Source organism: Macaca nemestrina, chromosome 5, assembly GCF_043159975.1.
Source record: "Macaca nemestrina isolate mMacNem1 chromosome 5, mMacNem.hap1, whole genome shotgun sequence".
NCBI classification, from domain to species: domain Eukaryota; kingdom Metazoa; phylum Chordata; class Mammalia; order Primates; family Cercopithecidae; genus Macaca; species Macaca nemestrina.
This window is the reverse complement of record NC_092129.1, coordinates 25,694,995-25,983,352: the sequence shown is the minus strand read 5'-3', so window position 1 is coordinate 25,983,352 and position 288,358 is coordinate 25,694,995. Positions and strand designations below refer to the sequence as shown.

The following is a 288,358-nucleotide window of genomic DNA, read 5'->3' as shown; positions in this document are numbered from 1 at the left end:
CTGCTGTTCCCAGAGGGTTCTGAGCTTGGCAGGTAAATTCTCCTTCATCTCTGAGGTGCACTTGCAGCTCTAGCACTCCAGTGTTGGACTGGGAGGGGCTCAGGGTCAGGCTCTCCTGGGCCCAGCTCAGCCTGGCTGGAGGTTTGCTGTTGAAAACACAGACCAGGTGCAGACACTGTCCTTCCAGGACCTGAAGTGAAGTGATAAACCATTTTTCAGGGTTATGGATTCTGGAGAGAAAGAGACAGAGGGTCTGAGTGACAGACATTGAGAAGGAAGGAGAACTCTGAAGAAGAGCAAATAGAGGGACAGATTCAGACACACAGACACACAGACATAGACTGAGAGAAACAGAGACTATGAAATGGATCTGAAGAGAGGAGTGAGCAGCAGCCCAGAGCCTGGCTCAGGCCCCAGTTTCTCTGTGAAGGGTGATATAGTTTGGTCTCTGCACTGATGGGCCCTGTTCAGCTTGCTTGAGGCCCCAGAAAGCACAGAGGTCTCAGGCTTCACAGGACACCCAGATAGGATGTCAGATTAGACCCATATCCCACACCCTCTTCAATGCTGTTACTGACACTTTAGCATCCAGGTTGACCCTGAATGTTCTTGTTCTCTATCCATATCCTCACCTGACACTAGTTTACTGACTTATCACCATGCATCTGACAGAGACTCACTCCAGGAAATTCAGAGTCTGATGAGGAGTGGGGACTTAGGAACAGGTGTTCACAAGGCCACATGACACATGATGGAGGTGACTCAGGATGCACAAGCCCTGAGGATGGTGATGTAAATCAGTAAACGTAAATGAGGCAGTACATGTTGTGGTCCAGGAGGGCTTCCTGGAGGCACAGCTACTTCACATCTGAAGTGAGATGTGAAGGATGATCCTGGGAGGCTAGATGACAAGGAGGGTTTTCCAGGAAGGAGTAAGGGAGAGTGCAAAGATGACCAAGGCCTGTGCACATCCAGGGAAAAGGGAGAATAGACCTGCAGGGCTGGAAGGAGAGGGGGTATTCAGCATGGAGGATAAGTCCAGAGAAGGGACCCAGAAGGAAAAGCAGGGGGATTTGTTTTAATAAACTCAGTGGGGCAAGTCAGAATCCATAAAAGAGATTGATAAATGCAACTGCGGAAATAAATACATCCCTGCACATTGTAAATCAAGGACATCTAAGAAAAAGTCACATGAAATGTTGGAAATGTGTTTGAAACTGATATCACTGATACACATTAATTTCTCAAACTGGAAAAAAAAACAAAGAATTTACAACAAAGGTACTGAATTTAAGGAACTGGAACGCAGGGAGGAGGCGAGAAGTTAAAGGGGGCAGTGAAGTAACTGAACACTTTGGTATCAGCAGAATGCTATCAGTAGCTTTTCTTCCTAGGTTTTAGAGAAAAAGGAGAAAAATGGTGTCTGAAGCCTTAGCATTGATATCCAGGGATAGATGGAATCAAAATGGTAACCTAGGCTGGGTCTGGTGGTTCATGCCTATAATCCCAGCACTCTGGATGAGAGAGGAGGATTGCTTGAGCCCAGAAGTTTGAGACTAGCCTGGGCAACATAGAGAAACCTCATTTCTACAAATAATTAAAAAGTTAGCCTGGTGTGGTGGTGCACACCTGTAGTCCCAGCTATTTGGGAGGCTGAGGTGGAAGGATTACCTGAGCCTGGGAGGTTGAAGCTGCAGTGAGCCATGATCAAGCCACTGCACTTCAGCCTGGGCAGCAGAGTGAGAGTTTGCCTCAAGAAAAACAAACAAACAAACAAAACAAAAAAACAAGAAACTTATAATACTAAGGGAGTTGCCCAAGAAAGAGATGTAGAAAATGACCCCTTCCTTTCCTCTTCTCCAAACTGTTACCAATGGTCTCAATCAGAAATGCACTAATGTAGAAGCCTAAGAAAGCCAGCCTGCAGGGACCATCCCTCCCTGAAACACAGAGCGGAGCAGAGGATTGGCAGGAAATGGATCTGAGAGCAAACAGGACCAGGAATGACACATCGTAAGATGTCTCTGGATTTCAGGTCCATCAGGTGCCCTACTAACTTCAACTTTTGGAAGCAATCTCTCTGAGATTTCTGACCTATTGTAATCTAGGTTGAATATCTGCTAGACTTGGCTTACAGTGTTTATCTGGGGATCACCCCTCACCCGAGGATTCCCTTTGTCTTTCTCGTGGATTATATTTCCATTTCCCATATACTATATCTTTGTTTTTCTAGGTTTATTTGCTCAATTGTTAAAACATACTTTCTAGTAGTTTTCTGAGAAATTGTACAAGGAAGTATATTTTGAGGCTATTTTGCCTAAAAATATCTAATTATCTTTATTCTATCTAATGCCTAATTGTATAACTATATATGGAATTCTAGATTGTAATAATTTGTCTTTAGAATTTTAAAGTCATTATTCCATGGCCTTCTATCTTCGACTGGCCACTGAGAAGTCTAAAGTTATTCTGCTGGGCGCAGTGGCTCATGCATGTAATCCTGGCACTTTGGGAGGCCGAGGCGGGCAGATCACCTGAGGTCAGGAGTTCGAGACCAGCGTGACCAACATGGCAAAACCCTGTCTCTACTAAAAATACAAAAAGTTAGCTGGATGTGGTAGCAGGTACCTGTAATCCCAGCTACTTGGGAGGCTGAGGCAGGAGAATCACTTGAACCCGGGAGGCGGAGATTACAGTGAGCCGAGACCTTGTCATTGCACTCCAGCCTGGGCAACAAGAGCGAAATTCTGCCTCAAAAATAAATAAATAAATTATTCTTTTTTTGTGGTGGGAGGAGAATGTTTTATTAATTATATATAGGTAATATACACACAGCACAAAATTTAGAAGCAAAAAAATGGTAACTGAGAAGAGAAAAGTCAGTCTTCCTCACATTCCTTCCCCCCGGTTAGCTCGTTTCCTATTCTCAGGATTGCAAGAACTATTACCAGCTTTTTGTAATATCTAACTTTTGAAGATATTCTATGTGTATCCATACCTGTGTATCAATTATCATATCAACCTAAATCCTGTCATTTGCACAAATTGTTGTGTGTGGGGGGTGTGTGTGTGTGTGTGTGTGTGTGTGTATTTTATTCATTATACTCTGCAGGAATCAGAAGACTTTGGCTAAGATACTGGTTAAAAGAGAGGCACTAGGCTAGATATAACAACTCATGTCAATGATGTGTTCATTGACACATCATTCAATCTCTGCTATGCATCATCAATATTGTGGATCTCTTCAACAAAAGCAATGGTTTTATTATTTTCAAAATATCTGTGCATTGTGGAAAGAAGAGTATCTATGTCCTTCATATATATAGACACACACACATATACATATGTATATATAGACACACACATATGTATGTGTTATATGTACATATATGTATGTGTACATACATATATGTGTGTGTATATGTATGTATATGTGTCTATATATATGAATGTGTGTGTGTGTGTATTATATATGTACGTGTGTGTGTGTTGTTTTTATACTTTTCTTTTTTTTTTTTTTTTGAGCCGGGGTCTCGCTCTGTCACCCAGGCTGCAGTGCAGTGGCCGGATCTCAGCTCACTGCAAGCTCCGCCTCCCGGGATCACGCCATTCTCCTGCCTCAGCCTCCCGAGTAACTGGGACTACAGGCGCCCGCCACCTCGCCCGGCTAGTTTTTTGTATTTTTTAGTAGAGACGGGGTTTCACCGGGTTCGCCAGGATGGTCTCGATTTCCTGACCTCGTGATCCGCCCGTCTCGGCCTCCCAAAGTGCTGGGATTACAGGCTTGAGCCACCGCGCCCGGCCGTTTTTATACTTTTCAATCTGCTGGGTACTCTCCTTGCCTAGTACATGTTCTCCCTTTAGCATCACCTAGATTCTTATCACCTCTCCTTTTTGTTCTGTGCCATGAATTCTCCCTCTTGGTTTAATTTCTTTCTTAGGTTGACCATTTTCTCTAGTAGCTCCCTAAAAAGATGAATGGGAGTAAAATTCTTACTTGACCAGGTGTGAAAGTCTATTTTCCTTTGTAAAAAGGTATAGAATTTGTATACAGGAAAGATTTTTCCTTCAAAATTTAAAGACATTGCTCTGGTATTGAAATGTAGAAGCCTAAACGCATTTTTACTTCTAATTCTTTGCATGTAACCAGTGTTTATTCTCCAGAAGCTGCTAGGATTGTCTTTCTCCTGTGTTGTCAAATTTCAAATGGTCTATCTTGATGTGGGTCTGTTTTCATCAATTTTTTTGACAGTATATGAGTCATCTTAATCTAGAAACTCTTCAGTTCTGAGGACTTGGATTGAGTTATTTCATTGTTGATATCTTCCTTTCTCTTTCCTCTTCTCTTTGTCAAACTGTGTTTTCAGATATTGAGTTCTCTGGACTAGTCTTCTATTTTGTAAAATATTTTTCGTCTTCTTCATCTCTTTATTTATTTGTTTTTCTATTTTCTGGAGATAGATTCAATATTATATTCCAGTTCTTCTGATGAGTATTTCATTTTTACTATTAGATTTTTAATTCCTAAGAGCTTTATCTCTTGGCTGAATATTTGTTTATAATAAAATCCAGTATTTTTGTGTGTGTCTGTGATATTATCTCTTTTCTCTCAAAGGAGATTTATGGTAGTAGCTTTGTCAAGGCAATTAAAAAGCATGGGGGCATTTTAAAAGGTGACTGAAAACTAAGCACCTGAATATGGCTTGTGGATACTATTAGTCAGTGTCCAATAGGGAAGCAACCTCTATAAATATTAAGGGATTTGTCATAGGAATTAGCCCTAAATATTTGTGGGGGGAACTAGGGAAGCGAAGGACTAGCAGATCAGATAAAACGTCACTAGCAAGTCCTCCTCAGGCACTGAAGTGGGTGGAAAAATCAGTCTATAGGGAAATCCAAGAAACCTAGCATGTCCAGTCACCACAGCGGGACTACGAACAAGAGGTCAAGGAGAAGACTGTGGGAAACTGTTACCTCTGTACTAGCACTGTAGGTTTGCCACCAGATATCTAGTGATGAACCTGGGAATGCTGTTTGTTACCAAGGCCTATAGATGGGAAGAAGAACATGACATGGAGTTGAGGATATGGAAAGATAAGCTGGAATCTGTGAGGCAACTCTGCACTTTTCCAGCATTACATTTAACTGTGGAATTTTTTTTTTTTTTTTTTTTTTTTTTTTGAGATGGAGTCTCGCTCTGCCGCCCAGGCTGGAGTGCAGTGGCCGGATCTCGGCTCACTGCAAGCTCCGCCTCCCGGGTTCCCGCCATTCTCCTGCCTCAGCCTCCCGAGTAGCTGGGACTACAGGCGCCCGCCACCACGCCCGGCTAATTTTTTTTTGTATTTTTTAGTACAGACGGGGTTTCACCGTGTCAGCCAGGATGGTCTCGATCTCCTGACCTCATGATCCGCCCGTCTCGGCCTCCCAAAGTGCTGGGATTACAGGCTTGAGCCACCGCGCCCGGCTTAACTGTGGAATTCTTAAGAGAGTAATGACCATTGCTTAATCTCCACTCCCAAATTTCATGTAATTTTTTTTTCTTTCTAATGACTAGTTCTCATTCAGAACCAAAAAGAGAAAGAAAAATGTTAACTCCCAACCTACCCAAGTCAGCAGTAGAACAATATAGCATATGGACTGTGAATGTAATTGTAGGGTGATCTGTTTGGGATGCTTAATTTTTCTTTTTGGACCAGTCAGGTTCTCAGAGAAGCCTCTATCTGTTTGCTGCACAGAGAGTAAAGACCTGGGGAACTGTGGTTGGCTACCAAGGAGAGAGGAAGATAGAGGGGTAGCCTCACCTGTCCTTACGTATATACTTGTGTAATATCTTTGTTTTGAGTGCACTTTTCCTGCCCCAACTCTAGTTCTCAAGTCTAAAGTTCTCTGTTTATTTCTTCAAAGACTATATCCTCAGCTTTTCTATTTTTCTCAAGATATAGCTGGGATTATCCCTATCTCTACTAGTATCTGGGATAGACAGTTTCTGAGCTTTTGGGCAATTCTGTGACTTAAACCACTTTAGCTACTGGCTTCTTCCTCTGCTATTTTAACAGTAGTTTTTCTCAGTTTTGCTGAGTCAATTTTTCTTATGTATTTGATTGCTAGATTACGAAATGTTATTACTAAAATCTCTGTATCTATTCCACTTCCTTTTGTGAATTTAAAACTTCTATTGTCACTTTAGAATGGTTTAAAGAGCAAGTAAGAATAGGTACCTGTGTTCAATATGCCATCTTTGGCTGGGAGTGCAAAGAACTTATTTTATCCCCTTGGAAATAAAAAAAGATTGGATTTTTAAAAAATGTTCACATAGCCCATGATGGGAACATTCAGACATAAAGTAGCTTGAGCACATATCGTGGCTTTTCTCTTATTCCTTACTCTGTTTACAAATGGAATAATAAAACAGCCAGATTTCCAAATCAAGACGATGAGTGTGAGTCCACAATTTGTACAAGAATCTCATTTATTTCTTCATTCAACAGTTACATTCTGAGCATCCATAACATTTCTGGCACTGTTTTAGGTGATGGAGATCAGTAGCAAACACAAAATCCCCTGTTCTTTATATTCTAATAAAAGGACACAGACAATGAGAAAAATAAGGGGTTGGCTACAAAGAAAAATAAAGCAGGTTAAGAGGACAGAAGGATGTGGTTGTGCTATTTTATATAGAATGAATAGGGAAGGTCTCTCTGAAGGTCACTTTTAATCAGAGACTGAAGAAAGTGAGAAAAGGAAGAGGCGGGGAAAGACGTCCAGGCAGATGAATCAGGGCTATAGGGCATGAGATTAGATTAGTCCAAATAATCTCTGAGGTAAATTACATTAGTGAGGCTGTGACTGTTGGTGGATTTGATACAGTTCTTAACAGAACCATTGGCTGCCCTGTTGTCCTTTCTCTAGTCACACCAATACTGTTGGAGGAGTAAATTTGTCCATTGCGTTAGAGCTCAGGTAAAAGAATTCATTCTCCCTAATGTCAGACAGTAGCTGAGGGAACAGCAGGAGACGAGGCAGCCTGTGTCTTCACAAGCTTTGGCACAAAGCCCAGTTTTCCATGAGGCAGCTCAACCGTATCTTTGAATTCCCATGAGGAGGGCTGTATTTTTCAATGACCTATGGACTTAGAAGGAGACACACCTAACCCAGCAATGTTGGAAATAAGCCACTGGGCTCATTTGTGTGTGGTCCCTATGGTTGGAAAATGGCTATTGTTTGCATCTGGTGTGACTAGAGAGAAAAGATGCCCTTTTCTTTTGCATCAGCAGATATGTAATACCAGAAAAGACTGGCACATTGTAAAAACGAACAAACAAATCAGCTTTTGTACTTTTTTTTTTTTTTTTTTTTTTGAGACAGAGTCTTGCACTGTTGCCCGGGCTGGAGAACAATGGTATGATCTCGGTTCACCACAACCTCCGCCTCCTGGATCCAAGCGATTCTCCTGCCTCAGCCTCCCTAGCAGCTGGGATTACAGGTGCCCGCCACCATGCCTGGCTAATTTTTTGTATTTTTAGTGGAGACAGGGTTTCACTATATTGGCCAGGCTGGTCTCCAACTCCTGACCTCATGATCCGCCTGCCTCGGCCTCCCAAAGTGCCGGGATTACAGGCGTGAGCCACTGCGCCCAGCCAACTTTTGTACTTTCTGTCACTTGCTAGCTTGTCTCTGAAGGAGCCTAACAGACTGACTAAATAGCTGAGGCAGATTAGATGTAAGTCAGCAAAGGAAAAGTGCTAAAGACTTAAACAGGTTTGGTAACCAGAAAGATGACGAACAACTAAAACCTGATGGATGTCATTGAACTAAAATTTTGGGGTGAGGCAGAATAAATATTTTTTTCTTATGAGGAATTTTCTTTGCAAATATGGATTACACCTCTAGAAAAAGATTCCCAGGATCTTCCGTCCTGTGTGGTTTCATCCTGATTTTTTGTGGTCCATGATGCCGGCTGAGGCTGTCAGTACAACAAACTTAAAGTAACAGGATGGAAGCAAATTATTCTGCCATTTTTCTAGATCTTTGAGTTGCCTATCAAATCTGGGACTGATCACTCCACACTGGTTTAGCCTTCCTGCGAGGTTCACAACAATTATCCTTGCTCTGTGATCATCAATGACTTTAAATATGTCAATGCAACCATGCTTCATCATCACAGTTAGGAACCAGACAATAACTTTGGAGCATGGCCTAATAAGACTAGCATTTGCCTCTCTTCAGCATTGTTGATGCTCTTGAGATCATCAGCCAGGACATGTATGCACACGGTTGTAGCAGTGCAGAAAGACGGCGGAAAGAGGACAGGAGGGGAGACTGCACAGTTATCCAGAACAAACCATTACAAAGAACCAATGAGGGCTTCCTGTGACAAACTTACAATATATACACATACATAAAAAGACTTCCTGGAATTATGAAACATGATTTTCAAAAATAAATATCATTAGACTAAATAAAAAAAGAGAATGGTCTTTGCTGAAAATTAAATCGATAGTTTGGGAGATTACATTAAAAAAAAACAAAAACCCAAACAGCAAAACAAAACAAAACACAAAAAGATAGAAATCATGAGGTAAAGAGAAGAAACTTGGGGAACACTTCAAGAGTCAGAACATAATAAAAATTAGAATTCCAGAAATAATTTTGTTACTCTTCCCAGTCAGAACAAAGGTGGAGGAATCATATTTTCTGATTTCAAAACATATTATGAAGTGATTAAAATCAGAGGAGGATAGTACTGACAACAAAGGAGACATATCAACCAATGAAACAGTGTAGAAAATCCAGAAATAAACCTATGCATTTATGGCCAATTGATTTTTGATGTACATGCCAAGAACACACAGTGGGGAAAGGTCAGTCTCTTCAATAAATGGTTTTGAGAAAACTGGATATCCACATGCAGAATAATGAAGTTAGACTCTTATCTTACACCATATAAGAAAATCAACTCAAAATGAATTAAAGACTTAAATACATATAAGACCTGAAACTGTAAAGCCACTAGAAGAAAACATAGTGAAAATTTCCCATGACATTTGTCTGAGCAATAGCGTGTGTGTGTGTGTGTGTGTGTGTGTGTGTGTGTGTGTGTGTGTGCCAACAAGGTTTTATTGATGGACACTGAAATTTGAATTTTCTGTAATTTTTATGTTTCACAAAATAATTTTATTCTTTTGCTTTTTATCTCCAATCATATAAAAAGGTAAAAACCATTCTTAGTGTGAGGGCCACAGAAAAACTGGAGGCAGGCATTAGCCGGGCATGGTGGCGGGCATCTGTGGTCTCAGCTGCTGGGGAGGCTGAGGCAGGAGAATGGCGTGAACCCGGGAGGCGGAGCTTGCAGTAAGCCGAGATTGCGCCACTGCACTCCAGCCTGGGCGACAGAGCCAGACACCATTAAATAAACCAAGACAGCAATAACAACAAAACACTGGGGACAGGCCGGATTTGGCTTGCAGGTCACAGTTTGGGCAATAATTTTTTTGATATGACCCTAAAAACGTAGGTAACAAAAGCAAAAATAGACAGGGCCAGGTGGGGTGGCTCACACCTGTAATCCCAGTTCTTTGGAGGCCAAAGCAGGCGGATCATTTGAGGCCAGGAGTTTGAGACCAGCCCAGGCAACATAGTGAGGCCCCATCCCTACAAAAAATAAAAAAACAAAAACAAATTAGCTAGGCATGGTGGCACACATTTGAAGTCCCAGCTTCTTGAAAGGCTGAAGTGGGAGGATCACTTGAGCTCAGGAGTTTGCGGCTACAGTGAGCTATGGTTATGCCACTGCACTTTAGCCTAGGTGACAGAATGAGACCCTGTCTCTAACATAAAATAAAATAAAATAAAATAAATAACAAATGGGATGGCATCAAACTAAAAACCTTCTGCCCAGCAAAGGAAGCAATTAAGGCAGTGAAGAGACAACCCACAGAATGGAAGAAAATATTTTCAACCATACTTCTGATAAGAAGTTAATATCCAAAATATATAAAGAAGTAAAAAAAACTCGAAAGACAGAAAACAAATAACCTAATTAAAAATAGACAAAGGACCTGAATACACATTTTTCAAAAGAAGATATACAAATGGCTAATAGGTACATGAAAAAAAAAAAAAACTCAGTAATCATTAGAGAAACATAAATTGTAATAAAACCACAATGAGATATCATATCACACTCATTAGAAGGGCTTTTATCAAAATAATGAAAGATAAGTGTTAGAGAAGACGTGGAGAACACAAAACTCATATATTGCTGGTGGGAATGTAAATTAGTACAGTCATTATGGAAAATGGTATAGCGATTCCTTAAAAAACTAAAAATTGAGCTACCATATGGTACAGTAATTATACTTTTAGGTATACAGTCAAAGAAATTGAAATGAATATGTTGAAGGAGGCTGATCTGAATGCAGTGGTGTTCACAACTAAGTGATCGAAATTAGTTACAGATTTCTTTGTTCCTTCTCCACTCCCACTGCTTCACAAAACTAGCCTTAAATAAAAAAGAATATGTCAAAGGAATACCTGCACTCCCATGTTCACTCCATAATTACTCACAAGAGCTAAGATGTGGAATCAACTGAAGTGTCCATCAATGGATGAATGCATAGAAAATGTAATATATATACACAATGAGACATTATTAAGTCTAAAGGGTGAAATTCTGTCATTTATCATATATTAATCTGAAGGATATTATGCTAAGTAAAATAATCCAAACACCGCAAGAAAATGCAGTAAACAAATACCACATGATCTCAATTACATGTAGAATCTGATAAAGTCGAACTCATGGAAGTAGAGAATAGAATGATGGCTACCAGAGACTGGGAAAGGAGGGGAAGTAGGAAAGGAAGGAATAGGGAGTTGTTGATCCAAGGGTACAAAATTTCAGATAAACAGGAGGAATAGGTTTGAGATCTATTATGTATAATGTACTTTATACCGAATAATGTATAGTATGTTTCAAAATAAAATAGTACATTTAAAAATTCTCATCTTTGAAAATGATAGGTTTAACCAGGCATGATGGCATGTGCCTGTAGTCCCAGCTACTCAGGAGGCTGAGGCAAGAGGATTGCTTGAGCCTGGGAAGTTGAGACTGCAGTGAGCCAAGAACACACCGTTGAGCTCAAGCCTGGGCAACGAGTGAGACCCTGTCTCAAAAAATTATATATATATATATATATAGAGAGAGAGAGAGAGAGAGAGAGTAGGTAAATGAGGTGATGGATGTGTTAATGAGCCTGATTTAATCATTTCACATTGTGCACATGTATCAAAACATCACATTGTACCCCATAAACATATGCAATTATGATTGGTCCATCAAAACTAATATTAATAATAACAAATATAACACTTTTTTAAAATAGAGATTTTTATAGACCACATTCTTTCATTATAATTCCAGAAAGCTTAGCTACTTTTAAATCAATAAAAACTCTCCAAAATATTCATCTGATGGAAAGAGGAACTAAAATTACCAATTACTAATTATGTAGAAATTATTGAAAGAGAGTACACCTCATAGCAGCTAAAGCTGCTCTCATAGGATAAATTAAAGCTATGAAATGTTTTTATTTTATTAAAAAAATAAAATATCTTAGTTTTAGGCCCTCCAAAATAAGGGCCTGAGACAAGTCTTGGCAGCAGAGAGTTTATCTGGCAGAAAGTAGGGGTGCAATAGTGTGGAAAGCAAGACAGGAAAAGAGGAAGAGATACGAACAAGGCTGATAAGGTGATTGCTGTTGCTGTTGTGACCGATGGGGCTGAGGTCCACCATGGCCTCCTAATTGGCATGCAGAAAGCATTCCTCCTTCTCCTGGAATTCTCCACATAAAAAGAATAGTTTTATTTAAAAGTCAAATGGAAGAATAAATAGCCAGTAGCACACAATATAAATTTAAAAATTCAATTGCTTTACTAGACATTAAAACTTGTGATAAAAGCCCTTGTAACCAAATTGGAAATGCACGCAAGGATATACAGAAAATTAACATAATTGTTTTATATTATGTAAAAGATTATTTAATAAATTATGTTAACATGAGGAGTTATTCATCTGGGAAAAAAATGCCCAGCCCAGAACAACAGGACCTCTATTTTACCCCACACCTAAAACTACATCCAAGATTGATCAAAGGTCTAAATATACTGGATGCAATGGCTCTAGTTTTAGTTTCTTGAGGACTTTTCAAACTGTTCTTCATCGTGGTTGTGCTAATTTACATTCCTGCCAGTATGAGGATATGACGGTTCCCTTTTCTCCACATTCTCTCCAACATATGTTATTGCCTGTCTTTTGTGAAAGGAAAATAAACCTCCAAATCACTGAGCCAATGGGAAAAGTCAAGCTGGGAACTGCATCAGGCAAATCTGCCTACCATTTTATTCCTAAATAAGATAGGTATAAAGATTTTTTTAAAAAGCTACATACCTCCCTTAAAATTTGCCCACAAGGAAATTCCTGTGGGCCTCAAGATCTTTATCCTAAAACAGTTCTGCTTAATTCCACCTTGGCAATATAAATTGATAGGCTATCTTCATAGGTTTGGGAAAAAGGACAGAACTCAAAGTCATCCCTTTGCTCACCTGCGACAAATGCATATTTTATTGCTTCTTCTGTCCTTTTGTTTATGTAAAAATGAAGATTCACTGACCCAGACTGAGACATGTGACTAATCCTTTATCCTTCTCTCACATGTAAGAAATGTGAGCCCCTAATCCCCTCAACACTCACTCCCTTCAAGTTGTCCCACCTTTCTGGACTGAACCAATATACCTCTTATACATATTTGTTGATGTCTCACATATCGCTGAAATGTATACAATCAAGCTGTACCCCGACCACCTTGGGCCCAAGTCATCAGGACCTCCTGAGGCTGTGTCACAGGTACATCCTTAACCTTGGCAAAATACATTTTTTAAATTGATTGAGACCTATCTCAGATACTTTTGGGTTCACATTTTGGATATAAAGCCATTTTAACTGGGCTGAGATGATATTTCACTGTAGCTTTGATTTGCATTTCTTTGATAATCAGTGATGTTGAGCACCTTTTCATATGCCTGTTTGCCATTTGTATGTCTTTTTTTCTTTCTTTTTTCTTTTTTTGAGATGTGGTCTCACTCTGTCACCCAGGCTGGAGTGCAGTGGCACAATCTTGGCTCATCGAAGCCTCCACCACCTGGGCTCAAGCAATTTCCCACCTCAGCCACTCTAGCAGCTGGGACTACAGGTACACACAATCATTCCCAGTTTTTTTTTTTTTTTTAATATTTTTGGTGAAGACAGGGTTTCACCATGTTGCCCAGGCTGGTCTGGAACTTCCGAGCTCAAGCAATCTACCTGCCTCGGCCTCCCAAAGTCCTGGGATTACAGGTGTGAGCCACTGTGACTGCCCTGTATGTCTTTTTCTGAGAAATGTCTATTCAGATCTTTTGGCCATTTTAAAATCAGATTATTAATTTTTTTCCTATATAGTTATTTAAATTCCTTACATATTTTGGTCATTAATTTCTTGTCAGATGGATAGTTTGCAAATATTTTCTCTGATTCTGTGGATTCACTCTTCACTGTGTTAACTGTTTCCTCTGCTGTGCAGAAGCTTTTTAACTTGACGTGGTTCCATTTGTCCATTTTTGCTTCAGTTGTCTGTGCTTGTGGGGTATTACTCAATAAATCTTTGCCCAATCCTATGTCGTGGAGAGTTTCCTCAATGTTTTCTTGTAGTAGTTTCATAGTTTGAGGTTTTAGAGTTAAGATTTCAATCCATTTTGATTTGATTTTTGTATGTTACAAGAGATAGGTGTCTAGTTTCATTCTTCTGCATATGGATATCCACTTTTCCCAGTACCATGTATTGAAGAGACTGTTTTTTCCCAAATGCATATTTTTCACACCTTCATTGAAAATGAGTTTACTGTAGATGTATAAATTTGTTTTTGCATTCTCTATTCTGTTTCATTAGTTATGTGTCTGTTGTTATGCCAATACCATGCTGTTTCAGTATTATAGCTCTGTAGTATAATTGAATTCAGGTAATGTGATTCCTCCAGTTTTTCTCTTTTTGCTAAGGATAGCTTTGGCTATTCTGGGTCCTTTGTGGATCCATATAATTTGTAGAATTTTAAAACATTTCTATGAAGAATGTCATTGGTATTTTGACAGGAATTGCATTGAATTTATAGATTGCTTTGGTTAGTATGGGCATTTTAACAATATAGTGTCTTCCAATTCATGAACATGTAATATCTTTCCATTTTTTGATGTCTTATTCAATTTCTTTTTTAAATTTGTTTTTGAAATGATATTATTAAAGTTCTTTTAAACATAAATATAAAGCTAACAATTTTGAAAATACATGAGATAAAGAGCTAATAATAAATAAAGCTAATAATGCCTTAAAATAAAGCTTATCCATTTTGAAGAGTGAAAAACCAAAACATATGTCCTGAGGTTGCTTTTGGAGAGCAAAAGGCATTGGGATTAAAGCATTTCAGCAAGTATTTAGGGCCGGAATGGTATTATTTTTTTCATCATTATTAATTATTCATTTTTTATTATACTTTAAGTTCTGGGATACATGTGCAGAATGTGCAGGTTTGTTACATAGGTATACACGTGCCCTGGTGGTTTGCTGCATCCATCAACCCATCATCTACATTAGATATTTTTCCTAATGTTATCCTTTCCCTAGCCCCCCCATCCCCTGACAGGCCACAGTGTGTGATGTTCCCCTCCCTGTGTCCATGTGTTCTCATTATTCAGCTCCTCCTTATGAGTGAGAACATGTGATGTTTGGTTTTCTTATCTTGTGTTAGTTTGATGAGAATGATGGTTTCCAGCTTCATCCATGTCCCTGCAAAGGACATGAACTCATCCTTTTTTATGGCTGCATAGTATTCCATGGTGTATATGTGCCATATTTTCTTTATCCAGTCTATCATTGATGGGCATTTGGGTTGGTTCCAAGTCTTTGCTATTGTGAAGAGTGCTGCAATAAACATATGTGTGCATGTGTCTTTACAGTGGAATGATTTATAATCCCTTGGGTATATACCAAATAATGGGATTGCTAAGTCAAATGGTATTTCTGGTTCTAGTGGTTCTAGATCCTTGAGAATTCGCCACACCATCTTCTACAATGGTTGAACTAATGTACACTCCCACCAACAGTGTAAAAGCATTCCTATTTCTTCCCATCTTCTCCAGCATCTGTTATTTCCTGACTTTCTTTCTTTTTATTTATTTATTTATTTTTTTTGAAACAAAGTCTTGCTCTGTCATCCAGGCTGGAGTGCAGTGGTGAAATCTCAGTTCACTGCAACGTCTGCCTCCCAGTTCAAGCAATTCTCTGCCTCAGCCTCCCGAGTAGCTGGAATTACAGGTGCCTGCCACCACACCCAGTTAATTTTTGTATTTTTGGAAGAGACAGGGTTTCACCATCTTGGCCAGGCTGGCCTTGAACTCTTGACCTCGTGATCCACCTGCCTTGGCCTCCCAAAGTGCTGAGATTACAGGTGTGAGCCACCAAGCCCAAACGTTTCCTGACATTTTAATGATTGCCATTCTAACTGGTGTGAGATGGTATCTCGTTGTGGTTTTCATTTGCATTTCTCTAATGATCAGTGATGACACAGCATCCTTGTCTTGTGCCAGTTTTCAAAGGAAATGCTTCCAGCTTTTGCCCATTCAGTATGCTATTTGCTGTGGGTTTGTCATAAATATCTCTTATTATTTTGACATATATTCCATCAATATCTAATTTTTTGAGAGGTTTTAGCATGAAGGGATGTTGAATTTTATCGAAGGCCTTTTCTGCATCTATTGAGATAATCATGTGGTTACTGTCACTGGGTCTGTTTATGTGATGGATTACGTTTATTGATTTGCGTGTGTTGAACCAGCCTTGCATTCCAGGGATGAAACCAACTTGATCATGGTGGATAAGCTTTTTGATGTGCTGCTGGAGTCAGTTTGCCAGTATTTTATTGAGAATTTTTGTGTCAATGTTCATCAGGGATATTGGCCTGAAATTTTCTTTTTTTGTTGTGTCTCTGCCAGGTTTTGCTATCAGGATGATGCTGGCCTCATAAAATGAGTTATGCAGGAGTCCCTCTTTTTCAATTGTTTGCAATAGTTTCAGAAGGAATGTTACCAGCTCCCCTTTCCACCTCTGGTAGTACTTGGCTGTGAATCTGTCTGGTCCTTAACTTTTTTTTTTTGGTTGGTAGGCAGTCCATTAATTACTCCCTCAATTTTAGAACTTGTTATGGGTCTATTTGGGGATTTGACTTCTTCCTTGTTTAGTCTTGGTAGGGTGTATGTGTCCCAGAATTTATCCATTTCTTCTAGATTTCCTAGTTTATTTGTGTAGAGGTGTTTATAGTATTCTCCGATGGTAGTTTGTATTTCTGTGGGATCAGTGGTGATCTCCCCTTTATTATTATTTTTTTTGTGTGTGTGTCTATTTGATTCTTCTCTCTTCTTTATTAGTCTGGCTAGTGGTCTCTCTATTTTGTTAATCTTTTCAAAAAACCCAGCTCCTTGATTCATTGATTTTTTGAAGGTTTTTTCACGTCTCTTTCTTTTTCAGTTCTGTTCTGATCTTAGTTATTTTTAGTCTTCTGCTAGCTTTTAAATTTGTTTGCTCTTACTTCTCTAGTTCTTTCAATTGTGATGTTAGGGTGTCGATTTTATATCTTTCCTGTTTCTCCTGTGGGCGTTTAGTGCTATAAATTTCCCTCTAAACACTGCTTTAAATGTGTCCCAGTGATTCTGGTACATTGTGTCGTTGTTCTCCTTGGTTTCAAAAAACTTCTTTAATCTACCTTAATTTCATTATTTACCCAGTAGTCATTCAGGAGCAGGCTGTTCAGTTTCCATATAGTTGTGTGGTTTTGAGTGAGCTTCTTAATCCTGAGTTCTAATTTGATTGCACTGTGGTCTGAAAGACTGTTGGTTATGATTTCTGTTCTTTTGCATTTGCTGAGGAGTGTTTCACCTCCAATTACGTGGTTAATTTTAGAATCAGTGCGATGTGGTGCTGAGAAGAATGTATATTCTGTTTGTTTGGGATGAAGAGTTCTGTAAATGTCTATTAGGTCGCCTTGGTCCAGAGCTGAGTTGAAGTCCTGAATATCCTTGTTAATTTCCTGTCTTGTTCATCTGTCTGATAATGACAGTGTGGTATTAAAGTCTCCCACTATTATTGTGTGGGAGTGTAAGTCTCTTCCTAGGTCTCTAAGAACTTGCTTTATGAATCTGGGTGCTCCTGTATTGGGTACATATATATTTAATATAGTTAGCTCTTCTTGTTGCATTGATTCCTTTACCATTATGTAATGGCCTTCTTTGTCTCTTGATCTTTGTTGGTTTAAAGTCTGTTTTATCAGAGACTAGGATTGCAAACCCTGTTTTCTTTCTTTCTTTTTTTTCTTTCTTTCTTTTTTTTTTCTTTCCATTTGCTTGGTAACTATTTCTCCATCCTTTTATTTTGAGCCTATGTGTGTGTCTTTGCACATGAGATGGGTCTCCTGAATACAGCACACCAATGGGTCTTGACTCTATCCAATTTGCCAGTCTGTGTCTTATAATTGGGATATTTAGCCCATTTATATTTAAGGCTAATATTGTTATGTGTGAATTTGATCCTGTCATTATGATGCTAGCTGGTTATTTTGCCTGTTAGTTGATGAAATTTCTTCATAGAGTGGTCATTACAATTTGGTATTTTTTTTGCAGTGGCTGGTACCAGTTGTCCCTTTTCATATTTAATGCTTCCTTTAGAAGCTCTTGTAAGGCAGGTCTGGTGATGACAAAGTCTCTCAGCATTTGCTTGTCTGTAAAGGATTTTATTTCTTCTTCACTTATGAAGCTTAGTTTGGCTGGATATGAAATTCTGGTTTGAAAATTCTTTTCTTCAAGAATGTTGAATATTGGCCTCCATTCTCTTCTGGCTTATAGGGTTTCTGAAGAGAGATCTGCTATTAGTTTGGTGGGCTTCCTTTTGTGTGTAACCTGACCTTTCTGTCTGGCTGCCCTTAACATTTTTTCCTTCATTTCAATCTTGGTGAATCTGACGATTATGTGTTTTGGGGTTGCTCTTCTCAAGGAGTATCTTTTGGTGTTCTCTGTATTTCCTGAATTTGAATGTTAGCTTGTCTTGCTAGGTTGGGGAAGTTCTCCTGGATAATATTTTGAAGAATGTTTTCCAACTTGGTTCCATTCTCCTCGTCACTTTCAGGCACACCAATCAAACGTAGGTTTGGTCTTTTCATATCATCCTATATTTCTTGGAGGCTTTGTTTGTTTCTTTTCATTATTTTTTCTCTAATCTTGTCTTCACACTTTATTTCATGAAGTTGATTTTCAATCTCTGATATCCTTCTTTTGCTTGATTGATTCGGCTATTGATACTTGTGTATGCTTCATGAAGTTCTCGTGCTATGATTTTCAGCTTTATTAGGTCATTTATATTCTTCTCTAAACTGGTTATTCTAGTTTGCAGCTCCAGTAACCTAGTATCATGATTCTAAGCACCTTTACATTGGGTTTGAACATGCTCCTTTACCTCAACGGAGTTTGTTATTACCTACCTTCTGAAGTCTACTTTTGTTAATTTTTCAAACTCATTCTCCATCCAGTTTTGTTCCCTTGCTGGAGAGCAGTTGTGATCTTTTGGAGGAGAAGAGGCATTCTGGTTTTTGGAATTTTCGGCTTTTTTGTGCTGGTTTTCCCTCATCTTCACGGATTTATCTACTTTTGGTCTTTGATGTTAGTGACCATAAGATGGGATTTATTTGTGGATGTCCTTTTTGTTGATGTTGATGCTATTCCTTTCTGTTTTTTAGTTTTCCTTCTAACAGTCAGACCCCTCTGCTGCGGGTCTGCTGGAGTTTGCTGGAGATCCACTCCAGACCCTGTTTGCCTGGGTATCACCAGCAGAGGCTGCAGAACAGCAAATAATGCTACCTGATCCTTCTTTTGGAAGCTTCATCCCAGTGGGGCACCCCTGCCAGATGTCAGCCAGAGCTCTCCCGTATGAGGTGTCTGTAGACCCCTGCTGAAAGGTGTCTCCCAGTCAGGAGGCACGGGGGTCAGGCACCCACTTGAGGAGGCAATCTATCCCTTAGCAGAACTTGAGCACTGTGCTGGGAGATGCACTGTTCTCTCCAGAGCCGGCAGGCAGGAACATTTAAATCTCATCTTGTTCAATTTCTTACATCAATGTTTTATAGTTTTCATTGTAGAGATCTTTCACTTCCCTGGTTAATTTCTAGATATTTAATTTTATTGTCAATTATTGTAAATGGGATACTTTTTAAATTTTTTTTCATATTATTAACTGTTGGCATATAGAAATGTTACTAATTTTTGTATGTTGATTTTGTATCCTGCAACTTTAACACATTTGTTCAACGGTTCTAACAGTTTTTTAATAAAATCTTTAGATTTTTCCAAATATACGATTGTATCATCTGCAAACAAGGATAACTTGACTTCTTTCTTTCTAATATTTATGCCCTGTATTTCTTTCTCTTGTCGTGTTGCTCTAGCTAGGACTTCCAATACTGTGCTGAATAACAGTGGGGAAAGTGAACATCTTTGTTGTGTTCCAGATAGAGGAAAGGCTTTCAGTTTTCTCCATTTGGTATGATACTAACTGTAGGTCTGTCATATATGGTTTTTATAGTGTTGAGATTTGTTCCTTTTACAGCCAGTATTTGGAAGGTTTTTATTATAAAAGGATGTTGAATTTTATCAAATGATTTTCAGCATCAATTGAAAGGATCACATGGTTTTTGTCCTTTATTCTATTGTATACAATCAATGAAATGTATCACATTTATTATGTATGTTGAACCATACTTGCATCTCAGGGATAAATCCCACTTTGTTGTGATGAATAATCTTTTTAATGTATTGTTGAATTAGGTTTGCTGGTATTTTATTGAGGACTTTTGGATGAATTTTCATCAGAGCTGTTGGCCTGTAGAGTGTGTGTGTGTGTGTGTGTGTGTGTGTGTGTGTCTTTGTCTGGTTTTGGTATTAGCATAAATACTGGCATCATAGAATGAGTCTGGAAAATATTCCTTCCTCTTCTATTTTTCTGAATAGTTTCAGTAGCATTGGTTTTACTTCTTTCGATGTTTGGTGAAATTCAGCAGTAAAGTCATCTGGTCCCAGGCTTTTCTTTACTGGGAGGCTTTTTATTACAACTTGAATCTTATTACTTGTTTTTGATCTGTTTAGGTTTTGGATTTTTTTCACGATTCAATCACAGATAGGTTGTATGTGTCTGGGAATTTACCCATTTTCCATTTATTGTAGGTTTCTAATGATCCTTCGAATTTCTGCAGTATCAGTTGTAATGTGTCCTTTTTCATCTCTAATTTTATTTGAGTCATCTCTCTGTTTTTCTTACTTAGTCTGGTAAAGGTTTGCCAGTTTTCTTATCTTTTTTTAAAAAAAACTATTCATTTTGTTTATTTCATATATTTTATTTCATTTTATTTTTTTCTGACACAGGGTCTCATTTTTGTCTCCCAGGCTGGAGTGCAGGGGTGATATCTTGACTCAATGCAACTTTGACCTCTTGGGCTTAAGCAATCCTTTCACCTCAGCCTCCTGAGTAGCTGTGACTACAGGCACATGTCACCACATCGGTCTAATTTTTTAAATTTTCATATTTTTTTATAGAGGCAGGCTTTTCCATGGTGCCCAGGCTCCTCTCAAACTCCTGGGCTGAAGGGATCTACCCTCCTTGTCCTCCAAATGTGATGGGACTACAGGTATGAGCCACTTTACCTGCCTAGTTGATTTTTTATATTGTTTTCTTCATTTTGATTTCATTTATTTCCTCTCTGATCTTTTTCTTTTTTTTTCCTTTAGAGACAGAGTCTCACTCTGTCACCCAGACTGGAGTGCAGCGACGTGATCATGGCTCACTGCAGCCTTGACCACCTGGGGTCAAGTGATCCTCCCACCTCAGCCTGCCAAGTAGCTGGGACCAGAAGAATATGCCACCATACCCAGCAAAAATTTTTTTGCAGAGACGACATTTTGCCATGTTGCTCAGACTGGTCTCCAACTCCTGAGTTCAAGCAATCTGTCCACCTCAGCCTCCCAAAGTCCTGGGATTACAGATGTGAGCCGCCATGCCCGGCCCTTCTCTGATCTTTATTATTTCTTTTTTTTTTTTTTTTTTTACTAATTTTGGGTTTGGTTTGCTCTTGCTTTTCTCATTCTTTAAGATGCATTGTGAGGTTGTTTATTTGATGTTTTTCTCTTTTAATGATGTATGCACTTATAGCTATAAATTTCCCTTTTAATACTGCTTTCACTGTGTTGCATAGGTTTTGGTATGTTATGTTTCCATTATCATTTGTTTCAAGAAATTTTTCAATTTCCTTCTTAATTTCTTCATTGACCCACTCAGCATTCTGGAGTGTATTGTTTAATTTCCATGTGTTTATACAGCTTCCAAAATTCCTCATTATTGATTTCTAGTTTTATTCTATTGCGGCCAGAGAAGATACTTGATATTATTTCAGTTTTTTTTTTTTAATGCTTTAAGACTTGTTTTGTGGCCTAACATATGGTTTATCCTCGAGAATGATCCATGTGCTGAGGAGAATATGTATTCTGCGGTTGTTGGATAAAATGTTCTGTAAATATTAGTTCGATTTGGTCTTAGTGCAGCTTAAGTCCAAGGTTCTTTTGTTGATTTTCTGTCTTGAATCATCTGTCCAATGCTTCAAGTGGGGTGTTGAATTTACTAGCTATTATGGTGGTCTATCTCCCTCTTTAGTTCTAATAATATTTGCTTTATATATCCATGTGCTCTTCCCTGTTGTTTTCTCAAGAAGAAGGGGTGTCTCCCCATAGCCACCGTAGCTGGAAATGTGCTGGGTCACACCTGAAGCCATCACATCTCTGAGTCTCATCCAAGGCCTACAGAAAGTACTACTGGCTGAGGCCGCTGATTGCTCAGGGCCTAAGGAGTATTTCATCGGCAGATGATGAATCCTGCCAGGACTGGTTCCTTGCCTTCAAGACAGGGCTTTTTTTTTGAACCAGAGTGTGTCTAGAAATATCATTCAGGGGCGAGGAACTGGAATGGGGTCCTCAGGCCTCTGCCTGGTCCCCTATCCTACAATAGATGAGCTGGCATCTAAGTTGCAAGACAAAGTCCGCTTTTCTCTTCTCTCTTCTCTCCTCAGGTGGAGGAAAGTCATCTCTCCTGGAGCTGTGAGCGGAGCTGCCTGGGTTTCGGAGAGGAGTGGCGCAGGCACTCCCATGGCCACCCTGGCTGGTGTCTCACTAGGTCGCATGCTCCCCAAGTCCACTGGCTCTGAGCCCAGCATAACATCAGTATTTGCCTGTGAATTTCAGTCCTTGTGGCTTAGTCGGCCTTGTGAGTTTATTTAGAACCCCAGAGCCCTTTAGCCTGGAATGACAGGACTTATTGGAACTCAAATTCTGACCGCTAAAATGAGCAATTCCTCTATGGCTAAAGCTGGTCTAAATGCACCCTCCATGGGCACAGACTGAGTTCTGCCCAGTATTGCTTTCTGCTGTGACACAGCAGCACTGAGTTCCGGTGCAGAGACCCACAATTGCTGTGCTGTCTCCACTGGCAAGCGCAGATTCTCCCTCCATGCCATGCAGTCACTGCTGGGGGATGGGGGAGGGATGGTGGCAGCAATCCAAGACTATCTTTCCTACCCACTTCAGTGCCTCTTTCAGTGACATGAAGTTAAAACCAGGTACTACAATCACTCACCTGATTTTTTGTTTTTATGAAAGGGTACGTGTGTGTGTGCGTGTGTGTGTATAGCTGTTAAATTTGGTGTTCCTACAAAAGAACAATCAGTGGAGGTTTCTATTGTTGTTCTGCCTCCTCCACATTACATTTAGTTGTCACATCTCCTTATGTTCTTCTTGGCTATAACAGTTTCTCAGACTTGCTTTTGATGACTGACAATTTTGAAGAATACTGGGTAGGTATTCTGTAGAACTGCTTCATCAATTATGATTTTTCTGATATTTTTCTCATGATTAGAATGGCATCTTGGGTTTGGGGAAAAAGATCACAGAGGTAAAAGTGATATTTTTATCATGTTGTATCAAGAGTACTATCAACATAATGTAAACAGTTCATGTTGACATTGATCACCTGGCTAGGTAGCCTTCATCAAGTTTTTTTTACTGTAAGGTTACTTTTTTCTTTCTCTTTTTTCATATTATAATTTTTTTGAATAAAGTCACTATGCAAAGCCCACATTTAAGGTATAGGAGTCATATTCTGCTTCCCTGGGAAGAGAGTATATACATACATTATTTGAAATTATTCTGAATGATAAATTTGTCTCTTCTCTCCTTTTTATTTATTTATTCAATCATTTATTTATTTTAATATGGACTCTTGGATATTTATTTTATACTGGGTAATAACCTAATACTACTTTATTTTGTTGCTAAAATTGTGAAAGTTTGAGCCAATGGGAGGGCTGTCACTTAGCTTCTGTGTCCCTTTGACATATCTCCATCATTGTGGGTTTTTGTTTTATTTTGAGCACTCACTTTTCTAACACTACAAGATGATCCAATTCATATTCTGTATTACCTTTACTAGTACTAGAATCAGTCATTTATCCAAGGACCCATTGTTCCTTTTATTAGAGAATGATCATATATAAATCAGATCTGAGTGCTGGGCATGTTCTTTGCTTTATTTTCTTCTTTTTTTTTTTGAGATGGAATCTCACTCTGTCACCAGGTTGGAGTGCAGTGGTGCGATCTTGGCTCATTGCAACCTCCACCTTCCAGGTTCAAGCGATTCTCCTGCCTCAGCCTCCCAAGTAGCTGGGACTACAGGCATGCGTCACCACGCCCAGCTAATTTTTGTATTTTTAGTAGATGGGTTTTTACAATGTTGGCCAGGATTGTCTCTATCGCTTGACTTCGTGATCCGCCCACCTCAGCCTCCCAAAGTGCTGGGATTACAGGCGTGAGCCACTGTGCCCGGCTGTTCTTTGCTTTCAGGGTGTCGTTGCTTCTAAGCCATCTCAACTGGTAGAACAAGGATATATTTGTGTATACTAACCCATGTATATATAAATATCTATAAATATTTATAATTAATCATCTGTATCCATATTAAACTAAACATGAGTTCGTACAGATGTCTCCAACTCTATTCCGTTACCACATGGATCATTCTGGTCTCTCCTACTGGCTTATTTGTAAACTCTCACTCTAATAGTGAGACATCTGGCTTCTACCATCTGCCATCCTTTTACTTAATTTTTCAATTCCAGCTTACGTGGATATGAATATTAGAACTCTTAATATCTAATATTAATATTAGAACTGTTACTGTGGGGAAATTTTTTTTTTTTTTTTTTTTTTTTTGGAGACAGAGTCTCACTCTGTCACCCAGGCTGGAGTGCAGTGGCCGGATCTGAACTCACTGCAAGCTCCGCCTCCCAGGTTTACGCCATTCTCCTGGCTCAGCCTCCCGAGTAGCTGGGACTACAGGCGCCGGCCACCTCGCCCGGCTAGTTTTTTGTATTTTTTAGTAGAGACAGGGTTTCACTGTGTTAGCCAGGATGGTCTCGATCTCCTGACCTCGTGATCCGCCCGTCTCGGGCTCCCAAAGTGCTGGGATTACAGGCTTGAGCCACCGCGCCCGGCCAAGAAAATGTTTTATCAACTAGAGTACTGTGCTTATTTATACTTTCTTTTGCTTTTAGTCCTATAGACACCACATACTTCCAAAGTTACTTAAGTCAGCATATTTTCCCCTACTCTAAACATTTGTTTTATAACTTAATTTTTTGGAAAAATCACGATGTTAATTGAGATGTGCATTTACCTGGGGTAAATATTTGGAGAATTTTAGTCAAATGTTGGGTGAGGTCTGTATTGTTGTAGGTCTTGTAAAAATTAGAGATATTTTCCCATTTTAAGTTAGCTTGCTCATTTAAACTGTCACATCACAAAGAGAAAAATAAATCCTCAAGATGTAGAAACCAGCCAAAATGTTTTATTGTCTCTTTATTCTACTTCAAACACAGTGACGAGCAATATCCAGATATTACCTGTACTTTCCTGCCCTCTGCTTGAAGGTGAGATTCTTTAATTTTCCAAATGGTCTGGCATTCCGGAGGTTCAGGTGAATGACAAAGGGTTTGCTCAACACTTACAGCACAGCCTGTACCAGCAGGACTGGGTTAATGTCAGAAGGGGTAAACATGTTCCAATTCTTTTTATTACTTTTTTCAGTCAAGAAATTGTGGGTTCTTGGTAAGACTCACTCATAATCCTATGATCTCATTTGGAGCACTGAGGGCAAGTTTCTTCTTATCCTTCATAGAAACAGAAAAAACAAGGCTGATGTCTAGAAAAACAACACAGGCACTTTGAGCTGAGGATTTACACACTGTTGACTTACACATGGTGGTGGCAGATATTTCAAGTTCCCCAAATGAGATTTTTCTCAAGATCTACTGTAAGACATTCATCTCTCTACACTGAAAAAACTGCACGAAAACCAAACACAAATATGTTTGGAATCAAATAAATGGTTTTGTGGATGAACGCATCCACATATTGAAAAGTTCTTGGATATTAAATTCCACATCCAGGGAGTCTCATTGAACTGCACAATGGAATGGTTTGAAAAACAGCCTCATTTAGGTGATTCTGAGAACACCCTTTTAGGATGTTACCAATGCTCTTATCATTCTTAAAACAATCCTTAAGGACTGTATTTTGAAGTAAGCTCTTAGGTTATTGTTCCATGACAAAGTTATTTTCTAGGCAATTCCCTATGGAAGTGGCAATTTAATTTCAACAACTACAGAGATGATCCTGGTAAAACCTCAGTACAGATCACCTGGAGCGTAATTCTCTTTTGAGGTAAAGGAAAGGTTACTCCATGGCTATTTCATCAGGATTGCTTGCCATGACGATCATTGGCTATATTTGTTTACAGACTGGTCCTTTTAGTGCTCTGCTGGGATCATTTCCATATTTCTGTTACCTGCATTACTCCCCATGAATTTTAACTGATACTGTTTCCCTAGAATTCATACTGATTGGCCCTATTATGCCCCAGGAGCAGTAGCAAAGAAATCCAATATAACTTTCTCACAAAACAACCCAGGCTCAATGGGATAATTTGTATCTATTAGTTTTTCCAAATATATGCAATATATATTAAATTATAATGTGTAATACATCATTTTTTTCCTCTCTCTCACTCTCTCTTTCTCTTTCTCCACTGCCTGCAGAGAGCTTATGTCCATCTGTACTAAACATGGCCAGAAGCCAGGTGTTTCTAAAAACTCTTGGTCAAATTTTACTTTATAAGTGTGAAACACCGTGACATACTACTTATTTTTTCTCAGACAAGTTGTTACACTATTGATAACAATGGCAATGGCAACTCTAGCCAGCAAGCAAGGTGAGCACATGAATTGGGGTAGCACATAAACAAAATCCCGTTCAGGCCACATTATGTGTATCACTGAGAATAGGATTGTTTTAAAATTTATATTGTGAACATTGACTTCTTTTGTTATTAATAATGAAATATCTTTAGATTGTAATTCTTTTTCTATATGATTTAAACATACTGTTTTAAAGAAACGGTATAACATAGAGGTTGAGAAGGTAGGCTCTGGAACCAGACTGCCTGGTTTTCAATCCAACTGCACTACTTACCAACTGGTATTATGTGACCTTAAGCATGTTATTTATCTTTTTGGTACTTCATTTCCACTTTTAAAAAATAGGGCAAAAACTAGTTCTATATTATACAATTATGGTGGGCATAGCAAAAGAATTAATATATGTCAGCTGTTTAGAAAAAAATCGTGATACAGAGTAAATATTTAATAAATATCAGTTATTCATTATTGTGCACCTATCATACTGCAGTCTATTTTAATTTGTGTGGTAATATGCTTTGGTTTTAAATAGTTATTCATAAACTATTTGGTGCTTGTAACCAAATAGAAGTTGCAGAATATGTCAAATTCCTAATAGTCTGGTTTATTATGTTATAGCCCACAGCAAAACTTGGAAGAAATTGAAAAATTGGACTGCTTTTCTTTGAAATTACGGTTTAAATATCTACTACCTATTGGAGTAATAATCCATAATCTATATTGTAATCTATATAAAGCTGGACCTCCTGCTCTCACTCTGAAGTCAACCTGAGCATAATAAATAACTAGAGAACAAACATACAAACAAAAACATAACATGCCTAAAAATTCAGAAAGCAATTTTGTTTACTAATATCTCTGAAAAAACATCAAAAAGGATTTTCGGTCATAATACACAACAAAATGTATTTAAATCCTTTTTCACCTATCTTCTTAAAGTCCTGTACCACATGGTAGAGCGGCTCACTCTGTATTCATCCTCAGAATTTTTTTTTTTTTTTTTTTGAGACGGAGTTTTGCTCTTGTTGCCCAGGCTGGAGTGCAATGGTGTGCTCTCAGCTCACTGCAACCTCCGCCTCCCAGGTTCAAGCAATTCTTCTGCCTCAGCCTCCTGAGTAGCTGGGATTACAGGCATGCGCCACCATGCCCGGTTAATTTTGTGTATTTAGTAGAGACGAGATTTCTCCATGTTGGTCAGGCTGGTCTCGAACCCCCAACCTCAGGTGATCCACCCACCTCAGCTTCCCAAAGTGCTGAGATTACAGATGTGAGCCACCACACCCGGCTCAGAATTTCTTAAAATGTGCCCTAAAGACAGCCTGGATTAGTCCTTACCTTTCTTACCCTCCTTTTCTTTAGGATCCATATTTTTCTTCTGCAAGCAACTCTTTGTCATTTTCAATATAAAGCAATCTAGCTCAAACTCCTTTCCATTATTTCTTTATTTGGTACTCTGATCTGCACAACAAAACCTAGGCATTTAAGACTCAAGAAAATTATTCATAGTGGTCAGGCAAAGAAAGAGGATATAAAGGTTTATACGTTGGCTTACACTTGTAAACCCAGCACTTTGGGATGCTGAGGCAGGAGGATCACTTGAGTCTAGGCGTCTGAGATCAGCCTAGACAACATAGTGAGACCGCATCTCTACAAAAAATAAAAAATATAGCTGGGCATGGTGTCACGTACCTGTAGTTGCAGCTACTTGGGAGGCTAAAGTGAGAGAAATGCTTGAGCCCAGGAGCTCGAGACTGTAGTGAACTGCGATTGTGCCACTGTACTCCAGCATGGACAGCAGAGCAAGACCCTGACTCAATAAATAAATAAATATTTTTTAATAAATAAAATTTAATATTTTTCTACAACAATTGACGTTAATAACCTAGAAAAAAGACTATATGATTAAAAAAGACACATACTTGTATACATACCTAGTATTTATTTTTCAGTCCACACTTATGCTTACTAGTTAACTGACAAAACAAATATCTAAAAACAGCTGTAATGACAAATTGTGGTATCTTTCATTAGACATATGAGAAGTCTAATTTTAGAAAGAACTTGATGATCAACTGATTCTGGTCAAAAAGTACTAATTTGTTACATCTTGAAGTGTTTACATAACAATAGTGGTACAATTAAGCATGTGTTTTGGATAGTGTCCTTGTTTCTAAACATTGCAAAATATAGTATTAAAATCCTGCTTTAACAGAATATTTAGTTGAACTGTCCTTTTAGAATCTGAATCCTTGTTTGGAATCACTGCTCATTTTATTACTTATTTTGTTTTTTTGAAAAATGAGAGAATGGGGAATTTACAGTCAAGTGATTTTCAAAATTTAGTAAGTAATTCCTGTGAAATTAAAACATTCTATTGGAACATAAAAGAGGAGAGTGAGACCAGCAATACTTCATAGTACCTAGTTTATTGTTAATGCATCCTTTCATAATGAGATAGTAGAATCAGATGTAGATAATTTGATATGACATTTAGCTGTTACCAAGTGATAAAATGTTGATTGCTTTATACTATTGCCTAGCCACACCCCCAAATGAGTTTTCAGGTTAGGAATAATTTTTGAAATAGGTTACAGATGGTATAATCATGTGATAAATGTTTGGAGTTAAAGTGAAGATAAATCAATAGCTGAAAATATTCTTGGTGTAAAAAATAAAAAGTATTGTAGGGATGAAACTGATACTTTTTTTGGCTCATGAGCATTTATTTGGATCCTTAGAAGAAAATTATGAGATATATTTTTATTCTTTACCACAGAGAAGCATTTTTTTTTCTGAAATACAGAGATCCTTTGAATAAAAATATGCACAATCAATAGCCACAGTTTTTGTACCTCAGGTTATTTATCTGACTTTGTGAAGCAGATATATTTTTCTGGTATGCAAAGCCTTAACAGCTAGGTATCAAAAGAATTATTTATCTTGATTTTTTTTGCCTTAGAAAATGTTTTGAAGTAGACCTAATGATTAAACCTTTTGGAAAAAATGAATCATTCATATCTTCCCTGTGTGACTTACTGCTTTCATCACAGCTGTATATTAACAATATTTCATAGTCACTATAGGCAGTACCTTATGTTTAACTATGAGAGAAGTTTGTCTAGAAAGGAAAGTACTGTTGTTTTATTGGTTCATCAGGAGGATAAGCTCTCTTTTAAGCACCGTTATATAATGTCAGCGATTTAGAGAAAGTCCTCTTACCCTTTTACCCATAGACTAGTTGTCAGGTAATGTTAAGACTTATTCCATAGAGTCATCCTTAATTCCTGTTAGTAACATTTAGTAAGTTCTGAAGATATATGCAAAATGTAAAATTGTGTCATAAATTATGGTCATTACAAGAGTACACAGAATACAAGTTAATGCAATCATGTTTAGCTTCTCTTCTATTGGATTCTTTTTTTACTCATATGAAATTATTGTCTTATGATATTTAAAGCAAAGGAAAGCAAAAAGTTCAATACAAAGTAGAGAGGGGACAATAGTAAGCTCTCAACTGCCAAGATTAATAATGTGCTTTGGGTATGCAGAAAATCAAACAGCAAGATACTGACTTAATAGGGGGCAGAATCCTGTTTGTCATTCACTGTTTACTCACAGGTCTCTGAAATTGTCTGCTCTGTTATGAAATGTGTAGTGAAGCAGCTGATAGCAGCATATTTTCTCCAATAGGATTCTGATCCTTACCTTAGGTCTATCTAGTGCTGTTGAAAAATAAATTACTACTCTTGAAAATTTGCCCTAGGAAAGCTCCGTCTTGATATAAAAAAGTAGGACTAGACGTCTGGTAGACATAAGCTACCTAGCAAGTGACAGAAGAATGTATGTAATATGCTTATTTCATTGGTTTACTCAGTTGGAAAGTAATATATTTCTATATCACCAGCTATTGGACAAGGCAGAGAGTTTTAAAGGCATTATCAAAGATATTATGAATTATTAATGTCCTTCCCCAACCTATCAAGCTAAAAAAATGAAGTATTGATAGAAGAAATTATTTGACATTAAGTAGAACAGTGTAAGATTAAATTTGAGGGAACAAATTTCCTTGTGTTTTGTGCTTTTTCTTGTCTCAAAATTTTGAATCCAGCAAGCCCAGGTATTTCTTTTTCTTTTTGAAATTTTAAAGTATTTTTAATTGACAAATTAAAATTGTATATACCCAAGATATACAATATGATGATTTGATGTACATATACATTGTATACTAATTATCATGTGAAATTATGAACTATTTTTTAAAAATTGCTTTTCTAGGAGTCTTCATTAGTGAGGAAGTGAGTGATCTTGTATTTTTGTGTCTTAAAAGCACTTTTTTCTATCTACATGTTGTGTATCTACTTTAATGCAAGTGCTTACACTGCCATACTATCATTCTTTGCTTATGTCTGCTGTAGGCAATCAAAGTTGTAATGAGCATCAATGATCATTATTGTTGTATTGCATGTCTTCACATTCGAAGTAAAACCTAGTCATGCTTCAGAGAAAACTACACAGGAAGCCAGTGTGACATCTATGACACATATCAGAAGATTTTGAATTCCATCACTATCTTTGTAATCTGTAAAATCCAAAATTGCTAAGTTTTTGATAATTAGTGAGTACTTTTATTCATACCACTCCCATGCCCTTCCCTTCTCACTATTACTTCTTGAACTTCTTTGACTTCTCCATTTGTGTCTCCTCACAAACTACTGGGAAAAAAAAAATTGATTGAGAAAGCAAAAGTTGGTGACAACATTTCATATTTTACTGTTAATTAAAATCTTCAATCTTTGTATAGCTTTATTTTTACAAGTATAGTACTGTAGACCTTTTACTAGTGATATTTTGTTTGAATATGCGAACCCATAATTATTAGATCAAGGAAGGTTAGCTAAAATTAAGAGACCTCATAGACTAAACACTACCTTGATGAATTTACCACAGTCTAACACTAGGGCAGACCATTTAGTGTTTCGGGCTTTAAATATTTTTTAAATTATATATAGTAAAGTAATACATGTTCATAGTTTAAAAGTCAGGGTTGATAATGAAAAGCAGCAGGTCATACACTGCTTCACCTATGGCTTACTCCCAGATAACTTCTCTACTGAACCAACCATTTTCAACTCTTAAGTTGTTTTATTTTTTTAAATTTATAATTTACCTGTTATTTGAAAATTTCTTAAATTTCTATTTCTTATTATATCCATTTGATCATTATAACTTATTTCCTACTGTGAAAGCCACTTTTTACCAATTGTCCTCCATCCATTCTTCCAGTAGAATTACATAATAAGTTTTGGTGAAGTCAACATTTAGTTTTGCATTATTATGATTACGGCTATGTGCTTTACTCTATATTGTTCATTGCTGTGACATAAATTGTACAATTGTTATATTTCCTTTTGGAATTAATGACTGCCTCATTTTGGGAAGGTTTAGGTTTTTTTTTACAACTGTGATTAATTTATCCACAAACACTACAACAAAAATCTTTTTAAAAAGCTGAAATAAACTCTTAATCATGTTTTAAAAATCAGGAAATTCAGTAGTTTCCTTTGGATCTTAGAGAAATCACACGAGGTGTCCTTCATCTTCTTGCTTCAGTCTGGAGTGGTTAATTTCAGTACCTGCCTCAGAGCTGTCATTCTGGGCCTTCCACTCACAATCATTTAAGAAATCCCTTAGCTGTTTGCTATGTTGAAGTTGATATTTTCTGGATTTCGTGTCTTTCACTTTGTGGTTGACTATCTCATTTTAGCAAAACTCATCTTCTAGATGTTTTCTAAGAAAAGTTTTATGGACTTGCATATATAAAAATGTCATTTTTTTCCTTTTTTTTTTTTTTTTTGGTGAGTCAGGATCTTGCTTCCAGCACACTTGGTATGATTTTTTTTTGTTTTCAGTCATTGTTCTGGGCATTTGGCGGCCTTTTTCATGTGGAAATGTATATTTTCTCGTCCTGATATTTTTATTTAAATTGTATCTTTAATAATTGTATCTCATGCATTTTCTTTTGTTTTGTTTCTGAAAATTCTGTTGGTCAAACAGAGATCTCTTGGTTTTGGTCATTTAACTTTATTTGTTTTCTTCAGTGGTGAAATTTTTCATAATTTTGTTATAATTAATAAGAAATAGTCTCAATATTAACATTTAGAAGTTCTACTTGGCATTTTTTTTTAATTTGACAACTGTGTTTCTAATTTCTAAGAATACTTTCTTGTTCTCTGAATGCTCCTTTATTTTTCAGCCCTAGTCAACACAGTGTTTGTAGCTTTGTGAGTGACCTTCAGGCAGAGATACCTAGCTTAGTCATGTCTGGATCTTGACCCACAAAAACTATGAGATGATAAATGTTGTTTTAAATGCTAGGTTTTGGAATAATGTTTTATGCAGCAATAGATAACAAGCAAATACAACAAGGCTTTTTGGTTTTCTTAAAAATATATACATATTTTCATGAGAAAAGACAAGCAAGACAGCTGAATATAGCAGTATTCTCTCAACACAGGGCAAAAAGAATATTTTATATCCATGTGTTATTAGTGCTTTTGGCATTTTACATAGATCAAAGTATAAAGAATAAATACAAATATATTTTTTCCTTTCTACCATTCATGAATTGCTATCTTATGGTGTTATTAATGGCTATTAATGAATGTCCTACATTCTCAATTTGTTAAATTTCAAATTACTTTCCATGTTATTAGTCTGTATATTTTTATATTGTTCTGAATTAGTAAAGATAAACCTTTAAATCACAAAATTTCAAATGAAATTTCAGTATATTAAACGCCCCCCACTGGCCAGGTGCGGTGGCTCATGCCTGTAATCCTAGCACTTAGGGAAGCCAGGCAGGAGGATCGCTTGAGCTCAGGAGTTCAAGGCCAGTCTGGGTAGCATAGTGAGATCCCATTTCTACAAAAAATAAAAAATTAGCTGGGTCGGTGGTGGATGCCCATGGTCTTAGCTATTTGGGAGCCTAAGGTGGGAGGATCACTTGAGCCTGGGAGTCAAGGCTGCAGTGAGCTGTGGTCATACCATTGCACTGTAACCTGGGCAACAGAGTGAGACCTTGTCTCAAAAAAAGTCCCCACACCCCAATACTATCATTATCAATGACCATTAAGGTGATAAAGAATGTAATTATGACCAGAATCAGTATGAATTCCATTTATCTTCAAATGCATGTTCACTGAAGATGCCATGAGCAGTGACAAAATTAGTGAATAAAATGGGAGTCCTGTACACCGTTCTCCTTTTTATTTATTTTTATTACTTTTTTATTTATTTAAAATGGAATACTTCACAAACTTGCATGACTTCCTTGTGCAAGAGCCATTCTACTCTTCTCTGTATCATTCCAATTTTAGTATATATGCTGCTGAAGTGAGCACTTTTAAAAAAATATTTTACCACTTGGCTAGAAACTAAAGAAGATTTGATGGACTACAAAAGGAGTGCTGTCATAAAGAAGAAAAGGCACCATAATGGAAATCAGATATAGGCAACATATTCAATGTCAGTAGTAAAAGAGGTCATTTTAAAATCATGTTTGAAAAAATGGATGGGGAGTGGAGCAAAATAGCTGTTACTGAATAACCATTCTTTGCCAGACACTATGCTAACTACTTATGTACCATCTCATTTAATACCCACAACAACCCTGTGAGTTAGGCATTTGACTCTCCTTTTGCAGATTAGGAATCTGATGCTCACTTGTTAGCGCCAGGGAGTTAATAAGCAATGGTGCTGAAATGTAACCCCAGATATGTGGGACCCCAAAGCCTCTCTTCTCTCTGTAATTCCCTTCCTGATACAAATGAAGAATTCTATTTCATATCTGATATGGTTTGACTGTGTCTCCACCCAAATCTCATCTTGAATTGTAATCCCCATAATCCCCACATGTCAAGGTAGGGACCCAGTGCTAGGTGATTCTATCGGGGAGTGGTTTCCCGCATGCTGTTCTTGTGATAGTGAGTGAATTCTCACAAGATCTGATGTTTTTATAGGCGTCTGGCATTTCCCCTGCTTGCTCTTCTCTCCCTGCCGTCATGTGAAAAGGTCCAAGCTTGCTTCCCCTTCACCTTCCATCATGATTGTAAGTTTCCTGAGGCCTCTCTAGCCATGTGGAACTGTGAGTCAATTCAACCTCTTTCCTTTTTAAATTACCCTTTATAAAGACAGTTCTTTAGCGTGTGAAAACCCACTAATGTAATATCCCTCAATACCATTACTTACTTCATGAGTATTTAGTTTCTCTCATATGCCACAGTTAGTTCTAGGTACTATGGATAAAAAGAGGAATCTTGCTTCTGAAAGCTGACAGATATTGTTGATTTTCAAACAATAAATTATTTTTTAGCAATTTATTTTACAATTAAAAATATCATTGATGCTACTTATTTTAGTGACTGATTTTCTCCTTTGAATATAAGTCAAGTCTGATAACTTTAGTTGCAATCCATGTAATACAATGGGACTCAAAATTCCTGTCATTTTGTTCAGCAAATGTTGAATTAAATAGCAACACAAATAAATAATGAAGGACCACACCTACAGAGTAAACAAATTAAATCAGACATAAAATTTTATGAACGCCATTTCTTTGTTCTTAAAAAAAGAGCAAAAATGTTTAAGATTAACTATATTTATTTGAGTAATCTTAACTCTGTTTATTTGGCACTAATTCTCAAGACACTGGTTTCTGATGTGGCCTGCTGGAGAAGTAACTCAAATGGACTATGAAAGAATAATGTGATCTTTGAGGAATGCTGAAACATTACTGTATTAATTTTAAGACGTGTCAACCAATTGTCAAGAACTTTGTGTAGGGTTTTTGTTCAAAACTTGATGTGCAACTCACTGGTTTAACATGTGTTGGCATGGAGATGTTTTTTCTGGAATAATGTGTTTTCACTAAAAAAAAAAAAAAAACAAAAAGATGTAATCAATGCACTGTTTCCTTTCCTCCCTTCTGTTGTCGAATACATAGTATATGGCTTTTGTTGGAAAAGGCAAACAACAAAACAAAACAACAACAACAACAACAACAAACCAACGAAAGAACCTTAGCATTGTCATTGAAAAAGGATTTCAAAATGGCTTAGAAAGCTGGCCTTACTTCAAAGAGCACATGTAAGCTAGTTATTGCACCTTGTCTGAAGAATCAGAAACTTAGTCTGTTTTTTGTTTTTCTTAGTTCTAAAATTCATTTGCCTGTTTCTGATCACACGGCAGGCTAGGTGCCTACATTAACTCTTTGATAAAAACAAGAGAACATTTCTGGTAAAATTATTTTCCTAAATTTATCAATGAACTGATAGTAAACTAATAAAATCTTAGGTCTGTTATCTAAGTGAAGTCAGGAACTCAGAAAGGTAAGTGGGGAAATGGAACTGGCTTCCTTCCTAACCACATTTCTCAATGGCCTCACAGGGCACTGAAATAAGAAACAAATTCAAGGCATATATCTAAGATAAGGAGTCTAATAGGAGGACATCCCTCCCCCATAAAAGTGGGATGTCGAATGGCTAAGTAAGGGTGAGCCAAAATCAAAATTTCCCTCCTCACTTTACTCCCCAAGGAAACAAGGATAATCAACATTCTTGGACATAATTGCTGTCCTGGGAAGGGTGAAAACACATAGCTAACATAGCTGAGAATATGAATTACAATCCAACCCTCAGGCTCAATGTGTACTAGAGGTCCAGCACAGTAAGACAGGAAAATAAAGGACTGGGGAAAAAAAATTGTCATTATTTGCAGAAGATATGAATAGACATATAATAGTAAAAAGTTTATAAATTAATAGAATTGAGAAAAAATAATGTACTGGATTTAAAATGAATATACAATAAGCAATTCCAATCCTATATGATCTAGTAGTTTTGTTTGTAATGGCAAAAATATGTAAACAACTCATGTCAACCAAAAGTGAATTGAACAAAAATTTTGATATAGGCAAATATTTGAATAGTGTACAGTGGCAAAACAGAAGCAATGGCAGTTACACGTTATCTTTGATGAATCTCACAAATGTATCAATATATATGAGCAAATGGAGCAAGTCATGGAAGACCTTCATTTGTATAAATAGGGATTCATTTACACAAAGTCAAAAACAGGCAACACTAAACAACTTACTGGTTAGGAATACAATTTTTGAAGGTACAAAGATGAAGAAAAGTAAAAGAAGGATTATTATAAAAGAAAAGACACTAATTACAGCTTTGACAAAAGAAATTCTGAACTCTACTTGGCATTGAATTTCATTGAAAGTGCTTAAAGGGTTTCCTTTTTGATAAACATGTTGTAGATTCTGGTCCTACAGAGGATCTGAATTTTACATGTTATTTTTTTTACATCATCACTTGTTGTCATTTCATAATACAAACAAGTGTATTTAAGTATAATTTTTTATTTTAAAAGTGATATATGCATATAGTTTTAAAGAGCAAATAGTACAAGGTTTCTAATCAACAAGCCCTAATCCTCGGCCTTACCTCTCCCCACCCACAGGATGTGATTTTAATTAGAGGTAAGCAATTACAATACTTAATTTTTTTCTTCTTTCATTTGCCTCTGTATTTTTATTTTATTTTTTATATATATGTATATGTATATATAACATGTAAAAATATATATTGGTAGAGACTTGGGTCTCAATATGTTGCCCAGGCTGACTCCTGGACTCAAGCTACCTTCCACCTCAGTCTCCCAAAGTGTTGGGATTACAGACATGAGCCACCACGCCTGGCCACCTCTGTATTTTTAAATACTACATATATATTTGTATTTCTTGAGTTTTTCAATTTCAAGCATATATTGACTTTCTAATATAGAAGATAAAGATGTAGTACTATAACACATATGTTCCCTCTTCATTCTGCTTATATAGTTATATCATGATTTTTAATAAGTCATATTCATTACTTCTATTTTTGTGATGTGGAAATACTGTTCAATGGTGAGCCACATAGTATGCTATAATTATAGTTACTTTTCTGTACAATGTTTTGTTTTTCTAGCAGCAACACTTGCCTTGTTGTATTGTTGTTGGCTTTGTTTTTCTATAATTCTATCACTACTTCTCTCCAAACTCTCCAAGATCATTGCAAGCAAATCATCACAATATGGTCAAATGTTTCAGTTGATCAATCATTTCCATTTTTATTTTGTAGAAAAAATTCCAGAACTATTTTGCCCTCTATTCCATTATGACTGCTTTCTAGGTCTGGTATTCACATCTTTCGTTTTACTGTCATCCAGATAATTCCTTCACCTCTGTTCTGTTTTCTTTCATTCAACAAATACCCTAGAAGGGTATATACCAGGCAGTATTATGGATGCTGGCAATAAACTGATGAAAACTGATTAGCTACTTCAATGGAGCTAATATCTAATGAGAAAAGCATAACGTTAAAAAATGTGATACGATGTTAAACTTTAAGTTTCCAGTAAGGCATGGAGGTACCAAAGTGAGGTTAAAAAGTCAGTATTAAAATTTTTCACAAGAGAGAGTTGAAAAGTTCTTGCTTGATTCTTTAAGTGCTCAGAGAATAATCAGATTACACAAAACTTTGTGATGAAGGATCAGGAAAAGATGTTTTGCTATTTTTTTTTTTTTAATATTGGGTGATCAGTAAAGATCTCTCTTTGTGTTACTGATATTTGGGCAGAAATCTAAAGGAAGTGAGTGAATAAGCCATATGAATGCCTAAAGGGAAGAGCATTCCAGTCAGAGGAAATCAAAACATCAAAGGCTTTGAGGTAAGAAAATGCTTAATGTGTTTAGGAATAGCAAGGAAGTCTCTATGGATCAGAAGGGCTTGGAGGAGGGGGGGAGGACGATTAGATGGAGATGAAATCAGAGAGTGAGACGGTGGCTTGACTGGAATGTGGGTCACTGGATGTGATAAGAAATGGACAGATTCTGGATATGCTTGACAGTGGAACTGGCAGGATTTCCTGATAGCTTGAGTATGATACATGACCGAAAGACAGGAGTCAAGAATGATTTCAGTGTGTTAGCCTGAGCAACTGGAAATGGAGGTAGGGCATTTACTGAGATGGGGAAGACTCCAGAAGTAAGAAGAGATAGCACATATTCCAAAGCCCAATTTGGAAATGTCAAATGACAAAAGTCCTATTATCTGTGCGGATGGAAATATCCAGTTGGCAGTTGCATATAGGAGTGGACAGTGCAGGTGCAACGTTAGGGGCTGGAGATAAAAGTATGGGAGTCATTGTGGTAGCCTGGTATTTAAAGTCACGAATTACTAAGTTCCTGTAGGGTATAAGCTGCCTACGTTTGGTGAACTATGTCTTCCAATTTATTTCTCTCTTCCCATACAAATAACATTTCTCTTTCAGGTTAGTTTGCCCTGACATTCCATTAAACCTATGCCTATATTCCTTACCAAATGTTTTCCATTGAGTATATCCACCTATGTCTGATAAGAACTGACTTTAGGATATATTTTTACCCATACTCAGAGGATGTATAATCTCCTTTGGTTGTTTCTTGTTGTAAAAAAGAAGTCTGCCTAAGCTCAGAATACACATAAGGCCTCCACCCAACTCTGTCTTCTTGTATGTTATGGCTTATGTTAAATCCTCATGTACATGAACTGTAAGTATTCTTTCTAAAATATGCTTTCTTGAATAGGATGAGGTGAGATGTCAAGCTAAATCCTTGTCACAACTTTCAAAAATTCTTCCCAGATTCATCAGTTTATGACTGAGTAGGTAAACCCTAACCTGCAGTCTCCACACTTGAACAAACCAAATTCTCTGATTTCTAACACTCTCTTTGTCCTTGTGAGTTTATGTCTTTTGTATTTATCATTTTAGTGGTGTTTTTGGATGGAACAGAAATAAATGCATTTGTTCAAGCTGTCACATTTAACAGGCCAAATCATTTTTATATCATAAGAATCCAGTAAAATGTTTCTTATAGGGTGTCTCTGGTTATAACAAATGTATATTATATGGGTGACCTTGCTTAATAGCAAATAACCTTCTTGAAATGATAAAAGAAGGTTTTAAAAATTACTCAGTGCTTATTGATGGTAGTCTAACAATACTTTTGACATTTTACTATAATTTTGTAATCTACCAGAATGTTGTGAGCATTATTGGGTTATAGTAATATTGTTTTTACACCTGTATTGGAAAAAAGATTACTTAGCTTTTACAGATAGAAAAACTCAAGTCGCCAAATTATATTACATAGATTACTTCTTCCAATTCAAATTTTTTTTAGTGCTCTGCTGTCTTTAAAATGGGTTATTCTAATATTCATGGTTAGTATCTACAGGCAAAGTACCTGGGAAATGAAAGAATATAATCAATTTTATTGTCTAGAAAAACATATGAATAAATTTGAAAACTGCCACTAAAATATTACAAAACACAAAGGCTATTTTAAATCCATGTATGGAAAAACTGGCCCGGAAAACATTTTGAAAGTAGTAAAGGGCTGAATATACCGCAGCTGAATAATTTAAATTAGACTATTACAACTTCACTCAGATGACGTTACGTATTATATACCAAGGTTAAGGGAAATCAACAGAACTCCTATCTTTATATGAAAAAATAATTGATGAACTGAAAGATCTCCCAAAATAAAGATTCTTAGAACTTAAAATTATATGCAGAATGTTGTTGAATTATTTGTATGCATGTCTCCTTTATATATTAACATATCTCCCTTACCAGACTGTGAGTTCGTACAGATAGCAGTCTTACCTATTTTATTGTTCATTGGGTTTACCATAGCACATAGCAAAGTACCTAATACACAGCAAATGTCTTTTACTGCATGTGTTTGAGTAACAGATGGTTAATGACTTTATAGAGACAATCAGTGACCCTGGAAGAAGAAACAGTATTTTTGCTTCAACTTTGTTTTCCTTTTGATTTTTAAATCTAGCCTATGTACAGAAAGCATGGATTCTGTTCTGCCCTCTGCCTGTCTCTGTAGAGGTGGCCTGCTATTTTACAGCTATACAAGTGACTAGGTGGGTAAAGGCTAAGTAGTGGTGAAATATTAGCAAGATTGTCATGCCACATACCTAAGTCAATTCCTTCAATTAAACTTTTATTAAAGTTGATACTTTATCTCCAGCTCTCTGATTCCTGTATCTGTCTCTCAGTTAGTTTTCGACCTTGAGTGGAAAAGAGGAATGTTTTTTATGGGCTTCTTTTACCAACTTCTAAAAGCATTCTCTTTATAAAATGAAAGTACAAATATACATTAATAAAATAAAATAGTGTGTTGGGCTTACAGCAAAAGCAAGTGCCTCTGCTTCATTGCCTCACTTGCTGTGGTTGCCTGGGAGTTTCAACTTCTCATAGGCAACCATAGTCAAACTTTTCATTTTAATTGTCTTGGTAGTTTTCTTATTAATTCATTATAATGCAACTATGCCATTATTTACCAGCCTGTCTACTTTAGATATAATCCGTTGGCTTTCTTCATAATGCATGAGGATTTAATGCACTTAAATGATCCCTGTACTAAGATTTTGTTGGATCCAGCATTATCTATACTACTATCACAATTGTGGGCAAACAAATTTCCACTCATAATTATGATATGCGCACACATCATGTATATATACACACATGTGTGTATTGTTTGGTATGCAATGCATTATACATAATTATATAATTTATAAAATTGCACAGTATGACATTCAATAAATATATATTGAATGAAGGTATATAATTTTAGGTTCAAGCTTTTTCACTTACAATGTTGTGAATATTTTCGCTGTTGTTAAACATTCATAGGAAACATTTATTTTAAGTGGCTGACATTAACAGCATATGGCTGAACCATAATTTATTTAACTTTCAACCCATTATGAAATATGTAGAAGGTTTCCAATTTTTTAGTGTTACAAATAACCTGTCTGTAAACATCTTTATAATTAACCATCAACTGCATATCTGATCCTTGAAGTAGATTCCTAGAAATAGAATTACTGAATCAAAAATTCTTGATATATATTGCCAGTTTCAATTCCAGGAAGATTTTGCTTATTTGTATTTCTAACAGCACTGTAAAAGAGTAATCATTTTATTCCATATTATTTAACCCAAAATTCATATATGCTCTAAAACTGCTAATTTTGTAGATCTAGCTTGAGATTTTTGATTACCAGTATCACTGAAGATTTTTTCATATGTCCATTATTAATTATTACATAACATTTAATTTTTTTTTCAGTTGAATATTTGGCTCCATAACTAATTTGAATTTTTAATATTTCAGAGAAGTTTTGTGAGTTAATTTATTTCTCTATTTTATCATTATTGGCAATTCTTTACAATTAAAAATATCCTAAAGAAAAGTAATTTTAAGGGTTAGGAATCTTATTAGAAATTCACAGTGAATTAAAAATTAGTTGCATGGCTACTTGTATTTATTTTGCCTTTTAATATATTATGTGGGCAATAAAATTTTAATAAAAACTTTTATATATCAATAAGAATTCTCCCCAGAAATAGTGCTATAAAACTAGTTTAGGAAAACAAAAAGTTGTGGGTACTGAAATTTGTATAGTCTTCTTTTTTTTTTTTCTGAGGCGGAGTCTTTCTCTGTCATCCCGGCTGGAGTGCAGTGGTGCAATCTCAGTTCACTGCAACCTCTACCTCCTGGGTTCAAGCAATTCACCTGCCTCAGTCTCCCGAGTAGCCGGTACTACAGGTGCGTGCCACCACACCGGGATAATTTTTGTATTTTTAGTAGAGACAAGGTTTCACCATTTTGGCTAGGCTGATCTTGAACTCCTGACCTCATGATCCACTGCTTCAGCCTCTCAAAATGCTGGGATTACAGGCGTGAGCCACCAAACCTGGCTGAAATTTGTATAATCTTAAGGAGAGATGGTTTTTATAAATTAGAAGGGTAGTGGCAATGTTTATCATATTTACGTGTTAAATGATTGATAATCATTGTGTTAATCTTATACTTGCTTTCCCATTGTCTATTCCATTTACTTTTTGCCATTTGACTGGGGTGATATGCGTGCTTCGTGTGGTAAAAAAAAAAAAATGCCTGTAGTAACATATGATCAGGGGCAGTAAGAAGGGAAGATAGCAAGCTTTTTCCATTACAGTAGCGAGATAATAAGCCCTTGGATTATGAACAAAGTTCCATGTGGTAGCAGCTGATTGACTCGGGCAATATTACTTGCCTGTATCTGCTGGCCTGGGATTGGCAGAAGGAGAATCTTCCTAATGTGGCTTCAGAAATGAAAGGCGTAATTGGATATTCTCCCAAAATTTGTGATGGGGTAGAATTCTGAACAGTAGAAAAGATTATCAACTACATTGTCTTTGCTAAAAAATTTTCAGTGGTGCTATAATCTGCAGGATAAAGTCTTATTCTTCTGATATAATGTATAATCTTGGTCTCTAGTAATCTAGATAGCCATTTGTTTCTGAGCATTAACTACACAAAGCTTCCTTAAACCCATTTCTCAACTCAACACTAATACTTGTGCTAGTCAGGGAAGGTATGAATCTTGAAATTTATTACTAGTGTCAAGTTGGGCATGAATTGATACTGCTTTATAACTATTCTGGTTTGAACTTTCAGTTATACTCTATAAACACACTGATTAAATGTTGTTTAAATTAATTCAGTAGTATTTAGTATACCAAAAATTGTCTCAGAAAAATATAGTAGTTTTAATAGCCAAATGTGTAAACAATGCAAATGTCCATTAAAAGTCAATGGATGAACAGTTTGCGGCATATCAATACAATGGAATACTACTAAACCATACATACGAAAGAACTATTAATATACACACAACATGAACAAATCTCAAAATAATTATGCTGAATGAAAGAAGAAAGACAAATATTACTTATTATATGTTCCACTTACATATAATACTAGAAAATGCAAACTAATCTATAGTGACATAAAGCAGATGAGTGGTTGACAAGGGACAGTGAAGGAAGAGTGGGGAGGAATGAGAAGTACAGATTACAATACCATTCCAGGAAACTTGGGGTGATGGGTATATTCATTATCTTCATTGGGCGTTAGTTTCACATGTGTATATGTATGTCAAAACTTATCAAATGTAACACTTTAAAGATGCAAAAAAAGCAAAGAAATATGTAATAGCTCTTTATCATTACTGGCAATATAAAGCTATAAATAGTGCTGTGTACTAATTTATGTATGCATTTTTTTGGTTTTGAATTTCATTATTTTTTCTCATAGGATCCTATGTTTATTGAAATAAATGTTTTTATTGAAGGAATCGTATCTTTACAGAAGAACTGGCTGGCCTTACTATTTATTTCATGAGTTTACCATTTCTTGGTTATAAACACGTCTATCAATATGACTTCACCACTATACAATTCATCTATGTAACCAAAAACCAGTTGTATCCCAAAAGCTATTAAAAAAATTAACATGGCCAGGCGCAGTGGCTCATGCCTGTAATCCCAGCACTTTAGGAAGCCGAGGTGGGTGGATCACAAGGTCAGGAGTTCAAGACCAGCCTGGCCAAGATGGTGAAATCTCGTCTCTACTAAAAATACAAAAAATTAACAGAGAGCAGTGGCAGGTGCCTGTAATCCCAGCTACTCAGGAGGCTGAGGCAGGAGAATCACTTGAACATGGAAGGTGGACATTGCAGTGAGCTGAGATCATGCCACTGCACTCCAGCCTGGGTGACAGAGTGAGACTCCGTCTCAAAAAAAAAAAAAATAAAAAAAATAAAAGTTATCATGCCTATCAATGTGAAATTATACACTGGCCACCAGAATGAAATAAAAACAAATAAATATCATAAAGAATCCACAAATGATATAATTTACTATTTGTTTAGTATATCCTAATATATATGTAACATAGTATGATATATATGTAAATATAAACAGCAGCAGTAGGATTAGAAGACATACAGATTGGAGACAGATTCGGGAAGCAGAATCAATAACACTTGGTGATAGATTGGATTTGGGAGTTGAAGTAGAAGAAACAATGAAGAATGACTTCAGAGCTGCTTTTACTTAGGGAACTGGTAGATAGAGTGTGGATAGTGGGAAGAGGCTTAGGAATAGTGGAGATAACACTGATTTTAGAAATGATCATCAGTAGCTGGCAGTGGTGAGTTTGGCATGTGGATATAAAATACATATATATATATATTTTTTTTTTCTTTTTTTTTTTGAGACGGAGTCTTGCTCTGTCGCCCAGGCTGGAGTGCAGTGGCCGGATCTCAGCTCACTGCAAGCTCTGCCTCCCGGGTTCGCGCCATTCTCCTGCCTCAGCCTCCCGAGTAGCTGGGACTACAGGCGCCCGCCACCTCGCCCGGCTAGTTTTTTGTATTTTTTAGTAGAGACGGGGTTTCACCGTGTTAGCCAGGATGGTCTCGATCTTCTGACCTCGTGATCCACCCGTCTCAGCCTCCCAAAGTGCTGGGATTACAGGCGTGAGCCACCGCGCCCGGCTAAAATATATTTTTTTAAAAAAATGGGTAGTTATAGGTATGTGAGATGATAAGAGATCAATGTCAAAGTTGAAAACTTAGGACTCATAAGCAGAATCTAGCTAGTTGAATGAGTAAAATAAAATTCAGCCAGTCATTCATCTGTGAGAGTTTTAATTGAGATCTGACTTAGTTGTGTCCATAGACGATCAATTATTTTCTAGAATATATGTTGCTATCTACCATGGGAATGGTAGATTGGCCATCTCATCTTCAAATCCACCCTCCATCTACTGTGCTTTCTTGTTCTGTAAAGGCTGTGGCACTATCAATGACATTTTCAGACATCTTTGCAGCTAGTGTTCCGTGTGTGAATTTGGTTCTGCAAATTAAGCACACTTACACAATTGAGAAGGCGTAAGTTTTATGCCTTTTCTTGGTTGTATATATGCTGGCAAACACGGTCATGGAAATGTGACATTTTCTGTAGCATCCTTCCATACACTTATCTCCAGCTTCCTATGCACTGGGAAGCAATTTCAGTGGAGATGGTGGCCGTATTTCAGTACCCAATAAGAAGCTCTATGGGATTTGATGGGGATTTGTGCTGATCACAGAAACTTCCAGACCCAAGTCTCCTATCCCTGAATTTGGCTATTGTTATTTATTTATAAATTTCATGGTTCTATAGTAGCACAGAAGTAGTGTTGCTACTAGAGGGTCAGTTCTGTAGTGCTCTGGGAATAATTTCTTGAGGCTCAGTTTAGAGCCTTCTTCTTTGGTCCTTCCAGCAATTTTATAAACTCCTAAATTCCTGTACTTTTTTTTTTTTCCTTTTTTTTTTTTTTTTTGAGACAGAGTCTCGCTCTGTTGCCCAGGCTGGAGTGCAGTGACGGGATCTCGGCTCACTGCAAGCTCCACCTCCCAGGTTCATGCCATTCTCCTGCTTCAGTCTCCCAGGTAGCAGGGACTACAGGCGCCCACCGCCACACTGGCTAACTTTTTGTATGTGTGTGTGTGTGTTTTTAGTAGAGACGGGGTTTCGCTGTGTTAGCCAGGATGGTCTCGATCTCCTGACCTCGTGATCCCCCCTCCTTGGACTCCCAAAGTGCTGACCTCGTGATCCACCCTCCTTGGACTCCCAAAGTGCTCACAGGTGTGAGCCACCGCGTCTGGCCCCTGTACTTCTTAAAATATCTAGACTGGTTTCTGTTTCCTGAACTGAATAATATCTGATCTAGCCAGTAAATAATAATGTGTACAATTTGGGGAAAGCCAGAATATCACCATAGGTATATATGGCAGAGACTGTCAGCTATCTACCAATATCCATTCTGCCTTACTCTTCTGAGTCACTGAAGATCCTAGTTTTATTATTTAAGCAAAGACCCCATTTTTTAGCCTCTGCAGCTGCCTGTGTTCATGTAAGTATGCCCTGGCCAATGAGATTAAACAGGAGTAGCGTATGTCACTTTTTGGTGGTGCCTTTGCCTGCTTATCTTTCCTACTGACTAAGAAGCAGATGTAGTGGTGAGAATTGGAAAAGCCATCCCGGATCCAAAGATGAAAAATCCTTGTTGATGATGGCAAAGCCACTCTACCAGATTGGGACCGACTAGATCTGGATCCATACATAAGGGGTAAACTGCTATCTTTCTGAGGCTACTATATTTTTGGGTCCCCCCACTCTCTGCCAGTTTTTTCTAGCAGCTTAGACTGTAACCTAAGCTAAGACATAAGTGAGCTATGAAATTTGAGCCCAAGTCTGAAAATGTATGTTACTCTATTAACAACAATTAATTAATGAGGTAGCATATATAATATGTTTATAGGAATAAGACTTGGAATAGCTGAAGCTATTATAAAACAAGAATCTTGCCTTCATTCTCCTTCTTTATCACCACCATCCATCACTAACCTAGTCCACATCTCATCCTCCCTCTCCAGGATGCCTGTGAGGCCCCTATCTCCATTCACTCACTTATTCCCAGGCACTTACAAGTCTTCTCCATGCACAGATTGTGCTGCACACAGGAAGCACAGTGGAGAACTGAGCAGGCTGACTGGTCTGTGTTCCTGGTCTGCTGGGACCCAGAGACAAAGAAACGGACAGTGACCACAAGCATGTGAGTGAGGAGGGGAGCCTGGGCTCTGTGCAGGTGCATGCAGGGATTTACCCCACACTCACAAATTCTGGAGCCAGGGCCGGCAACTTCATTTGTGAAGGGTCGTGGGGAGGTATTGAAAAATGAAAACATGGAGTCCCTTGTTCACAAAACAGGAAAAACCACTCTAAATGGTACTAAAATACAAAACATTTTCTTTCTCTTTGTTCTAATAATTTACCATTGTTATTTGCTATTTAAGGTCATTCTGAGTAAAGAAAATTTTAATTCTAAATTTTTAGCTGAATTTTACTGTTCCTCTTCATGTTGTGCAATGTTAATTTTAAATACAAATATAAGAGTATTATATTCCTATACAGAAACAATGAAATTACACAATTCACGTTTTGCAGCTCATACATGCATATACATTTTGTTCTTATCAGAAGAGTAGAAATGCTGCACAAAACTATATCAAAGATTTTTATTTCACTTCTTGATAGTGGCAACGATACTGCCTTCTTGACACTGCCTTCAGCTTACTGGTGAACAAGGAAGAACTGAAAGAAAGGAACTATGGCTTTTCCTGTCTTTCCCTATCTTTCCATGCCATTATTTTTGGCATAAGTGCCTGATTAATACAGGAAAATAAAAGGAGTAGGAAAAAGTATGACTGGGGTCGCTAGCCTGTGGTGTTATTCACAAGGTCATTGCCGCCTTTCTGTGTTTGAGACAAGACCTCACATGGGAAGTGTGGCCTCCCTGCAGACTCAGTTATAGACATACACGATGACCTGTTACTGATCTGGAGCTCCGCTAACCTGCGCATCGTAGGGGCACTGGAATACTGTGCTCACAGCGTCATCAACTCCTCTCCCTGCTTTGTGCTCCTGCTGTGCAGTCCTTGCAAAACACAAGTTCAAAGATAAATAGTACTAAGATTCAAGGCAGACCTGGCAAAGCATTAAGCCTAGCACAGAGCCCTTTTAAGTGCAGGGCCCCCCATGACTGCGCAGATTGTACCTCAGTGAAGTCAGCAGTCTTCTAGTCTTAACTGCAATCCACAGGAAATTCAAGGTTAGAGGAGCATGTTAAATGACACCACAAGGACACAGTCTGCAAATTCAGGGCATGGGGTGATGCAGAGTCAATGACCTGACTGCTTCAACGAGTCAGTGGGGGAACAAGAGGGAGAAAAGGCGGAAACAGACTCAATGAAATGAAATGCGAATTTGTTTGGCTGCTGATTGAAATAAACCAACTGTGAAAACACATTTCTGGACAGTTAGGGAAATCTGGATGTTAACTTGTATTTGATGCTATAAAGGAAGTCTTTTGAATGTAGTTAGTAGTGAAGGAAAATCATATATATATAAAGTGGTTATGTGGGGAATAGACCTGATCTATGAATGATGCAGGCCAAGGTGTTTAGAGATCAAATGACGAGATGTTTGAGGTTTAATGCATTTTAGAACAAATGGGGTGGGGGGTAATAGTTGACATAAGATTGGCAAGATATTGAAAATTTTTGAATCTGAGAGGTTCGCTTTATTCTCTATACTTTTGTAAAGTTTTTAAAATGTTTTGTAATGGAAAGAAGGAAAACGTGTGTGTGTGTGTATATATATATATATAATTGTTAATATGTATTCCTTAAACAGTTATTTTCTTTGTTTTTAGTAAATTCTGTTTTCAACACCGAATTATTACCGTTTTTTTTTGCAACAAATTACTGAACAGTTAATGAAAACATTTGAATTCCATGATTTATGCATAGGAATGTTGGCATGAAAGTAATTTTCTCCAACTTTGTGTTCTTTTCTTTTCTTAGAGCAATATGGAAAATTTCCCAGCACGTAAGACATTTTAATGTTCTTTCCTAAAGATGTAACTATATACGTGTAAGTGGCTAATTATTCAAGTTTTTATTTAGTAACGAATTCAAGAGAAATCCTATTTTTATTGAAAATTCTATTACTAAAATTGTTTGTGATAAATTAATTCATCCTATAACTCTTTTAAGGAACAAATATGTTTTTTATATTATATTTTTTCTTAAAGTGAAAGAAGAAATTCACATGTACACACAATGCACATGTAGTTTAGAGACTTGTTTAGATATGAGAGTAGATTGAATTAGACTGAATATGGTCTCAAATTAATAAAACCAAAGGAGGGGGGAAATTGTATTAAAATCAAGTCTTAAGAAGCAAGGTTCAGTTATACCTGATGTACAGAACTTTCTAGACCACATAACAAATATCTTCAAAGTTGGATTCAATGCTGGAAACATGAGAGTGAATATATTTTAGCCTTGCTTTCAGAGCAGTGAGATTCTTGTCTTGCTGGCATCATACTAAAAGCAGGATTAGGATAAGGCATTAGCTCAAGAGGCTTATTTGGAAAATTGCTTAGGCCAACAATTTAGGAGGGATCAGTAAGTGATCCCCGTAAATAATGAATGTCATGTTTCTTGTAAATAAGGAAACATAGTTATTTATACCAATTCAAATTCTTTTTCCAGACATGCAAGAAAACTTTCAAAGCCAAGAACTATATTTTGGGTAATGGCCAAACTCTATGTTAGACTTTTGAAGAAATTTTTCATGAGTAAGTGTTTGGTTTTCCAATCAAATATCTCCCTGGGAAAAAGCAAAAGCCATTTTAAAATGAGAGATCCCCCAAATTAAAAAAAGTCTTTAAGTAGAGATGTTAGAGATTTATAGCTCCCTAATTTCATTCTGATTTGTTACTAGAGAAGAAAAAGCCAATTTCAAAACCTGGAAGATTTGAAATAGTTTACTCTCTTATTAGTTTATAAAAGTTGCATCTGGCTAAGTTCTATGAAAATATCCAATTCAAAGTTGTAGAAATGGGCAACGATGATAGTAACATTCAATAGTTATTCAACACTTTTCCAAAATTCGAGGCCTTTGCTAGTACTTTACATGTGTTACCTCACTGCAAATCCATGAGTACAAAGTACTTACTATGCTCACAGCCTTTTAAAAAAAGTAAAGAAAACACATTAAAAAAAATTTAGATCATTGACATGGTTACTGTGGCCATATCTCTTTGGGACAAAAATTAGTTCTTTGACAAGAATCCCCTGTGTACAGAACAGACATAAGGAAGACCTGGCAGTCTATGACATGACCAGAAACTCATGTTAGTATTATAAGAATACCATGTGTTGGATAATGGGATAATATCTGATTCACTGAATCAGATTCCATAGCCATGTAGCATTTCCTCGGAAATAGACTAAAACTCAGAGATTCATATGCAGTAGGCTTACTGGGGTGTACTCTTGGGAACAAGGTCTGGGAAGAGTCTGGGAGGAAGAATTAGGTATAAGGAGAAGTTCAGCTGTAATGCTCTTGCAAAAAAGTCTCCAGCCAATCATGTGAGGAATTCTGAAGCTGAGATGGTGCTTCAGAGTTGTCCCACAGATATCTTAGGAATTCAACTTCCTAGGTTGAGTGCATCTTATTTAAGGATATATAAGAACATGTGCAGAAATATTCTCTGGAAAATATTGAAAACTTTTGGAGAGATTAAGAACTGGTTTACTTATTAAACATTCTCAAAATATTACAAGTTCAACATTTTTGTGTCTTCCTGTTGAATTAAACTAGTTTTAAAAATTATGATGTGACACGCTGTATCTCTGACATCTTTAAGTTTATTTTTGCTGATACGAGTATACCTTCAACAGCTTTATTTTGGATAATATTCACCTATTTTATCTTTTCCCATCTTTTAAATTCTTACTTTTCTAGGTTTCTTTTAAACCCTTACTTTTCTAGATTCTAATAAATAGCATAGAGTTGGTCATTTTAAAATACAATCTGGCAGTTCTGGCTTTTAAGTGGAGTGTTGAGTTCATTTAAATTTATCAGTGTTTAGGGCTTTTTCTATAATGTTTCTTTGTATATTTTTATTTTTCCTACTTTTCTAATGTTTTTTTTATTTTCCTTTTTAAAAAATGTATTCATTGTTTTCTCTCCTTATTTAATTTTTCTCCCCATTTTTTAAAATGAAAATTCTCTATTTCTTCTTTTCTTTTCTTTTTTTTTGAGATGGCGGCTCACTGCAAGCTCCGCCTCCCGGGTTCACGCCATTCTCCTGCCTCAGCCTCCTGAGTAGCTGGGACTACAGGCGCCCGCCACCATGCCCGGCTAATTTTTTGTATTTTTTAGTAGAGACGGGGTTTCACTGTGTTAGCCAGGATGGTCTCGATCTCCTAACCTCGTGATCCGCCCGCCTCGGCCTCCCAACGTGCTGGGATTACAGGCGTGAGCCACCGCGCCCGGCCTCTATTTCTAATTTTTAAGCGGTTACATTTGAAATTTTGCCATGCTCACTCAGTCAAGTTTAACATCTTAAACTCCCTTTAGAAAAATACAAGATGCTGGGTGCAGTGGTACATATCTGCAGTTCTAGCTACTTGGGAGTCTAAAGTTGGGGGATCATTTGAGCTCAGGAATTTGAATCCAGACTGGGCAACATAGACCCCATCTCTAAAAAAAAGAAAAAAAACACAAAAATACAAAGATTGCAGAACATTTCAACTTATTCTATTTCCTACTTTCTAATGATTGTTTCTAGTATTTTAGTACTGTATTTTTAATCTTCACAAATTACAATAATTTATAATCATTACTTTATGTAGACAATATTTATAGAATTTTACTTTAAAGCATCCCTCCTCTGTTTTTTGCCCTCTTTCCTTCTTGTATCTCAGGTATTCTAAGTTTGTTTTCCTTCTTCGTAAGGTATAATATTTAGCACAGTAGCTCTTAATCTGTCAAGTTCTATTCTCCCTTAGAAGGTTTTTTGAAATATGTGGGGACATTTTGTCATCACGGTGGTTTCAGGGCACTTACTGGCATCTGTAGCGTGAGACAGGGACACTTAAACACCTTGAAATACACCCAGGACAGTCACGTACACAAAGGATTGTTCTGGTTCTTACATGACTCTCAGTGGTTTCAATGGTTCTTCTGGGTATTTCATGCAGAAAAATGCTCTTGATAAGTATCTGAGTCTAGGATCTAATTCCATGTATATAAATAGATACAATATTTATAAATAGGATCTAATTCCATGTATATAAATAGATATAATACTTATAAACATGGACTTAGAAATATAAATATTATAAATATGAATATTATATAAACATAAATGGAATATTTGGCACAGTTTTAACACGCTGAATTTTTCAGGAATGCAAAAGCCATGTAAACCAAGGAATTTTGTTCTGAATTTTACCAATAATAGCAATATTTCAGAAAATCACAACGCTAATGGCTATCTCAGTCTTCTTGTCTGAGTTGTCAATACAACCACCTGTTAATTTGAATACGCAGTTGTCACATTGCTGGTAACTCTATGTATGTGCACACAGATACATGCACATATATATATTGGGTTTTAAACATCCCCCACAAATGAAGTTGCAAATACGCCTACTCTGCTAATATATTTTTTCCCCTAATGCAGTAGACAATCAAGACAATTAGCATACATTTCATGAAGTTACATGCCGCTAGAGCTGGCAAAGATGTATCATACTTTTGCTTCCGAAAGTAATAGCGTAAACATCAAAGAGTACATTAATCCTGGCTAATATGTGATGTGTACCTGATACTAGGGGAGTAAACTATAAGGCTGGATAAAGGAGAATTCATTGACATTGAACCACTCATCAGTGGGACAGCTCCTTATAGCCTGGACATAACCATGGTCTGGGAATTGATCTAGACTGGAAACTGGATGAGGTACCATGAATATCCACTGCAGCCTCCTGCAGAACGATCTTTATATATGATACCATCACATGGTGTCTCTCTGGAATCCCATTACATCCTACTACTTGCATGAAAATCTCGAATCCCTTAACGTGCCAACAGATTAGATCCTTCCAGATGTGACCAATTTACTTCTTTAGCTTCCTCACCTCCTCTTTCTAACCCTATTACCTCAAGTGCCAGTATATCCTACACTCTGAGGTCCCTATTCTTTGCATGTCCAGTTTGCTCTTTGCTTCTTTCCTCAACTCCTCTATCAGGTTGAAACTAATTCTGGGTCTCCACAGCACCGACTTGGCACATTTTTTTTTATTTTCTAGCATGACATTTAATTGCACTGTATTGTAATCGTTATTTTTCTCTGTTACTCAATGAGGGAATCTGCTTCATAGCTCCTAGCAAGGTGCTTGGTAAGGAAAGTGTTTGGTGAGGCGTAGGAGCTCAGTAGGTGTTAGCCGTTAGAGGAAAATACCACTGCAACTTTTCAATACCATTTACTCTTCAATTGAGCCTTGCCAGGCTACTTTCAGTTTCACTTCTACTATCTTTCTTTTATTGATCACTTTCTCTTCGTACTCTCTTCTCTCCCACCTACAACGCGGCGGCGAGGGAGAGCGGCTCACTCGAACATTTTCTGGGCGCCCCCAGGTCACCTGGTGCCACTCCCTCTCACCAAGGAAGCCACATCAGCGAGCTGACGTCACGCGCACCGCTGACGTTCCGTCGTCGGTTCCTCCCATCAGATCATTCCTGATGTCTCTTTTGTTAGCCGGGAAAGTCTGAGGTCTGCTGGTACTGAAGGCTAGCAACTACGAGTACCAGAGACGAGACCTCGCGGATCCCTGCTTCCCCAAAGGTGACTTGTTTTCCGAAATGACGCGCTGGCAGCTGAGGGCCCACCCCCAGGCGCTAGCCGCGGTCTCCCTGGGAACGACGCCGCACGTAGCCGGGGCTGGGTAGGGGTGCGCGTGCGCAGTGCGCGGCTTTTGCTCGGACCTGGAGTAATGAGAGTGGGCGTTTGATTCCAACAGGATGGCCAGTTTCTCCAGCGAGGACCAGGCAATGTTGCAGGCGATGCTGAGGCAGTTGTTCCAGAGCGTGAAGGAGAAAATCACGGGTGCCCCTTCCCTGGAGTGTGCCGAAGAGATTCTTTTACATCTGGAGGAAACTGATGAAAATTTTCACAAGTAAAATTGCTTTTGATATCTTAAGCCTACAAACCATTGATCCAGAGAAGGTCCAGAGAAAGGTCAACAATGTTAATTTTTATTTATTGTTTTTAAAATCGTGCCCAACTTGGAGGGTTACTTTTTCTCTTATTTGCCAAAACGTCGAATTTATTTAACATTTATTCTTATTTCCTAAAGCTTCTTCCTCCTCTCTCTGTCTATATTTTTTGAGGGGGAATCTCTCTCTGTCGCCCAGGCTGGAGTGCCTCCCGAGTAGCTGGGACTGCAGGTGCCCGCCACCGCGCCTGGCTAGTTTTCGTATTTTTGGTAGAGACGGGGTTTCACCACGTGGGCCAGGCTGGTCTCGAACTCCCGATCTCAAGTGATCCGCCCGTCTCGGCCTCCCAAAGTGCTGGGACTACAGGCCTGAGTCAGCGCGCACGGCCGCCGCCTCTGCCACAACCACTATATCCTAATAATCCATTACCCCGTGCCTCACCCGGGCAGCGCAGTAATATTAATATAAATTATTCATCCTCTTTGAAAGAATACTTCCACGATTTCAGGGGATTCCTGTCACTCTACAGTACTTAAAAGCAATGAGTTCCAACAATCTTTGTTCCTTTGCTGATATTTTCAGTGGCCACACGAATTATTCACTCTGAGCACTGCAAAGGGAATACCGAAGTGAGATCATTAGTTTCCTCTGGAATAGTTTAAGTTTCTCTAGAGGGGTAAGCCACATAACTAAATGTCTGTGATACATGTCAGAAATATAAGAGACAGAGAAGCGGGGACAGAGTGCTCTGCGTGTGGGAGCAGTAAGGAAAAGAGGTTTAATGAGAGAGGTGCCATTTGAGGTAGATCTTGAAGATCTTTAGAGACTTATGTTTTTCTTTTGGTTCATATAATTTCAGTTAAGCCTCTGAATTTACAAGTCTGCCTCCAGGTGCCTCCATTCATTATTATTACTAGTGTTTTTAACTCAGTGTTTGCATTTCATTTGGATCTGACAGAGATGACATTGGAAATTTTTCTAGTTATACTACCGTTACTGACTCTTGGTTACCCTTGGGTACCCTGAAGTTCTACTCATCTGGAACTCCTGTCAATATCATATATGTGCATCAGGGCATTTTTGAGTTCTTTAAAATTCTATGTACAAGTTTGTGTTTACTTGCAGTTTTATAGGGGGAGTATTTGCAGTTTTCACTACTTTCTCAATTTGAGTTTTAAAAAATGTGAAAGGAATCTTCATTAATATGGAGTTTCTAATTTCTTTAGTATTTCCGATTATACATACGGTTTCTTTTTCTTTTGTATTTCTATGATTTTCTTGTTTATTTTCTCTTTCAATTCACTACTAATACCTGTTATTAGATGATAACGTTATTTATTTTGGAGCTACCAGAGACTAGCTTTTTTTGGTTAGCTACAGATTTGTTAAACAGTGGAGTACAGAAAAATTAGAACTTTTTCAAATATAGGTTGGGTGATGAATGTTTTGTAAGCTTATATAATGATAATTTACCTCAACACATCCACATAAAGCATTATGTTTGGGATTTCATTTCTGGTTTTTATTTTACATGGAGTTGTTTAAATTATCTGTAAATTACTGAGTAGGTTTTTGCTAGGATCATATTCTGGGAATTTGGCCATTTCATCTAGATTTTCAAACTTATTTATAAAAAGGTTTTCATGAATATCCTGTTATCTTTTTAGTATTTCCAGTATCTGTAGTCATGTTCCCTTTTGTTTTTATTTGTGTCTTCCCACTTTTGCTCTTCATCTGTTATGCTAGAAGTTTATTTTCTTAGCCTTTTCAATGGACCACCTTTTGACTTTTTCTCCTCCTTTCTGTTATATAGACACATATTTTTTGTTTTATTAATTTCTGCTCTTTATTTTTTTCTATGTGGGAAACCTTTAACCTTCTGGTACTGAATACTAGCTCATTAATATGCAGCTCTTTTTTCTTTTTTAATAGAAGCATTTAAAGCTACACTTTTGCCCATAATTATTGCTTTATCTATCTGTATCAATTTAAAAATTTTTTCAAGTTAAAATTGGGTCATTGTAGTTCCTCTCAGAAGTCTAATGACTCTGGTAATACTGTATTACTCTTCAACAGCTCATTAGGTAGGTTAAATAAATGCTTTTTAAATGACATGCACAGTTAATAGTTACTATTTACTAAAGAGATTTACTTGTGGCCTCCTAAAAAACAGTCCAGAGGGGCTCGAATTATAGCTAGTTTATAGTCTTAAAGGTAAGACTTGACTTAGAATCCTAAAAGTCATTTTTAATCTTAATAATAGGGTAAAATGTATAATGTCTTAGTTGCACTAGCCTGAGATCTGTGTCTTAGGAGGAGGGAATTCTTTTATGTGAGAAAGGAAAAGAGGAGCTGCTTAACTTTGGTGTCTCCATAGAATTTTCCAATCTCAGAGTTGGAAGGGATCTTAAAGGTCAGTTATTTCAGGTGCTCATATTTCCATTTCTCTTTCTTTCAGTGACCTAACTCTCCTTCAGCACTAATGTTCTAGAGTCACTTAGTTGTGTCTTCCTTTCCAAAGTGTTTATTTCAGAATTTTTCATTTTTCCACATCCACTATTAGAACATTGATTCCCTAAATCCAAGTGATGTTGGCCTGTAATTAGCAAGAAAAATAATCTAATTAAAAGACTTATAGGGGAGGCTGGACATGGTGGCTCACGCCTGTAATCCCAGCACTTTGAGAGGCCAAGGCAGGTGAATCACTTGAGGTCAGGAGTTCAAGACCAGCCTGGCCAACATGGTGAAACCCTTTCTCTACTGAAAATACTAAAAAAAAAAAAAAAAAAAAAAAATTAGCCGGGCGTGGTGGTGGGCGCTGGTAATCCCAGCTTCTTGGGAGACTGAAGCAGGAGAATTGCTTGACCCCAGGAGGTGGAGGTTGCAGTGAGCCGAGATCGTGCCACTGCACTCCAACCTGGGCAACAGAGGGAGAGGGACTCCGTTTCAAAAAAAAAAAAAAAAAAAAAAGACTTATGGGAAATTGTTGCTGGGCTGTTAACATTTTTGTAAGAAGTTGGTTTTTAAGACAGTTGATGTAATTTCAGGTGGTATAATAAAGTGAGGGAAAATGTCATTTGGGGAGAAACTACAGCGTAGGCAGTACAGCCATATCTAGGCATGTGTTTTATGGGACAGCTAAAATACTCTCTCTGCTTTTCACAGGAACTTCTTTTTCTCTACAGTAAACTGTATACCCTCTAAAAGATCTAAGCTCTCCCACTTTTCTCTAAGAATGGCAGCAAGGATTTGAGGCCTGGTGGGAGGGGAGAGAGAGAAGAGTATGTTGTTTTCATTATGTGTGTATGTGTTGTGTAAATTTTTACATGCAGACTGGCTCCCTATAAAGCAGCATTGCTTTTTCAACCTTTGCTGCACTGGAACCATCTGGGGGCTATTTAGAAAAATACTGATGCTTAGTCCCTACCATAGATGAATCAAAATTTCCTGGGGGTTTTGGCAGAGGGAAGTGGTAGAGGCTGGGCCCTGGTGGTTTTAAAACAAAGCTTTCTATGTAAGTCTAATATGCAGTTAGAGTTGAGACCTCAGAATTAGAGTGTAGTTACTGGCATTTCAGTGATAAATAGAGTGGTTTTTTTTTTTTTTTTTTTTTTTTTTTTTTTTTTTACCAATTCTAATGATTTTAACAGTCTCTAATGCAGAGACTCACCTTTATAGCCTTCTCACTTGGTCTGTTTTTGATACAGAGGGACCACAGTAATATTTGTTGAATTGGGTATCATTCTTTGTTTTACAGAAGGATTCACCAGTGACTTTTTAATTAGGGAACTCTAGTATGTTTAAGTGGTAACTTCAAGAAAATATTTCCTCTGGGCTGTGCTCAGTGGCTTACGCCTGTAATCCCTGCACTTTGAGAAGTCGAGGTGGGCAGATCACTTAACACCAGGAGTTCAAGACCGGCTTGGGCAACATGGCAAAACCCTGTCTCTACAAAAAATACGAAAATTAGTTGGGTGCAGTGGCATGTGCCTGTAGTCCCAGCCACTCAGAAGGCTGAGGTGGGAGGATCCCTTGTGCCCAGAATGTCAAGGCTGCTGTGAGCCTAGGTAACAGAGCGAGACCCTGTCACAAAATAAAACAAAATAAATAAAATAAAGTAAGAAAGTATTCATTCTGTAAGGAGATTTACCTGTATGGAGAAAATTACCAAGAATTATGTGTGCTTCTATAATTAATGAATGCATTCCTTGTAACTGTTTATTATGAGCCAAAAGCTTATTTTTGACCTAAAAAGTTGTAGGAGATGTAAAATACTCGTTCTTTCTATTATATGGTCTTATATACACTAGTGTGATTAAGTATGATTATATATGCTAATGTGATATAAGATTGTCATATAATAAATTCTATGATTCTGAAATATAGCCTATTTTAAGAATTCCTCATGTCAACATTACAATTCATAACCACTAATAAAATACTTTTAAAAAATTAATGATAATTTTTTCCATATGTGATTGAATATTTCTTGCCTTTTTATTTATTTATTTTATTTATTTTTTTGAGACGAAGTCTCACTCTTGACCCCAGGCTGGAGTGCAATGGCAAGATCTCAGCTCACTGCAACCTCCGCCTCTTGGGTTCAAGTGATTCTCTTGCCTCAGCCTCCCGAGTAGCTGGGATTACAGGCGTTTGCCACCACGCCCGGCTACTTTTTATATTTTTAGTAGAGACGGGGTTTCACCATGTTGGCCAGGCTGGTCTTGAACTCCTGACCTCAGGTGATCCGCCCACCTCGGCCTCCCAAAGTGCTGGGATTACAGGCATGAACCACTGCTCCCGGCCTCTTGCCTTTTTAAATAGCTAAAAGGATGACTTTTTTGAAACAAACTTGTACCAATTAGATTTCTGAATGTCCTTATGTTGTAAGAGTAACCTCTGTACCTCTCCATATTTTTATATAAACATTATGAACATGTCAGAAGTTTATCACAGAAAAAAATTATTGCATTTTCTTGGGAAATATAGGTAAGAAATCTGGCAAAAAGAGAATGGAAAAAGTGAATGTTCTTTTACTCAACTTAAAGTTTTTCAATGTAAATGTGAAGAATTTCAAATCATTGGTTACTACTGATGAATGATCAGACACATTGCTGTGTATTTTAACTGAACTGCTTCTGAAATGTGGTGAGCTCCACTCCACATGTCTTTCCCTATTAACAAACAGTTGTCTTCTTAGGTTTTAATGTCCCTCTTTGAAAAATATTTTGTAAAAAGTATTTTGCATTCATTTGGTAATAGTGTCATTGGTACCAAGTTTTTATTTTTTTCTCATTAAATTACTTCAAAGTAACAAGGTTAGTCAAATGTATGCATAGTATATTTGGTGAGAAAAATGTCAAAGTATATGAAAACACTATTATATAAAAAACATTTTAATATTCAGATTATCATCACCATTAAGTAGTGGGCAATTGAAACTTAGGTCAAGTGTTTTGCGTAAGGTTGCAAAATTGGTCAGTGTAAACTTCAGAATTTAAACCTGAAGCAAACCTGCTTCATAGATTATTAAAAGATGTATAAGAATTAGAAACTTGTTTATTCATTGTACAGACTATATCTTTTAAAAAACTAGAAAAACCAGTTATTAGAAAAATTTTAAATGAATAATGAATACTAATAGACTTTAATTAAAATAGAAATAAGTGGAAGTTGTATTTATTGTAATCCATGTCAGTCAAAGCTATATTATTCCTATTATTATCTTGATATTTTAAGCACAATTGGAACATGTGAAATCTGAAGATGTTAACAGCTTGCTTAAAGATCTGAAAAGATAGGACCTAAATTGTAGCAGAATTGATTTAAATTAGACCTAGTAAGAATATTTTAAAATAAGTTGTTAAGCATGATACAGATTTTTCAGAGAGCTTTTGTATTTCTTGAATAGAAATTTTAAACATATAGGACATTCACTAGTGGTTAGAATTTTGTAATTCTTGGGGAGAGAGGGTATTGAAAGACCAGATTAGCATCCTGCAGGCCATATTTGGTCTGTGGACATGTTTGCTTTGACTACTTTAAAAAAAAAAAAAAGAAAAACACCATTTAAAAATTGAGAGATAATGCTGAAAAGTCAGTTTTCTGGCTTTTCTTAAAACGTTAAAAGGTTAACACCAGGCTCATATTTCTTAAAGACAAGTTGCTGGAACTATGTAGAAGCTTTGCCTTTAGTTGGGGCATGTCTTCATTTCACCACAACCTCTATCCATTCTCTCTCACACATGGCTTGCTTTCCTTTACCAGACTACCCTCTGTAGCATCTGAGTCTGCACTCCCTGGGATAAGTATAAGGGTCTTTTAAAAGTCTTTTTGAGGCATCCAGGGCTTTTATACAAAATAACTAGAATATATTATATCTCCAAATTATTTTTAAAAAATGATGCAATGGGAACATTTGATTAAAAAATCAGTAGTACTATCAATCTTTGAGATTAGATATAGATTTCATAAGAGCTGGTACATAGCACCAATACTATCAGCATTACAATGTGGGAAACACAGTACTTAATTTTGTAGACCCGTATTTTTCCCTGCTCCATTGCAATAATAATTTTCTTTTTTTAGATTCAGGGGATTCATGCCTAGGTTTGTTAACATGGGTATATTGCGTGATGCTGAGGTTTGGGCTTCTATTGATCGTGTTGCCTGAATAGTGAACGTAGTATTTTGATAGGTAGTTTTTTTTAACTCTTGCTCCCTCCCTGTCTCCCATCTTTTGGAGTCCTGGTGTCTGTTTTTCCCATCGTTGCAACAATGTTTTCTATCTTGGGGCACCATTATAGAACAGCAACTTCATTTAGTATTTTATGGGGTACTGCTATGAATTCCGATGGTAAAAGAAATAACATAAAATTAATTGTCGGATTAGAATTTAAAGTCTTGAAGTACTCTTACCTAAAGAGTAGAAGGCCCACTTGAAGAAATGACTCTGTTCATTAATTTGGGATTGGAGACTCTCAAAGTTTCTCAGTGGTCCCAGAGTCAGTAGAATACCCTTAGCTATGGGCAGCCTGGCAGTCCTTTTGTGATAAAGGGCATTGCCAACCCTGGAGATTTTTTTTTTTCTCCCTAGAAGTTTCTTTTGAAAAGAGCAGTAACCTCTTAAGACAAGATTTAACCTTGGGGTCCTTGGGTTCATTTAATTTAGAACTTGGATGAAAACCTGGAAGCATTTTGAATGAGTCTTCTGGAGATATTACTGTGGTCATAGGTAAAAATTATGTCACTAGAAAAAAGCATGAGGTTATTCAAATTTCGGCAGAGTAGATTTAAACATTTTCCAGGATATTTGCTATTTAAAGCTGTTGCTAAATGGTGGAGATTTTTAAAAAAGTGAATTTCATTTTTAAAATGACAAATAATAATTGAATGTATTTATGGAGTACACAGTGATGTTTCCATATAGATCAAGGTAATTAGCATATTCATCATCTCAGACATTTATCATTTCTTTCAATTCAGTATCTTCCTTCTAGGTATTTGAAACTGTATAATGTTTTATTGTTACTATGGTCATCCTACTGAAGAATAGAACACCAGAACTTTTTCCTCCTATCTAGTTGTATCCCTTCCTTCTCTACAGGGATTTTTTTCATGTGCCTTTTATTTTAGAATTGTGTTTTTTTAGCTTTATTGGCTACATTTTGTTAATGCGCTTGTGTTAACTTTCCTTACGGCCTCAATTACAGATATATCCTTTGTGTTGCTTACAGATTGGGCTTTATAACAAATCATACCCAAGAGTTATACTTCTCATTGTGATTTTGATTTACATTTCTCTAATGACCAGTGATGATGAGCTTTTTTTCATATGTTTCTTGGCTGCGTAAATGTCTTCTTTTGAGAAGTGTCTGTTCATATGCTTCATCCACTTTTTGATGGGGTTGTTTGTTTTTTTCTTGTAAATTTGTTTAAGTTCTTTGTAGATTCTGGATATTAGCCCTTAGTCAGATGAATAGATTGCAAAAATTTTCTTCCATTCTGTAGGTTGCCTGTTCACTCTGGTGATAGTTTCTTTTGCTGTGCAGAAGCTCTTTAGTTTAATTAGATCCTGTTTGTCAGTTTTGACTTTTGTTGCCATTGCTTTTGGTGTTTTAGTCATGGAGTCTTTGCCCATGCCTATGTCCTGAATGGTATTGCCTAGGTTTTCTTCTAGGGTTTTTATGGTTTTAGGTCTTATGTTTAAGTCTTTATTTCTTCTTGAGTTAATTTTTGTATAAGGCGTAAGGAAGGGATCCAGTTTCAGCTTTCTGCATGTGGCTAGCCAGTTTTCCTAACACCATTTACTAAATAGGGAATCCTTTCCCCATTGCTTGTTTTTGTCAGGTTTGTCAAAGATCAGATGGTTGTACATGTGTGGCATTATTTCTGAGGCCTCTGTTCTGTTCCATTGGTCTATATATCTGTTTTGGTACCAGCACTATGCTGTTTTGGTTAGCCTTGTGGTATAGTTTGAAGTCAGGTAGCATGATGCCTCCAGCTTTGTTCTTTTTGGAAAGCAGTGATACTTTTATGCAACTGAAATATCAGATGTTCTGATTCTTGATTCATTGGGTTCCTGGTTGTGGACGCATGGTTGTGGTGGAGAACAAAGAGCTTTTTTTTTTTGAGACAGAGTCTTGCTCTGTCACCCAGGCTGGAGTGCAATGGCATAATCTTGGCTCACTGCGACCTCCACCTCCTGGGCTCAAGCGATTCTCCTGCTTCAGCCTCCCAAGTAGCTGGGATTATAGGCACATGCCACCATGCCCAGCTAATTTTTTTGTATTTTTAGTAGAGACGGGGTTTCACCATGTTGCCCAGGCTGCTCTTGAACACCTGACCTCAGGTGATCCACCTGCCTTGGCCTCCCAAAGTACTGGGATTGCAGGTGTGAGCCACTGCACCTGACCCAAAGAGCTTTTTTTTTGACTTACCTCATCATGCACATCTGCATGGCTGTGTCTCAGAGCCAGCTGTGTGTAGAAGCAGTATGGGCATTGTCAGATATTACAAAATTGAGGACATGTTTAAAGGATTCTCTTGAAACCTTAATTTTTGAATTTTTTTTATTACCGGTGTGATTTCACTGTTTTGTATGGAATGTGCAAAGATTTGGTTTGTAATTAGACATACACAAATTAAATAATGAGTAAATATTTAGTATAGATAGGAAGTTTCCATGTATATGGGAAGATCTTCCGATAATGTAAGTCAATGATGAATTACCAAAAGAAGCGCAGACTATTTAGATGATGATTAGAGGCTGTTTTCTATGATATATGATTCAGTAAGCTTTGGGTTTTGTTTTTCTTGGATTGCATTTCTGAAAATTAATATTTGCTATTTCAATCTAATGTTATAAGACATTGGATTTACAAAATAGCTTCATCTTCCTCTTCTGCTATTCTTAATACTTATTCCCTTAACGCATAGGATTTACTATCCAAATATCGAATATAAATATTGAACATTTTAAAGGAAATTCAATCAATAATTAAAATATTTAAGTAAATTATACTTTTAAATTTAATATGCTAGTTATAATTTTGGGAGAATAAAATTTAATTTTTCTTGCAAAATGAAATTGAAATAATATACAAATTGGTAAAGATATTACATTTATTTATTTCCCTTTTCACTCAATTTGCAACTACAAAATATCTTATAACACTTCTGATATTTTTACATCGTTGGGACTCTGGGATTATGGGATTCACATGGGCTTTGGAGTAAAGTGAATTAATTAGTAGCTTATGAATTTAACAAGGTTTTTTCATGTTTTGAATATGTGTCTTCATCTGTTTACCTATCATATGATAAATAAAATAATATTAATGAAGTGCTTAGCACAGAGTTTAGCATGGTAGTCACTTACAAGTTAGTTTATCATCTTTTTTTTTTTGAGATGGAGTCTCACTCTGTCACCAAGCTGGCGTGCAGTGGTGCAATCTTGGCTCACTGCAACCTCTGCCCCCTGGGTTCGAGTGATTCTCCTGCCTCAGCCTCCTGAGTAACTGGAACTACAGGCACGTGCCACCACGCCCAGCTATTTTTGTATTTTTAGTAGAGATGGGATTTCACCATTTGGCCAGGATGATTTCGATCCCCTGACCTCATGATCTGTCCACCTTGGCCTCCCAAAATGCTAGGATCATAGGCATGAGTCACTGTGCCTGGCCAGTTTATCACTTTCTCATATGAAGATCAACATAGTTGGAGGTTTGTTGGGAATTTTGAATGTAGCCTCGTTTAAGTAGAGATACTCTTATAAAGAGATTTGATTGATTAGGTATTTAAAGTCCAGGCCAAGGAAGCAGTATTTGACCATGAAAGATAATAGGCAGCCAATTGTTTTAAATTCAGCAAATATTTATTGAGGCATTATGTGCGTCCGTGACATGGTATGAGGTATTGGTATGAGTAAAATGGCTCTAGCTCTGACTGAAATAGTAAAATAAGTTCTTTTGGAAGGCTAATATGACTACAGTGTTTGGGATGAATATGAGAGGGAAGAAAATATGAGAGAGGAGAGAGGGAAGTGAGAAGTTAAACAAGAAGGCTACTGCAGTAATCTCTGTTTGAAGTGATATGGCTTTGTACTGATTGATAGAGAAAAAAGGGAGGCAGTGATGAAAGCCAGGGATGTACAGGAACACTAACACATGTTGGTGACTGATTGAGTGGATGGGCAAGGGGTGCAGAAGATGCAGACATTAAAGAGTGTTCCATGTTGTCAAGTTTGGGAGTCTTGAAAAATAATGCTGTTAGTGCCAAAAATGTGGTGGGTAGTCGGAAAGAGGAGAGTGCTTTTTGCTGTACACTTCCTTTTTTTTCTTCTTTTCATTCATCTTTTCTTTTTCTTATAGGGGAATTACAGGAAGGATAAGAGGGCATATATGGGGGTAATTATTGTATAATGTCATCAGAAGTTTGTTAATAGACATTAAATGAACAAAGTATTAACAACTAAAACAAATATTTAGAAAAAATAAGCAAATTCAAATTCACAGCCGCTGATGTAGAAAATGAAGAGATAAACCTTTCCCCAATGCTATATTTCAATCTAACAAGTATTTATAAAGTGTCTACTGTGTACAAGATATTGCAGATGATAGACAAGTGGATTTGTTCTGTTGTCAAGTCTATAAACAATGTAGAAATCTGGGTGTAGAGGTGGTCAGGAATGAAGCAGGAGATAAAGCAGGTCATATAACTGCATCCAAGAAAATGTTTTGCATGCTAATAGAGAAGGACAGAGTACTTTTGGGTCTTAGGTGAGAAAGGATATCAGTTGTTGAGAAACGAGGAAAGCTTTTATCAGAAGGTAGCATTTTAGGCTGTAGAAGATAATCTATAGGAGTGGTGGTAAAACACTCTTAAGTGGGTGAAATAATGTTTTCAAAGGTATTGGGAATAAACATCACATGGAGAGTTGGGCATGTGTGAGGTAGTAATGGGACATAGATCTGGTAGGATAAATTGGAATCTATGAGGGCTTTAAATACCAATGGCAAAGTGTGTCTTGAATTTAATAATAGTGATAATCTTAGTAACATAAGAACTGTTTAGGTGGAAGTTACATCAGTTACTACTTTCAAAATGTACACAAAACTCTTCTGATGATGGAAGTTAACTTTTTCCAATTTCTTATTTCATGATTACTATATTCTAGATGATTTTCCTCATCAGCTTGAATAACTGAAAATCCTTAACAACTGCTTTTCATACTCTTCACTGTCACATGTTAAAGATAGGAACATAAAAAAGAAATGTGAAGAGACTTCTAACTGCTAAAGTTTGGGTTGCTTCTGAAATTTGCTTTTTCCTACTGTGGTAATCTTTAAATGATGATTTTTGCCAAGTGTCTCAGAAAAAAGTAGCCAAAAATTTGTAGATTAGCTTGATGATTTGTGATGAATGACCAATTTAATCCTAGTTTAAGGTACAAAATCTTAATATGTTACCTTTCTGTGTTGATTTTTTTTCTGAATATGCTTATGATATTTACCGTATTTAATTTCTAAATATTTGTTTCAGCTATGAATTTGTGAAATACCTCAGACAACATATAGGCAACACTTTGGGTTCTATGATTGAAGAAGAAATGGAAAAATGCACATCTGATCAGAATCAGGGTGAAGAATGCGGCTATGATACAGTTGTACAGCAGGTCACTAAAAGAACTCAAGAATCTAAAGAGTGAGTATGGCCATAATAATATTTTCAAATAACATTTTCTTCAATGAGACTTCTTGACAGCACCTTGATCTCTGTCACTCACAGTCTATTTCTCTCGTAGCAGCCAGAATGATTCTTTAAAACAGTGAGTCAGATCACGACACCCTTTCCCCCAGACTCTCCAAAGGCTTCCCATCTCGTTTTGAGTAAAACCCAGAATTCTTTTTGTAGCCAAGCCCAATGAGGCCTACCATGGGCCTTCTGCTCCCTCTCCTACTCCACTTCTTACCATTTCCCCCCTCATGCTGTGGTCTTGCCTGCTCTTTCACAAAAAACCAAGTAAGTCCTTTCCCGAGGTATTCGCACTCATGTTGCTCCTGTTACCTGGAATGCCCTTTTCCCAAATATTTGCATAACTTGCTCCTTCACTTTTTTTGGGGTCTAGGTTAATTGATGTAAACAACAGTTAAGTTCCTACAGCCTATTTCTGGTCAAAGAAACATCACCAAACTTCTAAATAAAGATGAAAACGCTTGTAATATTAAACACTGAAATAAGTGTGAGCTATACATGCATTTAAGAAAGATTAATAAGGGCAAGATAGTTATTTAACTGGAATAATTATTCCACTTCAGACTTGCTAGTAGCCTATCCTACCTGGCATCTCAGAGTACAAGGTGGGAACCAGCCCTAGGCAGGATGCCATCGTCAATTTTTTTTTGCTCATCAGTATTTTAATGAAAAGATGTTGAATTACATGATGTCATTTGAAAACCTGCTGTGGTTCATATTTCCAGTATCAGAGACATTTGAATATATACCTGAGCTTATATTACTGACTGTATTTTAAAGTATTAAATCTAATTTACTTTTAATTAGTTAAACTTTAAAAAAATTATTTTGCACAAGAGCTCTTCCTCTTTGGGACAACTGATTGTATTATTTAAATTAATATGTTAGTAATTGACAAAGTGACATCATACAGCTATTTTAGTAAATTTAGCAAGTTTGATGCACTAATCTATATCAAGCGTAAGTTATAGAGGCTAAGATTTCTTATTTCTTGATTTGGGGAAAACAAAAAATAGAATCACCTTTATCTTTGGATAATATTATAATTCCTAGTAAGTCTGTTTCTAGCGGTATCATTAAACAATTCTAGAAGGAATACTAAAATACTTTATTAGTCAGCTAATGAAAGTATTTTCATGGTAAGGGCAGAATTGTATATAGTACTGCTAGGAAATTACTTTTTATCTCTATTTAAGCTATTTGATTTTCCTGTGTTTTAGTTCATCCATGTGTTAAAATTAATACAGTAATAATTACCTCATAAAGATTTTAAATGACTCAGTAAATGTTTATTTTCCACTTTATGAACCATGGATGAAAGATTTTACATTGTGCAGCTTTTTTTTGTTTTTTCAGTTTTTTTTTTTTTTGGTGATTCTTCAGAAATCACTTAGGGCTAATGTGGCAACACTACATCTGTAGACAGCATTACAGTTGTTATAAAGTATTTTTGTAATTAAACATTTCGAGATTTATTTTTTAAACAGATGTTTGCACACAGAATAATTCATTTATAGGATCTATATAATATACAATATTCCTCATATAATGAGTGGAAGTACTGTAGAATTTCATTGTTAATTGATGTGGTTTTTATTCACGATTTCTTAGAGCTTTTTCTTTCTGTAGTCTTTAAAACTTGCAAAGCATGAAAGAATCTACTCAATGGTGTTTATATTCTATTTTATATCTGTTTTTTCTTAGTCTTTTCAAAACTGCAATGGCTGCTATTGAGTTTTAGTTCATTTAACTCTTGATATTGATGATATGACACTATTTTTTAATTTACTTTTTAGAATTATTAGCTACTGCCTGTGGCCATTTTTTTAGTATTTTTTTACAGCATAATTTATGCTGGTCTTTTCTAAAAGGTCTGTTGGAAACATTTATTTTCAGAGCAAAACTTATAGATTTTCTATGGATTTTAAGTACCATTATCCTTATCCTGTATATCATTAAGATTTACTTTTATACTTCTTTATTAAATCACCAGATTATAAGTTTTAAGGAGATAGGGACTTCATGTTGTTCACATGACCTTCCCTAGCTGCAAAGGAGGCTGGGGAGTGTAGTTTAGTCCTGTGCCCAGCTAGAATTCAATCACTGTGGAAGGAGAGAACAGCTTTTGATGGATGTGTATTGATTGCTGCCAGGGCACTGTTTTGTTTCCCTATTTGTTGCTGCCCAGAATCTGTAGAGGCAGAAGCTGGATCTCCGGGCTCAGTTATCCTTAAATATACTTTGCAAATTAGTGTGTGTGTCTCAGACTTCTTTTTGCTCTTTATGTCCCTTTATATCAAACTGGGATATTCCCTGGACTCTTTGTTACCTCCATTGAGTTGTCTTCTGTATGTTTCTCCCCCTAGCGGTTCCTAATTTATTTCCATCTGCTTTCAGTATTTTTGTGTTTTCTCATAATTTCTGATACTTAAAGAAATATGTTAAATACGCGTATTTCAAAACTTATAGTTCTATATGATATACATATTAAAAATTACATTTAAATATATTAACATAGTTTAAATTATGTAGAAATTATATCTATTTAACAAGAAAAATTTTAAATGTATTTTATACTTTTTATATAGAATCTCAGTCTATGATTTCTATTCAAATTCCCCAGCAGATTTGATTTCTTTTGTGAGAGATAAAGTACCTTTTCTTCTTTTGATTTATAGAGTTACAATGACCCATTATCCAGAATTATACAGAAAAGGACATTTCTATGCATAGTTTCCTAGTGTATTTTCATTATTTTAATGACAATAAATACATGTATATATGTATATATACACACACACTATACATGTATTATCATTTCAGACATATATGTGTATATATGTATATACATACACAGATATTTATTTCTTGCTATAGTCATATGAAATAGGTTAGCTAGATTGTATTTTTAGTCGCATTTTATAGTTGAGGAAATTGAAACTTATTCATGATGACAGAGCTGGCCGGTAAAATAGTCAGGATCCCCATCCAAGTTTTCTAATTTCAAATTTTATAATTTATTCACTATTTTTATTTACATCTTTATGCCTTTTTTGTTTTAAATACAGAAATTTCAGTGGTTCAGGTCACACAGGCTTCATTTGTAAAATAAAGAGCTCAACTATATTTATGGTTCTTTCTAGCTCTAAAATTCTATTAGTAGTGCTTTTGAGGATTTCAGTTTCGTATTCATAGGGATGCTTGAGAGTTTGAACTTACAAAGTGGAGAAAATTTGATACCAGTTCTTTTTAAGCTTTTTAGACCAACCAGAAGAGATTTTAAATATTATCCAATTCACACTCTTAATAATTTCAGGAATCTTTTTCCTAACATCCTGAGAGTGGGTTTCCCACCTCTGTTTGAAAGGACACATTGATAGCTTAACTCTTACATAGGTCTTGGGAATATACAAGAGCTCTCAGTTGTGTCTATGGGTGTCTATAAAGTATGGACAAGGGAGAAGAGAAGGAAAGAAAATAGAGGATGGGAGGGGTGGAGAAAGAGATAGGTATAAGACAAGAGGATGAAGGTTATGTGTAAGTTAGCCTGGGTTTTGGTGATATAATATTAATAGTTGACTTTTTTGCTAGCAATTGGAATCCATGCCATTGAAACCTCTTGCCTTAGGTTCTTTTAATTTTACTACCTTGGTCCACGTAACCGTGAAAAAACCCAGGAAATAACATACTTTTTGAATTCCCTATTAATTTTTATTGCTGTTTTGTGAATTCTGTTCTACCACCTCTTCTTTAGGAAAAATTGAGTTTGATTTTTCTGTTTAGCATTGTGTTCTTAAAGGGACTTCCCTTTTTATAGAAAAAAAGATAATTTAACTAGTTGACTGTTTTAATTTCTGATTGCATTTCTCTTATTAAGACTACCTTGAATTTAAAGGTACAAAGAAATGATGCATTACCTGAAGAACATCATGATAGCTGTGGTTGAGTCTATGATTAACAAGTTTGAAGAAGATGAGACACGAAATCAAGAGAGGCAGAAAAAAATCCAAAAGGAGAAAAGCCGTAGTTACTGCACAGACAATTGCTCTGATAGTGATTCGTCATTCAATCAGGTGTGTTGTTTTGTTTTGCATTTATGTCTTGAAATGGTGTTTAATAATAGCTTCAATAAATTATTTCTTAGCCATATTTTTCCTGCTTTCTTAAGATTCAGAAGAAAAATAAACAATAAAATTAAATAACCTAATATTAAATATTTAGTCCACGAAATAACATCTTATAGAATTATGTGCAGTGAGTAGCTACATTATATCTGAGACAATTCTTGGTGAGATGAGGAAATTAATGTATGTTGGAATTAAAAAAATAGCGTGTTGAACAAAATCTACTTAAGCTCTAGTTAAAACATCTTATTCCCAGTTAATCTGCATTAAAATTTAACTAAATTAGAGATTACGTGTCACAATAAAACATTTCCTTTATACATTCTCTGGAGGTGAAGGTTGTGAATTGTTAGTTTTAAAACATTAAGCTTTTCTTTAATGTCAAGAGGTTTGAGGTCTTACATTTTCTACTAGCAGGTTGTAGGAAGCCTTGTCATTTGGCTGCAGCAAAATTAAGAGAAAGATGGGGCCAGTGGCTGGATTGGCCATAATAGAAGACAAGGAAAACTAGCTGGACTAGAGCCTATGCATGTGCCATGGACTTGTACACAGAGACTACCAGGCCAAAAGAAGCCTGTCTGACCTTAGTGTCGATCTCACCTGGTATTTTTAGTCAAACATTTTTCACCTAATAAGCTATACCACAGGGACATAACTATAAAATAGATCCTAACCATATACCAAGAAGGGATTTGAGGAGTTTGGGTGAAAACATGAATAAATATGTATATTGGTCAAGTTGGGACTGCGTGATTGAAGGAAAAATGGTTTTGGAAATATTGGAAGCATAACTTAAAGGTTATGCTTTGTGCATTGCCACCTGTGCATTGCCACCATTGCATCCTTTAGCAGGAGAGATTATGCTGAGTAGTGAACTTTACAAGTCAAATTGATTTACCTGATGTGATGGAGGAGAAGCCAAAGATTGTGAATTTTCTTCATGTTGTAACCCTTAATCATTTCTTGTTGAGGAACTGTGTGGAAAAAGGTGGGGTATAGAGATTTTAGTTTAATACGGTCAGATGACTTGTTTAGTAAGTTTATGGAGCTGCTTCTTCAAATCAAGGACTTTCTGGACTTAAAAGGCACAAAAAACACAATTTTATGACTCTGGGGGCTCACAAGATTATATGCTCTTACTTACTTGCTGAACCACCTGAATACACTGAAATTGAAACATAAGAAAAAAAAATGGAGCATTTGTTCTAACAAGTACAGGTATTCAGATCTAAATAGGACCAATTTCGTAGCTGGCAGTTAAGACCTTGCCAAATCCCAATGCTGAATTATTTCCAGTCATTAAAATGGTAGATTTTTGAAACATGCAAAGCTTTGGTAGAAATGGGGTTATAATTTTTGAAGATGTTCTTTTTTTTTTTTTTTTTTTAATCTTGTTTTGTTTCAGTTCTTGAGGAGGAATCATGCTTTAAGTTTCCTGGATTTCTTTGGGATGTCCACAGGGTATAGATAAGTTTTCATGTGTCTACCCTATAAATACGACTTTGTGTTAGAAGGCACTAATTGGGTTGAAAGCGAACTCTGCCCATCAAGAAGGCATGGTATTCCTGGACTTTTGGGAAGAAGCCTAAGAGTGCCAGAACTGTCCTGAAAGCTCTTTCAGTATGTCCAGTTCTAGGAGATATTGGGTATAGTTTTGCTTATGGTGAAATGAGACTCTCTTTCATATAGCTGACCAAAGAGAGGCTGAATATATTCAGAATTGAAAATATCTCTAAAATTATATTAGTCATTCATTCCAATAAATATTGACAATCTTATTCATGCCTTCAAAATTGTTGTTTCTTGCTGTGGAGTGAAAAAAAAGATCTGAATTTTCCTATGAATAACATTGTAAACAATGCTGATGTTAACTGTTTTGATATTAGTGAAATACTTGTGTTTTGTGAATAGAATGGGCTTTAATTCATTGTTATTACTTAAAAAATTGCAGCCTGATTATATTTGGAGTTTTGACCCATTATTGAAAAACAGGAGACTGTTAGTGTAAGTGTGAGGATATTGAAGAACAAAGGGGAGACAGTAGTTGTTACCATAGTTGCAAGCATTACTATGAAAAGATTTGATATTGTGATTAAACCTGGAACAAGTCTCTGCAAGATAATGCCAGAAAGATAGAAATAATAATACCAGCTCTAATAATAATACCTGCCGTATACTGGTCCCTGTACTTAGCTTTATATTCACTATAGGTATTACTAGTCCATTCTACAGAAAAAAGCGAGGCTTATAATAATAGTTAAATAATTTACCCAAACTTGAATAGCTAGTGAAGGGGGACTTTGAGTTTAAAACTGGCCTCTCTCCCTGCAAAGTCGGTTCTCTTTATTCTTTTCCCAGCTACCTGGAGACTGCTTGGGTATAAGTTGTGGTTCCACCACTTACTAGCTGTGTGGCCTTGGACAAATTTCTTAACTTCTTTGTGCTGTAGTGTTTCCCATTTGTAAATGGGGATGAAAATACTACTTACCATATAGGGTTGTTGAGAAGATTAACTGAGTTAATGTATGTCTTGTGTTAGAGCAGTGCCTGGCACACAGACACTGCTTTATACAGGTTAGCTTTTATTGGTGACGTCTCTTAAAGGGAATGCTGAAATGGACACAATTCAGAGACACACTCAAATATAAAAATTTCTCAGCTGTGGTCCTATATGATTTCAAACTGATCATCTCTGTGCCATTTCTAACTGCTTGGGAAATTAGAGGATTACCTCTGATACACATTAAGCTTTCAGAATTCATATCCTTTCCTCTTGCAGTTTTTCTGTCTTTCTCTTCCTCCGTAGTAATTAGTATAGTATAGCACAGGCATTGTGCTGTTTTATAGCGTGCAGCTATTTTATAACCTTCCAAGGGAACTTCACCCCAGGGTGTGTACCTTTACGCAGAAGGTGAGTTTAGGATAATAGTCACCTATTACTCTTGCCTGACACAAACATGTTTAAAGTATTCACTCTTCCTTTGTTTTCCAAGCAACTTCTCTTTGAAACCCATCCTTTGGTACCTGTCGTACGTAGAATAATGGTCCTCTCAAAGATGTCCATGTCCTAATCCCTAGAACTTGTGAACATGTCACATGACATGACAAAAGGGACTTTGCTGATGTGATTAAGTTAAGGACCTTCAGATTGTAGGATGATCCTGAGTTATCCAGGTGGGATCCATCTCATCACAAGGGTCTGTGTAAGAGAAATCCAGGAGGATCAGAGTCAGAGTAGGCGCTGCTAAGACTGACAGAGGTTGTAGTGATGTGATTGCTGTTTTTGAAGATGGAAGTAGGCCATAAGGCAAGGAATGAGGATGGCCTCTAGAAGCTGGAAAAGGCAAAGAAATAGATTCTGTCTTTCCTGGGAACAACTTGAGCTCTATGTTGCTAAGCTTTGGATTCTTCCAGTAAGAATTTTCTTGAGTAGGTTTTTTTCCTTATTGGGTACATGGCCTTTCTCCTGTCATTCAGAGTATGTCCTTTCAATTATCCTAATTTATTTTATGCTATTCAAATCTTAATCAGAATATCTTGAGTTCAGCAACTGTTTTCTGGCCTCTATTAAAATCTTCAAAGCTCTATAATGCTCTTTTTGGTGAAGAATTCTGCCTTTGAGGATTTTATACAACTACTGAGAAATGGCAAGACACCGATCTCTTTTTTGGCAACATCACTCAGAGCAATAGGATTAGCTACATCCCAACCTGTACTTCAGAAGTTCCTCAATGTCTGGCTACCCTCACCTGATAAGATTTTAATTATTGCCAGGCGCGGTGGCTCACTCCTGTAATCCCAGCACTTTGGGAGGCCGAGGTGGGTAGATCACGAGGTCAACAGATCGAGACCATCCTGGCCAACATGGTGAAACCCCGTCTCTACTAAAAATACAAAAATCAGTTGGGCGTGGTGGCACACGCACCTGTAGTTCCAGCTACTTGGGAGGCTGAGGCAGGAGAATTGCTTGAACCCGGGAGGCGGAGGTTGCAGTGAGCTGAGATTGCGCGACTGCACTCCAACCTGGGCGACAGAGTGAGACGCCATCTCAAGAAAAAAAAAAAATAATAAAGGCCAGGCAGGCATTGTGGTTCATCCCTGTAATCCCAGCACCTTTGGAGAACAAGGCAGGAGGATTGCTTGAGACCAGTCTGGGCAACATAGAGACAAGGTCTCTACACACACACACACACACACACACACACACACACACACACCCCCACCTTAGCTTGGCATGGCATTGTGTGCCTGTATTCCCAGTGACGGGGGACTGAGGCAGGAGAATTGCTTTGTTATGGGAAAAGTGGTCTTGACCCAGAACCCAAGAGAGTTCTCAGATTTTGTGCAGGAAGGAATTCAAGGCAAGTTGCAGAGTGCAGTGAGAAGAGATAGTTTATTGAAAGTTTATTGCCAGCATCTGTTGTTTCCTTACTTTTTTTTTTTTTTTTTGAGACAGAGTCTCATTCAGTTGCCAGGCTGGAGTGCAGTGGCACAATTTTGGCTCACTACAGGCGTGTGCCACCATACCCAGGTAATTTTTGTATTTTTAGTAGAGACAGGGTTTTACCAGGTTGGCCAGGATGGTCTCAATCTCTTGACTTCACGATTCGCCCACCTTGGCTTCCCAAAGTGCTGGGATTACGGGTGTGAGCCACCGTGCCTGGCCTACTATTATACTTTTTATTTTTAGATGATGTTTTAGATATTATGTATGTTTAAATTGCCTTTGGTGGAAAAAATACCTTTTGTTTCTCCAAAATATCCTATAATCTACTACAAACTTTTTTATAGATGGAAGTTTTTACTTCAGGATTTTTTTCACCAAAGAAGTAAGGAGAAAGGCTAGGGAAAAGTATAGGAAAGAAAGAGAACAAAACAGTCCAAACAGCACTGTAGCTGTGCCTATGGTACTATTGGTAGCTTTTTTTTACTTGTTTGTTTTGTTTATCTGTTTCATTCATCTCACATTGCTGAGTATGCAACATTTTGGCTTTGTGTCTTTTGAGTCTTATAATGTTATATATGTTTTAATTGCTTGCAAATAATAGTTTTCATATACGTGAAGGTACACTATTCTACTGCGACATTCAGTTCCCATTTAAAAGTCTTGGGAAGAAAAATTCTAAGTTGCTGCCAAATCAAAATAGATCATCTCCTTCTCTTGTCTGAATTATGTTTTGTGCTTGGAATTATATTGAAAAAATAACTTATAGCAATATTTCTAAAAGCCTTTTAAATAAATGAATGTCCTGTCAATTGTGTTACAGAGTTACAAATTTTGTCAAGGAAAATTACAATTGATTTTAGACCAGTTGGATCCTGGGCAACCTAAAGAGGTAAGTTTCAAGGATAGCTGTTAAGTTTCATGCAGATAGCATATATTTACCATATATGAGATTACAATCAGTAGCAACCAGGTAGTTTCCCTTGAGGCTAAAACCTTTATGATTATGGGCAATCCTAGACCAATGTCCATGGTAAATTTTCAAGTCCAAATGAAAAGTCACAGAGTAAGGGAGGCTTTCCTTAGAGAATTGTCGTGGTTTGGAAGAGGAAATTTTTATCTTTAGCATCAATTTCAAAGGGATAAAGTTATAGGCAGTTGTCCCCCAAACTGTTCTTTCATTGTTGTTTTATATGTAACATTGTAGTTAGTCATTTCTTAAGAAAAAAGATTTTTAATTCTTTTTCTACTTTCAGAAAATGTGAACATCTTTTAAAAATAATTATTTTTAATGGTCAAATAAAAATTATGTATATTCATCTTGTATAACATGTTTTGAAATATGTATACACTGAGGAATGGCTAAGTTGAGCTGCCCCAACATGCATTGCCTCACATACTTATCATTTTTTGTGGTGAGAACATTTAAAATCTACTCTCTTAGCAGTTTTCAAGAATAAAACATTGTTGTTAACATAGTCATCATGTCATCATGTTACACGGTAGATCTCTTGAATTTACTTCTCCTAACTGAAATTTTGTATCCTTTGACCAGCATCTACCCATGCCTCCCCTAACTATCTGAGCAATTTTGACCCATTTGTTTATTTTTTAGAAAAATTATATATATATATATATATTTAAGATAGGATCTTACTCTGTCACCCAGGCTGAAGCACAGTGGTGCAATCATGAATCACTGCAGCCTGTACCTCCCCAGGCTCAGGTGATTTTCCCACTTCAGCCTTCTAAGTAGCTGTGACTACAGATGCACGCCACTGCACCTGGAGAAATTTTGTATTTTTGGTACAGATGGGATTTTGCCACATTACTTAGGAAGATCTGGAAATACTGTGCTCAAGTGATCCACCTCTTGGCCTCCCAAAATGCTGGGATTATAAATGTGAGCCACTGTGCCTGGCCAGAAAAAGGATTTTTGAGAGAAGCAATTATATTGAATTGTGTCTGTTTATATTTTAAGAGAGTGTACAAATCACTGTTTATGAAGACTTATTTCATTTGAAAGTCAGCATGAAATAGAAAATACGATAGGAATTTTTTTTTTTTTTTTTTTTTTTTTTTTTTTTTTTTTTAATCTAAGCCTTTTATGTATTGGTATGCCTATCTTGCCATTTGGTCTCAATTTTTAAAATTATTTTTCTCAACCTATTAAATATAAACTGAATGAATAGTTGTGATTTACTCCTACTGACATTTTCTGAAAAATCATAGAGAAGAATAATTTTTTTCTTCTCAGCATTTTGCATTATGATTTATTTTCTGGGTTCATACTAATAATAACATCTCAAAAAATATTGGAAATGAGTTTTGAATTTTTTATGATAAAAATCCTGTTGCCTTCAATTTAAATGGATGGTTTGGAAATCTACACTTGTTCAGAAACCTTCATTTTGCTTCTGCAAGTAGTAAATTCTAAATGGGATTTTTTCCTAAAAATTTCCTGAAATGGAAAAATGACTTAACATTGTAAATGAATTACTAATTTTAAAAACTCTCAATATTTTCCTTACTACCTATCACAAATAAAGTTATATTGAGGAGTTCTTTCGTATGAATATATAGACAGTTTCAAATATATGTATACTCTTTGTCTTTTTTGTCTAAAAGTTGCGCCCTGCTTCAGAGTGTCTGATTTGCTGAGGTTTTGGCTCCTGTCTTTTAGGCCTCACCTTTTTAATGACTAGGCTTTAGTTGTTTCAGTTGGGAAATGACCAGATTTTGAGGATGAGGCTGGAATTAGTGTGTTATTATTCACTACTTGGATATTGAGTGGGAGAAAACCTTTGTTCCATTCTTCATTGGAGTGGAACTGTTCTCTCCTACTTTCCCTTGGGTCATACTGTTTTGAGTGAATTCTGATTGCATTTTGAGAAGACTGATTAAGAAGTAAGCTTTCTATGAAAATACATAAATTAGATTTTGCATCCCACTACTGAGTGACTTCCTTTTTTTTTCTACCTAAGTAGTCAGAAGGCCAGAAAATACGGTATAGCACAAGTTCAAACTGATTGTTTTGTGAGAATCGTGCATATATCCTAGAATGGAAATGCTTTGCCAGGGGCATATCTGGGCAGCATTTTGAAATTAAAGCCCTCAAACTGTAGGAACGACCTAGAACAGGGAAAGCCTGTAGGACAAGGTCACTGGAAAACGTTGGTGATTCTGATTCAACTACTATTCTTCCTCCCGTTCCACTTAGACATGATACTTAAAATCTCCTACTACATTTAGTATTTTAATATTTGCTTTACACAAACAACAACTGTTTTTTTCTCTGCTTAGCACTTAGTTTAAAAAATGATTTCTCAAGAGCTTTTTAATATAAAGGCATCTAATAAGTCACTCTTTATAAATTATCTAGACTTTGCCTTTTAGTAGCTTGTTAAATATTGTTTTGGAAAAGTGGTGTTATTTTAGTGACTGAGTGTTAATAAAAGTCTCTTAAAAAATTGTAGGTGAGATACGAAGCCTTGCAAACATTATGTTCCGCTCCTCCATCTGATGTCCTGAACTGTGAAAATTGGACTACTCTCTGTGAAAAACTGACAGTGTCTCTTTCAGATCCTGATCCTGTGTTTAGTGTAAGAAAATGGTTATAGAAATATTAAAAATAATATGTTTTCCCACCATTCTAGAAATAAGTAGAATATGATAGTTATGATAATTTTCTTTTCTTTTTTTTTTTTTTTTGAGACCAAGTTTCATTCTTTTTGCCCAGGCTGGAGTGCAATGGCGCTGCCTCAGCTCACTTCAACCTCTGCCTCCCAGGTTCAAGTGATTCTCCTGCTTCAGCCTCCTGAGTAGCTGGGATTACAGGCATGCCACCACCACACCCGGCTAATTTTTGTATTTTTAGCAAAGATGCTGTTTGACCATGTTGGCCAGGCTGTTCTCGAACTCCTGACCTCAGGTGATCCACCCACCTTGGCCTCCCAAAGTGCTGGGATTACAGGCATGAGCCACCATGCCTGGCCAATAGTTTTCTTTAATAGTAACTCACACGTTTATGGAACTTCAGTTTCAGCTTTCTAATTGTCAAAATTTTTCTTAAGAAAATTTTATGATTAGATTCAAAATATGGTCATACTTCATTGCCAAATAATACACTGCTACCTTGTGCATTTTGTCTCGTAAAGGAATATCCTAGTATTTTATTTCATTTTTGTTTTGCTTTTTGAGACAGGGTCTTGCTCTGTCACTCAGGCTAGAGTGCAGTGGCATGATCACAGCTCACTTCAGCCTCAACCTCCCAAACTCAAGTGACTTCCCACCTCAGTCTCCCAGGTAGCTGGGGATTATAGGCATGCACTACCATGCCTGGCAAATTTTTGTATTTTTTGTAGAGATGGGGCCTCGCCACATTGCCCAGGCTGGTCTTGAATTCCTGGGCTCAAGTGATCCTCCAGCCTCGGCCTCCCAAAGTGCTGGGATTATGGGCTTGAGCCACCACGCCTGGCTGTGTCATTGCTTTTGAATAATGCTGTTTTATGATACTCTCAAATTAAAAAAAAAGAAAAAATATTTTAAAAGGATTCATGGTATATGAAAGTTTGAACTAAAAATGGTGAATTATGGTCAAAAGGACTTATAAACATTTTCCTCATGTATTTAAGTGTTTACTTAGAGATTGCTTAACTGCTTAAAGAGAGAAGCAAGAAAACTAATGCTGAGATTTTAGAAAATAATTTGAGGTGAATCATAACACAAATATAGAAAGTTTCTAAAATTGTAAAATTATGAAGTCAGATATGATTTTATTTAAAATTTGATTTGCATAAAGTTACTTTTTAGGAACAGTTATTGTATGATGAAAAGTAAGCTTTACATGAACAAGTGCAGTAATTCTGCAGATAGTGTCTATGATGAAAATGAAGGAAAAAAAACCCCTGATTATCCAAGAATTACATTTTAAACACAAATTGGATTTCCTTTTAGAGGATCTTTTCTTCCTAATTGATTTATCAGTGAAGATAGTTTTGGCTTTAAAATCGATATGATGTGTGGCATAGAATATAAGGCATGAGAAGAAGGGTTACATTTTGCTCTTTGTTCAGCAAATATGTATTGAGTATCTACAGTGTGTATCATTCTCCTTTAGACACTGGGAACACACCAGGGACAGGACACAAAATCTTTGCCCTCAGAGAACTTAGATTTCAGTAGATAACGCAGACAATAAATAAATATTTGTAAAAAAATATAAGGTATCCCAATATATTTGTCTATTTAAAATCAGTCTACCGTTAATGAAGATATGGTTATACTGGTAAACAGAAGTGGTGTGGGAATCTCTGTTTGTAATTGTTGGAAGGGGAAGAAGGTGTTTACCTAATACTTGGATGCAGTTCAACCTTGTTAACACCAGAGGGTATTGTAGACTTCTGGAACCACTCAATGATCCAAGAACTTCAAGGTGAAAAAAATGTATCTCAGGGTTATCTTTAACATTTCAAGCTCTCTAATGACAGATGCAATTGTAAATTTCCCTTTATTTTTTCTTTTACTTAATAAATATAGAATAGTAGCCTAGTAGGTTTCCTTTATTTTACAAATTATGAAATAACTTTATAAAATAGCAAATTGTAGCCATTTAAAATTGTTATGCAGCAAGGTTCAGTTTTATTACTTATGCTAATAAAATTGGAAGCAATTATTATAGAGGAGAGATGCCAATAAAATTAGTCATTTTGAAGTAGAAAACAAGGCATGGAGTTTTTTTCATTTTAAATTTGTGCTTGATCCAAATTCTTTTTGAGTTCAATTCTATTTCTTCATCTCCTCCTCTAAAGGACTCTTACATGCAACTGAGTGAAGCCTATAGGGTTGAAAAGTGTGACAGATACCTATCAGTTGCTGCAACTATAAAAATAGACTTCCCAAAGTGTTTAATATCCTTTGTTCAGTAGGAATTTCTTGGGGCTATAAGAAGATACCTTTAGTAACTTGGGGGAACGATTTCTTCTTGTAAGTGGATTATCTAAACTGATATCAACAGAGTTATTAATTTCTCCCCCCAGATTAGACTATTTAAGGCAATTTTATGTTTTTATTTAATTGAAAGTCAAATTTCACTGTTAGGATTAATCTCATCATGATATTAAAGTAGGTATAATTAAAAGGATAATAATAGCTATCATTTTAAAGTAAGTCTTAGTGCCAGGCATTGTGCTAACTACATCTGTTGCCACTTTTAACTTATTTACCTTCTACTGGTTTCTATTTTGAGTTTTAATAATGTAAAAATTTAAACATAGAGTAATTTTCTTGGGAATAGGCAAAATTATTAGGAATAATTCTAAATCTTTAATTACTGAAGCTACCCATGTAAGCAATTAAAAATGATGAATTTTGGATTTGGAAATAGAGGGTGTTAAAAAAAATTTGGTACTGCCTACTCTGTTCCTTTGTTTGACACCTTTATATAGTTCCTCTATGAAACCTCACCTTACCCCCTCCTCACCATGTCAATATCTACTATGACCAGATTGTGCAGTAATATCTTTCTGTTATTAGATTCACATATTAGTTTTGGTCAGTTTTAATTTTTGCTGACACAAGAGTGTGCCCTTTTTAAATCAGTACATTCTGACTCTGGTTTCTGAATGGCTTGTTTGTATTTATTTTATTTTCTGGGTTTTTACTGTGTGAAAAATGTTTCATTTCTATTCTCTTCTTGTAAGATCTTAGATGCAAATTTTCTGTCTCATTTCTGTAGGACCGGATTTTAAAATTCTGTGCACAGACATTTTCGCTTTCTCCATTACATATGACCAAGGAAGTTTATACAAGCTTAGGTATGTTTATGAAAACACTTAAAAATGTTTTTGTCATTTGCATGTACTTAAGAATGGATAGGAAATAACTTTTTTCAGAAAGCACTGTAAATGAATGATGTAATTTTTTTATGTTTTCCCTTTTTTTTCAGCTAAGTATTTGGAGTCATACTTTCTTTCTAGGGAAAATCATATTCCTACTCTTTCAGCTGGTGTAGATATAACTAATCCTAATATGACTCGTTTACTTAAAAAGGTATCCATTTACTAGAATAAGCTTTCACTTTTATTTATTTAGTTTTATATTTGAGGGTGCTAATTTTTTGAGAACTATTGTGCACTGCTTTGTAGGTTCGTCTTCTAAATGAATATCAGAAAGAAGCTCCATCTTTCTGGATTCGTCATCCAGAGAAGTAAGTCCCCTCCCAATGTATTCCAGCATAGAACTTAGCAGTGTTACCGCCCCATATACCTTTCAGACAGAAAGAGTAAAGACAGTCTTAATGGACTGACACGATTGGGAAGGGATTAATAAAATTTTTATTTTTATTTTTCTTAAGCTTGTCGTGTTTTATACTTAGCTATGTGAATCACAAGTACCACTTTACATCATTTATCACAAGGCAAAAAGAAAATGTAGCATTAGTTTTTTTTTTTAACGTATCAGTGATCTGAAGATCTGCGTTAGGTTCTTATTGGTCTTTACTATTACATTTTGGACAAGTTCCTTAAATATTCTTTAAACTTTTTCCTTTCAGCTCCAAAATTTATTCTAAGTTGTAAGAGAATCTGTGAGTCTAAAAAGGAAAGTTAAATTTGCAGATCCAGTGTTGAAGTAAAAAGAACCCGTTGTTAAAGCAGAAACATTGAGTATGAATCCTACCTATGTCATTTACTGAAATAGAGAAAATGTTTCTGAAGATTATATGCTACTTTATACAGTTTGGATGTTATCTAGCGATGGTGCTTCGTGCCTTTTACTAAGTTGCATGATAAATGCCCAATTAACCAGAACACAATTCTGTCACCGGTGGTGAGCCCACTATCTAGTATGTGATTAATGTTTACTCAATTCCATAAATATAAAGTCTACCACCAGTACTATATAAGTAATTGCATTTCTTTTTTCCCAAACCGTAAGGTATATGGAAGAAATTGTGGAGAGTACTTTGTCCTTGTTAACAGTTAAACATGATCAAAGCCATGTTGTCTCACAAAAGATTTTGGATCCGATCTACTTTTTTGCGTTAGTTGATACCAAGGCTGTGTGGTTCAAAAAGTGGATGGTAAGGAAAAATAGAATAGTTTTATACCTTTTAGTGCATTGCTATATCATTTTAATAAATAGCTAATGTTTGAATAGTTACTGTGTACTAAGAGTTCTAATCAGTTTTACATGTGTTAACTCATTTATTATAAAAATTTATGAGGTTGGTGGTATTAATACCCCCCATTTTTTCAGATGCAGTAACTGAGATATGGAGAAGTTAACTTGCCCAAGATTTTTTACCTGTTAAGTGGCAGAGCCAGAATAGGATTTTAAGTGGTATTTCATTTGAATCTATTTAAGCTGAATGACTTACTCAAAATCTATTTTTTCTTTAGTGTAAAAGCTTCAAAAATTTTAAGCAGATGTGGTATAACATAAGGATTCAGTACGTATTTTTTTCGGGCTTAGGAGATATTTCTGAAAGTATTTTTTCATTTGCCTCCCTCCTGAATCTGAAGTTTGGGGAATGTGTTTAGTGTCTGAACCTGGCAATTTCTTATGAAGCTGGCACTGACACTAATATTAAGAGTAGAGAGATCTTTATACTGTTACCTCCCTCAACCTCTGTCGAATAAGAGACGTCTGTGTTTGTCAGTAGTAGCAACAGGACTGACTTTTGTGCTCACATCGTTTTCTCTCATTCTGTACTGGGCACCTAGGTACTGTATTTCTTGCACTTGAGAAGAGAGGGGCTGGGGCATTCATTTACACTTCAGCACAATTTGGATGTTATCTAGTGATGGTGCTTTGTGCCTTTTACTAAGTTGTATGATAAATGCCCGATTAACCAGAACACAATTCTGTCTTCAGTGGTTAACCCTTACCTGGCCTATCTAGTATGTGATTAATGTTTACTCAATTAAATTAAATTAATTTAAAATGAACCCTTTGTTCCTCACATCTAACACTTAAAGTTTTTTTTCTTGATTATCAAATTATACCGTTATTTGAGAAAATATGCAAAATATGTAAAAACTTAAATAAAATTAAAATTTTCTAATTATACAATGCAGGGATAACAACTGTTAAGATTTTGTTTCATGTAGATATGTTGTATATACTTTTATATTTATCTGTTTAGGTCATCTTTTTTTTTTTTAACAAAATCAGTCATATTTTACTAACTTTGTAATTAACTTTTTTTTTCATTTGACTTTCTTATTGCTAGGAGTTGATTCTTTTTTTTTTTTTTTTTTTTTTTTTTTTTTTGAGACGGAGTCTCGCTCTGTCGCTCAGGCTGGAATGCTGTGGCCGGATCTCAGCTCACTGCAAGCTCCGCCTCCCGGGTTCCCGCCATTCTCCTGGCTCAGCCTCCCGAGTAGCTGGGACTACAGGCGCCCGCCACCACGCCCGGCTAATTTTTTTTGTATTTTTAGTAGAGACGGGGTTTCACCGTGTTAGCCAGGATGGTCTCGATCTCCAGACCTCGTGATCCGCCCGTCTCGGCCTCCCAAAGTGCTGGGATTACAGGCGTGAGCCACCGCGCCCGGCCGAGTAGCTCGTTTTACAGGTGCCTGCCATCCCGCTCGGCTAAGTTTTATATTTTTGGTAGAGGCAGGGTTTCACCATGCTGGCCAGGCTGGTCTCGAACTTCTGACCTCAGGTGATCCGCCTGCCTCGGCCTCCCGAAGTGCTGGGATTACAGGCGTGAGCCACCGCGCCCGGCCTAGGAGTTGATTCTTAAGAGAATGGGGTACAAATTTATTTAAAAATCACATTCTGAAATGTGTTCTAGTATACATGAAAATTCGTCACATCCTCCTATAATTTTTGCATCTAAGGCAGGAGTTGCCAAATTTTTTATGTAAAGAGCCAGACCATAAATATTTTTGACTTTGTGGGCTGTACAGTCCCTATTGCAGCTGTTCAACCCAATTGTTGTAGCTCCAGAGCATCTATACATAATAGGCAAATGAATGGACTTGACTGTTCAAGTGAATTTTTTTTGCAAAATTGGGTCTAGGCAGAATTTGATCTGAGGGCTGTAGTTTACTGACCCTGGTCTAAGAGATATACTATGAGGATTTATTTTCAGAACATGTTCAATATTAAAAATAGTTTAATACTATGTCAACTTATTTCTCTTATTAAATTTGAAAAAAGGATTAATCGTTTTTGAAAACATTTTAAGCTACAAGGTTTAAAACACAAGGTTTTGATTAACCTTCAGTTAACCAAAACACAATTTAATCAATGTTTAATTAAAAACTCTATTCCCAGCTGGGCGTGGTGGGTCACATCTGTAATCCCTCACTTTGGGAGGCCGAGGTGGGTAGATCACTTAAGGTTGGGAGTTTAAGACCAGCTTGGCCAACATAGCAAAACCCCATCTCTATTTAAAAAGCAAAAAAAAGAAAAAAAAAGAAAAACAATACAAAAATCCTCTATTCCCTAGAATTCTGAAAAAATTTTGACTTGTATTATTCTGTTTAATATTTTTATTCTTTAAAAAGTTTTTTTTTATTATACTTTGAGTTCTAGGGTACATGTGCAGAACATGCAGGTTTGTTGCATAGGTATACATGTGCCATGGTGGTTTGCTGCACCCATCAACCCGTTATCTATATTAGGTATTTCTCCTAATGCTATTCCTCCTGTAGCACCCCACCCCCCGACAGGCCCTGGTGTGTGATGTTCCCCTCCCTGTGTCCATGTGTTCTCATTGCTCAACTCCCAATTATGAGTGAGAACATGCTGTGTTTGGTTTTCTGTTCTTCTGATAGTTTGCTGAGAATAATGGTTTCCAGCATCATCCATTTCCCTGCAAACTCATCCTTTTTTATGGATGCATAGTATTCCATGGTGTATATGTGCCACATTTTCTTTATCCAGTCTATCACTGATGGGCATTTGGGTTGGTTCCAAGTCTATGCTATTGTGAACAGTGCTGAAATAAACGTATGTGTGCATGTGTCTTTATAGTAGAATGATTTATAATCCTTTGGGTATATACCCAGTAATGGGATTGCTGGGCCAAATGGTATTTCTAGTTCTAGATCCTTGAGGAATTGCCACACTGTCTTCCACAATGGTTGAACTAATTTGCACTGCCACCAACAGTGTAAAAATGTTCCCATTTCTCCACATCCTTTCCAGCATCTGTTGTTTCCTGACTTTTTAATGATCGCCATTCTAACTGATGTGAGATGGGATCTCATTGCAGTTTTGATTTGCATTTCTCCAATGACCAGTGATAATGAGCATTTTGTCATAAGTTTGTTGGCTACATAAGTGTGTTCTTTTGAGAAGTGTCTGTTCATATCCTTTGCCCACTTTTTGATGGGGTTATTTGTTTTCTTCTTCTTAATCTGTTTAAGTTCTTAGTAGATTCTGGATATTAGCCCTTTGTCAGATGAATAGATTACAAAAATTTTCTCCCATTCTGTAGGTTGCCTGTTCACTCTGATGATAGTTTGTTTTGCTATGCAGAAGCTCTTTAGTTTAATCAGGTCCCATTTATCAATTTTGGCTTTTGTTGCCATTGCTTTTGGTGTTTTAGTCATGAAGTCCTTGCCCATGCCTATGTCCTGAATGGTATTGCCTAGATTTTCTTCTAGGGTTTTCATGGTTTTAGATCTTATGTTTAAGTCTTTAATCCATCATGAGTTAAGTTTTCCCAACACCGTTTATTAAATAGGAAATCCTTTCCCCATTGCTTGTTTTTGTTAGGTTTGTCAAAAATTTATTCTTTTTTTTTGAGACGGAGTCTCTCTCTGTCACCCAGGCTGGAGTGCAGTGGCGCAATCTCGGTTCACTGCAACCTCTTCTTCCTGGGTTCAAGCGATTCTTCTGCCTCAGCCTCCTGAGTAGCTGGGACTACAGGTGCGTGCCACCATGCCTGGCTAATTTTTATATTTTTAGTAGAGACAGGGTTTCACCATATTGGCCAGTTTGAGATCATGCTTGAACTCCTGACCTCGTGATTCGCCCACCTCGTCCTCTCAAAGTGCTGGGATTACAGGTGTGAGCCACCGTGCCCGGCCAATATTTTTATTCCTAAGTGAAATGAAGAAACTATATTTTGAACACTAATGATATCTTATATAATCTAGCTAAAAAATATTTATAGTTTTCCCTGGCTTTGTACAATGCTATACATTTATATGTTTTAATTACATCTATATTTTGCTCCAAGGAGAGATTTAAAGCTCTTTTGACACTTTGAATCATTTTTAATTATGGTTGGCAGAAAATGATTAGGGTACTGTCACTTTAGAGCATTTCAGTGTTGGCAGATTTCTGCACATGTAGACCATACAGTGTCCTCTTCAGTATAAGAGTTGTGCTTTTTTTTTTTTTTTTTTCTTTTCCCCACTGTGTATCTTTTTTTGGATTCTGTCATATGTATACTTTTTTGGTGGTGATTTTAAAATAGTTTAGTGTGGAAATTGGACACAGTTGATGGATAGAATGTTCTTCTACTGGTCGGTCACTAAATGATCTGCAAGTTTTTTGATACGATTTGCATTCTTGTGATTGCTCTCCTCCTAATCCAATACACACATAAACACCTGTCATTGACTATAATGGTTTAAACCTAAGCTATTGTGTGATTTATGATGTTGTCATTGAAGATAATGCAGGAAAAATAGATTTTGAGTGGCACAGCTTGAGTATTAAATATCATTTCCTTTTAATTTTAGCATGCACATTATAGCAGAACTACAGTATTAAGGCTTCTTGAAAAGAAATATAAGTCTCTGGTAAGTCCGTAATTCCTTTTTTATGTTGAGGAATAATACTACCAAAATATATATGATGTAACAACTTGAATATGCAAAGTTGCATGGTGATAATTAATATTGGATAATGAAGCAATTCGCCTTTTATGTGATCTTAAACTACTATCCTGTGGAACATAAAGTGATAACAATAGAGACTTAAAATGAATGCAGTCAGGATAGCAATTAGAAAATATGTTTTATGTATATAGTAAATTGGCTTCTATAAATAACAAGCTGGTTTGAGAGAAGCCATATTTTTAAGCAGTAGCATGTAGTTTGATTCAGATCAAGTATTAATAAAGCCATTACTTCTATAATATAGACCCATGTTTTTCAGTGAAAATTACATGGCAAAACTCATAATGATAAATACTTTTGCATTTTCAATAATTGGTTTGAGTTATACCAAATGTAGACTTAATACTCTAAAATATATTACCAAAATCATCTACATTTGTTACTACTAGTAGAACAATATGTAAGGATACTGAAAGAATTAAAAAGAAATCAGCACGTCTAATAAATAATTGACAAAATGAAAAACACAAAATTTATTAAGATATTCGAATGTTATACTGATATAGCTTTGGGTCAATAAACATCGTTATGTAGTTAGGCAGAATCTTGATTTAGAAGTCACATGAAGAAAAGATTCTGGAATTGTGATTTTTGGTTGAGTGCAGTAGAGCATAAAATGAAGGAAGGAGAACAATAATTGTTTTGTGTTTGAGAATCAAGAGAATTGAGCAGCAGAAGAAGAGAGGGATATTGAATAATAGGGTAAGAATTTATTTGTAAAGGTAAAATATACTTAAAAATTTTTAGAGAAATTGAATTTAAATAATTCTTTCTCCATATTTCATTCTTCTCTTATTCCCATTTTAAATAAAACTTTGTTTTTGCTTTATGAGCATAGACTGATCTTGCTAGAATACAGAAAGGAAAAATAAAGAACAGGATGATTTTTTCCCCATGGTTTATCTACAGATAATAAATCACTGTTGCTATCACAGAGGCTCCAGTGAAAGTATTTCAAATAAGGTTTTTTACAGATTAATTATTAAAATTGGTTTCTTATTTGAAAAGTTAACTATACCTTAACTTTTAACCTGCAAATGGAATTATGCCATTATAAATCATCTTAGTATTTTATCAACCTAGTCAAATATTTTATTTTATGTATATAGTGTATCAAACTTGTTTGACATTTCAACTTCAACCTCCTTTGCTCTAAAAAGCTTTCCTAAATTTACAAAGTATCAAAATATTATTCATATTATATTTATTGTTTTAAAGTAAACTTGGCCCCACTTTTGAAAATAAACAATGGGGAAAATGATACAGGATCTGTTTATTCCCGTTGTATTTTCAGAATCAAGGGTCAAATTTTGTGCATCTGTGATGGAAATTGCAGACCACTCCATCAATTTGTGTTTCTGTTCTATAAGACATTCTTGTGTAAGAACTTTACTCATAGCAGCCTGTTTAGCATGATGATCTGCTGATACATTTCCTCTAGCTTCTCATCAGTGCTCTCTGATGTCGTTTTCTGCAATGATGACATATCTGCATTGTACAATATGGTAACCATGAGCCACATATGACTGCTGAAAACTTGAAATGAGACTAGAGTAAATGGGAAACTCTATTTTAAATTTTATTTAGTTTTTATTAATTTAAATTTAAATAGGCATGTGGTTGGTGGCTACTGTATTTGTGTGGTTCTATTCTATCTTATGTTTATGACATTTTCAGTAGGTGGCATTAAGCTATCAATTTTTGTATATGCTGTTGGTTTTTTATAGATATCCCTGAAAAAGTTAAGATAATCTTTGTTCCTATAGCATCTCAAAGACATGAACTGGTTAAAAGTTTTGGCTGTCAGCGTAAATATTTAACCTTTAATTTTTAACAATTTGAATCTTGATTCAGTCAACCCCTAAAGGAATGGTTTCTGAAACAGCTTTATTTAATGCCATTTTTACTGCTCTCTGAAAGTCATTTTAAAAAATGACTTGACGGCTTGGTCATTTAAATTCTCCCTTGGTTTTTCCTGTCTTATTGTACTTAACCTTTTAAAAAATCTCTGTCTTAGGGGTTAACAATTAAATGAACTGGCTGGTATATATATGATAGTATAGGGCAATAAGTATCAAATACAACCCTGAATTTTATAGCAAATCTGTGTCTATTTTCACAGGGGTTAGAAAAATCATTCATTATACTCTCACCTTGACTCTTTAGACTAGTATTTAAATTCACATACTATAGATCTGCTTTCTGCTCCTGTGGTTTAAAGGGATGTCATGTAATATGATTGTTTGTGTCCTGAGATTATTCCTTTTCTTTCCTGTGATTGCTGCCTTTTCTCAAAGAAAGATAGCATGTTTAAGAAAATATAAGGGAAAGAGTAGAAGGAAAAGAAGGGAATGTAAGTAAGTGGATAGTGAAGATAAAGCTGAGTAGGAATGGTTGCAAGGAGGGTAGATTTCTAAAGCCTTGAATGAACGAAAGAGTCTGAGAGAGATTATTTTGGAGACAGTGTTTTGAGTTTTCAGTTAAAGAAGCTGTCTATTGTTTGTTCTTTTGTCTTCTAATTCTTTAGAGCTTCTCTTAAGTGTATTATTTTATAAATTTTTCATGTCAAGAGTTTCCTAAAGTGTCAGTTGTTATTTTAATCCACTTCTGTTTCATTTTGTTTTCTGTTAGAAAATGGGTCGAAGGTTCTAGGTAGAGATAGGGGAGAAGTATTGAAGCAAAAAGATGTTTAATACATTGTATAATAATCCAAGCAAAAGATGATGGAACCATGGAAGAAGGATAAGACAGAATTGGGATAAATGGGTGGACTCAAAATACTTTATTTAGAATGTAGGATTTAGAGGACTTTTGAATGAGGGGGTTGTGATTGAGGCCTCAGACAATTGATGATTAATGTCATTCACTGAGATAAGTAACACAGTGTGAGGCACACATTTGCTGGAAAAGATAATGATTTTTAGATTTGTTAGATTTAGTCATATTTGAAATGCAGATTTCTAGGAGGCATGGGTCTGGATCCCTGACGTTTGATTTAGAAAAGACTCGTAGATATGGGAGGGGGAGGGGTCCCCAAGACAACCCTCAGGTTTAATGATTTGCTAGGAGGAGTCATAGGATTCAGCATATAGTTATGCTCTCAGCTATCATTTATAACAATGAAAGGATACCAAGAACAATCAGCAAAGAGGAAAAAGTTCATTGAGTGAAGTATGGAAGATATGAAATCGCTTCCAAGAGTCTTTTCCCCACTAGAATCACATAAGACGTGCTTAATTCTTTCAGCATTGAATTGTGGCAACTTATGTGAAATGTTATATACCAGGGAAGCTCATTAGAAACTCAGTGCCTGCATATACACCATGGAATACTATGCAGCCATAAAAAAGGATGAGTTCATATCCTTTGTAGGGACATGGATGCAGCTGGAAACCATCATTCTTAGCAAACTATCACAAGAACAGAAAACCAAACACCACATGTTCTCACTCATAGGTGGGAACTGAACAATGAGATCACTTGGACTGGGGAAGGGGAACATCACACACCGGGGCCTATCACGGGGAGCGGGGAGGGGGGAGGGATTGCATTGGGAGTTATACCTGATGTAAATGACGAGTTGATGGGTGCTGATGAGTTGATGGGTGCAGCACACCAACATGGCACAAGTATACATATATAACAAACCTGCACGTTATGCACATGTACCCTAGAACTTAAAGTATTAAAAAAAAAAAAAAAAGACACTCAGTGCCTGGTTTTTGTTTTTGAGGAAGGGCTGCTGATCACATAGAAACCCTCTGCCTCGTACATACCAGGGTCCAAGACTCCTAGAGGGAAAGCAGGTATTCCTCATAAACCACATTATCTGTGTAAACATTGTCAGCCATTCTCAGTTCTCAGAATGATGACAGCCCTCCTGAAATCCAAGTTCCTAGATGCTATCAAAATCCCACCTTGTAAGGAGGCCTTTTCTAAAGATAGAAGTCCTGCCATGTTACCTCTTTTCTGCATACAACTGAGGGCATAAAAATGAACGAGATGGGAAAATCCATTGATTCCTTGATGCTGCAATTATGAACTTGCTTCTTTTCAAACCTTCATTTTCTTTCCTATCTAAAGCTTAATTAATCCTTCCTTCCACTTGGAGTCCATGTGCTTCTTCCTCTTGTATATATTTGTTTTCTATCAACTCTCCCCTTTCTCTCCTATATAGTCAAACTCTTCCTCTCTGTTGGCTTCCCCCAGTAACATTTAAGCATAACCATATCCTTCTAACCTGAAAAAGAGTTTAATCTTGACTCTAAGATACAGTTGTTGGTCTGTTTTAAAAATTTTCCCTGCTGTCTTTCCTGAAAATAAAAATTATGCTAACTGCCTTTACTTTTTCGCTTCCTATTCCTTTATTTGGTATAGTCTGGCTTTATTCACCAAACTCCTCTGAAACTGATCTTGTCAAGGTCCCCAACAACTGCCTTGTTACCAGACTTAACAATTATCACACCGTATATCACTGGTGACTTTTATTTTTTTTGGGAATTAGGATAAGAGGCCATCGATGGGTAGGCAGGTGCTGAGGAAAGGGGAGAAGGTTTGAAGCCTCTGCTTGTGGAGAATGAGAGGAGGAGTTAGAATGGAGACTAATAGGAGAATCACTGGGTAGAGTAGGGGTTGGAGATCATTTTTTTATTGTGACTCTTTTCTTTGACTTATGAGATTTTTCTTTATCAACTTTTAGCAATTCTGGTATTTGAGATGGAAATAAAGACTTGATCCACTTGATATTTTGCTGGCTGGGTAGGAGGAAAAGATTCTAAGGCAAAGGAACTGGACAAGATAGTTTCTAAAGTTATGGTCATGGCCACAGAGTTTTTGCATCTTTCACTATAAAATATAAAGTATATATTTATTTCTGTCCAATGACACCAACATTGTCCAATGACACCAGCATTATAACATTATTGTATTTGTTGGTCCACAAATATTTTCACAGTGTTCACCAGAGTGATGCCATAGTTAAAATGTAATTGAGGAGGCTGAGCTTTAATAGCTAGAAAGGTATTGTACTAAATATTTTTCTCAAATATTTCTCCAAAGCATTTTTACAGCTTTGACTAATTTCTTTTAAGTCTTGGACTTGAGGGCTGCGAAGTTCTGGAATTAATAACTTATTATTTCATCAGATAACTACAGCCATTCAACAGTGTGTTCAGTGCTTTGAACTGTGTAAGACTAGGAAAGCTGAGGAAACTTTGGGACATTCAAAGCATTGCAGTAAGTATTATTTCCACTATTACATACTTTTAAAAATGGTAAATTTTATTAGTAAATAGAGTTTATTAGTAACTTTTATTTTTTAATGATAGTATGGTAAATGAGGTAACTTTTATTAATTACATTGGAAAATATGTTTTACACATTTATAAGATACACTATAATCATTATTTTCTATAACAGACCTACGTTTGAAATTAATATACAACCATACTGATTCTTATTAGATGCAGTTCTTCAATTCATACTAGGGTATATAACCTAATCTGTTATATTGCAATAATATACAGTCCATTCTTTCCCCTACAGTAATGTCAGTCATCTAATCAGGCACATATGCACTTTAATGGTAGAAAAAATTCCATAAAATGTTGTTTTTATTTTTGAACACTCCATGTCACCCCGTGACCCCTCTTTGCTTATTCTCTGTCTGAGCTAAAATGTCCCGAATGCTTCGTAATCTGGCCCCAATTTCTCTATACGATCTCTTCTCTAGTTATTGATTAAAATGAATCTTCTCTTAGTCTTTTTTGCATACCAATGCCTATACAACATTATTTTTACTCCTACTGCCCCATTCATAATTCCCTACACTAATAGATATTTTATTTATCATGAAAGAAGAAATTGTATTTTATTAATTAATTTTTTTAGCCAAGAGTCTCGCTGTGTCATCCAGGCTGGAGCGCAGTGGCATGATCTCGGCTCACTGCAACCTCTGCCTCCTGGGTTCAAGCGACTCTCCTGCCTCAGCCTCCCAAGTTGCTGGGAGTACTGGTGCCTGCAACCACACCCGACTAATTTTTTGTATTTTTAGTAGAGATGGGGTTTCACTGTGCCGGCCAGGCTGCTCTTGAACTCCTGACCTTGTGATCCACCCACCTCGGCCTCCCAAAGTGCTGGGATTAAAGGCCTGAGCCCCTGCTCCCGGCAGAAACTGTATTGTAAATTTCAAGGCCTCCTTGCCTATTCTGAATTTTTCTTGCTCTTGCTTATGTCACACAATTTGCCATGTGAACCTGATAGCTTTTATTGTTCTGTTGTTTTTATGTTGTTTCCTTAAGCATATAGTACGCTCTTTTGAGAGTATGATGATATCTTATACTTTTCTTCATTCTTGGGTAAATTTCTTTATCTAACTCAAAGCAAGGGGGATGTTGATAGACCAATAATTAATGGGTTTCACAAGCTAGTGTTTAGTAGGGGAGGAGAAAGTGTAGAAGTTATAATTTGTTCTTCAAGAGAAGGAAAAAGACATATAAGTTCATATGTTATCTCATTTACAAACTTAGATTTTTCTAATTTCTTGATATCAAAATGTAATATTTAGCTCCTTTCCCCCCATTACTCTCTCAGCCCTTCATGGTTTTGCTCTCTTCCCTATCTACTAAAGACCTCAGGGTGCCTCACTGCCTTTTTTTGTTGTTGTTGTTGCCATGTTTTTAAAAGAATTCTTGCGCATTTCTCTTTCAGAGTTTTCTGCCTGCAGTTGCCCAACTTTAGGTCCATTCAATTCTGTATCTTTTCTGGTACTCAGGAAATTAAACAGAGAGTATATGACATGGCTTGATAGTAAATATATATTTTCTGACTTCAGTTGCTCTCTCTCTGTTGCTTTGGAATCCTCCTAGATGTTCTTTCTTCAGGGTTCCATAAGAGCTATTACAAGCCCTTGTCAGTCTCATCGAACCCTCTGCTTTGCTTCTGCCCAATTCTCTCTCAGGAGGAGGAGCCCTTGCTTACTCTTGCATTAAGAAAAATGGAGCTTTCCAGATATGAATTCTCTAAGTGTCTTACTTCTTTGTATGCAAATATATATTTATGTGCCCTAATCAGTATTTCCTTTTCTTAGCCTGCAAAGAAGAGATGTTTTGTTTTAGATTGATGTCTTGATTCTTTTATCTTCTCTGTGTGTGTGTGTCTCTAAAAAGAACCAGAACATTGCTTGTGTGTGTGTTTGTGTGTGTGTTTGTGTGTGTTTTAAGAACCAGAAGATTGTTATTATTGTGTCTCACTTTTTACTGACACTTTTCCCTGCATCCTCTAACTTTCTCGTGTGTAATTGAGCAAGTTCTTTGCTTCATTATGTGTCTTACCTCTCTGCTTCCCATTAGAGAAGAGCTCTTCTATTCTAAGTAGTCTCTATACTCCCAGGTCCCGTTCTTTTCCTTATATTCACTTTTCAACCATGGAAATCAGGCTTTTATTTCTTCTGCCCCATGACCTTCCCATGTATCAACATCTCCTCTTTCTTGTCTTACTTCTACAGCATTTGCTTTCACTCTTCGTCATGGTAACATTCTTGCTTAGAGTTCCTCATTCTCTAGTAAGTTTTTCTTGGTCACTTGAAAATCTCTTTCTTTTTCTTTGTATGTTTGTACTCATAAAGATTTTGCCCTTGGCTCTTTTCTCACCTTAGTCTACCTGCTCTCTTGGGAGGAAACTATTTACTTTCACAGTTTCAAATATTATATATTTATATATAAATGATGACTGGAATATTTGAGACCACATCCCTTTCCTGAATTCCACGCACATGCACTCACCTTATTTAGTGTCTCTATCTGGATGTTACATGGGCACTTTGAATTAAAATATTAAAGATTGAAATCACAGTTTTTTTCCCTTTTTAGACTTTTTTTTTTTTAAGACAAAGTCTCACTCTGTCACCCAGGCTGGAGTGCAGTGGCACGATTTTGGCTCACTGCAACCTCCGCCTCCCGGGTTCAAGCAATTCTCATGCCTCAGCCACCAGAGTAGCTAGGATTGCAGGCGCTTGCCACCATGCCCGGCTAATTTTTGTAGTTTTAGTAGAAACGTGGTTTTGCCATGTTGGCCAGGCTGGCCTCAAACTCCTGACCTCAGGTGATCACCTGCCTTGGTCTCCCAAAGTGCAGGGATTACAGGCATGAGCTGCTGCTCCTGGCCTTCTTTTTAGAATTACTTAAATAGAAGAAAACTTTACTCTGAACAAAGATACTTGAATTAGGACCTTGAGTTTTCTTATCTTCTCTCATTCTTTCACTGTCCATGTGTAATTCTTCCTAAGGCATATTGATTTTATTTTCTTAAACTTTTATTTTTACTACTCTTCTGCATTCCTTTTACTAATGTTTTTGTTCATGATTTTCTTGATCTTTTTATTTCAGACTTTGACCTTTTATTCACTTTTTATACTGCCATCAGAGCCTGATTTCCACATTTCATATTTATTACTTTGCTGCTTAAAACCCTTTGATGTCTTCCCAATTGCCTCTGTAATAAAGTCCCGATTCCTTATGAGGCTAAGTCCCTCCATGATCTGCCCCTTCTAGTCCCTTCTCTTCCACTTGTTCTCCTCATGGTCTGGTCGGATCAGATTATTTGTCATACTCTGGATTGGAAGCCCAGTTTCAGGGTTCTTAATGGTTTTTGACACTAGTGTTCAGGATCTTGTATAAAATAGGTACTCAACAGACTTTGAATGTGCAGGTGAATGAGTGAATGACAAATACATATTGGGAGATGTCTATATCTTAGAGATTCTAATTTCACTTAGACGTGTGCTTGTTAATATGATCTTTTGTAATATTGGCTTTTAATTGGTGGAATTAAACAGTAACTAACATTTTCTATTAATTTTCTTCTGCCCTTAACTTACTTTTGAAGTTCCTCTTCAGTGACAGATAGCTGTGACAATCTTATGGTATTTATTTTTAGAATGGACACTATATGTATACTATTCCTTTCTGAGGCTGCTTTTTAAGATGATTGCTTTTCTTTGGGGATTTATTGTAAAGGATCTTAGGAAACAATAAGGAAAATAAATAATTAAAAAATTTTAGACCAACAGTGTCTCCATTCTAGCCTGTAGCCTTGTTTAATGTCTAGAAGGGAATGAAGACAGGTACTGTAAAATATAATGACGCTAAATAAATGTTCTTGTTTGCTTCTCTTTTAAGGAAAAAAGCAGAAAACTTTCTACTACTTAGGACAAGAATTACAATATATTTATTTCATTCACTCACTGTGCCTTTTAGGAAGGTTATTGATCTATAAACAAGGCAGAAAATTATTTCCTATTAAGCTGAAGAATAAAAAAGGTAAGTACAATGAGGAGAAATAAATTTTGTTAAGATACGCTAAGATTTATATGTGATGGAGTATTCAAACTTGGAAATTTGACATGTTCCTTTCTACGGTACTTAGCTACATACCTTTTAGTCTATTGGTAGCTTATACACTTCGAAGTATTTGTTTTCTTTTAGTTTTCAGTGTGTACTTCTTCCTACATGTATTTTTTGTTCATTTGTTTGTTTTTGTTTTTGTTATTATTCCTTCAGCCTTTAGGAATCCAGTATAGGTTTAGAGCTAGAAGACCTTAAGTTCTCATTCCATTATAAACTAGTTGTGATCTTTTGGGAAAATCACTTAACCTTTGTTGTTTCAGTTTCTTTATCTGTAAAAATTGAATTGTGAAATCAGTACTATTTGGCTTACAGAATTTTTGTGATCACAGAGAAATTGAGATTTGCAAATACTGTTTTATAAACTGCAAAGCCCTGTGTCATTGTATATATTACCATATTATTTTTACCCTAAGTCTCATTTACTTTTTTCGTGTCAAACTTCAGCACATGCTGTTAGTATATTCTTAAACTCTTAAGGAAATTAAAAATGATAACTAAGAATATAGTGTATAGCAGGGACCAGCAAACGGTTTTTTTTTTTTTTTTTTTTTTTTTTTGTAAAGCACCACATAGTAACATAGTAAATATTTTGGGCTGTTTTGGCCACATACTACTTTTGTATATTATCTCTATGTGTGTACGAAAAAAGAATTAATGCAGCAGGCCTGAAACAGCTATCCTTAGAAAGGCCTGTTTGCAAGGTTGGACCTTGGCTGGGACCTAGGAACTTGGATTTCCTATTGTTTCTAGAACTGATGAGTGCCTAAACTGTGCACTGATCACCGCCTAAACTGTACAATGTTAATTATGTGGAGTATCTGGTGTTCTTTTGGGAGTTTAAAATTTTGGCGTGTGCTAGGTAGAGTGTGCTTACATACTTAGATCCCCCAAAAACCTAAAGGACTGGTTTTCTAATGAGTTTTCTTGGTAGATGACATTTCACATGTGTTGTCATAACTTGCTGTTGAAATAATTAAGTGTATTTTCTGTGACTCAACCAGGAGAGGACGCCTAGTAGTTTATACTAGTTAGCTCTGGACTTCACCCCATGCACTTTTGCGCTTTGATTTTGCTTTGTATCCTTTTGTTACAGTAAATCATAGCTGTGAATACAATTATATGCTGAATCCTCTGAGTCTTCTTAGTGAATCATTGAATCTGGGCATGGTCTTGAGGACCTCTGACACATTTAAAAAATGTGGAATCCATTCCTATCTTGTGAGCCTTATAAAATCAGTCCACAATGGCTATAGTTTGCTGACCCCTGGTATAGAGTATATTTATTTTGAATACTCTTTTATACTGTTTTGTAGCTTTTTTAATTTCTCTAAATCTTTTCTTCTCAGTTGATTGTGAGCTCCTTGAGAAAAGACATTGCCTTATATACATCTCTTGTAGTTCCCATGGTAGTGCCACATAATTGTATGCATAATGAGCACTCAGTAGATAATTGACTTTTAATAAAAGAGCTATCATTTTATAGGATACTGTTGAACTTTACAGAAATATACTAATGTATACTTGTGATGGTGCAGTGTTCAGCTTACATTTATATGTCTGTCATCTATAATTTATTTATCATTTTGTATTGACTTTTAACATCTACATTTTGGCCTACCAGATATTATAGATCACCTGAAAATTGAGTTTCTAGAGGTTTATTCTACTATGTTAGACTATGTTAGACTAATGTTAGGTCAACAGTCACCTTTAAGTTTCACATGTGATTTCATCAGTCTCTTTTAATGTAAGCCTCTATAGCAAGAGTTGGTAAATTTTTTCTATGGGCCACATTTGGTCTACTATCTTGTTTGTACACTTGTGAGCTAAGAATGGTTTTTATGTTTTTAAATTGTTGAAAAAAATTAGGGTGTTTTGTGATATGTGAGAAATATACATTAAATTTTAGTGCACACAGAGTTTTATTGGAGAATGGCCATACTCATTTATTTGCATATCATCTACATATATTTAGTGCTACCATGGCAGACTTGAGTATTTGTGACAGAGACCATTTGGCCACAAAATCTAAAATATTTACTCTCTAGTTCTTCAAAGAGGAAAGTTTGCTAAGCCCTGTTCTACAGTTTTTTTTTTTGTTGTTGTTTGAGACGGAGTCTCGCTCTGTCGCCCAGGCTGGAGTGCAGTGGCCGGATCTCAGCTCACTGCAAGCTCCGCCTCCCGGGTTTGCGCCATTCTCCTGCCTCAGCCTCCCAAGTAGCTGGGGCTACAGGCGCCCGCCACCACGCCTGACTAGTTTTTTGTATTTTTTTAGTAGAGACGGGGTTTCACCATGTTAGCTAGGGTGGTCTTGATCTCCTGACCTCGTGACCTGCCCGTCTCGGCCTCCCAAAGTGCTGGGATTATAGGCTTGAACCACCGTGCCCGGCCTGTTCTACAGTTTTGTGTAGATAAGTCAGCTGGACCAACTTGGCAAGCTGAATTTTACTACTTCTAATTGAATAAACTCAAATAGCCTTGATCAGATTCATACATCTTTCTATCATAGGTTTATCTTAAGTGATTTGTTCAAAATAAATGGTAAAACTGTATCTTTACATAGCACCTAGAGCATTGCTTGCCTTACTGTGTTTTAATTTGTATGTAATTTGTTCTGGAGTCTTCTATCTGAGATTATAGCTCCCTTCTGCCTGATTGCCCAATAGTCTGTACAAAAACTCAATTATATAGATGGATGAAAGCTCAGTTAAATTTCTCTAAGTTGAAAGAATGTGTTAGAAATTAATTTTCTCTTTATTTTCTTTTTAAAGGTTTGGTATCCCTCGTAGATCTGATTGTTCTATTTACACAGCTTATCTATTACTCACCAAGTTGTCCAAAGATGACATCAGCTACACATGCAGGTAATTCTGTTCCTATTTTAAGTAGAAAAATAGAAAACATCTAAAAATATTGAAGTATTCTATTGTCTAGATGTTTTGAGTGCCTGACCTACTTTGGTAAGTAGGTTTCATTAAGATACAGTATTATGAGAAATTACATTGGTCCTGAAGTAAGCCATGAAATTTAATTTTGTTCATTGATGTTTTAAGATGTTTCTACTGTACTACTTTTTAAATTTAGAATTTAATCACTGAGAATTTTAATGATGTTCTTTATTAAGATCAAAATGTTCTCAAGACATGGTACTGAGGGATATTTGATTGATAGGTCATAATGTGATTTTTTTTCCTGTTATTTTCCATTCTGTATACTTTCTAAAATGTTTTGATCAACTCACTTGTTTTGTCTAACATCCAAAACTTCAGTCTTTTCAGGGTCTTCTTTTATTGAAGAATAAAGAAAAAACTCTTCATGTTTTTCAGAAAAATACCTTTTAGTTTTATGGCTGTTGACTAGTTTTTAAAAATGTTCTAAAATATTAACATTTAAAAGATAACTTATATTTTTCCTTTGAGTATCAAGAATAGTTTCCAAAGTAAAACACTTAATAATAAAACACACCAATAATGCATAGACATACAGTGTTCTAAAACTAGGAAATAACCCTAGAATTGCTGACACAAATTCTGAGGCAAACTCAAGTGAATCAAAGAAAAAAATGGTTTGGGCTACATATTAGTGCTATAACATAACTATCAACTGGTAGGTTATTATTCAGTACAGTGTTCACTGCAGGTGATGAGTGCACCAGAAGCCCAAATCTCACCATTATTCAGTATATCCATGTAACAAGTCGACACATATACGTTCTGAATCAATTTAAAAAAATATGAAACTAATAGGTTTTTTCCAAGCAATTATACTAGCCTATTGATCTTCGCAGTGTTTCTCAGATTTTTTTTCTGTCTTTACAGCATTTACATGTATAAAGAACTACCTTAGGTCTTCTGACTATATACTCCTACAACATAGGCATCCTTTATGATTAAAATCATCTTTCTTTGTTCTAATTAACTTGTTTATGTCTTGGTTTACCATGATGTGGACTGTTTTTGTCTTATTTACCTTTCTGTTCATAGTTAGTTCCTAGTACAGTGCCTGATATATATTAGGCACTTAATAAATAGAAGATGATTGGATGAGTGAAAGAATGACCATATGCTCATCAATAATATCTGTCGTTGTAAACAGGGTTTCTCACTTGGAGTTGGTTGAAAAATCACTGAACTTTCCTTTTCCATTTTCTTTTTGTCAGATATTGACCTGGAGTCAGCATGTTTTTTGAGTATGGAATATTGAAACATAAATTAAGAACTTTCATCTTAGAATAGTTTCAAAAGTAAAACACTTAATAATAAAAAACACCAATAATGCATAGACATACAGTGTCTAAATACTAAAGTATTGTTTCCTACTAGGACAATCTTACATTAAAAACTATTATTTTGAGGATATTAGATTATATATCTGAAAATATGTCAATTTATGAAACTGAAAATCATTTAATTCAGTGATGATTCCAACCATGTTACCCTTACATGTATTGTGTTTTCCTGTATATACTGTATTTTGAAAGAAAATCTAAAAAATGATCTTTGTTTCCACTGGCTTTATGGTAATACAAGAAGTATAGTAGTGTCTATAAAAGTTTATGAAAGTTTCCATTCTCTTCTGCCTCCTTTTTTCCATTTTCTTGTCTGAATTTAATTTTCTTGTAGGCTCAATACTTGAATATGTTATTTAAGAAAAAGAATAAATGTAAGTAAGATAAAGGTGTATTCTAGGGAGAAAAACATGTTTTCTAGGAGGAAAAAAAGCTGTACATTTGCTTCAGACCACATCTTCAATATTAAGCAGTAATTTAATGTCGAACAGTAAATGATTTTGTATTCTCGTCTTTTGGCATTCATGTTTGTTGTCATTTGCTTACTTTTTATGTTAAGCCAATTGAAATTCCCCTAAGTCAGGTTATAGTTTGGTAATACATCATCCTTTGAGTTGTATAACTTTTGAAGTATTGAATTAACTTTGATGTTGAACTTTTTGGAACAACAGCTAACACATAAAATAGTTGTTAAGTATTTAATGTTTTGGTTTTAAAAAATATTTATTGTTTATTAGAGAATTACTCTCCTGCAAGTATGGTGACTGAAGTTCTATGGATACTCTGTGATCAAAAAGAATGCGCGGTGGAATGCTTATATAACAACATTGTAATAGAGACACTTCTTCAGCCTATTCACAATTTAATGAAAGGAACTGAGGTTGGTATTATTTACTAAGGAGAAAAAGAGTCTCTTACCTGGGACTTTATTTCTAAATTTGAAATGTTTTATTATGCTGTCCTTCCATGTATGAATGTATTTTGTGTTGATATATATTTTTATTTAGTATTAAATTATAGCTCATGCCGTTGATTGATTTATTATGATATGCAGAGGGAAAGTACATAGAATATCCAAGTTTTTTTTTTAATCAGGACTAGATCTGCTGATGCAAATAACTTAGAAAAGTTATTCTGTTAAGAAGTTATTTGTTTTGCAAATCTAATAAATCTTGTAAATGTTTTGTTATTTGTTTTACGGCATTTTTATAGCTTTTGGAAGTGTGATTATTTTCCTTAGTAACCAACTCTGTTTTATATTAAGAAGAACTGGTATTACTTTAGAGAGAACACTTATATAGAATTCCAATTTGAACAGATGTATGTCTCTTTACAGTTTGCACAGTATATTCCCTTACATTATATAATTTAATAATCACAACTGAGGCTGAAATAAGTGACTTGCTCTAGGTCAGACATTTACCAAGTTGCAGAGTTGCTACTGTTACTAGTTTGGGTGTCTATTCAGTACCTCCCTCTACTTGTATGACTTAAACTTCTGGGCAGTGATTTTTAAGGCTTATCAATAGGTTAAAAGCTTTTGCCTTTTTGTATCTGTTTTGAGATGTTTTTACTGTTTTCATCTTTCTCTTATGTTCACCCATCAGTGGGCTGTCACATACTTTTCTGCTTGTTGCTTGCTAGGTAAACTTGGCAAATGCAAGTTTTCTGTCCCCTAACTACTTTCTTTCTTATATATTCCAGTTGTAATAGATAATTTGCACTTTCTAAATAAGGTTATTATATCTCCTTGGGTTTGAACGCTTTTTCTTCACCCTAGTCCACATGAAAAAAATTCCTCTTTAGACTAGAGTTTATCTTTGAAATTTCCTCCCAGTTCTCCTTTGCAAAGTTAGGTGGGTTTTTTCTCTGTGTTCCCATGTTATGTACTTCTGTAGTTGTACTTATGTTATGCTTGAATTATTTATTCTTAACAGTAGCCCTCTGGCACATGGTGGACACTCAGTATCTAATTTAAGACATTCAGCATCACCCATTGAGCTTCTGCTGTATCATTAGCTCTCTGCTGGGTACTGCAAATATATAAGTGAATAATACATGTTTATTGCCTTTAAGAAGCCTACTGTAATAGGCAAGGCAGACCTTTAAACCAAAAATATTTAAAATGAGGAATAGAAAGTTTTAAAATACTGTGTTTTTATGTATATAGACATGAGAGAATATATATAGTCTCATATGTGAGAGAAGGAATGTATTCTAAGGAGAGAAATTATTTTAAGAAAGATATTTAATATCAAAAATGGTATACTTTTTGTGCTAAGTAGTAAGAATAGTGCTATTCATATTAAACAATATGATTAGTAATAATTATCTTTAGGTGAATATACCTGACTAATCATTAGTTAGGCTAGCCTACTAAATCTATTAGAATGTATTGATTGCAACATTTACATTTTCAAATGTATTATAGATGATATGTGTGTTGGCATCCATGCAGGTTCAGGTGAATAAGCAGACCCCACAAAGAACAGGAATTATAATACTGTAGATGCACTCTAGCATTGACATGGCTCTCTGGTTTTCAGTGTGTGCTTTGTGCTGCTTTGGTATATATTGGCAAAGGCATTTTAGCACTGTCATTTGAAAGCAAAAATGAGCAAATATGGTTGGTTCAGTCTTTGTTTTCTTATTAGGTGACATCATTGACTATTGGCCAGCCCATGAATTGGCTCTCCTTAGTCGGATGTACATTCATGACGCGAATGTGTATAAGAGGATGACACCCTTAGAAGGGATGGCAGCGTGTTAGATATCATATATAATGTAATTATATTGGATACTCAGGAGCCCAGTGGGTGGGAAATAAAGAGCAAAGTGGAAATACAAGGTCTACTACATTTGCCAACCAGAAATATATATGAAACTGTAACAAGAGCATAAATTCTTAATAATTCTTAATTAATTTGGGTGAAAAAAAATCTGTATTTATTTGCTTCATCAGTTGGGCTGGTAAAATAATATAATAACACATTTTATTCAGATATATTATTTCACAGCCAAACAAATCATTAAGCTTGTTTTTTGTTGTGATAATATAGCTTTACAAGACTATATACAATCCTTGAATTTTAGTCTGTGATATGTTAGCATGTCATTAAATTATGTGATTTGTCTTGTTTTCTTTTTAATGTACAGGCATCTCCAAATTGCTCTGAGACAGCTTTAATTCATATAGCTGGTATTTTGGCAAGAATTGCATCTGTAGAAGAAGGACTTATTTTACTCCTTTATGGAGCAAATATGAACTCTTCTCAAGAAAGGTATGTGCTATTTTAAATCTGGATAATTATTCCAGGTATAGTTTGGTTTTCTCACAAGCCACTAATAATATATTAAATGATCTAAAAAAAGTTGGAATAACCAGGATTATGGACTATGCAGGCAGAGTAGACCTTGACGTCTGTAATTTCAAACTAAGGAGAGTTCGCTCTTGATGGGTCTCCTTACCCCCCTGATTGTCTGCTCCCTTGTATTTTCACTTACAGACTTTTGTCACACATGATTAAGTCAAACCAAAGACGTGCAAAGAAGCTAGGTACTTTTTTCTTCCTCCTCTAGTTCCTATTTTCTCACTTAACCAATGGTAATATTTTAGTGTTTACACTTCTAGACTTTCTCTGTGCTTATAATTATCCAGTGCATCAGAGAGACCTACATACAAGCAGTCATATTTTTATCTTCTCTTTACAAAAATGGTATTATATTTTAAACATTACCCTGCAGCTTGATTTATTTTATAACTATGGGAATTTTCTTAGGTGAATACAGAATGAAACATGATTTTTAATGGCTGCATTATACTTTTGTGTATAGCTTTACCACAATTTATTCAAACATTTTCCCTCTTAGTGAACATCAGATTGTGTCTAGGATTTTTCGCTCCATAAATAACACTGCAATAAGTGTTCTTTTTTTATTTAGCTTGGTATTACATTAATTGATGTTCAAATGTTGAGCCAGTTTTACATACCTGAAATAAATCCCACTTGTTCATGATGTATAAATCATTCTTACACTTTGTTGGCTTTCATTTGCTAATATTTATTGAGGATTTTTCCTCTATGTTCATGAGATATATCAGTCTGTAGAATTTGTAATGTCTTTGTTTGGTTTTGGTATTATTGGAATAGTGACCTCATAATAAACGAGAAGTTATTCTTTCTGTCTTCTGGAGGGTATGACACAGAATTGGTTTAATTTCTTCATAAAATATTTTATAAAATTCACCAATTTTAGCCTGGTGTTTTTTATTTTGGAAGGTTATTAGTTATTGATTCAATTTTTTTAATAAACAGAGGCCTATTCAGATTGTCTACTTGCTCTTTTGTGAATGTTGGCAAAATATGTCTTTCAAGGAAATGGTCAATTTATCTAAATTATCAAATTTGTGGTCACAGAATTGTTCATAATATTTCCTTATCCTTTTAATATCATTGAAATGAGTAGTGATGGCCCCTCTTTCACTTCTGATGTTAGTAATTTGTGTCTTCTCTTTTTTTTTCTTAGTTAACCTGACTAGAGACTTATACATTTCACTGTTCTTTTCAAAAAACTAACTTCTAACTTCTGGTTTCGTTGATTTTTCTCTATTGATTTAATGTTTTTAATTTTATTGATTTCTCTTCTAATTTCTATTTCTTTTCTTCTTACTTTGGATTTAATTTTCTCTTACTAGTTTTCTATGGTGGAAGCTTAGATGATTAGTTTTAGCTCTTTTCTTCTTTTACAATATTTGTACTTTTATACTTGTACTTAATGCTATAAATTTCCCTCTAAACCACATCTTTCTTACATCTCATAGTTTTGGTAAGTTGTATCTTCATTTTTCATTTAGTTCAAAATATTTCCATTTTCTCTTGAGATTTCTTTTACCCTTGTATTTTTTTTTTTTTTTTTTTGAGATGGAGTCTTGCTCTGTCACCCTGGCTGGAGTACGGTAGCGTGATTTTGGCTCACTGCAAACTCCGCCTTCTGGGTTGAAGCAATTCTGGTGCCTCAACTTCCCAAGTAGCTGGTACTACAGGTGCATGCCACCATGCCTGGCTAATTTTTATGTTTTTATTAGAGATGGGCTTTCACCATGCTGGCCAGGCTGGTCTGGAGCTCCTGACCTCAAGTGATTCACCTGCCTTGGCCACCAAAGTGTTGGGATTACAGACCTGAGCCACTGCTCCCAACCCTTGTGTTTTTACAGATCTGCCAGCACACTTTATATAATTTCTAGTTTTTAAAGTTTATTGTATGTTTTATGGCCCAGAAAGTGGCATCTTAGTGAATTATCTGTGTGAGCTTATGTAATATATATTCTACTGTTGTTGGATGTCAATTACATTCAGTTGATTGATGGTACTGTTTGGTTCAACTTTGACTTTACTGACATCCTGCTGAATCTGTCAATTACTGATAGAGATATGTTGAAATCTCCAGCTCTATTAGTGAATTCATCTTTTTCTCCCTGCAGTTCTATCAGTTTTTGATTTAAGTATTTTGATGCTTTGTTGTTATGTACATACACATTAAGGATTGTTATGTCTTCTTGGAAAATTGACCCTTCTGTTATGATTTAATGTTCTTTTTTACCCTTGATAATTTTCCTTGCTTTGAAGACTGCTTTGTCTGAAACTAATGCACCTACTCCAACTTTCTTTTGATTATTGTTAGCGTGGTATGTATTTCCTCCATTCTTCTTTTACTTTTAATTTATCTTCGTCTTTATGTTTAAAGTGTAAAGTGGGATTTTTATAGACAACATATAGTTGGGTCTTGACTTTTAATCTACCTTGATAATCTTTTATTGACATATTTATGACATTAACAATTAATTATTGATATAATTAAATTAATACTTACCATATTTTTTGCCCTTGGTGGTTTGGTTTTTTTTTTGTCTTTTACTCTTTTTGCCTTATCTGGCTTTGATTGAGCATTCTATGTGTTTTCATTTTATCTTCTTTGTTAGTATATCAATTATACTTTTTTGTCACTCTTTTTAATGGTTGCTATTAAGTTTGTAATATAGATTTACAACAGAATTAGTTGTAATTGCTAAATATATTGTTTTAGTTGTATTTAGTCCTCTTTCAAATAACACTATATCACTTAACATCTAGTCAATGACCTTATAAGTGGTCATTTCCTCCCTTGTGTCCCTTATATCATTTCTGTCATTTACTTTTTCATAAACTATAATCACCAAATACTTTTTTTGCAATAATTACTTTGAATAAACTTATCTGTTAGATTTGCTTTGTTGTTGTTGTTGTTGTTATTGTTGTTTGTTTCGTTTTTGAGACAAGGTCTCACTCTGTTGCTCAGACTGGAGTGCTGCGGTGTGATCTCGGCTCACTGCAATGTCTGCCTCCCAGGCTCAAGTGATTCTCATGCTTCAGTCTTCCAAGTAGCTGGGACTATAGGTGTGCACCACCATGCCCGGCTAATTTTTTGTATTTTTAGCAGAGACAGGGTTTCACCTTGTTTCCCAGACTGGTCTTGAACTCCTGAACTCAAGCGATCTGCCCGCCTTGACTTGCCCAAGTGCTGGGATTGTCGGTGTCAGCCACCTCACCCAGCCTCATTAGATTAATTAACAAGAAAAATAAAGATTTTATGGGTTATCAAATGCTTTATATTGCTAGCCTTTTTAATTTTAGTAAGATAGTCCTGAAAGTGATATTGCTGGGTCAGAGGGCCTGTACATTTTATGTCTTATAGATCCTGCAAGATTACTTTTCAAAATAGTTGAATTTTACCTTCTTGCCAGCAGTCTATGGGAAGTATGAGGTATCCCCTCCTTTTTATATTCTTGTCAGGACTGCATAATCAGTTTGTAAATGTTTTGGCAACCTAATGAGTGAAAGATCTTGTTTTGATTTATATTTACTTATTCAATTTATGTTTACTTACTTGATTCATATTTCATGTGTCATCTCACTGAGTTTGAGCATCTCATTGCTCCTGCGGCAATAGGGTTATTGGCTATTTCCATTTCCTTGATAGTAATGTTTCTTTCCATATCATTTGTCCATTTGAAATTTGATTTATTGTTCATTGAGTTATATATGCATACAGTAAACATAAAGGTTTATTATAAAAAGTAGCAGTTCCTTTCTTGCTGTCTAGAGACAACTACTTTCAGCTGTTTTTGATGTTTTCTTTAGTGTTTATGTTATCAAATAATGTGGATATAATTTCTTTTAGCTTAAGGCTAAATTGTCAATTGTTCATTGACTTACAACAGTTTATCTCTCTTCCCTGCTTTCCCCACCAAACACACAAATACCTATAGGTACCTAGTCCCTTCATTCTCCATCCGTGCAAATACTGTTGTGCAATCAACTTTTTAATGTTTTACTGTATTCACATTATTGTGAACACTTTTCACAGCTGAGCCATGTGATATTCTTTTGTTACTTTTCTATTCTTTCACAATTTTTGCTTTCTCTGGAGTTAATTTTTTTTGTTGTTGTTTGGTACAGTTTTCAGTGTACTTAGCTTTCACTGCAGTGCTAAGCCATCTACATGTTTTTTTCTAATTGACTAAATCCTCTCTCAGCATATTATAATACCAAAGTCCATGAGTTTAATTAAAGACATCTGTTTTTGAGCCTTCCCACCTACTTTATCAGAATGGGTTTCTGCCTCAGTTTTGTGCATAACTTTTACCTTGAAATACACTTTATCATCATTATGGAGTAGCCTTATTTTTCATTTTCCTTTCTCTGGAAGTTTTTTTTTTGGCTTTTTTTTGGTGTTTAGTGATCCAGAATGTTATGATGTTTCTTGATGAAGTTCTACCTTTATGTACTAGATGAATGTCTTTTTAAATTGACACATAATAATTGTACATATATTGATGGACATTGTAAATTTGAAGATTTATGCCTTTTAGGGAAAATATGTGGTTTTCTTCTTCTTTTTTTTTTTTTCTTTCTGAAATTCTATTGTTTGAACTTGGACATTCTCATCTGTTCTATTTTCTATTCCTTTTAAAATCTTTTTTTCTGGGAACTTTTTTCTGCTTTCATTTTCTAGCCTTTCTGTTGAAATTGAATTTTTCATTTAAGCTGTGTGGGTTTTTTTTTTTTGTTGTTGTTGTTTGTTTGTTTGTTTTTGAGACAGTCTTACTCTGTTGCCCAGTCGGGAGTGCAGTGGCACAATCTTGGCTCACTACAACCTCCACCTCCTGGGTTCAAGCGATGCTTTTGCCTCAGCCTCCAGAGTCATTGGGACTACAGGCGTGTGCCACCACACCTGGCTCATTTTTGTATTTTTAGTAGAGATGGGGTTTGAGCATATTGGCCAGGCAGGTCTCGACCTCCTGACCTCATGATCTGCCAACGTTGGCCTACTAAAGTGCTAGTATTATAGGCATGAGCCACTGCGCCCGGCTTTTTTTTTTTTTTTTTTTAATTTAACAGAGTTTCATTAAGCAAAGAACAATTTGCGAATCAAGCAGCCTCCTCAGCCAGGGTAGGCTCAGAGAAACTCCAGCACAGCCTCATGGTGGAAGATTTATGAACAGAAACAGAAAAATGATGCACAGAAAGTGTAAGTGAGGTATAGAAAAAGTCATTTTGGTGACAGCTTGCTGTTTGCATTATTTGAACACAGTTTGAACAGTTGGCCCACTTTAGTTGGCCAACGGTGATTGGTATAAGAGTAGGTTACAGTCTGTTTACACTTCCATCTAAGTTATAGTTCACTATGTACAGAGAAACGTTTAGGCTGAACTTAAAATATGCAAGGAGGCAGTTTTAGGCCAAACTTAATTCAACAGCTCTTTTTTTTTTTTTTTTATTATACTTCAAGTTCTAGGGTACATGTGCACAACGTGCAGGTTTGTTACATAGGTATACATGTGCCATGTTGGTGTGCTGCACCCATTAACTTGTCATTTGCATTAGGTATGTCTCCTAATGCTATCCCTCCCGCCTCCCCCTACCACACCCCGTGACAGGCCCCGGTGTGTGATGTTCCCTGCCCTGTGTCCAAGTGTTCTCATTGTTCAATTCCCACCTATGAGTGAGAACATGTGCTGTTTGGTTTTCTGTCCTTGTGATAATTTGCTGAGAATGGTGGTTTCCAGCTTCATCCATGTCCCTACAAAGGACATGAACTCATCCTTTTTTATGGCTGCATAGTATTCCATGGTGTATATGTGCCACATTTGCTTAATCCAGTCTGTCATTGATGGACATTTGTGTTGTTTCCAAGTCTTTGCTGTTGTGAATAGTGCCGCAATAAACATACATGTGCATGTGTCTTTATAGCAGCATGATTTATAATCCTTTGGGTATATACCCAGTAATGGGATGGCTGGGTCAAATGGTATTTCTAGTTCTAGATCCTTGAGGAATCGCCACACTGTCTTCCACAATGGTTGAAATAGTTTACAGTCCTACCAACAGTGTAAAAGTGTTCCTATTTCTCCACATCCTCTCCAGCACCTGTTGTTTCCAGACTTTTTAATGGTCGCCATTCTAACTGATGTGAGATGCTATCTCATTGTGATTTTGATTTGCATTTATCTGATGGCCAGTGATGATGAGCATTTTTTCATGTGTCTGTTGACTGCATAAATGTCTTCTTTTGACAGGTGTCTGTTCATATCTTTTGCCCATGTTTTGATGGGGTTGTTTGATTTTTTCTTGTAAATTTTTTTAAGTTCTTTGTAGATTCTGGATATTAGCCCTTTGTCAGATGAGTAGATTGTAAAAATGTTCTCCCATTCTGTAGGTTGCCTGTTCACTCTGATGGTAGTTTCTTTTGCTGTGCAGAAGCTCTTTAGTTTTATTAGATCCCATTTGTCAGTTTTGTCTTTTTTTTTTTTTTTTTTTTTTTTTTTTGAGATGGAGTCTCGCTCTGCCGTTCAGGCTGGAGTGCAGTGGCCGGATCTCAGCTCACTGCAAGCTCCGCCTCCCAGGTTGACGCCATTCTCCTGCCTCAGCCTTCCGAGTAGCTGGGACTACAGGCGCCCGCCACCACGCCCGGCTAGTTTTTTGTATTTTTTAGTAGAGATGGGGTTTCACCATGTTAGTCAGGATGGTCTCGATCTCCTGACCTCGTGATCCGCCCGTCTCGGCCTCCCAAAGTGCTGTGATTACAGGCTTGAGCCACCGCGCCCGGCCAGTTTTGTCTTTTGTTTCCATTGCTTTTGGTGTTTTAGTCATGAAGTCCTTGCCCATGTATTGCCTAGGTTTTCTTCTAGGGTTTTGATGGTTTTAGGTCTAACATTTAAGTCTTTAATCTATTTTTGTATAAGGTGTAAGGAAGGGATCTAGTTTCATCTTTCTATATATGGCTAGCCAGTTTTCCTAGCACCATTTATTAAATAGGGAATCCTTTCCCCATTTCTTGTTTTTGTCAGGTTTGTCAAAGATCAGATGGTGGTAGAGGTGTGATGTTATTTCCAAGGGCTCTGTTCTGTTCCATTGGTCTTTAACTCTGTTTTGGTAACAGTACCATGCTGTTTGGGTTACTGTAGCCTTGTAGTATAGTTTGAAGTAAGGTAGTGAGATGCATCCAGCTTTGTTCTTTTGGCTTAGTATTGTCTTGGCAATGCAGACTCTTTTGGTTCTGTATGAACTTTAAAGTAGTTTTTTTCCAATTCTGTGAAGAAAGTCATTGGTAGCTTGATGGAGATGGCACTGAATCTATAAATTACCTTAGACAGTATGGCCATTTTTACAATATTGATTCTTCCTATCCATGAGCATAGAACGTTCTTCCATTTGTTTGTGTCCTCTTAAAGGAGGACAAAATAACAAAATAAGTTGAGCAGTGGTTTGTAGTTCTCTTTGAAGAGGTCCTTCACATCCCTTGTAAGTTGGATTCCTAGGTATTTTATTCTCTTTGAAGCAATTGTGAATGGGAGTTCACTCATGATTTGGCTGTCTGTTATTGGTGTATAGGAATGCTTGTGATTTTTACACATTGATTTTTTATCCTGAGACTTTGCTGAAGTTGCTTATCAGCTTAAGGATATTTTGGGCTGAGACAATGGGGTTTTCTAAATATACAGTCATGTCATCTGCAAACAGGGACAATGTGACTTCTTCTTTTCCTAACTGAATACCCTTTATTTCTTTCTCTTGCCTGATTGCCCTAGCCAGAACTTCCAACACTGTGTTGAATAGGAGTGGTGAGAGAGGGCATCCTGTCTTGTGCCAGTTTTCAAAGGAAATGCTTCCAGTTTTTGCCCATTCAGTATGATATTGGCTGTGGGTTTGTCATAAATAACTCTTACTATTTTGAGATACATTCCATCAATACTGAATGTATTGAGCGTTTTTAGCATGAAGGGCTGTTGAATTTTGTCGAAGGCCTTTTCTGCATCTATTGAGATAATAATGTGGTTTTTGTCTTTGGTTCTGTTTATATGCTGGATTACGTTTATTGATTTGCATATGTTGAACCAGCCTTGCGTTCCAGGGATGAAGCCCACTTGATCATGGTGGATAAGCTTTTTGATGTGCTGCTGGATTCGGTTTGCCAGTATTTTATTGAGGATTTTTGCATCGATGTTCATCAGGGATATTGGTCTAAAATTCTCTTTTTTTGTTGTATCTCTGTAGGCTTTGGTATCAGGATGATGTTGGCCTCATAAAATGAGTTAGGGAGGATTCCCTCTTTTTCTATCAATTGGAATAGTTTCAGAAGGAATGGTACCAACTCCTTGTACCTCTGGTAGAATTCGGCTGTGAATCCGTCTGGTCCTGGACTTTTTTTTCATTGGAAGGCTATTATTGGAAGGCTATTAATTATTGCCTCAATTTCGGAGCCTGCTATTGGTCTATTCAAGGATTCAACTTCTTCATGGTTTAGTCTTGGGAAAGTGTAAGTGTCCAGAAAATTATCCATTTCTTCTAGGTTTTCTAGTTTATTTGCGTAGAGGTGTTTATAGTATTCTCTTATGGTAGTTTGTATTTCTGTGGGGTCAGTGGTGATATCCCCTTTATCATTTTTTATTGCATCTATTTGATCCTTCTCTCTTTTTTTCTTTATTAGTCTTGCTAGCGGTCTATCAATTTTGTTGATCTTTTCAAAAAACCAGCTCCTGGATTCATTGATTTTTTGGAGGGTTTTTTGTGTCTCTATCTCCTTCAGTTCTGCTCTGACCTTAGTTATTTCTTGCCTTCTGCTAGCTTTTGAATGAGTTTGCTCTTGCTTCTCTAGTTCTTTTATTTGTGATGTTAGGTTGTCAATTTTAGATCTTTCCAGCTTTCTCTTGTGGGCATATAGTGCTATAAATTTCCCTCTACACACTGCTTTAAATGTGTCCCAGAGATTCTGGTATGTTGTATCTTTGTTCTCATTGGTTTCAAATAACATCTTTATTTTTGCCTTCTTTCGTTATGTACCCAGTAGTCATTCAGGAGCAGGTTGTTCAGTTTCCATGTAGTTGAGCGGTTTTGATTGAGTTTCTTAGTCCTGAGTTCTAGTTTAATTGCACTGTGGTCTGAGAGGCAGTTTGTTATAATTTCTGTTCTTGTACATTTGCTGAGGAGTGCTTTACTTCCAACTATGTGGTCAATTTTGGAATAAGTGCAATGTGGTGCTGAGAAGAATGTATATTCTGTTGATTTGGGGTGGAGAGTTCTGTAGATGTCTATTAGGTCCACTTGGTGCAGAGTTGAGTTCAATTCCTGGATATCCTTGTTAACTTTCTGTCTCGTTGATCTGTCTAATGTTGACAGTGGGATGTTAAAGTCTCCTATTATTATTGTATGGGAGTCTAAGTCTCTTTGTAAGTCTTTAAGGACTTGCTTTATGAATCTGGGTGCTCCTGTATTGTGTGCATGTATATTTAGGATAGTTAGTGCTTCCTGATGAATTGATCCCTTTAGCATTACGTAATGGCCTTCTTTGTCTCTTTTGATCTTTGATGGTTTAGAGTCTGTTTTATCAGAGACTAGTATTACAACCCCTGCTTTTTTTTGTTCTCCATTTGCTTGGCAGACCTTCCTCCATCCCTTTATTTTGAGCCTATGTGTGTCTCTGCATGTGAGATGGGTCTCCTGAATACAGCAAACTGATGGGTCTTGACTTTTTATCCAGTTTGCCAGTCTGTGTCTTTTAATTGGAGCATTTAGTCCATTTACATTTAAGGTTAATATTGTTATGTGTGAACTTGATCCTGTCATTATGACACTAGCTGGTTATTTTGCTTGCTAGTTGATGCAGTTTCTTCCTAGTATTGATGGACTTTACATTTTGACGCGTTTTTGCAATGGCTGTTACCTATTGTTCCTTTCCATGTTTATTGCTTCCTTCAGGATCTCTTGTAGGGCAGGTCTGGTGGTGACAAAATCTCTAAGCATTTGCTTGTCTGTAAAGGATTTTATTTCTCATTCACTTATGAAACTTAGTTTGGCTGGATATGAAATTCTGGGTTGAAAATTCTTTTCTTTAAGAATGTTGAGTATTGGCCCCCACTCTCTCTGGCTTGGAGAGTTTCTGTCGAGAGATCTGCTGTTAGTCTGATGGGCTTCCCTTTTGTGTGTAACCCGACCTTTCTCTCTGGCTGCCCTTAAGATTTTTTCCTTCATTTCAACTTTGGTGAATCTGACAATTATGTGTCTTGGAGTTGCTCTTCTTGAGGAGTATCTTTGTGGCATTCTCTGTATTTCCTGGATTTGGATGTTGGCCTGCCTTACTAGGTTGGGGAAGTTCTCCTGGATGATATCCTGCAGAGTGTTTTCCAACTTGGTTCCATTTTCCCCCTCACTTTCAGGCACCGCAATCAGATGTAGATTTGGTCTTTTCACATAATCCCATACTTCTTGGAGGCTTTGTTCGTTTCTTTTTACTCTTTTTTCTCCACACTTCTCTTCTCGCTTCATTTCATTCACTTAATCTTCAATCGCTGATACTCTTTCTTCCGGTTGATCGAGTCGATTACTGAAGCTTGTACATTTGTCATGTATTTCTCGTGTTATAGTTTTCATCTCTATCGGTTCTTTTAAGGCCTTCTCTGCATTGATTATTCTAGTTATCCATTCATCCATTCTTTTTTCAAGGTTTTTAGTTTCTTTGCGCTGGTTATGTAGTTCCTCCTTTAACTCTGAGAAGTTTGATCGACTGAAGTCTTCTTCTCTTAACTCGTCAAAGTCATTCTCTGTCCAGCTTTGTTCCGTTGCTGGCGATGAGCTGCCTTCCTTTGGAGGGGGAGATACGCTCAGACTTATTGAATTTCCAGCTTTTCTGCCCTGCTTTTTCCCCATCTTTGTGGTTTTATCTGCCTTTGGTCTTTGATGATGGTGACGTACTGATGGGATTTTGGTGTGGGTGTCCTTTCTATTTGTTAGTTTTCCTTCTAACAGTCAGGACCCTCAGCTGTAGGTCTGTTGGAGTTTGCTTGAGGTCCCCTCCAGACCCTGTTTGCCTGGGTGTCAGCAGCAGAGGCTCCAGAAGATAGAATATTGCTGCACAGTGAGTGTTGCTTTCTGATTCTTGCTCTGGAAGCTTTGTCTCAGAGGTGTACCCAGCCATGTGAGGTGTGAGGTATTGGTCTGCACTTAGTTGGGTATGTCTCCCAATTAGGCTACTCGGGGGTCAGGAACCCACTTGAGCAGGCAGTCTGTCCATTCAACCTCCATGCTGGGAGATCCACTGCTCTCTTCAAAGCTATCAGACAGGAGCATTTACCTCTGTCGAGGTTTATGCTGCTTTTTGTTTAGCTATGCCCTTTCCCCAGAGGAGGAGTCTGCAGAGGCAGGCTGGCCTCCTTGAGCTGCAGTGGGCTCCACCCAATTCGAGCTTCCCAGTGACTTTGTTTACCCACTGAAGCCTCAGCAATGGCGGGCACCCCTCTTCCAGCCTCGCTGCCGCCTTGCAGTTAGATCTCAGACTGCTGTGCTAGCAATGAGGGAGGCTCCATGGGCATGGGACCCTCTGGACCAGGTGTGGGAGATAATCTCCTGGTGTGCTAAGACCCTTGGTAAAGCACAGTATTAGGGTGGGAGTTACCCGATTTTCCAGGTGTTGTGTGTCTCAGTTTCCTTTGGCTAGGAAAAGGGATTCCCTTCTCCCTTGTGCTTCCCAGGTGAGGCAATGCTTCACCCTGCTTCAGCTCTCACTGGTTGGGCTGCACCAGCTGACCAGCACCAATTGTCCGGCACTCCCCAATGAGATGAACCCGGTACCTCAGTTGAAAATGCAGAAATCACCCATCTTCTGTGTCTCTCACGCTGGGATCTGGAGGCTGGAGCTCTTCCTATTTGGCCATCTTAGGCATGCCCTCCCACCCACCGTGTGTTTTTGAGAGTTTCTGTAAGATGAATCAGGTTTATTCTGTTTTTCATATTGTGGCTGATAATTGAGGTTTTTCTATGTCCCGAATTACTGCTTGTTATTTTGATTTCCAGGTTCTAAAATTTTATTACCACATCATTTCCATTCTCCTTGTCTTTGGTGGTTTTATTGCCTACTGGAAAATTCTTTTACTTTTGAGTTTTAGTATTTATGGAGGGAGCAGTGAATGTATATGTTCAGTCTGCCATGTTTAACTAGAGGTCTTTATGAATAACAACTGTTTTTAAAATTTGGAAGACTAATTCTTTGTCATGAGTTCCAAGACTTCTTTTTATTGTCTACCACTTAACTCTATTTAAGTTTTTTTTTTTCTATATAGGTATTATTAATTTACATGTAGTCAGATTTTTCCCAATCATTATCTTTGTGAGATTTGGGTTCTTTTTTTTTTTTCTTTTTTGAGATGGAGTCTCACTCTGCTGCCCAAGTTGGAATGCAGTTGTGGGATTTCTGCTCACTTCAACCTCCACCTCCCAGGTTCAAGTGATTCTCCTGCCTCAGCCTACAGAGTAACTGAGAGTATAGGTGTGTGCCACCGTGCTGGGCTAATTTTTGTATTTTTAGTAGAGATGGAGTTTCGCCATGTTGTCCAGGCTGGTCTCGAATTCCTGACCTCAAGTGATCCACTCAACTTGGCCTCCCAAACTGCTGGGATTACAGTCATGAACCACTGCATCTGGCCCTCTTTCTTTCTTTCTTTCTTTCTTTCTTTCTTTCTTTCTTTCTTTCTTTCTTTCTTCCTTTCTTCCTTTCTTCCTTTCTTCCTTTCTTCCTTTCTTCCTTTCTTCCTTTCTTCCTTTCTTCCTTTCTTCCTTTCTTCCTTTCTTCCTTTCTTTCTCCTTCTTCTTTCTCTCTCTCTTTCTTTTTCTCTCTTTCTTTCTTTTAATATTAAAGAAAGTCTCCCTCACATTTGAAGTTAAACAGAGAAGGCATAAAATATTAGATTTTCTTCTGAATCTTCTTTGTCCAGTTAAAACTATAGATTCTGATTATTTATATTAATGGAAGACTGAAATAATCTCAAATGTTCAATAAGAGGCTAGTTGATTGAATTATGTTTACACAATGGAGCACTGAGCTGTCTGTGAAAGGGAATCTTTTTGTGTGTTTCTGTAGAGTTATTTTCAGGATATGTTGTTAAGTGAATAAAGGAAAACAGAAGAATGTTAATGGAATGCTACCTTTTGTATGGTACAAAGAAATATGAATGATCATATTTGTTTGTGTTTTTAAAAGAGACTGATGAATGGACAAAGTGAAAACTAATGAAAATGGTTAATATTAGGAGAGGGGAGAGAAAAATGTGGAGAAACAGATATGGAACCAAGATATCTAGGATTATACCTTAATTATACCTAGATTTGACTTTGGACTCATCTTGTTGTTTATGTACTAAATGTAAAAAAAAAAAAAAAAAAAAAAAAAAAAAATGAAGCCACAATATTTAAAAGCTGCAAACAAAGGTATTAGTAAATTTAGATATAAATCAAGTTAGTGACATATTCATGCAGAGAAAAGAATTACTTCAAATAATCTAATTTTGATTGATAATTTCCAGTGGGATATATTCTAAGGTGAAAAACATCCTCAAAGTAATCTTAAACTGCATTTAGTATATGTTTAGAAGTAATATTGCTGTTGCTGTTTTGAAATTGTTATACATAATTATAGAGCAAATAAGTAATTATAGTAGTGTTATAAGGAACTAAGATTTTCAATGTAAGAGAAAAAGATAAAAGTATAAAGTTAAATAAGAAACCTGAATCTTCATAATAAAAATAAAATTATGAACTTTTTTTTTTCTTAAGTTATATTTTTCCCAGCACTATCAGTGGAATAGTAGCAACTGCTTCACTGTGAGCTGTTATCTGTATTGTCTAAATATCTTTTTGTTCTAAGAAGAGACAGGAGTGGCTGATTCTGGGTCTGGGCCAGGAAGTGTGGAGGATGATCCTGGGATATCTTACCGTTTTAGAAGCAATCTAAGACCAATGGGATAGTGTCAAAAGGACCCCAGAGCCAACCAGAAGGGGCCTCCTACTGGCTTAAGATGGACAATTTGAGAATCAGAAAAATACTGACTACAATGATTGACATACATAAAGTATATAAAAAATGCATGCGTTTGAAAAGGCACTGAAATAGAAAACAAACAAAAAATAAACTTTATCAGTTACCTGCTGAAATTGCTAGGACACCAATTTATTAGTATGCAAGTTGATAAAAAGAAAATTTAAGCATTTTTTCTAGCCTTTTCTGTACAAACTGTATTTTAGTGCAACTAAAACATGAATGAGGAAAAGTTCTTCACAGAAGAATTCTAGCTAATAAATGCAAGATAAATGATATAATCAGAAAAATCATAATTTGATAATCCTTAATGAAATAGTAGATGTAGGAAATGATCATTAATGAATGCTAAATCATTAGGTGAAAGGTTGATGGGGAGGACTACATACTAGAGAGGTCAGGATGATACCATCTGACCAATGATCTTTAGCACCACTAAAATTGGGACATCCAGATAGTGCTTCATTCAGTAGGAGGTAGACAGCGGCAACCAACTATGAAGTTATTTTACCAAGGAAAAAAAAGGAAAGAAAACAAAAGAAATTAAACTTAAATCTAAATAATCTTCTAGATCTAATGATCACTTTATAGGGAGAACTAGAGAAAAAAGTTAAATGACACCATGGTAAAGCATGGTAAAGCAGTTATCCAAATAAACATGACTGTTTTCCAACAAATCAGTGGCATGGGGGAAAATATTAGGACCTGTAACTACAATAATCTAATGCACACCATTGAACTTGTGTAAATTCTGAGCATTTATTAAGTACTTATCTATTATTATTATCTATTATTATTTTTAAAAGTGTCTCAGCTGGCCGGACACCTGTATCTCAGCACTTTGGGAGGCCGAGGCAGGTGGATCACCTGAGGTCAGGAGTTTGAGACCAGCTTGGCCAATATGGTGAAACCTGGCCAATATAGTGAAATCCTGTCTCTACTAAAAAAGTACAAAAATTAGCCAGGCATGGTGGCATGTACCTGTAATCCCAGCTACTCAGGAGGCTGAGGCAGGAGAATTGCTTGAACCCGAAGGGCGGAGTGAGCCAAGACCGCGCCATTGCACTCCAGTCTGGGTGACAGAGTGAGACTCCATCTCAAAGAAAAAAAATTTCTCAGCCTTTGATATAGGGGAACTAAGTCCTGTTAACGGGATGGGGAATGTGTCAGTAAGTGCTAGGAATGGAGCATTTAGGATTATGTTTTCACTATAGAATTGACAGTATTTATCTACATGGCCGTGGTCTCAATGCGTCCATAATCTTTTAATTGTAAAGTTTTGCTGCTTTTTCACTGTCTCTATATTTTTTCCTTCCATCCCACCGAAATTGTTCTCATTGCTGGACATCTGCGCATGGGTGGGAACATGAATATTGACATATCTGAGAAAAGTTAGAGGAGGACTAAAAGGGATCCAAGCAAATGAAGAGTTTTTGTGACAAGACTAGCCTTTTTGGTATAGCTTTATGAAGTCAAGATTAATACAACCTTGGAATCACTTTCAGGTATCATCTTTTAGTTCTACAGGTGCTCATATAATTGCCCAGTTTTCGAAAAAACTTCTTGATGAAGATATTTCTATATTTTCTGGATCACAAATGTTGCCTGTGGTTAAAGGAGCTTTTATTTCTGTGTGTCGTCAGATATATAGTACATGCGAAGGCTTGCAGGTGTTAATCACTTACAATTTGCATGAATCTATAGCAAAGGCATGGAAAAAGGTAAGTATTTTCAAGCTTCGTTTTTCCTCCCTGCAAATCTTCATTTCAAATGTAAGCACCATTTTAGTGTTGTACTTTGGATGAGATAGTTAACTGGGCAAATATGACTTCTTTAGCATCACAGTACTCTAGGGAAGATAATGCATCTTAATTTGGCACAGGTTGACTGCAGTATCTCCTTTCCCAGTGGGACAAAGTTCTAAGACTTAAATGGGTACTGCAGATTCTTTTCTTCTCCTAGATGAGGCTTTAGGTTAATTTTCCTTACATAGACTAACACTGTTTGGGAGTTATTTTAAAGTAATTTTTAGAGACAGCTGGGTTTTCATTGTGGATACTAGAGATTGTAATGTAGCAATAGCCATATATGTATATATCAATGGACAACTAAGTCTTTTACCCCCATTTAATATGGTTTATTTGTAAAATATGTCACATAATATTTAATTAACAACTAGATAATTTAAAATTTGAAGATAACTTTGATTTTAATAACATTAAGGATTAAACAAAGATGCAGCATAGGAAATCTTATGGGTAGTGCTATCAGTAAGAAAAATAATATAAATTATTCTGCTATTTTTTTAGACAAGTTTGCTATCAGAAAGAATTCCTACTCCAGTAGAGGGTTCTGATTCTGTTTCTTCAGTAAGCCAGGAATCCCAAAACATGTAAGTACAATTGATGAAAGTCATCTATTTATTATATTTACTGAAATAAATTTAAAATTTATTAAAATATAATAGAATACTATGGCAAAAATGTTTTACTGGATGGTAAATGTATATATACAGGTTCAAGGAAAATTAGTTTGGAAGAACTTTAGAGATCATACAATACTCATAGCCTTTTAAAAATCTAACAATATTTATTATACTTGTTTCATTCTGGTTTTACATCTTAGATTAGGAAAAGTGACTTATTATCATGTTTCCAGAAAATTTAGAGAATTACTAAATACTAAAGTTGGAAAGTTAACTGGAGAGTTCAGTAGAAATAATATTTTCTCAAGTACCAATGAAGTGTATTTATATTTAAAATATGATTTTTCTAAATGTGTTGGGAGTGCATTTCAATTAGGTTTTGACTTTGGAAAATTATTTAAATCAGTATTTATATCAAATTTTAATGAAGATGTCTCCATGTTCCTTTACAGATATCAGTAGGATATAGAGTCAGATTAATGGGGAAAATAGATTTTTTGAACTAAACTCTGGCAACATATTTTTCTGGGTTCTGTCCTTATGTTTTAATCGAGTATTGGCATAGTCTAAAATGGTAATTAGGGAGAACTTGAAGGGCTATTCTTTGTTAAAGAGATGTTGAAGTGGAATTTGAATTTTTTTTAAGGTAGGTATAGTTTAGCTTACAAAACAATCAAACAAAAAGCCTTCTGCATTTCCTTAATGGTGTAATGGTTCAACAAATAGTTAATTCCCTAAACATTTGCTATAATTTATTTTCTAATATAGTTATCACACAATTAGCTGCTTTTTTTTTTTTTTTTTTTTTGCATTAAAGGGTGAGAAAAAACATTTCTATAGTTTATTTTTGAGGTAATTTTTAGATCTCATTTTTTAATCATTAATTTTCATTTTTAGTTTCAATAGTTATTATTTTGATTTTTATTTCAATGGTTTTCAGGGTTCAGGTGCTTTTGGTTACATGGATACATTCTTCAGTGGTGATTTCTGAGCTTTTTGTGCATCCATCACTCAAGCAGTATACACTGTACCCAATACGTCATTTTTTATCCCTTACCCCCCTTCCAGATTTTCCTCCTGTACCCCCAAAGTCCATTATATCATGCTTGTGCCTTTGCATCCTCAGAGCTTAGCTCCCACTTATAAGTGAAAACATGATATTTGTTTTTTTATTTCTGAGTCACTTAACTTAGAAAAATGGACTCCAGCTCCATCAAGCTTGGTGCAAAAGACATTATTTCCTTTTTTTAAAATGACCAAGTAGAATTCCATGGTGTATATGTACCACAATTTCTTTATTCACATATTGGTTGATGGGCACTTAGATTGGTTTCATATCTTTGCAATTGTGAATTGTGCTCCTATTAACATGCTTTTGCCTGTGGCTTTTTCATGTAATGACTTCTTTTCCTCTGGGTAGATACCCAGCAGTGGGATTGCTGAATCAAATGGTAGTTCTACTTTTAGTTCTTTAAGGAATCTCCATATTGTTTTCAATATTGGTTGTACTAGTTTACATTCCCACCAGCAGTGTAAAAGAGTCCCACCACATACATACCAACATCTATTGTTTTTTTGACTTTTTAATTATGGCCTTTTTTTCTTGCAGGAGTAAGTGGTTTTAATTTGCATTTCCCTGATGATTAGTGATGTTGAACATTTTTTTTTTCGACTGCTTGTCAGCTGTTTGTGTGTTTTGAGAATTGTTTCTTCATGTCCTTTGTCCACTTTTAAATGAGATTATTTGTTTTTTCTTCTTGCTGATTTCTTTGACTTCTTTGTAGATTCTAGAAATTAGTCCTTTGTTAGACATTGCATAGTTTGTGAATATTTTCTCCCACTCTGGGTTGTGGTGACTCTACTTATTTCTTTTGCCTTGCAGAAGCTTTTTAGTTTAGTTATGTCCCATTTATTTATTTTTGTTTTTGTTGAAATTGCTTTTGGGGTCTTAGTCATGAATTGCATAAGCTAATGCCCAGAAGAGTTTTTCCAATGTTATCTTCAAGAATTTTTATGGGGAGTTGAGGTTCGGAGAATTCACGCACAGCAGAATATTAATAGGAAAATAGAATGAAATTAGTTTGTTGATGAGAGAACCTAGGTATAATAAAAATGCTGACATATGCAGTTAACATTTTTTTTAATTCAGTGAAGAGAACTTATAGGTATAGAAAATGTAGGAATAAAAGAATTCACTACCAAAGAAACCATGTTTTTATTTAATTTTAAACCTTTATTGATTAGTTTGCAACCAATATGTACTGTGTAGCTTTAATTGTAAACAGGGTTAAGCTCAGCTAAGACATAGTCTTTGTTTTCAGTTTTTAGTATCTTAAAAAAAGCTCTAACTTTCTTTTACCTATTTCAGTATGGCTTGGGAAGATAATTTGCTAGATGATTTACTACATTTTGCTGCCACCCCCAAAGGATTACTACTTCTTCAAAGAACAGGTGCTATCAATGAATGTATGACATTTATGTTCAACCGATATGCAAAAAAATTACAGGTATGAATTACCATCTGCCACAGGCAAAGGGAGTTTTTGTAGTTGCAAAAGCCATTAAGAGCATCCTTCTGTTTTCTGTGTATGAAGAAGTTATTAAGCCTCAATTAAAAAACCATATAGCATTGTAATAGTCAACTTGATTTTTTTTTTTTTAGGAAAACATTAGAGAGTTGATATTAGTGTCTGTGGCTGTATTTACAGAATTGCAAATAACCAGATGGAATTGAGGAATGCAGTTAATTATCTTATGTTTTATAATTATGATATCAAACATCTGGATGTAGTGAAACTGGGTGGTTTTCCTAGAGAAGGAAACCTGTTGAGTCTAAATGTATATGTCAGTGAAGGTTTAGGCCTCACATTTTAAAGGAAACAAAAATATCTGTAGAGGCATTCTATTATTTTACTATTAAATAAATTTGCAATGTGTTTTAGTCTTTACTCAAACAGTAAAAGGCCAAAGGTCACTGGGTTGGAATCAGCTTTTTTTCTGTCATACTAAATATCCCTAGAGTTTTGGGCTTTTTAAGATCTTAGGTATGATTTTAAAATATTTTTCAGAGTTTGTTTTTGCAATTCTTACCATCTTGAAGGAATGTCTAGTTAGCATGCCATGTTTTCTTGCTTCTCATTGCTGTTCCATATTTATGTTGTTAGGTCAGCAGGCATAAAAAATTTGGCTATGGAGTTTTGGTTACACAAGTGGCATCAACAGCAGCAGGTGGCGTTGCACTAAAAAAGTCAGGTAAATGTTTCTTTTCATTAGAATTAGAATTATTTTAAACATAAAATGAGCAAGCCAACTGAAAATTTAACTGGCACAATCAAGTATCAGGATATTTACTCTAAAATTCTTTTTACTAAGTTAGACCTTATGTAAAAGAAAGTTACAGGATTTTCTTTTTGTCTTTCTTCTTCCATCAAATTCCAATAGTTTTGTGTTTCTGTGAAATGTATACAACCTTGTTCTCTTGCCTTGAACCAAAGGCAAATAATGAACTCAGGAGAAACGTACTTAATGCTTTAAGAATCTTCCTTCATCTTATAAATCAGAAGAATATCATCTTCTCTCAGTACAGTCCCATCTGATAGGATTATCTAATGCTCATTGTCAGTGGCTTATATATGCTTCAAAGTTTACACTCATTTACATAAAATTTCCTAATTCCCTTGCTCCCTCTTTTCTTCTTGAAATCATTTGTCCCACCCTGGCTTTCACATTATCTTTGAAGTTGGCAGTAAATATATATTCTTCCTTGTCCATTTGATTTGTAAGAAGTTAAAACATTGGAAATTTAATATGTCTTTTTTTTTTTTTAAATGAGACAGAGAGTTTCACTTTTGTTGCCCAGGCTGGAGTGCAATGGCACAGTCTCAGATCACTGCAACCTCCGCCTCCTGGGTTCAAGTGATTCTCCTGCCTCAGCCTCCTAAGTACCTGAGATTACAGGCACCCACCACCACGCCTGGTTAATTTTTGTATTTTTGGTAGAGATGGGGTTTCACCGTGTTGGCCAGGCTGGTCTTGAACTCTGACCTCAGGTGATTCGCCCACCTTGGCCTCCCAAAGTGCTGGGATTACAGGTGTGAACCACCACACCCAGCCAATATGTCTTATATTAAGGTTATCTGAGCTCTGAACAAGATATAATCCCTGATAGAGATGCTATGACAATATTTTTTTCAAGGCTTAGAGTTGAATTATAACATGAGTGATCACTACTGATTCTCTCTTTAAATACAAATACTTTTCCTATAGTATATTTTAAATTTGTTTTTTGGCTGAACTAATCTGGACTACTTGTATTATGAAACATGTTTCTTGGTTAAAAAAAAAAAATTATCCTAAACTGAACCACTAATTTTTATTCTTCTACTTAGAATAAAATTCATGTAGTGTAGTATTCAGAGCACATTAACTGAAGTGTTTGGAGACTAAATGTAACCTCAGATCTCACCCTTCGTAAAGTCATTAAGCTTCTGAGCATGATAGTCTCAAACTTTTCATGAGAGGAGTAAGTGTAGTTTTCAAAGTACAGGAGGAAGACGACAGTTTTTTGAGCTTCTCCAATGTCTTAGGTACTATATTAGGAACTTCACATATATTGTCCTGTTGATACTTCATGGCAATCGTGGAATATGGCATCATTATTTCAATTTTCAAATGGGAGAACTAAGGCTCCAGGAAGTCGCGGGATTTTTGCAAGGATGAACAGCTAATAAACTGGCATATTTGGAATTTAAACTCTAATATTCTCAGTTTTAGAGCCCATATTTTTTCTCTCATACCAGAAGACCCTTTCTGATCTAATATTGTTGTTATGAACTTCCTTATTTTATGATTAAATGTTGTGTTTTACACTTTTCCAGATGATTTTTCTACTTGATTTTTTAATAGACTAATTTGATAATTGGGTTTTATATTCATTTTCATTTAGTTGTATAGTATGACTCATAAGAATTTAAAGACTAGGTTGAAGCAAAAGTCGTATGAAATGCAGAATCATTCTTAGTGTGTAGAATTACAAAAAAAAAAATTAGTTACATTGGAATAAGGGCGCATACACTCTTTGGATGCCTACCTGGCCTCCTGTTACCTCTTTCTCTCCCCTCACCTCTGAAAAACACAACCTGATTTCAGACTGCCTTACTTTGCTGGCTGATTTGCAGAGCAAAGTATAAACCTGTTTATGTTTCAGAAAACATGCTCAGAGAAGTTACTGGCCAAAGTGAAGAAGCTGGGACTCAAAATTCCGCAGTCTTCCAGGGAAATAGTCTCTCAGAATTTAGTTATTACAGAGTTTTACGATAATGAAATATCATAAAAGTATATTAACAATAGCAGATATAATTTCTACCAAGAAGAGATTATTGCTTATATAAGATGCAAGTATGTGTCTTCTGTCAAAGTAGACCAGATTTGTCAGTGGGATCATCATATCTTTCCTTCATCATCCAAAGAAATATTACGCTATAAATGACTTGAAGTAATAATTCTTTTTAGGGTTTATTAATGAACTTATAACTGAATTATGGTCCAATCTGGAATATGGAAGAGATGATGTTAGGGTAACCCATCCCAGAACTACTCCCGTGGATCCTATTGACCGAAGCTGTCAAAAGGTAAGAAGTCATTTGGCTAATAATACACAGATTTGAGAAGCATTTCACAGAAATGAATTCATTCATACTTTATCCATATTCAGTTACAACCAGCAGACTTTTTAATGTATTTATTTCTCCTCTTTAATTTTCAAATTAGTATTTTTTATTTTCAAAATAAGTTTAGCAAATAATAGAAATCCCAGTATTTCATGGGAATAATATTTTGCAAGAATGATTTTCTTTTACTTTATGTTTATTAAAGTTTTTCTCCCTTCATGAAGAGTAATAATGTACCAGACATGTTACAAAAAATCAAATCACTGGAACAAACAAAAACCAACCAACCAACCAATCAATATAAAAATCCAAGAAATGTTTTGCCCTATAGCTTGAATCTAATAGAAAATTGTCAGGAATATTTGAAGGAAGGGCAGACAGAGAGAAGATGCTATCACTTAAAGTCACAAAATTTTAAAAAATCAGCCACCTAATGTTCTATCACAATTCAATGACTTTTTACATTTAACATATTTTCCAAAGAAAGTGACGGTTTCTAACTTTGATTGTATGGTAGCTTAGACAATTTTTGTTCAAAAGATGTCATAAAATTGCTTAAAAAGCAAAACACTCCAATGTTCAGAAGTTCCTCTTTCTGTACTAGTTTGCTCCCATAGAAAACACAAATTCTGGAAAAAAATGTAAACATCAAGTAGCTAAAAGCATTGGAATGATCAAAAATAGGCAGAAAATAGAAGGAAGTTAATGTATGGATGAATAGAGTGGTATTTCTTGAGATTCTGGATTTAACAGATTTTTGGTTAAGGTCAGAAATTTGTGCTCCACTGATAGAAATCGACAATCTAAAATGCTTGGAGAACCAAATAGAAAGCTTAGGAGTACACAGCAGGTGGAAAATTAAAGGGGATCCCTGGAAAATAGATCCACAGAGGGGACACTCCAAACTCTGTGTATATACTTTGCCCAGAAATGTGACTAATAATTCAACTATGCATGTGAACTCTACAGAAATATCAGATGCTACCTACCACAGGTGTTAGAGGTTCAGTTTGAATCTGGCCAATGTAACTGCTAATTTTTTTTTTTTTTTTTTTTTTAATGTACTCTTTGTCAGGGAGTATAATAGAATCCAGGAACTCTATGGCATATCTCACAATGTATAGGATACAATCCAAAATCACTAGACATACGAAGAAAAAGGAAATTTGATTCATACTTGAGAAGGAGGCAACTAATACAGATTGATTATGAAATGAAGAATTTAGGATTTTAAAGCAGTTGTTATAAATAGAATATAAAGGAAAATATCCTTATAATGAATAAACAAATTAGAAATCACAGTAGAGAAATAAAACTATGTAAAAGAACCAGATAGACCTTCTAGAATTAAAAAAAAACTTACATGAAATAAAAATTTCTACGTGGCCTTCACAGATTTACACAGGATAGAAAAAGTAGTGAACTTGAGTGAGAGCAATATAAATTATACAGTCTGAAGAACAGAGAATGAAATAAAAGAAAAACTTCAGTGATTTGTGAGAGCATGTCAAAATGTTTAACATGTACGTAATTGGAATATCAGAAATACATTTGACTAAATAATAGTGGAAAATCTTCAAATTTGTTGACAAGTAGAAATTTATAGATAAAAATCATACTAAATCTCAGAGAATTTATGTAGAGAATGAAAATAAAAAGGAAGCTACAGTAAGGCTCATCATAGACAAACTGCTAAAAGCCAAAGATAAAGAGAAAAGTTTGAAAGAAGTTTAGGAAAATCGCACATTCCATGTAAGAGATTAGCAGAAAAGTTTTTTCATATCTCATTACAACAGTGGAAGCCAGGAGGCAATACAGCATCTTAAATGTGCTGAATGGAAAAGTAAACAGAAGCAGTCAATTTAGAATTCTACATATAGTTAAATTTACTCCCGTAATGAAAGTGAAAGAAATTTTAAAATAAACAAAGGCTAAGAAAATATTTGTCAGCAGACCTGCCTTTCAAATAATGATAAAGAAAATTCTTCATGTTGAAAGACAGTGCTACCAGATGAATAGTTGGATGGAAACAGGGAATTGCACATAAGTAAGTGAGTATAGAAGCCTGTTATTTTTCCTTTTAACTTCTTCTAAATACATCTGATTGATTTTTTAAAACAAAATTATGACGCATACTGGGGTTTATTTTGTACTTAGAAATAAAATAGTGCATGGGATAGCTGTAGCATAAAGGACAGGGGAATTGTATAATGGTAAATCAATCTGTATGGTTCAAGTTCCTCTCATTTTATATAAAGTGGCACAATATTCCTAATGCCTTGGAAATATTTATAATTAAAATAGAAGATTACAGGGATTTTATTCAATTTGTTTGACTTTGCAATAGAAATGTCAGTATAAACTAAGGATTACTTTTAAAAAATATTTTGTATTCTGCTAATCTATACACAGAAAGACCTAGAAATGACAGCTCGTTGTAATAAACAGCCCTAGGGTCCAGCTTCTAGTCTCTAAGTCTTATTTCCTAAGGATTCTTTTTTCATTTGTAATCTCATTTGGTCTTTTAAGTTGTGGAAAGCAGTTATGTAGTTTCAATATATAACTAGGTACCTTCAGAAATTTACTTCCATTCCAGTCCCTGTCCTTCATCTTCCCTCCCTAGCTTCCTCTATGGCTGTACTGTTAAACATTCATAGACAATTGCCCTGCATAGCTATGTAAACTTGTATTAATTAAAATTAAAAATTCAGTTCCTTAATTATATTAGTCCTATCTTAAGTGGTCAATGGCCCGTGTAGCTAGTGGTTACCATATTGTGAAATTCAGATTATATAATATTTCTATCATTACAGAAAGTTCTATTGCACAGTACTTCCTTAGGAAAGCACTAAAAATTAGTGCAAAGAGGTATAGCTCATACATAAATTTTACAATTAAAAAGCCAGAATAAGGTGGAGAGGAAAGAATAAAAGAACAGGAAATGGATGGGGAAAAAAGAAAACAAATAGGAAAATAGTAGCTCTAAATGCATCCATATCAATAATTGCACTAAATGCAAATGAACTATTCTAATTAAAATACAGATTTTCAGAGTGAATAAAAAAGGAAGATACAACTATGTGCTGTCTTTAAGAAATTAACTTTAGAATTAAGATGGTGGATGGGAGGTAGGACTGGCTTGCAACTCCTGCTCAGACAGGCAAAACATTGTGTGGAGACTTACATCGTGAATGATTGCTTCAAGAACTACCACAGGAACATGCTAGGAAAGATGACAGAATCCACAGACCCTTTGAAGGAACGGGATCACTGCTGCAGGCTCACTGAGATATGGAAAAACTGTGAGTCTGCTTGCTTTCTCAACAGAGAGGCTTGTGGTCTGGGTCAAGTTCTCAGCCCTGATCACCGGCTGCCTGGAAATAGACTTGGTGCTGTTGAGGGGCAAGGTAGGAGTGAGAGCGGCCTTTAGGACTGCCAGCTGCATGAGAGCATGGTGAGGCTGGTGACTGCCAGCTTTCCCTACTTCCCTGGCGATTCGTATGACTCAGGAGAGGCAGCCATAATCCCCCTGGAAATATAACTCCACTGGACTGGGAACCACTCACCCATCTCCCACAGCAGCCACAGCAAACCTTGCCCAAGGAGAGGCGGAACTCAGACACGCCTCTCTCTGCCCCCTCCTGGTGGTCTTTTTTTACCCTCCCTGGTAGCGGAAGACAAAGGTCATAATCTCTTGGTAACTCTATGGCCCTGCCCACTGCCTGAGAATCCTGAATACTTAACCAGGTGTCCCTAGGGCAAGTTTGCATCCTCCCTATAGGATCACAGCTGATGCCCTCTTGAAATTGCCACCTCCTGGCTGGAGGCCAAGCAGCACAAAACCAGCGCACTGAACAAAAACACAACCAACGAGCCTCACAGAGTTCACTACCCTGCCACCTCCACCAGAGCAGGTACTGATATCCATAGTTGCAAGACCTGAAGATGGATCACATCAAAAGACCCTTTGCAGACACTCCCCACTAGCAGCCCAGAGCCTGGTAGCTCTGCCGGGTGGCTAGACCCAGAAGAGCAAAAACAGTTACCATAGTTCAGCTCTCAGGAAGCCCATTCCTAGGGGAAGGGGAAAACACTACATCAAGTAGTGTTGGGATAAAAGAATCTGAATAGCAGCCCTTGAATCCCACATCTTCCCTTTGACATAGTCTACTCAAACGAGAAGGAACCAGAAAACGATTCTGGTAATGTGACAAAACACGTTTCTTTAACACCCCAAAAGATCATAGCAGCTCATCAACAATGGATCCAAACCAAGACAAAATCTCTGAATTGCCAGAAAAAGAATCCAGAAGGTTGATTCCTAAGCTAATCAAGGAGCACCAGAGAAAAATGTAGTCCAACTTAAGGAAATAAAAAACATGATACAGGATATGAAATGAAAAATTTTCAGTGAAATAGAGAGCACAAATTAAGAACAATAACCTGCTCCTGAGTGATCATTGGACCAACAATGATATCAAGATGGAAATTAAAAAATTTTTGAACCAAATGATAATAGTGACACAACCTATCAAAACCTCTAGGATACAGCAAAAGCAGGGCTAAGAGGAAAGTTTATAGCATTAAATGCCTACATCAAAACACCTGAAAGAGCACAAATATACAATCTAGTGTCACACCTGATGGAACTAGAGAAACGAATAATCCAAAACCAAACCTGGCAGGAAAAAAGAAATAATGAACACTAAGCTGAGAATCAAATAAAAAACTCAACCTGTTTTACAATAGCTGCAAAAATAAATAAATAAATAGAATACTTAGGAATATACCTAACCAAAGACATGAAAGACCTCTACAGGGAAAACTACAAAACGCTGCTGAAAGAAATCAGATAACACAAACAAATGGAAAGACATTTCATGTTCATGGATGGGTAGAATTAATATTGTGAAAATGACTATACTGCCCAAAGCAATTTACAGATTCGATGCAATTCCCATCAAAATACCACCATAATTCTTCACAGAACTAGAACAAACAATCCTGAAATATATTTGTAGCCAACAAAGAGCCCACATAGCCAAAGCAAGACTAAGCAAAAAGAACAAATCTGGAGGCATCACATTACCCAACTTCAAATTATTCTACAAGGCTACGGCATGGTACTGGTATAAAAATAGGCACATAGACCAATGTAACAAAAATAGAGAACTCAGAAATAAAGCCAAATACAGCCAACTGATCTTCGACAACGCAAACAAAAACAAAGTGAGGAAAGTATACCCTGTCCAAAAAATAGTGCCGGGTTAATTAGCAAGCCATATGTAGAAGAATAAAACTGGATCCTCATTTCTCACCTTATAGAAAAATCAACTCAAGATCAATCAAAGACATAAATCTAAGATCTGAAACCATAAGGATTCTAGAAGATAACATCAGAAAAACCAGACCCCTCTAGACATTAGCTTAGGTAAAGACTTTATGACTAGGAATTCAAAAGCAAATGCAACAAAAACAAAGATAAATAGATGGGACTTAATTAAATTAAAAAGCTTCTGCCCAGCAAAAGAAATAATCGGCAGAGTAAACAGACAACCCACAGAGTGGGAGAAAATCTTCACAATCTATGCATCTGACAAAAGACTAATATCCAGAATCTGCAAAGCACTCAAACAAATCAGCAAGAAAAACACAAACAACCCTATCACTAACGACGTGAATAGACAATTCTCAAAAGAAGATATACAAGTGGGCAACAAGCATATGGAAAAATGTGCAATATCACTAGTTATTAGGGAAATGCAAATCAAAACCACAATGTGATACCACCTTATTCCTGCAAGAATGGCCATTAAAAAAAAAAAAAAAAAAGATATTGGCGTGGATGCAGTGAAAAGGGAACACTTTTACACTGTCAGTGAGGATGTAAACTAGTATAACCACTATGGAAAACAGCGTGGAGATTCCTTAAGGAACTAAAAGTAGATCTACCATTTGATCCTGTGATCCCAGTACTAGGTATCTACCCAGAGGAAAAGAAGTCATTATACAAAAAAAGATACTTGCAAATACATGTTCATAGCAGCACAATTTGCAATTGCAAAAATATGGAACTGCCCACATGCACATCAATCAATGAGTAGATAAAGAAAATATGGTATATATATGTACACACACACACACACACACCCCATGGGATACTACAAAGCCATAAAGAGATCAGCCAGTTGATCTTTGATAAAGCAAACAAAAGCATAAGGTGAGGAAAGCACACCCTATTCAAAAACTGGTGCTGGGATAATTAGCAAGCCACATGTAGAAGAATGAAACTGGATCCTCATCTTTCACCTTATGCAAAAATCAACTCCAGCAACATCCAGCAACCTGGATGGAATTGGAGACTATTATTCTAAGTGAAATATTTAGGAATGGAAAAGCAAACATTGTATGTTCTCACTCATATGTGTGAGCTAAGCTATGAGGACACAAAGGCATAAGAATGGTACATCAGTCTTTGGGGACTCAGGAGAAAGGGTTGGGGGTGGTGAGGGATAAGAGACTACACACTGGGTACAGTGTACACTACTCAGGTGATGGTGCACCAAAGTCTCAGCAATCACCACTAAGAGAACTTATTCATGTAACCAGACACTATCTGTTCCTCAAAAACCTATTGAAATAAAAATAAATTAAATAACTAAAAGCACCATACAATCTGTTTCCCCAAAACCTATTGAAATAAAAATAAATTAAAGAACTAAAAACAGCACACAAGTGGCAAATATATATGCGCACGTGTGTGTATGTATATATATGTGTGTGTGTGTGTGTATATATATATGTCAGATTTCAATAACATTTACCAGTAAAAAAGAAATTAACTTTATTTTTTCTGTGGACACTTAGATAATAAAATAAATATGTTCTGATTCATTTTATTTACAGGTAGCTTAACATCACCTAAGTTGCAGGTTGTTGATAACGATCTCTACTGAACTATAATTAGAAACAAAATGAAATTACATTTTAGGTGGTAGGAAAATGTAGTTAACCAGTGTTAAAGATGATAATATATTTATCATAATTTTTAGCATGTCGAACTGTGGTAATTTATAAAAGTATATGGCAGAATGTTTGGCATATAGTAGGCACTCAATAAATGGTAGAAAGTATTATCAGCGTTGGTATGTTTAATTAGTCATGATGCATAGTGTGGATATGAAAGCAAAACTATTAAATAATATTTTTTATAATTGGTTATGCTCAGAGGATGATCGAGAATCAATTCAGTATTTTGAAACTTGTTTACTAAAATAACAGCATTTATTATGCCGTTCCTGTATGAACTTGTTTTAGCCCATTTTCATACTACTATGAAGAACTACCTGAGACTGGGTAATTTATAAAGAAAAGAGGTTTAATTGACTCATAGTTCCACTTGTCTGGGGAGGCCTCAGGAAACTTACATTCTGGGAGGAAGGCGAAGGGGAAGCAAGGCACACATCTTACATGGCTGCTGGAGAGACAGTGAGTGAAGGGGAACTGCCAAACACATTTAAACCATGAGATCTCGGGAGAACTCACTATCATGGGAACAGCATGGGGGAACTGCACCCATGATCCAGTCAGCTCCCACCAGGTCCCTTCTTTGGCATGTAGGGATTACAATTTGAGGTGAGATTCGGGTGGGGACAAACAGCCAAACCATATCAGAACTCCACCACTGGGTAACCAAATAGTAGGTGAAGGTAGTGCCTCTTTTTCATGAATTATCCCAACTAATATATTTTTTTTTAAATGATGGAATTAGAATGTCACCATTTGCAGTCTGCAAGAATTAACTGAGCCACATTAACATCACTAAAATAGAAATGGTTAAACCTTATTAATGTGCCCTCTAATGAAAGAATAAACCACCATCTCTAGTCTTACCAAGGTATCTAACTTGATCAAGCCTTTGGATTCAGCTGCCAGTTTGCAGAATAGGGAAACTGCATATATCCAAAGGATGGAAGAACAGGCTGAACTGCTGCCTGACTGTGTACTTTCTAAAATCCAGACTGCTTAAAACTTTACAGGTCAAATGGCCTGAGCTTGTCAACAGACGAAATGAAAAGAAAGGAGAGGGAGAAGATGAATGCCTGTAGATTAAAAGAAGTTTTAAATGACACATCAAGTCTTGAAAATTGGAAAGACAAAATTATAGTGTCTGGATATGTACACCTGAGAAGTAAAACCACAAGAAAATCTTTGAAAGTGATTATTGTAAAGGTCAGGATACTGGGTGTTATGGAGGGATGGCAGGGGAGATAATTGTAGGCGCAGAGAAGGCTCTCTGGGGCAGGTGGCAGAGTTCTAGAAGAAATTCACTTTGAAGATAAAGATAAGTTGGATGGAAAAAAAAATATATAGAGAAGCAATATACATTAGAAAACTGACATGGCCACATTTAGTGTCAGAGATAAAGAAAAAGAAAAACTATCAGATTAAGAGACACATTTTATAATGATAATATGAATATGGTCAAAACACCAGAAAGATATAATCATAAATCAGTATGATCCTAATAAAATATTTAAAATATATGTAGTATTGAAATAGAATTTAAGGAAGAAATAGGCAAATCTGCTATCAGAGTTGAAGATTTTAACATTTCTCTTAGCAATTGATAGAACAGATCAAGAGCTCTCGAATTATGTGATATGAATACCACTATTAACCACTTGATATTTATACAATATTATACTTGGCGACTGCAGAATATGCATTCTTTTCAGGAACACATGGCATGTCCTCAAAGATAGACCATGTTGGGCTAAATACAAGTCTAAATAAATTTAAGATAATTGGAATAATATGAAGTATATTCTATAACCACAATGAAATTAATTAAAAATCAAGAATTAGAAACTAGAAAAAAAGATATTTGGAAATTAAGCCACGTACTTACAAATAACTTGTAGCTCAAAGAAGTCACAAGGGAAATTAGGAAGTATTTCAAATTGGATGCAAATAAAAATACATCAGAATTTGTGGTTATAGTTGAAGCAGTCCTAAGAGGGATATTTTTAACTGTAATATTTATATTAGAAAATAAGAAAGATCTAAAATTATTGACTCAAGTTTCCACTCAAAGGGAGTAGAAAAAGAAGAGCAAATTACACCCAAAACCAATGCAACAAGGGAAATAATAAACATTAGAGCAGAAATCAGTGAAACAGAACAAACTAAAGAGAAGTAACAAATCCAAATGTGATTTTTGGAAATGATTATTAAGAGTGATAAAAATTTTTTATCACTATTCAGTCTTCCCTCTCCCCTTCTTGTCCATACTACTTTAAAGAATAGAATACTTCATACACATAGTGTTCACTGACTTTTCCTTTACTCCTAAGGCATGTATTCCCTGAACACTAACCTTTTGAGTAACTATTTGATCATACTGTCTATTGGACATGTTTTCAATACATCTGTGTTCTAATAGGTGTAATGTATCTCTGACAGTCTTACAACTTCCAAATTCTAATTTGTTTCTTTATTCCCTTATATTGTCTACCCTCAAAACCATTTTTTCTTTAGAACCTTCTATTTAAAATGTAAAATTTAATCCCCACTACTTTTCTGAAAATACTTTGCCCCCTTTTTTTTTTCGCTATAGGATAGAGATAGAGCTCATTAACAGCACATCTCTGCCTGCCGGCCTGCCTGCCTGCTACTTATACAGACTTACCTCTCACCTCTCTCTACATTGCTGAAGAGTGTCATCCTTATATCACCCCATTGCTCTCCATATTGTACTAACATCAGAACATTTAGGCACTATTTTAAGTTATTTAATAGTGTATTTTGTCCTGCACTACACTATGAGTCCTTGAGGGCAGGGACCATGCCTTTATTCATATTTTTATTGTTAGCATTTGGCACAATTACTGATAAGCAGCTGACACTAAAATATTTTTAGTGAATAAATAAGTGAATAGAAGATCAATATCAACCTGAAAGATTTTAATTTAAAAGAAAACTTCTTGACTTGGAGAATTAATTTTATACTTTAGTCTTAAAAATATATCAAACTTTGACTTTTCATTAGTTTCCTTATCATTATTGCATAAAGTCTCATTCTTCTATTCAAAACATTGATGACACAGATTTATGTTTTGTGCTACTATAAATTTTAAGATAATTAATGTCTGATATTAGCGACATCTTACAATGTGTGTTTGTGGGAGCCAACAATTACATTCTATATATTTTTTATTCCAGAAATGCTTAATACATCACAATTTTGCAGTAAGCTAACATCTTTTAAAATGCCCAATGTGTGAGAAATGAATGTATTTCTTCTAGAAACAAGCTGCTGAAATCTTCTCAACCTTCTTTAAAATTCTGTTCAGGTTGTTTTAGTTTGAATACAGTTGTTGAATTATTTTTACCTAAAGTTTTACTTGATTTGCTTAGAGTAGCATGTCACACCTTACCTTTATTTGATTGTATGTGGTCCACATCATTTTATTTCTTACGTAAAGAGAAGTTCCATAATCGTGAACTGAATTCTTCATGCATAAATAATATAAAAATGCTCAATATACTATTGCTATATGTGATTTATAAAGATTATATTTCTTTCTCTACCTAAATAGACGTTTTAAAGGCTTTTTTGTAATCTTTTATGATTATGGTAGAAAAGATTCTGTAAACATAAAATAAAGGATTTATTCTTGATAGAATCCAAATATTGCTGGATTAATATTAAGGACATTAAAACATGTTTGCAGATTTAAATTACAAAGCATTATTACCTTGTATTTTTTGGTTCATCTATATTCCCAGGATAAACTAGATTGGATTAAAAATAAATCTGTAATGAAATCTGTTTTATTAATCATCTTTCTAGTTAATACATGGTGATTAGAGAAGTTCATACAATAGTTTCCTAGGTGAACCCTCCAATTTTTCTGCAGTTCATTTTATGTATAATTAATAGACATATTTCTCAAACATTCTTTCCTTGGCAATTTTTTTCTTCCTTTTCTATAGTGCATACTATAGTGAAAATGTAAAGCAGAAAACTTTACAGTTATAAGTGAGTACAATTAATATAATGCAAGCAAAAGATATAAGTATTGGCAGAATATAGGGCTTCTGGATGTGAATGGAGTTAATTGGAAAGTCTTCAGAAAAGACGTGACATATTTTGAAAGCATATCAAGTGGGCTAATGAGTAAGTGGAGGGCAGGAGAAGTGTGTTACTAGGACAAAAAAGTACGTATAGGTGGCAGTCAGTTGAAGGAGACCACAGGCATATTTGATTGACTGAAGTGGCGACTTCATGCTGAGGAATACTAGGAAATGAGGCTTTTGAGACTATGAAGAGTAGAAGCGTGTCAATTTGAGAAGTGCCTTGAAAGCCATGCTAAGGAGTTTAGATTTAATGCTTAGTGATGGGCAACCACAGCATGCTTTTGAACTAGGGAGCACAAGAATGAATGTGCCTGAGAAAAATATTCTAGTTGTGTTTAATAAGATGCAATGAGAGTGAAGAGCTTAAATATTTCATGGAGAGATTGGTAAAATTGCACCAGCAAGTGAGTTAGCTTTGATAGGAAAAGCCATGGCTTTTAAAAATTAGCTATCATATTTAGGTTAGTTGGATTTTCAGTGAATGTAGTTAAAAGATAGCCTCATGGTCTGAGGGCAAAAATATATAGAATTTATTATCTTGCCCCAGAGTCCGTAAGTATTATTCTCTTGCATTTTTTTACGTGTTGGATATGACAGTGCAAAGAATGAGAAAGATGGATTATTGAATTTTTGTCAGAACCAAACTTTTAAGAGATACATGATATTTTAAAGCATATTCCAAATTTCATATATGTATGTAATGGTTGTTACGTCATGCGTTGTCAGCTTATAGATTATTGCTGTGCATGTTAACTGTACTTATCATATATGTAACATATTTCCAACTTATGGGAATTAGGTATATTTAAAAATTAGCCCTCAAAGTCATACAGATACGAAACTTCATTAATAACTCTCCATGGATGTGGTTGACAAAAAAGAATCATTTAAATGCTTGTTTTCTTTCTCTCTAGTCTTTTTTAGCACTGGTGAACTTGTTATCCTATCCTGCTATTTATGAGCTGATAAAGAATCAAGATCCTCCTAATAAAACAGAATATTCTCTTCGTGAAGTCCCAACATGTGTTATTGTAAGTCATTTTCTTTAAATCTTTCTCTTTTATAAATGCTACTGTTTGAGATTGGTAGTAAAAATGCAATTTGACCAAAAAGAGAAAAAAGAAGCATTATGTAATGGCATTTAAGGGCTGATTTGATTAATCATGCATGAATTATATCAACTTTTGAATTTTCTGTGCATGGAATCTTTGATCCAGGTCACCTAACATTCCCAACACCTATCAGAATTCGAGGCTAACTCCAACCAGGAAGGAGACTTGGCATAGATAGAAGTATACTTTTGAGTGATTTTTAGATGGCTCATTACATTATTAGTCAAACCAGTGATGCTCCTTCATTGGCTAGGATTAGTAGGAATAAATTGTCTCCACGGTGTCCACTACATTTCCTGCTTATATTTTAATGAACTACATATTATTGCCCCATGAGGGCAGTATATACAAATTTATTTAATCTGAGACCTAGGTTGTACTAATATTCACAGTTAAGTAACTTGTTTTAATCATTAAGGGATATTTAGTTCCTTATCTTTGGGTACATTTATGAATTAACCCAGAAATATATGTGTATATGCATATAAGGGTTAGTAAAGACTTACTTGATATTGAAATTTATTATTGGTCACTCTTTTTCATTTTCTGGTCACTTCATCCTATGTGATATTGTTTTTATAAACATAGTTTTGCCCTTTCGAATACGTTTAAACCTGTTAACCCTAAATACTTAGAGTTTTAAAAATTTCATCTACTTTGGGAAACTTTTAATAGCTTATATGATGTGAAATACAAAGATGGGTACTTCTGTCATTTAACATTAACTTAGATTCTCTTATCTTCTTTTTCTTGAAGTTTTCCAATTGTATTTTGTGCTTACTTGTATGTTGGCACTTCGACATACAAGTCTACCTGTTGAGTACAGGTAGACCTCAGAATTATTGCAGGTTCATTTCCATACCACAGCAATAACATGAATATTGCAATAAAGGAAGTCACACAAATTTTTTGTTTTCCCATGTAAAAGTTATGTCTACACTATACTTTAGTCTAATGTGTGCAGTAGAAATATGTCTAAAAAATGTTTATTGCTTAATTAAAAGTACTTTATCGATAAAAATGCTAATGAACATCTGAGCCTTCAGTGAGTTGTAATCTGTTTTGCTGGTGGAGAATCTTACCTCACTGTCGATGGCAGCTGACTGATCAGTGTGTTGGTTGTTATGGGCTGGGGTGCCTCTGGCAATTTCTGAAAATAAGAGAACAGTGAAGTTCACTGCATCAATTGACTCCTTTCATGAAAGATTTCTCTGAAGTATTTGATGCTTTTTGATAGCATTTTACCCACCGTAGAACTTCTTTTAGAATTGAAGCCAATCCTCTCATCCCACTCACTGCTTTATCAACTAAGTTTATGCAATATTTTAAGTCCTTTGTTGTTATTTCAACAATGTTCACAGCATGTTCTACAGGAGTGGATTCCATCTTTGCTCATCCATAAGAAACAACTCAACTCATCTGTTTGATTTTGATCTTAAGATTGCAGTGATTCAGTCACATCTTCAGGCTCCACTTTTAATTCTAGTTTTCCTGCTATTTCCACCACGTCTGCAGTTACTTGTTCTACTGAAGTACTGAACTTCTTTAAGTCATCCATTAGGGTTAGAATCAGCGTCTTCCAAATTTCTTTTAATGTTGATATTTTGACCTCTTTTCATGAATCACAGATGTGGCATCTTAATGGTGAATCCTTTCCAGAAGGTTTTCAATTTACTTTGCCCAGATCTGTCAGAGGAATCACTATTTATGGCAACTATAGCTTTACAAAATATATTTCTTAAATATTTGAAAGTCAAAATTACTCCTTGATTTATGGGCTACAGAATGGATGTTATCTTAGCAGGCACAAAAACAATACTAATCTCCTTAAACATCTCCATCAGAGCTCTTGGATGACCTGTTGCATTGTCAATGAGCAGTAGTATTTTGAAAGGAATCTTTTTACTGAGCAGTAATTTTCAATGGTAGGCTTAAAATATGCGGTAAACCCATGCAGTCACATATGTACTGTCATTTACTTTATTTTTCCATTTATATAGCATAGGCAGAGTAGATTTTCCAGTGCTCCAGGATTTTTGGAATGGTAAATGGGCATTGACTTCTGCTTAAAGTCACCATCTGCATTAGCTCTTAAGAAGAGAGTTAGCCTGTCTTTTGATGCTTTGGATCCACGCATTGACTTCTCCTTTCGAGCTATGAAAGTCCTAGACGATATCTTCTTCCAATATAAGGCTGTTTTGTTTGCATTGAAAATCTCTTGGCCGGTTGTCTTGGTTCATGCCTGTAATCCCAGCACTTTGGGAGGCCGAGGTGGGGAGATCACCTGAGGTCAGGAGTTCGAGAGCAGCCTGGCCAACATGTTGAAACCCCGTGTCTACTAGAAATACAAAAATCAACTGGACATGGTGGCATGTGTCTGTAATCCCAGCTACATGGGAGGCTGAGGCAGGAGAATCACTTGAACCTGGGAGGTGGAGGTTGCAGTGAGCCTAGATTGAGCCATTGCACTCCAGCCTGGGCGACAGAGTGAGACTCAATCTCAAAAAAAAAAAAAAAAAAAAAAAAAGAAAAAGAGAAAAAGAAAAATCTCTTTAATGTAGCTAACTTCATCAATTATCTTAGCTAGATCTTCTGGATAACTTGCAACTTCTACATCAGCACTTGCTACTTCACCTTGTACTTCCATGTTATTCAGACAGCTTCTTTCCTTGAATCCCATGAACCAACCTGTTAACTTCAAACTTTCCTTCTGTAGCTCCCTCATTTCTCTCAGCCTTATTAAAGTTAAATAGAGTGAGAGCCTTCTGTGGGTTAGGGTTTGGCTTAAGGTAATGCTGTGATTGGTTTGATTTTCTGTTCAAATCACTCAAACTTTCTTCATATCAGCAATAAGATTGTTTCATTTTGTTATCATTCATGTGTTTCCTGGAGTAACACTTTTAATATCCTTAAGGAACTTTTTATTTGCATGCACAACTTGGCTAATTGGCAAAAGAGGCCCAGTTTTTGGCCTGTCTTAGCTTTTGACATGCTGTCCTCACCAAGCTTAGTCACTTTTAGCTTTTGATGTACAGTGAGATACACTCAACTTTTCCTTTTATTTGAACCCTTAGTGGTTTTGTAAGGTTACTAATTGCCATAATCTTGATATTGTTGTGTCTCAGGTAATAAGGAGGCCCCAGGAGAAAGAGAAAGATAGGTGAATGACCAGTTGGTGGAACAATAAGAACAACATTTATCCGTTAAGTTTGTTGTCTTATCTGGGTATGGTTCATGGTGCCCCAAAATAATTACAATAGTAACATCAAAGGTTACTAATCACAGGTCATCATAACAGAATAATTATGAAAAGTTTGTAATATTGTGAGAATTACCAAAATGTGATGCAGAGGCACAAAGTGAACACATGCTGTTAGAAAAATGACACCAGTAAACTTGTTTGACGTAACGTTGCCACACATCTTAAATATGCAAAAAAGCATATTATCTCCAAAGTACAATAAGTGACATGCAATAGAATAAGGTATGCCTGTAGTTTCATCGTTAGTCATTTATGTGCCTAGATTTCCCACTACAATGGGAGTACCTTAGAGAAAGTAGGCTGTCTTCAATGTATATAAATCTAGCACATTGTATGGATCCAGTGAAAATAATTATTCTAATATGATTGGTTTTATTAGATTGATTATGGGAAACAAGTACAAATTAGTTTTATGATATAGTCCAAAATGATGGCTTCAATGTTTGTTCTCTTAAGTTTTCATGTGTCTCTGTGGGGTATATTCAACTATATCTTTCCACTTATGGAAAAATTTGTTTTCTGTTTGGTCTTAAGACAGTTAACTGCAGTTATATTACTCTGTTTCTCCCAAAGACATTATGTTTTAACCCTGTAGAAAGATCACTGCTTTCTGTCATGATTTAAACATGTATATGAGTTCCTTTTAAAACAAACAACTCTTTTGGTCTATGCCTTCTTTTATTTACCACACGGTAGTTTTATTTCTTTCCCTCCACCCTAAGCTTCCTGAAAATTTTGCCTGTGCTTTAAGTCTCTACATTTTTTTCTCTTCTGTCAACCAGGGAAGCCACCATAACCTGGCATCTTTGCCCAACTACCTAACTTAAATTGTTCTGCCAAAACCCAATAAATATATAACTCCCTAATCTAATGGAACCTCCCTGTATTAGTTTGTCATGCGCTAATAAAGACATACTTGAGACTGGGTTATTTATAAAGGAAAGAGGTTTAGTTGACTCACAGTTCAGCATGGCTAGGGAGACCTCAGGAAACTTACAATCATGGTGGAAGGGGAAGCAAACACATCCTTCATCACATGGTAGCAGGCAAGAGAAGTGCTGAGCAAAGGGGGAAAAGTCCCTTATAAAACCATCATATCTCATGATAACTCACTATCATGAAAGCAGCATGGGGGTAACTGCCCCCATGATTCAGTTACCACCATGTCTCTTCCATGACATATGGTGTATTAGTCAGGGTTCTTTAGAGGAACAGAACTAGTAGGATATGTCTCTCTATATCTATCTATCTGTCTGTCTGTCTGTCTGTCTATCTATCTGTCTGTCTGTCTATCTATCTATCTATCTATCTATCTATCTATCTATCTATCTATCTATGTATCTATATCTGTATATCAAAGGGAGAAAAATGTAGGCTGAGAGGCTAGGCCAGTCTAGTCTTTTCACATTTTTCTGCCTGCTTTATATTCTAGGCACACAGGCAGCTGATTAGAGGGTGCTTACCCAGATTAAGGGTGGGTCTGCCTTTCCCAGCCCACTGACTCAAATGTTAATCTCCCTTGGCAACACCCTCACAGACAAACCCAGGATCAAAACTTTGCATCCTTCAATCCAATCAAGTTGACACTCAGTATTAACCATCACATGTGGGGATTATGGGAACTATAATTCAAAATGAGATTTGGGTGGGGACACAACTAAATCGTGTCACATCCCTATACCCTTTAACTTAATTTACCACTTTGGAATATTTGACATGGTTTGTCTACTCCTTAGTGTAATTTTCTGTTTCTGTGACTGCAGCATTACTTACTTCTTGTTCTCTTCCTTCTTTTCTGGTCTCTCCTGCATAGTTGTCCTTGTAGACTTCTTTTCCTTTGTTTGTCCTATGGCCTCCAGAGTGATCTCATCCAATTCCATGGCTTCAGTTACGCACTGACAACTCTTTGACCTATATGACTTGACTGCCAATTTTATAATTAGAACCCTACCAGACAATGGGCATCTGGAACAGTCACAGGCATCTTAGTCTTACTGTGTCTACAACTGAATGTAATGTTTTCTCTTTCCCAAATCAATTCTGTTTCCTGTTTTTCTCAGTGTATGGTACTATTAGTCACACAATTTAGTGAACCGGAAACCTGGAAATCATTATTGATTCTTCCCTCTCTATAGGCAATAAATTACCACCTGATAGAATTTGCCTCCCTAATAACTTGATCTTGTTTTCTTTCTGTATTCATTTTAAAAAAAATTCTTATTTTAGCTTCAGTGGTACATGTGTAGGATTCTTATATAGGTAAACTCATGTTACAGAGATTTGTTGTGCAGATTATTTCATCACCCAGGTACTAAGCCTAGTACCTAATAGTTATCTTTTCTGTTCCTCTCCCTCCTCCACCCCCTACCCTCTAATAGGCCCTAGTGTCTGTTGTTCCTCTCTTTGTGTCCATGAGTTCTCATCATTTAGCTCCCACTTACACCTGAAAACATGTGGTATTTGATTTTCTGTTTGTGCATTAGATTGTCACCAACTCCATTCATGTTCCCATGAAAGACATGATCTTGTTCTTTTTTAATGCTGCATAGTATTCTATGGTATATATGTCCACATTTTCTTTATTCAATTTGCCATTGATGGGCATTTAGGTTGATTCCATGTCTCACCTTATCCAAGTTCTCTCTGGGTAAGATTATGACACAAAGCTGGAGAGTTGATATATCTCTGAGGTAGGACAGTAAAGGTATATTGCTGGCCGTTCCAGCTGAAGGCAGATTGCTTCTGGTGGGCCTTATGGACAGGAACAGAGATAAAGGCATTTGCCAAGTCAATGGCTACATACCAGGTACCAGGAGATGTGTTAATTTACTCAAGCAATGAAACCGCATCTGGTACAGCAGCTAGCATTCTTCAAGATCCATGTCTTTGCTGTTGTGAATAGTGCTGCAGTGAACATTTGTATGCATGTCTTTTTGGTTGAATGATTTATATTCCTTTGGTTGTATACCTAGTGTATTAGTCAGGGTTCCCTAGAGGCATAGAACTAATAGGATACTATATATATAAAAAGAGGAGTTTATTAAGTATTAACTTACAAGATCACAAGGTCCCAAAATAGGCTATCTACAAGTTCGAGGAGTGAGGAGAGTCAGTCCAAGTCTCCAACTCAAGAACTTGAATTCCAACGTTTGAGTGCAGGAAAGCATCCAGCATGGAAGAAAGATGTAGGCTGGGAGGTTAAGCCAGTCTCACCTTTTCATGTTTTTCTCTCTGCTTTATATTCAAGGGCAGTTGATTAGATTGTGTCCACCAGATTAAAGGTCTGCCTTCCCCATCCCACTGATTCAAATGTTAATTTCCTTTGGCGACACCCACACAGACACACCTAGGATCAATACTTTGCATCCTTCAATCCAATCAAGTTGACGCTCACTATTAACCATCACAAGTTCACCTCTTGTCAACTTGAAGCCATAGCATACGTTCAGTTTCCACAAAAGCTCAGCAACAGGCCAAGTGCTGCCTCTCAGAAGGAGAGTAGTTATCTGAAGAAGGCAGGGCCTTGCTCCAAAATCTTAGTGGCCTCTGCTGTGATTCACCTATGGGGGTCTGCCAAAGGCTCCAAACAGCATCTCTATCTGCCACTGATGCCTCAAGCATCATTGGATCTGCTGAGTCATATGGCCCAAGTGGCAGAGCAGCTTGCACAGCAGCCTGGGTCTGTTGCAGAGCCTTCTTCTGTTCTGGACCCTACTGAAAACTGGCAGCCTTTCAGGTCATTCAATAAATGGGACAGAGTAACACACCCAAGTGAGGAATGTGTCGCCTCCAAAATCCAAATAGGCTCACTAGGCGTTGTGCCTCTTTCTTGTTTGTAGGAGGGGCCAAATGCAGCAACTTATTCTTCACGTTAGAAGGAATATCTCGACAGACCCCACACCACTGGACCCCTAGACATTTTACTGAGGTGGAAGGTCCCTGAATTTTAGTTGGATTTATTTTTCATCCTCTGGCACGCAAATGTCTCAGCAATAAGTCCAGTGTGTTTGCTACTTCCTGCTCACTTGATCCAATCAGCTTAGTTATCAATGTAATGGACCAGTGTGATATCTTGCAGAAGCAAAAAGCGATCAAGTTCTCTCTGGATAAGATTATGATACAAAGCTGGAGAGTTGATATACCTCTGCGGTAAAACAGGAAAGGTTTATTGCTGGCCTTGCCAGCTGAAGACAAATTGCTTCTGGTGGGCCTTATGGATAGGAATGGAGATAAAGGCATTTGCCCAGTCAGTGACTGCATACCAGGTACCAGGAGATGTGTTAATTTACTGAAGCAGTGAAACCACATCTGGTACAGCAGCTGCAGTTGGAGTCACCACTTTGTTAAGCTTAGGATAATCCAGTAGCATTCTTCAAGATCCATCTGTCTTCTGCACAGGCCAAATAGGAGAATTGAATCGGACTGTGTTAGGTATCCCCACCCCTGCGTCTTTCAAGTCCTTGATGGTGGCACTAATCTTTGCAGTTTCTCCAGGAGTGCGATATTTTTTTTGATTTAGTATTTTTCTAGGTAGAGGCAGGTATAATGGCTTCTATTTGGCCTTTCCCACCATAATAGCCCTCACCATACCAGTCAGAGAACGTAGGTGGGGGTTCTGCCAGCTGCTAAGTATGTCTGTGACAATTTTTTTTTTTTTTTTTTTTTTTTTTTTTTTTTTTGAGACGGAGTCTCGCTCTGCCGCCCAGGCTGGAGTGCAGTGGCCGGATCTCAGCTCACTGCAAGCTCCGCCTCCCGGGTTTACGCCATTCTCCGGCCTCAGCCTCCTGAGTAGCTGGGACTACAGGCACCCGCCACCACGCCCGGCTAGTTTTTTTTTGTATTTTTAGTAGAGACGGGGTTTCACTGTGTTAGCCAGGATGGTCTCGATCTCCTGACCTCGTGATCCGCCCGTCTCGGCCTCCCAAAGTGCTGGGATTACAGGCTTGAGCCACCGCGCCCGGCCGTCTGTGACGATTATGCATTCTGGCACTGGGGAAAAGACTACAGGGTGAGTCCAGAGATCCACTGTACACACTCTAAGTCGGACCTGAGGTAAAACTCCATTAATTACCTGATGGCCATAAGCCACTGTTTTAACTGGAGGACAACAGTGACATTTTGGATCCCCTAGAATCAACATCAGCTCAGAGCCAGTGTCCATCAGTCCCCAAAATGTCTGATCATTTCCCTTTCCTCAGTGCACGGTTGCCCTGGGTAAAAGGCCAGAGGTCTCCTTGGGGAAGGATGGGAGAAAAATTCACTGCATAAATTGTCAGTAATGTAGTAGGGTCCTTCCTTGAGGGGACTCAGCCTCCCTTCATTCAAGGGATTCTGAGTCTGTGAACTGGCTTGTCTGGAAATGGATTGAGGGGCCGCGATTCTCTGTTTTTATAATTCAAAGTAGTCTTTTGTCCGTTCGACCTAGAAGTTTTCTGCTTATAGTAATGAAGTAGGAATGTAGTAGGCTTCCTATCAGTTTCACTTCTAGGAACACCGTGATTAGCCAATGCCAGAGCTAAACAGGAGTCGGACTATTCTGATTGCTGTTTTGTCTCTGGTGTCCATTACAGTAGCTACACCCACCTGGCCTTTGATGGTTGAGTACCACTCTTTGGCCATCGCCACCTCGGGATCCAGTTATTCTTATTTTATTTAAATTTTGTAGTTGAGTGAATTCGGTTCCCACATTTAGATCTGGCATACAGAGAAGAGTGATTACGGGGCTCTTCACAGATGTAGGTGAGGCCCTCACAAATCTATTTTGCAAGGCATTGGTCAAGGGTATATCTTCTGGAACCTCCCAGCTGCGATGAGTAGATCTAAAGCAACTAATCAACTTCACCATCTTAATCTCCCTAAGACTTGAGATCCCTTCCTCTGCATTAAACCAAGGGACATCAGGAATTTCCAGCGTGCTCACATTGGGCCATCTTTTAATCCATATTTCAACTAACTGAGCAACTAAATGATTAGAACATTTTTCAACTTCTCGAGCTGCAACATTAAATGCAGAGGCCCTACTTAGTTGGGCCAAATCAATAAATTCAGCCTGATTCAGCTCGGTGTTCCTCCCATCATTATCCCATACCCTTAATATCCATTCCCATGCCTGTTCTCCAGATTTCTGTTTATATAAATTGGAGAACTCAAGCAGTTCTTTTTGAGTGTAGTGCATTTCCTCATAGATCATGCTCTCAACCTCACCTTTAGGGGCCTGCATGACTTTAGTGCAGTTATAGGTCTAGAAGGAAACAGGGTGTTGGGGCTAGCTCCTGAGGAGAATGAACATTCTTTTGCCTGACAACTGCCTCAGGGGAGGCCATCACTTTTGCCTCAGGCAGTGCAGGGTTTATCTCCTCCCACAAAAGTGGAAAGGCTGATGGCACCATGGGTTGGGGAGGGGATGTTGCCACTACTGGGGATGGGGAAGCTGTTTCTTCTGGCAAAAAAAAGGTTCATCAGAGTGTACAAACTTAGTGTCCCCAGTTCTACAGGGTCCTCGCACATGTCCCCATTCAAAGTTGTAGGGTCCCATTCTTTTCCAATCAATGCCCTCACTTTAACAGTAGACACCTGGCGAGGCTGTGCATGCAGCTTTTGTTGCAGGTCAGCCACTCACATGCCTGTTTTTCCACAATTTCTGCTCTTTTTCTGCAGGAGATAAAACTCTCAATCAGGGCAATTTTAGCAGATTTGAGGCTCAGTATCTTCTTCTGAAGCCAGGAGACAGAATCTCTGAGTTCATCATTTTCTTTCATCACTTTGTTCACTGAACTTAGGAGCAACCAACCAACTTCATTATGTTCCTTGGATTTCCACATACAGTCAAACCGTATTACATATAGAGTCACTGAATTCCTCGTCTCTCATGAGTGGTGAATTAGGAGTGTCAAATACATTTATTTTGCATAACTCTCTAAACAGTTCATGCCAGTGACTCTCAGTGTTCTCCATACTTTTAGAAGGAGAGTCCTCTAGAAACCCCAAAACTAATGAAAGAATTCCAACCTTAATATTCTCTTCCTCTAGAACTACTCCTGGTACCAAAATCTGTATTAGTCAGGGTTCCCTAGAGAGCAGAACTAATAGGATAGATATAAATATACATATAAAGGGGAGTGTATTAAGTATTAATTTACACAATCAGAAGGTCCCACAATAGGCTGCCTGCAAGCTTGAAGAGCAAGGAGAGCCAGTCTGAGTCTCAAAGCTAAAGAACTTGGAGTCTGATGTCTGAGGGAAGGAAGCATCCATCACAGGAGAAAGATGTAGGCTTGGAAGCTATGCCAGTCTTGTCTTTTCATGTTTTTCTGCCTGCTTTATGTTCACTGGCAGCTGATTAGATGGTGCCCATCAGATTAAGGGTAGGTCTGCCTTCCCTAGCCCACTGACTCAAATGTTAATTTCCTTTGGCAACACCCTCACAGACATACCCAGGGTCAATACTTTGCATCCTTCAATTCAACAAGTTGACACTCAGTATTAACCATTACACCCAGTAATGGGATTGCTGGGTTGAATGGTAGTTCTATTTGTCGCTCTTTGGGGACAGTTGCCACAATGCTTTCCACAATGGTTGAACTAATTTATACTCTCAGCAACAGTGTATAAGAGTTCTCTTTTCTCCACAATTTCACCATCATCTGTTACTCTTTTACTTTTTTGATAATAGCCATTCTGACTGGTGTGAGATGGCATCTATTTTGGTTTTGATTTGCATGTCTCTAATGATCAGTAATATTGTGCTTTTTTCATGTGCTTCTTGGCTGCATATATGTCTTCTTTTGAAAAGTGCCTGTTCATGTCCTTTGACCACCTTTTAATGGGATTTTCTTTTTGCAAATTTCTTTAATTTTCTTATAGATGCTGGATATTAGATACTTGTCAGATGCATAGTTCATAAATACTTTCTCTCATACTGTAGGTTGTCTGTTTAGTGTGTTGATACTTATGCTGTGAGGAAGCACTTAAAGTTAATTAGATCCCATTTGTGAATTTTTGCTCTTGTCACAATTGGTTTTGGTGTCTTTGTCATGAAATTGATGGCAGTAGTGGCCCATCTGGAGCAGTGACTGCCATGATGCCAGCTTCATTGTGAAAGGTAAGACTGGGGCTGCATGCCCCATGGAGCTGGTGGTAGTCCCACCCTCCCAGGCACAGCTGCAGCCACTCAGCTGCCTGTGGATAGACAGTGGTGGGTCCCTGGTGAAGCCCCACCTTTGATTCAGGGTTGGCCTGAAGTATGAGGACCAGGCTGCCAGTTCTGCAGACCGGAGTGAGGACTTACGGTGCTTTTTCTGAGCCTGACTGTGGTTGCCCATGGACCAATCAGCATGCACTTTGTTCCCTCTGAAGCCCATAAAAGCCCCAGACTCAGCCAGACTTGGGCAGATGTCAGGATGCCCTGCCTGTGGAGAGGAGCTACACACTGTGCATCTCCTCTCAGCTGAGAGCTGAGCAGACATCAGGACGACCTGCCTGTGGAGAGGAGATACACATTGTGGGTCTCCTCTCAGCTGAGTGCTGAGTAGACATCAAGACGACCAGCCTGCAGAAAGTCTTTACTTCTGGTCTCCTGAGAGCTGCATTGTTGCTCAATAAAGCACCTCTTTGCTTTGCTCACCCTCTGGTTGTCTACATATTTCATTATTCCTGGATGTGGGACAAGAACTTGGGACCCACCAAATGGGAGGACTGAAAGAGCAATAACACAAACAGGGCTGAAACACGCCTCCCACTCATGCTCACCCTGTTGAGGGCAATAAGAAAGAGAGTAGAGAGAAAGAAAGAAGAACTTTAGCCCTTCATGTAGCCCAGACCTAGGAGATCCTTGATCCATGACTGTGACACCCTCTTTGGGACTCTGTGGTTCCTGGCATCTCCAGGATTTTGGACACTGCTGTGTTTCCTGATGCCCATAGTAGAAGCTGCTTGCTTTATGCCTGGTCCAGCTGCAGCTTAACAGGGAGCTGGCACTCATGCCAGTGCCTGGACCTGCCCACCCTGCTGCAGCTGGCACACCTGGTTTTGAGCAGTGGCTGGACCCCATGCTCGTTCACTCACACACGTAACCCTCACCCCTTCATGTCTGGCTCATCCTGGGCAGGCATGAGATCTGCGTTGGTAGCATGAGCTGAGCACAGCTTGCCAGGCCGAGTGGCGAGTGGGTGGAATGAACCCAGTGGGCCTGAGCAAAATTCAGGCAAAGGTGCCACAGGCCACACAGGTTTCTAGCTGGTGAATCAACACTCCAAGCATCCAAAAGCAAAATGTTTGCCTGTTTGTATGTCGGAATGGTATTGCCTATATTGTCTTCCAGGGTTTTTATAGTTTCGGGTTTTAGTTTTAAGTCTTTAATCCATCTTGAGCTAATTTTTGTATATGATATAAAGAAAGGGGGTCCAGTTTCAACTTTCTGCTTATGGCTAGCCAGTTGTCTCAGCACATTTATCAAACAGGGAGTTCTTTCCTCATTGCTTGTTTTTGTCAGCTTTGTTGATGATCAGATAGTTGTAAGCATGCAGCCTTATTTCTGGGCTTTCTATTCTATTCCATTGATTGTCTATTTTTGTACCAATATTGTACTATTTTGATAACTATAGTCCTTCCAAGTCAGGTAACATGATACCGCCAGCTTTGTTCTTTTTGCTTAGGATTGCCTTGGCTATTCAGGCTCTTTTTTGGTTTCGTATGAATTTTCAAATATTTTTTTCTAGTTCTGTGAAGGATGTCATTGTTAGTTTGATAGGAATATCATTGAATCTATAAATTGCTTTGCGCAGTATGCCCATTATAATATTGATTCTATCCATAAACATCGAACGTTTTTCCATTTGTTTGTGTCATCTCTGAGTTCTTTAAGCCGTGTTTTGTTATTCTCATTGTAGAGTTCTTCTTCCTGGTTTTCTGTACTCCTAGGTATGGTATGGTATGGTATGGTATGGTACGGTACGGTACGGTACTGTACTGTACTGTACTGTACTGTACTGTATTGTATTGTATTGTATTGTATTGTATTGTATTGTATTTATTTCATTTCATTTCATTTTTGTGGCAGTTGTGAATAGGATTGAATTCCTGATTTGTCTCTTGACTTGGCTATTGTTGGAGTATAGGAATGCTAGTGATTTTTGTGTGTTGATTTTGTATCCTGAATCTTTTCTGAAGTTGTTTATCAGCTGAAGGAGCTTTTGGACCAAGACTCTCGGGTTCTCTAGACATAGAATCATGCCGTCTGCAAATAGGGAAAGTTTGGCTTCCTGTCTTCCTATTTGGATGGCCTTTCTTTCTTTCTCTTACCTGATTGCTCTGGCCAAGACTTGCAATACTATGTTGAACAGGGATGGTGAGAGAGGACATCCTTGTCTTGTGCCAGTTTTCAAGGAGAATGTTTCCTGCTTTTGCGTAAATGGTATGATGTTGGCTGTGAGTTTGTCATAGAAGGTTTTTATTATTTTGAGCTATGTTCCTTCAATATCTAGTCTATTGAGAGTTTTTAACACGAAGGATGTTGAAGTTTATTGAAAGGCTTTTCTGCATCTATTGAGATAATCATTTGGTTTTTGTCTTTAGTCCTGTTTATGTGATGGATTATGTTATTGATTTGCATATGTTGAACCAACTTTGCATCCAAGGGGTAAAGCCTACTTGATGGTGGTGGATTAGTTTTTTGATGTGCTGCTGTATTTCGTTTGCAAGTATTTTGTTGAGGATTTTTGCATCAAGTTCGTCAAAGATATTGGCCTGGGCTGGGCACGGTGGCTCACGCCTGTAATCCCAGTACTTTGGAGGCCCCAGGCAGGTGGATTACCTGAGGTCAGGAGTTCAAGACCAGCCTGACCAACGTGGTGAAACCCCATCTCTTCTAAAAATATAAATCTAGCCAGGCGTGGTGGCACATACCTGTAATCCCAGCTACCCAGGAGGCTGAGGCAGGAGAATTGCTTGAACCCAAAAGGCAGAGATTGCAGTGAGCCGAGATTGTGCCACTACATTCCAGCCTGGGCAAAAAGACTGAAACTCCATCTCAAAAAAAAAAAAATAATAAATAAATAAAAAAGATATTGACCTGAAGTTTTTTTTGTTGTTGTTGTGTCTCTGCTGGGTTTTGTTATCAGAATGATGCTGGCCTCATAGAATGAGTTAGGTAGGAGTCCTTCTCTACAATTTTTTGAAATAATTTTATTAGGAATGATACCAGCTCTTATCTGTACATCTGGTAAAATTCAGCTGTGAGTCCACCTGGTCCTGGGCTTTTTTTGGTTGGTAGACTATTTATTGCTGATTCAATTTTGGAGTTTGTTACTGGCCTTTTCTGGGAATCACTTTGTTCCTGCTTCAGTCTTGGGGGAGCATATGTGTCCAGGAATTTATCCATTTCTTCTAGGTTTTCTAGGTTGTTTGCATAGAGGTGTTCATAGTAGTCTTTGATTGTTATTTGTATTTCTTTCACATCAGTAATTACATCCCTTTTGTTGTGTGTGTGTGTGGAGGGGTGGGTTTGTTCATTCATTCATTTATTTATTCAGCAGATACACAGGGAGTGCCTGCCATTTGCTTGGCACTGTGGTCAAGGAACTGTGTGTGCAGTGTTGAGTGGAGCACATACTATCCCTGCTCTGTGACACTCACAGTTTGGCTCAGGTCCAGAGAGGAAGAATAGGGCTCCAGGGTGTGGTCAAGGTTCCACTGGGACAGTGATGTTCCCCATACCGGTGAGGGGTTTAGTCTCTCCAGTGGATCTTCCACAGCATTTTACTTGTATGGGGCTGGGTAATCACTGGGTGGATAAAGAAAATGTGGTAATATGTACCATGTAATACTACTCAGCCATAATAAAGGAATGAAATAATGGCATTTGTAGCAACCTGGATGGAATCGGAGACTATTATTCTTAGTTAAGTAACACTGGAATGGAAAACCAAACATTATATGTTCTCACCCAGATATGGGATCTTAGCTGTGAGGACACAAAGGCATAAGAATGATACAGTGGACTTTGGAGACTTGGGGGGAAAGGGTAGGAGAGGGGATCAAAGACTACACATTGTGTACAGTGTACACTGCTTGGGTGTTGGGTTCACTAGAATCTCAGAAATTGACACTAAATAATTTATTCATATATCCAAACACCATCTGTTCCCCCAAAGCCTATTGAAATAAAAAATGAATTAAAAAAAGATTATACAAACCAGTTTATCCATCACTAGTACCGTGAAATCAAAATATAACAGAATACTATAGTGATAATAAAAGTGTTCTTAGAATTAAATAACGATCATTTAAGAAAAATTCTTCTAACTCTATTAGTTAAGTTATCCCTGGTAACTGAAAGTGACATTTATTTTTGTTGGAATAAACACAACTGTTTAGAAATAAAAAAAAAAAATGCGTATTTTCTTTCTCTCTAGATGTAAGTGAAATATAGTCTGCTATACTCACCCGCCCTTTGCATTTTTCTATTGCTTATCTTGGAGATGACTCTGTAGCAGTATAGAGAGCTCTTTCTTATCCTTTTTTTCCCCCCCACAGTTGCATAATAGTCCATTATGTGGATGTGCTAGAGTTTATCCAGTCTTATTGGTGGACACTTGGGTGCTTTTAAGTCTTTTAGTGTTATAAATGATGCCAAAATTAATAGCCTTGGCTTATATTGTACTTGCCAGTGTGTCTATATATATATATATATATATATATATATATACACACACACACACACACACATACATATATATATATTTGTCATGTAACAAATTCTTACAAATCCAGTGGATTAAAACAACACCCCTTTATTAACTCACAGTTTTGTAGGTCAGAAGTCTAGTATGGTGTGCCTGAATTTTCTGTGGCTGTTAGCTAGGGACTTCTTTGTGGTTTCTGGAGGCTACTCTCGGGTGTTATGTGTCCTTTTGCATTTCATCAATGGAGAACTTCCATTATACCGTATTCCTCTCATTCTTTGAATCTCTCTGACCTTTTGTGACCAGTTAGAGAACATTCCACTTTTAAATCGCTTTTTGATTAGGTCAAGCCCACCCCCATAATCTCCTATTTTAAAGTCAACTGATTAAAGATTTTAGTTGCATCTGCAAAAATTCCTTCACAGCAGTGCTTGCATTTGTGTTTGAGGCCTGAGAATCTTGAGGGCCATTTTCGATTCTGCCTACCACAGTGTCTTCAGGCTAGATTTGTAGAAGCATGATTACTGGGTTGAAAGGTAAATTCACATGTAATATATTCCAATGTACAGTTCTTATTGCTAGATTTCCATTTGCAGAGAATAATCCTTTGCTTTCCTCCCAGTAAGATATTATAGTGCCTGTTTCCTGGTAGGCTGATTAAGAAGATTATGTGGTCAAAAGTTTAGACATTTGTCTGACAAGTGAAAAATGTTAATTTATATATTTTTTTCATTCTGAACAGAACATCCTTTTCTATGCTTAATGGCCATTGACATTTACTTATCCCTTAAATGTCTTTTCATTCATTTTTGCCTATTTTTCCATTTGTGTAGTTCTTTTTCTTGTAAATTTTAAGAGATTCTTTAGCTTTTAGGGATATTAGGTCTTAACTTTTCATGCCTTCATGTCAGGAATCTACCAAAATTCTAACACCTGTGAACAATTTCCAAGTTGTACTTTAGTAAATTAAAGGTGAATAATACAAAATACCCTTTTCCTTTAATATACACAATTTTTAAATTGCTTTCAGTTTCTATGCTTACGATCCAGCTCTATGATAATGGTGTGTAAACATGGTATTGTATTAGGTAGGCACATGCAAAATAGGACTTTTTTGATTTACATAACTAACTTTCAGGAAAAGCAGAGACTGCTGGAAACAGGACTGCAAGTGCTGTCGGGTCTCCGTCTGTCTCTCTGTGTCTGTCCTCCTACATCCTCCACCTTTGCTTATTACTGCATTTCATGTTGGCTTTGTTGAATGGCAAGCACAGTGTAATAATGGTCAAGAGTTCGAATTCTGAAGCCAGACTGCCTGCATTAGTGTCCTGGTTCTGCCTCTTACTAGCTGTGTGACCCTGAACAAGTTAGACCTCAGTTTTTTCTTGATAAAAGAGTGCCTTATGCTAAATGAAATAAGCCAGACACAAGAAGGACAAATACTACATAATACCACTTGTATGATGATTCGAAAATAGTTAAACTCGTGGAAGTAAAGAGTGGAATGGTGTTGGCTAGAGGTGAGAATGGGAGAAAACAGGTAAGTATTAGTCAAATATACGAAGTTTTGGTTATACAAGATGATTAAATCCTAAAGATCTACTGTACAGCATAGCGCCTATAGTTAGCAATACTATATTATATACTTAATAACTTGCTAAGGGGGCAGATCTCATGCTAAATGTTTTTATCTCTCACACACACTAATCAATGAGGCAGGAAGAAACTTTGGGTGGTGATGGATGGGCTTATGGCATAGATTGTGGTTGTGGTTTCACAGGTGTATACATATCTCCAAACTCATCACATTTATACATTATTAGTATAGCTTATTTATGTCAATTAAACCTCAATGAAGTGAATTTTTTTTTTTTTTTAAAGAAGAGCTGTAATATTTTCATCTCAGGGTTGTTGTGAAGACTAAATGCATTTGGATCACCACCTGGCATATAATAAGTGATATATAAATGTTTGCTATAATTATTTTCTTCTTCTCTAGATGGTATTCTCCATAGGAGAGGACTCCATAGTCCTCCATTCCCCATAGGAGGGGCTACCTGTTATTCTGTAGTAATATCTTTACCCTCTCCCCTTTTGTTAATTTCCTAGGGCTGTCATAGCACATTACCACAAACTGGGTAGCTTTAAATCACAAAAATTTATTCTTTCCCAATTCTGAAGGCCAGAAGTTTGAAAACAAAGTGCCAGCAGGGCCATGCTTCCTCCCAAGGCTCCAGGGAAGAATCCTTTCATTTAGTTTCTGTTTTTTTCCACTGTTTCATGTCTTGTTGCTACATAAATCCAATTTCTGCCTCTATCTTTACATGTCTGTTTCCTCGTCTCTGTCCTAAGTCTCCCTCCGTTTTTCTCTCAGGACACTTGTCTTAGATTAAATGTCTACTTTGATAATCCAGGAGGATATGGTTTGGCTGTGTCCCCACCCAGATCTCATCTTGAATTATAATTTCCATAATCCCCATGTGTCATGGGAGGGGCTTGACAGGAGGTAACTGAATTATGGGGGTAATTTCCCCCATGCTGTTCTCATAATAGCGACTGAGTTCTCATGAGATCTGATGATTTTATAAGGAGCTGTACCCCACTTTGCTCCCCACTTCTCCTTCCTGCTGCCATGTGAAGAAGGATGTGTTTGCTTTCCCCTCCACCATGATTGTAAGTTTCCTGAGGCCTCCCCAGCCATGTTGAACTGTGAGTTAATTAAACCTCTTTTTTTTAAAAAAAAATAAATTAGTCTCAGGTATGTCTTTATTAACAGCATGAGAATGGACTAACGCATACCTCAAGACTCTTAACCTCTGCAATGACTCTTTTTCTGAATAGGGTGACATTTACAGGTTCTGGGGATGAGGCCCTGGACATATCTTTCTTTTTTTTTTTTTTTTTTTTTTTTTTTGGTGTGCGTGTGAGGGTCACCATTTAATTCTCTATAACCCCAAGTAGGAGAGCAGCCTTCTCCTCTACTTTTCCACGTTGAAAAATCCCAAGGAAGGAGTTTGATTAGCTTAGCTTTATTCATAGGTTAACCAATCATAAGCCACTTCTAGAAGTGGAAGTGTAGAACTATTGGGGTGTTACATGTGACCTATCCTCACCCTTCACTTGCCTATTTCTTCAAAAAAACGAGTCAGTCACATAGCCCAAACCTGCCTATTGGGGCAGTTGTAAACAGTAGGCACTCAAACATATCTTTATATAGAATTGATATTCCTTTTTGTTTTTCCAGTGTGGCCTCAGTCTGACCTAGCAGGTTATTGAAAATATTCTCAAGCTGGACAGTATCTTTTAAAAAGATACGGAATTTCTGTCTACTTTTTGTAAGTCCCAGGTCTTCTTGCACTAGTTCGTTGCTGGGAAGCTGCTTCTTGATTTAGGAAGCTGATTCCCTTATTGACACATGTTACGGTGCTTAGAAACTGAAGCTCTCCGTAAGGCTTCCCAGGGGTTTTGTTTTTTTCCCTAAGTGGTGATACATCAGTGTAATCTTCTTCTTTGAAAATGCATTCTCATTGATAGATTACTGTAATCTACTCTTCCATTAGCTTGTTGGTAATACAGTCTATCATTTTTATTCTAACAGTACCTAATACTTAGATTCAGAACTAGAATCTCAGTTACACGATGTCACTGGCTATCAAATAGTTTGAGCTCTGCATTATATTCAGATAGCTGCGCAAATTTCAGTCACCTATACGAATTCCCTACTAATAAATGAATATTTATTATAATACATTTAGAAACTTCTATGCGTAGAACTAATTGGCAACCTCTCTCACCTCAGGTACAAGAAGGTTAATGATTCCTGATCAATTCTAGATTGTTTTATGAAGATTAACAGTGGTTAAAAATAGTGATAATAGGTCCTTTCTTTAAAATTATAATAATTATTAAGTAATAAAACATTTACCTATTTGTAGAATAGGTAGATAGTAAACAAGTTTCATCACTATGTCCAGGGCGAAGACTATTTATTTAATAGTATTCAGATGCTTGAGCAAGTCATGGCAATCTCTGTGGCCCTGTCGTGTAGCTAATTCAGGAAAAAGTAGAGAGGTTAAAGGAGATGGAAAGAGTCGTGATGCAATTAATGAGAGTGACTGTGCAGCTGGAAATATGAATATGACTTGTTTAGCTTATGTTCTATTGTAATGTTTGAAGCAAGTAGTGCACAGCAAAGTAGTAGATGACAGTAACAGATCATTTAAAAATAATAGTCTTTTTATTCATCATTGCTAGGTAGTTTATTAATATTTACCAATTTAAACTCTCATACTAGTATTATTTACACACTTCTACAACATAACCTATAGAATGGTAAATACATTCTTATATGTTGGGTACAAATTTCTACTAAATAGCTTTACCCACAATCCAGTTGTTGTATTAGTATTGATCAGTATTTGATTAGATTAGTATTTTTCAAATGTGATTTTGAAATGTCTATTATTTCCTTTTTACAAATTCATTCCCTTGCCTCTTTTTTTAATGAAATAGTCTTTGTATCATAAGCCACAAATTCCTTAATAAATATTATGTGACTTTACTCCCTAGCAAAACCTTTCGTCTTTTGCCCTATTGGTAACAGAAATATCCTGAATTTAAACTCATTGGAGAGTAGCAAGTTTCTTGGTCAGGAAAATGAGCAATGAGAGAGATAGATATTTGTCCATGAATAAATTTCTTAGGCCTGAACCCAAAGATATACGTAAAAGCAGGGAATTATAGAAAGAAAGACTTCTTCTTCTTTTTTTTTTTTTTTTTCTTTTCTGAGACAGAGTTTTGCTTTGTCACCCAAGCTAGAGTGCAGTGGCACGATCTTGGCTCACTGCAACCTCCACCTCTTGGGTTCAAATAGTTCTCCTGCCTCAGCCTCCCGAGTAGCTGGGATTACAGGCACCCATCACGACACCTGGCTAATTTTTTTTTTTTTTTTTTTTTTTTTTTTTTTTTTTTACTAGAGACAGTGTTTCACCATGTTGGCCAGGCTGGTCTTGAACTCCTGACCTCGTGGTCTGCCAGCCTTGGCCTCCCAGAGTGCTGGGATTTCAGGCATGAACCACTGCACCTGGCCAAGAAAGCCTTTTAAAACATGTTCAAAATTGTGTGATTGGCTAAAATTGTGAGTGCTAGGACAACTGCTGGCACTTAGATCATCAGGTTCTGTGTGTATTTGCTTTAGTGGTTTTGAAGCCTTGGCAACACACTGGAACATCACAGGGAGCTTTTAAAAGAGTATTAATGCCAGAATCCCACCCCTAGACATAGTGATTTAATCGGCCCGGGGTTGAACCTGGGCACCTGTGTATCTTCTTTAAGTTCTCTATGTGATTCTAATGTTCAACCGGGGTTGGAAACTGCTGATTTACATGAGCCAGGTAATTTCTATTAAGAAAATCTCAAATAGTTACTAGATACAATATTTGGATCCATTATTCATTCTTCTAATTTGTGGATTTTATATTTGTTTTTCAAAGTAGTTTACATTTTTGGCAATTTTATCAATATTTAACTGGTGGTATAAGGTGCTCACTAGTGCCAGAGTAGGGTCAAAATCAGTGTTTTCCACTTTGGCTGAACACTAGATTCACTTCGGAAACTTTTACAGTCCTAATATAAATCTAGGCCACACTCAGACCAGTTAATTCAGAAACTTTGAGGGTTAGGACCCAGACATTAAGTTATTATTATTATTATTATTTACAGCTCCTCAGGTGATTTCTTTATAAAGCCAAATTTGAGAACCACAAATCTAAATAAGTTGTTGTTGACTTAATTTTCTTTAAATGATTTCAGTTAAGTACAGCCTCACTTTGTCTCTTTTTTTTCAGGATATTATTGATAGACTTATAATTTTGAATTCTGAAGCTAAGATTCGTTCTTTATTCAACTATGAACAATCACATATCTTTGGTCTAAGGTAAAGTGCTACATTTTACTTTTGATATTATATTTTATGTTCCACAAAAAATAAGCATTTGTCCTATCTACTTTTAAAAAGTGTTTAAAATTAGCTAATATTTAAAAGCATGCTTAAAGGTAATTTGTCTTCCTGTAACGTTATAGACACAGTAAATTATGGCAATTAGATATTTGTACCATGGCCTTTGTCTGAATTTGGATTCTGTATTATTATAGTGTCTCCCATTCCTTAATTTAATAGAGGCATTTTGGGGACTATATTTCATTTAGTTTACTCAGGAGTCAACTTGACCTTCCCTGGGTTGGTATTTGGCTAGATTCTTGTCACAATACACCCTTAAAAGAGGCTTAGAAATGGATGATTTATCCTGAGGCCCAAGTTTTGCTCTTTGGTGTTAATCATTACTTTTCAACTTTGCCTGAAGTTTAAATCTTTCTAGTTGAGTTCATGTTCCTTGATATTTTATTTCCCATATTCAAATGGGAAATAAGGCATAGTTGGTAGGGCTATAGGGACTCGTGAAATTCGCAGTCTTTTGCTCATATGTAAACTTATAATTTGCTTCCCTACCTGTAAATTACTACATTTAAAAGCAGCTGAATTAAGGAAATTTTCCATTTCCATAGTTTCATTATTTTTCTTTCTTTTCTATTAGCAAAGTAACTTCACCACCTAAGAAAGGAAGCAATTATTTTTCTAAAGTTAGAATTCTCTGATGATAGTGTATTTTTAACTTTTTAAAAACTGTATATTAATAGATGAGCTTCGTGTTTGGACTTTATAGTTCATTGGAGGTATAACAAAGGTGCTGCTATTATAGTTCTTTGGGTGGTGTGCCCTTTATCTCAAAATGTGTTTTCACATTAAATTTTAAGTTTTAGTCTATAGTCTCAGATACATCAGATAGCAAGTTTTGATGAGGTAAACTAGGAAAAACTACATTCAGTAGAATTTCCTTTTGCATAGCAAGTATGTTTCTGAGTTTTGCAGTTATAGAACATCGATTTTGGCCTCTTGTTGTTGATATACTGAGTAAATTTCTTTTTTTTTTTTTCTGTATATTTTCTCACTTGTGTGGAATAATATTTTCTGTAGTGTTCTTTGGAAGAAGATTTTAACAATGGGACTTTATTAAGTTATGTGAAAAGCAATCCAAGAAGTGAAACGCTCCTGGGAATAATGTACATTAATTTTCATAGTATGTGCTTTCTCATAATATCCAAATGTTATCATTCTATCCTACTCTAAAGAATTTACTATCCCGTTGTTGATAGATATAATAGAATAGTACAATATGGTGGTTAGCAACATGGACTTGTGGTCAAACTGCCTGCTCTTTCTTTACTGGTTGTGTGAAATGGGGTCTCAGTTACTCATCTGTAAAGTGGAGGATAATTACATTATTTTCCATATAGAGTTATTGTCATAATTGATATGAAAAATTAAAAAGGCTTAAAATAGTACCTGGCACACAGAAAACACTGTAAAAACAGTAGTAGTAATAGTTCTAATAGCAATTCTTCGTGTCTTTCTTTATATCTGCTTGACCTATGCTCTTTTTGTGTTTTACTATGAAATAATTTTTGTCTTCATTTTTTTGGTATCTCAGTAGTCATAAACATGCTACCTAGTAATTTCCTTGTTTTATATCAGCATTCAAAAAGAGAAAATGACAAAATTTCTTTCTGAGGAAAAGTTTGTATTTTAACTTTATTTGTTTTTTAACAAGTTTTTCTTTCATAAATTTAGGTTTTGAGATTCCTATTCATAATAATGTTTAATTCAGGTGTATTTGTAAGTCATATATTTTAAACTAATAATTTACTTTCATTTTTCTACTAATTTCTGTCTGTTATTGGTCATTGATATCTAATGGTGATAAATCTAGATCATAGGTTTGCATTATTCATAAATCTTGTGTTTCTGTGTGTTTGGGATTTTTACCCCTATGTTTCTTTCCTATTCCCACAGTATTTTTGTTTGTTTCTAGTTAAGCCTTCCTTGTACCTTTCTCTTCAGTGGATTATCCATTAATGTGTCTGAATCTATGTTTATCACTGCTTGTTCCATTTACTTTATATTTTCTTCTGCCTCAAAACTGTAGCAGTAACATTAAGTATAATGCTTGATACAACTTATTTATCACAACACTCAGATGAAGCTAATATGAGGCTTAGTGAAATGTGGCATGAACAGCATCACATTCTGTTTAAATGTCTGAATTTTAATTTGCCAAGATCTTACAAATCTTACATTGTAAATGACTAATATTCAAGAAGGGTGCTGCTTTGATTAACCTCCCCTCTTCACCCCTACCCCTTTTCTCCCTCTTCCAACCTATCCTTTTATTCTACATCATTCCTATTAGTGTGAAGACATGCCTTCATATGTCCCGTCTTACAATGAAATACAACAAACCACACAGAGAAATACCCTTGACCTTGTGTCTCCTTGCAGCCACCGATCTATATAGCAAAATATGTCTATACGAACTGTCCTCAGTTGCTAACCTGTATTTACCCAACTCACTTTGATTTGACATTGACTTTATAATTTTGTCAGAACTATTCATCCTGCTCATTGCTATATCACTTGTAACTTCCACGCTGATGATTCTAGTGCATTCTTCTCTTTTCTTATCTTACTACAACTGTCAGTAGCATTTGATATAGTGGACCATATTTTTTTTTCTTTGTGAAAAAAAATATGAAAAATATTTGTGAAAAATTCTCTCCATTTCTGTGCTATCACACACTCTTATTGCTGCAGTTTTTTTTTTTTTTTTTTTTTTTTTTTTTCCCATTCTCTAGGCAAACTGTGAATGTTGGAATGCTCAGGATTTAGTCTTTGGCCCAGGTCCAAGGATCCTAGCTTTCTGTATACTTTAGAAATTAGTATACAGTATACTGTATATTTCCTGTATACTCCTAATTTATTCCACTTAAACATTTGCCTTCAAATATCGTTTATATGCCAGCAGATGCCCCCATTTATATCACTAGCCCAAACCTCTCTTTTCAGCTACCAGACCTATATATACACCTGCCTTCTGACATCTCAATTTATATATTTCTCGTTTAAACATGTTTATAATTGAACTCTTGGGTCTTTGGGAGACCTTTTTGTAGGAGACCTCCTCCTACAAAAACAAACAAAATAAATCTTTCATTTCTATCCCGTTAAGTGACCCAACCATCTCTTTAATTGCTTAATCTTGAAAGTCATCATAACTTTTTTCTGTTTTTTAAAACAATATATCTTTATTATAAGTAAATTAACCAATGCAGAAAATTAAATATAATGAAATGAAATTCCTTATAATTCTAAAACTGTCATTATTAACACTGGTAAATCATTCTAGACCGCTTTCTATACATATACAGACAGAAAGATATACAGATATATAAAAATAAATTCTTTTATAAAAATAGAATTATAGTACAGTTGCCACTTTAAATTTGAACTGAATTTTATAGAAAAAAAAAAAAAAAAAGAAGAAGCCCCAGCGTGAGACTGAAGGAATTGCTGAATTTTAGATGACTGTTTTTTCGCTCCGGGGGTCTTTATTTTCTAAGCGATTCCTCTAAGGTAAAGAGAAAAGATGATATAAAACATTTCAAGAGGTTTGAGCATGATTTTTCACTTTTGGACAGTATTGATCAACTCTACTGTGATAGATGAAGACATTCATGCTCTTGTCAACTGCCCACGTCCCCTGTCCTCACCTGTGTGAAAAAGTAGTTCCTTTGCCCATTTTCTAACCTACCATGATTCGTCAGAGACCCTATCTTCATCCCTCCCCAAGAGGGTGATTAAACAATAAACTAATCTGCATTTTTCAGTGTAGTGACCTAACATATGAAGTGCCTTTTATGATGACTATACAGTAAGATTTACAATTTTAAAATTTACTCTTGTATATTTTACTCAACCAGTATTTATTGAACACACATTCTGAGCTATGGACTGTGCCAGTATGGCGGATGCAATGATGAGTGAATCAGATGTGGTGCTCATTCTCTTTAACCTTGTTATCTAGTGAAGAGTAAGATATTAAGTTAGTCGAAGAATCTGAGGTAATTAAGGCAGAAAAGAAACACGTTCTTATAAAGCTCTCGCCCATCTTTTATCATTTAAGTTACTGGAAATTCTGGACACCATTGTGTGACTTACCTTAATATATCTCTACCTTCTGTATACAATAGTTCCTACCCTTCCTTAGCCTGAACTAATGCTCCGAGGAGGTTAGACTCCTTATCTCCCTCAAGGACAAAACAGCATTTATTCCTGCCTCTATGCTTGTTTTTTATGTCTTGACTACTGTCTTTGCTTTTGTCTACTTATACAAATTCAACCCATCCTTCAACACAAAGCTTGCTCCATGAGTTACTTATAGCCCATTCTGATCTTGTCTTCTCTTTGTATGTCTCTTGCCTTTTTGGTCCTTTCCACAGATTTAATATTTTATTTATTTCTTCTTTCTGAATACAACTTCAGTTTCCTAAGGGAATATTATTTTCTTCTACTTTCATGTCTACCACATTGACAGATCGTTTTGAGTTCTTTGATTAGCATTTATTTGTTAAATCTGCTGATTGGTTAAAACAGTTGCCTGGAAACTTTCGATACTGCCCAAGGCTTAGAAGCTTCAACTTTTCTTAACCATTTTTAGTAGGTTTAGAGGAATGTTATATTCCTTCTTGGACATTTTATTTCAATACAAAAGCTGTAAATTTCATGGGGAAACATTATATCATCATTTAATATTAATAGTTTTCTTTATATCAAACTGACCACATTAAGTTTTATTATAAGCTGTAGAATTGCAGCTTTTTTTTTTTTTTTTTTAACTTTGGTCTTCAGTGCTAAAGATGTACTTAGTTTACACAACTTAAATCTTATATAGTAACTCTTAGTTAAATATATATTAAAATTTAGCATGGTTTAAAAATGTTAATATAGTTCTCCTAAAACCTATTTCTTCTTTGCTCATTTGAAACTATAATGTGGCCCATTTATTGTTAATTTTCTTAAAAACAAAACTCAGGAGTCAATACTTACAGAATAGCCTTTAAAATTAATCATTTGCTGTTTGTTATTATTTTATATTTACCCACCAACAGTAAATTTTATATATAGTACAATGAACATATATACTATAGTGAGAACATATACATCCTTAGCTTCTTTGTGAAAAAAGTCTGACCTCTGAGATGACTTTAATATGAAAAGTTAAAAATTCATATTTGTTTTAAAAAAATTCATATTTGTTTTAGTGTAATTAAAAGCAGTTTGGTTATTTTAACAAGTAGCAAGCATAGCCAAATGTTAGTATTTCATCACAGCAAATCGCCAAATTATTTATTTCTAGTGACCCAGTTGCTAACTAGAGTTAAATGTGATTAACCTTAGTAATAAGAAATAATCTCACAATTACCTCATGTAATCTTTTTTTAATATCAGAAATGAGAATATAACATGATGACAAAACCATCCACATTTTGGATTTTATATGCACATGTATACATACATACATGTATGTGCATATCTAGAATTTATTTTTTAAGTTAATAAAAATAAAACGATCGATTACTGATTGAAAACATCAGTAACTAAATCAAAATTCTAATTTAATCAAACAAGAATTGTTTACATAGAAAAATTCAAGAATGCTGAAAACAAAAGGAGAAAGCAACACTCATTCCCCTACCTGTTCATGGTAACCACTGGTAACCCTATTATGCTCATATTTTGACTTTTAGCTACAGATTTTTTTTTTTTTGAAAAATAGGAGTGTTATTGTTTGAGACTTCCTTTTTTTACTTAAGTGTTTAAAATTATCCATTCACACCTATAAATATTAATCTGTGTCATAATATTAAAGGATTAAATAATGTTCCAGTACATGATTGAATCCCAATTTTCTGTTTTTACACATGTAGGTTTTTGTTTTTGTTATAAATGTCTATGGATAAATATCTTGATGTTTATAGTTGTTGCTCCGCAACAAATCCGTAGAAGCACACTTGCTAAGTCAAAGGATGGGCACATTTTCCAACCTTATGTATTTTTATCTATACCCTTATTATGATTTAATTTTCTTGACCTCTCTGTAGCATTTTATATTCTGCCTACTTAACGAAATGTATTCCTTTCATTTTTGTTCATTCACTCAAAAAATATTTTTTGAGTCTTTGCTAAGTGCCATACTTTCTTAGATACAGTCTTTTTGGCACCCTCATTGACTTTGTTCTTCTTTATTTTTGGATTCCTTTGTGTCATTCATTTTTGCTAATTCTTTATTCTCCTCCTTTATTTAACTTTCAATTAGAATTGTCTTCTAGAGTTATGTCTTTAGTTCACCCTCCATTTTATCTACAGTGGCTTCAATGATCACTTCCTTTTTTTTCGTTTTTTGGAGACAGAGTCTGGCTCTGTCGCCCAGGCTGGAGTGCAGTGGCGCGATCTCGGCTCACTGCAAGCTCCACTTCCCAGGTTCACACCATTCTCCTGCCTCAGCCTCCTGAGTAGCTGGGGGGCTACAGGTGCGGGCCGCCACGCCCGGCTAATTTTTTGTAGTTTTAGTAGAGATGGGGTTTCACCCTGTTAACCAGGATGGTCTCGATCTCCTGAGCTCGTTATCTGCTCACCCTGGCCTCCCAAAGTACTGGGATTACAGGCATGAGCCAATGTACCAGGCCGACCACTTCTTTACTGACTACCCCTATATCTGTGTGTCCAGTCCTAAGCCTGTCCTGAGCATATTTGCAAGTTTTATGTGGCATTTGGATCTGTGTATCATGCAAGCTCCACAAACTCAATATGCCCTGTATTAGTCAGAGTTCCCTAGAGGGACAGACTTATAGGATACACATATGTGTGTGTGTGTGTGTGTGTGTGTGTGTGTGTGTATCATTACAATTGGAAACACCTCAATCCCCAACCATGTATATGGATCTCCTGTATTCCAAACATACTCTTCCTTACCTCCATTATGGAGTAGTAGACTGATTTCATCTTGATAGTCTGGGTCAGTCACCCCAGCCAACACTGTAACTCCCTTCTTAGTCTGTTGACTTAAAGATAGGAGGAACCCAAAGTGTCCAGGTGGCAATCTTAACTTCCAGCTTAATGGAATTGTTGTTTTATCTCCTCATGGCAGTGTTCCTCCCTCTGGAACAAAGACCTCTAAGTCAAGAGAATGTAATGTTGTGGGAAAAGGAGGCAAACATTTTACTAGTAGGTCACTAGCAGTGATGGTGAGTGGTGCTACCTCCACTTCCACTCCTTAATTCCTGGAATCATGAATCCTGGCTATGGCAGAAACAGTATCATATATTGGACGCTGATGCAGAGCATACATGGCCTTCTGTAGAATTTCTCCAGCCTTCAAATTATTGTTACCTAGTTGCCATTGTAATTGTGACTTCAAAAGGTCATTCCATTCTTCTATCAATCCAGCTGCTTCAAGATGATGGAGGACATTGTAAGACCAGTGAATTTCATGAGCATAAACCACAGCCCTGCTGCTTTAGCCGTAAAGTGAGTGCCTTGGTCAGAGGCAATGCTGTGTGGAATACCATGATAGTGGACAAGGCATTTCATGAGTCCACGGATAGTAGTCATGGCAGAAGCATTGTGTGCAGGATAGGCAAACCCATATCCGGAGTAAGTGTCTATTCCAGTGAGGACAAACCTCTGCCCTTTCCATAATGGAAGAGGTCCAGTGTAATCAGCCTGCCACCAGGTAGCTGGCTGATCACTCCAAGGAATGGTACCATATCAAGGGCTCAATGTTGGTCTCTGCTGCTGGCAAACTGGGCACTCAGCAGTGGCCATAGCCAGATCAGCCTTGGTGAGTGGAAGTCCATGTTGGTGATCCCATGAGTAACCTCCATCCCTGCTACCATGGCATCCCTTCCACCATGGCCAGTTTGTTCATGGGCCCGTTGGGTGATGACAAGGGTGGCTGGGGAAAGAGGCTGAATGGTGTCCACAGAACGGGTCATCCTATCCACTTGATTATTAAAATCCTTCTCTGCTGAGGTCACCCGTTGGTGAGCACTCACATGGGATACAAATATCTTCACGGTTTTTGACCACTCAGAGAGGTCCATCTACATACCTCTTCCCCAAATTTCTTTCTCACCAGTTTTCCAATCATACTTCTTCCAAGTCCCTGACCATCCAGCCAAACCATTGGCTACAGCCCATGAGTCAGTATATAATCACACATCTAGCCATTTCTCCTTCCATGCACATTGCACAAGCTGGTGCACTGCTCGAAGTTCTGCCCACTGGGAAGATTTCCCTTCACCGCTGTCCTTCAGGGATTGCTAGAAAGGGGCTGTGGTGCTGCAGCTGTCCACTTTCAGGCGGTGCCTGCATATGGCGCAGAACCATCTGTGAACCAGGCCCTAGTCTTCTCTTCCTCTGTCAGCTGATCATAGGGAACTCACCATGAGGCCATCGGTGAAAGCCGGGGGAGAGAAGGCAGGGTGGCAGGAGTGGAGACTAAGGGCACTTGAGTCACTTCCTCATGTAACTTTCTTGTGCCTTCATGACCTGCTGAAGCCTGATCACGTATATACAACTTCCACTTGATGAAGAAATGCTGCTGTGCGTGACCCGCTTTATGGCTAGGTAGGTCAAAAAGCACCCAGTTCATGATAGGCAGTTCAGGTCGCCTGGTGACTTGACCCATAGTCAAACATTCAGTTTCCACCAAAGCCCAGTAATATCCCAAGAGGTGTCTCTCAAAAGTAGAGTAGTTATCTACAGAAGATGGTAGGGCTTTTCCAAAATCCTAGAGGCCTCTGCTGTGATTCACTTATGGGGACCAGCCAAAGGCTCCAAACAGCATCCCTGTCTGTAACAGATACCTCAAGCCTCATTGGATCTGCTGGGTCATATGGCCCAAGTGGCAGAGCAGCTTGCACAGCAGCCTGAATCTGTTGCAGAGCCTTCTCCTGTTCTGGACCCCACTCAAAACTGGCAGACTTTCAGGTCACTTAATAAATGGGCTGCTACTCTAACTGGAGGACCACAATGATGTTTTTATCCCTGGAATCAACGTCGCTCAGAGCCAGTGTCCAGTAGTCCCCAAAATGTCTGATCATTTTCCTTTCCCCAATGCACAGTTAACCTGGTACAAAGCCAGAGGTCTCCTTAGGGAAGCATGGGCGGAATATTCACAGTATAGATTGTCGGTACTGAAGTGGGGTGCTTCCTCAGGGGGACCCAGTCTCTCCTTCACTCACGGGGTTCTGGGTCTGTAAACTGGCTCCAGTCTGGAAATGGATTGAGGCACCATGATTCTCTGTTTTTATAATTTAAATTAGTCTTTTGTCCATTTGACCTAAAAGTTTTCTGCTAATATAAATTAAGCAGGAACGCATTAGGCTTCCTGTCAATTTCACTTCTAGAAACAGTGTGATTAATTAGTTAATGTCAGAGCTCTGCATGAGTCAGACTCTTCTGTTTGCTGCTTTGTCTCTGTTGTCCATTACGGTAGCTAGGCCCACCTTGCCTTTGATGGTTGAGTGCCACCACTTGGCCCTTGCCACATCGGGATCCAATTATTGTTATTGTATTTAAATTTTGTAGTTGAATGACTTCAGTTCCCACTGTTAGATCTGACATACAGAGAAGAGCAATTACAGAGCTCTTCAGAGATGCAGGTGCAGCCCTCACAAATCTGTTTCAGAAGGCATTGGTCAAGGGTATATCTTCTGCACCCTCCCAGCTGGGATGAGTAGGTCTAGTTACTAATCCACTCCACCATCTCAGTCTCCCTAAGACTTTGAATCCCTTCCTCTACATTAAACCAAGGGAGTTCAGACATATTCAGCCTTCTCACAGTGGGCCATCATTTAATCCATATTTCAGCTAATCAAGCAAATAGACTATTAGACTTTTTTTAAACTCCCAGAGCTGCAACATTAAAAGCAGAGTCCCTACTTAGTGGACCTAAATCAATAAATTCAGCCTGATCCAACTCTATGTTCCTCCCACCATTTTCCCATACCCTTAATATCCATTCCCACGCCTGTTCTCCAGAATTCTGTGTATATAGATTAGAGAACTCAAGCAGTTCTATTCTAGTGTAGCGTACCGCCTCTTGGGTCACAATCTCAACCTCACCTCTAGAGGCCTGCCAGGACTTTAGTTATATGTCTAGAAGTAAACAGGGGTGTTAGAGGTGGCTCCTGAGGAGAATCAACATTTTCTGGGCAACTGTTTCAGGGGAGGCCATCCCTGTTGCCTCAGGCAGCACAGGGTTTATCTCCTCAGACAAAGGTGGAAAGGCTAATGGCAGCATGGGTCAGGGAGGGGATGTTGCCACTACTGGGGATGGGGAAGCTGTTTCTTCTGGCAAAAGTTTCATCTGAGTTTTCAAACTCAGTGTCCTCAGCTTCATCATGGTCCCCCCATAATTCTCTACAGGAAATGAGCCATTCACTATGGGTAATCTTAGCAGATTTGAGCCTCAGCTTCTGAAACCAGGAGACAGAATCCCTGAGTTCATCATTTTCTTTCATCAGTTTGTCCACTGAACTTAGGAGCAACCAACCAGCTTCATTATGTTCCTTGGTTCTCCACATATGATCAAAGGTATTGTGTAGAGTCACTAAAGTCTTTGTCTCTCATGAGCGGTGAATTAGGAGTGTCAAATGTATTTATTTTGTGTAACTCTCTAAAGAGTTCATACCAGTGTTCTCCATACTATTAGTGTTCTCCATACTATTAGTGTTCTCCATACTATTACAGTGTTCTCCATACTAATGTCAGTGTTCTCCATACTATTACAAGTAGAGTCCTTAGCATTTTGGATCTAATCATGTTAAGCAGCCAACTCCAGAAACCCCAAAACCAATGAAAGAACATCCTTAATATTCTATTCCTCTAGAACCATTCCTGGTACCAAAATCTGTATTAGTTAGGGTTCCCCAGAGGGATAGAACTAATAGGATGTGTGTGTGTGTGTGTGTGTGTGTGTGTGTGTGTGTGTGTGTGAAGTATTAACTTACATGATCACAAGTCTCACAATAGGCTGTCTGCAAGCTTGAAGAGCAAGGAGAGCCAGTCCAAGTCTGAAAACTGAAGAACTTGGAGTCCAATGTTTGAGGGCAGGAGGCATCCAGCATGGGAGAAAGGTGTAGCCTGGGAGCCTAGGCCAGTCTTGCCTTTTCACATTTTTCTGCCTGCTTTATGTTCGCTGGCAGCTGATTAGATGGTGCCCATCAGATTGAGGGTGGGTCTGCCTTCTCCAGCCCACTGACTCAAAAGTTCATCTCCATTGGCAACACCCTCACAGACACACCAGGATCAATACTTTGCATCCTTCAATCCAATCAAGTTAACACTCAGTATTAATCAACACATGCCCACAAACCATACTCTGTGTGTTTACAAAAGCTCCAACTAATATCCAACTGCAGGCGATCCAGAACATTTTGTAAAACACAGATCTGAGTTTGTTACATAGAGTAAGTGAGCAGGCCTCCTATAGACTCTGCTCATTCTTTGCAGCTCTTACAGAATTTATCGGCAAGCTGACCCTGCTCCCTATTTCTCTTCTCCAGTTATGGTTGTATGTGTATTAAAAATTGAAAGTTTCAGATTTGAGGGTGTGGTTACTGTATGTAATTTATGTTCTTCTCTTGGTTTTGATAGCAGACAGAAAGGGAATTGGGATTTACATTTCTGCTACTTTTGTGTGTGCCAATCAGAAGGAAAAATTTTATGTTAGGGGAATGAAATGTGTTTGGTTAAGTAAGATACATATGTGTGCACATGGATGTGCATGCATGTATAGAACAAAAATTTCCATATATGTAGATATGTGTATATATCCAAATATATGTATATATGTAAATATATATTACATATCCATACATGCATATGTATCTTAACCAAACACATACATATATGTGCACATATATATACACACATATGCATATACATATTGTATTTGCTTAGAGTTTGTAAAAGTATAATTTATGGTGATGTACACATGGAATTATTTAGACTGTTAATAGAAAAGAAATGTTTTTCTTGCCTGTATATACTAAATTAGTACTAGAATAAAGTGGCACGATAAAGAGAAGGGGCTTATGACTGTAGTTGTGAGATAAACCAAGAACATGTTTGGAATTCTTTCAAGTGAAAATGATAGACAGCTAAGACTAAACTTCATAGAATCATTCCAGTTACCCCAGACAAATGCCCGCCTCCACACATTAATGATGTGATAATATTTTAACAGCAATGTAGAAAGTTTATAGTAATTAAGAACAGAGAGTTATGTTTCTGGTGAGATATGATTTGGGTTTTACGTAAACTCCTAGGGGATTCACCATATCCAAAATATGTCCCAAAACAGACGAAAAGGCTAGTCCCTTGTCTCACAGATTATTATATTCCTCCAGATAGTTCAAATAAACATTTCACATAAAGGAGACACTGATTTTCATTTCCAGAAATAAAATTAGAGTGGGGAGGAGGATAGTGAAGAGGGAAGGGAGAGTAGGTAGATGTGGGGTGGGGGTAGAGAGAGTGGGTATGTGTCAGGGTAGAGATAGTGGATGTGTGTGTGGGGGGAAGGGTGTGTTTGGAGGAGAGGTGGGAAGGAAGACAGAGGGAAGAATGGTGGGGGCAGGGAGAGGGAGGAGGAGGGAGCATGGGAGAGTAGGAAGAAAGGATGAGGTGGAGAGGGAATGAAGAAAGGATGAGGTGAAGGAGGTGAAGGGAGAAGGAGGGAGGTTGGAACTGGTGGGGAGGCAAGGAGGGAGGTCAGGTGAGAAAAAGAGCAGGAGGCTTGCGGGGAAATTGGGAAGGAGAGGGAAGGAGGGTGGCAGAGGAAGGAGAGGCTTTTGTGTGTGTGTGTGTGTGTGTGTGTGTGTGTGTACTGGGCTAGGAGAACAAAATTATACAGTGTGTGATATTTTAAAATCTACCTCTTTGCAGTGATGCTAAATGCCCATTTTCACACAAAAATGGGAATGTCCCATTTTTGGGAATGTCCCTTTGTAACTGAAGCAAAGCAATGTATCTTGTCCATAATTGGACATAATTCTTAGTGTCCTGGCTTACTTAGGGCATATGTTCTGGGCCTAGCAGTCTCTTCAGGACTGATGAGAAAACCCCAGGGAAGGCTCACAATATGGTTAGTGTGAGCTGGTATACGCATATCTTGTCCTTAGACTGCTCTTTTGATTATAACTACGTTATGCTAGTTGTGCTGTTTTTTGGTGCATTTCAAAGATATATTGATGTCTCCTGGGTAATACTGACATGCTATGCAGCTGTGTATAGTGTTATAATGATAAATTAGATGTCTGTAAACTACTTGGGGCTCTAGAATCAAACATGTTACAAGCATTTTTTTCTAGTGCATAAGAAGCCCTTAATTAGTGTATTTACATTTTATAATATATAGACATAACATATAAACATATAAATGTTTATAGGATCCATATAATGAACATAAATATTAAATATAATAATATTTAATATTTAAATATAAAATTATATTAAATACAATATTAATATCATGTAACAATAGATTATCTGTTGGAAATGCTCAGTTGGAGTCACTGTGTCAGTCTTAATGTTCAGCATGGAAATCCTGTGAGTCTTAGGGCTCTGGACTGACCCTGGTGATAATTGTTTGCCCTGAAGTTCTGATTGAGTATGCTGTGATTTGTTCCTGAGTACCTTTCCATTTTTGGATGTCAAAAATGCCAGTTTCCTATGGTTAAGCTGAAATCTTTTACCCAGAAGGAATTTTATTTCAGATTTTTAATGTAAACAAGATAAATTCCTTTGGGATGTCAAATTGGCATTTCTTTAAATAAAAAAAACTTATTTACCTCAAATATTTTTCTTTATGACAACAATTAAATCATACTAATTCAGTTTTGTTACATTAGAGATAAAATTTAATAAGGTGAACATAATTTTTTTAAGAAGACAATTTAGAGCTTAGAAAACAAATATGTTTGTTTTCGTTTTATCTGTTGGAGCAAAAGCAAAGGCCAAATAAAGGTCCAGATTCTGTGTGGCTTCAGTTTCCTTTCCACTTCCAGCCCAGAGCCTGTATTTATCTTTTTGGCAGAGCAGCTAGAGAAGATAATAGTTCATGGTCTGTGTGATATCTACTAACCACTACTTTTTATTTTTATTGAAGTAATAAGTATACATAGTTTAAAAAGTCAAAAAGTGTGGGAAGGTTTTTAAGAATGAAGAGTAATCCTCTACCCATTCTACTGCACTCCCAAGTTCCACTCCTCAGAGGCTGCCACTTTCAGTTCCTTGTTTTGTTGTGTTTTTGTCTGGGGGAGGATTCATCTCCAGGTTTAAAAATAACACACTTACACTATCTTGATTTTTTTAACTTTCAGCTTTCATCTCTTTAGGGATTTAGAAGCTTAGCACTGAGATTTCATTGGCTCTCTTTCTCTCTCTGTGCTATAGTTTTATCATATTCTTGATTAAATCTGTATTAAAAGCTTCTATTATAATGTCTATAAATATTATTTATTGGTAGCTTAAGTAATATGACTATGTATCCTTTTTCTTAAAACTTTACTTTTCTTGGGGTTAATAATTGCATGATATTTTACATTTACTTTATGTTCAGTGTACATACTAGTAATATATCCCTAGGATATTTATATCCTAAAAATACACTGCTAACCTCTGCTACCGCATAATACTAATATAGTGCTCATTATGTCTCAGGTATTTGTATTGGTTTTATATTGAAGTCACTCAATTTCAGAACAAACTTTTGAAGTAGATACTCTTAATATCTCGTTTTGTTTTTTATTATTTATTTATTTATTTATTTATTTATTTATTTATTTTTTTTTTTTGAGATGGAGTCTCGCTCTGTCCCCGGGCTGGAGCGCAGTGGCCGGATCTCAGCTCACTGCAAGCTCTGCCTCCCGGGTTCACGCCATTCTCCTGCCTCAGCCTCCCAAGTAGCTGGGTCTACAGGCACCCGCCACCTTGCCCGGCTAGTTTTTTGTATTTTTTTTTAGTAGAGACGGGGTTTCACCATGTTAGCCAGGATGGTCTCAATCTCCTGACCTCGTGATCCGCCCGTCTCGGCCTCCCAAAGTGCTGGGATTACAGGCCTGGGCCACCGCGCCCAGCCTGGTTGTTTTGTTTTTTAAAACAAATGATTCAACTGGGACACAGAGAAGTTAAGCCATTCAATTAAAGTGACACAACTGGTAATTGGTATTGTTGGTATTTGAATCCAGATAGACCAGTTCCAAAGAATGTAATGCCTAACCCGTATATTGTACTGCTTCACAAAATATATGTCAAGGTGCCCTACAATCATTCTTTCCAATTATGTTTTGTAACTACAAGGCTTTCACATTCCTGAGGGCAGGGACAATATCCTATTCGTATTTGTGAAAACATAAACTCTCAACCAGCTAAAAGGAATCAGATAATCTATTTTTTTTCTTTTATCACATTCTTTTGTTCCAGTTTGTACTGGAGGATTTTTTTTTTTTTTTTTTTTTTTTTGGCCCTGAGCATGAGCCTTCATGGGATTTCCCTTCATCATCATCCTGGAAATTTCTTTTCTCTCTTCTGGGTTAGATCCCCTGTTACCTGAGATCCAATTACCTATCCTGGTTTACTCCCTTGTTTTCATGAAACCACTTTCTCAGTAGGAAGGGATGTATGGGAGGAAGTTTTTCAAGGTGGGAATGGGATGGAGGCTTCCACAATATAATTTCAGGAGCTGAAAAACCAATGGACAAGTTGTAACTGATTTATTACACCAGGAAAGCTAAAACCCAAGCTGGCAGTAGGGAAAACTCAGAAGCTACTTATTTGCATATTATGACGTTCTAGAAGTACTAGGAATTAAGGGCACTACTGAGAATGCAGATGAAAGTAGAAGATTAGGTGAAAGTCTAACCTTGTCAATAATAAGACTAGTTCCAATTACAAGACTCAGTTATGCTTTCAGATTTCCTGCATTCCTACACCATTTAGCAGAGTGACTGTTTTTCTCCTGCCTAAGCAGAACATTGGAGGGTTTTGCCTTCTGGAAACTAAATGAATCAGAGATACTAAGTGCCCCTGAGAGAAGGGATACTGTGCTGAAAATGGTTAAATGTTATTCACTGCCAATTCAAAGATACATTGTGATTATATTTTATTTCCTTCCCCAATTTTTTTCTTCTAGAATTAGTAAGGAATCATTTATTCCTATTTTTCATTTGCTTAGTTTTTCTATATATCTCGCAGTAATTTATCCCAAGATTGTTATTACAAAATATAATAATTCAGTACTAATATCCAATAGTTATAAGAGTGCTTACTGTTGGCAGGACCAGTCTAAGCTCTTTGAATATTTTGAGTCATTTAAACCTCAGAGCATTAAAGTTTCAGTCAACAGCAATAGCAGTAACATTCTTTCAGCTAATACAATATATAATTTTCCTTCCACAACAAAAATGGCCTTACGCTCTTCCCTAACAGGGAAATCTAGAATCCCATCAGTATTTATTTGGTGATTTTTCTTCTTTGTTACTTTAGTTCTAGTCGTATCTTCATATCCTTTAACCTATAGACTAAATTACAAAATTAACACCCTACGTAAGGCAGGGGAGAGATGGAGAAAAAGGAAATTAAAAATTTCCTTTTTAATAGATAAATGCTTACTTAACAGAGCAAAGTTTAAAATATGGTTAGTTAGTACAATCTTTGTCTCTATAAGTGGACATGTGGCTTTAGTGGGTATTTATAACTTTTCCCCTTCTACCCAATCTGTTTCTCTTGTAATTCAAACAACTCTAGCTGGTTAGGATGCTATATATTGTCTATATCTAAGTTTTGTTTTTTTTAATATCGAAAGCTTTGTTATTGAGGTTCTTGAGCCCTTTGTCATCTTGTCTGTATTGGTTTGCATTAGTCTTCCATCAATTTTTATCACTAGATATGGCAGTACTAGTAGGTGCTGCAGAGGATCCCTGGGGCACCAGGCTTTATTTACCTCTACCTCCATTGCATATGAGCAGTCTTCCTTTCACTGATCATCATGATCAGTTCCTCTAGCCAACGCGGTTAGCTTATTCTGCTATTGGTTCAGGGATATGAGAAGCTTCAAAGGTTAGAGCAAAGTTTGAATTTTCAGTTCTAGTAGAAGTACGCTAGTTTGGAATAAGATCTCAAAACCATCAATTTTCTTACCACCCTTCACAAAGTTAAAGGGTTAGAAAACCAAAGAAAATCATTTTCCCTTCTACTCTTTAGTTCATAGACTCATATATTACAGGTATAAGAGAAATAACATCATATATTGGTTTCTAGTTCAGAGCATTTTGTGGGATAGCACCTCAGTTTTCCAAGGTGTTGTGTCCTACATGATATCATGCTGAGTTTTCAACATGCCATTCCACCAATATCTATGATCATCTGCTTCTGGGAGCTAGGGTACATCATAAGACCAGTGAATATTTGCTCAGTGCCTTACATTTTTTTTTTATTGTTAAACTAGTTTCTTGACCAGAAACAGTGTTTTATGGATGCCATCACCCCTAGAAAGTCCATAGTAAGATAATGCTTGATAGAAAAGCATAGTAGCCGGCCGGGCGCGGTGGCTCAAGCCTGTAATCCCAGCACTTTGGGAGGCCGAGGCGGGTGGATCACGAGGTCAGGAGATCGAGACTATCCTGGCTAACATGGTGAAACCCCGTCTCTACTAAAAATACAAAAAACTAGCTGGGCGTGGTGGCGGGCGCCTGTAGTCTCAGCTACTTGGGAGGCTGAGGCGGGAGAATGGCGTGAACCCGGGAGGCGGAGCTTGCAGTGAGCCGAGATCACACCACTGCACTCCAGCCTGGGAGACACAGCGAGACTCCGTCTCAAAAAAAAAAAAAAAAAAAAAAAAAAAAAGAAAAGCATAGTAGCCAAGGATGTGAAGTTTTGTGTATGGTGTAAGAAGGCATTTTTAATGTAATCACCCTGCCACTAGGTAGCTTGTTGGTCTCCCCAGGGTTATTCACTATCTTCTGAGTCCAGGGTTGGTCTCTGCCTGTATCAATCTGGATGTTCAGTAATAGCTGTAGTCAGATCATCTCTGATGAGGGAGTCTATATTGTTCAACTCACAGATATTTCCTATACAAATTTGGCAACCAATCTGGCATTGTGCATTACATGACTTTCTAAAATATAGTTTATATGTGCACAATAGCACTCCACCGTCAAGTGAAAGTGACATTTGTAAGATAAGTTTAAAGTAGCCCTGATAACACAAGTGAATTGTATGAGCATATGATTCACATTCACAATGTACACCTCTGGCTCATGGGAAATTTTCTCTAACTAGATGACCAGGGAAGAAAAATGGTTACTAAATCTGATTTATAGGTTGTATCATATAATATATTATAATTGCTAGAATTGGACTACTTTTCAAAGAGGGAAAATTTTGAAGTAGCGTATCTACTCATTTACTTTGGAGATGGATGAGACTTCAGCTACTGATTTGTATAGATTTATAGACCATTGCTAATGGTTGGGCTAGATGGTCAGGGGCTCAGAATAAAAAAAACTTGCGGAATAGTATGAGAAGATTGGTGGAAAAAAGCATGTAGATGGTCCTCTGAGAATACATACAGGTTGAGGGAATAATTTTGATTTGTGAATGTTCTTTAAGGGCTTCCTCTTCCTGCAAAGCAGGCAAAATAATCCCTTGCATTGATAGGTCGGCCTCTTTCCTCAGCTGTCCTAGTGCTTGCTCGAATGGGATTATGTGCAAAGTGGCCATGATGGTAGGAGCTCAAAATTATGTTTACCAAATTGAGGATCACAAAGTAAGAATAGTTATTTAACAAAGGGAACATAGATTCACTCCAAAATCCTAGAAATCTGTGTGTGATCTCATATTGCACCTTGTCAGAAGTTCCTGTACTATCCAATCTGTCATTGAAACCATGACCAGCATTGAACCTTCTGGAATAAAGGCCCAAGTGATAGACTATCTGACCTTGGAGGCTGCATGAGTTTTGTTTGTTTGTTTGTTTTTGCTGTAGGTCATAAAGTTGACAGAATTATAGGTGATGTCATAAGTAGTTCTGAGCAGTACACCCAAATATTATAGAAGTTGCTTCCAAAATTGGAAGAGGCTAAAATCATGTGTTGTGCCATTTTCTTGGTGGTAATTAATGTGAGATGTAGCAATTTGTCATGCATTTTACAGGTGATTCTAGAACTCAGAAACTTTACTGAGACAGCAAGCCTCTCAATTTTTATGGATTACTTAACCTCTGGAATTCTCGTTTTTACTAAAGCGTATAGAGTACTACTTTCTGCCCACCTAAGTCCAGTTAATGTTATGTCATCAATGAAGTAGTTTTTCATGATGACCTCTGGTTTGGTAGGACAATCAAGGCTACCCTAGACCAAATTTTGGTAAAATGATAAAGATTTGTTGTTGTTCATGCCAGGTGAAAGTACCCTGTTTCTGACGTTCACATTTGGCCAAGTCAGCAGTATCTTCCCAGTCATAGAGACTGTTGATACACTCTTGTGAAGAAATTTTTATCTTGATGAAGTCTTCTTACATACAATGAACAGATACACTATTGTAAAGCTTAAGAAAACCTAAGAATATTGGGCAGATTGACCAGTACTTCCAGCTTCTCTGGTGTATATGAGAAGTTTGTTCCCTGAAGCATATAGTGCGTATTGTCTGTGTTTAGTATTTCAGAGGGTTTTGATAGCAGCCATAAAAACATCTGGGTAGTTTTTTATTTCTGTGAGAAGACTGTTGGAGAAATTCTGCAACTCTCCATTGACATCTTGGACATCTTGTACTGTGTTTTTTCTTTCCAATGGGTGTACATACAGTTCATAAATTGTGACCATTTAATTTATATAATATGGTTTAGGGATTTCTGTATTTCTTCACAGAAGGTTTAATTCACTTATTACAAAAGGGGAAGAGAAGATGTAATGATGATAGGTTTCTGTGAAAATTATTTGTCTAAGATCATACTTATGTGTAGCACAAGATTCCTGATAGAAATAGGGACTTGGCCTTCAGTGCCTGAGGTGAAGTGAGAAAGTTGATAAACCTGACTCAAGGAGGCAAGACACTTGACTGAATATCACCTCAAGTGTACAAATGCTTTCCTAGATTTACTAAAAGTCTAGATACCTCCCACCTTTTGCCACCTGCCGTGCCTCTAAAGCTTTGCTGCAAGCAAACAAACTGTTATGTCTTTATCATCTTCAAAGAGCATCCCATATCCTCAAGGGTACTAGACTTTTGGAGCCTCTGAGAGCCTTAAAATTATGATAGTAGAATAATAGTTGCACATTGCTTAGCATTGTATGAAATGGGGAATAAAGGAACAGCTAGGAATTTTACTGTCTTTCCTTTGGTGTACAGAAACTTCTCTATCTTGATCAAAGTAACTTAATAAGGCCTAATCTAAGAGGGTTTTTGTGTGGGATAGATGGAATTGGTCTGTTTTTCTGTGTCCTAAGAGACATATACACAGAGATGCTCTGGTGTATTTACACACACACACACACACACACACACACACACACACACACACAGAATCTGTCTTTCTCTTTCTCTGTTTTCTGAAATTTCCCTGTTAATATACTGTTGATATCGTTACATAAATTTACTTTAAATGATTTGTAATACTTTTATCTTTGTCATTAAAAAAATCTAAAAATATACTATTAAAACTTGTATTGCCTGTTAATTTGGATTTAACATGGATACTTGTTTACTTTTTTTTTCAGCCAGCTTTATATGTGAAATACATACCTGATTTTTTTTTCATAATTGGGAACTTTGGATTGGGGCCAACAAAAATAAAACCTGACAATTTGTTGCTTATAATTCTAATAATAAGAATGTTTACAGACATACTTTTCTGGTCATTTTGCTAGATTGGTGGATATAAAATAACCCGTATACTTCTATTCACTTTGTAAACCTAGCCTTAATATTATGGTTAGGCAAAAAAATAAATTCTGTTACTCAAGTGCTGTTTCCTTCTATGTTTAGTCTAACTGCTAGCTTATGCAAATATGCTGGTATAATTAATGAGCCATTAAGTCTGTTTATTAGATGATTACATAATTGAGTACCAAATGGCATTTAGCTGATAGCAAGTCTTGCAGGAATCTTTATACATAATCATGAAAGTATGCATTCTTTTATTAGTATTCTGAATTTGTTCATTTGTTGCATACCCATTTAGACTTCTTGTCGATATAATATATACTTTTTCTCATTACTTACCCTAGCATAACACTTCAGTTTTTAATGAAATATTACAAATATAAATATTTGATAAAATATAAACATACAGCTTAACAAATTGTTGTAAAATAAATACTCATGAAATCTCAATCAAGTAAACAGAATTTGCAAGTACTATTTGCATTTGTTGGTCATGATTCCTTCCCTTCTCTCTAATGGTAACATTTTGACTTTTATGATGTTTGCTTCTTTGGTTTACTTATATGTATTTTATTACCTAGTCATGTATTCCTAGACAGTGTATGTATTTTTGGGTTTTTACATTTATATGTCATAGTTGTACATATTTTGGGGATATATGTGATATTTTGATCCGTATATACAATGTGTAGTAATCAAATCAGTGTAACTGTGAACCACCATTTTACTCCCTACTTCCATGAAATCTACTTTTTAAACTCCCACATGAGTAAGAATGTGTGATATTTGCTTTTTGTGCCTGGTTTATTTCACTTAACATAATGATGTCCAGTTCCATCCATGTTGTTGCAAATGAGAGGATTGCATTCTTTTTGATGGCTTAATAATATTATATTTTGTGTATGTATTACATTTTCTTTATTTATTTGTTGATGGACACTTAGGCTGATTCCATACCTTGGCCATTGTGAATAATGCTGCAGTAAACATGGAAGTGCAGACACCTCTTTGATATACTGATATCCTCTTCTTTGGATATACACCCAGCAGTGGGGTTGCTGAATCATATGTTTATTAGTCTGTTCTCACACTACTATAAAGAAATACCTGAGACTGGGTAATTCATAAAGAAAAGAGATTTCATTGACTTACGGTTCTGCAGGCTGTACAGGAAGGATGGCTGAAGAGGCCTCAGGAAATTTACAATCATGGCGGAAGGCAAAGGGGAAGCAGGCACATCTTACATGGCTGGACAGGAGGAAGAGAGAGAGAAGTGGGAGGTGCCACACACTTTTAAAGAACTAGATCTCATGAGAACTCGCTATCATGGGAAGAGGAGGGGGAGGAATCTGCCTCCGTGATCCAGTTACCTCCCACCAAGCTCTCCTCCAAAAATGGGGATTACAATTTGACATGAGATTTGGGTAGGGACACAGATTCAAACCATGTCAATATGGTAGTTATATTTTTAATGTTTTGAGGAACCTCCATGCTCTTTTCCCTAATGGCTGTTCTACTTTGCATTCCCACCAATAGTGTATGAGTGTTCCCCTTTCTCTGCATCCTCACCAACACTTGTTATTTTTTTTGTCTTTTTGATAATAGCCATTCTAACTGAAGTGAAGTGTTATCTTATTTGGGCTTTGATGTGCATTTCCCTGGTAATTAGTGATGGTAAGCATTTTTTCATATACCTCATAGCCATTTGTATGTCTTCTTTTGGGAAATATCTGTTTATATCTTTTGCCCATTTTTAAATTGGGTTATTATTATTATTATTATTTGCTACTGAGTTGTTTGAATTCCTTGTATATTCTGCTTATTACACTTTTGTTGGATGGATACTTTACAAATATATTCTCACGTTCGGCAGGTTGTCTCTTCAGTTTGTTCATTGTTTTCTTTGCTGTACAGAAGCTTTTTAGCTTGATGTAATCTCATTTGTCTGTGTTTGCTTTGTCGCCTTTGCTTTTGAGGGCTTACCCAAAAAATCTTTCCCTGGACCAATGTCCTATAGTGTTTCCCCAGTGTTTTCTCCTAGTAGTTTCATAGTTTCAGGTATTACAGTTAGATCTTTAATCCTTTTGCATGTGGTGAAAGATCTAGTTTCAATCTTCTGCGTATGAATATTCAGTTTTCTCAGCACCATTTATTGAAGAGAGTGTTTCTTCCCCACTGTATGTTCTTGGAAACTTTGTCAAAAAGGACTTGGCTGTAAGTGTGTAGATTTATCTCTGGGTTCTTCTTTCTGTTCCATTGGTCTGTGTGTCTGACTAAACAATATATTTTAATTTTGGTACTTTTTGTACTTCATTTTAATTACTATAGCTTTGTAATAAGTAAAAATAACTGATAGAGCAATTCTTCTTGCTTTGATCTTTTCGAAAATATCTCAAGCTATTTTTAGTCCTTTTCTTTCCATATAAATTCCAAAATCAGCTTATCACATAAACCAACTCACTAAGATTTTAATTATCATTGTATTGAGTCCATAGATCAATGATTGATGAATTAACATCTGCATAATACCGTTTTCCAATCTGTAAACATGGCCTATATCTCTGTTTAATTAGATTTTCTTTAATTACTCTTATTAAAATTTTATAGTTTTCTATGTAGAAGTCTCATATATCTTTCATGGATTTATTTTTTTTAGCTTGATAATATGTTCCCCAGTGTATTTTATAGTGTGTGGCAGTATCAGTGAGCAGTTAAGAATGTGGACACTGGAACCACATTGCAACACTGTTGTTAGGGAAGGTCCGTAACCTCTCTGTGCCTCTGTTTCTTTTTATATATGGAGACAAAAGCTGTATGTTTCTTACCAAGTTCATGAGACTGAATATGTTACAACTCTCCCAAATTTAGAACATGGTAAGCACTTGATAAGTAGTGATAAGTGTCTATTAGATTCTTTCAGATTATTAGTGGAGGTATTTTGTTAAATTCTGCACAAATATTTTGTACAGTTTTGATTAAATTATTACATAATATTTATTTAAATTCATAAATAAAGTTAGTCAAGAATACACATCTTTAAAATATTTAACATTCTCATCTTGGTAGGTGCTTTCTCTTTATTTATTGAACTCTTCACATTTTTCAGTCATACATTGTAGCTTTCTTCATATAGATCCTGTCCTTTTTATGTTGTATATTATCATCTGTAATATTATATCATCTATTATCATCTGTTATATTTTTTGCTATTGCTAATGGAGTCTCTTCTTCCATGGTAATGCTTCATTGGTTATTGCTGGTATGTTATAAGTAAATTTATTGGAGTTTTATTTTTGGTACTTTTTTTTTTACAGGCCACCTACATAATTTTCACACACACACACACAAACACACACACACACGCATACTGTATATATATGTGTGTGTGTGTATATATATATATAAAAAATATGTTTTTGTCTCCATATATAAAAGAAATATTTATTTGTAAAATATATATATAGTATGTGTGTATATATGTATGTATGTGTGTATATGTATCCCCCCTGCCATTTCCAATTGTTTTCTCCTTATCAACCAAATAGCAGCATCATATTTTTAATTGCTTAGCTGTTAAAGTTGGAGTTTATATTATTTTTATTGCTCTATTAAAAAATTACTATAAACTTTGTGACTTAAAGCCATGCATATTTACTATCTCAGTTTTTGTCTAGACACACCTTAGCTGGTTCCTCTGTTCACAGTCTCACAAGGCTGAAGTCAAGATGTTGACTGTGGCCGTGGTCTCATGTGAACTCAAGAAACATCTGCTTCCTAACTCACATAGGTTGTTGGCCGAGTTTAGTTCTTTACAGATTTAGGACTGAAACCTTTGTTTTCTTGCTAGCTAAAGGCTGGAGGTCCTTTCTTACAGCTATCTATTGAAAGTTGCCCTCAACTCCGAGCACAGAAGACACCCCAACAAGAAGAGCACTACAGTCTTATGGAATGTAATCTTGTAATCACATACATATAATCACATCCATCATATCACCTATACCATGCTCCATTGGTTAGAGACATATCATAGGACCTGCCTACACTTGGGAGAAGGGAATCACACAAGAACATGAGCACCAGGATGTGGGCATCTTGGGGGCCACCCTAAGAATCTGGACAATGCAGAGCCATTTTTTCAGTCCAGAAATCCTAACAATACCCTGTTTTAAGCTACTATCTTATTTAAATTATTGCGATAGCTTTTTAACTGGTTTCTTTTTGTCTGCTCCTGGCTAATTTTAGCCTATTACGTGCGTAGCAGTTGGAGTGATCCCGTTAAAACACAAATCAGGTAATCTCAGTTGTGTACTCACAAAGCTTTTCATATCATCAGTATGAAACCATCCCCAGTGATTTCTCATGTCACCATAAAAAAATCCAGAGTCATCACAATGGATCAGGACCCCCTTCTGATGTGCTTTGGCTCTCTGTCCCCACCCAAATCTCATGTTGAATTGTAATAATCCCCACATGTCAGGGGTGGGGCCAAGCAGAGATAATTGAGTCATGGGTGTGGTTTTCCCCATACTGTTCTCAAGATAGTGAGTTCTCATGAGATATGATGGTTTTATAAGCATCTGGCATTTCCCCTGCTGGCACTTCTTCCCTTGCCTGCTGCCATGTAAGATGTGCCTTCCACCTTCTGCCATCATTGTGAGGTTTCCCCAGGCATGTGGAACTGTGAGTCCATTAAACCTCTTTCCTTTATAAATTACCCAGTCTTGGGTATGTCTTTATCAGCGGTGTGAAAAAGGATTAATACACTTACCTAGCATTGTTTTGACCTCATCTCCTAATACAAGTTGAGTATCCCTTATCAGAAATGCTTGGGATCAGAAGTGTTTTAGATTGCAGATTTTGAAATACTTGCATATACATAGTTTGATATCTTGGGGGTAGGGCCCAAGTCTAAACATGAAATACATTTTTGTGCCATATAAACCTTATACAAAAAGCCTGAATGTAATTTTATACAATACTTTAAAATAATTTTGTACATGAAACAAAGTTCGTGTACATTGAACCATTAGAAAACAAAGGTGTCACTATCTCAGCCACTAATGTGGGCAATCTGTGTTTGCCTGCTGTCACCATCTTTCCTGACTCTAAATTTGTATGCTACTATATTAGTCCATTCTTACATTGCTATAAAGAAATACCTGAGATTGAGTAATTTATAAAGAAAAGAGGTTTAATTGACTCATGGTTCTGCAGACTATACAAGAAGCATAGCAGCTTCTGCTTCTGGGGAGGCCTCAGGAAGTGTCCAATCATGGTGGAAGGCAAAGGGGAAGCAAGCATCCTACATGGCAGGAGCAGGAGCAAGAGGGAAGGTGCTACAGACTTTTAAACAACCAAAGCTCATGAGAATTCATTCACTATCACGAGAACTCACTCACTATCACGAGAACAGCACTAAGGGGATGGTGTTAAACCATTGAGAAATTCACCCATATGACCCAGTCACCTCGCACCAAGCCCCACCTCCAACATTGTGGATCACAATTTGACATGAGATATGGGCTGGGACATATATCCAAACTATATCAGCTACTGATAAGCAATCATTTCCTTACACTTATTCACACATAGTATTTAACACTAAAAAATGTGACATACCGTTTATACAGTTAAAAAAAAAAAAAAAAGACATACTCAGGATAACTGGCAGCACAGTAGCATCACCAGAACACCTGTATTAGCTGTTGAACAATAAAACTGCAGGCTTTCAGTCTCCACCGTGATGCTGTACCTTGGGCCAGGTGTGGTGGCTCACACCTGTAATCCCAGCACTTTGGGAGGCCCAGGCGGGTGGGCGGATCATGAGGTCAGGAGTTTGAGACCAGCCTGACCAACATGGTGAAACCCCATCTCTACTAAAAATACAAAAATTAGCTGAGCGTTGTGGCGTGTGTGTCCGTAATCCCAGCTACTCTGGAGGCTGAGGCAGGAAAATCGCTTAAACCAGGGAGGTGGAGGTTGCAGTGACTGAGATCGTGCCACTGCACTCCAGCCTGGGTGACAAGAGCGAAACTCCATCTCGGGATGGGGGGTGCGGGGGGAACAGGTAATGTACATTGAACAGTAGGAATGCCAAGTAACTGTGTGTTGTGCGTTTTGACTGTGTTGTGACCGTGATCTATAACGTGGTGTGGAATTGCCCACTTGTGGCATCATGTTGGTGCTCAGAACATTTTGGATTTTGGATTTGGGGATGCTCAATATGTACTTCTCCCTTTCTTATTCCACTTCAGCTATATTGGCCCCCTTACTGTTCAAACTGTCAAACAGGTCAGAAATTCTGTCACCTTTGCTATTCGGCTGAAGCTATTTGCTCTACCTGGAACACCTTTTCCTCCAATAGCTATATGGCTTACTTCCGCATTACTTTTAGGTCTTTCCTAAAAAGGTTATCACCTTCTTAGTGAGCTCTGTCCTGACCACCTTATTAAAAATTACACAGAGTGATACATTTTTTCACTCCCTTGTTAAAACTCATTTTTCACTTTCTTGTTTTAGTTGTATCCATTACTTTGTTGTTTAATTTTTAATTTTGTTCATTGGCGGTTCCCTTCCTTTACCATTTAGAGTTCCGTAAGGACTGGGATATCTGTGTGTATGTGTGTGTATTTATTGCTGAATTCCCAACATTTAAAATGGTAGTAGGCACTTTGTAGGTGTTCAACCAATGTTTTTCTAAGTAAATTGAAATTTATGTCATTAGGAGATGAATTCACAAATAGTTTAATTGTTTTCTTTTCTTTTTTTTTATTATTATTATACTTTAAGTTCTAGGGTACATGTGCATAACATGCAGGTTTGTTACATATGTATACTTGTGCCATGTTAGTGTGCTGCACCTATTAACTCGTCAGCACCCATCAACTCGTCATTTATATCAGGTATAACTCCCAATGCAATCCCTCCCCCCTCCCCCCTCCCCCCTCCCCATGATAGGCCCCAGTGTGTGATGTTCCCCTTCCCGAGTCCAAGTGATCTCATTGTTCAGTTCCCACCTATGAGTGAGAACATGCGGTGTTTGGTTTTCTGTTCTTGCGATGGTTTGCTGAGAATGAGGATCTAGAACTAGAAGTACCATATGACCCAGCCATCCCATTACTGGGTATATACCCAAAGGATTATAAATCATGCTGCTATAAAGACACATGCACACGTATGTTTATTGCGGCACTATTCACAATAGCAAAGACTTGGAATCAACCCAAATGTCCATCAGTGACAGACTGGATTAAGAAAATGTGGAACGTATACACCATGAAATACTATGCAGCCATAAAAAAGGATGAGTTTGTGTCCTTTGTAGGGACATGGATGCAGCTGGAAATCATCCTTCTCAGTTTGTTTTCTAATAGTGAACATTCTATCTCCTTTCACATAGCATGCCTCTTTATTTTATTCTTGTCTTTTTGCATTATCTTGAATTTCTAGAATGATGTTAAAAAATAATGGGCAGTTTTGCCTTCCTGATGACTTTAATGGGAATGCTTTTCCTGTTTATGCTTTAGGTCTTGTATTGAGATAGATTTGTCTTTTTAAAAATCAAATTAAAGAGGTAACCTTTCTTTAATTTACTCAGAATTTTTTGGAGGACAAGGAATGGAGAGTAGATGTTGAATCTTAAATCAAAGAGCTTTTAAGCATCTGGTCCAATGATTATATGGCTCTCTTCTGTTACATATTGATGTCATAAATTACATCAGAAGATACTTTAATATTAAACTCTCTTTTTATCCCTGGAATGATCTGTACTTGGTCACAATATGGTACTATTTTAATTTACTGCGGGATTAAATTTGCTAAGCTTTACATTATTTCTAGTACTTGTAAGATTTTAAAAGTCTTACATCATTTGTTATTTTAGATTTACTCATTCCCTAATTAGCAGAATTCAATCCAGGTATGTATTTGCTCATAAAGTTGCCCCAGTTCACCTTGGATCACCTCATTTTACATCCAGATACTTTAGATGTCTCTTTTCAAATCTTAACTAAAAATCCACTGACAGTTACTTTCATTATCTGTTCAGTGGTTTAGTAGCCTAAAGAAAGAAAAGGGCTTCCCTAAACCCTCTTAACCTATAGCCTTTTATATCTGGGTTGATGATAACATGATCCTCCCTATTGTTAAAACTAAACACCCAAGAGTCATTCTTGATTTCTTTCTTCTTTTACTCTACATCATAATTAGTTCACCAGGAAATCTTATCACATTTTTTTTTTTTTTTTTTGACAAGGTCTGTCAGTCAGGCTAGAGTACAGTGGTGCAATCACAGCTCTCTGCAGACTCGACCCCCTGGGCTCAGGTGATTCTCCCACCTCAGCCTCTCCGGTAGCTGGGACCTATTGGTGCGTGCCACCATGAGCAGCTAATTTTTTATATTTTTAATAGAGACAGGTTTTGCCATGTCGCGCAGGCTTGCCCCGAACTCCTGGACTCAAGTGATCAGTCTGCGTCAGCCTCCCAAAATGCTGGGATTACAGGCATGATTCACTATGCCTGGTCCCTTTACTCTTAACATAATTTAAAATTTCTATATGTATTAGAGTCTATGTCTTTATTTTCTTTTGCTTTGTCATTAAAACTGTCTGAATACTTATAGTTTGTAATATGTTTTAATATCTAATCATGTTAGACTTCCTTCCAGTTTTGTCCTACTGTTCTGGTATTGAATGTTGCTGCAGCTATATCTGGAACAATTTGATTTCCCCTCCTTCTGCATCCCTCACCCTACTCTTGTAGTAACTTGATCTTTTTGCCTGGACACCCCAATGGTTCTTTGTTACCTGTTAAGCTTAACTTTACCAGGTTCTGTCTCTGTGCTGATTCTTTTGATTCAATTTACTCTGGGACATATTGTACAGTTTACGTACTTGGATTGATGGCTTTTTTTCTCCCGGGAAGAATTTCTTGACTAATATCTTTAAAGATATATCATGTTAAGATTATTTCAGTTTTCTCTTCAAGAAATCAATAATTTAAACTCCTTATTTCCATTATACTTTTCACACTTTTGTCATTCTGTTCCTTGTATTTGTTATCTTCTTAACAGTATCTGTTTTCCATTTTACTGTTTGCAATTATACTTTCATTTCTATGACAGTTTTATTCTTCTGTTTCATTCCTTAGCTCTGCCAGCTCATGTTTTACTTTTTCTGGTTGCTGTTTCTTCCCTGTGTTCATAGATTTGTATTTTGTGCAAGGAGCTTAATGGAGACCACTGCTTTATCAAACCTGTTTAATTCATAGAAAATTGTGTGTTCACAGTTTAAGTATTTAAAGACAACTTGTTTTTAGTATGTATCTCCCATCTGTTTATCTTTTTAAAAATTTTTTCTTATAGCACCTTTGTATGGTACTTCTTTTTGGAGAGATATGAGCTTTTTAGCAGCAGCTGTTTGTAGGAGGCGTATGCTTAAGAGAAACTACAGAAGCTAGGGCAGTGCTCCTGGTTAGATGGAATTTTTCTAAAGGCCCAAATTTTGTATGTGTGTGTTTGCACCTTTTCCAAGCCATCCTCTCCTCTCCCCTAGTACCCCTCATATATCTTGATATGGAGGTAGACAATTTTCTGTTTGTTAGTAATTGTCTCTATAATCTAACTAGTAATTAATTGTTAATTGAGTTTTTTGTGACTTCTGGTTCCACTGTGCTCCTTCTGCTTCTTGGAGTCATATTGGGGGTCCTGTGTATTCCATTTTCACTGTTGAAAACAGAGGATTAGGCATTGACTCTTGGGTTATATTCCTTATTTTTGAGAATTTTATTTTGTTTTTCTTCTTAGAAATGTATTTTGCTTTTATTTTTGTATTAGTCAGGTTTCTCTAGAGGGACAGAACCGATAGGATAACAGGTATATATTAAAGAGAGTTTATTAAGGAGTATTGACTCACGCAATCACAAGGTGACGTCCCACAATAGGCCATCTACAAGGAAGCCTTGCTTCTGCAAAGAGCAAGGAAGCCAGTCTGAGTCCCAAAGCTGAAGAACTTGGAGTTCGATGTTGGAGGCCGAAAAGCATCCAGCATGGGAGAAGGATATAGCTCGGGATACTAAACCAGTCTAGTCTTTCCACATTCTTCTGCCTGCTTTTGTTCTGGCTGCGCTGGTAGCTGATTAGATTGTCCACCACCCAGATTGAGGGTGGGTCTGCCTTTTTCAGTCCACTGACTCAAATGTTAATTTCCTTTGGCAACACACTCACAGACACACCCACGAACATTACTTTGCATCCTTCAATACAATCAAGTTGACACTCAATATTAACCATCACAAATCCACCCTTTGTCAATGTGAACTCATAAACATCTGAAATCATACATAATCTTCATATAAAGACAATAAAAAGATTATAATTATGCCTAACATAATACAACTATCCTTCGTACAACTGGAAAGACATCAATCCCCAACCCAAATGCTACTACATAAAGTTAACAACACTTAAATGCTGATATGAAGTCAAGAAATCTATATCACATGATAAAGGAGAAAGGAAATAAAATGAAGATATTTTCTTAGTACAAATGTATATATGCACAAGCATGTTCTTAACAAAATAAAGAGGAAATACTCATGACAATTACAGTTCTCATTTCTGCAGCTGGTCACATGGTCATAGCTGGTATTGATGACTACCTTCTTCTACTACCCATTCTGTATTCTCTTTGCCTTCAGCATGCACCTCAGCAGTTCATGGTTTTTTACCTGGTGGAGTGACCCAAACCTTCATTCTTGAAGGGTCTGAGCCATTTGTAGTCCTGCCTAGATTTAGCTGTTGTAGTTTCCCATTGACCTTAATCACAGGGCCTGGTAATACTAAGAGACACCCTAATGGATCTCCTGTATTCCGTGCATACTCTTCCCTACCTCCATTGTGGAGTAGTACACTGATTTCATCCTGATAGTCCAGGTCAGTCACCCCAGCCAACCTTGTAACTCCCTTCTTAGCCTGTTGACTTAAAGGTAAGAGTAGCCCAAAATTTACTGTATTATTCTATTTTCATACTGCTGATAAAGACATACCCAGGACTAGGTAGTTTATAAAGATAAAGAGGTTTAATGGACTCACAATTCCACGTGGCCTTGTAACCATGGTGGAAGGTGAAAGGCACGTCTTACATGGTGGCATTCAAGAGAGAATGAAAGCTAGGTGAGAAGGGTTTCCCCTTATAAAATCGTCAGCTCTCATGGCACTTATTCACTACCAGAAGAACAGTATGAGTGAAACCGCCCCCTTGATTCAATTATCTCCCACTAGGGCCTTCCACAACATGTGGGAATTATGGGAGCTACAATTCAGGATGAGATTTGGGTGGGGGCACAGCCAAACCATATCAATTTTTTTTTGAGAAATGTTCTGGTTTATATATATGAATGACAGCCACAATATCCTGTCTCATTCTTTCCCTTCTTCAGCACCATTTGTCCTATTTTTACTGCCTTTGGCTACCCTTCAATTCATTTTGTGGTTAAACATTTCTGTGATATGCTGTTTTTCTCCCTCCTCCATGCTTTGGATTATTTCTAAGATGAGAAAGGGAAATGCCAGCATAATCCATCATCTTTTCCCTAGAAGGCTAACATATCTTTCATCTTGCCTTCACCTATATTTTACCTAACAAAAATGTTTTTATTTCTGTAAATTGAGCAGAGAATAGCTCTCTAAAGTAATGATAGATTTGTCTTTAGTTTTATATTCATTTGAATATTTTAGCCACGTTGTAGAGAGTGACATTGAATTGCTATTTTTGACTCTTAAAGGCATCCACAAAACTTTTTTTCCTTTACTTATGTGTGCTTTTGTATAGGTAAAACATGCAGTTGTACCAAAACTCAAAAATCAATACCAGTAAGAAGTAAATTCCCTTATGTGTGCTTTTGTATAGGTAAAACATGCAGTTGTACCAAAACTCAAAAATCAATACCAGTAAGAAGTAAATTCCCTGGTTGTCTCTCAGACCACAACTGCAGAGCTAACAGTTCTTCCTACTTGCTTTTCTCTCCTGTGATAGGTATTTTATGTAAAAACAAACATGTATTTATATGTATATTCATGGTTTTCTGTTTTTCACTCAAATGCTAGTACTAGACACAATATTTTGTGCCCCTCCTTTTTCAATTAATATTCCTTGGAAATAGTTCTTTATAAAAACCATAAGCTACTGTGTTCTAATATTTGCAAAGTATGCCACTTAAAAATATTCTGACATTTAAATTTTTTTCTGTGGATAGAGAGTGATTGATTGACTCATTGATTCCTATGTGGCCACTCTGCAATAAATATCCTTGTATGTAAGCCATTATGCTCATATTTCACTATAACTCTACAATAAATCAGTAAGTGTTATTGGAAGTTTGGTTTCTTCTTGGATCACCTGTTTCCTCAAATACCACCTTTCAGAGAGACCTTACCTAACCACCCACTCTACCATAGCCTCCCGGCATTCTCATCATATTATCTTTCTTTGAACACTTTTTAATCATAGAATTTTTAAACATATAAAAAATGTAGTGAATGGTATAATCTTTCATGTGCCCATCACTCATCTTTATTATCAGTATTTCACCAGTCTTGTTTCATCTCCCTCCCTCCACATACATTTTTTTTCTTAAGTACTTTAAAGCAAATTTCAGATATGCTGTTTTACATATAAAACATTCAGTGCATATCTCTAATAAGTAAGGACATGTTTTTAAAAATGAAACAAAAAAACCCTCACCATTGTGCCATTGTTACATCTAACAAAATTAACAATATTTTCCTGATCTCATCTCATAATACTCCCATATTTTCTTGTGTGATTTAAAAATGCACTTTTAAAGTTTGCTTGAATCAAGATCAAAACAAAATCTTGACATCTGGTCTTTTTTTTATTTTTTTATTTTATTTTATTTTATTTTTTTTAACTTGTAAGAGTTTCTTTTCCCCTCTGTTTTTTAAGACTTTTTGTTTTCTGAACAAATAATATATAAATAATGTGTAGGATTCTCAAAACTCTGAATTTGATTGACTGTTTTCTCCTTATGGTGTTTTTAAATATGTTTCTCTAATGCTTGTGATTCCCATAAACTGATAATAAGATGTATAGGATTGATTAGATTGAGGTTCAGTTTCCTGGGCAAGAGTACTTCATAGACGGTGCACTGTGTGTGTCCTCTTGCATTATAATAGGAGACACATGATTTCTGTTTGTATCTTTTGATAATATTAAGATAGCTAAGTGGGCTTAGGTGTTCTCAGCTTGATCTGACAATTATAAAATTAGCCATTGACATTTTATCTAATGAACATTTTCTAGATTGGCAGCAAAATGATGATTCTATCATAACTTTGGTAATTAACTGCTGAATAAAAAGTTATGGCAATTTAGAGTTTTTCTGGATTTGCTAATGTTCTCTGATGAATTTTTAAATTAAGTGGCAGTTGAGAGGAAAATTTACTATTTATGTAGATTTAGATACATTTTTAAAAATCTGGATTAGAAATTATCCATGGTCTTTTAAAAACACTCAGTAAGAACAACTTTTGAAGAGGAGATTACTATTCTAATTGATTAAAAATATATCTGAAATAACTAAATGATACTTCCTGTAAGATTTATATTTTGATGTACAGGTATTACTTTGAGACATCAAGGATGTACTTATGCTTTTGGGACATATTTTACACAATCTACTTTTATTTTTCTTTTTTACATAGGTTATTAAGTGTGATATGCTGTGATCTGGACACTCTTCTCCTGTTAGAGGCTCAGTATCAGGTATCTGAAATGTTATTAAATGCTCAAGAAGAAAATATCTTGGAGACTTCAGAGAGCAACAGGTAAAAATGGGTAATTAAAACACAGTAATAGCAGTTTTCTTTAATGATGTTTCGTTAAGACAGTAATTTTTGATATAGTTTAATATTTTTCTGCTCTCTAAATCCAATCAATTTAAATAACAGAATACAAAGCAACTAAAGTGTAAATGTCACAGAAAGATTGTGATAGAAGTGTTTGGAGAGTGCTTGCAGAGTACTACTTTCAAAGTCTGTTGCTTTTGTTGTGCGCACGTGCGCGCGCGTGTGTGTGTGCGTGCGTGTATGTGGTACATAAAATTTTAGGTAAGACCTAACTTTATTAATGGTTCCTTAAGACTGTATCACCTTTTAATTCAGCATCGTAAGATGACCCATTGAACAAAATTTTTGATTTTGTGTCCTTTGCAGAGGCACTCTTTTCTCTGTCCTCTTAATTATGTTAGTTCATAGTCATAAATTCTGATTATTTCCAAAATGAGGTTATGGTAATATCCTGATAATTTTTTTTCATTAATAAATCACACTTGCCATTACCTCAGTTTGGCCGACTGTTGTCAAATACACACTCAATAGCTGGCATTGCCTTTCTGTCTGTAATTAATTTTAAAAAAGAGTATGTCTCATCTTAGCCAGGTCTTGGAAAATTATTATGGAGTATATTACGTGATACTCTAGGTTTTATGTAGAAGGAAAAGATTAACAGCTGCAGAGTATGGAAGCTGCTCACAAGTAACATTTAGATTTTGAATTTATTTATTTATTTATTTATTTATTTATTTATTTTTTATACTTTAAGTTCTAGGGTACATGTGCATAACGTGCAGGTTTGTTACATATGTATACTTGTGCCATGTTGGTGTGCTACACCCATCAACTCATCAGCACCCATCAACTCGACATTTATATCAGGTATAACTCCCAATGTAATCCCTCCCCCCTCCCCCCTCCCTATGATAGGTCCCGGTGTGGGTGTGTGATGTCCCCCTTCCCGAGTCCAAGTGATCTCATTGTTCAGTTCCCACCTATGAGGGAGAACATGCAGTGTTTGGTTTTCTGTTCTTGTGATAGTTTGCTAAGAATGATGGTTTCCAGCTGCATCCATGTCCCTACAAAGGACACAAACTCATCCTTTTTTATGGCTGCATAGTATTCCATGGTGTATATATGCCACATTTTCTTTTTTTTTTTTTTTCTTGCAACTTAATTGTTCACTTTATTTTTTTTAATTTATTTATTATTATTATACTTTAAGTTGTAGGGTACATGTGTATAACGTGCAGGTTTGTTACATATGTATACTTGTGCCATGTTGGTGTGCTGCACCCATCAACTCGTCATTTACATCAGGTATAACTCCCAATGCAATCCCTCCCCCCTCTCCCCTCCCCGTGATAGGCCCCGGTGTGTGATGTTCCCCTTCCCGAGTCCAAGTGATCTCATTGTTCAGCTCCCACCTATGAGTGAGAACATGCGGTGTTTGGTTTTCTGTTCTTGTGATAGTTTGCTGAGAATGATGGTTTCCAGCTGCATCCATGTCCCTACAAAAGACACAAACTCATCCTTTTTTATGGCTGCATAGTATTCCATGGTGTATATGTGCCACATTTTCTTAATCCAGTCTGTCACTGATGGACATTTGGGTTGATTCCAAGTCTTTGCTATTGTGAACAGTGCCGCAATAAACATACATGTGCATGTGTCTTTATAGCAGCATGATTTATAATCCTTTGGGTATATACCCAGTAATGGGATGGCTGGGTCATATGGTACTTCTAGTTCTAGATCCTTGAGGAATCGCCATACTGTTTTCCATAATGGTTGAACTAGTTTACAATCCCACCAACAGTGTAAAAGTGTTCCTATTTCTCCACATCCTCTCCAGCACCTGTTGTTTCCTGACTTTTTAATTTTGAATTTAAGGTACCACATTTAAAACTTAAGAAAACCTTGACTGAAAATATGATTGTTGAAGTCACTATAGAAATAATGCGTGTCCTAATTCCATTTATTTAAATGCAGTAATATTGATCTAGGAAAGTATTCTTTAACTAATGTCATTGTGTCTCCATCAATTTTTTGCTGTCTAGCAAAGAGAACTTAAAGTGAAAAGTGAATTTAGCTTTTGTATTTTAAGAAATACATTGATTTTTGTATATGGTATAAGGAGGGGGCCCAGTTTCAATTTTCTGCATATGGCTAGCCACTTCTCCCAGCACCATTTATTAAGTAGGGAATCCTTTCCTCATTGCTTGTTTTTGTCAAGTTTGTAAAAGATCAGATTGTTGTAGAGGTTCGGCCTTATTTCTGGGTTCTCTGTTCTGTTCCATTGGTCTATATGTCTGTTCTTGTAGCAGTACCATGCTATTTTGGTTACTGTAGACTTGTAGTATAGTTTGAAGTCAGGTAGTGTGATGCTTCCAGCTTTGTTCTTTTTGCTTAGGATTGTGTTGACTGTTCAAGCTCTTTTTTGGTTCCATGTGAATTTTAAAATAATTTTTCTCATTCTGTGAAGAATGTCAATATAGTTTAATAATAATAGCATTGAATCTATAAATTGCTTTGGGTGGTATGGTCACTTTCTCAATATTGATTCTTCCTATTCATGTGCATGGAACATTTTTCCATTTGTTTGTGTCATCTCTGATGTCTTTGAGCAGTGGCTTGTAGTTCACCTTGAAGAGGTCCTTCACTTCTCTTGTTAGCTGTAGTTCTAGGTATTTTATTCTTTTTGTGACAGTTGTGAACAGGAGTTCATTTATAATTTGGCTCTTGGCTTGCCTGTTGGTGGTGTATAGGAATGCAAGCGATTTTTGCATGTTGATTTTGTATCCTGAGACTTTGCTTATCAGCTTAAGAAGCTTTTGGGCTGAGATGATGGGGTTTTCTAGATAGAGGATCATATCATCTACAAATATAGTTTGACTTCCTCTCTTCCTATTTGAATGTACTTTATTTCTTTCTCTTACCTGATTGCCCTGGCTAGAATTTCCAATACTATGTTTAATAGGAGTGGTGAGAGAAGGCACCCTTGTCTTGTGCCAGATTTCAAGGCTAACGCTTACAGCTTTTGCTTATTTAGTATGATACTGTCTGTGGGTTTGTCATAAATGTAAAACCCACTTAAACGTAAAATCTAAAACTATAAAAACCCTAGAAGAAAATCTAGGCCATGCCATTCAGGGCGTAGTCATGGGCAGAGATTTCATGAGGAAGATGCCAAATGTGATGGTAACAAACACAAAAACTGACAAATGGGATCTAATTAAACTAAAAAGCTTCTGCACAGCAAAAGAAACTATCATCAGAGTGAACAGACAACCTACAGAATAGGGAAAACTTTTTGCATTCTGGCTATCTGACAAAGATCTCACAAGGCCTAATATCCAGCATGTACAAGGAACGTAAACAAATTTACAAGAAAAAAACAAGCAGTCCCATTAAAAAGTGGGCAAAGGACATGACCAAATGCTTCTCAAACGAAGATGTACATGTGGCCAACAAACACAGGAGAAAAAGTTCAACATCACTGATCATTAGAGAAATGCAAATCAAATCCACAATGAGATGTCATCTCGCACCAATCAGAATGGCTATTATTAAAAAGTCAAAAAACAACAGATACTGGCATGGTTGTGGAGATCAAGGAATGCTTTTACACTGTTGGGAGTGTAAATTAGTTCAACCATTTTGGAAGACAGTGTGGCAATTCCTCAAAGACCTAAAGACAGACAGAGCATTTGACCTAGCAATCTCATTACTGGATATATACCTAAAATAATATAAATCCTTCTCTTAGACAGATACAGGCACACTTACGTTCATTGCAGCACTGTTCACAATAGCAAAGACACAGAATCAACACAAATGCCCATCAGTGATAGAAAATGTGATAGATATATAGCATGGAATACTATGCAGCCGTAGAAAGGATCATGTCCTTTGCAGGGACATGAATGGAGCTGGAGACCATTATCTTCAGTAAGCTAACATAGGAATGGAAAACCAAATACTCCAGGTTCTCACTTATAAGTGGGAGCTGGATGATGAGAACATATGGACACATGGTAGGGAACAACACACACTGGGGCCTGTTAAAGGGTGAAGCTGGGAAGGAGAGAGAGCATCAGGAAGAATAGCTCATGGATGCTGGACTTAATACCTGGGTGACGGGATGATCTGTGCAGCAAACCACCATGGCGCACGTTTACCTGTGTAACAAACCTGCACATCCTACACATGTACCCCGAACTTAAAAAACTTAAAAATATAAATGTTAAATGAAGCAAAGAAAAAGAAAAACATTGATAAATATTTCTGCCTTTTTTCTTTACAATTCAGAGACTTGATTTAAAAATTAACACATTCAATCAAAGGGATGACAAAGGTGATATATTTATTTTTTTCAGGGACTTTATAATTGATGGCTTATCAGTGGAGAGAAATCATGTTCTTGTTAGAATAAATCTTGTTGGTGGGCCATTGGAACGAATTTTGCCTCCAAGGATACTCGAAAAGGTGAGTGTGGGGCAAAGAGAAGTGGGGTGTGTTTTTCTGACATATTTTGAAGCAAGATAGCCAATTCAAAGTCACCCTAAATTTTACCTCTTAAATGTCTGCATCACAGAGTTGAACTTATTACTTGAGAATATTTAGGATGCAAATAAATACTTTCAAACTAAAATAATATTTTTGATGTCTAGGGGTCATGAATGCTAAAGTAGGGTAAGTATTGCTTACATGTGTAGTAGAGTAGGTATTGTTTTATTAAAAAGTTGTCAGTTTTCTTGTGTTTCTTTGAATATTTTACTTTCAATGTCTTTCTTGTTCATGATACTTAACTTTTATTATTAAATGACATATTATTTTTTATTTTATTGGAAACATTGAGTACCTCTCCTTCCATCAATATTCAAGTATGGGTTTCTCATGGAGGTTTTTCATTTGTTTTCATTGTTGTTAAGAACCTTCTTGCTTTGACTGTTACTCTGGGAAAGATAAGATAGAAATGATTAACAGTACAAGGAAAAGTTTTGTGGAAAAAACCACAGGTTTCTTTTGAAGATTACAATTTTCCTTTTATGGAAAAAAAAAAGAGTAAATTTATCATTATCAATTCTGCTTGCTACAAGTTACCATATGTTTGTCCTCAGTACTAATTTAATGTTTCTGTTACAGCTTGTTTTAATGGTTACCCATTGGAATATTGAAGTATAGTACCAAATAGCTTTTGGTTAATTGGACAACAATTGTAGAATTTATGAGCAAGAAAAGCCAGTTTAAGTTAATAATATTTCAGATAGCTTTAAAATTCAATATTATTTTAGACCACTTCCTAAAGTCATCTGTCTTGCTTCTTTTTTAGAGTGATAATCCATATCCTTGGCCAATGTTTTCATCATATCCTTTGCCAAACTGCTATCTGTCAGACATTACAAGAAATGCTGGCATAAAACAAGGTAAAATATTTACCATCAAATGCTGTGTTATTTTTAAAGCTTTTGTTATAATTTGAAAAAAATAAAATATTAAGGAAGATGAATACTGACTGCATTTAGCATGTATACATGTGTGTATTTATGCCTATTTCTTTGTATTTTTTTCCTCATGTTTCTTACTAACTTGGTACAGTCATGTGCTGCATAATGACATTTTGGTTAATGATGGACCAAGTGTACGAATGTGGTCTTATAAGATTATTATACCACATTTTTACTGTACCTTTTAAAAACTTTGTTTAGATGCGCAAATACCATTATGCTGCAATTGCCTACAGTATTCAGTACAGTAAATGCTGTATAGGCTTCTAGCCTAGGAGCAATAGGCTACACCATGTAGGCTAGGTGTAGAGTAGACTATACCCTCTAGGTTTGTGTAAGATCACTCTACAGTGTTCACAAAGTGACAAAATTGCTTGAGGATGCAATTCTCAGAATATATTCTCATTGTTAAGCAATGCATGACTATTTGTATGAGGCTAATAATTCTTATTTCTTGTTGCTAAGGTGTTGCTGATCTGTCCAGTAGCAACAGCTGTTTGATTAAAAAAAAAGTAATAGTTTTTGATTTGTGAATTAATTCTGGTTATGTCTCAACAGAGTAGTATTTTTTAGTAACTGCTGTGTGCTATACACGGGTCTTGTATACTCAACAACTGAAATTAGTGAAGATTATGGTTCCCACTTTTGTGGAGTCATGAATTCTTTACAGAATGCATTCAAGTAATTAGATAATTGACTAGCAGTACCATGTGATGGGAACTAAATAGAAAATGTGTAGCTTGCTAGGATAGTACATAAGCAGGATACTCTTCCAAAGAAGAATATGTATATAATGAGGCATGTAGTTTAAATATGTATTTTCTGGATAATAGAAGAGCAGTTTTTCTTTTTGGCAGAGGAAACAGCAGAGGAGCTGGAAGAAGCAAATTATAGTCAGAGAACTGTGGTAGTTGAACAATGTCTAAGATTTGAAATTTGACAGCAAGAGTGACAGGAAGTAAGACTGAACATGTAAGCCCAGCCATAAGACCAGTGGAGATCAAACTCAGGTGTTTAGACATTATCTTACAAGCCACTAAAATTCAAACAGAATTTTTAGGCTAGAGAATTCTAAGATGAAAGATGAAGCTACATGGCCTGTCTGCAGGCCACCACTCAAACTCTACCTACTGGATAGAAGCCCAAATTACAACACCAAAAACATTTTGCCAGTATACAGTGCTTGTGACGCTTAAGGCAAAAATTCAGCCACAAATAAAGATTCTGTATGGAGTTATAGCTCTCTGAAAGCACCCAGAAACAAAACCAACTGAGTATACTCAACTTACCTCACAGTTAAAGGAACACCAGCCCTCCATATGTCTATTCAAAAAGCCAGAGTGTCCTCTTACCTCCAGCCAAATGCACTAGTCCCCCAGCAATGGTTCTTAACCAGATTGAAGGCAATGAAATGACAGACCTAGGATTCAGAATCTGACTGGTAAGGAAGATCATTGAGATCCAGGAGAAAGTTGAAACCCAGTCCCAGAAATCCAAGGAATCCAGTGCGGTGATCCAGGAGCTAAAAGAAAAAGTAGCCGTTTCAAGAAAGAACTAAACTGAATCTCTGGAATTGAATAATTCACTTTAAGAATTTCATAATTAGTCATAAAGCATAGTCAGAAGTATTAACAGCAGAATAGACCAAGCTAGGGAAAGAATCTGAAAGCTTGAAGACTGGTTCTTAAATCAACTAGTCAGACACAAAGAAAAAATAATTTAAAAAATGACAAAACTTCCAAGAAATATGGGATTATGTAAAGAGACCAAATCTATGACTCATTGGCATTCTTGAGAGGGAAGGAGAGAGTGTAAGTAACTTGGAAAACATTCGAGGTCCATCAAAATTTTCCCAATTTTGCTAGAGGTGTAGACATAAGAATTTAAGAAATATGGAGATCACCTGCAAGATACTATACAAGATGACCATCCCCAAGGCACATAGTTATCAGATTTACTAAAGTCATTGCAAAAGAAATAACTTAAAGGCAGCCAGAGAGAAAGGTCAGGTCACCTACAAAGGGAATCTCATCATGCTAGCAACAGACTTTTCAGCAGAAACCTTAAAGCCAGAAGAGATTAGAGGCCTATTTTCAGCATTTTTAAGGTAAAGAAATGTCAACCAAGAATGTAATATCCCACCAAACTCAGCTTCAGGGTAAAGGAAATATAAAATCCTTCTCAGACAAGCAACTACTAAGGGAATTCATTACTACCAGACCAGCCTTACAAGAGGTCATTAAAGGAGTGCTAAACATGGAAATGGAAGATCAAAACCTGCTACCACAAAAACACACTAAAACACATAACCCACGGACAGTATAAAGCAATTACACCATCAAGTCTATGAAACAACCAACTGCCAACACAATGACAGGATCAAAATCTCACATATCATTACTAATACCCTGAATGTAAATGACCTAAACACCCCACTTAAAAGGCATAGAGTGGCAAGCTGGATAAAAAGATACGACCCACCTGTCTGCTGTCTTCAAGAGACACATCTCACATGTAATGGCACTCACAGGCTCAAAGGGATGGAGAAAGACAACCACACAAACGGAAAACAAAAAAGAGCAGGTTTTACAGTTCTTGTATCAGATAAAATAGACTTTTAACTAACCACAATCAGGAGGAACAAAAAAGGCCATAACATAATGATAAAGTGTTCAAGTAAACAATATGACTTAGCTATCCTACATACATATGGACTCAACATAAGAGCACTCGAATTCACAAAACAAGCTTTTCTTGACACAGGAAAATACTTATATGGCCCCTAAATAATAGTGATGGACTTAAACACCCCATTGACAACATTAGGCAGATCACTGAGGCAGAAAATTCCACAAAGATATTATGGAATTAACTTGATACTTGATGAATAAGACCTAATAGGTATCCAAAGAATACTCCACCTAATAATGACAGAATATACATTCTTGTCATCTACACATGGAACATATTCTATGATTGACCGTATAGTTGGCCGTAAAACAAATCTCAGTGAATTTTTAAAAATGATGTCAAGCACACTCTGAGGCCACAGTGCAATAAAAAATGGAAATTAATACCAAGAAGATCTCTCAAAACTATGCAAAAACATGGAAATTAAACAACTAGCTCTTTATAACCCTTGAGTGAACAATGAAATTAAGTCAGAAATAAAAACTTTCTTTGCAATTGATCAAAATAGAGACATAACTTACTAAAATCTTTGGGATGAAGCTAAATTTGCTGAGATAAGTTTATAGTCCTAAGGCTTTCATCAAGAGGTTAGAAAGACCTTAAATTAATGACCTAACATCATACCTAGAGGAAATAGGGAAAAAAAAAAAAAAAACCCATCTGACTTCAGAGTTGGCAGAAGAAAATAAATAATTAAAATAAAAGAAAAACTGAATGAAATTGTGACACAAACGTCCAGAAAAAGAAGATAAATGGGACCAATAATTGATTTTTCAAAAGGGAAAACAAGATAGACTGCTAACTAGATTAACAAAGAAGATCCAAATAAGCACAGTCAAAAATGGCAAAGATGACATTACAACTGATCCCACAGAAATACAAAAGATCAAAATACAAAGAGACTATTATGAACACCTCAATGCACACAAACTAGAAAGTCTGTAGGGTATTGATAAGTTCCTGGAAACACAATATCCTAAGATTGAACCAGGAAGAAAGTAAAATCTTGAACGTACCAATAACAAGTTTCAAAACTGAATCAGTAATACAAAGCCTACCAACCAAAAAAAGCCTGGGACCAGATGGATTCATACAGAATTCTACTAGATGTATAAAAAACTGATAGCAGTCCTTCTGAAACTATTCCAAAAAGTCGAAGAGGAGGAGTTTCTTTATAACTTATTTTACAAAGCCAATATTATCCTGATACCAAATTCTGACAGAGACAACAAAAAAGAAACTTTGGACAAAATATTCTTGATGAACATAGGCAAAAAAAATCTCAACAAAATACTAGCAAACCAAATCCAGCAGCATATTTTTATCAAGCAGCAAAAGTTAATTCACCACAAGTTAGACTTCACTCCTGAGATGCAAGGTTGGTTCATCATATGCAAATCAATGAATGTGATTCACCACATAAACAGAATCAAAAACAAAAACTACATTACCATTTCAATAGACACAGAAAAAAGCCCTCAATAAAATCCAACATCTCCTCATGATAAAAACCCTCAATAGTCTAGGCATAAAGGAACATATCTAAGAGCCATCTATGACAAATCCACAGCTAACATCACAGCGTTATACTGAATGGGAAAAAACTGGAATCATTCCCTTTGAGAACTGAAAAAAGACAACTATGCCTACTCTCACTACACTTGTTCAACATAGTACTGAAAGTGCTTGCTAGAACAATTAGGCAAGAGAAAGAAAGAAAAACATCCAAATAGGAAAAGAAGAAGTTAAACTATCTCCCCTTGCTGATGATACAATTCTATACATAGAAAACCCTAAGGATTCTGACAAAAGGCCCCTAGGAATGGTAAATGATTTCAGTAAAATTTCAAGATACAAAATCAATGAACAAAAGTCAGCTTTTCTATACAACAGTATAGATTGAAAGCCAAATCAAGAACACAATCCCATTTGCAATAGCCATACACACACACACACACACACACACACACACAAACATGCACACACAAAATAAAGCCTAGGAATACATCTAAGAAATGATGGGAAGGAGTTCTACAAGGAGAACTACAAACATTGCTGAAAGAAATCAGAGATGACATAAATAAATGGAAAAATATTTCCTGCTCATGGATTGTAGGAATCAATATTGTTAAAATGGCCATACTCCCCAAAGCAATTTATAGATTCAGTGTTATCCCTATTAAAATACAAGTATCATTTTTCACAGAATTACCTGACTTCAAACTATACTATAAGGCGAAAGTAACCAACATGGCATGTTACTGGTGGAGAAACAGACACATAGACCAATAAAACAGAATAGAGAACTGAGAAACAAGCCTGCACACTTACTACCATCTGATCTTCAACAAAATTGACAAAAACAAGCAATGGAGAAAGGACTTCCTATGCAAGTAATGGTGCTTGGATAGCTGGGTAGCCACTTGCAGAAGAATGAAATTAGACCCCTACCTTACCATATACAAAAATTAACTCAAGATGGATTAATGATTTGCATTTAAGATCTCAAACTATAAAATTCCTAGAAGAAAATCTGGAAAACACCCTTCTTGACGTAGTCTTTGGCAAAGAACTTATGGCTAAGTTCCCAAACGCCATTGTAACAAAAACAAAAATTGAAAGTGCGACCTAATTAAAAAGCTTCTGCACAGCAAAAGTAATTACCAACAGAGTAAACAGGCAACATGCAGAGTAGGAGAAAATGTTCACAAACTATTAATCTGAAAAAGGTCTAATATCAAGAATCTAACAGGGCCTTGAACAAATCAACGAGTAAAAAACAAATAATCCAGTTCCCTGACAAGATGGCCAAATAGGAACAGCTCCGGTCTGCAGATCCCAGTGAGACCAATGCAGAAGGTGGGTGATTGCTGCATTTCCAACTGAGGTACCCGGTTCATCTCACCGGGACTGGTTAGACAGTGGGTGAAGCCCACGGAGGGTGAACAGAAGCAGGGTGGGGCATTGCCTCACCCAGGAAGCTCAAGAGGTTGGAGAACTCCCTCCCCTAGTAAAGGGAAGCCATTAGAGACCGTGCCATGAAGGACGGTGCTATCCGGCTCAGATACTATGCTTTTCCCACAGCCTTCACAACCCAGAGACTAGGAGATTCCCTCGAGTGCCTACACCACAAAGCAACCATTTGGGCAGACACCGAACTAGCTGCAGGAGGGGTTTTTTTTTTTTTTTGGTACCCCAGTGTTTCCTGGAACACCATTGAGACAGAACCATTCACTTCCCTGGAAAGGGGGCTCAAGCCAGGGATCCAAGTGGTCTTGCCCAGTGGATCCTACCTCCATGGAGCCCAACAAGCTAAGATCCACTGGCTTGAAATTCTTGCTACCAATACAGCAGTCTGAAGTCGACCTGGTATACTCGAGCTTGGTGCAGGGAGGGGCGTCCACCTTACTAAGGCTTGAGTGGTGGTTTTCTCCTCACAGTGTAAACCAAACTGCCTGGATGTTTGGACTGGGCAGAGCCCGCCTCAGTGCCTCAAAGCCCCTGTAGCCACACTGCCTCTCTGGATTCCTCCTCTCTGGGCAGGGCATCTCTGAAAGAAAGGCAGCAGCCTCAGTCAGGTGCTTGTAGATAAAACTCCCATCTCCCTGAGACAGAGCCCCAGCGGGAAGGGGTGTCTGTGGGCGCAGCTATAGCAGCCTTAAACATTCCTGCTTGCTGGCTCTGAAGAGAGCAGTGGATTTCCCAGCACAGTGCTTGAGCTCTGCTAAGGGACGGACTGCCTCCTCAAGTGGGTCCCTGACCCCATACCTCCTGATGGGGAGAAACCTCACAGCAGGGTTCAACAGACACCTCATACAGGAGAGCTCCAGCTGGCATCTGGTGGGTGCCCTTCTAGGAGGAAGATTCCAGAAGAAGGAACAGGCAGCAATTTTTGCTGTTCTGCAGCCTCCAATGGTGATACCCAAGCAAACAAGGCCTGCAGTGGACCCCCAGCAAACTCCAGCAGATGTGCAGAAGAGGGGTCTGTTAGAAGGGAAACTAACAAACAGAAAGCAATAGCATCAACATCAACAAGAAGGACCAAGCAAAAACTCCATCCCAAGATCACCAACAGCAAAGACCAAAGATAAATCCACAAAGATGAGGAAAAACCAGTAAAAACAGCTGACAAGTCCAAAAACCAGAGCGCCTTTTCTCCTGCAAAAGATTTCAACTCCTCGCCAGCAAGGAAACATAACTTTGGACAGAGAATGAGTTTGACAGATTGACAGAAGTAGGCTTCAGAAAGTGAGTAATAACAAACTCCTCCAAGCTAAAGGAGCACTTTCTAACCCAATGCAAGGAAACTAAGAACCTTGATAAAAGGTTACAGTAATTGCTACTAGACTAACCAGTTATGAGAAGAACATAAATGACCTGATGGAGCTGAAAAACACAGCACGAGAAAATTGTGAAGCACGCACGAGAAAATTGTGAAGCATACACAAGTATCGGTAGCCGAATCAATCAAGCAGAAGAAAGTATATCAAGGATTGAAGATGAGCTTCATGAAATAAAGCATGAAGACAGGATTAGAGAAAAAAGAATGAAAAGGAATGAACAAATCCTCCAAAAAATATGGGACTATGAGAAAAGACCAAACCTACATTTGACCAGTGTGCCTGAAAGTGGTGGGGAGAATGGAACCAAGTTGGAAAACACTCTTCAGTATATACCCAGGAGAACTTCCCCAACCTAGCAAGACAGGCCAACATTCAAATTCAGGAAATACAGAGAACACCACAAAGATGCCTGGCCAACATGGTGAAACCACGTCTTTACTAAAAATACAAACATTAGCTGGGCATGGTGCCATGTGCCTGTAATCCCAGCTACCTGGGAGGCTGAGGCAGGAGAATTGCTGGAACCTGGCAGGTGGAGGCTGTAGTGAGCCGAGAGAGTGCCACTTTACTCCAGCCTGGGTGACAGAGTGAGACCCCATCTAAAAAAAAAAAAGAAAAAAGAAATAGGAATGCTTTTACACTATCAGTCAGAGTGTAAACTTCAACCATTGTGGAAGACAGTGTAGCAATTCCTCAAGGATCTAGAACTAGAAATAGCATTTGACCCAGCAATCCCATTAGTGGGTATATACCCAGAGGATTTTAAGTCATTCTATTATAAAGACACATATGTTTATTGCAGCAGTGTTCACAATAGCAAGGACTTGAAACCAACCCAAATGCCCATCAATGATAGACTGGATAAAGAAAATGTGGCACATGTACACCATGGAATACTATGCAGCCATAAAAAAGAATTAGTTCATGTCTTTTTCAGGGACATGGATGAAGCTGGAAACCATTATTCTCAGCAAACTAACACGGGAACAGAAAATCAAACACTGCATATTCCCACTCATAAGTGGGAATTGAACAATGAGAACATATGGGCACAGGGAGGGGAACATCACACACTGAGGCCTTTCAGGGGATGGAATGCAAGGGGAGGGATAGCATTAGGAGAAATACGTAATGTAGATGACAGGTTGATGAGTGCATCAAACCACCATGGCACATTTATACCTATGTAACAAACCTGCACGTTCTGTATATGTATCCCAGAACTTAAAGCATAATCAAACCAACCAACAAACAAATATTGCAATTAAAAAATGGGCAAAGGACATGGACAGATACTTCTCAAAAAAAAAATATACAGGTGGCAAAAATAACATGAAAAATGCTCACCATCACTAATCATCAGATAAATGCAATCAAATCAACAGATACTATCTCACACCAGTCAGAATGGCAATTACTAAAAAAGTCAAAAAATAACAGATGTTGGTGGGGCTTCAGAGAAAAGAGAACACTTACACACTTTTGGTGCAAATGCAAATTGCTTCAGCCACTGTGGAAAGCATTCTAGAAATTTCTCAAAGAACTTAAAACAGAACTGCCCTTCAACCTAGCAATCCCACTACTGACTATATACCCAAAGGAAAATAACTCATTCAATCAAAAACACACATGCACTCGCATTTGCATTGCAGCTGTTCACAATAGCAAAGACATGGAATCAACATAGGCACCCAACAATTGTGGACTGGATAAAGAAAATATGGTACATATTCACCATGGAATACTACACAGCCATAAAAAGGAATGAAATCATGTCCTTTGCAGCAACATGGTTACAGTTGGAGGCCATTATTCTAAGTGAATTAATGCAAGAACAGAAAACCAAATACTGCGTATTCTCATAAGTGGGAGCTAAACATTGAAAACACATATACATAAAGATAGAAACAATATACACTAGGGACTACTAGATAGGGGGATGGAGGGAGGAATGGGGAGCATGGGATGAAAAGCTACCGTTGGCTGCTGTGCTCATCACCTAAGTGACAGGACCATCCATATCCCAAACCTCACTGTCGCTCAATATACCCATATAGCAACCCTGAACATATTTCCCCTGAATCTAAAATTTAAAAAATAAAAATAAGAAAATTAGGTTAATTGAACACTTTTGAGTAGAAGAATATCATATTAGTTCCTAGGAATCAGTGCTCAGAGAAGTATAATTTTACTCTCTCTCTACCCTTATCAGTGATTCAGGAAAAGGAGTAATAATAGTTTCTCTGTGTAACCCAGAATATAACTGCAGATGACTGACTTAGGCACGAATATACTGCTGCCAGTATACCCAGTGTAGTGTGTCTCCAGGTTACTTTTCTAGTCTCCTAGATGACTGTTTTCAAAATTTCTGTCTTCTCAAACCTTCCTCTCCTTCCCCATGCTTCGTTTAGTTAGTAGCCATGTTTCCTATTTTATCAATGATGTAGAAATAGCCAATAAAGAGCTTCCATGTGTTCCTGAGGCATATCAACTCACTTAACTACATCTGTGCCAATTTAGGCTGTCTAGTATTATCATAAATGAACTGCCAGTGTGACTTGTGAAAACCAATTTCTCTATTTGTGCATTACATTCCATCTGGTTTCTTCTGAAAGATTTTGCTTCTAACAGTTCTCCCTTTTTCTTTTCTCCCTTTTTCTGCATCTCCAGACTACTGGTCAGCACTGTAGATTCTGGACACACCAGCCTCTATAATCACATGAGCCAGTGACTTATAATAAATCTCCTTCTATATATATACAAATTCTATTGGTTCTGTTTCTTGGAGAACCCTGTAATACAGTTGGTTTTTAGCATCTATAGCATAGTGTGATGGAAGGCATCCATCCTTCACATCAGTCTTCAACTAGCATTACCTCACTTTTGATCTTGCCTACCCAGCTTTGTTCACTTTCAAGGCTTTAAACTGTTTTCTCTCTCCAGCTAGAGCCTCCACACCTGTCTGTTCTACTTGCCCTGTGTCTACTCTTTAGCCTCTCCAAATCAGTCATTTAATCTCTCTCTTCATTCAACTTTATACAGACCATTAACTCATTAACCCTTTTCTGGTTGTTATTGAATCCTATTCAGGTAGATCTCCTTGAACCAGGACTACTGTATTATCATCAGTCTCCTGAGTGAACCTGATTTTTACCACTGTAATTTTTAAAATTATTTTATTTTTTAATTGACAAGTATTCTATATATTTATCAGGTACAACATGTTTTGAAATATGTGTACATTGTAGAATGGCTAAATTCAACCAGTTAACATATGCATAGTCTCACATGCTTATTTTTCTGATGATAATATTTCAAATTGCTTTCTTGGCAATTTTCAAATATATAATACGTTGTTAATAACATAGTCACCATGTTGTACAATAGACATCTTAAAACATATTCCTTTCCTGTAACTGAAATTTTGTATCCTTTGACCGTCTCCCCCAACACCCTGCCCTCCAGCTTCTGGTAACCTATCTATGCCCCGTTTCTATGAATTTAAATTTTTCAGTTTACACATAAGTGAGATTATAGAGTGTTTGTCTTTCTGTACCTAGGTTATTTTACCAAACACAGTGTACTCAAGGTTCATCCATGTTGTCACAAATGATAGGATTTCTCTCTTTTTAAAGCCTGAACTCCCTCTTTATTATCATTTTTTGGCTTGGGGCATCTTTACTTGATCTTTTCCATATGCCAACAAGCGTGGTGTTTATTCTCTTATATTTAAAATATCTTCTCTTGGACATACTTTCCCCTCACTAAAATCTCACTTCTGGCCTTCCTTTTACTTCGGAATTCCTTGAAGGAGTTATCTGAGTATTCCTGTTACTCTCTTTCCATTCTCTCTTGGACCCACTGCAAGCTAATCAGGCTTTCACCCTAATACTCCACCGGCATTCAGCCTACTGGTCGGATCTCAGTCCTCATCACCTAGCAGTATCACTCAAACCTGCCCTCTTTTTTGAAACAATTTCTTCATTTGACTTCCAGAAAATACTCTTGTTTGGTTTTCCTCCTGCATCTCTGATGAATTCTTCTTTTGTCTCATTTGTTGGATCTTTCAAATTCTCTAACGTTTAAACTTTGGAATGCTCCATACTCAGTTCTCAGTTGTCTTCTTGTTTTTCTAGCTACATTACTGTTGTGAGGATCTCATGACTGAAATACTATCCAATATGCTGATGGCTGTCAGATTTATATCTCTAATACCTATCTTTGCCTTGAACTCATATCTCATATATTAAATTGTCTCCTTGACATTTCTCCTAGTAAGTTGAATATATATATATCAAACTTAATATGTCTCGGATAAATTTTTAATACTCCCCCAAAATTTGTTCCTTTGGCATTTTCTCTCCTTTCAGAAATGGCAACTGTTTGCTTCCAGTTCTTCAGACAATAAACCTAACGGCATTCATGCACTTGTCTCTGTCTTTATACCCCACATCTAATCTGTCAGCAAATCTTGACTCTACATATCTAAAATAAAACCACTCTCACTCATCTACTACCACGCTCATCTCTCACCTGTTGCAGTGTCCTGCCAAGTGTTTAGTCTATTCTCAACACAACAGCCAGAGGGATGCTGCTGAAACATGGGTTAGATCATATTACTTTGCTAATCGAAATCCTTCAATGACTTCCCTGTAGCTTACAAGGCCCAACACATTTGTGACATCTTTACTGGCATGTGCTCTGTTTTAGGGAGTGTAGTACTATCTTAAGCCTTATTGAATTGCTTGTTTTCCCACCATACTGGACAGGAACTCTTACTCTCTTTCTGTTTGATTCTAAAGTACAAGTGTTTGAATAAGACATTATTCCCAATTTAAAACTAGTACCTGATACTTCCTTGTAATAAGAGTGATCCCGATATTATTGTGGTTCTTGTTAAGGAAGAGAGTATGATCTAGGCAGCAATAGATAGCCTGGGAAGAGATTTTTACAGAGATTTAGTCAATTCATAATGACTGTATCTCATTCTGATATTGCTGATATCTGTGTCACTCACCATATACTCTTAGCAGAAAATGGGAAAGTCAGAAGTATGTCCAGCTTCATTTTGTACCTAGGAGAGTATAGTGATGCTTTCTCTGTGAACTCAATGAAAAAAAAAATAGAGCTAAATGTGTTTCTAACAGGTACGTGTCTGGTTAAATACTGTTAAATAAAGCTAAACATTAATAGTGCACTTTTAAGAATACTATGCATAAGGTAGTAATATTTAAGACACCAAAGTTATTTTGACAGCAAGAGTCATCTACTTTCCATTCTTGTTTTGTGATTCACATGTGATGATTCACAGATTTCGTAAGGTGTTAGTTTAGTCATCATTTGCACTGCACAATTTTGGGATATAATTTCATTGTTGTGGGAAAAAAAATCACTTCAGTTGTGTGCACATGGTGACATCCTCTTCATTTGTCTCCCAGCTTCTAGATTTATTCTGTTTGCTACAGTTAGCATCTCATCTGTTAAATTGCCTCTTGTTAGCTCATTGGCATCAGTGTTAAGTGTTAGATGATTCTTCTTCATCTATAAATAAGAATTTTGAGACATCATTTGGCTCAATTATTTTTCTTTATGAACATATTTAGGATGACCATATTAAAATGTAAGTGGCCATTTAAAAGCTATTGATCTATACATTCTCTGTGTATATATATGTATACATATGTGTGTATATGTACACTTGAATACATGTATATGAGTATATGTATAGATCATCACACACAAAAACATTCACTTCCATATGGTAGAAATAATTTCTACTTAGAATATCATTTCTCTGTTACCTGAGGGTGTAGATAGGTAGTATAATATGTACTAGTGTTATAACTTATAGTACTAATGTTATAGTTAGTACTATAATATAAGCACCAGTTATATGTACTAGTGTTATAACTTACTGCCTCTGCAAAAGACAAAAAAGAGGCAAACAGATTGGATGGAAAAGAAGAGTCGTACTATGGTCAAAAGCAAGTACCAGAATGTTAGGAGCTTTTAAGGTGAACTACTGGAGACTGCCTTATAATGCCCTTCTATATGGAACAAGAAGGTAGTAAAATAGTAATTTAATTTCTTTTGTTTTTGTTTTTCTGAGCTAAAATTAGATTTCCCAGGAGTTTTTACCCCATTGGCCAGTCCACTTTACTATGTTGCATTTCAACGTGCTCAGAATGAGGACTTCTTTCTCAGAGGAGTATGGGAAATTCAGAACTTACATATAGAAAATTAAAAATCGCTTGAGGAATTGGATAGCATACTCCAGTCATTGAAAGCATCACAGAGACACATCTCAAGAAGATGAGATGTTTGTTGTTCTTATTTCCCCATCTAGCTTCCTATATTCATTTCATCACTTAAAAATACTTTTATAATGTTTATTCAGGATGACCTATAAAATAATCAGCAATCTAAATTACATCTATATCCTATATATCTTACTACTGTAGAATTTCTATCTTTATCAAGAAAACTTTTGGATGTATATTTACTCAGTTGAGGCTGCTAACTTTAAAGAGGAAAGTAATTTTTCTGGTCATTTTGTGTATGTTTCTAGTGCTACTAATGAGACCAATAGAGCAACTAAAGTGTGGTGCTGACTCACAAGGTTACTGGCAGTCATGCCACTTGGCATTAGATTGCCTTTCTCTGATCTTATGCATAAACATTCATGCTGAGTCTGTCCTGCAGACACTGGCTGAGTGACAGATGACAGGAGTACTTAGACAAAGGTATCCAGTGAAAGAGTGGACTAGGAGACTGTCAGCACTAGGGGTCAAAAGAGTTTGCAGCCCCCCTAAAGCCGGCAATGCTCGCATTTATTTAGTACAGATTTAATGACAAAGGCTTGGAGCAAACACAATCTGTGGGTAATAAACATTGTTGACCCCTCGAGTAGAGAGCAGTCTTGTGCATGAATGATCAAAGGTCGGTTTTAGGACAATATAAGTAAACAAGCTGTCTAGATAAACTCCTCTACATTCCCTTGTTATTTGCTTTTTGCTATTAGCTAAAGGTAAGAGGATTAGGCTGCCTTTAGCCATAACCTTTTCCTAAAGCTTTTGCAAAACCTCTGGCTTTTTAAGAAAGTCTGTGTTTTTGCTATAACTTTTGTTTTTACAACTTTTCCCACCACCCTGACCGAACTCCTACACATTCATGCCTAAGTTAATGTGTGAACATGCATTTCATTTCTCTTCAGTATACCTAGAATGGAATTGCTGGATTATATGATAATCTATGTTTAATCATTTGAGCAGCTGACATAAATTATTTTCTATATCTCTTCATCTGGCCTTTTGATCTAACTATTCCAGTGGCTATGAAGTGGTATCTCATTGTGATTTTGATTTGTATTTTGCTGATGACTTTTCATGTTGGCCATTTGGTATCCTCCTTTGAGAAGTGACTGTTCCATCACTTTGGCCACTTTTAATTTAGTTGTCTTTTAATAATTGAGTTGTAAGAGCACTTTATTTATTCTAGATACAAGTTTCTTATAGACATTAGGCTTATGCCTTTGATCCTTTGTTCCTGATACTCCCTTTTCCTGGAATACTAATTCCTACTCTTCCCATTGGTAGTCCTGTTTAAACCTTTTGAACTTAGTCTAAATGTCACTTCTACAGAGAAGTTACCTCCACCTTACCTAAAATATGTTTCTTCTCTTGCTTATTTATCTCTCTGGACCTTTGTTTATTTCTCTACGAGTATTTATCCCTTACAGTGAGCTTATGTATTATTTATTGTCTACTACCCTAAAATGTAATTTCTATGAAGCAAAGATGCTGTTCCCTTAGGTAGTAGGCAGTACATAAATATTTATTGGATGAAAGAGTGAATCAATGTTGGACTTCTTCCTCCTGTATTTTTTCCATTATCAAGCTGTCTCTTTGACTTTGTCACTGGACATTAAAACTTTTGTTCAGGCTAATCTAAATAAATTTAGGAAATTTTACTCATATTTGGAATAACCTCTGATTTGACTCATGTTCTAGAGTATGCAAAAGTTTACAGTTAGAAAGCTGCTTGAATTAGACTTGGGTATATATTATTGGTGAAGTAGACACTTCTATTATAGTTATTTCATCACTTAGCAAGTGGTACTTTACATTTTTATGGCACATAAAAGGTGTGCATTGTTAGCATTACTTCCTATTTTTTCACAGTTGAAAAAAATAACTAAAAAATTTACAGCCTTTTAGTCTGTGATTACTTCAAATTTAGTCTTTTATAGCTTCAGTATCTTACTTGACTGCTTCTTCCATCACATTTCTGCTTATCTGATAGGAAACTGATTTTCTGCCTGGTAAAACATTCTCTTTCAAATACTATATAAAAGAGTAAGTTATATGGTTGTAATCATTCCTTTTAATGTAATATACCAAGTAATATTAAAATCTTTATAGTCAGATCATTCCAATACTTGTAGCCAGATAGTTTCAGATGATATTATTCCTCTATGAGAAAACAGATCATTTTAAAGTTAATAATATGTAAGATATAAATATCCCTCTATAGTATATTTTTCTTTGCCCCAACCCAAAGTAACTTTTTTTTTTTTTTACTACAAATTAAATGAAAGCAGGATGGGGGGAGGTTTATATTATATAAAACAGAAGCGAATTCTAGTTAGAACTTGTTTTTCATCATTTGTAAATTTTCAGCTCTGAATGAATTCAGTATAAAATATGTCTTGAATCATTGGGTTCTATGTATGAGTCAAATGTCCTTGAAAACCATATTATGCTCTTAGGTAAAGACCATAAGGCTAAGTCACTATATTGCATCTATATTATTTGCATAGTTTTGGCACTTTATAAAAGTAGACAAGTGAAAATACAAACCCCTGGCAATGTTAATGCATTAATATTTTGGGGAATGGAAAAAGTTTTCCTTTTGTAGCTATTACTGTTTATAAAGTTTATTTTGAATATTTTATCATTGCAAAGTACCATTTATAGAACAGTTAGAAAATTATTGCAATGTGTTTTGCTTAATAACAAAACTAATGATAGATAACATTTCTAAATTAGAGATGGGGCCAAAGAACAAGAATACCATATTCTGTGTCTCTGGAGCTATGCAGCGTTCAGTGAGTGAGTAAAAAAGCTCTTGGGTTTTATAATTATAATCTTAGGATGCCTACGTATTTTATTGTCTTATGCTGATATTAAGTTTCTTTTTCCATTAAAAGATGTTGAAATATAGCCTTCTTAACTACAAATGTCTATTTTTTTCACTAGAACAATATCCTTAATTTAACAAGATAGTTTTCATTAGTCTATACTGATTTTGTTTAACAATTTTTCTTGTTCTTATTGGATATGTATCCTTATTCACTGGTGTTGATTCTTGCTGATACTTTCTGCCTTTTCAGAAATTAAGTCTCTGTTCATGTCCCTGATGAATTTATTGCCATTTCATTTACAAATTGATGGCAATACATTCTCCAATTCTAGTAGTAAAGATTTAAAATTGGAATATTACCTACATAGTATGTGGAAATAAACTTTCAAGAGAGAAAAGGGGAGAATGAGATGGACTGTAATTACAATTGCATTTTGATAAAATAATGAAAATTGCCTCGTTAACGAATGACTGGACTGGATTGCCTTTGCAAGTGTGATGAATTATGTAAACTTTAGGATTACTAATTCTCCCCCAATAAAATAGAATCCCCTAGGCATGAGTAAAAATTCTTTGAAAAATAATATGGTACTATATAAAGTGTACTATAACATGATGATAGGTATTGTGTGTGCTTATTTTAAAAGCCTTTTGTATTCTGTCTTACACATATAGTTAGTCTATAAATACTTTTTGTTGATATAATCTTTTATCAAATATTTATCTAGGCCTTTATGTCAAGTCAGACATTTTCTCATGCTTTTTTCTTTTCTTATTGTTTCTAACCTTGGAATTAAGATTTATTTTCTGCAGATAAAGGTAATTGACTTTTATTTGACGTCAACCTATGAACTATGGAAGCTGGTAGTATGACTGAGATTATGGATTTTCCCCTCTGTAGTAAATCTTGAGCTGCAGCTATTGAGATGACTAGAAAATCAGAATAAGTATTTTCTTTTGATAAGTAAAACTTAGTTTTCATATATTTTTACTGTCATATTTGAAACACTTATCTATAGCAGAGAAAATAGATAGTAGGATGACAAGGGAAGACTAATTCTTCATTTGTTTATTTCCACTAATTTCTCCTATAGTAAATGCTTAGTTATCAAATATTAATGAAAAGCAAAAGTGGGATGATAAATCCAAAATAAGGAATACTCTATGTTAAAGATATAGATGACATACCTTAATCCACAGCTGTTCACACAAAATAGAGACTCGTCAGAATTTGGATACTCCCAAATTTATAGATGGAATGATACTTAAATTCCTTGTATTAGTTTTCTGTAGAATTGCTTCTCAGAGACCACTCCAAGGTTTTTCCTTGCTTATTATGGTAATAAAGTGAAATGCTGACTGCATCAGTCTAAATGGAGGAAGAGAAAGTAAGTAGAAACACAAAAATAAACTTCAGGATAATACAAGGTTGTCTATCTAAATTAAGCCTAGGAATCTCTTGCTAGTTTATGAAGTCTTTATTTTACTTTTTCTCCCTTTTGAAATGTCAGTTATAAGTAGGCACATCAAAATTAGTGACTGACATCCTAGAAAGAAATTATTAAACGTTTTCTGTGTAGATTGCATGTTTTCCTTTATATTTATATTGACCTTACTGTTTTGCTCCCCTTGAAATGAAAGAACTATACAGATATTCTTTCTGTATAGTCTCTCTTTCTACATTATCTATAATAATCTTACATTTTTTATCTAATCTTTGTTCCTATATGACCTGAGAAAATAATTATATAATATCCCCAAATATAAAAAGATTATAATGCTTACCCTAACAAAGAATTTCAGAGTTTTTGAAATATTTTCAACTATCATCGATCGATTTTTTAAACTTGAAACTTGATATTTTCTTTTTTGTTTTTCTTTTCCTCAGTGGTGGTAAGGATAGAGATTAAAGTAGTTTTTTTTTTTTACTTCTAAATTTTAATAGTTGTCTATAAATCATAGTGGTCTTAAAGAATATAGAGAAGAAGACTGTTTCTTTCTCTACCTTACTCATTAGATACTTCAAGCCTTTCTTGGGAAAACAAAGTGGTAGTTTTCCATGGTGACTTTATCATAACTGGATATAGAATGGATATACTGAGATATCGTTTATTATACTCTGTCTCTAGAAATAATATTGCACTCTTAGAGGAATGTAGACATGGTTGCTATAAAAATAAAGCATTGTGAATTTAAAAGGGATTATTATATTTAATCACCTAGAAAATATAAATTGCTTTCTTATTTAGTCCTAATAAGTGAATGTTCATTTCATTACAGGAGCCTGTATTTCACTCAGAAAGCAGTCAGAACCTCATATCAGGACATATTAATGAGGAGTTTTAAAATGTATACTTTAAAACACTTTACCATAATATAGTCATTAGAGTTCTTGTAAGTGAATCATTTTACACATTCATATACTTTTAGTTAAAGCTCAGTGAGTTCTGATACAGACTTTATAACAAATTATGAACTATAACTGCTCATATTTTAGTAACGTACTAGTATGCTTAATTTCAAACACTTAAGTAACTTTTAATTATACACATTCTTGTTTCCATACACATGTGTATATAATAAAATTTCTGTATACAACAGAATGCATCTGTTTTAAGAAAGGAGTTTGAATATTTAGAAATATTTATACAAAGATAACCACCACCATAATCAAATGTAGAACATTTTTTCATGATCCCACATTAATTCCCTTTATCTTTTGCAGTCAGCTTCTCTCCACCCACTTGCATGCTACCATTAACTTTTTTCTTTACTATAAGTCAGGGCTTCTCAATCTTAGCAGTATTAATGTTTTGGGTAATTTGCTTTCCTTTGCCGGGAGGGATTGTCCTGTGCATTGTAGGATTTTTTAGCAGCATCCCTGGCTCCAATCCACTTCATGCCAATAAAACTCTCCCTCTCTCTTCTCAGTTGTGACAATCAGAAATGTCTATAGACATTGCCAAGTGTTCCCTGGGGAGCAAAACCATGTCCACTTGAGAACCACTGCTATAAGATTAGTTTTTCCTGTTCCAGCATTTCATACAAATAGAATTACATAGGATACATTCTTTGTACCTGTTTCCTTTCTCTTAGCATAATGGTTTTGAGATTGACCCAGATTGTTGCATGTCCCATTCAGTTGTCTCTTTTCACTGAGATGGCAGTATTGAAAAACTACAGTTTGTTTAAACATCTACCTTTGGTTTGTATTTTCTTCAAATCCCTAAAAATAATTGCTTTTATGTCCTTGCTAATTTCAGTCTTTGGTGAGTCTGTATCTGTTAATCTGTTAGTTGATGTATCTTCAAGTTGTGAGTCACATTCTTCCTTTTTCTTCATGTTAGTGGAGTTTTTGAGGGCATTAGACCTTATTTACACTGAGTGCTAGATTTTATTGTCTTTCTTTAAGGAGTGGTGGACATTTTTTTGGCGGGCAGCTAAGTTATTTGTGGATCAACTTTACTTTCAGGACTTCCATTTTTTTGTTAGGGTGGATGTATAATTGCCTTCCTTTATGACTAGTTTTACCTGTTACCAAGGTATGACCTTTCTGGGACCTCTGTGGAAAACCCAGGTAATTAACTAGTACTCTCCACTCTGTTTGGAACTTGGACATCTTGTAACTCTAGGTGTGCTCTGGGAATTATTCAGTTTATATCCCCCAGCTGTTGCTTGCTCAGCCTTGTGAAATTTCACCCTTAGTCTCCACAGCTGATCAGTCAGCAGGCAACTTGACAAATAGTTAACCAGTTTGCTAGAGCTCTTTCTCTCCAGTATTCTATCCCACAAATTTTAGCCTCTTTAATCTCTTTGAAATCTGACATCTGTCTCCTTAATTCAACAAAACCTCCAAGAAGATAGTGGACAATCATAAAGCTCACCTGATTGGTTTCCCTTTTCTCAAACATTACAATCCTGCACTGCCCATTGGCTAATGTCTGAAAACAGTTGTTTGATATATTTTATCCAGTCTGGTTGTTTACAGCAGAAGGCAAGTCTATTCCTAGTTCCTCCATCGTGGCCAGAGGCAAAACTTCTTAAAATATTCTTTTTTTCCTGATTATAAATATAGAAATGTTCCATGTATAAATTTTGGGAAATATGGAATTCTATGTATTATTCATATTATACTCACAGTCACTAATTTAGAATTGTCATATGCCTAAAATATCTATTATGGAGGAGCTTTCATTTTCCCTTACCTCGTGTCTCCATATCAAAGGGCCTTTGCTAGAGTAATACCATTGGCCTCTCCCTGGACTTCCTTACTCATTCTGCGTAAGTTAAGAGGAATGGTTGATAAGTAAATCTGGAAGAAGGAATAGAAGGTCGTGTGCTAGCCTACTTGTAGGCTGCACTTTTAATTTAGCCACTTTTATTTTTGCACTTTTTCTAGCAAGAAGAGTCAGGAGAGGCCTTTGATTGTCTCTGTCTGTCTATGGCTGAATAGATTTATGGTATTCAGTTCAGGGAAGATATCTACAAGGCCATGTGGCAGTAGATGCAAGCAATGATGCTTAATTTAGCTGTTTGTATACTAACACTGATAACTTTGAACTCTGTTTATTTATACCTGTTGGCTTCTCAGTTGGTCCCAGATTTGGAGAAGATAAAGGAATTATTTATTGTTCCCCTTAAACTCAGTAGTGTCACAGATAATACATGTTTTTCAGTTAAAACCATATCACATCACTTCATATTTTTAACTTTGAGGAATGCAAACGGTAAAGCATATACTCTCTATGATGGCTGGGGGAAGAGTAGACAGAATTATAATGCAGGGTACAAAGCTGCCTCTCTAACAGTCTTTTAGTCAGCCTGTTTTCAGCTCAGCATTTCTTTATTGCCTCAAATCCAATTTCCAGCTATCTGAACTGGGTCCTTCAGGCTGTCTACCAACTGGTAGATGCAGGCGCGTACCACATATGCTGCCTCGGTGCTGTTTACAATTATAATGCCTTGTGTTCTTTTCCTTAGAATGAGATGATGAGAAAGCAAAACAGAATAGCAAGTGTGAAAGGAGAGAGAATGGAAAGCAAGAGGAGGGAAGAGTAAAAAGAAAACAGAATTATAAATAGCAGGTAGCCTATGAAAGGGCTATATGGATGTCCTCTGAAGGAGGTAGTAACATCCTTTGTTTGAAGGAGGTAAAAGATGGAGTTACACATGAGTAGAATAAGAAAATAGAGGAGGAAAAAAGATGAAAAAAGTGCATTTTCTTTGCAATCGTGTGTCACTAGTGTTTCTTATTAGGCTCTAGGTATTTTGTTCTTGGGAATATGTAATGTGGATATTTTAAATGAAAACAATAAAAATTCAATTTCAATAATGTTGAATTAAGTCTTTACCTAATTCTTGTCAAGATACATTTAACATTAAAAATTTTTTGTTAGCAATAACATAATTTTCAATAAAATTATTAGCTCTGTTGAAATTTTATGAGTTTATAGTTTTAAGTGTGTTTATTAAAAAGATTCATTTTCTCTTTTGATTTGATGCTTGATAATTTTTCTCTAGTTATTGCTTCTGACTGAGGCTGTTTGTGAAATGTATCATTGTAGTCTTGGTATTCAAAGACAGTAGATTAGTGCTGAATATCAGAATTACATATGCTTTCAACAGAACAACATTTTGCTTTATGTATTTATGTGAGTCCACATGTGTTTGGTGTATGTATCTGTGTATTCATGTGTTTGTATGAGAGAGTATGTGTGTAGCTTTGATATAAAAAGGCTTTTTCTGACCTAAATGTCAAATAGGGAAATAGCTACAAAAATCGTGATTTTATATATGATAATCATGAGGATCATGCAGTAATATGCAGCACTTTTCTTAGGGCTAAATAACACTGAAATTTTAGATCACAGGAGTGACATGCCTTGATTACAATATTAGCATCTGTTTGTTTATATGTATATACACACGTACATGCATATATATGACACGTGCATTTCATGAGGGCAGTGATATTGTCTTTATCCACATAGGAGGACTTCTGTATGTAGTAAATGGAATTTTATAAAAATTGGGCTGAAAAGTTAAATTTAAAAAGTTGTATTATGCTGGAAAGCTTATTTGATTTTTAAAACCTGGAAGAATAAAGACTTGCTTTCATCATTATAATTTTCTTTTTTAAGAAAAAATTAAGACATTGTTAGCTGAAACCCTCTCAAGTATCAGGTTGACCACTGGTATCTTCCTAGTGGGATTAATTAACCTAAAATAGAGCTTAGGTAGATGTAGTGTTAATGTTCCCATACCCTAATTTAGAACAGAAACAATTAAACCTTTAACCCTATAATTTCAAAAGGTTCTTGCTCTCTTTTTATCCCCAAAATCTCTTTCAAGAGAAGTGGTAAAGAAAAGCTATGAATTAATTTGGCTACTGATTCTCCCATTTTATTCTAGAAAATAAGAGAACATCTTTGCCTCTTTTGTCTCCTTTGAATTTTTACATATGTATATGTCTATATGAATACATATGCATATATCTTTTTTAACAACACTTAAATGTTCATTTACCATATTATTCATTGATTTTTTTTTAAATAAAATCTCATGGGTATAAGTACCTTTAAAGCTACGTAATTAAATGGAATCTGCTATGTATTCATGAGTTCACTTAGAAGAAAAGTTATATTTTAGCAATAAATACTTTCCTTAGCCCTATTCATTATTTTCAGTTTATGCGCAGAAAATCTCTACCTCCATCCTCTTTGGATCCCAGCAGGATCTGATAATTAAATTGAAATAACAGATTAACAGGAGAAAAGCATAATACAAGTTTTATGTGGCATGAGAGTTCTCATAGGGAAATGAAGACTCAAAGAAGCAGTTACCTGTATACTGAGTTGAACAAAGAATAATAAACTGAAAATGTGACTAAATTATGTGGGAGGCTTAAAAGAGAAGTCATTTTAATAAGGTTTGCAAAATACCCTCTGGTCTCAACTTCTCATCCTTGAAGGTAAATATGTTGTCTTTTCTTCTGGTATAGAGAGTGTCTTTCACATGAGAATTTCATTTTCTTCTTAGAGAAACACCAGGAAGGTTAACATGATCTTGCACTTGCTGTTTTTCAAATGTCTTCAATTTAAATAATCAAGATGCCAGAATAGCATATTTTAACCCCTTCATCAGCAGATTTTTTCCAAGATGAATAACTAAATGATTGACTAAAGATTTTTTACACTTTCTTTTTGCTTTTAAAGAGGTAAATAAAAAATTGTATCTGAAAGTACCTGAGGAATGAGTTTAGTGTTCCTGTCAGTCTATATAATGAAATTTTAAGGTTCATGCTGTCTATTAAAACAGATACTCAGTAATGAGCCATATTCATATAAGAAAAAGGCTATTCAAGAATTATGGTTACAAATCACAATCCATTTTATGAGCTTTTAATAATTTAGTAATTCATTGTTGTGAACTTTTAATACATGTAACAAACAATTAATGGTATAAGATGTAATTACAGAAGAATATCTGTTTCCCTTTAAAAGCCATATGTATTCCATATGGAATTTTCAACTGTTTACATAGTTAACATTAATAATTTTTCAGTATATCTAGCATGTCTTATTATAATAATGTGTTATCTTTCTGATTAGACAATGATCTTGGCAAGCTTTTATTATGCCTCAAAATATCTGATAAACAAACTGAATGGATAGTAAACTGCCGAAGACAATTTTGCAAAATGATGAAAACCAAACCTGATATAATCAGTGGAGAGGGTAAGTACATTGTTTCCATTTTGGGTTTTCTTATGTATGAAAATTATATTCATAGAATCTGTGGTTCTCAAAGATTAGTATTGGCATATGTAGGAAACATAATGCTAATTCCAGAAGTTCGCTTATTTCTGAGAAACTTAAGAGAACACAAATTAAAATCTGAGACACTACTAAGCATTGCTTTTTTTTCTTTTCTTTTCTTTTGGAACTGTCTAACAGTCTTGGTGAGCAAAACTAGAACACTACCTCTACCTAGGTAGCAATTTGCTTGGTTTTACCAGTTTTTACCTGAGTATGACATATTGCTATATTTTTTAGAAATTTTATTGATTTTTTAATCAACATTGTTATTTTGAATCACTTTTATATGCATGCAAGTAAATTTAGTGACTCCTAAAGAAATTTTGTTTTAAGGGAACAGCTATGTTTGCTAAATTAGCAAACAAGTTTATTTGTATTCAGTTATCTGCTTGTGCATTTGTTTTCTGAAATAATTTTTTAAATTAACATTACTTATTCTGAATAAAGTAAAAAGAAGTGCTGAGAAAAAAGTTCTAATGTCAGTGTAAGCTAGATTTCCTGAAAATTATAATTTAAAAGTATTGTGTACTTTATCAGCAATGCTTTATAGTTTTCATGTTTGTGTCATTTGTTCCAAAATTTAAAATGGGAAATGGAGAAAAGTTTTTATATTGTTAGTTGTTGGAGGAATATTTCCAGAGAATAATGTTATATATTTATGGCTTAGAAATCAAACATTGTTCTCCAAAGTTTAACTATGAAGTGAGCAGTTAAACTATGTTTTATCCCCCCAGATATTTATAAAATATCTATTCTAACTATATATTTAACATTGATTGAATAATAGAGAATATTTAATATAAACTGTGGACTGCACAGTTTAATATAAACTCTTAATTTGCACAACAAATTAAGAAAGCAGCAAACTGGAATGATGTTCAGTTTAAACACAAAAACTAAATGTGTAAGTAGTTCTGAGTTTATCTCTAGCAGGGGTAGTTAAAACAAAAGAGAGACATTTGGGGGTGGAGCAAGATGGCCGAATAGGAACAGCTCCAGTCTCCAACTCCCAGCGTGAGCGACACAGAAGACAGGTGATTTCTGCATTTTCAACTGAGGTACTGGGTTCATCTCACTAGGGAGCGCGGGACAGTCGGTGCTGGTCAGCTGCTGCAGCCCGACCAGCGAGAGCTGAAGCAGGGCGAGGCATGGCCTCACCTGGGAAGCACAAGGGGGAAGGGAATCCTATTTCCTAGCCAGGGGAACTGAGACACACAACACCTGGAAAATCGGGTAATTCCCACCCCAATACTGCGCTCTACCAAAGATCTTAGCAAACGGGCACACCAGGAGATTATATCCCATACCTGGCTGGGAGGGTCCCACGCCCACGGAGCCTCCCTCATTGCTAGCACAGCAGTCTGTGATCTCGCGGCAAGGCAGCAGCAAGGCTGGGGGAGGGGTGCCCGCCATTGCTGAGGCTTAAGTAGATAAAGCGGCTGGGAAGCTCGAACTGGGTGGAGCTTACAGCAGCTCAAGGAGTCCTGCCTGTCTCTGTAGACTCCACCTCTGGGGACAGGGCACAGCTAAACAATAACAACAACAACAAAAAAGCAGCTGAAACCTCTGCAGATGCAAACGACTGTGTCTGACAGCTTTGAAGAGAGCAGTGGATCTCCCAACACGGAGGTTGAGATCTGAGAACGGACAGGCTGCCTGCTAAAGTGGGTCCCTGACCCCTGAGTAGCCTAACTGGGAGACATCCCCCACTAGGGGCATACCGACACCCCACACCTCACATGGTGGAGTACACCCCTGAGAGGAAGCTTCCAAAGCAAGAATCAGACAGGTACACTCGCTGTTCAGCAGTATTCTATCTTCTGCAGCCTCTGCTGCTGATACCCAGGCAAACAGGGTCTGGAGCGGACCTCAAGCAATCTCCAACAGACCTACAGCTGAGGGTCCTGACTGTTAGAAGGAAAACTAACAAACAGGAAGGACACCCACACCAAAACTCCCATCAGTAGGTCACCATCATCAAAGACCAGAGGCAGATAAAACCACAAAGATGGGGAAAAAGCAGGGCAGAAAAGCTGGAAATTCAAAAAATAAGAGCGCATCGCCCCCTGCAAAGGAACGCAGCTCATCGCCAGCAACAGATCAAAGCTGGACGGAGAATGACTTTGATGAGTTGAGAGAAGAAGGCTCCAGTCCATCAAACTTCTCAGAGCTAAAGGAGGAATTACGTACCCAGCACCAAGAAACTAAAAATCTTGAAAAAAGAGTGGAAGAATTAATAACTAGAATAATTAATGCAGAGAAGGCCATAAACGAATTGACAGAGATGAAAACCATGACACGAAAAATACGTGACAAATGCACAAGCTTCAGTAACCAACTCGATCAACTGGAAGAAAGAGTATCAGTGATTGAAGATCAAATGAATGAAATGAAGCGAGAAGAGAAACCTAAAGAAAAAAGAAGAAAAAGAAATGAACAAAGCCTGCAAGATTATGTAAAAAGACCAAATCTACATCTGAGTGGGGTGCCTGAAAGTGAGGGGGAAAATGGAACCAAGTTGGAAAACACTCTGCAGGATATCATCCAGGAGAACATCCCCAACCTAGTAGGGCAGGCCAACATTCAAATTCAGGAAATAGAGAGAACGCCACAAAGATACTCCTCGAGAAGAGCAACTCCAAGACACATAATTGCCAGATTCACCAAAGTTGAAATGAAGGAAAAAATCTTAAGGGCAGCCAGAGAGAAAGGTCGGGTTACCCACAAAGGGAAGCCCATCAGACTAACAGCAGATCTCTCGGCAGAAACTCTCCAAGCCAGAAGAGAGTGGGGGCCAATATTCAACATTCTTAAAGAAAAGAATTTTCAACCCAGAATTTCATATCCAGCCAAACTAAGTTTCATAAGTGAAGGAGAAATAAAATCCTTTACAGATAAGCAAATGCTTAGAGATTTTGTCACCACCAGGCCTGTCTTGCAAGAGACCTTGAAGGAAGCAATAAACATGGAAAGGAACAACCGGTACCAGCCATTGCAAAAACATGCCAAAATGTAAAGACCATCGAGGCTAGGAAGAAACTGCATCAACTAACAAGCAAAATAACCAGTTAATATCATAATGGCAGGATCAAGTTCACACATAACAATATTAACCTTAAATGTAAATGGACTAAATGCTCCAATTAAAAGACACAGAGTGGCAAACTGGATAAAGATTCAAGACCCATCAGTTTGCTGTACTCAGGACACCCATCTCACATGCAGAGACATACATAAGCTCAAAATAAAGGGATGGAGGAAGATCTACCAAGCAAATGGAGAACAAAAAAAAGCAGGGGTTGCAATACTAGTCTCTGATAAAACAGACTTTAAACCATCAAAGATCAAAAGAGACAAAGAAGGCCATTACATAATGGTAAAGGGATCAATTCAACAGGAGCTAACTATCCTAAATATATATGCACCCAATACAGGAGCACCCAGATTCATAAAGCAAGTCCTTAAAGACTTACAAAGAGACTTAGACTCCCATACAATAATAATGGGAGACTTCAACACCCCACTGTCAACATTAGACAGATCAACGAGACAGAAAGTTAACAAGGATATCCAGGAATTGAACTCATCTCTGCAGCAAGCAGATCTAATAGACATCTACAGAACTCCACCCCAAATTAACAGAATATACATTCTACTCAGCACCACATCACACTTATTCCAAAATTGACCACATAATTGGAAGTAAAGCACTCCTCAGCAAATGTACAAAAACAGAAATTATAACAAACTGTCTCTCAGACCACAGTGCAATCAAATTAGAACTCAGGACTAAGAAACTCAATCAAAACCGCTCAACTACATGGAAACTGAACAACCTGCTCCTGAATAACTACTGGGTACATAACGAAATGAAGGCAGAAATAAAGATGTTCTTTGAAATCAATGAGAACAAAAATACAACATATCAGAATCTCTGGGACACATTTAAAGCAATGTGTAGAGGGAAATTTATAGCACTAAATGCCCACAAGAGAAAGCTGGAAAGATGTAAAATTGACACTTTAACATCACAACTAAAAGAACTAGAGAAGCAAGAGCAAACACATTCAAAAGCTAGCAGAAGGCAAGAAATTACTAAGGTCAGAGCAGAAATGAAGGAGATAGAGACACAAAAAACCCTCCAAAAAATCAATGAATCCAAGAGTTGGTTTTTTGAAAAGATCAACAAAATTGATAGACCGCTAGCAAGACTAATAAAGAAGAAAAGAGAGAAGAATCAAATCGACGCAATTAAAAATGATAAAGGGGATATCACCACCGACCCCACAGAAATACAAACTACCATCAGAGAATACTATAAACACCTCTACGCAAATAAACTAGAAAATCTAGAAGAAATGGATATAATTTCCTGGACACTTACACTCTCCCAAGACTAAACCAGGAAGAAGCTGAATTCCTGAATAGACCAATAGCAGGCTCTGAAATTGAGGCAATAATTAATAGCCTACCAACCAAAAAAAGTCCAGGACCAGATGGATTCACAGCTGAATTCTCCCAGAGGTACAAGGAGGAGCTGGTACCATTTCTTCTGAAACTATTCCAATCAATAGAAAAAGAGGGAATCCTCCCTAACTCATTTTATGAGGCCAATATCATCCTGATACCAAAGCCTGGCAGAGACACAACAAAAAAAGAGAATTTTAGACCAATATCCCTGATGAACGTCGATGCAAAAATCCTCAATTAAATACTGGCAAACCAGATTCAGCAACACATCAAAAAGCTTATCCACCATGATCAAGTGGGCTTCATCCCTGGGATGCAAGGCTGGTTCAACATATGCAAATCAATAAATGTAATCCAGCATATAAAGAGAACCAAAGACAAGAACCACATGATTATCTCAATAGATGCAGAAAAGGCCTTTGACAAAATTCAACAGCCCCTTCATGCTAAAAACGCTCAATTCAGTATTGATGGAATGTATCTCAAAATAATAAGAGCTATTTATGACAAACCCACAGCCAATATCATACTGAATGGGCAAAAACTGGAAAAATTCCCTTTGAAAACTGGCACAAGACAGGGATGCCCTCTCTGACCATTCCTATTCAACATAGTGTTGGAAGTTCTGGCTAGGGCAATCAGGCAAGAGAAAGTAATAAAGGGTATTCAGTTAGGAAAAGAAGAAGTCAAACTGTCCCTGTTTGCAGATGACATGATTGTATATTTAGAAAACCCCATTGTCTCAGCCCAAAATCTCCTTAAGCTGATAAGCAACTTCAGCAAAGTCTCAGGATACAAAATTAATGTGCAAAAATCACAAGCATTCTTATACTCCAGTAACAGACAAACAGAGCCAAATCATGAATGAACTTCCATTCACGATTGCTTCAAAGACAATGAAATACCTAGGAAGCCAACTTACAAGGGATGTAAAGGACCTCTTCAAGGAGAACTACAAACTACTGCTCAGTGAAATAAAAGAGGACACAAACAAATGGAAGAACATACCATGCTCATGTATAGGAAGAATTAATATCATGAAAATGGCCATACTGCCCAAGGTAATTTATAGATTCAATGCCATCCCCATCAAGCTACCAATGAGTTTCTTCACAGAATTGGAAAAAACTGCTTTAAAGTTCATATGGAACCAAAAAAGAGCCCGAATCTCCTAGACAATCCTAAGTCAAAAGAACAAAGCTGAAGGCATCACGCTACCTGACTTCAAACTATACTACAAGGCTACAGTAACCAAAACAGCATGGTACTGGTGCCAAAACAGAGATATAGACCAATGGAACAGAACTGAGTCCTCAGAAATAATACCGCACATCTACAGCCATCTGATCTTTGACAAACCTCAGAAAAACAAGAAAAGATTCCCTATTTAATAAATGGTGCTGGGAAAATTGGCTAGCCATAAGTAGAAAGCTGAAACTGGATCCTTTCCTTACTCCTTATACGAAAATTAATTCAAGATGGATTAGAGACTTAAATGTTAGACCTAATACCATAAAAACCCTAGAAGAAAACCTAGGTAATACCATTCAGGACATAGGCATGGGCAAGGACTTCATGTCTAAAACACCAAAAGCAATGACAACAAAAGCCAAAATTGACAGATGGGATCTCATTAAACTAAAGAGCTTCTGCACAGCAAAAGAAACTACCATCAGAGTGAACAGGCAACCTACAGAATGGGAGAAAATTTTTGCAATCTAGTCATGTGACAAAGGGCTAATATCCAGAACCTACAAAGAACTCAAACAAATTTACAAGAAAAAAACAAACAACCCCATCAAAAAGTGGGCAAAGGAAATGAACAGACATTTCTCAAAAGAAGACATTCATACAGCCAACAGACACATGAATAAATGCTCATCGTCACTGGCCATCAGAGAAATGCAAATCAAAACCACAATGAGATACCATGTCACACCATTTAGAATGGCAATCATTAAAAAGTCAGGAAACAACAGGTGCTGGAGAGGATGTGGAGAAATAGGAACACTTTTACACTGTTGGTGGGATTGTAAACTAGTTCAACCATAATGGAAAACAGTATGGCGATTCCTCAAGGATGTAGAACTAGAAGTACCATATGACCCAGCCATCCCATTACTGGGTATATACCCAAAGGATTATAAATCATGCTGCTATAAAGACACTTGCACACGTATGTTTATTGCGGCATTTTCACAATAGCAAAGACTTGGAATCAACCCAAATGTCCATCAGTGACAGACTGGATTAAGAAAATGTGGCACATATACACCATGGAATACTATGCAGCCATCAAAAAGGATGAGTTTGTGTCCTTTGTAGGGACATGGATGCAGCTGGAAACCATCATTCTCAGCAAACTATCGCAAGAACAGAAAACCAAACACCGCATGTTCTCACTTATAGGTGGGAACTGAACAATGAGATCACTTGGACTCCGGAAGGGGAACATCATACACCAGGGACTATCATGGGGACGGGGGAAGGGGGAAGGATTGCATTGGGAGTTATACCTGATGTAAATGACGAGTTGATGAGTTCTGACGAGTTGATGGGTGCAGCACACCAACATGGCACAAGTATACATATGTAACAAACCTGCACGTTATGCACATGTACCCTAGAACTTAAAGTATTAAAAAAAAAAAAAAAGACAAAAGAGAAATACCAGCTGTTTTAACTATTATTCATTCCTCTGAAACAGGACAAACATGTAGAACATTACCATTAAAACTGTGTTTTCTTTGGAATCTTGGTAGCTTGGGGCACTTTCCACAAGTCTTCACCTCAGTTATTTATTACTTTGTTTTGTTTTTGAGACAGAGTTTTGCTCTGTCACCCAGGCTGGAGTGCCATGGTGGGATCTTGTCTCACTGCAACCTCCTGGGTTCAGGCGATTTTCCTGCCTCAGCCTCCTGAGTAGCTGGGATTACAGGCGCATGTCATGACACCTAGTTAATTTTTGTATTTTTAGTAGAGACAGGGTTTCACCATGTTGGCCAGGCTGGTCTCAAACTCCTGATCTCAGGTGATCCAACTGCCCCAGCCTCCCAAAATGCTGGGATTACAGGTATGAACCACCTTGTCCTGCCTATTCATTACTTTGATACTCTTAAAAATAGAGTCTAAGGGTTTCTGGTTCCTTTTTATGGAACATAGTGTTGGGGAAAAATCTCATCTCCAGCAATGAGCATTAGGCGATTCCACATAATTACTCATAATTATAAAAAGTCTTCTCATATAACAGTCTTCTTTTTTAAAAAGGAATATGGTGATTTTTAATTTACCTTTGGTTACATTTAAGTTTATTTTGCTCTGGTAATTTAATCCTACTGTCCCCTTTGTTTAAATTTTAGTGCTCCCAATCTAGGTTTTTCCTGTGTGAGATACCATTGAGAGTATAAAATGAAGTATGTTCTTCCTGTTGCTTTCTCTTTTCTGATTATGACCAATAGTAATCTACTCAATCATTGAAAGGAGAAACCTTTTCCTTGACTTCTTCCTTTTATCCCCTGAATTATACCTGTCCTCTTAGTCACCAAGTCTTACAGATGCTATTCCTAAGTCTGTCTCTAATTTGTTCTTTCTCATTCATATCCTCTACCACTACTTTAAGTATTCATCACTTAGCAACTGGACAATTATCTAAAGTATTTATTTTTGGAAAACCAGAAATTATAAATAAGCAAAATAAAGAGCTAAAATTTACCTATAATTTCATCCTTCATGTATTATCACTTTTTATTTTTAATCAAAATCAATGTAAACCATAGTACTTTATTGGACATTTCACTCAATACAATATTATACAGATGCTCTTCAAGTTACAATGAAGTTACATCCTAATAAATGTATCATAATTTGAAAATGCATTTAACACACCTAACCTATTGAATATCATAGCTTAATCTAGCCTAGCTTAAACGTTCTCAGAATACTTATGTTATCCTGTAGCTGGGCAAAATCTAACATAAAACTATTTTATAATAAAGTGTAATTTATTGAATACTATACTGAAAGTGAAAAACAGAATGGTTGTATGGGTACTCAAAGCATGGAGCTGTCCTAGTTCTGGAGTCAGTTATTGTTGTGATGATATCTTAGTTTCTTCAGGCTGCTAAAGCAAAATACTTGAGAATATTTCTAATGAATAATCATTAGGAAATTATTTCTTACAGTTCTGGAGGCAGGGAACACCAAGATCAAGGCACCAGCAGATTCAGTGTCTTGTAAGGAATTGCTCTCTACTTCAAAGATGGTGCCTTCTTACTACAGCCTTACATGGCGAAATAGAGGGAAGGACAGCTCCCTTCAGCCTCTTGTATAAGGGCACTAATTCCTTTCATGAGGACAGAGCCCTCATGACTTACTGACTTCCCAAAGGCAAAACTTCTGAGTAATATCTCTTTGGGTATATATTGGATTTTAACATAAGAAATTTTCAGGGATACCAACATTTAGACCATAGCAGATGACAAAGCCCAAGGAGAAAGCAGAATCAATACCCAAGTATCCTTGAATGGTCTGCCTTAGTTTTCTCTCAGCAGAAAACCCACGTGTTCTTCTTAGTATATAAATATTATAAATTTTGGTTTCATACTCTATTTGTGTCATATTCCTACCCCAGGAAATAGATATGAGTAAAGGGAGAAGGCCCATAATTTAAAACCCTCTATAGAAATTCCAGATCTGTCATTTAAAATTTAAAAATTCACTTTAGAGGAAAGAATATTCTGTAGTTTACTTTCTGGATAGTAACATCCTAGAGTTAATTTGTTTTAAAGTTAGGGATTGTTTTGTGACATGAATTAATTTCCTTGAGTTAATGGAATTTTCAGTGGGTTGACAGTGAGGCTGTTGGTCATACTGAGATAAATAGTCACTTTAGTAATTATGTAGTTCAGCTACACTTACAATTGGTTAGAAAGATGTACTGAGATAAGAGTCATAGGTTCAATTACCACATATAGATCGATTTTTAACATCATTACATGAGTATACCCTATCCCTCAAAATACCTAAAAATATATGTTGCTATTTAAGGGTTGCTGGGCAAAATGAATAAATAGGCATCAGTAGAAATCTAGAGCCTTCTGGGAGTACTTTAGTAAATGTCATTTTTACCTATGCAATATAGAATTAGTTCATCTGTAAGCCTCTAATATACTGATCTAATAACATGTTTGAATATCCGTATTGTCAGAAAATAGTGTGGCTTGCTATGTATGCAGTTAGTCATGTGACTCAAGTATCAAATTATTTTGTATGTAGTTCTTTCACAGATGTAATGAATTTTCTGTATTTCTGACCTAATCTCAGGCACAGGATTCAAAGACTTGCTTAGCAATATGCTGTGTCTTTTCCCATTAACTAAAGCACTTTACTTAAATACATAGTGTGTAGCAAACATGGTTGTGCTGAAGTAAAAATAATTACATTATTACATTATGTTTAGAGTTGTAAAAGTGTCTTTCTGTATAATCTTTGTTACTAATGTATATCTTGCATCTTAAATTATTATTAAACTAAGAATGATTATATCTGAACTTCATGAAGACATTGTTCTTTCTGCAAAATTTATAATCTCAAGAGACAGTATTAAGTGATTTATAAAGAAAGAAGTTTATACACATAGAATTTAAATGCTCTCACCTGAGGCCTATTTAATTTGTTAATTCATAGAAGAAAGACTTTTGAAAGATTTTTATAAGTATGGCAAAATTTGTGTCTACACATGAAGATGGAACCAGTCTAAGCAACTATAAACATAAATAGTTTACAATACTGATGTCCTTTCTGACCCGTGACGATTGGATTCTTATACTTTTAATACTCATTTAGCTTTGAAATCATCGTATGAATAGAGTTCAATGAATAAAATCATTTCATTTTTGTCCTAAGCCATTAAAATATTATGAGATAAAACTTGTCAGCTACAATTGCTGAAAAGCATATGTTATTCCTCTTTGATTTTGGACTTTTCACCCATTGAACACTAATTTTTCTTCAAGAATTATATACTTAAAATGTACTTATATGTGAAATAGGGTTCATTTAGTTAATATAGGTTAGAGTTAATATCCTGGATATAATTAAGGGACAATTTTACATAGTGAGTAAAGTGTACTTATTATTTAAAGCATAACATTGACTCTACAAATTCATTTATTTTCAACAACAACAAAAAACTCAAACCCACAACAAACTCTGGGTTGCATATTAATTATATTGTACCTGTTTATATCCATTTCAAGGGCATTAGATGTAAGCCTAGTGGCATTATCAAACCAGCCTAGAAAATAACCATTTTATCACTTCCAAGCCAGCTAGGTCAAGCCTTCTTTTGATATTGGTTGGCTTGAATAGATACCATCAGTTGCAAAGCATGTAAAACATATAATATGTCCTGATTTTGAATGAGCTATGCATTGATCTTAGCCTTAGAACCCACTAATATTTTTTTTAGTTATGCATGAAGAACAAAGGTATTATAGCATAATTAGTGATACTTTCAGTTTTGAAATCATTTAGCAAATTCTGAAATAATTCTTAGAGGATCTAAAGATAACAGATGATCCTTTTTCAGTTTTATGTTGAATAGGTTCTCAGCTAAGCTATTAAAGTTTAATTTGCATCAGAAACAGTGTTATGAATACTAAAACAGTATGCATTTGAATTGAACTCCCTTAGAGTGTATCTGTGAAGTTCAGATAGATGACTTTTATATGCTAGTTCTATGATTTAAGGATGCATTGTCACATATTATTCTGACCTTTAATATCCTAATTATTCTCTTGTTTATTACAGCCTTAGTAGAATTACTTGAAAAATTTGTGCTTCATCTCACTGAAAGCCCATCTGAATGCTACTTCCCTTCAGTGGAGTATACAGGTACATTTTTAACATTTTGAAGTTTGAAAAAGACTCAGTATATAACAAGATAATCAATGGAGATGTGTAATGATATTACAGATGTGCAGTTTTCTCTTCCTAACAGACTCTTACTTGGTGCCATGTACATTCCAGATATCATTAAGCCTCTCTTCTTTGTAAATGTCTGGGTTTCCTTGTAACTCTGGGATTCTTTCTTGAGCTTTTTTTTTTTTTTTTCTCTCTCTATCCACTAAAAGTTGTTTTGCCTTAAGCAATGTCTTCTACTCTTCTGATTCTATCCATTATTCTCTAGTGGTCTCCTCTGCTTATACCATTTACCTATCTCTCATATATTGATGATTTCAAAATTTACATCATTCACTCAAAGATCTACTATAGGCTTTATTCTTGTATTTCCAGCAGCCTAATAAGAAACATCACCTGGATAATTCCACAGAATCCCTCAAACTCAGTATGTCTAACAAAAGATATATGCATTTCTCTGGGTCAGTGTGATAGGCATGCTAGCCTGTGTCCCGCAGCAGATACTGAGAGGTCCCAGTCTCAACCCTGGCTTCTTGTGCTGCAATCTTAACTGTACAGGGACTTACTGAGTGACATGTACCCCTCTGAGCTGAGACATGTCTCTCCAGCTTCTATCCCATAGCAGATCCCTAAGATACTAGTATCAGCTCTAATCTCTTCTACAGCAGTTGGGGAGCTGTCTTTTCAGTGCAGGGACCTGCTAGGAGATGTGTGCACATCTGAGCCGGCATGATAGGCACATGAGGCTCCATCTCACAGCAGATCTTAAGGAGCCTAGTATCAGCTCTGGCCCCTCCTGTTGTGACTGAGGAACTACCCAACTTGTACAGAGACCTGCTGGCTTACACATCCCTGTCTGAGCCAATGAGTTAGCCTATCAGCCTCCTTTCCACAGGAGATACCCAGGGGCCTAGTCTCAACTCCAGTCTTCCTTATACAGAGACCTGCTGGAAAGCGCACCCATCTGAGATTTATAGTCATCTGGACTCTGATTTCTGGCCAGAGTTCCTGCATAGCTCCAGTGTTCTCTTTGGATCTTTCCCATGTCTTTCTGGGCTGGAAAGCTATGTCAACCTCAGTCCTTGCAAGACATGCAGCAAGCCTGGGCTTAGAGTGTTCTCTAGATGGGTACAATAGTCACAGGCTCAGGGAACTCTACAGACAGTCTGCTTAGAATCCCTGGAAGGCCCTCTAGAAAGATAGGCACAAATAAAGCTAGACTGCAAAGACTAAAATATATACATAATTCTGCAGCATGTAGATATCATTGCATATCCACAAGTATTAAGAACATTCGTGGAAATATGACCTCACCAAATGGACAAAATAAGATGCCAAAGACCAACCATAAAACGATGGAGATGTGTGATCTCACAAAGATTTCTAAATTGTTTTAAGGCAGTTCAACATACTTAAAGAAAATACTAAGATCAATTCAGAAACTTATCAGAGAAATTTAATAGAGAGATTGAAATCATTCTTAAAAATTAAGCAGAAATCCTGGAACTGAAAAATAGAGTGATTGAAATGAAAAAAATGTAATAAAGAGCATCAACAGCAGAATTGATCACACAGTAGAAAAAATATCAGTGAGCTTGAAGATAATTTGAAAATACACAGTCTGAGGAGAAAAAAGGATGAAAAGGAATAAAGAAAGCTTATAGGATTTATAATGACATCAAAAGAACAAATATTTGAGTTTTTGTAATTAAAGAGAGAACTGAGAGAGACAAGGGCTAGAAAGTTTATTCCTGGAAACAATAACGGAAATATTTCCAAACCTGGAAAAATATACAAATGACTAGATACAGGAAGGTAAAAGGTCAACAATTAGATTCCACTCAAATAAGAATTCCCCAATACATATTATAATCAAACTCTCAAAGTCAAAGACAAAGAGAAGATCCTGAAAACAGAGAAAATAAGCAAATAATATACCAGGGAGTTCCAATATGCCTAACAGCAGATACTTTACAGGACAAGAATGAGTAGGACAATATACTCAAAATGTTGGAAAAAAATAAAAAATAAAATCATGTAAACCAAGAATATCATATCCAGGAAAGCTATGTTAAGAAATGAAGGAGAATAAGACTTTCCCAGACAAACAAAAGTTGAGGGAATTTATCACTTTCAGACCTACATACAAGAAGGGCTAAAGGGAGTTTTAAAATGGAAAGAAAAGGATGCTATCATGATTATTGCACTAATATTTAGCCATGGTATGTTAAACCACTTATATCTTTACTAAGAAGACTAAAAGACAAACTATTAAAAAATAATAACTACAACAATTTGTTAAGCAATAGGCAATGTAAATATAAATTGTGATGTCAAAAATTCAAAATAGTGGTAGAAAGGAATTAATGTGTATAGTTTTTGTGTGTTTTTGCAATCAAGTTATTTTAAAAATAATATCATTATAACTATAGGAAGACTTTATGGTAAAACTATAGTAAGCCTTATGGTAAACAGAAACAAAAAAAAACCTATAATAGGTACCCTAAAAAAATACTAGCAGAAAAAAATAAATGCAAAAGAAGGTAGTAAGAAAGGATAAAGGAAGAGAGGAATCACACAGTAACTAGTACACAAGTAATAAAATGGTTATTATTAATAATAACATTGGTGTGAATGGACTGAATTTTTCTATTGAAAGATACAAAATGGCTGAATAGCAAAATAGGACCTAACTATATGCTTCCTACAAGAAACTCACTCCACTTATCAAGACTCACATAGATTGAAAATGAAGTAATGGAAAAAGATATTTTATGCTAGTGCAGCCATAAAAGGATAGGAGTAACTATACTTATATCAGATGAAATAGACTTAAGGCAAAGACTATAAAAAGAGACCAAAAAGGTCATTATATAATGATAAAGGGATCAATTCAGTGAGAGGATATAACAGTAATAAATATACATGCATCTAACACTGGAGCACCCAGATTCATAAAACAAATATTACTAGAATTTACGTGAGAGATTAACTGCAATACAGTTGTAGAGGACTTCTCTCCACTTCGGCCATGGATAGATCATCCAGGCAAAAACTACAGAATCATTTCAATAGATACTGAAAAAGCATTTGATACAATTCAACATCATTTATAATTAAAAAAAAAAATTTCAACAAATTGGGTATAGAAGGAACATACCTCAACACAGTAAAGCCCATATGTGATAAACTCACAGCTAACATCATACTGAGAGGGGAAAAATAGAAAGCTTTTACATTAAGATCTGTAACAAGAGAAATCGTCATAATAACCTTTTCAGTTGGTATCTCTACTTGGAGTCTGGTTCTTTTTCAAAGGTGCTCTTTACACTGCTCTCAGAGTGATCTTTGACATGTAAATCTACCCAATCATTCCTCTGCCATTTCTCACCATTGACCACAGCATAAAGTCTCAGCTTATTGTCATGGTACCCATGATCTTACATCATCCTGCCCCTTCCTTTTTTCTAGCATCATACTTTCTTTCCATGCAGAACACTAAACTCTTCACATCACTCCCAACTACCCTCTGTCCCAGACACACGTGTTCATTATTCAACAAATTATCCTGTATTAGGTACTGACACTGTGACAGAAGAAGTCTTCCCCTTATGGAGTTTACTTTCTAGTGGGAAGAGAGAAAATAAGTAGAATATTCAGTAAGTTAAAAGGTGTAATGATACATGAGGAAATACACAACAGAAAAAGTAGCTGGGAAGTTTTAGGAGTGAAGATTACAGTATTAAATAGTTTTCATATAAAGTTTTATTGATGATGTGTTTTTGTTTTGTTTTGTTTTGTTTTGTTTAACCACAGTTCAGCAGGGGAAGTACAGGCAAGATATATGGGTATGTTCAGGGCAAGAGAGTGCTAACAAATGGTCACGAAGGAGACTAATATGGCTGGAAAGGAGTAAAGGAGAGGAATTGGTGGTGTTAAAAGTCAGATAGGAGAGCATGATACAGGATCTTGAAAGTCGTTGCAGGTTTTCATTTATAAGAGCTTTGTGGCTGTGGTTTTGAGAAAAACCACATGACATGCTGGTTTTCATTTTATAAGAGCTTTGTGGCTGTGGTTTTGAGAAAAGACTGAAGGAAGACAAACGACTGAAGCAGGGAAATGAGTTAAGAAGCTATTGAAAAACAGTACCGGCTGAGATAAGGATGTCAGTAATGGAGATCGTGAAAAGTTTTTGGATTCTGGATATATTTTAAAGATAGTGCCAACATAATTGGGTAACAGATTGAATGTGGGGTATGAGAGAAAGAAAGGAGTCAAGGAGGAGTCTAAGCTATTTTTCTGAGTTACTAGGAGGATGGGATGATTGTACACTGAGATAAAAAAGAATAGGAGAGGAATGGGTGATTAAGTGCTGGCTTTTTTGTTGTTTTAGATACTTGTCGGACATTCAAGTAAATATGCTTTATACATTCTGCATATGTGACTCGAGTTTAGAGGAAAAGTGTGGGCTACACATACAAATTACGAAGCCATCAGCTTGGTATATAAAGCCAATATATCTCATTGTAATTTCTTTCTCATATTCTGACTTAGTGTCTAATTCTTCACATTCCTGTAAATTTCTTTAGGGTTTTTTTTTGTGTGTGTGTTTTACCTATCATTTCATTCTCTGCACCTGGAACAATAATGTCAATAAATGTCAACAATAATGTCAATAATGTCAATAAATGTCATTCTCTGCACCTGGAACAAAAAGGAAAGAATGGATAAAAGAATGATGGAGGAAGGCTTTATAAAGTGTGTCAATGAGTATCTTAATAGGCAATAGAGTAAACCATTTAAGATTTCTGAGCAGAAACTTTACTTGATTCACCTGTACCTTACAACGATTATTTTATAATAGTAACTGTGTAAAGGAAAAAACGGAGTATAGAAATGAAGTTTTCCATGGATGAATATCCAATACTTAAGGGGCAGTGAATAAAGAGACAGTGAAGAAAATAGAGTTAGCATATACTACTGATAACAGATCATCTTTCCTGTAAGGGTGATGTGACTTCTTCTTTTGCTGAAGAAACCATCATTCAAATATGTGTTATTTATTCAAGTTAGACATATCTTTCTAGCCTTATTACCATTAACTGCCCAAACACATTCTGCGCATTTGCCTCACTAAATTTTTGCTCCTGTTGTTCCTTCTAGATGAATGCTTCCCTCTCCATGACATCCACATGATAATGCCCGACTCACCTGTAAAGTTTCAGCTAGAATGTAACCTCTCCTCTTATTCCTAAGCAGGATTCTCTCTTCTCTGCTCCTACTGCATTCACTTTAAACTACCATTTTGATAGTTTTATTATATTATATATGGCTAGATTAAATTGTTACATTAGGTATCAAACTCCTTTGTATCTTCAATATGACATTTAATTTTATATATATATATATACACACACACACACATATAATGTATTCACATCTATATTCAAAGAAATGTATTATAGTTCTGGAACAAATTTAAATATCTAACAGTTCACATATTTAGATGTATGTGACTACACAGGTGAACCTATACTTATTTACACATAATGACATCTAGTGCAAATCTGGGAAAGGGGTAAAAGAGACCTAAGAGAATGAAAAAAAAAGAAATGAGAAGAAAATACAAGATACTATTAAACAAAAGTTAAGGTAGGTGAAAGGAATTGATATCTATTGATCACCGCTTTTAAATTAGGTATTATGTTGAGGCACTTGATAAACCTTGTGCCATTCAACCCTCTCTGAACTAGACATAATCATCATATTTAAAATGAAGAAATTGAGGCATAGATGAAAGAAAACAAATTGAGAAGAGATTTTAAAGGAAAGTATTTGTGAAGAAAATTATAATCTTAGGAATGAACGTAAAAATCTATTCGAAAAACATGCAACTATTAATGGTTAAGTTGGGGAGTAATAGGAAATGAGTAAGAAGTATGATAATCATGGAAATTTGCATGACCACAGTGGGCATTTCTTTAGACTTAAGTATAATAATCTCCAATTTGTGTAGCTCTCTTTTGCACATTGTTTTATTGGACCTTATTTTCTGTAGAAAATCTAAAATTAAAATAATATTATATATATTATCTAAATATTCAGCACAACTGAATGCTCAGTGTGCATGCTTTACTGCCCTCTGTTATATTTCTAAATTATGCCGAGTGAGATCTCAGATGTCGGCTTTGTTGAATGTATTAGTGAGGCAAATAAACCCTGAATGCGGATTTAAATTCCTTAAAGGTTCCAGCTGAAGCTATTCACCAGTCTGATAGTAAAGCCAAAAAATGAAGTGACTTTCTGTTGATTGATTGTTTAATATTCATTATTGTGATATACTGAGCTTGTTGCTATTACATTGTTTTCTTCCCAAGGCTTTAGGTATTCTCATCCTTTATCATGTATTTTTTGGCTGGTGGAACAATTTTTTTATTGTAAAATTTCACTCTATTTGCTTTAAATTAAAAATTGTTTTGATATAAAATGTTTTAAATCAAATACTGGGTAGATGTATTCAATTTTTTTTAGGTTTCTGGAAATGAGAAATTGATTATCTTTTGAAAAATGACAGCCTTCTAAACCCTAAGGTAGTTAAAATTAGAATAACACAATCATCCATCTGTTGTTAGCTCCCTCAGGATTTCAGTCCATTATAAAATTTGCAAATCTGGAAAAATCAAATTAGTTTGACTGTTTATCCCTTTAAAGAAAGAGGAAAGAACAAACAGATAAACTTCTGCACATTTGCAGTTTGTAAATTCATGCAGGTATCTTTCCATATCTTAACAGACATTTCCTTTTTGTTGGTTCAATTCCCTGGAACAAGCTGAGAATTTTTTTCTAGTGTAGTTGCTTCTTTGAAATGATAAATTAAATGGCCCTTTCAGGGTAATGTGTATTTTTATTTCTTTTCTCTTCGTGATGCTAGTTAATCAAAAGTTAGAAAAAAAATCAACATTTTTCTTGTTTCACCATTTGATTATTAAAATATAGTTTTAAATTTAATTAAATACCCTTAAACACCTTTTATACTTTCTTTGAAAAGCGAAGATGCTCTCTTCTATCTTATATTTATGAAACGTTTGTGAGTAAAGCACAGTGTGTGATAATTGCAAAGAGATATTTAATATGTACCTTTCCTCAGGAAGGAAAAATAGGGCATATACCTAAAATTAGGAATTAAACAAATTGCAGCATATAGTAAGGTAGAAAATAAAAGAAACTGACAGTTTTTCAACTGACTACTTGCTTTCAGGCAATATGCTTTTTAATATGCTATTTGAATTTGGTAATTGTCAAGAGAGGTTTTATTTTAAGGGCCACAGGTGTCCAGTGGAAAATGACATCTGTGTCAAATTGGTGCCATCATGGAAAATAAGAGGAGGAAGTGTTAATAGAGAGCAGGAGTAGTACTCGTGCTGCCTCCAGGGTTATTAGAATGGAAAGAAACAAGAGAAGAGGGGAAAAGTCTTCCAGGCAGGGGTAATTGCATAATCAAGACAGGGAAATGCTTTTTTTCCCAAATAACCCTGACTACATCAATTAGGAGGCTGAGACATGTACAGTAGACTGGTCACAAGGTACTGAATTCTGTGGTAGTAAGAATTGAATAAAATGCATAGATACAATTACATATTACAAAAGAAGCAACAGAACTTACAGACTGACTTTGGGAAAGGAAGCAGGGAGGAAGAAATGTAGTCCATTGATTTCTTTGGGTGGTAAGAGTTTTCTTACATTAGGACAGATGAGGGAGGGCATTAGGAGAGTCAGTAAGCAGCCGACCAGTAACTACCTCTCCATCCATGGGAGAAATTCTTTACTCTTCTGAAAGTTTATTTATATTTTCCACACTATTAGGTGCCAGGCAGGATAGATTTGATTTCTTCTACTGCTGCTGTATGTGCTAGCTTTGCAAACCAAAAATAGAACAGAATGCAATACCACACGGAGTGGTCTCAGTTCATGTTACATAAATTTTGTCAACTCATTTTATTTTGAAACTATTGCATTTATAATTAAAAGTATGGGTTATTTTGAATAATTTAATTATTAACTCTAGCTTAGATTGAATTAAGCATTGTTAGTAAGTGGGTAAGAATGATGCTATACATGTCATTGGTTGGTTGACTCTTCAACAACTTATTTCATTATGCTTTTCACAGTGACACAGGGAGTGGGAGCTGTCTCTTCTATGTGTTACTTGATTTTAATATACAGAAAATATTTTTAAGTCTATGTCTGTTTTCTTCTCCATCTTGCTTCTAGTTTGATATTTAAAGTACAATTTCTTTTGTTGCTATTCATTGGATGTTGGTTCATTCATTTACTCATTCATTCATTCATTTATTAAGTATGTATTATGTATCCTACGCACTGTTTTTCCTACATCAATTAATTACTCGTTACCAGCCATGCATATGGATCAAAATCCTCTGAAGACGTCCATTTTTTAAATTATTTCATTTTACTTATTCATTTTTCCCCATCAATTTTGTTTTATTTTTAAGATTTCAATTCCTGCCTTATAAGTTAATGTAGTCCAGAGTTTTATATAATAAAAGTTTCTTCCACCTAACTTTTGTTGTCTGAGATGTGTTTAGAATACAAAATTTGCTTGCTAAGTTATTGTATATCAATGATATACAGTGATTTATTGTATATTGATATTGTATATCAAATATCATACAATTTAAAATGGAAACCTCTTTTTTTTTTTTTTTTGAGATGGACTCTCGCTCTGTCACACAGGCTAGAGGTCAGCAGCATGATCTCAGCCCACTCACACCTCTGTCTCCCAGGTTCAAGCAATTCTTCTGCTTCAGCCTCCCCAATATCTGGGATTACGATGTGCCACCTGCCAGGGTAATTTTTGTATTTTTAGTAGAGATGATGTGTCACCATGTTGGTGAGGCTGGTCTTGAACTCCTGACCTCAGGTAATCCATCCCCCTCAGCCTCCCAGAGTGCTGGGATTACAAGCTTGCACCACCATGCCTGGCCTGGAGCCCATTTTTAAATATATGCTCCTAACCCATTTTCTTATATCTTCATTCCTCCTTTGGGAAAGTTTTTATTCCTTCCATATTTTTATCTCCATAGTTTTGCTCATTCAAAAGTTATTTACATCTCTTTCACATTAGTGATTTTTGAAAATGGATATTTGGTGTTTGTTTTGGTATGCCAATACCTCCATATATTCTCATTTAAAAGCTTTTTTGAGAATTTGCTACACTACATTAAAGTGAAATTTGGATAATGTTGTATAACTATCCAATTGTAACTATATCTAAATTTAACTTTTGTTCCTTTAAATGTAAATCTTAACTTTGTTGTGTAAGAAATAAACTGTAGAGGTCTTTAAAAATACAAATGACTGCACATACTCTCTTGGCAATCTTATTTAGTAGTCTGGAGTCAAGTCTATTTATCTTTATTTTTGAAAAGTTCCTCAGAAGATGCACCGCCATAGTTGAGAATCATTATCTGTTGAAATGTGTAGAGTTATTTTTTTACTCTGAAGATACAGTCTCATAAAGTTTTAGATAGGGTCTAGACCTTGGAAATTATTTGTACAACTCTAGAAAAGTGAAAGGACTCATTTCAGGCCTCACAACTAGACCACTATGTAAGAACTCTTTTCTTTCACAGGGAAGAACTAAAACAACCTTCTCATAACATCCAGTTCCTTTGGACAACTCCTCTCACCTTGCTCCGTAACTTTATTATATTCTTCACTGATATGTTAGGTCAGTGCTTCCTGATACAATCCACTGTGGCCCATGGAACACATCATGATGGGAATGCACATTCTTAACACCTGTCTCCACCCTCTGCGCACTCATCCTTTACCAATAAGATAGCTATCTATATCATACTTTCCAGAGGGAAAAAACATTAGTATTACTATAAGCATGCACATCTATATATGTTAAGGTTCAACTTAAATGCCACTTCTTCCTAACTAGACATAATCTCTTCATCTTCTGAATTCATGTAACACTTTATCTGTATCATTCCTATTTCATATAGGACTTTAAAATACCTTTATCAGAGTTATCTATACACACATTTGATCTCTGACACTACATGGAAAGTTTTTTAGGGAATGAGGTATGATTTATCTTTTATCCCTCATAGCTTCTTGCATGGTGTTCCATACTTACTATGTCAGAGATGATTTATTAAGGGGATGAATGAGCCTGGAAGTGAAATAGATTATATTGATAGTATGAGAAGCACCAATGTGTAATGAAGTAAAAAAAATAAAAAAATAAAAAAACCTCATGATATTCTGAAAACCTAGGTTTTGGTCTTCTCTACCACTAGATAACTGTGTGATGAGTCTCTTAATTGTGTGTGCATGCATTGTGTGTTCATGTGTTTGTGTGTATGTATGCATACTACAATTTTCTCAGCCAGAAGTTGAAAGTTCAGCTAGACCCTGAATGCTATTTAGTTGTGCCTTTGAGGGTTCACTCCTAGTTTGGTCTTCTGCTGATCTCAAGAACTAATCCAGACTTTCAGCCTCTCCTGCAGTCCTCTGTACTATGCTATTTCTATTCTGAAATGGACTTTGTAGATAATATAAGCAAGCTAATCACTATCTTATTTGTAAGAAATAAATGAAAAGTGATTCTTTATGAAATGTTTGGATATATTACAATATAAGATATAACTAACCCCTTCATCACTTTTGGTTAGATGATTACAACAACTACTTCACAAAGAAAACTTGGCATGCAGGAAGACATTCATTCATTCTACCCTCATATGTTATCATACATTAAAAGTAGAACACTGATTACTTAAAGATTAGTGTCAGGAAGGAAATAACCATGCTTGTATATATTTGTAATTCAAAGTTTTATGTATATATTGCATGATGAAAGTAGTATTTCTAGATCACTTTTTGGGTCAATGCCTCTTTTTGTTCTGAGAGTCAAGTTAAATAGATTGTTTCAAAACTACCATTGTTTTGTATTTAATATGCTTTCCAACACTTTTTATGGGAAAAAGTTATTTGTAAAAAGTTTTCTGTTAATTCCTTGGAAAATGTAACTGACAGTTCCTAAAATAATGAATTCATCAGTGTTTTCAAAATTCGCATTAAAATATGTAAAAATATTGCTTTCATCAATTTTCAATTAAACTGTGATTATTATGCAAACTTTTATACACTTTTATAACTCAGTTTTCTGTTGTCTTTAGCTACTGATGCAAATGTGAAGAATGAAAGCCTTTCATCTGTGCAGCAGCTTGGCATTAAAATGACTGTCAGGTATATTATAGGGAAATATCTCCCTTGTGCATTTCTAGAATTTGTTTTATCTGCCTCATATGTGCTCAGTAGTATTTAATTTAACAACCAACTATTTTGTATACTTTAAATGCGGAGTTTATCATTTGGAAAATGACTTTGTTTTTGAGGATATTGGCACATGATTAAATTACCTCTACAGGTAAATCAGTTACAGTTCATTGTTATTCCAGAGGCCAATTACAGTGTGTTTAAGCTCTCATGACTATCAGGTTTTTTACAAAAATAACATTGTAAAAGTCAGCACATTGGTAGCACAGTCATACTATTTTCCAGAATATGATTAATTCCGTGGTGATGAGTACAAAAGTACCTGAAGGACAGATTCAGAAGTTAAAATTAAAAAACTTATTGCAGTTTGAGTTTTTAATACTCAAGTTGTAATTTTGAAAAGAAATGGGTAAGCTAAACAGTGAACAGAGAGTTAAGGACTGAAACCTTGAAACTTCTTTCTTGCTTATTAAATGGGGATTTTAACATTCCCATTTTACTTATAGAGTCATCTTCAGAATCAAGTTTTAAAAAGATACATGTAAGACTTATTTAAAAAGCCGAGCATTTTTATAAATTCACAACATGATGAAAATGATATTATTTAATAATTTGAACTTACACGTCTGTATCACATTGGGCATATGATTCTCTTAATTATGTTTTGTGATGCTGTGCCTGCTCTTTATACAAATATTTTATAATGCCCTATTGCTATTCTGAAATGGACTTCGTAGATAATATAAGCAGGCTAGTCACCTATTTTTTTAACTCAATATAATATCTTATTTGTAAGAAACAGAAAGTTATTATGAAATGTTTGAATATATTACAGTATAAGATGTAGCTGGCATCCAAATGTAAAATCATTGTGACTCTGGCAGCTACAAATACAGACGAATTTTTGACTTCGTTCCTCAAATACTACAGTGTTGCCACGAGCAAAGAGACTTTTTTTTTTTTTTTTTTTTTTTTGGAGACAGAATCTCGCTCTGTCACCCAGGCTGGAGTGCAGTGGCACGATCTTGGCTCACTGCAACCTTGCCTCCCGGGTTCAGGCGATTCTCATGCCTCGGCCTGCTGAGTAGCTGGGATTACAGATGCATGCCACCGTGCCCAGCTAATTTTTGTAGTTTTAGTAGAGACGGGTTTTCACCATGTTGGTCAGGCTGATCTCAAACTCGTGACCTCGTGATCCACCCACCTTGGCCTCCCAAAGTGCTGGATTACAGGCGTAAGCCACCACACCTGGCCCAAAGAGACTTTTTAAAAAGTGATGAGCAAATATTAGTAAGGTTTCAAAAGTACGGAAGTACAAAAGCACTACCTTTGGTTGATTTACACATAGTTGCATTGTATATATACTAAAAAATACAGAAGTTTTTTTTTTTTAAGACAATTAGTTTCAGATAATTATAAACAACTTTTTCATCCATACCAGTAACAAATAGGACATTTGCAAGTTATTGTTCAGGACTGTCCCATGTCTAATCATCTGACCCTTGCTCATTAAGTACCAGTAGTGCCCCCCGATCACTATGACAATGAAAAATAGTCCTACAAATTTCCAAGGCGGCCCCTGAGGGAAGTACCACCTCCCTTTAGGACCATTACTGTATGAACTCTACAGGTACTTCTACACTCAACATTTTGTAAAACTAACCTGTCAACATTCCATATTGTAGATTCAGTTCAGGAAAAAATGCTTATATTATACTTTTCATCTACAGGATATCATCATTTTGTTCTCTCATTACTGTTTCATCTTCCTTTAAAGTTATCTGTATTTGCCAGATGAATACTGCTAATCTAAATATGTCATAATCATCAGATACATATATTGAGAGCTAATCTTTCATAAGTGCTCTGTATAACATAGTTATGCTAAAAGAAGTAATTTTAAAACATTCATTGCAAGACCTGATATTTTTTATGTTTTGTGGGCTTTTAATATAGGTATGGCAAATTCCTCAGTCTCTTAAAAGATGGTGCAGAAAATGATCTTACGTTGGTTTTAAAGCATTGTGAGAGATTCCTGAAACAGCAGCAAACTTCCATAAAATCTTCTCTTCGTATCCTTTTTGAGTAGATTCACAATATTTAATTTTTTTCACATGTTTTTCATGATTCTTTGATGGTATACCTGGACACATTTATAGTAAAATAGTACATTGAGCTATATTAGTGATTTGTTATGATATATTCTTACAGTATTTTATTCTGTATTTTAAATATGAATTTTGTTAAATTGAGTTGTAATCATTATATTGAATCTTAAACTGAATAAAGTCATTAGAATGTATTTTCAGACATCTCTAAGAATATTTAAAAACTAGGTTTCATAAACTCCGGCCACTGCACTCCAGCCTGGGTGGCAGAGTGAGACTCCGTCTCAAAAAAACAAAACAAAACAAAACAAAACAAAAACTAGGTTTCATAAACTCAGAATAAGAATGTCTGCTTTTTTGTTTAACATATTCATTGTATTTTATTTATAGAATTTTAGTATTTTGTCTTACAAAATATTGTGAAGTTTTCTTAACTTAGTTTTTCAGTCTGCCTGCAAGGGAATTATACTGGCCATGACTGGTTTGTATCTTCTCTGTTCATGATAATGTTGGGAGACAAAGAAAAAACATTCCAATTTCTTCGTCAATTCTCCAGGCTTCTGACTTCTGCTTTCCTTTGGTTGCCAAGACTACATATTTCTGTAAGACTTCAATCTGTTTTTAAAAAAGGGTTTGAAATTTTAAGAGACATTATACTTACATTCACTGGGGTGTTATTGTATTTGAAGGACTTTGTCATAAATTATACTCATTTTTCTACTTGAATGTTTTTTGACTGATTCTCTTTGATTATGTAGATGTGACATTTTCTCAAATACTTGGTGTCTTACCTAATAGTAACTGAATGATTTATATTAGAAGCATTTTCATGAAGTAGAAACATGGTAATGAAATAAAAATGATAGTTATATCAGTTAAATTCTGCACGTAAAAAGAGAACTATTGAATTGGTGTTTTGTATCATTGCTTGGTTAGAAAGAATCTCTGGCTGATTATGGTGTAAGAAAATCATTTATTAGGAAGATATTGTAACTATTTTCTATAGAATAAGAGAATCACTCATTTTATGTATATTTTGGAAATCTATACTGAGTGTTTTTTAAAGTATTGTAATGTATTTTAAAAGATTGTACTAATCTTATGCAATCTCAGAGGTTACTTTAGAGGTAAGTATATCCCTCAATCAATTTATAATGTTTATGTTTATTTTATTTATTTATAGGCTGTTGTTAAGATTTCCAGCTAGGGGAAACTGCCAAACATATCAGCTATGCTAATGTTTCTCAAACCTTTTCCATGACATGTTGCATTTGGACAGTGAAATCACATGGCAGTCAAGGATAAACTAAGGGGATTGGCGAGTATCTATGTGGAGATGAAAATATTCATTAGGTGTTTTTTACAATATATATTTGTGATAAGGAAAATAAAATTAATTCATCATGGAATACATTAAATATTAAAATTTTATAATGTTATGCTTCAAGTAGCTATGTACAGTTACTTAAAAAGATCATCCAGTAATTGGTCTTCACCATAATGAGAAATTTTCCTCCCATGAATAGAGGGAAACAAATGGCAAAAAAAGTATGCACTGGTTTTTCTCCAATCAATGAAACTATTTTCCTGGTGTTAACCAGAATTTGAGTAATTCTGTTCCTTTAAACTGTAGTTGAAGATTTTAAAAAACCTAACAGCCTTTTCACTCTTTCATTTTCAGATGTAGTGTTGAAAATCTTTTGATAATGGGTATGGATTTTGTGTCCAATCATTCATTCTCCTGTCAAATATTTTAAAGCAATATCTACATTCCACTAGTCTTAACAGTTCTGCCTTTAGTGTTCAGATTATGACACCATCTAAACATCACCAGTGAATCATATTAAACCATAATTTTCTAAAGTTCTATTTCTACTTTGAGCCTATAAAATAGTACATTATTTTTTTTCATAGCATCGATGATCTTGTGTTCTGATAGCATTTCTTTCTGTAAAGCTGAAAACAAGCAGGACTCTAGCAGCTTGAATTTTATTTGACTTACCATTTTGATAGCATCACTGAATATGGAATATGTGAATGGAAGGGAGTGACACATTACTGGCTCGGGGTTTTCAGAATGATCTCTTGATGTAAAGCCTTGACACCTTTCTAGTGACGCAGCTATACTGTCAGTGAAGACTTAATGCAGTGCCTTCCATAGCATCATTTTTTCTTTTCAATTACAAATATATCAAGTTGAATGTTTTATTACCAGTAGTTTGTTTTGATGCTTCTTTGTAAAACAAATGACATGCTGTTAAGATTCCTCTGCAGTAATTCTATCTAGAACTGTTAGCTAAATGCTGCTACTAATATCTTACATTTATACGACAGTATAAATGTTTCTGACTAACAAACTTTTGAATTGCTATTTCCCCTATGTCACTTGACTTGATAGTGCATTCAGTAAGTCTTAATATATTATTTAAAAGTTATACCTTTTCTATTTCATCTGTTCCATTGTCTCAAACATTGTGGTGATAGTTTCCATGCAACTTGATAATATGAACAAATCTGCAACATGGTGACAGACACTTTGGCTTTAGCTGTTAATTAGTACAAACTTGTCTACCTTCTTTAACTCAAACTCACATTATTGTAATCAACCTAAAAAGAAATCAGCCTATTTCCTCAATTCCACTTACCTCAACCTCATTACCCTGTCCTATTTTTTAACATTTTTATAGCCTATATCAAGTCCTAATATTTATTTATTTATCTATACACTTAATGTAAGTTCTTTGAAAAGAGTTTTCTGTTTTGTTCATAGGTGTGTCCCAAACTATAGGCCCATAGTAATCACTCAATAAATGTATGTTGAGTGTGCAAATTTATATATATATATATATATATATATATATATATATATTTTTTTTTTTGAGACAGAGTGTCATCCAGGCTGGAGTGCAATGGCACGATCTCGGCTCACTGCAAGCTCCACCTCTCGGGTTCACACCATTTTCCTGCCTCAACCTCCCAAGTAGCTGGGACTACCCGGCTGGGTAGGCCACCACCATGCCCGGCTAATTTTTTGTATTTTTAGTAGAGACTGGGTTTCACCGTGTTCGCCAGGATGGTCTCGATCTCCTGACCTCGTGATCTGCCCTCCTCGGCCTCCCAAAGTGCTGGGATTACAGTTGTGAGCCACGTACATTAATATTTTAGTAGAAATATGTGACGATCTGTAAGTTTTTATTTTAGAAAATGTATTTGAAAGATACTAGATCCCCTGCATTCATAAGAATGTTTTAAACAAATGACCTTAAAAAGGTTTAAAAAAAATAAGCTTAGGATAAGCAAAACAGGAAGTAATGAAACATTAATTTGAAGTTCTTAAAATTTTGTAAACTATGATTATATTACTCATATGAGATAAAAAGAGTTTGAAAAATTATCTTTCGAAATCATTTACACCAGAAGAACCCGTTAATGTATTGATTTAAACGATCTTCAATTATTCTTTGCTACTAAGAAAAAATCTTTCTAAATGATGAAATAGTTATTCTTTATGGAGTTTGATCAAGAATCAGAGTTTGACCAGTTGTTAACAATGAAGCCATTAATAAAATGATATATTAAGAAAAATGAGGAGATTATTTTCATAGTAGAAATATGTAATTTCAAAGAATAAATAAAAGTAATGATCATAAATTTCCTCTCTCTGTAAAAACATATGAAAAAGGAAACCTAATTAAACTGAAATAAAAACCAGAGTATTTTACATGCATATACAAACAAAACTCCACTGATAAATCAGGCTAAAGTAATACTCAAATGAAGTAGTATAGTTCAACAGGAAATTCATGCAATAGTTATAGGGTAACCACTACAGAAGCCCTCCCTTACTCTTCTTAAAATAACAATTACCTAGTTCAGAAAGTTCATGGATTTGAAAATTCTAATAGTATTCAAGTATAAATTTACATGTAAATTTTACAGTTAGTAGAATGGCATGACATACTTGTAACCCCTTTGTAGAATATCAACAAATGTAAGCCATGTGACCAGTCACTTGTAGGAAAGATGTCTAGTGTAAAACCCCTTCCTTGTCTTATATGTGACTATAAGTCTTAATCATATTTGCAGATTTCAGTTTTCCCATTTTTTTTTTTCTGACAGGAGAAAGATTGATGTTATCTAGAATTATAGAATCAAAGTTTTAAAAAATCTGCAAAATTTTTTGTTTACCCCTATGCATGATGCACAAGTTAACTACAACGTTGTTGTGAAGCATGGCACATCTTTTTTGCCCACAAAGTCTGAAAGGTGGAGGATTAGGCTGGACCAGACTAGACTGAATCCATTTGAATTGGAGAGTTTCAAATCTTTCTAATGGGGTCTTTCTATTTAATTTTCATAGCAATGTAGAACTAGTTTATTTTCTTAATATCAGGAATAAAATGACTCATCCAAAGACCTACAATGGAAGAAAAAAAAACTAAGACCACTATGTTTTATTTTTAAACATAAATCTTTTATTAATCACTAAAGTAATATACTGTATTCTGAAGAGTGTTATGTTGTAAAGTCCTTGCTTCATGTTATGTCACTTTCTAGGATCTACAAAGCCAATGTTTTTATTGACAATTTTTTTGCACTTTGTCTTAGCATAGTTTATATATTAGATTATTAATTAGATGATGCTAAATGCTGTTGTCCTGCATATGTTCCATTAATCCGATATTCTGAATGATAAAGAGTTACTGTCCTTTCAGAGAGTGGTGACTAAACAAATTACATCAAAACACTTTAAGTATAATAAACAATTTATCATTTGATGATTCAGAAGACCTTGTGTTATATTCATGTGACTCCAAGCTGTCACTATTGATCTGGTTTTATGAACAATGTTTACTGTAAAATAGAGGCATGAAATGGTAATTAATAGATCAACTAATGAAACTTTTATATAAGCGAGCTTACTGTATGACAAAAAGAAAAGACACTAATAATTGCATACTGTGCAATCTGTGTGTGTAATCATTAGCATCTTCTCTTTTTAGCATTCAGTCAATAATATGTTGAGCAACTATTCTATGCAAGGCTTGGTATCAGGAGCTGTGTTACCACAAAGTATGGCAAAATTTCTTCCAACAGAGTCTAATTTATAAGAATAGAAGAACTCTTGCCTCAATGTAGGGAGTCCTTTACATAACAATGACTTATTTTCCTTGAAAATATAATTAATAACTCTATTGTCTGTATCTCTTAATGGACCTACTCTAAAGGTATTTCTAATGTGGCCTGTATATGAATCATTTCCTATACATAGAACTCTTATACTACTAGTAGACATGTAATCAGAAAATTACTACCTAAGTTTGCATGGAAAAACTAAAATGTATTTATGAGTTGATTTTTGTTTTCATATATGCTTGTTAAATTTGCTCATTCTACAAATCGTCATTAGTAAAACACATTGCAGTATTTCACAAAAGAAGATAAATCAATGGGTACTATTTATCATTCAGTCCATATTATTATTTTAATGACTCATTAAAGTTTTGTTTTTGTCCTATATATCGATACAAAGTTGGCTACAAGATACCATTTACTGTGCTATCTCTTCATTCATTAATGCACAAAAATAATGTTTTTTTCAAGTACTGTGAGGTATCTCCGGGAGAACCCTTCATAAATATACATTTACATAAATATTTATGTTTCTACAAATATATATTTCTGGAATGTGAAATAATAAATCATTTATGATGATGAATGATAAAACAGAAAAACCACTGTAAATCAACTTGTTGATTTCAGAAACTTCAGTGTATAACTCAAACCTAAATTCTTAAAAGCATCCTAGCATTAGCAATAAAGCTTTAAAGAAATCTTCCATATTTCAACTCATATAATTGCTATAAGTTTAATTTGTTTTAAGTTAAAAGTATTAACTTTATTTTATTTAAAAAGTTTGAAAATAAGATTTGTCCAGTAAAAGCAAGAAGATAAGATACCTTTTTGGCAGTCTTTGAATTATGTAAAATCTTCAGATCTAATTTGATTAATGTTTTTATTGATATTATTGCTAGTTGAACAGTTTTTCTTTTCATAAAATTATACCTTCAGGTTTATTACTCTTTGTTAAAAAACAATTATTATGGGTATATGTCAAATTTTTGGTAATACCCAGTTCATTATTGATCATTTGCAATGATAAATTGTACCTAAGATCTAAATTGAAAAAATAAACAACATGTTTGTAAATATATATGTGTGTATATATTCACATACATATTTACTATATATAAAATAAAATATAAGTAACTATCAATATACAATTATATAAAAATAAACATAAATTTTATACAAAATAGTTGGCCTGAGAACCTTGATGGGAATGCCTTGTGCACTTCTTTCCCAGTTTTAGAGATGAGTTTCTCATGTCATTCCCAATTTGAATTATCATTAATTCAGGGTCAGATTTAGGTTAATATCAACATAGTAAAGGGGACAATGCAGATATCTTCAAGAGGTGACAAAGCTAAAATCCTTTGACATTATAGAATCATTGGCCAAAGCCAAGAATATTAAGCATATTTCAATACACTTAGTATTAAAATGTAAAATATTACTCGTGTACTCACTTACATGTGTATTTATTCTTTCATGTAACAGCCCTCATCTTTCCACAAGGATTTAAGTTGCCAAAATTATAAATTATTAACTCTATTCCTGAGTCTTGGAAGGTATATAACGCTGCCTTTATCAAAATTTCTTCTTTCACCACTGTTTAACATTCTGACTTTTTACTTTACGTAATTATTATATTTACAGTAATTTGTTATGCCACCGTATTAATTTTGAAGCAGCAATTTATAGCAAAAGGAAAATAGGTATGTTGGATTATTTTAAATGATCTGTGTATTTATTATTTAATTTTTAATTTTTCTCTTTTATTCAGAGTTACCTACCTATTGACACTGTAGACTCTGGCATCCATCCAGTGTATTTTTGCAGCACCCATTATATTGAAATGCTACTGAAGGCTGAGTTGCCTCTTGTGTTTTCAGCTTTTCACATGTCTGGTTTTGCACCATCACAGGTAATCCATAAGGGAGTAGCATTTCTTCAACTGCTTTATTTCAATGTCTTCAAATAAAACTGTGTTCTCATCAAATAAGGAAATACATTTAAATTAATAAAAGTGTGTATTTAAAATCCTCAAGCTAGCTTTTTCCCCAGGCCTGTTATGATATAAGTTGGCTTTATAAAACTTTCTACCATTTGCAAAATTTCAGCTATTCAGGGCATGCACTGTCTGAAAGTCTGTATGACATGTAGGCTTTTTAATGGAGATGGTAATACTTGCTTCATAATGCCAGTGATTTACTGAGGTAACAGGGCAAGAATTCTTACCAACATTGCTTCATATATGAAATACTGTGTCTTATCTGACAAAAAAATCCCAAAATAATTATACATAATTGCTTACATGTTTTAGACTTGAATTATTGAGAAATTATCCAGCATGTTATCATTAAGTAGTGTCTATTAGAGAGAATTATTCTACATCAATGCTATAGAAGAATCCTGCCAGTCTTGGTTTCTAAAGTATTGAATTTTGTCTCATTTCTTTTAATTAAATTATAATGTAGAATTTTACCAATATATTTTATGATTAAGATTAACTTGATCATGGGACTTCTTTGATATTTTTATGTGATACAGTAATAGATTTCTTAATGGTAAACTATCCTTGCATTCCCTTAGATTTATCCTATAGGGAATCTTTTCCACTTAATTAGATACTAGCTTTTCTTGATATTATGATATGAGCTTTCATATTTATTTTGAAGAAACCTTATATCATTTATTAAATTTATTTTTATGAAGTTATTCTTCCTATTTTAAACTTTTTGAAGTTAATAAGAAATTTAAATATAGAAAGGAATTGTGCGTAGTTTAAAGGAATACTCTTCCTTGGCCAATTTTTGCTCCTGCTATATGTACCTAAAACACTTTTTAGAACTTTAAATCACAAAATTTTTTAAGTCTGGTCAGAGGCAGTTGTTTAAACGTTTACTATAAACTCAATAATCAATTCTTTCCATTCTTCTAAAAAACTCAACTGGGAACAGTACGTTCCTGAGAGTTCCTTTTTGCTTTTCTAATCTGCATTAGTGTAATGTGTATTGTCTAAAGAATCCAATAATTTATGAGTCTCTACCATATGCTCTTTAATTTAAAACTGGACCAACAAAGACTATGGGAAAACCTTGCAATACCTCAAGCCCTGCTCTATTGATTTAGTGATTAAAAAGAGAATATCCATCTAGTAATTGGATATATCTTTATCAGTTTTATATATTTTTATTAATTTGGAACTACATGCAAATGGCAGATTTATTTAATAACAACCACTTCATTATTTTGAAACAGTAATGCTATTCTTTCTCTTAAAGTAATGTAAAAATATCCTTTTAATGACTCCCCATGTGAATTAATCTGTCTTAAGAAGTTGTATCATTGCTCTGTTGATATTATTTACCATTTTATTGCTAATTATAAAATATGAAAACAGCTTTTAAGTAACTAAATAGGTATATGTGATTAAGTAATTATTTGGATACAAATTTCGTAGCTTATTCATTTTGATCTAATTAGGAGCAGTGCTTTTTGAAGTTGTGTATTTTTAGGCACTGAGGAATTGGTTGATTAATGAATAATTTGTAGGCAGATTGCTAAATGAAATACACAGATCTCTAAAGTAAAAATAAGCTCAACTGAAGTACAAAAAAATAAATGTAGTAAGAAATGCATGTTTGTTGTAGAGTTTCTTTTAGTAGTAACTGAGTTTGCAAAGCAAATAGAAATTTGAATATATATTATTTTTAAATGAGCAACAGAAAATCAAATGTTCTCATTAACTTTTTGACTAATTTTATCTTTTGTTAAAAAAAAGTCTTACTGTACTTTGTTCATTTTCCTGGCTTAAGAAGTACCATGTATCTTTAATGATTCATCTCTTATAATTCCTTGGAGTCACTATCCTGCATATCATTGATTATTATATTGTACTATGTCAACAATTAGGCTAACACAGATAATCCCCTGGATATAAAGTATAAATACCTGCTTAGATTTTCTTATTTGCTGTTTTTCCCCCTATTATGAAAGCAGGATTATAGAAAACTGTTTCATTATTTTTTTGTGACACAATGCTTTTTGAAAATGTAAATCATACAAATGCAAAGCAGGATATGAAGGCTGGGCATGGCCCTTGTTCAGCGTCAGATTTATAAAATGCATATGTCTTTATGAATGTGTATGTCTTCCCTCTCTTCATGTTTTGGATCCATTGCATCTTGAGATAATAATACATTCTCCCTTCCTGTGAGTTATTTTTGCTTGTTGGTACTTGTCCTTGAATATATGTCCAGATGGAAATATCCTGGATCATTTACAAGTATTTTGCTCTGTGTTTGTACACTGCTTCTGTACCCCTCTTTTAGTAGAAACACCTGTCTTGCTTTGTGGAATCATTATTTGTATTCTTTACCTTGCTCTTTTTAATTGAAGATCTTTAAAGGTATGGATATATGTGTGCCTCACTTCAGGTCCCTTGAGTTTCTGACACAGTGTCTTGCTTCATAGTATTATACTGTACTATATATACACTTCATAGTATTGTACTATGAAGTGCAGCAAAAATAGTCTTATGTTTTTCATGTTTCTTCATAGTATAAAGAGTGGTTCTTTTTTCATTTAAAATTTTAACCTTTATTGTGTGACAGATAGAGAAATTCAGGATCAATGAAGTTAATTGACTTGCAGAGGTCATTCAGATAGTATAAGGACTTGAAACCACTTTTATTCCAAAGTTAGTTTTCTTCCTTACTTTACTGATACTTTTTCTATGATGAAAGCAAATGAAGCCAGAGGAGTTGTTAAAAATAGTGTCTTTGAATCAGAAAACTTTATCATTTGTAAATCATACCTATTTTGACTTAATTGAGTATCTGTAGGTAATTGTTTTAACCAGACTTTTTTGACTTAATGTTTTATTATTATTATTATACTTTAAGTTCCGGGGTACATGTACAGAATGTGCAGGTTTGTTACATAGGTATACATGTGCCATGGTGGTTTGCTGCACCCATCAACCCATCATCTACATTAGATATTTCTCCTAATGCTCTCCCTCCCCTAGGCCCCCACCATGCAATAGGCCCCAGTCTGTCATGTTCCCCTCCCCTGTGTCCATGTGTTCTCATTGTTCAACTCCCATTTATGACTGAGAAGATGCGGTGTTTAGTTTTTGGTTATTGTGTTAGTTTGCTGAGAATGATGGTTTCTGGCTTCATCCATGTCCCTGCAAAGGACATGAACTCATCATTTTTTATGGCTGCATAGCATTCCATAGTATATATGTGCCACATTTTCTTTATCCAGTCTATCATTGATGGGCAGTTGAGTTGGTTCCAAGTCTTTGCTGTTGTGAAAAGTGCCACAGTAAACATACGTGTGCATGTGTCTTTATAGTAGAACGATTTATAATCCCTTGGGTAGATACCCAGTAATGGGATTGCTGGGTCGAATGATATTTCTGGTTCTACATACTTGAGGAATCACCACACTGTCTTCCACAATGGTTGAACTAAATTATACTCCCACCAACAGTGTAAAAGTGTTCCTGTTTCTCCACAACTTCTCCAGCACCTGTTGTTTCCTGACTTTTGAATGATTGCCATTCTAACTGGCGTGAGGTGGTATCTCATTGTGGGTTTGATTTGCATTTTTCTAATAACCAGTGATGATGAGCTTTTCTTCATATGTTTGTTGGCTGCATAAATGTCTTCTTTTGAGAAGTGTCTGTTCATATTATTTGCCCACTTTTTTATGGGGACTTTTCTTGTAAATTTGTTTGAGTTCTTTGTAGATTCTGGATAGTAGCCCTCTATCAGATAGATAGATTGCAAAAATTTTCTCCCATTCTATAGGTTGCCTGTACACTCTGATGATAGTTTCTTTTTCTGTGCAGAAGCTCTTTAGTTTAATTAGATCCCATTTATCAATTTTGGCTTTTGTTGCCATTGCTTTTGATGTTTTAGTCATGAAGTCTTTGCCCATGCCTATGTCCTGAATGGTATTGCCTAGGTTTTCTTCTAGGGTTTTTATAGTTTGAGGTCTTACGTTTAAATCTTTAATCCATCTTGAGTTAATTTTTGTATAAAATATAAGTAAGTGGTCCAATTTCAGTTTTCTGCCTATCACTAGCCAGTTTTCCCAGCACCATTTATTAGACAGGGAATCCTTTCCCCATTGCTTGCTTTTGTCAGGTTTGTTAAAGAACAGATGGTTGTACATGTGTGGTGTTATTTCTGAGGCCTCTGTTCTGTTCCATTGGTCTATATATCTGTTTTGGTACCAGTACCCTGCTGTTTTGGTTACTGTAGCCTTGTAGTATAGTTTGAAGTCAGGTAGCATGATGCCTCCAGCTTTGTTCTGTTTTCTTTAGGATTGTTTTGGCTACCCAGGCTTTTTTGTTCCATATGAACTTTAAAGTAGTTGTTTTCCAATTCTGTGAAGAAAGTCAATGATGACTTGATGGGAATAGCATTGAATCTATAAATTACTTTGGGCATTGGGTTGGTTCCAAGTCTTTGCTAGTGTGAATAGTGCCGCAATAAACATACATGTGCATGTGTCTTTATAGAAGCATGATTTATAATCCTTTGGGTATATGCCCAGTAATGAGATGGCTGAGTCAAATGGTATTTCTAGTTCTAGATCCTTGAGGAATTGCCACATTGTCTTCCACAATGGTTGAACTAGTTTACAGTCCCACCAACAGTGTAAAAGTATTCCTATTTCTCCACATCCTCTCCAGCACCTGTTGTTTCCTGACTTTTTAATGATCACCATTCTAACTGGTGTGAGATAGTATCTCATTGTGGTTTTGATTTGCATTTCTCTGATGGCCAGTGATGATGAGCATTTTTTCATGTGTCTGTTGGCTGCATAAATGTCTTCTTTTGAGAAGTGACTGTTCATATCCTTTGCCCACTTTTTGATGGGGTTGTTTGTTTTTTTCCTCTAAATTTGTTTGAGTTATTTGTAGATTCTGGATATTAGCCCTTTGTCAGATGAGTAGATTGCAAAAATTTTCTTCCATTCTGTAGGTTGCCTGTTCACTCTGATGGTAGTTTCTTTTGCTGTGCAGAAGCTCTTTAGTTTAATTAGATACCATTTATCAATTTTGGCTTTTGTTGCCATTGCTTTTGATGTTTTAGACATGAAGTCCTTGCCCATGCCTATGTCCTGAATGGTATTGCCTAGGTTTTCTTCTAGGGTTTTTATGGTATTAGGTCTAACATTTAAGTCTCTAATCCATCTTGAATTAATTTTTGTATAAGGTGTAAGGAAGGGATCCAGTTTCAGCTTTCTACTTACGGCTAGCTAGTTTTCCCAGAACCATTTATTAAATAGGGAATGCTTTCCCCATTTCTTGTTTTTGTCAGGTTTGTCAAAGATCAGATGGTTGTAGATGTGTAGTATTGTTTCTGAGGCCTCTATTCTGTTCCATTGGTCTATATCTCTGTTTTGGTACCAGTACCATGCTGTTTTGGTTATTGTAGCCTTGTAGTATGATAGACTAGGTTAAGAAATTATGACACATATACACCATGGAATACTGTGCAGCCATGAAAAAGGATGAGTTCATGTCCTTTGTAGGGACATGAATGAAGCTGGAAGCCATCATTCTCAGCAAAATATCTCAAGGACAAAAAGCCAAATACTGCTTGTTCTCACTCACAGCGGGGAATTGAACAATGAGAACACTTGGACACAGGAAGGAGAACATCACACACTGGGGCCTGTTGTGGGGAGTGGGGAGTGGGGAGTGTTAACATTAGGAGATATACCTAATGTAAATGACGAGTTAATGGGTGCAGCACACCAACATGGCACATGTATACATATGTAACAAACCTGCACGTTGTGCACATGTACCCTAGAACTTTAAGTATAATAATAATAAAAAAATTACTTTGGGCAGTATGGCCATTTTCATGATATTGATTCTTCCTATCCATGAGCATGGAATGTTTTTCCATTTATTTTTGTCTTCTTTTATTTCCTTAAGCAGTGGTTTGTAGTTCTACTTGATGAGGTCCTTCACATCCCTTGTAAATTGTATTCCTAGGTATTTTATTGTCTTTGAAGCAATTGTGAATGGAAGTTGACTCATGATTTGGCTCTCTGTTTTTCTGTTATTGGTGTATAGGAATGCTTGTAATTTTTGCACATTGATTTTGTATCCTGACACTTTGCTGAAGTTGCTTATCAGCTTAAGGAGATTTTGGGCCGAGATGATGGGGTTTTCTAAATATACAGTATCACCACTGATCCCACAGAACTACAAACTGCCATCAGAGAATATTATAAACACCTCTACACAAATAAACTAGAAAATCTAGAAGTAATGGATAAATTCCTGGACACGTACACCCTCCCAAGACTAAACCAGGAAGATGTTGAATCCCTGAATAGATTAATAACAAGTTCTGAAATTATGGCAGTAATTAATATCCTACCAACCAAAAAATAGTCCAGGACCACACCAATTCACAGCCAAATTCTGCCAGAGGTTTGAGGAGGAGTTGGTGCCATTCCTTCTGAAACTATTCCAAACAGTAGACAAAGAGGGAATTCTCCCTAACTCATTTTATGAGGCCAGCATCATCCTGATACCAAAACCTGGCAAAGACACACACGAAAAAGAAAATTTCAGACCAGTATGCCTGACGAATATCGATGTGAAAATCCTCAATATAATACTGGCAAACTAAATCCAGTAGCACATCAAGAAGCTTATCCACCACGATCAAGTTGGCTTCATCCCTGGGATGCAAGACCGGTTCAACATACACAAATCAATAAATGTAATCCATCACATAAACAGAACTAATGACAAAAACCACAGGATTATCTCAATAGATACAGAAAAATTCAGCACCCCTTCATGCTAAAAACTTGCAATAAACTAGGTATTGGTGGAACCTATCTCAAAGTAATAAGAGCTATTTATGACAAACCCACAGCTCATATCATAGTGAATGGGCAAAAACTGGAAGCATTCCCTTTGAATACCAGCACAAGACAAGGATGTCCTCTGTCACCACTCCCATTCAACATAGTGTTGAAAGTTCTGGCCAGGGCAATCAGGCAAGAGAAAGAAATAAAGGGTATTCAAATAGGAAAAGAGGAAGACTTAATGTTCTTCTGAGAACCTTTGAAGATTGTTTTTTAATTCTAGTTACAAGGAGGAATAATTTATCTCAGATAAAATAATGTGCACCTCAGTGTGGCATCTTAATGTCCTTTGACATAATCTTAAGTATGGTTCAAGAACAAAATTGCCTAGGAGAGCTGTGGTAGATTTTAATGCATATTATGTAAGTGATTTTCCTTCCTTACAAGCCTAAAAAGCTATTTAAATGTCTTAAAGTGTAATTAGTTCTACATTACGTATGGAATGGTGGTTTACCATAAAACAAAATTCATTTGTTTCACTTTCTTTATAAGCCTATTTCATTACTATTGATAATAGCATTTTTTCCCAATAAATATAAAGACTCAACTGATTGTTTTTGAAAATATAATAATATATTTTTGAGACATATAAATGGTAATTTGTCATTTTCTGACAGAGTTACATGTCTATTTATTCTTTAACACAGCAGTCTCATTTGTAGAGCTCTAAGCGAGGAATACACAGGGAAAAAATTTGAAAATACATATCCACAAATATGTTTTTATAGTATTCTTTATAGTATCTAAAGACTAGAAACACTGCAAATGACCATGAATGGAGCTTAGTTGAATAAATTGTGGTTTATCTACAATGGAATACTATGCAGTTGGAGGAAACATCTTTAGTAGGAGAAAGGGATGCAGGAAAGGAGGGGAACCTATAGGGGAAAAGGAACTTAAGACACATATCAACCAATCAAAATTTGAAATTGTCTAGTTCATGTACTATTCTATCTTCCTTTATATATGTTTTTAAAAATTCCATAATGTTAAAGAAAAAACTACATCATGTCTGTTTGGACACATACTATTTCCTCTGTCCTATTAGAATTCTAGGTTGTCAGTTGATTTGCAGAACTTTATAAAAATACGAAAGTGGCCAGGTGTGGTGGCTCATGCAGGTAATCCCACCACTTTGGGAGGCTGAGATAGGTGGATCACTTGAGGTCAGGAGTTCAAGAGCATCCTGGCCAACATGGTGAAACCCTGTCTCTACCAAACGTACAAAAATTAGCTGGGGTCTTGGCGCACACCTGTAATCCCACCTACTCAAGAGGCTGATGCATGAGAATCATTTGAACCCAGGAGGCAGAGGTTGCAGTGAACTGAGATTGCACCACTGCATTCCAGCCTGGGTGATGGAGTGAGACTGTCTAAAAAAATAAATATATACAGAAGTCACTTGCTCAGAGATTAAAATTTATGACTCATAGCTCAGCATTCTTCCAGGGATACAGTGTTTTGGAATTCTGCTATTTCAATGTAAGTCTGAAGTACTTGCAAATATAGTAAAGCCAATATAATTTCTACCAAGCGAAGAGGGTCATATGTTTAAAAAGTATGTATATACCACTTTAAGTGTAAACTTTGTGAAACAGGGATAAATGTCTTTTGTTCCCATAAAAAATGGTAATATTACCTTGTACATATTAGGTGGTCAAGAAATATTTGTTAAATAATAACATCTATACCTTTGTTATAACATATAGCACTTTTTCAAAGTACTTTCAGTTACAGTCTCTCAGTTTTCCTCTTCGAAATTTCCCATGTGATGGGAAAACATAGGTATTATATCCATTTAATGGAAGAAAAATTCAGTGTACAGACAACAATGCTTGAATGTATATACATGCCAAAAAATTACAACTGCATTAGAAACTATGTATAATAATGAACTGTTGAAGATTCTAGGGTGACTTTCTTTTAACCAATGTAGATGGTGGACAGAAGTTGAGATCCCACATCTTTATCAACTTCTCATTCACTCCTGAAACTAACAATTGAATGGGAGGAACCGTTTTCTCTAGCTGTGGGGATCGTTGTATTTATTTTCATTCTTGAATTGTTTCTCTTTCTTTATCCATTCAGAGACTCTAGATTTTCATTAATACAGCATGGCCTTAAGTTGATTGGCATTAATAGCTGTAGCAAAGAACAGAGAGAAAATCTTGGCAGCAGGGCAACCAGCAATTGGAGAATTATTGCTCCTAGTCAAAGTACTACAGACTGCTTCAGTCTGCCTAGTCAAGAGGGAGCAGGAGATACTTCTTCCTCAGTCCACTAGAGCCATATTACAGGGATTTGTTGGGGTGGGGGCAATGGAGATTTAGTAATGTACTCTGCATGCCAGCCTACCCTCCATGTTGAAATTTGGGAGGTGCATCCCATTAATGCCAAGTGAACAGTAAAGGTAGGACCAAGGAGAATTTAATATATACTGCCTGTTGACAAATATTGGGTATTCATAGATACATTTATGGGCTCTTTGGAAAGATTTTGGAACATAACAGGAGGGAAACATTATAGTTGTAAAGGAAAATCTTACACCTGAGAACAGAATTAATAGCCTTATTTAAAGGTTAATAATTGATATGAGTAATAATGTCTGGAAAACAAAAATTCAATAATACCCTCTGGTATAGGCTGAATTGTGTCTCCTCAAAACTCACCTGTTGAAGTCCTAACCCCACTGCTTCAGAATGTGACTGTATTTGAATAGGACCTTTAAAGAAATAATTAAGTTAAAATGAGGTCATTAAGTTGGACCTTAATCCAATATGACTGGTGTCTTTATTAAAGTGGAAATTGGGATACAGACATGTACTAAAGGAAGCCCATGTGAAGACACAGGGAAAGACAACCATCTATCTATACTCCTCAGAGACGCTTCAGAAGAAACCAGCCCTGCCAATAGCTTGATCTTGGATTTCTCCAGAATAGAGAGAAAAATTTTTTTTTAATTGTTTAAGCCTCCCTGCCTGTGGTTCTAGCAAAGTAATATGTGTTAGTTTGTTCAAATCAGTTAAAATCAGGATCATCATGCCCAAAAGTTGAATCAAGGATATTAAAAATAACTTTTAGAACCTTTTCAAGAATGTATTTTTAGAAGAACAAAATGATAGAACACAAAAGGAAAATTTCTATATCTGTATTCTCTATACCTATGACAAATTGAGATAAGCCATTAAATCTTTTCCCTTTTCCTCCCCACATCTCCAAAAAAAACCATAAAACTAAAGGAGAAGAGATATTCAATAAGGGGAATCTTCCATCGAAGGTAAAGTAATTTGTGAATCATAAATGAAAGTGAAAATATTGGAAAGTAATTGTGTTCGTTTCTTATGACTATAGTAACAAAGTACCATGAACTTGGTGGTTAAAAACAACAGAAATTTATTTTCTCACACTTCTGGAGGCCAAAAGGCCATAATCAAAGTGTTAACAAGGCTATGTTCACTCCATAGTTGCTAAGGAAAGAACTGTTACTTACCTCTCTCCAGGTTTCTAGTAGCCTTTAGAATCTTAGCTTGCAGATACATATTGCTTCTTCACATGGTATTCTCAATTTGTGTCTTTTCATTGTCTTCCTTTCGTGTGCCTGTCTTTGTGAATGTATTTCCCCTTCTTATAAAGACACCAGTCGTATTGGATTAGGGCTCACTGTAATGACCTCATTTTAACCTGATTACATTTGTAAAGACCTTATTTTCTAATAAAGTCATATTCCGAGGTTCTGGGGGTTAGGGCTTTGACATATCTTTTGAGTGGGGCTCAACTTTACCCATAACATTGATGTATCAAAATGTTTCCAGTATTTATAATCTCTGTGTCATTGCTATTGTTTTTTCTTAAACTTTTCTGTTTTCCACAGTGGGCACGCATTGCTTTTATAATCTGAACAAATGTTATTCAAAAAATAAACAGGAAAAAAATTCCTTTTGTAAAAGTCTCATTTTTGAAATATTCTCTGCATTAGCTCCCGGTTTTTATGTTATGTAATTCTGTTAGGTTTAAATTGTTTTCTGATTCGGGAAGAGTCCATTTGCATTAATGTAACATTTAGCAATCTGTCATCTGCATAATTATACATCTGTGGTTGTAGGTAGGATAGATAAAAAAAACTCCCATCTTTGAATTAAAATAGTCTCTTAGCATTTGTTATCTGTAGAGAGCAGATTGGTGTTTTGGGTAAGAGGAGCACGATATGAATAAAGAAGGCATTGAGTAATAGGTATATGAGGAGTGTGACCACTATCAGTTACCCTTAAGACCTAAATTCCAAGGCCGTGAAAGTTTTTTTCACAACTGAAGCAAATAGGAAAGCATCCTTGTTAGGCATCTATGAAGTCTGTCTTTGTATTTTGATTAACTGCTAAGCTTTTCATTGGTTTTGTATGAGTTATTGGTTAATGTTCTTTAAAAGTCAAATGTGGTTTTATAAGTTTTTAAATGAACTTACTACTTTTTTTTTTTTTTTTTTTTTTTTTAAAGATTTGCCTGCAATGGATAACCCAGTGTTTTTGGAATTATTTAGATTGGATAGAAATCTGCCATTATATTGCTACTTGTGTTTTCCTTGGTCCCGATTATCAAGTGTATATCTGTATAGCTATATTCAAACATTTACAGCAAGACATTCTACAGCACACTCAGACTCAAGATCTGCAAGTTTTCCTAAAAGTAAGTATGTTTGTATGGAGAGGAAAATATTGAGTTAATAGCTAACTTCTGTTGCTTAATTTTAGATACTTTTTCTAGGCACTCATTTAATCCTAAAAACCAATGCTGAGAGGTAGATATTATTATCCCCATTTTAGAGATGAGTAAACTGAGGCACAGAGTTAAGTTGCCCCAAACCATATAGCTGAAGTGGAACTTGAATATGAAATAAGCTGTCTGGATCCAACACTTTGTTTGTAACCCACATGCTATGCCAAAAAAGAAATATTTTAAAAATATTCCTATGGGCTATTTGGTCAATAAAAGTTTAATTTATTGGTTTGATACTTTTTAAATATATTTAATATAGTAATAATTTCGTATGCTTTCATATTTTTATAATATTTTTCTAAACTTCCATTTTTATAAAAGATTTTCATGAAAGATTATTTTATCATAGCACTCATTTTAAAAAGTTATCACCAAATGTGGTGCTACTTTTAAAAAAGATATAGTTACTGTCTCAATTACAATAATGTGATTTTGGAAGTTGGGGACTTTAGAAAGTGCATGAGATATAAATACATCCCAGTGTTCATTTCTTGGTGGAAATCCAGCTATTTGTTTAAAGAATCTTTGAACTTAAAATGTTTCCTTATCCCTACTACCTTTGCCATCCCACAGGAACGCATATACATGTATACACTAAAAACAACATTCATCATTTACTAGGCTTTCTCTAGGTCAACAAACAGTTTCTATGTAAATTAATTTCATTATTTACTGTTAAATACTTGCCAGGGTTTTTTTCCATTTAATGATATTTTCCTTTAAATAAATGTCATTGATCCTTTAAGATTGCCAAATTATCAAGCATTTTTATTTCATCAATTCAGAATTCAAAAGGTTTTAAACTTTCAATATATATCACCAGAAGTATAATCTTAGAAACAATCTTAATGAAAAAGTATGCTGAGAAAAATGATTGCACATGTAGAAGAAAAACTAAGATAGAAAAATAAAAGAATGCTCTCTAAGAGGTGATTTGTAATACAGGAAGTGTTAAGCAAATTGAAATTATGTTGAATACAAAATGTAGGTTCGTTTTCAGTAAGGGACATTTTCGTCATCTATAGTGGTCAATTATAGGAATTTCAGACTCTGAAATTTTCCTGTACTCATATCTGTCTGTATCCCCCTAACCTGTAATTCTCTAACATCTTATCCCACTTTAGTTTTTCTTACAGTTTTTATCACCATCTGAAAATTATTTTATATGTGTTTTTGTCTGTCTTCCCTGGTAAAATGTGTAAGTTCTATAAGGACCGTGACTTGATCTATTTCATTTACTGATGTATTTTCAACAATATATCAAACAATAATACCTGGTAGATAATAGGTATTCAATACGTATTTGTTGATAGTGTAAGTAAATAATGTAAATAAATAAATGGGAAAGATGAATAAACTTTGTTTTTTCACATCGAATAACAAACATTACTAAATTCATTAAGTGCTTACTGCTTATTTTTCTTCCTATCAAAAGCATAATCTTTAACTTTGATTAATGTTGATTTAGTTTCATCTCTCTTTTGACTATTTGAGGGAAAAATTATAATAGAGTTTGCAAATGGTAACTTCTTTAAATGTGTCCCAAACCATTCTCCATTGTGTTTTCAGCATAATGCTATCAGTTTAAAACTAAAGGATTTTAAATGGGGAGAGCAGATTATGACCTAAGCCTCTGTTAAATTACTAAAATTTGAATAGTGTTGGTTTAAATCCAAACTAAGAACATGTAGGCAAGGAATTAATTTTAGCATGTGTCCTAGAACTAACCTTACTTTTTACCCTTGTTGTTTTCATTTATCTGAGAGATTAGAAAAATGCTTTTTTGATTGATAGCATGACTTGACTTTTGTTGTTTTATTTTCAGTGGATAGGTGTCAAAATTCACTGTTCTCTTTTGATGGGCACTCATTTTTCTTGTGAGATAAACTCTGGTATAGTGTATTTAAATATATATTTACATATCCCTTAACTACTCCATTTGGCCCTGAAATAGTCTTTTGTCTGCAAAGTATATAAATATATGTACAGCATTTTCACTTATTCGTATAATAACCAATAACGAAGTATTGATTAATGAACTGATTTTATTTTGCCTACCCAAAAAACATCCCCTGTCAAAAATACACACATTACTTAAGAATTCCTCATTCAACTGAAGGTATAGAGATTGAACCTTGGAAATTATGTTTTACACTTTCTTATTCAAAATCTCAGATTTGTGCAAAGGGAGAAAAGACTTATCAATAATTCTTTAAATAGGCCAGGCACAATGGCTCACACCTGTAATCCCAGCATCTTGGAAGGTCAAGGCGAGTGGATAGCTTGAACCCAGGAGTTTGAGACCAGCCTGGGCAACATGGCAAAACCCCATCTCTACCAAAAAGAAAGTACAAAAATTATCTGGGTGTGGTGGCACGTACCTGTAGTCACAGCTACTGAGGAGGCTGAGGTGGGAGGATCAATTGAGCCCAGGAGGTCGAGGCTGCAGTGAACCATGATCATACCACTGCACTCCAGCTTGGGCTATGGAACAAGACCCTGTCTCAAAAAAGCAATTCCCCATGTAACTGCATACCACAGCCATAACAATATTCTTGTATAGATTATTTAATCACATTATCCCCTTGCTCTACAGATTTAATAATGATTGCTTCCAGGAAGAATGAAGATAAAGTAGAACAAGATACTTTTACTTTTTATTGTATATATTTATGTGGGCTTTATTTTATATTTGAGAAATGAGCTCATACTTCTTTTATCATAAAACTATTTTTAAGAAGAAATTGAATATATAAAAATAAATAGATCAAACATCTGACTGTTATAAATGGGTTCAAATAATCAGACCTAATTGAATTCATTTTCAAAATATTTAAAACCACAAATATGTTATGCTTTCAGTTATAATCAGTTATCTTGAGAAACTGAAGATATGCAATTCTTTTCCTGATTTAAATTTCATGTATTGAGATAAAATGACATGATAAAAGCATTGTTTTAGAAATAAAAATCTGTGTGCAATATTCAGTATCAAGAAAATATCAGTCCATTTGTAGTCACTTTGGTTTAGGCTCAAGATTTTAAATCAGGTAATTGAGAGTATGGACTCATTGCCTACATTTCTTACAGCTCACTGAAGAGCTCTTCATGATTCCAAATCAATATATGAAAAAGATAAGTTAGAATTTCTTGGATCAGAAGGTGGTGTGAACAGTAATAGGCAGAACAGGTTTATGGGGGAAAGAAAAACTTACTTTTCCTCTTCAGATTAAACCGCTGAAATACTAGATTAGATGAGCGCCATGGGTATGAGTTGATATCAACAAAACATTGTCTGATTGTTTCACAGTATCCTTGTAGACACAACTAGAATGTGGACTGGATATTAGAGCAGTTAAGTGCATCATTTTCATGCTGTGGTGATTAATGGATTAGTACCGAGCTAGACGGCAGCCTCTGAAGATATGCTGAAGAAAGAGCTCAGTCCTTGGGCCCAGAATTCTGAACATTTTTATCTGTGACAGATGATGGTTCAGAAAGTCCGTAGATATTGTAATTCCAAGGAGAAAAACATTCAACAAAGTAAATATTCTGTAATATTCCAGCAAGCTGGAAAGTCTTAAGTTCATTCTTCCTTCATTCTTTCAACTCATCTGTAGCTTGCACACACACACACACACACAAGCAGGTTTAGTGACAGTTTAGTTTAATAGTAGTTCATATGTGGATGTCCTAGTGTTTTAGTGAGCTGTGTTGTATTCCTGCTAACATGCTAATAGGCTGTCAGCAATCTTGGCTTTAGTTTGTGAATTCAACCTGGGGACAAACTTCACTGAAATACCAGCCTAGAAAAAGTTGCCTTTGTGTGAAAATCAGGCTGTGAAGGCTCAAACTACTTAATTAAAATGCTTCAACTAAATCCTGCATATTATGACAAAATCAATTTATAATTATGAAAAAATCAGATTAATTTCAACCCAATCAGTAAATTGTCAAGAGGGATTTTTTGTTGGTGCTATTGCAGCTGCTATTACCAGAGAATGTTGACAGGGTGAGAAATGAAGATCAGACTGAGAAAATCTGGTTGAATACTAAGCTTTTATAAGATAAAAGTATACATAATATTAAAAACATCTGAGCAAATATTTTAAAGGTATTTAGTACAGTGTCAACTGTTTTGCAGATATGTTTTCTGCATTGTCCTTATATTAGTTGATTCTATCTGGTTTCACATTCTAACTTTGTCACTCACTGTGTGAGCTTGGGTATGTTGCTTAGACTTTTATGCTTATTTCTTCATCACATAGGGTTGTGGAAGAATTAAATGAGATGATATTTGTAAAATACTTTTTTTTAGACCATTATCTGGAACATAGTAAGTACTTAAAAAAACTTAGCAGTTACTAAGTTTCTACATCTCTCTACTAGATTCTTTTTATTTCTTTGTTAAAGAAGAAGATATGTAGAGAATACAAGCAAAGGAAACAGGATTTTCTAAGTGCATAGCTACACTTTGGTGTACTTTTGCTCCCATTTTTCTCCAGCTCCCGAGACTTCTTAAGATGTCATATAATAGTAATACCTGTCAATGACATTACCTTCACACCTTGGTCAGAAATATCCTCTTATACTGTTTCTGATCAGGACCTATTCTCTCATTAACCTGGCCAAGACTAAGTCAAGTCTCTGGTACAATCACATATTTCCAAGTACCCTTCAGCTGAGTTTAAATCTTCAAGAACTACATACTCTGTCCTGAATCTCTAAGAACTTCACATTCTATCCAGAATTACAAACACTATATAAACTCCCTGATCCTAAGGATCACTTAGGGTACTTACGAAAGTTAATGTATTTAGACTCCTTCCCAGACCTGTTAATTCAGAATTTATTTGGCCGAGGCATGAGTTGTCAGATTGTAGTAGATAATCTCAAGTAGCTTGAAAACCTTTAGAATACATAAAACTGTGACCTTTGGAGCTTGTTAATAAATCAGAATCCAGAATGCCAATGCCAAGGATTCAAAAATTTTAGGGACTGCATCCAAGAGTTTCTAATTTTACTGAACACCCCAGAAGGAACATACTGGAAGAAACATTGCTTACCAGTTGTTTATGTTTCTATCACTTTGATCAAGAAGATTTTATACACACACACACACACACACACACACATATATACATACATATACACACACACACACACACACACATAATAGGAAAGACATGACACACAAAAAGATTATCTCTAGTAAGGGTAAAGAGTAGAACTATATTCATAAATCCATCTCTCAAGACTTCATGTCTAAAACACCAAAAGCAACGGCAGCAAAAGCCAAAATTGACAAATGGGATCTAATTAAACTAAAGAGCTTCTGCACAGCAAAAGAAACTACCATCAGAGTGAACAGGCAATCTACAGAATGGGAGAAAGTTTTTGCAATCTACTCATCTGACAAAGGGCTAATATCCAGAACCTACAAAGAACTCAAACAAATTTACGAGAAAAAAACAAACAACCCCATCAAAAAGTGGCCAAAGGATATGAACAGACATTTCTCAAAAGAAGACATTCATACAGCCAACAGATACATGAAAAAATGCTCATCATCACTGGCCATCAGAGAAATGCAAATCAAAACCACAATGAGATACCATCTCACACCAGTTAGAATGGCGATCATTAAAAAGTCAGGAAACAACAGGTGCTGGAGAGGATGTGGAGAAATAGGAACACTTTTACACTGTTGGTGGGATTGTAAACTAGTTCAACCATTATAGAAAACAGTATGGCGATTCCTCAGGGATCTAGAACTAGATGTACCATATGACCCAGCCATCCCATTATTGGGTATATACCCAAAGGATTATAAATCATGCTGCTATAAAGACACATGCACACATATGTTTATTGCGGCACTATTCACAATAGCAAAGACTTGGAATCAACCCAAATGTCCATCAGTGACAGACTGGATTAAGAAAATGTGGCACATATACACCATGGAATACTATGCAGCCATCAAAAAGGATGAGTTTGTGTCCTTTGTAGGGATATGGATGCAGCTGGAAACCATCATTCTTAGCAAACTATCACAAGAACAGAAAACCAAACACCGCATCTTCTCACTCATAGGTGGGAACTGAACAATGAGATCACTTGGACTCGGGAAGGGGAACATCACACACCGGGGCCTATCATGGGGAGGGGGGAGGGGGGAAGGATTGCATTGGGAGTTATACCTGATGTAAATGACGAGTTGATGGGTGCTGACGAGTTGATGGGTGCAGCAGAGCAACATGGCACAAGTATACATATGTAACAAACCTGCACGTTATGCACATGTACCCTAGAACTTAAAGTATAATAATAATAAATTAATTAATTAATTTTAAAAAAAGAGCTTCCTATATGAGATTTGACATTAATGCAAATCTTCAACTTTTGTTCAGTGTATGTTAAGTTCTATACTTTTTGTGGTAATTTTTTATTCTATATGCCTCATAATGTTATTAATAAAAGTCAGCTCTTCCAGTTTAACCCACTCAAAGTAACTTACCTTACCCTTTTTTCTCCATAAAGAGCTATTATATTTTAAAAATCATCATTTTGCAAGGGCATTAATAATTAAATATTTAGGAAAGAATATATCAGAGAATATCTAAACTTGGTCCTGAATTCATAAACCAGGGTATACCATGTTAGCACACTTGATCTTTTTATGCTTTTTATCTGTTTACTACTACAAAAGAACTTACCTTCAATTCAGATTTTAAGCTCACATGGCTTGCAGTAGTTCTAAAAAAAATTCTGCTAAAAATTGGTATCTTCAGTATTTTTGCAAATATCAAGTAATGCAAATAACTTTTGAAAGTATTGGTATAGCTTTCTTTCCAAAATAGGTACATTTTTGAAGTTGCAAGAAAAGCCAGTAACATCCTAATATTTTAGATAAATGGTTCCCTTATATTCATGGCAAGGGGTTGAGGAGCAGAGACTGGAGTCAGTAATCCTTGATAGGCCCACCCATGCCTAACATCATATGTCTGTAGTGTGATCAAGAAAATGTAGCCGAGCTACTTCAAAGACCATCAGTAATAAAAATGTGTTCTTATTATTTATAACCACTGCGAATATCTTGAATGCTTATTGTGTGCCACACACTGGTCGAAGGGCTTTACAGGTATGGCTCATTCACTCATGGATTTATTCAACTATTTATTGTTCAACAGCTGTGAGCGAAGTACTGTTTTTGTCACAGGGCAGGATGTCTCTGCCCACGTTGAACTTAAATTCTCCTGGAAGTCTAATAAATGAACAAAAACATAATATCTTAAGTACTATAGGCCTTATTGTATTGATAATAAGGAAATCAAACATGGTGGAGGAGTCTAAGGTACCAGTCAGATAAAGATGCCAGGTAAGACCACCCTTGATGGGGTAAACAGACACCTAAATGAAGCAAAAGAAAAAGTCATGCAAAGACTTCCTAGGCAAAAGCCTGCTTAAATAGGAATAAAGGCAAGTGCAAGATCTCAGAGGTCAGAATGAGCTGGCTCACTTACAGAGTGTCAAGAAGACCACGGTGGCCAGAGCAAGGTGAAGAAATAAGAAAGGTAAGAGATGAGACAGGACCAAATCATATAAGGTACTCTAATCTATGGTAAGAAGTTCAGATTTCAGAATATTTAATCCAGAGAGCAATCGTATGATATTATTGTCCACATTTAACACATGAAAAAATGAGGCTTAGAGTCAATAAACTTACCCAAGTTCATACATCTAGTAACTAACATAGAAGAATTCAAACCCTTTCATTTGATCTGAATCCAAATCCAGTGTCCCTTTACTAGTCTGGTATTTTAATAAATATCCTAGATTCAGTGGTCCCAAATCAAATGCTCTCAATAGTTAAAAGAAAACAGACGAATGCATATTTGAAATTTGAAACTGGACTTCTATACACAAAGGAGAGAGGGATACTACATATATACTATATTATATAATGTTGAATACATCCAACATTGTGGTTTAGAATGGGAATTTTTAATACTTGTGGATGATTCAGCATTTGAAACTCAGAATTAATGAAGGCAGCAAATTGTTAAAAACAAAGCAGTTGAATAGCATCAGATACAACAAATGAAATGCAATAAGCTCAAAATGAACTTCCTAACTAAAACTTAAATCACTCTAGTAGTAATCTATTAAAAAAATTTCTGGAGCAAATACTACACTGTTAATATAAAGCAGAATAGTGTTATTACCTTATGTAATTAATGTGTCTGCTACTTAAAAAATCGGGGCATTCATATTTTTATGTAGAGTTTGATATACTTTGGTCTATAAATGAAATGATAATGAAGGAGTATTCTGAGGAAATAGTCTGTTATAACTTGAATGATAAGCTGGCAGTCTAAATGGTCCTATTACAAGTAAAAGTTATCCACTAAAAGGGCCATTAGAGAACATTTAGGATGAGATGAAAAAATGTTCTACTTTGAAGACAAAATGTAAAATGTAGATATTTTGGAATTTTATTCAGAGCTAAAATTGCCTACAAATTTTCATTAATGAACTATATCATTTGAAAACACTCCTTTTTAAATGTGAATTAAATTTTTTCTCTTATGAAACAAGACGTTAATAGCCTTATGTGTTATTTTTATCGGTATCTCTTTGGTGTAGTTATCAGGGCATTTACAATTAATGTTTAAAATGGAAACCATGATTTCAAAAAATGCATTCTGAGAAAAAAATATATTTAAATTGAGTTATAACTATGGCTGTCCCTAGGTGGTTTTTATTAAAGTGAAACAATAATTAAAAGATGTTGAATAGATATTGCTTATTTTTTGCCCAGAAATGAGTTGTTAGAGATTTGTTCAAGTACTGTCATCTCCTATTATAATTCATATTTAATGCACAATAATATTCCTTTGAAAATAATGAATATGTCCTGAAACAGTTCTTCTGCCATTGGATCTTTGGATCTTTAGTCTCTGGTTAGAATAACACATTACTGTAATTCCTCCCCATCTTAGGTATAGTTTTAGTGAAGAGGTAGTTAAAGCCACGTCACACATAATTTGAATGAAATGAATGGATAAATTCATAATTGTTCCACAACTATAACAATAACTGTTTAAAATGAGTTCTTGAACAGTAGGGTTGTTCTTACTCTGATCCTATTTTTCCCCAAAGAAAAAAGTGAAATATTTTTGATAGGACAGGAATTTACAAAGACCCAGTATTTCTGCTATTCCTAAGATTAAAATATTCCCTTTGGCTCAGTTACTTATACATAAAATCAGAGACATGATATACACCTCAGTTGTCAACATTTTAGGGCAGGGCTGTTCTCACTCATCTTCATGTCTTCAGTGCTAATCAAGAACCTTACGTATAATAAAAGAATGAATGAGTGAAGAAGTGAAAGAAGGATTGAAATAATTTCACAATTATCTTAAGATTAGAGCTCAGATACTTATGTTGGAAGTTATTTGTTCTACCCTTAATGGTATTAAGTATATAACAACACCGTTTCATTTCTTCAGCTATAATGTCAGCCTTGTAGATCAGTCGTTAGTTTTTTAGAATGTCCCGACTAACCTTTCTCTCAAACTATGTAGATTTTTGGTGATGATGGCAAAATAAGAGTAAAGTTACGTCAAGTTATATGCAAGCTGTGAATGATTACTGCCCGTAAGTGACAAGTGGTATCTGAAGCCTTTAAAAACATCTGTTCTCATTGAGATTGTGTAATGTTTTCCTATTTCTGTATTGAGGTTTCTTCTCTATAAACTGCCTCTAACACCCTATCTGGTATATGATATGCATTGTCTTTTATTCTTTGGGGTTGCTTTTTTTTTTTCTTGTTATAGTAATTCTTGCCTTTAAACTATAAACTCCTGAAAGGCATGAATTTTCCAAAATTTTTGTAACCTACAAAACTTCTAACGTTCTAAATATTAATTACACTGAATCAGAGATGACTTTTCTTCTGCATATTTTGTTTTGCCTTGAGTGTAGGTACTGCGTAAATAGTATTTGGAGGTACTAAAAGGAATGGTCATGAAATTCCCTAAAAACTCTAAAATGTTAAACGGGTGTTCTTACTGTTTATTCTTGAGTGCCTCGTTTGGAACACTAACCATTAAATTCCAAATTAGTATAGATGTGCATAGTACCAACATTAGTAATTGCAGATTCTTGGAGGTTTTATGGACAGTAGCTTATACAACAGATTTCTTGCACTATTATGATATCCTTTGGTAGATAGGCTTCAGAGTCTTTAATAATTACAAGTCTGAACAATCTTTGTATAACATACTATTTTTAAAATTAGGAAGATTTCCTTATCTGCCTTTTTTTTTTTTTGGTAGCTGTAAATCATTTTTGGTTTTGAAAATAGAAAACCTTATTTGAGGGGGACATATAGTTTCTTCCTGTCATATATATATACACAGCTCACTAAATAAAAAGCAATTACACATTTACTGGCAACATAAACAGCCCACCCCCATCTATAGCTGAAAATAAATGGTATATCAGTTATTTAAAATTCATTAACTTGGAATTGTGAGTCTTACCCAAGTAAATTTTCCCTTTATAACTTTTGGCAGGAAGAAGCACTGCATGGGTTTCGAGTGAGTGAGTATTTTGAATACATGGAAATTTTGGAACAAAACTACCGAACAGTGCTGCTGAGAGACATGCGGAACATTAGACTGCAGAGCACATAGATCATGAGGCACACAGTTTAAATTTATGTTTTGTTTATTTTTAAAGGCAACAGGGGAGCTTGTTTTCTGTGTCTGTAACAACATATACTTTGTGAATATACATATTGTAAATACTGAGAGGTTTTGAATATAATGATATATTTAAGTAGGTATGAGCTCAATTTGTGAATTCATTTTTGTAAGTTTGTTGTTTTGTAAGGTTATTATAGAATCAGATCTAGCTTACTTACAGTTCTTATTCATATTTAAGAGTCAGTCCTGGCCGTGCGCAGTGGCTCATGCCTGTAATCCCATCATGAGGTGGGCGGATCACGAGGTCAAGAGATCGCGACCATCCTGGCCAACATGGTGAAACCTCGTCTCTGCTAAAAATACAAAAATTAGCTGGGTGTGGTGGTGTCCTTGTAGTCCCAGCTGCTCAGGAGGCTGAGGCAGGAGAATCGCTTGAACCCGGGAGGCAGAGGTTGCAGTGAGCCAAGATCATGCCACTGTATTCCAGCCTGGTGACAGAGTGAGACTCCGTCTCAAAAAAAAAAAAGGCCAACCTACATCTCCTTCTTGATTCAGATGATTAAAATATTTTTTCCAGTGAGTTTGGAAAGGAGAAGTAATAGTGTAAATAATATTTTGACTAGCTGCAGAAAGCCCATAAGACAAGGAAAAGACAGTATTTCTTGCATTCTTTATGTCTGTACATATAAAGGAAAACAGACAAAACCACAACTGCTTCTTTTATATGTGAAAGAACAATGATATTATTTATCATGGCAAGTGGTAGAAAGACTGTTGTCCTTTTACATAATTGTTTTTTAGGAGTTGCTTTTGATACCTATATCAATTTATAATTCTTTGTTTGAAATGAAGTCTTTACATGGTTCATTGAAGAGACAGATTGGTTATTTCATACTGATAAGCATTCTACTCCCATTTGTTATGCATTTTCCTTAGTGATAGATTTTACTTGTACTGAACCTGAAAATATAAAGGAGAATACATTTGTAAATTATTTTAAATGGCCAACACTGTGATTTGTTTTATTTAAATAGAAGTCTCTGTACCAGTAAGATTAATACAGTATGTGAATGTCTATTTTTTTATATCATAACTCAATGAATATATGAAAGATAATACATGAATATATTACATTATTCATTTTTAGACATAAGTTTATTTCAAGAAGTTTTTCTAATTGTAGATGTTGTTTTTTATTCTTTCCTTGTATCTAAATATAAATCAACCATTAAAATCGTTCTAACTTTAACCTTGCTTTTTTTTTTTCCTTTTCAACTAAAAGTGGATCATTCACAAACTAAGTTTTTCATTCAGCATGATCAAATAACTGGTACTATACAGTTTTCAATTTAGTAATATTTAGGCCATTGCAATATCAGCCTTCCAAAATCAAGTTTTATGCTGTAAATGCCAACAATAGCTTCTCAGTAATAGTGTTCCTAAAGGGCATTGTAAAGTTGAGAAAAGTAATTTGAGCAAGTTAATTTGACATATTGCACACTTTCACTTTGGCCGATGTGAGTTAAAAGGGAGTCATAGATGACTCAGAATACCAAGCTTTGTCTACTTTCAAACTTAATTTTGAAAAGCTGTTCCATGGAAGCTGTAATACATGTTTATGGTTCCATTTCTTCCCATTCTTTCCCTGGGTTATTGTTATGGGTCCTAAGAATCGTGCAGCTTTATTTCTTTTTATAATTGTGTACACAGTAGTTGAAAATACAAATGGAGAAGAATGAACTGTAATTTAATTTTATATTGTCCATTGGTGATTTTCATTGGAAACTGAGGTAAGATCTAAATTCTAACAATTGCATTTTGGAAAAAAATAATAACTTCAGGTAGAGCTAGAAGGTTTTCATCTTCATTTGACATATAAGTGTCTTATGAACAATGACCTAGCAGTTTGTTTGGTGAAAGAAAATTTAAAATATAATAGGTTGTGTAGCTGTCATTATGAGTTATTTTTATGCTTATTTTTAGAGTACCCTTTAGAACAGTCATACCTTGTCATGCCCCTTGGTTTTATTTTTAATTATTTAAAATGTAAGTCCTTAGACTTTATTTCTAATTTGTGGAGGGGTAACTCATACATTTTATAGGATTCAATTACAATAAAATATATATTATGGCATAATGTAAAAAGGTTTATGAAAAAATTAAAATATAAAAACATTTGAATATCTGCTTTCAAGATTTCAGATTTGTAGTTCTATCCCCTCATAATACTCTCCTAAAGTATCTCTGGAGGTAAAATAAGCCTCAGAAATTCATCTGAACTTTCAAACAAGGTTCTACATAAATTTGCCATTAGTAAATTGTGATGCGCTCTCATTTGAATTTCCAATTTTCAGATATTAAATTTTGTTGTTTATTCATTAAGCAGATATGTTTTAAGGGTTACACATATAATGAAATATTTTAAATATTCAAGATAGCACAATAAATGATATACAGCATCTCATAGAGTTCACAGTCAGCATGGGGAGATGAATTTTAAAACCATGGAAAAGTAGTGTTAAAGATGACAAAAGAGAATTGACCTCCGGATGTGATGACCTTGATAAGAGTAGTTCTGATTAAGTAAGTGCGGGCGAAAGTTTGATTGAATTGGGTTTAAATGATGCTGAGAGGAGAGATTTTAGAAACTGCTCCTCCTAGGAATATTGCTGTAATGGGTGAAATAGGAATGGCAGCTAATGCAGACTAGGACCAAAAGGTACTTTTTGTTTGTTTGTTTTTGTGCATGTGTTTTGTTTTTGAAATACAAAATGGAAACATGTTTTTATTTGGATGGAAATGATGCAATAGAGAAGGAAAAATTGATGGTAGAGAGGAAGAGCTGGAGTAAATGTCATGAATAGATGTAAGGGGAATGGGATTTAATGAATAAGTAGTGGAATTAGCCTTTGCTAGGAGCATGGACACTGCATTTAAAGTAATAGAAGAGGAAACAGAATAAATGGGCACAGACATAGGGTAGGCATTTGTGGAATTCTTTTTTTCCCTCAGTGATGTAGGAAACAAGGGCATCTACTAAAAATTAGAATAGTAAAAACTTTGGTAGTTTTCAGGAGATGAGAGTATGTGAAATAATTGTCAAAGAGTGAATGGAATAGGAAAGTAAGTGTTACTGTGATTTACTGGTCATGAGATGAGTTAGCAAAGTTTTATGTTTTTCTCCAGCTATCTTACACTGTGCATAGGTTGGCAAGGAGTAAGTGGTGAGTTGGGTTTAACTAGGGTTTTGCTCTAGCCAAGAGAATACACTAAGCAAGGAAGGGCACAAGGGAGTTGATGTTATATGCAAGTTTTTATAATATTGTGACTGTGGTATTTAAGCTGGATCAAAAGGGAAGTGGAGACAAGAGGGTGGATATGTATGATACAGTGAAAAGTTGATAGGATCAATTGACTGTCGGTTCTTATGTATTGAAAGATTATTTGATTTAGAATCCTCCAGAGAGGAAGGTGAAATGATTAGACCTAACAGTTGTTAAGTAAAATGCTTAAAATTGAGATTTTAGAAGGGGTTGACCATGAGAATGAACACCTAGAGGAAAGAAGAGAGATGAGATTATGTGAATAAAGGAAGTCAAGGAGCTGAGGTTTTGGTTTTGGAATAATTATCTTTTTGGATACTGGAGTTACCAAAATTGTGACAAGGAATTATTTTGAATAGCTTGAAAATGAGCCAAAAGCTAACATCTTCAAGGGTTGGTCTAGAAAGAAAAAAATGACAAGAGGACATCTGAGATGCAAAAATAGATGGAAACAGGGCCGGGCGCGGTGGCTCACGCCTGTAATCCCTGCACTTTGGGAAGCCGAGGCGGGCAGATCACGAGGTCAGGAGATCGAGATCATCCTGGCTAACACGGTGAAACCCTGTCTCCACTAAAAATACAAAAAAATTAGCCGGGCGCAGTGGTGGGCGGCGCCTGTAGTCCCAGCTACTCGGGAGGCTGAGGCAGGATAATGGCGTGAACCCGGAAGGCAGAACTTGCAGTGAGCCGAGATCCCGCCACTGCACTCCAGCCTCAGGGGCAGAGTGAGATGCTGCCTAAAAAAGAAAAAAAAAAAAAAAAAAAAAGTGGAAACCAAAGGCAATGGTACATAATCATTATGTTAAAGTAGTATCTAATTTGTTAATAAAACATATCTAATTTATTTGAGGCCTTTGATTAGTCTGGCACTTCTTACACATAAAGTATAAGTCACAACAGAAAAAATTGTTACATTTTATGTACTTCTTTAAAATAAAAAAGCCCTCAAAATATACTCTCAAGTAAATGAAAAAAGCTGTAAGAGAATAGATTTGCAGAACATATCTAGTAAAAAACCTTGTGTTCAGAATATATGAAATTTCTAACCACTCAACAGTAAGAGAATGAACAAACAACAAAATAGAAAATATCGGGATACTTCACCAAAGAAAATATACACAATTGACAAGCACACAAAAAGACACTTACCACCATTAGTTTTAGAGAAATGCAAATTAAATCCACAAGGAGATAACCACTACACACTCACTAAAATGTCTAAAACTAAAATACATGTAAAACAAAAACCTAATTTAAACGACTAGCAAGAGGTGGAGCAATTGGAACACATGGTCTCTTATAGGAACAGGAAATACAATAGCCATTTTGGAAGCTGAGTTTTTCGTTTTTTGGGGGGTGGGTATGGGAGGTTTGTTGTTGTTGTTTTTTGAGTTAAACACTTAGTATCAGAGAGGACTCAGAGAGGGCTCAGTAATAACCCCTCTAGGTATTTACCCAGAAGAAAATATGTCTCCATACAAAGATTTAAATGTGATTAATAATTACACCTTTATTCCTAATAGCCCAAACTGGAAACCAACCTAAGTTTCTCTCAACTGACAAATGGATAAATTGTGGTTCAGTCATAAAATGGACAACAATTTAGCAATAAATATAGCCAGCTAGCTACCGATGCACACAAAATCGTGGACATACCTGAAAAGCATGATGGTGAGTGAAATAAGCTAGGCACAAAAGAGTACATGCTATATGATGTCATGTATATGAAATTCTAGAAAAGGCAAATCTAGAAAATTCTATAAAAGGCAGAAAGAATATTTGTGGTTTCCAGGGACCAACAGGTGAGGAAAGAGGATTGACTTCATAGAAGAAAGGACTTGTATATTGTAATTGTAGTGATAGCTACATGACTGGATACATTTTAAAAACATTTTGACATGTATGCTTAAAATGGGTGAATTTTATTGTATGTAAATTCCACCTCAGTAAAGCTAACTTTACCAAAAAAGGATAAATACTACAAATAAAAACTGACAGTTTATCCTAATGAGTTTAACATTAGTAATTATGTTAGCTGTAGGTTTCCCAGGGATGCCATAACCAGGTAGAGGAAGATCCCTTCTATTCCTATTTTGGTGTGAGTTTTTTTTTTTTTTTTTTTAAAGAATACATTTTGTATTTGGAAGTGATTTATCAAATACTTTATATAAAAATGATCATGTTTTTTCCCTTTTTTCTGCCAATATATTGACATATTGATTTTTGAATGCTCAACCAACCTTGCTTTCCTAAAATTTAACTCTACCTGGTCATGATTTTATCATTTTTACATATTGTCAGATTGGATTTATAAAAATTTTGTTCAGAATTTTTGTATCTATGTTCATGAAGGATTTTTTTAAAAGTTTAAAAAATCTTTTAACTGTACAAGTACAGGTTTGTTACATAGGTAAACTTGTGTCATGGGAGCTTGTACAGATTATTTCATCATCCAGGTATTAAGCCTTGTACCCATTAGTTATTTTTCCTAATCCCCTCCCTCCTCCTACACTCCCACCCTCCAAAAGGTCCCAGTATGTGTTGTTCCTCTCTGTGCCCATGAGTTCTCATCATGAAGGATATTTATCTGTAGTTTTCTTTTTTTGGTTTTGGTAGTAGGATGATGCTGGCTTTATAAAATGACTTTTGAAGTGCTCTTTCATCTATTTTGTGGAAGAGTTTGTGTATAAAATGGTATTTTTTTCTAAATGTTTGATGGAATTCCCCAGTGAAACCTTTGTGATAAGCTTAACTAAAAATTCAATTTATTTCATAGCTATCTATCTATTCAAATGATTTCTTCTTAAGAGAGTTTTGGTAGTTTGTTTCATTTAAGGTATTTCTCCATTTATTCTAAATTGTCAAATTATTGACATCAAGTTATTCATAATAGTTCCTTATCCTTTTTAATATCTGTAATTTGTGTTGATGTCACTGCTGTCATTCTTGATATTTGTAATTTGTATGTTCCTTTTTTCTTGATCAGTTTAACTAGAAGTTTATGAATTTTATAATATTTTTTTCTTTTTTTTTTTTTTTTTTTTGAGACGGAGTCTTGCTCTGTCACCCAGTCTGGAGGGCAGTGACGCGGTCTCAGCTCACTGCAAGCTCCACCTCCCAGATTCACGCCATTCTCCTGCTTCAGCCTCCTGAGTAGCTGGGACTACAGGCTCCTGCTGCCACGCCCGGCTTTTTTGTATTTTTAGGAGAGATGGGGTTTCACCGTGTTAGCCAGGCTGGTCTCAATCTCCTGACCTCGTGATCCACCCGCCTCAGCCTCCCATAGTGCTGGGATTACATATTAATATTTTGAAAGAACCAACTTTTAGTTGCATCAATTTTATCTTGTATTTTGATCTGTTTTATTGATTTTCATTCAGATCTTTATTATTTCGTTTATTCTACTTTCAGTTTCATTTACTCTTTTTCTGTTTTCTTAAGGTTATTCATTTGAGAACCTTCTTTTTTCCTAGTCTAGGTGTTTAGTACTAAAATTTCTCTGTAACTACTGCTTTAGTTACACCTACAAATTTTAATGTTATTTTTTCATTTAGTTAAAAACGTTTACTAATTTACCTTTGTTATTTTCTCTGAATCATGGGTTATTTAGAATTCTGTGGTTTAGTTTCCAAATAATTTGGAATTTTCCAGGTAAGCTTCTGTTATTTATTTCTAGTAGGATATCATTGTGGTTGGAACATTTTTTTATATTATTTTAATCCTTTTAAATTTGCTTAAACTTGTTTTATGTTTTATGTTTCAGAATATTATCTGTCTTGGTAAATGTTTCATGTGCACTTAGCCTGATTGTATAGTATATTTTTTCATTAGGTGTTTCATAAATCTCAATTAGATTAAATTGGTTTATATTATTGTTTAAGTTGTATCTTTCCCAATATTTCTGGCTACCTTTTTTTATCAATAATCATGAAACCAATGTTGAAATTAACCTTATGGATTTGTCTGTTTCTCCTTTCAGTTCTATCAGCTTTTGCTTCTTGTATTTGAAGCTCAATAATTAGGCATACAACCTTTTATGATTGTGACATCTTCTTGATGAATTGACTGTTTTATCCTTAGGAAATGATTGCCTTTGTTCCTAGTGATATCTTTGCTCTGAAGTCTACTTCGTTTGATATTAGTATAACCACTCCAAGTTTTTGATTTTATTGTTGGGGGTTTTTATTGTTGTTGTTTGTTTTTGTCTTTTTTGTTGTTGTTATTAGGATTTGCATGGTCTTTTTCATTGATTTACAAAATATTCTTTTAATCCCTATGTATCTTTATATTTAAAGTGGCTTTATTGTAGCCAGTAGAGAATTGGGTCTAACTACCCCATCCTTTCCCAATCTGGCATATCATGCCTTTTAATTGGAGTGTTTAGACCATTTACATTTCACGTAATTATTGATGTGCTAGAGTTTACATTTACATTTATCTTTCCATTTGTGTTTTTCCTATTTTTGTTCTTTTTAGTTATCGCAGTCAAGTAATATCACACCACTTCAAGTTTAGTAAAGGAATCTTACAACTATGAAATTCCAAATCATTGCTGGTACTCTAATCCATAGGATTCTCTTCTTCCTTTAAAGTTATATAAGGTTTCTTAACCCTCAATTGGTAAATACTATATAGCCATATACAGTATTCTTATTTTTTAATTGCTTTTTAGCTATTATTGTGATTGAATCCCAGCATTATTATTCAACATATGTATCATTAGTAAACATTTTTTCTTTGGGAATATTATATATCAAAATTAAGTATAAGCAGTTTAAGGCAAGACGCAAAATCATTTAATTCATATTCCCTAGAAATTCTGTTTTAGTGCTAGGCATAAAGCAGAATATCAGACTGTTTACTGAACGAAATGTCTTAGTTGTTTTGAATCATGTAGATGCAGTTGTAACAGAGATGGAAACATTAGACAAGATTTCCCCTCAGCTCCCTTAAGGAGGAAATTACGTGTGTTCTTGGTACCAATGTGTTTTCTGTAGATTGTATTTTTATTAAAAATAATAAAAGTTTACTACATTTTATTTAGCAAATGTAACTAAAATATGTATGTGTAAGATTTTCTTTCTGTGGAAATGTGTGTATATGAGCATGTGTATATTATTGCACATGAGTATTATTTTCACCATAACATGCATCTGATAGAGTTGAGTGAACTATCCTGATAGCCTAATCATGATTTGGATACCAGACTATAGCTTTTTTAAATACAGCAACAAGAGCAAATGTGCACCTATCTTGAACTTAT

At 35.9% G+C, this 288,358-nt stretch overlaps 1 protein-coding gene, 1 long non-coding RNA gene, 1 other non-coding gene and 1 pseudogene across 7 annotated transcripts; 2 read left to right on the top strand and 2 right to left on the bottom strand.

The window, feature by feature from the left end:
• Nucleotides 1-7,886: 7,886 nt before the first annotated feature.
• LOC139363225 (small ribosomal subunit protein uS8-like) lies at nt 7,887-11,794 on the bottom strand (annotated as a pseudogene).
• Nucleotides 11,795-33,768: 21,974 nt separating this feature from the next.
• On the bottom strand, nt 33,769-33,875 carry LOC112423853 (U6 spliceosomal RNA). The gene has a single exon (XR_003014423.1). It is a non-coding gene; the product is annotated as a U6 spliceosomal RNA (small nuclear RNA).
• A 19,975-nt stretch (nt 33,876-53,850) lies between these two features.
• On the top strand, nt 53,851-281,027 carry LOC105465516 (TBC1 domain family member 32). Of its 5 annotated transcripts, none has more exons than XM_071096370.1 (35): nt 53,851-54,062; nt 66,145-66,306; nt 70,253-70,430; nt 75,749-75,817; nt 78,402-78,527; nt 81,662-81,740; nt 81,872-81,975; nt 82,071-82,132; nt 82,861-83,005; nt 87,633-87,692; nt 92,936-93,026; nt 96,968-97,108; nt 99,967-100,059; nt 102,221-102,363; nt 104,640-104,764; nt 120,406-120,607; nt 121,196-121,278; nt 123,680-123,818; nt 124,476-124,563; nt 126,823-126,941; nt 139,037-139,153; nt 161,023-161,111; nt 195,799-195,921; nt 200,307-200,415; nt 201,263-201,356; nt 217,519-217,581; nt 218,411-218,431; nt 225,223-225,348; nt 236,710-236,793; nt 248,034-248,103; nt 250,090-250,205; nt 250,689-250,843; nt 257,149-257,289; nt 268,776-268,964; nt 279,641-281,027. In XM_071096370.1, exons 1-35 carry the CDS (start codon nt 53,908-53,910, stop codon nt 279,758-279,760), a joined length of 3,981 nt encoding a protein of 1,326 aa, XP_070952471.1. In that variant the 5' UTR covers nt 53,851-53,907; the 3' UTR covers nt 279,761-281,027. The 5 variants fall into 5 exon arrangements, with proteins under 5 accessions (XP_070952471.1, XP_070952474.1, XP_070952472.1 ...); XM_071096374.1 differs by having other exon boundaries at nt 54,025-54,124; XM_071096373.1 differs by lacking the exon at nt 78,402-78,527.
• On the top strand, nt 166,333-171,438 carry LOC139363288 (uncharacterized). The gene is made up of 3 exons (XR_011623322.1): nt 166,333-168,782; nt 169,689-169,757; nt 169,993-171,438. It is a non-coding gene; the product is annotated as an uncharacterized lncRNA (long non-coding RNA).
• Nucleotides 281,028-288,358: the final 7,331 nt, after the last annotated feature.

What these genes read in the sequence shown, in the direction of transcription:
- LOC105465516 (XM_071096370.1), top strand. Translation starts at nt 53,908, where the DNA reads ATGGCCAGTTTCTCCAGCGAGGACCAGGCAATGTTGCAGGCGATGCTG. An exon ending in AGAACTCAAGAATCTAAAGA is followed by an intron (nt 66,307 to 70,252) that starts GTGAGTATGGCC and finishes TTGAATTTAAAG; the next exon opens with GTACAAAGAAATGATGCATT. An exon ending in ATCCTGATCCTGTGTTTAGT is followed by an intron (nt 78,528 to 81,661) that starts GTAAGAAAATGG and finishes TCATTTCTGTAG; the next exon opens with GACCGGATTTTAAAATTCTG.